General features: G+C 36.7%; 7 protein-coding genes across 14 annotated transcripts in view; 5 read left to right on the top strand and 2 right to left on the bottom strand.

Moving 5' to 3' along the window:
* LOC106060860 (atrial natriuretic peptide receptor 1-like) overlaps nt 1-34,161 on the top strand; it is a 51,629-nt gene extending 17,468 nt beyond the window's left edge. The window contains exons 3-23 of the mRNA XM_056028375.1: nt 217-320; nt 2,152-2,312; nt 3,630-3,782; nt 14,603-14,768; nt 18,224-18,321; nt 19,260-19,395; nt 20,116-20,200; nt 21,500-21,614; nt 22,090-22,152; nt 22,487-22,564; nt 23,911-24,015; nt 24,382-24,453; nt 24,587-24,737; nt 25,495-25,647; nt 27,030-27,192; nt 27,995-28,147; nt 30,056-30,248; nt 30,744-30,921; nt 31,232-31,330; nt 32,700-32,791; nt 33,435-34,161. Coding sequence (XP_055884350.1) covers nt 217-320; nt 2,152-2,312; nt 3,630-3,782; nt 14,603-14,768; nt 18,224-18,321; nt 19,260-19,395; nt 20,116-20,200; nt 21,500-21,614; nt 22,090-22,152; nt 22,487-22,564; nt 23,911-24,015; nt 24,382-24,453; nt 24,587-24,737; nt 25,495-25,647; nt 27,030-27,192; nt 27,995-28,147; nt 30,056-30,248; nt 30,744-30,921; nt 31,232-31,330; nt 32,700-32,791; nt 33,435-33,482 — 2,566 coding nt within the window. The 3' untranslated portion in view covers nt 33,483-34,161. The remainder of the gene's footprint in view (nt 1-216; nt 321-2,151; nt 2,313-3,629; nt 3,783-14,602; nt 14,769-18,223; nt 18,322-19,259; nt 19,396-20,115; nt 20,201-21,499; nt 21,615-22,089; nt 22,153-22,486; nt 22,565-23,910; nt 24,016-24,381; nt 24,454-24,586; nt 24,738-25,494; nt 25,648-27,029; nt 27,193-27,994; nt 28,148-30,055; nt 30,249-30,743; nt 30,922-31,231; nt 31,331-32,699; nt 32,792-33,434) is intronic.
* An 11,573-nt stretch (nt 34,162-45,734) lies between these two features.
* On the top strand, nt 45,735-129,975 carry LOC106060958 (atrial natriuretic peptide receptor 1-like). 3 transcript variants are annotated; one of them, XM_056030275.1, is made up of 24 exons: nt 45,752-46,024; nt 46,286-46,765; nt 47,639-47,894; nt 61,485-61,594; nt 62,662-62,822; nt 66,702-66,857; nt 79,037-79,199; nt 80,912-81,009; nt 83,168-83,300; nt 99,087-99,171; nt 99,763-99,877; nt 103,562-103,627; nt 103,874-103,951; nt 104,435-104,539; nt 106,355-106,426; nt 108,725-108,887; nt 115,541-115,687; nt 116,503-116,671; nt 117,880-118,032; nt 119,164-119,356; nt 119,737-119,914; nt 124,794-124,892; nt 126,741-126,832; nt 129,296-129,975. In XM_056030275.1, the coding sequence occupies exons 2-24, from the start codon at nt 46,453-46,455 to the stop codon at nt 129,365-129,367; spliced, it is 3,177 nt and encodes a 1,058-aa protein (XP_055886250.1). In that variant the 5' UTR covers nt 45,752-46,024; nt 46,286-46,452; the 3' UTR covers nt 129,368-129,975. The 3 variants fall into 3 exon arrangements, with proteins under 3 accessions (XP_055886251.1, XP_055886250.1, XP_055886252.1); XM_056030276.1 differs by lacking the exon at nt 124,794-124,892 and having other exon boundaries at nt 45,735-46,024; XM_056030277.1 differs by lacking the exons at nt 45,752-46,024; nt 46,286-46,765; nt 47,639-47,894; nt 61,485-61,594 and adding an exon at nt 61,852-61,962.
* A 3,993-nt stretch (nt 129,976-133,968) lies between these two features.
* On the bottom strand, nt 133,969-141,005 carry LOC106061174 (uncharacterized). Of its 4 annotated transcripts, none has more exons than XM_056031196.1 (4): nt 140,853-141,005; nt 138,709-138,875; nt 136,014-136,208; nt 133,969-134,563 (listed from the first exon to the last, which is right to left on the bottom strand). In XM_056031196.1, exons 2-4 carry the CDS (start codon nt 138,864-138,866, stop codon nt 134,401-134,403), a joined length of 516 nt encoding a protein of 171 aa, XP_055887171.1. In that variant the 5' UTR covers nt 138,867-138,875; nt 140,853-141,005; the 3' UTR covers nt 133,969-134,400. The 4 variants fall into 4 exon arrangements, with proteins under 4 accessions (XP_055887171.1, XP_055887172.1, XP_055887170.1 ...); XM_056031197.1 differs by having other exon boundaries at nt 140,858-140,994; XM_056031195.1 differs by having other exon boundaries at nt 140,819-140,990.
* A 2,532-nt stretch (nt 141,006-143,537) lies between these two features.
* On the top strand, nt 143,538-149,529 carry LOC106061167 (uncharacterized). Its single transcript, XM_013219243.2, has 4 exons — nt 143,538-143,731; nt 144,957-145,133; nt 145,389-145,529; nt 148,961-149,529. Exons 1-4 carry the CDS (start codon nt 143,616-143,618, stop codon nt 149,148-149,150), a joined length of 624 nt encoding a protein of 207 aa, XP_013074697.2. The 5' UTR covers nt 143,538-143,615; the 3' UTR covers nt 149,151-149,529.
* A 3,711-nt stretch (nt 149,530-153,240) lies between these two features.
* Nucleotides 153,241-184,510, top strand: LOC106060948 (uncharacterized). 2 transcript variants are annotated; one of them, XM_056030829.1, is made up of 6 exons: nt 153,241-154,061; nt 168,383-168,533; nt 179,889-180,099; nt 180,654-180,801; nt 182,982-183,154; nt 183,594-184,510. In XM_056030829.1, the coding sequence occupies exons 1-6, from the start codon at nt 153,996-153,998 to the stop codon at nt 183,712-183,714; spliced, it is 870 nt and encodes a 289-aa protein (XP_055886804.1). In that variant the 5' UTR covers nt 153,241-153,995; the 3' UTR covers nt 183,715-184,510. The 2 variants fall into 2 exon arrangements, with proteins under 2 accessions (XP_055886804.1, XP_055886803.1); XM_056030828.1 differs by lacking the exon at nt 153,241-154,061 and adding an exon at nt 165,543-165,941.
* Nucleotides 184,511-192,601: 8,091 nt separating this feature from the next.
* Nucleotides 192,602-288,358, bottom strand: part of LOC106064129 (uncharacterized) — a 124,552-nt gene continuing 28,795 nt past the window's right edge. For both annotated transcript variants that reach the window (XM_056030378.1, XM_056030377.1), the window contains exons 2-3: nt 244,458-244,800; nt 192,602-197,881 (exon numbers count right to left, since the gene is read on the bottom strand). In XM_056030378.1, coding sequence (XP_055886353.1) covers nt 195,003-197,693 — 2,691 coding nt within the window. In that variant the 5' untranslated portion in view covers nt 197,694-197,881; nt 244,458-244,800 and the 3' untranslated portion in view covers nt 192,602-195,002. The remainder of the gene's footprint in view (nt 197,882-244,457; nt 244,801-288,358) is intronic.
* Nucleotides 268,682-288,358, top strand: part of LOC129926325 (uncharacterized) — a 25,629-nt gene continuing 5,952 nt past the window's right edge. Inside the window, exons 1-3 of the mRNA XM_056029644.1 lie at nt 268,682-269,033; nt 271,164-271,462; nt 271,687-271,756. Of these exons, the coding sequence (XP_055885619.1) occupies nt 268,682-269,033; nt 271,164-271,462; nt 271,687-271,756 (721 nt within the window). The remainder of the gene's footprint in view (nt 269,034-271,163; nt 271,463-271,686; nt 271,757-288,358) is intronic.

Raw genomic sequence — 288,358 nt, forward strand, 5'->3', positions numbered from 1 at the left:
AGTAACTTTTCCTTTATATACCGAAAGAATGTCCCTTGCTGTAAAGGTCTGGATTTTAAACGATGGATCAATTCAATGTTTCACCAAAATATTCCAGGACAGAATTTAAAAACTTTCTTAAACAAGAACTTCAACTTATAGCCTAGTTCTTTTTTTTTTTTTTTTTTTTAAAGAAATTCAACTGTCGTAAGAATCTCATGATTTTGTGAATTGCAGGTTCTGTATTGAAAATGAGATCAACTGCTACCAACACATCTTGAGCTGCTTCAATTGTTCAACTCTTGACAAAGAGCTGCTAGAGTCGAAGGTTTCTTCAAGAGGTAATGAATTTATTGTTCAAAAATCAGTCTCAAATGTTACGTAGTCGAGAATAGTCTAGATGATTCTGTAGCCTAAGTTGCATTCGTAAGTCAGAATTGTCCAAATTTCTTTGACTCAAACATCTAATAGTAATATAAAATTGTTAAATAATCAATCAAATATTTCAATTACGCACTCACCCCCCCCCCCTAAAACCGAATACACTTTCAAAAAAAATTATATTCTTAACTGTTGAAATGCACAAAGTGAACAGTTATTTTGAAGTTCAACTAGTGAAGATTTTCATCTATGGCGAATGGCTATAAATAGCTAGCGATTCGGTGTATCCGGTGTACAGAAAATAGGAAGTTTTGATTTATTTTGTATAGAATTTAATTGCTATACACTTTTAATAAGCCGACTGTTGTGACACTGTTATACTGTGTGGTCAACCGTGACACACGGTCAAGAGTTGGGTATCGAGAGTTAGGGGACTTGGGGGAAGTGACGAGTGTGTAAAGAGAGAAAGTCAGCGAGTGAAGTTGGGTATCTGTATATAACGTTGCCGTGTATATATGTTATGTTGAAATGTTACACAATTAAAAAGGCACTTAAAACGTAAACGGACTTGTTTCTTCACATCGACATTAGTGTGTAAAGAAAAGTACATAAATTAAACACAATTATTGGATTATAAGCAGTTCCAATGTTTCTTAGTACAGCTACTCAGTAAAACATTGTGCTATTAACCAACGGGTAGGTCATGACTTACTGGAAGTGATGTTCACGATGTAGGCCCAACTTTTGCTTCAGTTTCACAATCAACTCAACAATGTCATCAAGGACGCGAAATTAAACTTCAATGCTTCCATAGAAAAGAGAGACACCAACGAAAGTGCTGAGAACATTAGAGTCTGCAGGGCTAAAAAGTGCACACAAATTATAACCTAAATCCCAGCTCACCAACACTTCCTTTATTCCGTTTACCGACTACGCCACAAAGGTTTCTCTGCAGAGTTTTATCTCCATAGGTGAACATCTCTAATGATCTGCAGAGTTTTATCTCCATAGGTGAACATCTCTAATGATCTACAGAGTTTTATCTCCATAGGTGAACATCTCTAATGATCTACAGAGTTTTATCTCCATAGGTGAACATCTCTAATGATCTGCAGAGTTTTATCTCCATAGGTGAACATCTCTAATGATCTGCAGAGTTTTATCTCCATAGGTGAACATCTCTAATGATCTGCAGAGTTTTATCTCCATAGGTGAACATCTCTAATGATCTACAGAGTTTTATCTCCATAGGTGAACATCTCTAATGATCTACAGAGTTTTATCTCCATAGGTGAACATCTCTAATGATCTACAGAGTTTTATCTCCATAGGTGAACATCTCTAATGATCTGCAGAGTTTTATCTCCATAGGTGAACATCTCAAATGATCTGCAGAGTTTTATCTCCATAGGTGAACATCTCTAATGATCTACAGAGTTTTATCTCCATAGGTGAACATCTCTAATGATCTACAGAGTTTTATCTCCATAGGTGAACATCTCTAATGATCTACAGAGTTTTATCTCCATAGGTGAACATCTCTAATGATCTACAGAGTTTTATCTCCATAGGTGAACATCTCTAGTCATCGCAGATTATGTAATGTCTAATTGTGAGAGTGACCAGGGATACTCTGGTGTGAAATCAATGGGTTTGGTGTCACGAGGCATACACAAAGTGTCTGCAGTATATAAACTTATCTGCACTTACACATTTGATATAGATAAGGCTTTGGTAATTTGTGTTCTTTAGAATTCTTTCTCACCATAATCACGTATTTTCTTTCAACAGTCAATCTCCTCCTAATGGCTATCTCAGACGTCCGATGTTTATTGATCAGGGCATCCTCTCTGGGCATGTTGGAGCCAGACTTTGTTTACATACTGCCAGATATTGAAGGAGTGAGACACGAGAACGCGTGGATATGGCGCAATAATGACTCGTATGATCAAGTAGGTCTGACGTTTGGTTAGGCAGCATGTCATCAATTAGCCATAGTGTAGTGGCAGCCTTGAATATAGGTTGAATGGATTCGAGGGTTTAAAACTACGCCCTAGATTACCCTAGATTGCCTTAGATTACCCTAGATTGCCTTAGATTACCCTAGATTGCCTTAGATTACCCTAGATTGCCTTAGATTACCCTAGATTGCCTTACTAGAGCACCCTAGATTAACAAAATCAAACACGACCACAGAGAACTTGTTAACACACCTCAGAGACTGATGTGCAAAGTTTTTGAATGAAGAAAAACAATTCTCGAATTAAAAATAAGTATCATTTGTTAAAGCCAGGTGACAAAATAAAAACGTACACATTATATGAAACCTGTTTTTTAAGTAATAAAAACATCATAAATAATCTAAGAGAATTATACATATCATGACTATGACTATAATAGTCCACAGGGACTTCATCTATAGGTGCCATTTTGTTTATGTCAGGCAGACATTATTTTTATAATACAAGTTTATAACAATTCGTTTTCTTAACGAATTATCTTTAACAGCTTATATTTCAATAAAAAATGCTAATTACTAAATACAGAAATAAATAAATGTAATAAATGCACATTAAGCATATTTTAACACACATATAAATTTTTACAAATTTATTGTAAGCAATAGGTACGTAGTTCCGCAGAAAGTAACATGACATACTATTGGGGTCCTAGTCGATTTCAAATAGAACTACTATGTGCTAACATTTTTTATCATATCTCTTGTCAAATTATTCTTGAAATAACTTGCTGTCTCTTGCCAATGATTAACGCGCATGTGAACTTTTCAAAGGTCAAGGAAAATCTCCAGGGAATGGCCGTATGGGATACTAGCAATGAATATTTAAATGATCTCATTTCAGTCTGACTGGTTCCCAGTGTTTCTACATATATGTAGAGGCCACTATAGGTACACAGCTTAGAGGCCTTATATATAAAGCACTGAAAGGCCATGAGAATACCTCCATTAGTGAAGTGATTAGGCTTCTCTTAGATGATTTCTGAGTCTAGGTCTTAGTAAGTTGTATGTACTGGATTTCGCAGTTCTTAACTCGTCCAACATATCTTGCACTTTTCAGTGCCTTGTCTGGTTCTCTATAGTAGGGAGTGCGAGGAATGCATGCAGTAGTTACGGGTCATCTGTCTGGCAGGTTACCTTTGTAGGTGAGGGCAATGTGCACTCAGCTTGGTAGAGCCATAGATTTATATATCGAGTTGTCCATCTTGAAATTTGTTTTCAACACTGAATTAACTTAATATTTTGTTTGTAGGCGATGAATGCGGCATTTCGACGAGTGATGTTGATCATAATAAAAACGCCTTCCCATGCTGCCTTTGACGCCATCTTGAAACGTCTGAACTCTAAAATGTTTGGCAATGCTACGTCACAGTACGTGTCTGCTTCCTTTGAAGACGAAGTGGAGGTAAACAATTTTCTTCTTCTGTTTCGGTCTTTAGCTCATACGTTTGTACTCTAGCCGAGCCAAGGTTTACAACTTTTGTCTATAGCCTCACACTATTTCCTACGCGTAAACATTAAGGTAAAAGGAATCTTTCTTAGCAATGACAATTATTGTTTTAACCCTTGTTAAACTAGGCGCCAGAAAATGTAAATACAAAAGTGGATCATAAGCGGAACTCGACATATTTTTTAACACTAAAGGAAATGTGTCTTTATAGTTACATCCGATCAGGCCAGGTTGGCTGCCTGGTCGTGCGGTTTGCGCGCTGGACTGTCGTTCAGATTTATCGATGGTCACGGGTTCAAACCTGGCCCGTTCCCATCCCTCGTCGTCCTGCGGAAGATTTGGACTAGGGAGTAATTATCTTTAACTCTGAAGGAACATCCAAAAACATGTAAAAAATTTGACAAACATTTTAAGACGTTCGTTTCGTGGGAAGGAAATGGCCGAGAAAATGGGACTTTAGACAAATACAGAAATAGAAAATTGGCTCCACTTTGTTTATCAAGGTATTGTAACAGCCATTGTAATAAGGTTAAATAAACACTTTTCCGAGCCTATAAAATCTACCATTCCTTTCCACATTGAATGGGGGGGGGGACTTTCTAGGTATCACGTGACCTGAAAATGATAATCATCAGTAAATTGGTGGATACATGAGTGTATGCAAAAGCATCTCTGAGAAACGCGATCTTTGAGCTATGCATTTCCGAGATACGCCTCTGAAATGCAATAAACAATTGTGTGGGCTTGACATAGCGTACACTTCCTAAGGCGGTGGAGTGTTGGGGGTAGGGAGAAGTCATTGGGAGAAGTTATTTTCAGTTGTCTTGGACTTCTAACAATGAATGACTTCAACCTTCTAACAATGATTGACTTCAACCTTCTAACAATGAATGACTTCAATCTTCTAACAATGAATGACTTCAACCTTCTAACAATGAATGACTTCAATCTTCTAACAATGAATGACTTCAATCTTCTAACAATGATTGACTTCAATCTTCTAACAATGATTGACTTCAATCTTCTAACAATGATTGACTTCAACCCTAAACGAATCTTATAGAAGGCTACAGTATTCAGGAATCTAAAAAAACTACGGTACTAGTCAGTTCACAGGTTCTTTGTGGTACAACAAAAGAGAGTTGGCACGTACCAGGTGCACCAAAATAAAAGGGGAAATAAAAAGATTGATCGTTGATCAATAACTCATGAGCCCATAATTCTTCTACACAAACACTTTTCCATCTTCGGAAGCTAGGCAAATTCAACATTGGCAAAACACTAATTGAACTTCTTACCCAGCTACCATCAGTAGTTTACCTTGACATCATGTGCTGGTATGGAAATACTTCAATGGCACAAAGACATCGACTAAATGGACTAATTAAAAAATACATCTTTTATTATTCTCAAACACAGTTACCATTTTTCATAAAAAACCTTTCCAAAACATATCAAATTCTTACAAACAATATGCATCCATTAAACGACAATATCATCAGATCTAGAAGAAGCAGTCGGCTCCTCACGTAACAAAAAGATAAAAAACAACAACATCTTTATACCACTTTCGGTCAGGTTGTTTCAAGGTCATTCGTCGTCACCGAAGCTGGAAGTAAAACAAGCAAAACATACAAATACTTAAAAAAACAACAATAACCAACAACAGAGCTTATACCAAGTGTAATTGTATCATTTAGGTTGGATCAGTCATGGAATTAAATTTGTAATAGATCTAGACTAACAATACTAAATTTTTGCTGAAATATTTGTACCAGTCGTTTTTGTTTAGCGCAATTTCATGCTTTTAGATTTCTCAATGCGTGATAATATCGGGTGATCGCTTTTTAAAATCCATTTATTTAAAAAAAAAAGGTGAACGATCTGAATTCGAACTCCTCCGCATCCTCAAGCTAATACACTAACCACTGTGCCAGGGAAGTGCTTCTAAAAATAGAAGGGTTTATAGTTATCTATTGTTAGTTTCAAACTTTTCTCTCTACAAAGTATAAAGGGACTAATTCAACTTATACCACCACATCAGTCAAGTACCATTTCTTTCTCTTGTTCTAGATGCCAATCAAAATAATTAATTACCAATAGTTAATTAACTAATTGGTTAATTCTTTTTAATTGATTCTTGTGTTGTCAGGTAAAAGAAAGAAGTGTGCACAATTTTAATTGATCCGAGAATGGATGTGGGTGAATTAGCGTGTACAATCTTTTTAACAGAAAGACAGACTGACTGACAAAGTGAGTTGATATAAGCTTTGTAAAATTTGAATCCTTTCAAGTTGAAGTTTTACAAATCAAGTATGGCTGAATGGCTAAGTTGATAAAGCATCCATTCGATACCCATACTGGCTACTATTTCTCTTTATTGTACGATGTCGAATGAACTATGAATGTTTAAATGACTAGATTATTTGAGCTTGATGTGGGAATTAATTAAACTCGTGAGTGTGAGTGTGTAGTGTATGAGAAAAAGAAAACTATCTGCAATAATTAGAATTAAACAGCACAAGGTCTCAGTACTGGATCTAGATCTTTCTTCTTAACGTAAATGCACTCCGTGTTTATTTCCCTTGGGATAGAAAAGGACAACTTTAATATAGAGTTATTCCCCTGCTCTAGGATCTAATTATGACAGACGACAACGTTTGTTGAACTCTTTAATTCAAGGAAAACATTTAGTCCACATGTTCATAAACTAATAAACACATTTCTTTGAACATCTTGCTCGAGCCAATGTTCAGTCTCAATAAAAAATAATTGAAGAGTTTCCCACAGGTACTTTGATTTTCCACAATGGTGTACCACAATCTTAACGTACAAAGGGTTGCGGTGCATACACATTTTTTTTTCTCTGGTCTTCCATCTTATCTCATCTTGTAAATTACGGCCCTTTGACAAGAATAGATTATCACGTTCTACGCTTTGTGTTCATCAGGCTTTAGGCTCCCACGATAAATTTCAGAGCAGATTGCCAGCGGTATTGTCGAATTTAGTTTCAATCTGAACATCTGGTAAATGTGAAATGCAAGGCCAAAATGGTACTCATCAATGAGAACATCATACACTAGATTTAAAGTTTCCCTTTCACACTTTGCGAAATATAGGGCAGATGATGTTAACGTAGTCCGATTCTTTGGCCAACGGTTAACGAACAGGGTGTCATGTGACCAACGACCAACCGCCTTTACTTTCCCCATCTAAAATAATTAGAGTTGGGTGGGCGCCCTGAAAATCCGAAATGCAAAATTTAAGTCTTTACCGAGATTCGAACCCAGGACCACGGGTTCAAAATCCAAGCGCTTAACCATTCAGCCACCTCGCCCCCTAGATGTACTAGACTACTGCAAATTTGGTTGTGGTCACTTTTAAGTACACGCCACACAATCTCAGCAGTGGTCTTTTAGTGCTTGCTAATGTGATGTTTTAAAAAATCTAAATCAACTGTTCTATATAAATCTTTATAAGTTTAATAAAGTTTGAAATCTATTTTTTTTATTGTTCAATAATAAATATATCGGAAATCATAATTATATCGGATGACGTCACTCATATAAAATGATAAAAATATCTTCAATAATGGATCAAAGGATGAATATATTTAGTATTTCTTTGTATTAAAACTAATGTCTGTTGAGAAATACAGTTATTAGCAGTAACGTCTCGGTGTAGAGCGTCAATATTGTAATCTAAAATGAAAGGAAATGCTGTTACAATTTGCAATCCGATTAATTCATCACTGGACGTTGCTGTCCAAACGTCGACCACTTGAAAGTACCTGATCGAAAGCATTAAGTTATTAGCATTCGTTATTAGAATGTGTATGTCCATCCGTTTGTAAATTTGTCTTTTAAAATATCTCTAATAAGAGTTGTGCCAAGCTAAGAGATTAAAACAAAAGCTGCGTTGAACTCATTAACCAACTTGTATCGGCCAATGACTTCAAGAAAGTTCAATAGTGTAGCATAGGTTTAGAATAGTGCAGTAACTCTAAGGCAAGCACTCAACGAAAGGAGCTAATAATAGACGATGTATTTAGTTACAGTTATAAAATACACAGTGAGACATGGACTTCAGCTATCAAGTCACATGGAGTCTTAAGTTCTACAATTCCTTTTCTGTCTAAACATAAGAACAGACCACCAACACATTTCCCAGTGTCTCTCCAGGTCCTCAATACAGTTCACTGGTAGCACGTAGGAAGTCTCTTGGTGCCAGACAGCTCAGACTCTCGTAACATGCAGATCACTTCAGTCGGATCTAGAACAGTCTTTCCTTTTGAATCAATATGGCGTCTATTCTTCGTTTTGAACGGTGTACTGGGGCACACCATCAGTGTCGGCGCGGGAGCAGGGTTAGAACACTAGTTAGTATCTTAGTTAATGCTTAGAATGTTTACTACCCTAACCCTATTGCAAAGGCCTAATTAAAGGCTTTGATAGAAATTCACTGCGCTAGTATGTCTTTGAATAATTGTACCAGCCTCCAAAAAAAAAACATCTGCCTTAATGTTCTGCACTGTTACATCAGAAACAAGGGCATTCACTCCATAGTAACCTTACACAAAAATGGTTTACTTTCCAAACGTTTTTCTGCCTATGAACTTGTTCGTTTGAGCTCCGACATTTCGTAATCGACTTGAACCGAAAGTCAGGCCAAGGAATACCGAATACTGGAATCGATTAACAAAATCAGCGAGAAACATGCGAAACGACAAGACGCTAAGAGTCGAAAGAAAATGTGATGACGTCTTTTTTGAGACGAAGACAAGAAGCTGCAAAATAAAAGCATTACACATATTACTCATGCCTCTAACACAGGAGTTGGCTAGGCAGTGAACATGAAATAAGGATTAAGAAGAAAATGCCGCCAAGCGGTACTTTGAAGTTATTAGTCAAATGATTAAGAAACATTTTAAAATAAAATCGTGACATTGATATACTTTTTTTTATGAAAATGGGACATTGGCCGTCACGTCCGGAAAATTAATGAAAAGCGTGACAGACGGTCCAGAGCGAAACTGTCCCGCCTAAGTCTGTAAAACTTGTTTTGAGAACAAAGATTGTGGTATTTGACGTGAAAGGCAGTTTCCACTCTGGCCTATGAGTGGTCGAGTTAACGTTCTCTTTCCGCCGTCTACGCCCCTGTCTTCCTTCACGTCTCATATGTGTTACGAAGCTAACTGCTGCCAGGTTGTCACTATTCCAGTTAAGTCAAGATGGCGCCTGAACTGGTCTTTATGTTTTTACTTTATAAGAACTCACCTTAACACTCATCAAATCCATTTCGATTTTAAATTTAACGAAAGAAAAAGTTTTGTCAAATGTTTTTGGCGTCTGGATCCTTTGATTTCTCTTTTTGTTTTCTACGCTACGTTTCAATTCAGAAGGCTTTCCACAGTTCTACGCTACGTTTCAATTCAGAAGGCTTTCCACAGTTCTACGCTACGTTTCAATTCAGAAAGCTTTCCACAGTTCTACGCTACGTTTCAATTCAGAAGGCTTTCCACAGTTCTACGCTACGTTTCAATTCAGAAAGCTTTCCACAGTTCTACGCTACGTTTCAATTCAGAAGGCTTTCCACAGTTCTACGCTACGTTTCAATTCAGAAAGCTTTCCACAGTTCTACGCTACGTTTCAATTCAGAAAGCTTTCCACAGTTCTACGCTACGTTTCAATTCAGAAGGCTTTCCACAGTTCTACGCTACGTTTCAATTCAGAAAGCTTTCCACAGTTCTACGCTACGTTTCAATTCAGAAAGCTTTCCACAGTTCTACGCTACGTTTCAATTCAGAAAGCTTTCCACAGTTCTACGCTACGTTTCAATTCAGAAAGCTTTCCACAGTTCTACGCTACGTTTCAATTCAGAAAGCTTTCCACAGTTCTACGCTACGTTTCAATTCAGAAAGCTTTCCACAGTTCTACGCTACGTTTCAATTCAGAAAGCTTTCCACAGTTCTACGCTACGTTTCAATTCAGAAAGCTTTCCATAGTTCTACGCTACGTTTCAATTCAGAAGGCTTTCCACAGTTCTACGCTACGTTTCAATTCAGAAGGCTTTCCACAGTTCTACGCTACCTTCAATTCAGAAGGCTTTCCACAGTTCTACGCTACGTTTCAATTCAGAAAGCTTTCCACAGTTCTACGCTACGTTTCAATTCAGAAAGCTTTCCACAGTTCTACGCTACGTTTCAATTCAGAAGGCTTTCCACAGTTCTACGCTACGTTTCAATTCAGAAGGCTTTCCACAGTTCTACGCTACGTTTCAATTCAGAAGGCTTTCCACAGTTCTACGCTACGTTTCAATTCAGAAAGCTTTCCACAGTTCTACGCTACGTTTCAATTCAGAAAGCTTTCCACAGTTCTACGCTACGTTTCAATTCAGAAGGCTTTCCACAGTTCTACGCTACGTTTCAATTCAGAAAGCTTTCCACAGTTCTACGCTACGTTTCAATTCAGAAAGCTTTCCACAGTTCTACGCTACGTTTCAATTCAGAAAGCTTTCCACAGTTCTACGCTACGTTTCAATTCAGAAAGCTTTCCACAGTTCTACGCTACGTTTCAATTCAGAAGGCTTTCCACAGTTCTACGCTACGTTTCAATTCAGAAAGCTTTCCACAGTTCTACGCTACGTTTCAATTCAGAAAGCTTTCCACAGTTCTACGCTACGTTTCAATTCAGAAAGCTTTCCACAGTTCTACGCTACGTTTCAATTCAGAAAGCTTTCCACAGTTCTACGCTACGTTTCAATTCAGAAAGCTTTCCACAGTTCTACGCTACGTTTCAATTCAGAAAGCTTTCCACAGTTCTACGCTACGTTTCAATTCAGAAAGCTTTCCACAGTTCTACGCTACGTTTCAATTCAGAAAGCTTTCCACAGTTCTACGCTACGTTTCAATTCAGAAAGCTTTCCACAGTTCTACGCTACGTTTCAATTCAGAAAGCTTTCCACAGTTCTACGCTACGTTTCAATTCAGAAAGCTTTCCACAGTTCTACGCTACGTTTCAATTCAGAAAGCTTTCCACAGTTCTACGCTACGTTTCAATTCAGAAAGCTTTCCACAGTTCTACGCTACGTTTCAATTCAGAAAGCTTTCCACAGTTCTACGCTACGTTTCAATTCAGAAAGCTTTCCACAGTTCTACGCTACGTTTCAATTCAGAAGACTTTCCACAGTTCTACGCTACGTTTCAATTCAGAAGACTTTCCACAGTTCTACGCTACGTTTCAATTCAGAAGACTTTCCACAGTTCTACGCTACGTTTCAATTCAGAAGACTTTCCACAGTTCTACGCTACGTTTCAATTCAGAAAGCTTTCCACAGTTCTACGCTACGTTTCAATTCAGAAGACTTTCCACAGTTCTACGCTACGTTTCAATTCAGAAAGCTTTCCACAGTTCTACGCTACGTTTCAATTCAGAAGACTTTCCACAGTTCTACGCTACGTTTCAATTCAGAAGGCTTTCCACAGTTCTACGCTACGTTTCAATTCAGAAGACTTTCCACAGTTCTACGCTACGTTTCAATTCAGAAGACTTTCCACAGTTCTACGCTACGTTTCAATTCAGAAAGCTTTCCACAGTTCTACGCTACGTTTCAATTCAGAAAGCTTTCCACAGTTCTACGCTACGTTTCAATTCAGAAGACTTTCCACAGTTCTACGCTACGTTTCAATTCAGAAGACTTTCCACAGTTCTACGCTACGTTTCAATTCAGAAAGCTTTCCACAGTTCTACGCTACGTTTCAATTCAGAAAGCTTTCCACAGTTCTACGCTACGTTTCAATTCAGAAGACTTTCCACAGTTCTACGCTACGTTTCAATTCAGAAGACTTTCCACAGTTCTACGCTACGTTTCAATTCAGAAAGCTTTCCACAGTTCTACGCTACGTTTCAATTCAGAAGACTTTCCACAGTTCTACGCTACGTTTCAATTCAGAAGACTTTCCACAGTTCTACGCTACGTTTCAATTCAGAAGACTTTCCACAGTTCTGGCCTACTCGACTATTTGGTTGAATGTTTACTATAGAAAAAGGCAAATAGACTTGTCGTCTGGATCTCATCGTGTGTTTCATAGAAATGCAATAAAGATAAACATTAGATGAAACAAAGATAGAGCGCGCTTGTCCATGTCATAATAGACAGCTCATCAGGTGGCTTTAGACAAAAATTGCATTCTATTTTTTTTCTATTCTTAGAAGGCATACATTTTTAATGTTTCTCAAATTTTTTAGGTCAAAAATACAAATAGCTTAGGAATATTTCAGGTCATGACACTATAAATATGGAATAGGAATATTTTGATATTCACACTTTTGAGAATATTATACGACATTTTGAATATCTTGACTTCTACCCTAGTTTCATAACGGGTCGCCAATAGAAACCAACATTTGGACAGCTCGTGATGAATCATTACCCGACCCATCCCCACAACCCAAACTTTAGTTCATTGCAACAATAATGCCAGGCAAATAACCAAACGGGACAATTTTTTTCCACCCCTAAAGTACACACTGAAAACATCATGAATAATCGTCTGCTTCCATTCAATGTGAGAACCACTACCCTGGACCGATACCACCACTGCTCTGGACAGATACCACCCAGACAGAAGTGAGAACCACTACCCTGGACCGATACCACCCAGACAGAAATCTTTTCCGCCCAGAATAAAAAAAAGTACCGCAAGCCGTTGTAATTATATGATAATTAAAGTATCGATTCTTTGTTGGTTCATAAAAATTCTAAGAAGATTTGAGTCACTGTCTTGTTTCTAAAGATGAAAGAAGGAGATTATTCTCAGATTATACAGACCAATTATACGTACACATTATACAAACGAAAATAATGTAAACTAAATTCAACAAATAAAAAGCGAATTGTTCTTACAATTCTGTTAGTTTCCTCTTCACCTCCCTGACACTGCCCACAAGCGCTACTCCAAACACACACACAATTAGAAAGTACGTAAGCAAGTATTAAACACTCTCAAGTCACTCATGGTAATGTACGTCTGGTTTAACTGTGTGGTTGTGATCCACACCATGGGCCACACATCTGTGACAGAAGAGCAGACAATGTTGACAAAAAGAATAGCAAAAGAAAGATATTGAAATTATTGAAATAGTCAGCTTGGATAAACAGAAAGTCTCGAGAATGTCCATGCTGCAACAGTGCCTTGCCCAGCTCTCAACCTTTTCTCTCTAGAGGTCTGACATTATGAACTTCACTCTTTCAAACTTTGAGTTTCTTTTCATCTAGTCTACTCCGTCTTTCTACTTTGAACATCAACACTAGCAGGATATCTAAAGTAGATTACATGTTTGGATTGTATTTAAGACTTCGTCATTTTTAAAGATATTTCTCCCTTTGTATTTAATAGTTCTTTATTTATTTGTGTGTGTGTCAGTATTCACAGTCACGCACTAACAATGGCTGAAGTATCGTTCGATATCAAAAACACCAAGAAAGAAATATTGCCTTGCACTTGCGATTTCTTCCCATTGTTTCATATAAATCTTGTAAGAAAAGACATTAAGTCACACATTTCCACCTAATTAGGTGACTCTGGTCTAGAATTGGTCAATGATACTGGAAAACATAAAATACAATGAATACTCTTCTATAAAGAACATAGCATTTTGAATGAATGATTGAACGTTGATATAGTGTTTACTTTTAGTAGCTTGTCAAAGAATGCGGTTTGGAAACAATGGTAAACAGTCTATGGTGACACGCCGCAAGGGCAGAAGTCGCTAGTTCCATTTTTTTAGCTTCCAGAATATATGTTGTCTCATTCTGTTGTGTCCGGTCTCATTCTGTTGTGTCCGGTCTCATTCTGTTGTGTCCGGTCTCATTCTGTTGTGTCCGGTCTCATTCTGTTGTGTCCGATTCAGAGCTGAAAGATTAGACGTTGATCATGTCCATGTTTGAAATAAAAAATATGGTGAAATAAATGAGAAAATTGAAAACCATGGCTTTCCAAAAGCAGCCTATTAAAACTCAACTTGAAACCCTTACACATATAAACACCAAACAATCTTTTGATTTAAAGTGTGATACCTGAAATACGACCCGCGGACCAAACCTTGTCCCTTGATATCTCTGCATAATAAAGCCAGTGCACGTCAAGTTTTTTAAGAATTTCTATGACTCTCAGGCCGGGAATCTCTGTGACTCTCGGGCCGGGAGTTCCTATGATTTTCAGGCCTTGAATTTCTATGACTCTCGGGTATTGGAACAGTTTGGGTTAAATTAATTTGGTTGAATTTAGTAATAAAAAAAATGGCACTGCCGAATCTTCTGTTGGTTATCTTTTGTAAGCAAAAAAAAAAAAACAAAAACAAAACAAACAAGCAAAATAAAAAAAAATTAAAACACAAAGATTATCTAAGGAGAAGAACCACAAAATCACAGCAATATCTCTCAATACTGCACGGTTTAACTCTTTTTCTATGTAATACAAAATTAATTGTTTACGTTAAATTAATTAACTTTTTAAAAAAATTGATTCGTGTATTGCCGTGGACTATAATTAATTGTGCAAAGTTCTAACTTGATCCGCGCATGGGAAGTGGCAGAAAAAACGTGTAAACAATTTCTGACAGACAGACAGACTGAGTTAATATAAGCTTTGTAATGAGCTAAATAAATTGTTAGTTGATGTATAATTGCATATTCTACCAAATACATATTTGTTATAGATTGTTAAAAACTTAAAAATATATTAATCTATCTGAACACGTCCATTTTCTATTCAGGAGAACGCAGGTCACGATGACACAAGTGCACAGCAATACATTCTCAGCGGGTACTACAATTCCTTCCTGGTCTATCTGACTGCAGTCAACGAGACTTTAGCTGTCGGCGGAAACATCTCAGACGGCATTTCTTTGGTCAAGAGGATGTGTAATAGAACTTACCTAGGTCAGTGCGTTACAAACATTTTGATTTTTGAAAAAGAATACGTTTTTTTTTTTCCTAAATTATATAGATTTCTACAAAACATTTTCAGATCAAGTTGAAACTTTGCACAGTTATTCATTAGCATAGACAGGACATAATCAATAAAAAAACAACAACAACCTATTAGTCAATTAATAACTGGTGGTCTGAGTACCGGTGTGTCTATTAAATGGTCTGTGTACCGGTGAGTCTATGACGTGGTCTGTGTACCGGTGTGTCTATGACGTGGTCTGTGTACCGGTGAGTCTATGACGTGGTCTGTGTACAGGTGTGTCTATTAAATGGTCTGTGTACCGGTGAGTCTATGACGTGGTCTGTGTACAGGTGTGTCTATGACGTGGTCTGTGTACCGGTGTGTCTATGACGTGGTCTGAGTACCGGTGTGTCTATTAAATGGTCTGTGTACCGGTGAGTCTATGACGTGGTCTGTGTACAGGTGTGTCTATGACGTGGTCTGTGTACAGGTGTGTCTATGACGTGGTCTGTGTACCGGTGTGTCTATGACGTGGTCTGTGTACCGGTGTGTCTATGACGTGGTCTGTGTACAGGTGTGTCTATGACGTGGTCTGTGTACCGGTGTGTCTATGACGTGGTCTGTGTACCGGTGTGTCTATGACATGGTCTGTGTACCGGTGTGTCTATGACGTGGTCTGTGTACAGGTGTGTCTATGACGTGGTCTGTGTACAGGTGTGTCTATGACGTGGTCTGTGTACCGGTGTGTCTATGACGTGGTCTGTGTACCGGTGTGTCTATGACATGGTCTGTGTACCGGTGTGTCTATGACGTGGTCTGTGTACCGGTGTGTCTATGACGTGGTCTGTGTACCGGTGTGTCTATGACGTGGTCTGTGTACAGGTGTGTCTATGACGTGGTCTGTGTACCGGTGTGTCTATGACGTGGTCTGTGTACCGGTGTGTCTATGACATGGTCTGTGTACCGGTGTGTCTATGACGTGGTCTGTGTGTCTATGAAGTGGTCTGTGTACCGGTGTGTCTATGACGTGGTCTGTGTGTCTACGAAGTGGTCTGTGTACAGGTGTGTCTATGACGTGGTCTGTGTACAGGTGTGTCTATGACGTGGTCTGTGTACCGGTGAGTCTATGACGTGGTCTGTGTACAGGTGTGTCTATTAAATGGTCTGTGTACCGGTGAGTCTATGACGTGGTCTGTGTACAGGTGTGTCTATGACGTGGTCTGTGTACATGTGTGTCTATGACGTGGTCTGTGTACCGGTGTGTCTATGACGTGGTCTGAGTACCGGTGTGTCTATTAAATGGTCTGTGTACCGGTGAGTCTATGACGTGGTCTGCTTACAGGTGTGTCTATGACGTGGTCTGTGTACAGGTGTATCTATGACGTGGTCTGTGTACCGGTGTGTCTATGACGTGGTCTGTGTACCGGTGTGTCTATGACGTGGTCTGTGTACCGGTGTGTCTATGACGTGGTCTGTGTACCGGTGTGTCTATGACGTGGTCTGTGTACCGGTGTGTCTATGACGTGGTCTGTGTACAGTGTGTCTATGACGTGGTCTGTGTACAGGTGTGTCTATGACGTGGTCTGTGTACCGGTGTGTCTATGACGTGGTCTGTGTACCGGTGTGTCTATGACGTGGTCTGTGTGTCTATGAAGTGGTCTGTGTACCGGTGTGTCTATGACGTGGTCTGTGTGTCTATGACGTGGTCTGTGTACAGGTGTGTCTATGACGTGGTCTGTGTACAGGTGTGTCTATGATGTGGTCTGTGTACCGGTGTGTCTATGACGTGGTCTGTGTACCGGTGTGTCTATGACGTGGTCTGTGTACCGGTGTGTCTATGACGTGGTCTATGTACAGGTGTGTCTATGACGTGGTCTGTTTACAGGTGTGTCTATGACGTGGTCTGTGTACAGGTGTGTCTATGACGTGGTCTGTGTACCGGTGTGTCTATGACGTGGTCTGTGTACCGGTGTGTCTATGACGTGGTCTGTGTGTCTATGAAGTGGTCTGTGTACCGGTGTGTCTATGACGTGGTCTGTGTGTCTATGAAGTGGTCTGTGTACAGGTGTGTCTATGACGTGGTCTGTGTACAGGTGTGTCTATGATGTGGTCTGTGTACCGGTGTGTCTATGACGTGGTCTGTGTACCGGTGTGTCTATGACGTGGTCTGTGTACCGGTGTGTCTATGACGTGGTCTATGTACAGGTGTGTCTATGACGTGGTCTGTGTACAGGTGTGTCTATGACGTGGTCTGTGTACCGGTGTGTCTATGACGTGGTCTGTGTACCGGTGTGTCTATGACGTGGTCTGTGTACCAGTGTGTCTATGACGTGGTCTGTGTAATGGGAATACTCTCACACGGGAGTCTTGTTTCGCTACCCATTGGACTAATCGTTTCCTCTTATGACCTTTCCACTCGGGCGCTATTATGAGGCACAGTTGCTTGCCCGTGCCCAAGTGCACCAATTTATTTATACTACATCTACAGACATGTACACATTATTCTCTGGCTAATTTTCTAACCCTCTGAAAATGTTGGCTCTTAGACCTCTTGCTACACGTTCTACTCTGGCCAATCAGAGATGCTTGAAGTGCTAATGAAGACTCGTGCATCTCTCTGGAAATGATTATTTACATTGGAAAGTTTTGTCTGGATTTGCGACTTTGTTATCGTAAAAAGCAATCACCTGATTATTATAATTATCCGTTTTCCATCTCGTCCGCACGCATCGCTTAATTTTACAATCTAAATGGAAGGTGAATATAACGCTTACAACAACCACAGTTGAAATAATTTAGAGTGCTCCACTTTCCATCCAAGTCATGAAAATAGATGTCATTTGTCGAATGTATAACTTTCAGAAAGGATTCAATATAAAATAAACAATCGAGCTAGGTCAGACACTAGGAATGTTACCTTTCAAATCTTTTATATTTTGTATTTTTCTATTTTTTAAATAGTCATCGGCCCTTTTTATTCGTGCGTATGTTTTAGTCCACCAACTGTAATGAATACCTGAAATTATGTGGCGTAAGTAAAGGTGGTTAGTCATTGTGCTGGCCTCATGATACCCTTCTTAACCGTCAGCCATAGAAACAGACGATCTCTACATCGTCTGCCTTGTCTGAAATGGGTACTTTGTGTGTTTATGCATGTGTTTTATGTGATGTGTATGCAGAGGCATAGTGAGTAAAACGTGGAAATGAAAACGCGCCCGGGGCAAGGTACTTTATTTGCACCCCCACATCTTTTTCCATAAACATCACATAGAAATATAGGCCCCATGAGGGTGGCGCCTGGGGCATCGTGTCCGCTTTGCCCCCCTCACTACGCCTCTGTGTGTATGTATGTGTTTATTTAGCTTTCCACTTTGAGCTCTGAATGTGTCTGTGTTGTGTTCAATTTCATTCCCTTTATTACATCGCACATTTCCCTGAACAGATGGAAGCGATGATGAGTTCCAGATAAGTGACCAGGCTAACAGAGTGGTCAACATGGAAGTAGCCAGTATGTTGGATGAACAGAATGGAACATTTGAGGTAAACACGAGGAAAGCCTCAACAGTAGGGCGTGCTTCTAAGTGAGAGGCCACGGTTCAGTTTATAATGTTGTTGTTTTTTTAAAGTAATTTCTTGTGTAGTCTAAACAAAATAATTATTTCTATTATATATTTTATAGAAATGTCGAAAGTTTCAAAACAAAAAAAAAGTATTATAAAAATATAAATCAGACATGGTAGGTTATGTATACTTAAACATATTTTCAAGTGCATTCTCCTATTTCTTTGTTACCTAGTGATTCTTAAATACACTTAAAGATATTCAAACCAAAATCCATTGAGTGCTTATAGAGTTCAAAATTGATACCGTAAATAACAACATGCGTTTATTTTATTAGAATCTTTAAACTTTATTTGTGTGTGTGTCAATATTTGTTTTCATTGCCTTAAAATATTTAAAAGCAGAAAGTCTTTTAAAATTAATTCAGATTTCAAATTTTAATTGCAAGATTATGGACATAGTTTAAGGGGTAGCTACTCTCGAGTTTTTAGTTTAAACTAGCCAACAGAATAAGCAAGAATGTAAGTATGTAATGCTTTTTGCCCTCCCAACCCTAATGGGTACCTGACGTAAGTTGGGGAAAGTAAAGGCAGTTGGTCGTTGTGCTGGCCACACGACAACCTGCTCTTTAACCGTTGGCCACAGAAACAGATGACCTTAACATCATCTGCCATATAGACGCATGGTCTGAAAGGGGAACTTACTTACTTACTTTGCTTTTATCGACATTCGACCTTGAAGTATTCTGATATATTGAAGAGTCTAAGCAAGCTGACTTGAATATCTTTCATCCAGACCTTGTCCAATACAGTGATGCCACTAAGCAAGCTGACTTGAATATCTTTCATCAAGACCTAGTCCAATACAGTGATTCAACTAAGCAAGTGAACTATTTTTTTGTTTGCTACCAATTTCAGACCATTGCAGACTTCAAAGTCTTGACAGAAACATTGATTTTTAAACGGGCCGAGTATGAGACTGGCTGGCTATCTGATGGAGAGTATGTCCTAGACACACCAAGCTGTGGCTACCTTGGACAAAATTGTGTATCAAGTGAGTTGCAGGTGAAACTGACAGAAGACAGAGTTTTCTTTAAATTCTAGCTTTTATTACATCGGTACTACTTAGGCCTGTTATTATACTTACTTTTTTAAAAACTCTGTTTACATTTTTTTTAAAATTCTGAACAACATTAACTACTACCAAATAATCTATTCATTTAGTTATTACAAGAACAACAATTAGTATTAAGAATGCAACGTTTTTTCCCCACTATTGCGTCAATTTCATTGGACAAGAGTTTCGTTCAAAATCCTTTAATTCATGTTTTTAAATTCTAAATCTCCATATGGTTGATGACGTTTTTAAAGTAGCTTAACACTATTTGGAAGAGTAAAAAGGACTTTGGAGTATATGTACATCCTTAGAGTATTTAGTTTCAACTCACTTTCTGATTACGTAATATTACATACTTATTGCATATGTTGTAGGAGTCGTAGGTGAAAAAAAGTATATCACTATCCTATTGCAATATTTGTTTCCTGTCCTAAATGCAACTATTTTGTATAACATTTCTTGTAATTAATGAATCACTCATGCATGATCAATAGATTTTTTTAAAATGAAAAGAACTAAGTGTAGAGTTTCAAGGTGGTGACAATAGAGTAAACATTAGTATAGGAAGTCTAGTGGGGCTACATCAACAATGTAATATTAAAATTAATTAATTGTTGCATCTGTCATTAGTGAGTTTTATTTCCTTTGACGTCTCAGGTGATTCCAGCCTACAGACTGCCCTCATCGCTTCTTTTCTGATTATTCTTCTCATTATTGGAGTGTCCGTTGTAATTATTCTCAGGTAAACAAAAATTGATCACTGAGGTATCTTGTATTCTAAGTTACAAAAGTTCCAACAACAAAAGAAGATAATTACGCATTGATTTCTAATTGGTTCATTATCGAATTATGATGCTGTTTTTTTTTAAACACTATGATTCGAATTTGTGTGTGTAGACTGATCTTTTAGATGGTGTATGTTTACAAACCGTTTGAACTATTAATTTTTACATTCTGATAACCTATACATTCAGACTATATGAAATCAGAGCAACAACTAATTTTATATTGGTTTTTATTCACACTCTGAAGAACAACCATCAGACAAAAACATATAGATTAGTGATGTACAACCTTTTTCAGCCCTGGGATCAAATAAATTGCCGATACGCGTGTCTCGGGCGGAATAATTTGAACAAAAAAAAATTGGTTGAGCCTAACAAAACTTCTGTTTCAATGTCTAACGTGGGAACAGGTGTCGAGTGGAGGGATAGCATCTTGGATCAGGTCGGTTGGGGCTCGGGCTCTACTTTGTTCGTCACTGTCTAGGTACGTGGTCATGAAGTTTTATGATTGTGGATGGGCTTATCTTTGATACCATTCATTGTGGATGGGCTTATCTTTGATACCATTCATTGTGAATGGGCTTATCTTTGATGCCATTCATTGTGGATGGGTTTATCTTTGATGCCATTCATTGTGGATGGGTTTATCTTTGATGTCATTCATTGTGGATGGGCTTATCTTTTATGCCATTCATTGTGGATGGGTTTATCTTTGATACCATTCATTGTGGATGGGCTTATCTTTGATACCATTCATTGTGGATGGGCTTATCTTTGATGCCATTCATTGTGAATGGGCTTATCTTTGATGCCATTCATTGTGGATGGGTTTATCTTTGATGTCATTCATTGTGGATGGGCTTATCTATGATGCCATTCATTGTGAATGGGCTTATCTTTGATGCCATTCATTGATGATGGGCTTATCTTTTATGCCATTCATTGTGAATGGGCTTATCTTTGATGCCATTCATTGTGAATGGGCTTATCTTTGATGCCATTCATTGTGAATGGGCTTATCTTTGATGCCATTCATTGTGAATGGGCTTATCTTTGATGCCATTCATTGAAGATGGGCTTATCTTTTATGCCATTCATTGTGAATGGGCTTATCTTTGATGCCATTCATTGAGGATGGGCTTATCTTTGATGCCATTTATTGTGGCTCTACAGAAGGTTTAGAAAGTAGTATGTCAAACTTGCCTTTCTAGAAAATCATGGCAATAGCTCCATTCATAGCCAAACTTCTGTTTCAGATTACGCTATATTCAACGTTTAAAAAATTTATATTGGTGGAGGCTAGAACCAGGAGAGCTCCAGTCCATGAAAGTCCACCTGACAAGGTCTGCACTTTCAACATCTATACACCAGGTTTGTTGGCTGGTCAAAAGTTGACAGTAGATCACGTGTACAAGAATTTCTCATCTGGTCAGTGTTCGGTTTATTGCACACGTTCTAGTTTTAAGACAGTTTGGCTTATTGATTTGTTTGAACACGAATTGCCCAAGAACACTTCATTATTATCTTTATTAGTTGTTTTGTAATTTCCGTTACCTCTTGGTCACCACGACAGCTGCAATACATGCATGTGAAGCGCATACAATATACTAGTATAAGAAAAAGAAAATACCCTTTTCAGAGCATGCGATCTAAAAGGGAGATGATGTAAAGGTCACATGTTTCTGTGGACGACAGTTTGGATGTTAAAATGTGTGTGCGTGTGTGTGACTCTGCGTGTGACTTTGTGTGTGACTATGTGTGCGATTATGTGTGTATGGCTTCTTTTCGATACTCTGTTTAGCAACAACAAAGATAGGCCAAAGTAAATATGTTTCTCCCCCCACAGGCCTCATTGAATACATTAGACACTCGTGCCTCAAACAGAGAGCCTCTACTGGGATTTCTGAAGGTAATCAAACGTTTTCTTGACAAACCATCTTTTACGATCTTATGCAGTCCGCGTTTTAATGTGTAGTCGATATTTCAGCAATCAGCTCTTATGCTCAGTACCTGTAATACGCTGGCTTTGAATCAGTATTGAGCTGACCATTCCTGTTAAGCATGTTGACTATTCCTAAAAAGAAACAAAATTCTACGTAACCTGTTCATTAGTATCTAATGCAATGCTCACAGAAGACGCTGATTTGTTCAAGTATTTAATAAAAGATAAAAGATGACATAATTCTTAATGTCAATATCTGGCAATATCCATGAACAAACTCTACCACCCAATATGTCTCCAGGGACAGATTTCACAGATGCATGCACTGCCTCACCTTCACGTCTCGGTCAATGCAGGTCTACTGAAGGAATTTGAAAAGGTGGGTCCATTAAGAACATGATTTCTTTTAGTCTTAAAAATGACGCTGCTTTGTTTGTAATATACCCGTTAAGAATGACAGGAATGAGAGAGTTGGTTGTAAAGGTGAGCTGCCAGTAGGACTCTGACGCCTCTGTTTAATTGATAATTGTCAGAAACATGAAAGCAGCTAAAACTCAAACTAACAATAAAAAGTAGCCTATTAAAAAGATACTCTTGTAACCCTTACAAATAACGTACCGCGGGCAACATGCGGTTCGCCGGAGTGCTTTATGCGGCCCACGGACACCTAAAGAAATCTGGTGTGCCCACACATTAGACATAAAAATGCAGATATATTAAAAATAAATAATTGTAAATATCTATAGAAATTATTGAAACTTCTGATTCTTATCACTCATGATGAAGAAACATTGTCTCTAAACGTCATTCTTAAAAGTTTAAAGTAAACACAGATTATTCTTATTGGCAAAATTTTGAAACATTCAAGACACAAACTCAGGCCAGTATTTATTCAATGCTATGAAGAACTGTGTTGAAAGTGTTGGGTTGGCTTGGAACGAGATGGCAAATGGTACAACGGATGCTCCACCGTGCTTTGACTGAGAAAAACAGGCTTTTTAATAAAATATATAACAAATTTGACGAATTATTTTTGCATGGCCAAAAGGCGTGTGCTGCATCAGAAGTTAAACATCTTGTGATTTAAGGTTTCAGACTTGTAACACTTTAGAACCACTCAACATGACGACCACTGAACGTTGCAACACGATTTAATGAAAAAAACAACTTTTTTTTTTCAATCTTCCAGAATGACTTCATAGGCTATTTGAATAAAGGATGAAAGATCAATAACTGAGTTGGACTATAGGGTCTCTTTGGCGCCATACTTTGGCTGATTTGAAAGCAGTTTATAGAGATGGGGTTTTGTTATGTAACTTTGCATAATATATATAGAAGTAATTGTGTGAAACGGACATGGTGTAAACATCACAAGTGTAAACAAATAACTGGCTTTCTAAGATCACTTACGAATGTAAATGAAGTACTAGCTTTAACATCACTTACGAATGTAAATGAAGTATTAGTTATAACATCACTGATATGTAACTGAAGGATAGCTCTCTATTACTTCCACACTTTCTTCTCAATTCAATGATGGTGAACTATTCCGTAATTTTATTTTGTCAACTACATTTGCTGCACAATTATTTGTTATTACAATTTTCTATCTATCAAACATGATTTATGTGACCCAATACTACAACTGTATTATAACAATGAATTATTCGACCCAATGTTACAACTACATTTATTGAAAACAGCAATACCATTCTATTGACCTAGATACGAGACATCAACCATCCCAATTTGCTTCGTGTGCTTGGTGCATGTCTAGAAGGGGATAAGAAGGTGATCATCACAGAGTACTGTCAGAAAGGTACACTGCAGGTAGAGTACTTACCTAGGTTAGTCCACATCCAAATTCTTTAAGTCCAAGGGCGTAAATCTTAACCTCTCTAACTTGAAAGCTTTATCATTATTCAAACGAAACGAATCACACAAAATACTTTAATTAAATCTTTATTTGGTTTTCTTTTTGCACATATTGCTCGGTAAAGAGATACTGCAGGTCTTAGAAATGAAAAAAAAAAAAGAACACCGGTGACTTCTGACATAGAATTTAGAATATAATAGAGAAAGTCATCTAAATTCCTATAGTTATAGCCTACACCAAAAACAACCAATTATTTCATTTAATTGCATGTTGTTAATACAAATATAATTTAACTGTTTTGATATTTTTCTTTCTGCAAGGTGTTGTTAATGGACGCAAGTTTTAAACTTGATTCTGTGTTTGCTTTGTGTATAATAAATGACATTGTTAGGGTAAGTGTAATTTCTTCAAATACTTTTCTAAACTTTCACTTTCTATGGACATCTTTATATAACAATCAACCCGTTGTAAACAAAGAAACTGATTCAACAGCAACATTGCCCCTTCAATATTGTTTCTCTCCAGGCACTTGCCTATCTTCACAAGCACCCAATCCGCGTCCATGGGCGTCTCACAAGTGAGGTCTGCATGATTGATTCACGTTTCTCAGTCAAGGTGGGCTACTATGGACTGCCTTCTATTTACGGGTCGATCAAGGAGGTCAACAAATCGCTGGGTAATCAAAGGTCTTGTGTAGAACGATGGCGTCACTATGGTCGGTGTCACTCGGTGCGATTAGTTAGTGTTGTCATCCCCCACAGAATACGCCTTTATAAAACTCATTTGTTGCCCCCTGCACCATAAAAGAAAGAGTTAATTATCTATTTGGATTGAAAAATGTGAACCTATTTTCTGATTTGTTTGTGACATTTTATCAATTTGAATTGGGTGTATCCACCATGATGTGCATCACTAGATGCAATCCGCACCTCTAAAACCACGTAGCGACGCTGCTGATGGAATATATATATATATATATATATATATATATATATATATATATAAATAAATATATATACATATATATATACAGTGCTTTTGTTACGGTAATTAATTTTTAAATATTACTTTTCTTGTTTATTATAAATTTATTAGTAGTTTAAAACAAGCAATCCATCACTAAGTTCCGGCACCTATTCTTTAAAAAAAAAGCACTGTATATATATATATATATATAATTTTAAACAGAGCTATAGCTTAAAATGATACATAATAATTGTATTTTAATTTTTATAATCGAATAGAAATATTTCTCCTTAAAATATCAAAACAGAAATATCCAGTAATGTGATTGTTTTGCAAACGAATCATCAAGCAAGAAATTGACAGCACTCCTTGTTTTGTGCATATGTGTAACTATTCTCCTTTCTGTTGCTCAATTAGTTTGTTTTTGATGCTGATAATTCAACTCGTTTACCATTGACATTCATCAGAAGTAGACAACATATGGCTAGCCCCTGAACTTGCGCACTGCCCAGATGTCTCAACACAGAAAGGAGATATCTACAGTCTTGCTGTTATAATGTCAGAAATCCTTGCTCATGATGACATCAGCACCATCAGCAAAAGTCACAGCGCGTCGCGAGGTATGATATTAGTTCTAGATCTTAGTTATAATTGTTTTTTTTATTTCTCCGCTTCTAAAAGAGGAGAGTGGAAGCTGGGGAAACATATTATAGATTTAAAAGTTAAATAGTGACAAGATTACAAAGACAGTTTGTGTGGAAACACAAACTCAAAATCGACCCCCTAAGTGGTCCACACAGGCAGGTAAAAAGGCGGGTTTCAATATTTTCAGAAGGAATTTTAGAATGAAATTCATTCAAATAAAAGAGAAGAATTGTTATGTGGTGCCCCAACGGTGAAAGTGAAGGTGAAGTTAGGTGTGAACCTGGCCTAACTGATGTCATATAATGATTATCTAATTGATCTAATTGTTTTGTAAAGGGTCTATCTCTTATGCAAAGGCTCAAAGAAAACAACAACCTCCTTTAGTTTAGTGTTTTATATGTACAAGGCAGCGCTGCAGTTGTAACGGTAGCACAGTACTTAGTAATTGTTGTTTTAAATTATGTTCCACTTATATGAAATTAAATAGATTTTCTCTTGGAAAAAAAATTAACATTTTATTGTAAATGTAGTAGTTAGTATAACATAACTTACTTAACTTTGCAATACATTTGCAAAAATAAAATAATATTTTTTTGACAAAAAATCTAAAACCGTTTGCATAAATGTTTTAAAAATATGGTAAATTGTCATCTCACTTACTACATAGCCTCCCGTGTTTGTTACTATAAATAGTAAATAGTTGTAAAAATGTGTTTTTATGAAAAAACTGATAGTTGATTTTAAAAATTTAAATTTTCGCTTTTAGAAAAGAAAAAAGTAGCCGTTGCATCAGAACTTTGAAAGGTCTAAAATATTAGGATGTGGGATTTTCAATATCTTTTCTAGTTTACGAGATGTAATCGTGACGGACGGACGGACGGAACACACTAAACTAATAGCGTCTGTTCCTCTTTCGGGGGCCGCTAAAAATCTAAATCAGTAACTTAAGAATCAATCAAAATGTTTATACGTGTGTTAATATTTTCAAAAGGATCTTGGTCCGACAGTACAGTTAGTTTATTCTAATTAAGTATTTCTAGCATTGTGTTCGCTGATTTCAAATCATATCATCAACTAAAAACCTATCACATGATAGATAACTATTAGTCAAATAAAATTTTAAAATTTTTATTCATTGTAATCTTACCAGTTTTACTACTAAATAAACAAACAACAACAGTGTGTTGAAATATTACAAATACCTGCACATTTCCACATAATGGTAACATAATTGCCATTCAGTTTCTTTGCATTTTTTTTCGAGTTGTTCTTAATCTTTAACTTTTAATATTTATATATTTTTGTCAACAATTTTCATTAATGTACTCTACATAACCTTTACACCGTTGTGTGCTAGTTACAAGTGCAACAAGACAAGAGGACTCTATTCTGAGTTCAAAGGTTAAAGACTCCAATGATATGCTTGCCATGGAACATTTGATGAGGGAATGCTTAGCTAGAGACCCAGACAAAAGACCCTCGATAGAAAGAATCCACGGAATAATGCACGCACTCATGTTGTAAGTGGACTAGATATGTCTCCAGTTCAATGAGTTCAGTTACATCAAGAGTATAGAAAACATATTGAAAAACATAATTGGTAGTTGTTTGTTTTTAAATAATGGCATCTAGAATCAAGATTTATAAAGACATATGAAACAAATGACAAAGTATGAAAGACACAAACAGGTTTCTGTGGTATTTTACGTCTCCAAAGTCAATCTGTTTGTCGTATCTCATGTGGATCAAGAAGCCAATGTTTGAAAGACATAGATAGACTTATAGATAGACTTATAGATAGACTTATAGATAGACTTATAGATAGACTTATAGATAGACTTATAGATAGACTTATAGATAAACTTTATCGTTTATCTTGCCACCTTCAGGTTAAGCCCTAAACGTTTACGGCGGTGGAATGTATTAAGTTTCTTTTCTCAGTTCCTGTCAAGAGTAGGGGGTCCATATTTCACTGCCATATAGCTAAGCGTTTTATTCACAGGTTTTACAGACTAACAGTCTTTTGTTCTGTATCCGTGACAAAATTGTCCATTGCCTTAGCTAACCTGTAATACATTAATGTCTTTCTCGATTACCATGTCGTTTTAGATACTGAAGCCATGGGTCCCCAAAGTCTTATAGAATGTTCACTCTTATACTAAGTACTTCATGTTTTTGTAATTAGACATATTGCGCTACACAAATAGATTGCTTGATTTGCTGACTAATAGATCTATTTACTAAGTTAATAGCTACATTTTCAGAAATAGATCTATTCATTTGGTTTGACTATTCATCCTTGTACTTTTAATTGTTTTAAAGGCGTTCCAACCAATCTGGCAGCCTTGTAGACAACTTACTTCAAAGACTTGAGAAGTACAGCAGCAACTTGGAGAGAATCGTGGACGAGAAGGTGGAAGAACTCAGACAAGAAAAACACAAATCAGAAGAACTATTACGTCAGATGTTGCCGACGTATGACAATTTATAGTTTATGTCATTAAATATACAGCCAAAGATGTCAGACAATTTATAGTTTATGTCATTAAATATACAGCCAAAGATGTCAGACAATTTATAGTTTATGTAATTAAATATACAGCCAAAGATGTCAGACAATTTGTATTTTATGTAATTAAATATACAGCCAAAGATGTCAGACAATTTATAGTTTATGTAATTAAATATACAGCCAAAGATGTCAGACAATTTATAGTTTATGTAATTAAATATACAGCCAAAGATTTCAGACAATGTAAAATTCATTCAAATATGAGCCTGATATGCTTAAAATTTAATTTGTTTTTCTCATACATAAACTGTTATGTTAAGTCACTCCGGATGCCAAAATAGCTTTAGACTGTTTTTTTTATTATGTTATTAACCATTCACGTATTTATGGACCAAAAAAAAAGTTTTTTTTCTTATATAATAAAAATGCATGGCATGAGTCAACAGTTAGAAAGAGTAATGAAAATGTATAAAAATAAATTATGAAAAAAGTAGACGCATGTGTTATGGGTCCATGTAGAAGGCATGAAGGATACCTAAGTCTAAGCATTTAAGAGTTGTAGTCTATCAAACATCGTTTTTAGATTGTAATGTATCTTCTCAAAACATTCACATACATATCGAACGCAATAGTTCACATCACATAGAGTAGCTACATTTACTGAGTAAACTAGTTTGAGTTGGCCTCCTTCAGTTTTAGAGCAACCATGGTTCATCTCAAACACTTTTTCATGTGACTGTAGATCCCTGTTTTGGAGACACACGCCCGTCCAGAAAAATCGCAGGTTAAGGTGGTAGACGAGCTGGCCAATTTGTCGTACGGCGCCCTTTTCTTCCAGAGCTAAGGCCCATGTTTTTTCACTGTCCAAAGCTCTCTTGGTCACCGTCTCTCTCCATCTAGTGCGGTCTAGGGCTATGTCTTCCTAATGGGCAGTATCAATGTTCACTGTTTTAAGGTCCCATTTTATTACATCCACGTTATGGAGGTGGGCGCGACCAGTTTTTCTTGAGCCAGACGCGAGTTGCGATAGAGAATGACTTTCTGGAACTTTCCCGCGAACGTGTCCAAGCCAGCGCAGGCGACGTTGTCTGAGGACTGTAAAGATGCTGAGAAGACCTGTTGGCTCAAGGATCAAATATTGCATGCTCTTTCTTTCCATGTTTGAGTAATTATCATAGAAACAAAAGTAATTTTATTTTATTTGACAATAGACATCAATAGACATCGATAGACATCATAGGAAGCGTGTTGGCCGAGTGGCAAAGCGCTTAGCTTCCGAATCGGAGCGTCCCAGGTACGAATCCTTGTGAAGACTGGTATTTATTATTTCGGGATCCTAAGGGTGCATCTGAGTCCACCCAGCTTTAATGGGTACCTGGCATGAGGAAAAGTAAAGTGCTTGCCACATGAAACCCTCGTTAACCGTGGGCCTCAGAAACCGAGATACCTAACAAATAATTAATTAATAATAGTTAACTAAACATTATTTTTTATTGATTCTTGTGTTGTCAGGTAAAAGAAATAATTATGCTAACTTTCAGCTTGATCCGAGATTGCGTGTGGGAGAAATAACGTGTACAAACTTTTACCAGACAGACAGACAGTGCGAGTTGACATAAACTTTGAAATGAAAAGATTCGCTTTCTATTTTAACATGATTGTGTCAAGACAATTATTATATCTCAATTAGAATTGTTACAAAATTATGAAAAATAAAAAAAAGCGAAGTTGAGGGTGGTTTGATATTTGAAATCTAATATACATCGAAATAACATTTTTTGTATTGTACTTGTCATGTTTGTTGTGTGTGTTGAAATTGTCCACATGCCAAAACTACATAGTATAATTGTTGCATTTTTTTTTGTATTTAGCCCAGTAGCTGACCGGCTGAAAGCTGGTCTCCTGGTAGAGCCAGAGTTCTACGACTGTGTAACAATCTACTTCAGTGACATTGTTGGCTTTACAGATATTTGTTCTATGTTAGAACCTGTACACATTGTCAAGATGTTGAATGATTTGTACTCGTGTTTTGATGGGATTATTGAACACTTTGATGTCTATAAGGTGAGACATTTGAATATTTGTGGGTCTTAAACCTACGTCAACAGTTATGTAAGTGTATTTGTGTTTTAATTGTCAGTTTTAAAGTAAAGTTTTGAGTGTTTTCTCAGATCAATAAATGAACATTTGTTTTCTAGAGATCAATACATAGCAGCTTACACACATTCTATATAAAATCTAAAATTATAAAAATATATCATATAAACATTCCTAATTGTTGAGTAAAATAATGTAGGAAAAAGTTTTTCTTAGTCAATTGTTTCATATTCAAGAGAGGATTATTTAAGCCTATCTCTCTATGATTCTTTATCAAAGGTTGGAACTATATTTCATTGCAGGACAGGCGAAAACTACGGAGAGGGTTCATGTTATCTTCTATACCATATGACTAACGATGGAAAGTTCTCGATTTTACTAAATCCCCGATCAGAACATTCAGCTTGTTACTTTAGCAGACGACTGTTTGGCGTAATCATAAAATATGTCATACTATTTCAGGTAGAAACCATAGGCGATGCCTACATGGTGGTCTCTGGATTGCCGACCAGGAACGGAAACGAACACGCCCGTCAAATAGCTCGCATGTCGTTGGTACTTTTAACCGCTACATCAAGTCTGGAACCAGTAAACACACCAACACTTGACAGAATCAAAATTAGGATAGGATTGAACTCAGGTATGGACTTTTTTTTTTCAAGAATCCATAGCCTACATTTAAAGTCCTTTCAGTTTTTCTAAGAGTTTGGAATCTAAGAAAAATGAATTAGGGGAGGGAACTCTGATATTTCGACCGGTAAGGGGAGTTAAATACATTTTATCAAAATTTAGCGAATTTCTTCTCCATGTACAGATAATTTATCTATAAAAATGCACTACTTTCTTATAATATCACTACGTGCACTTATAGGTCTTTTTGAAGCTCCGCCCATGAGGATGCCTTCAGTTTCTCAGACCCATTGATAAAGAACTCCTCTTGTGTTTGACAGGTCCAGTCTGTGCCGGTGTGGTGGGTCACAAGATGCCACGCTACTGTCTATTCGGTGATGCGGTAAACATTGCGTCCCGCATGGAGTCTAATGGGAGCGGTAAGTAAAACAAAGTGTCCCCCTAAGAAAATCGATAAATTAAACTCGCCTAAACTAAGAAGCCTCGATTTCAACAATAAAATTCAATTAACGACATCTTTATGTGCCCAGTTGATCTCTCACTCAAAATAAAGTAGATTTAATGTAAACAAGATTAAGAAGAGAGAGAGAGAGCTTGAAGCGTCCCCACCGGATCCACCCATGGACAAATAATATTCAGGCCATGGTCTTGTTTAATCTTACAAGTCTAAACAGTAATTTCATACCATCATTAGCTTTCAATTGAAACTGAACAAAATATAGACTTGCACCAGAACTTTACTAGATCTAAAATATCATAAGATCTTTTCTACCTTTTGCAATCTAAGACGGTGGGACGGACAGACAGACCACGCAAAACACTAATAGCGACTTTTACACTTTCGGTAAACGCTAAAAAGGCTTTTTTTAAATTTCTGATTTCTCTTAGGGCATACAAGTTCCAAATAAAAATCTTTCATTAAAGAACGTATGATTGTTTGAAAGCTATTTAACAAAGACATTACGCTATAGTGCAATTTTAGAGATATATTTCATATTCATACAACAGAATTTGTGTGAACTCTTTATCTCACTAGTAGCATTGCAGACTGCAAAGTGTTTTGACCAAGCTGAAGTGACTTAAAACGTACACAGCTTTTAAATTTTGCTGGATCTTTATACCGAATAGTAATTTAATTACGTTTAATGTTGAGAGACATTGATTGACTCAGACAAGCTAATTAAAGACGTTATATTATTTTTTAAACAAGGGAGGATATTCATTTTTCTAAAAGGAAAAGAAAAAAAAAGATTATTGCCCTTTCAGATTTACTCTATGCACTCTCGTATGATGGGAAGATTAGAAAAAGAATCTTGTTTACTATTTATTCCATTCTAAAGAAATAATACCTACCCACAGAACCAAAAGTACTATAAATCGAATTGAAGACTTCATTACGATGCTTACAATGAAGTTTTAGCGGCTTTTCATCTACACATATTTGGACTTTTTTTTATACAGGGGTAGTCTGCCATATGATTTCTTGGAATTGCTAGTAAGATAGCCGGCCTGTATACTACCCAATCAATATAGTGCTTGATTCTTGGTCTTCTCTATAGAACAAAAATAGGAAAAAATTCACTGATGCTTTTGTTCATTAAAAACACAAGTTATATTACAATTCATTTCAACCCTACTAGATACAAGACATATAGAGTTCAATTGTTGTTCAATTGTTTTTTAATCCATTTTTTAAATAGTTTTTTAAACACGAGTTAATTTTTAATATAATAAAAATGGCTAAAAATGTTTCAAAATATTAACATTCTTTTCTAAACTTTTTTTAAGAGTCCAAAATTCATACCAGTTTGAGTACAGCCAAAATATTGAAGACATTTGGAACATTTATTCTTGAATCTAGAGGTGTTGTATCTATTAAGGTAAGAACGGGAGGGGGAGACCGTTGTAATTCGATAGATATGCCAGTATTACACAATACTAGGTGGCGCTGTGTGAAAGAAGGATAAATGAAACTCGCTGGAAGAAACCAGAAATGTCTAGAATCTATATTCTTCTCAAGAGATAGTCAAATCTCTGTTTTATGTAGTTTGCTCCTGTTAGGTAAGCTCTTGTTTAGTAAATTCCTTTTTTGGTAAGCTCTTCTTAGAAGGGGATGGAAAAACAAAAGGTAAAGAAAACAAGAATACATTTCTCTTGTATTACTAGATCATTGTTTACGTGTAAGGCGTTAGAAAATATTTGTAATGTGGTCTGGACAACATCGTTGTACTCATAGTTCCTTCTGAAGTGTTCTCCATTTCTGAATGTAGTATCAACAACGTTATCCGAGCTAACATTCACGTCTACCACACTTTCAATTTTATATGGAGGAGGGAGGCTTGCGGTTGTTTCTACTTCAAACCCGCCTTTCTACTTGCATAACTGACCAAAAAACAGATGGCCCTTGAGTGCACTCTACGGAGGCCTCTACTGAGTTTTTATTTTACACAAACTCTGCTTGAAATCTTTTGTATTTTATGAAATCGGAACATCGTTAGTCCCAAAGTTTCTCTATTTCTCCAGGGCAAAGGGAAAATGGAGACTTTCTGGTTGATCGGAGAAAATGTCTAAGTGTCAAGGAATGGTGACCAAACACGTGACCCGTGGGATGTTCTAGATCTACTTTAGACAGACTAGAATTTCTACGCAGCAATCTTTTGAACCTGGTCATGGCAGACGTGGCAAGCAGCACCATGCTACATTGTGTCTGATATTTACTTAAAATCATTGCATCGATTAAAGAGACTCATGGTTCTGTCACTGGGTGTGTCCACTGCTGTACAGGCACAGTATGCTCCACTAAATCTACTAGTTAAGTAGCGAACAGACAGATTGTATGGATACAGTTTCGTTTTTGAAGTGCATCGAAAGATATAAATAGTGATGTTTTTTGTTAAAGATATTATGAATAGATTGATAAACACAATTAGTGCCATCCTTACAAATAGTGGGTTGGAGTGTTTCATTGTGAAATCTCTTAGTTAATTTTATGTACTACTGAGCCGGCATATCTACATATACAAATGTAACGATTTAACTTAATAAAAACTTTAAAAAAAAAATAAAAGTGTATATTTACATAAGTATTGTTAATTGTCCACCCCCCCCCCCCCCCCATTTCTGCACAATTAGAACTTTTCAAAAAGTAAATAAAATTGTTTGAGTATTTTGAAACTAAATAACATTTCCTTAAGGTTTAAACTAATGTTGTATTAGCAATGAAAAAAAAATGTTTTTGTCTTTTTTTTTTGTCAACAATAAAGCAGGCTCAAATTAAATTTCTTAGTGGTTTCATTTCTTTACAGTCGAAACAAAGTACTTTTGAGTGAATATACCTAAATAAATGTATACATGTATTTGTTGTATAATCGTTGTTTGATTAATGGACACACAGGATGTAATGGATTTGTTATTGTTAAGAGCAATCGGCAATCAATGCACAATTTTGAAAATGTAGTTTAATAGCCTTTGGTCAATTTTAAAGGAAAACACTGATTGAAAATGTGCGTATCTTAAAGAAAGGCAGTAGTATTAGAAGCAAAGCAAATGAAATGGTTTATAATGAGTTCAGATATTAATAACTTTGTTACAGCTAACCTCTCACAATGAAGGATCATGGACAGCCGATCTTCTAACAGCAATCTTTTGAGTTGCTTCTACATCTTGAAATATTTTGTAAAATTATATTTTGTTTTTATGTCGTCTGGTGCTTCAGGAATGGGCTTTCTTTTCGCGTGGTCACAGTTCACTTCTGACTGATGTATGTTTACTGAAGGATGTTTTCATGTCTGACTGACGGATGTTTACTGAAGAATGTTTTCATGTCTGACTGACGGATGTTTACTGAAGGATGTTTTCATGTCTGACTGACGGATGTTTACTGAAGGATGTTTTCATGTCTGACTGACGGATGTTTACTGAAGGATGTTTTCATGTCTGACTGACGGATGTTTACTGAAGGATGTTTTCATGTCTGACTGACGGATGTTTACTGAAGAATGTTTTCATGTCTGACTGACGGATGTTTACTGAAGAATGTTTTCATGTCTGACTGACGGATGTTTACTGAAGGATGTTTTCATGTCTGACTGACGGATGTTTACTGAAGGATGTTTTCATGTCTGACTGACGGATGTTTACTGAAGGATGTTTTCATGTCTGACTGACGGATGTTTACTGAAGGATGTTCTCATGATGCAGTTGATGAGGTTTACAAAGGGAGACTTTATGAAGCTCTGTCTCATGCTTCTACAGAGAAAACGATGTAAGTTTTTCTACATAACATCAAAGTTAAAGATTATATTGACTCCTCCAAATGGATGTGTGTTCATCACAATGTACATTCTCAAATTCTTTAGTTAGCAAACAAACTGTCGAGACTCACGTTATAATACAGAGCGTTAGATTTGATCAGTACACGATCTAGATCTAGTCCATTGCAAACTAATGTGCAAATTACAATAATGTTGAGATTTTTGTCTGAGATAATTTAATCAAACAGTTTTATAATAAGATAAAAAAAAGGTTTCTAAAGTCATACTCATATTTTGCTGATGTCGAGATTATGTATAAAATTAACTTAAAGTTGTGCACAAATCAGATGAACCTTCTCAACAAGGTAGGCCCTACTCTTTATCTCGTGTTTAGTGAACTCTGTTTTACTGCCTAATGACTATTTAGTGATGTGGACAAATGCTTAAGACATGTATTTCATTAGTGTTACATTAGTCTAACAAATTGTAACATTTTCTATTAACGGAATTCATACATAAGACATACACAGACATTTAATCTATAAAAGTATCGATCACTATTTTTCCCAAATAAACACCAAAAGTCAATACTGTTGAGATTGCTGTATAACACGTTGAAATGAAGGTTTGGAGATTAAATTCAGTCGTTGACTTGAGCTTAGTTGAGCTCGAGCTAAAATGTGAACGTCTAAAGTCATCAAAGAAATCTCTCATCATGTTCACAAACAAAGAAATCCTCAGAGTTAAAGCTCGCAGTCGTCTAACAGAAAGACAAAATTTCTACCTTATAAATTATGAACGAGATCAAAATTCAAAATATAATTTTACGAAACAAACAAACAAAATGCCTCCATTATCTAAATGACTACAAGATTGTTTGTCGTGTGGGCACGGAGAAACGTGCCGGATGTACAAACATGGAACTACACGTGTGCCACTTGCTGGAGGTCAATATTGAACAGTTTTACAATGACGTGTTCAGAGCACTTGAACGTCAATTCAAACATCGTTAGACCAGTACACAAATGTCAACAGCAATGGGTTCGAATCAAGAAAACTCTAATTCTGATACATAAGGAAATAATGGTTTTACTTCAAGTGCTGATATAATCTGCTAGTCAAACACTAGATTTAAAACAATACATTTTAATGTTTAATGTCCTCAGGTAATCGATCAAACATGAAGATGCGGTGCATTTTAATTCTTTAAAAATCGTAGGATTTAAAACTTTACGTTCGTAAATTGAATTAATTGAAGTGTCTAAAACGAACAAATGTTTTGCAATTAGGATTCACACAACCGGAACAAACATTGTGTCGCTATTCAATAGTACACTCGCTGTACTTTCTGAAAATTTTCTTGAAAGAAATATAACTTCATAAGTGTATCTTTTGAAAGATTTAAGTGCACCACATGTCTCTATGATATATAGGATTGTATTAATCTATGGAAATGAACCGTATAACCAGGGATGATAAAAACATATCTTTTGACGTTACTAACTGGCATCAACAGAGAGAGGGAGAGAGAGACAAAGAATGTGAGGCAGACATATATATATATATATATATATATATATATATATATATATATATATAGGAAGAGAGACAAGAGAGACAGAATGAACGAGAGAATGTGAGAGAGAGACACAGAGAGAGACACAGACCCGAGAGAGAGAGAGACGGGGATAGATAGAGAATGTGTGTGTGTGTGTAAGGTAGAGAGACAGAGAGAGAGAGAGAGAGAGAGAGAGAGAGAGAGAGACAAAGAATGTGAGACAGACATATATATATATATATATATATATATATATATATATATATATATATATATATATATATATATATATATATATATATATATAGGAAGAGAGACAAGAGAGACAGAATGAACGAGAGAATGTGAGAGAGAGACACAGAGAGAGACACAGACCCGAGAGAGAGAGAGAGACGGGGATAGATAATGTGTGTGTGTGTGTGTGAGGTAGAGAGACAGAGAGAGAGAGAGGTGAATGTGTGTGTGAGAGCGAAAGAGAGTCAAACTGAAAACGTTTGGGTATCGAACCAAAACCTCTTCTAGTTTTTGAAGCGATTCGACTGAATAGGAACAATAAGAGAACATCATTTCTTGAAAGGTTTTACTTGAAGTCCTCAATTTCCAGGCAATGGTTTTTCTATGATTAAAATTAAATGTAAACATTATATCAAAGTTTTTAACACCTTTTTTGAGTTGATTAGAGACGACTGTTAATCAGAAAAGGTAAAAATTAGGTTATGGAGTGCATAATACTCATCAAATAATTGATAATTAGGACCAAAAAGTAACCAGCTTAAGTACCGTACCTCTATTTAATTTGTAACTTCGTGAAAACTTCAAAACGCTAAAACCTGGCTGGGTGGACGCGATTCTCGAAAACAGCTCTAACGATTTTCCTGGAAATTTGACAGTTGCTGCATATCATTGGGAAAAGAATTACTAGCTCGTTGGCCACAATTTGAAAACTGCAGTTTGACCATTATCATTGTTCAAAGTAAAAAAAAAGGAAGAAATTTAAATTTGGCTAGAGAACGAGAACATGGCTATCTTGAACTTCGGCTATTTCCGCATTTAGTAAAGATTTTAATAAATCAATTGTTCCGAAACATTTTGTGTGTCGTCCTCTTAATCTAGATCCTCTCAATAGAATAGTGTATAATGGAATAGTGTAAATCTATACATTCGCTTAACCATTTTACAAAGCTTCTGTCAACTCACTCTGTCTGTCTGTCTGTCTGTCTGTTTGGTAAAAACTGTGTACATGTTATTTCTCTCACATCCATTCTCGGATCAAGCTGAAACTTCGCACATTCATTCATTGAAATAGACAAGACTAGAATTAATAAAAAAAAGTTACCAATTAGACAATTAATTACTGGTAATTCATGTTATTATTTAATAGAAACAATGGCAACTAATACTATATTATTCACAGATATGGCTAATTTTCTGGATTTAGTCCCCTTCAATAATTGTTAACGCTATTTCTCCCTCATGCATTCTCCGATCAAGTTGAGACTTTAAACAATTACTTATTGTACCTACAAATCATGAATCAATAAACATAAATACCTTTTTAGTCAATTCATTTTTGGTAATCAATCATTTTGTTTGATATCGAATAAGGGAAATAACTTGTACATTATTGGTAGATATAGTTTTGAGGACGGAGTTCTTCCCCTATAGATAAGCTTTGTTGTTTTTTTTTAAACGATGTTTAAATAATATCACACTAGTTTTAAATCTTACATTCATTAGTTATTATACGAAACATAATCGCTTTATAATTGGTCCTATGGAGGTCTTGTCTTTTTTAAAAACGTATTTGACATACTTTTCTTGTTTACTGCCCCCCCCCCCCCCGTTTGTGACCCGTATTGTATTCGTATCAATACGACATAATATAAACATATTTTTATTTTGTCAATTGATTTACCACTATACCTCTATTTTACTGGTACCTTAGTTAACACTAAAATTTTCTGGGTGGTTGGGCTCAAATGCCTGGACACGACTCTCGAAAACGGCTCTTACGATTTTCCTAGATTTTTGCATAGTCACTTTCTAACAAGGGGATAAGTCGAGTTATAAATAGTAGAGTACAGTGAGATGTAGACAGCTCAGTCGTTATGTGACTCCCTTCAATATCTGAACATACAAAGTTGTAAGAATTCAATTCAAAGACATTTTTCTCTTGATCAGAAATATTGATTAAAGTGTAATCAGTACAGAACATGATGAGAACATAATCATAAGCAGATCTGAAAGAGAAAGAGAGAGACAGAGAGAGACAGAGAGAGAGAGAGAGAAAGGGATAGGAAAAGAGAGAGATAGAGGGTTAGAAAGTGAGAGAAAAGTTTTTAGTGAATGAAGGATGGAGTCAGAGAGTTGCGATAGAGAGAGAGAGAGAGAGAGAGTGAGTGTGTGTGTGAGAGAGAGAGAGAGAGTTGGCAAAACTAATCAGGATTTCATAATTCTAATTTTGTCTTGCTAATACCAAACACATACACACAATACTTTTAACAGAATCGTTTTTTAATTAGTTGCTGCAATGGACTCCACTGTCCACAGCATTCTGAAAATTGAACAACGTGAACCAAGCGATACATCAACAGTAAGTGACTCCAGAGAGAGGTCTTTATACTTCATACGCACACATTACAATTGATTTTGTTTTTGTGACGCTGAAATATTTTTTTAAGTAATTTATAATCGTATGTGTCTGCACATTTTTAATTCCTATTAAATTACTTGTTACATAACATTTGCCTTTAAACATAATTAGCTAATGCAGGTCTGTAGATACATGGGAGGAGCGATGCAAGCCTTTAGAGCCTCGGCTGGTCCCCTAATCACCTTCCATGTTACTTTTGGTATGGAACCGTGCTTCTGTTGAGTAGAAACTACCTAAATCTAATTATAATAAAAGACCAAAACATTTCGCAAACAAAAATAGCATCAAGAAAAAGAACTGTCCTTTATAAACGGAAAGAAACTCCAAAGCCACGCCCACTTTTATAGGAGCTCCAGGAAGATCAGAACAGTTTGACCTTTTTTTCTCAAGGTCAGGTAGTTTTAAAAATTCCCATTTTCCTTTGATCCTCAATCAGTTGAACAAAAACGTGTCTCAATGAGAAAGTAGCTAGGTCTGAATGAGAAAGTAGATAGGCCTGAATGAGAAAGTAGATAGGCCTGAATGAGAAAGTAGATAGGCCTGAATGAGAAAGTAGATAGGTCTGAATGAGAAAGTAGCTAGGTCTGAATGAGAAAGTAGATAGGCCTGAATGAGAAAGTAGATAGGTCTGAATGAGAAAGTAGCTAGGTCTGAATGAGAAAGTAGATAGGTCTGAATGAGAAAGTAGATAGGCCTGAATGAGAAAGTAGATAGGTCTGAATGAGAAAGTAGCTAGGTCTGAATGAGAAAGTAGATAGGTCTGAATGAGAAAGTAGATAGGTCTGAATGAGAAAGTAGATAGGTCTGAATGAGAAAGTAGCTAGGTCTGAATGAGAAAGTAGATAGGTCTGAATGAGAAAGTAGATAGGCCTGAATGAGAAAGTAGATAGGTCTGAATGAGAAAGTAGATAGGCCTGAATGAGAAAGTAGATAGGTCTGAATGAGAAAGTAGATAGGTCTGAATGAGAAAGTAGATGGGTCTGAATGAGAAAGTAGATAGGTCTGAATGAGAAAGTAGCTAGGTCTGAATGAGAAAGTACATAGGTCTGAATGAGAAAGTAGATAGGCCTGAATGAGAAAGTAGATAGGTCTGAATGAGAAAGTAGATAGGTCTGAATGAGAAAGTAGATAGGCCTGAATGAGAAAGTAGATAGGTCTGAATGAGAAAGTAGATAGGTCTGAATGAGAAAGTAGATAGGCCTGAATGAGAAAGTAGATAGGTCTGAATGAGAAAGTAGCTAGGTCTGAATGAGAAAGTAGATAGGCCTGAATGAGAAAGTAGATAGGTCTGAATGAGAAAGTAGCTAGGCCTGAATGAGAAAGTAGATAGGTCTGAATGAGAAAGTAGATGGGTCTGAATGAGAAAGTAGATAGGCCTGAATGAGAAAGTAGATAGGTCTGAATGAGAAAGTAGATGGGTCTGAATGAGAAAGTAGATAGGCCTGAATGAGAAAGTAGATAGGTCTGAATGAGAAAGTAGATAGGTCTGAATGAGAAAGTAGATAGGTCTGAATGAGAAAGTAGATAGGCCTGAATGAGAAAGTAGATAGGCCTGAATGAGAAAGTAGATAGGTCTGAATGAGAAAGTAGATAGGTCTGAATGAGAAAGTAGATAGGTCTGAATGAGAAAGTAGATAGGCCTGAATGAGAAAGTAGATAGGTCTGAATGAGAAAGTAGATAGGTCTGAATGAGAAAGTAGATAGGTCTGAATGAGAAAGTAGATAGGCCTGAATGAGAAGGGAGGGGGGCTCTTGAAAGACGTTCTGACATAATGGACAATGCTTAAAAGTAATAGAAAGTAAAGTTTCCCTTTCAGACCTTGCGATCTATTGGGCAGATGATGTAATGGTCATCTGTTTCTGTGATCACGGTTAACGTGGCTAACACATCTTTACTTTTCCCAACTTATGTCTGGTGCCCATTAGAGCTGGGTGGCGTCCTAAAAATCCGGAAATTAAAAACCCCAGTCTTCACCAGGATTCGAATCCTGTACCTTCCAGTTCGGAAGCTAAGCGCTTTACCACTGAGCCACCCTGTCTCCTGGATTACGCTTAAGTTGCAAATAATAATTGTGACTTGAAGAGGGGTACTTTTTTTTTAGAGGCTCATGGGAGAAAATTTTAGAAACGCTGTCTCAACTAAAAAAATCGCCTGCTAAGAGACGGACTCTAAGGTCAAGGCTGAAAAGACTCCTCTCTTTAAATTTGGCTAGGAAATCAGCTGTCCAGTGTAATGTCTGGTGTCTCCTAAACAGGTCCGGTGTTCGGACAGTCAAATCCCTTTTGATCTCCTGCCAGACTTTGCTAGGACCATCTCTATTAGTTGAAATTCCAATTGATGTGTATGACTCTCATAGGACTCTCTTATGAATCTCATAGAATTCATTTTGTAGCGAATAAAAAAAATTGTGAATTAACTTCGCGATGCTCATTACTAAAAAAAAATCTCTTTCGCACAGATCAATACAATTATTTTTAGAATTGAATAGAAGATTCTAATGTGGCATTGTTCAAATAGTTTTAATAGGCTCAACTGTCAGAAAAACTATCAGTTCTAAAGTACAGGTCATAGCATATTAGCTAGTCTAATCCAGGGAATCTCAACCGCTAGAGATAGGAAATAACAGCTGCAAGAGTGGAAGGCTTCAGTATCATGTCAAAATTATATTTTTTTCTCATACTTTTGTTTGTTAAAACAAAAAAGTAAACCAACATTCTTCTTGAATCTGTAACTTTTAACAAACAGCACAAACAATAATTCTTTCTGATTCTTAGACCTTTGTATGTACCATTTTTAAAGCCCATGTTTCATATGCCCCTCTTTTTTACCAAACCGACGGTCTAAATTCATAAAAAGTAAAATGTACATTCTAGCCATCGGCGCATTGAGAACTTTTAACTTCTATTTCAACAAGTTTTAGCTCTATTGTTTCTTTTATCTGACAGTGTTGTATCAATATTGACTTCTTGGTGCTCATGATATTCAATGTGCTGTAGACGTGATTTATACGTTTTATTTGATGATTCAGCCTATCTGGCAATTAAAGTCTTTGACCTCTAGTAAAGAGAGTAAAGTATCCCTTTCAGATATTACAGTCTATTGGGCAGATGATGTAAAGGTCATTTGTTTCTGTGGCCCAAGGGGTGTCATGTGGCCAGCACAACGACCAACCGCCTTTACTTTTCACCAACTAATCTCATGTACCCATTACAGCTGGGTGGACTCAGAGGCGCCCAAAGATCCCGAAATTAAAAGTACCAGTCGTCACCAGGATTCGAACCTGGGACCTCCGGCTCCTAAGCTAAAAGCTTTACCTCTCACCCACCTCTAGCCACGCTGCTTTAGAAGCTCAAAGTCTTTTGTTTTAATCTTTCTTTGCTAACATTTGAGTGAACCAGAAAAGGTGCACGTGTTCCATTGTACAGCCAAAGTTTCACTTTTCAAGCACGTTCTCTTTTGTTCGCGCTTATTTTCGCGCTCGTTCTAGTTTTAAAGTCAATCACATTTTTACCTCATTCCGTTTGTGTGTCTGTCTGGTCAAACTTTTTCACACTTGGTCGCTCTCAAAAAGGTAAGGTCCACTGATAAGCAATGCCTATTAAAAGCTATCCCGACAAGACCAACGTCTAATCTTTCTACTCAGGACCGGACCCAACAGAATGAGACAACATATGTACCGGAAGCTCAAAATTGGAACCAGTGAAATCTGCTCGTGTGGAGTGTCGCCAGAGAATGCTGACCATGTACTTCAGGACTGCACTACCAAGAGACCCGAACAAGACACTGGCCCCAAAACACCCCAATAGAAAGAAAACTATATGGAGAGCTCCCTGATTTGGAAACCACTGCACAGTTCATCTCATATATTGGTCTAGTCATATGAACGCTCCAACATAACAATGGGAAAGAGAAAGAAGAACTGATAAGCCAAACGGTTTATGCTTTTAGGACATCAAACGTATATGGTATTTTAAGTATATGGTTACATTTTGAGTTATTAAAAATTAATGAAATGATTGATTAAAAAAAACAATACAATTTCACTCAATATAAGCTATGTTAAAAAAAAATATTTGTTATATTTAACTTATTAAAAAAAAGAACTCTTTTACTTTAACCTATTTTCGTAATCAATCACATCAACAATATTCTCATAAAAAACGTAATCTCATCCTTAGGAATGGGTACACCTTATTCACAATATATTGAAGTTTGACCAAAAGTTTAGTTGAATGACCTATTAAAATATTTGCTTTCACAGAGTAGTTGTCATTGCAATGAAGAACCTACATTTTGTTCAAGAGCTGAAAGTGATTCTAATTTTGTCAAATGTTTAGCAAGTACGTTGAACAAAAACATTCTTTTGAGAGATTACGATATTAGATTTAAAATCTCGCACCTAACCCAAATTACAGGCGACATTGCCAGTAGAACAGACTACAGTAACGGTTTGAGTTCAACGCGGTGCGTATGTAGAGTGGTGAACATGTTGAGTGGTTCGTATGTAGAATGGTGTGAATGTAGAATGGTGTGTATGTAGAATGGTGCGAATGTAGAATGGTGCGTATGTAGAATGGTGCGAATGTAGAATGGTGCGTATGTAGAATGGTGTGTATGTAGAAAGGTGCGAATGTAGAATGGTGCGAATGTAGAATGGTGCGAATGTAGAATGGTGTGTATGTAGAATGGTGCGTATGTAGAATGGTGTGTATGTAGAATGGTGCGAATGTAGAATGGTGCGTATGTAGAATGAAACATATTATATATTTATTCATGAAGTGTCATTAAATGTCCATTCTGAGACCATGTCCAAAGCCATTATTTTTATAAACAAAATAAACCCAGCTCTAAATTTCCAAGTCGCCTAATTAGAAACAAATCCAATCACGGAACAATCAATATCTCTTTCTGAACGAGAGTAGAGAACTTGTAGATTTGTTTCTGTAAACTAAGAGACTGATTTAATGTCTCCTTGTTTCAGAGTATCGATCAATTAGTCTTTATTACATACACAATTAGGAGTGGGTAGGGAAAGGTAGCGTGAGCGCACTTCCGGCAAGCAGACATAATGAATCTATTATTTGTGAAATTTTTGATAAATTCAACATATTTATTAAAGGTCTTTCCATTTTATCCCTAATACGACTTAATAATTTCATTGATAGAGAACCAGTATTGAAACATACCATATAGAATGTCTACCTATTTGATATATAGATGGTAGTTCAGATTCTGACGCGAATTAAATTTGAAATAATGTACTTTTCCTAAAGCATAAAATAAAGAAATGAAAGACACAATAAAAGAGACTTGGTCTTGCTCCATGTGCCATTGTCACGTTAAGAGAGAGATAAAGCGTTTAGATGTAGCTAGTACAGGTTTTGTGTGAGTCAAGATTCTCCATTAAGAAGGCTTAGTCTGCCAACGCAATTATGTTTTTTTTTTAAATGACTATCTTCTTATTTAATCTTATATTATAATTTACTAACGTTACTTTAAAATAAAATGAAGGCATCAAATGAATAGTGTTACAGCTGTAACAAATTTTTTTGACTTTGTTAGTTTACAAGCTAAAATAATTAAAAGTATTTTTCATTATCTGGAAAATATAAATCTGCTATAATTTAATTAAAGAACAAAAAAATTGGGAAATATCTCTTAAAAATAGAATCCATTTCTACTAGTTTTTCTTGTGCATTTCGAAAATATCCATTTTCCTAATAAGGTCCGAACGAGTTTAACTCTAGTAGTACAATTATATCTCTGGGGTAATCGTCCAATAGGACAAGCTCAATACACGCATCGATAACTGTATTTAGCAGACGGCCTGTGGTAGCCAGGCCGCGATCCGTTGTCTGTCTAGCCGCTTCAATTCATTCCTCCTGGGAACTAGATCTAGACTAGACTCTTTATTTCTTGTATGCTGTAGTGAGTAAAGCTTAGTGACGGTATCTCTTTACTTCTCATGAGCACCTAGCTTTAGTTGATTAATTCACCTTGACATGTTTGCTTTGCATATGTAATTTGTAAGGGCAAGGACATAACTAAACAATATATTCTCATCTTAAAACTTCTATATCACCTTCAGTCGATTGCTATTGGTATCTATTCAAAACGTGCAGTTGAAAATAAAACATTTTGTAATGTCTTTGAAGCAATTATGTATATCATTTAATTGGGTGTTACGCATATACAAACACATAGACATATTTATATATTTTTTAAATACAGAAATTTTTGATTATTTTCAATAAACATTTTTTTCACTAAAGCAAAACTTGAAAACAACAATCTTAACGAACGAGTCACTGACTGTACCAAAAAAAAAGGAATACCTATCGAATAATGATCATTCATTTAGCGGGGGTGGACTGCGCGTTTAGTTTCTATCCAGAGATCGATATACTCCCTGACTGAAGACCAGATGTTGCCCCTGGGATAACTTCTTGTTCTGGGATCTAATTCTGTCTGATGTCCATGTTGTTAAAAATTCAGAGAAAATTTAAGTGCATGATTCTGTTCAGATGGATGATTAAATTATGCTTGAACTTCTCGATAGAAGTGCTTTAAAAAAAACAACTATCTGTCACGTCAAGTCGATGTAATCAAAGGTGAACTCGCTGAAATTAAATAGCTCATTACGTATAGGTAAGGACAAATTAGCGATTGATTCAAAAACTTGTTTTTTTTTTTTTAAATACTCTATGAAAGTACGTTCACATGTGAATGTGTGTGTGAGAGAGAGAGAGAGAGAGAGAGAGAGAGAGAGAGAGAGAGAGAGAGAGAAGAGAGAGAAGTGAGAGAGTGAGTGAGAGAGAGGGAAAGACTTTGAGAACTGATATTCGTTATTACTTGAAAGCGTAGGCGAAAATTATTATCCACAGTCAAAATTCTTTATTGAATATATAGGCTTACTCCGCGATTTCTCTTACACTTGGTGTCAGAAGTGGTACTGGATTTAAAACATCCGTTTTTTGTTCGTACTATTCAATTGGTTATGAATACTATGGAAACGACTCAATTTAAAACTACGGGCTTACTGTGTGAGTCACTTGGTGTTTTTCTTTTCTTGTGAGATGTTCGCCACACTGGCTCTTCAGATTGTGTACGCGTTGACCAGCATGAGGGTCGAGGCCCAGAACATCACCAGAAAGACTGTCAACATTGTGGTTGTGGAGAGCACTGGAGTGCTGGACAACGGAACGACTTACTTTGTCCGATATTTAAACCCTCTGCTGGAGTTGGCCATGAAAGATTCCCAGGAGAAATTCGGCGAGTTTATTGATATACGCATGAGGCATGTTGAAGCCCTGTCTGGGATTTCTCAAGTTGGAGCTGTAGCAGCCAGGGAGTACTACACAGGGGAAGTGGATGTTTTCTTTGGCACAGGTAGGTCCTCAGTATTACTCTTAAGATGATAACTCCTACATACATTCACTAAGAATAGCTACAGATTTGACCTTTGAATTGTAAACAAATTTTGATCATGCATAATTAATAATGATACAAAAAAGGTTATATAAGAAACATTACCGTCAATATATTTTCCATTTTCATCAATCTTCTGTTGTATTGAAAACATTGTGAAATAATTCTTCTTTGTAGATTAGTTTTGAAAGAAGGAACAAGCAGAAATAAGTTAGTAGAAGTGATCATACGTATGCACGCCTACATGGGCTAGTACGGCACAAATATTCAGGGTATTTGAACCAGTTTTTAAACAATATTATAGTATTATATAGCATTTGTTTCGATTCACTTTTAAGCCCACACACATGCATCTCGCTTCAAAACATAGTAGAGATATTAACTAACTCCATCACAATAGATCTCACTTTGTTTTGTGAACCATGACATACTAGAGGTACACTAAAAAATTACAAAAAATAATTATTACGTGGTATTAAAAATGTTTATCAATACCTTCGTAATCTCTACCCCAAATTCACCAAAATATAGCTTGCTGATTAGAAATTTAGCTTCATTTTATGAAAATCTATATAGTTTAAATGTAAAAAAATAGTAATTAATTCAACTTGAGCTAATTTTCAACATCACTAAAAAAACATGAAAGATTGTTCAGCATTGTGTTAGTTGTATACTCTTCTTGTTCGTTAAAGTAATTTTAAATAGTTTGGAATAGGCATTCTGGAAAGATCATTTTTGATTTCATATTTCCAAAAAATACAATGAATAATTTCTTATATGTTTTTTTTCTTTGTGCATGTAATTTGATTCGTCGTTTGTCAAATAACATGAAAGCGTCCAACGAAGGTGCCGCCATTTTGTCCTACATGGCACTGGCCTGGAACCTTCCCGTCATCATTCCAAGAGGAAATGACGAAAACATCCGGAACCTTTCCTATTTCCCCAACATCGTGGCGCTACATCCGCTCGACAAGGTCGAGGTGTCAAGGTTTTTGATGACCATCTGCAAGAAGTATGGATGGAAGAGAGTATCGCTCCTGGTGGACTCTGACTTGACCGTCATGTCCACTACAGCTACAGTGGTTCAATTGTAAGTTTCTTATGAGCGTTGGATCCAAATATTATTTCCTTCTAATCGTTGTATATGCAATGAGTGATGCTATCAAATATTTCCATAGATTTTATTAATTGACTCCAAGTAATTATCTCTGAAGTCGGAAAAAAAGTTCCAATATATATATATATATATATATATATATATATATATATATATATAAAACAACTACCGATCATCTAATAGAAACAAATTATTTTACTAATGCATTTAACCTCTTAGATGACGTCCATACAGATTTGAAAATGTTCCTTTTAATAATTCATAATCAGCAGATAAACCACAGACAGCAATTTTATATCAGCTACATATACATGTATTCACAAGAAAAGGTTTGCTTCTATATAGGTCGGTGTGTCGATAATGGGTTTCACTAAAAGTAAGAATTTCAAATAAATGCAGGAGATTACAGAGACAAAATATGAGCATGCGCATTGGCAGATGTACATTGTACACAGTACAAACTATGGTATAACTTCTAGAGAGCTGAGTGTGTCATCTATGTGTACACATTTACTTTATGCTGCTGTCAGAAAATGTCATTGTAAGACATTGTCACTGAAACAAGTTTAAACAAATACTACTGCTGTGAAAAGAAGTGCCGGTACTCGATAGTAGTTTTGACACTATGAGCTCAATACTTGTTTAAACCTAACATTTGTTGACATGTCTATGAGATCTACCCTAAGTCAAACAGATTGTTTCAATCACAAAGTTCAGAATGACTTTTCTTGCTATCCATACCATCTTTTAAAGACTAGCCTATATAATTTTACGACATGATAGTATTCAGATAGTGATCCGCGTTCCGAGTAGGAATAATGAAACATCATCAAGTTGATGACACTTGTTATATATGTATATCGGATGGATGTAAAATATTGCAGCGGCGTCGCCTACAAGGTGCGAGGGGTACTGACCACACTGTGAGACACCCAAAAAATGGTAACACACAAAAATGAATAACTGTCAGAAAAAAAAACATTATCTGATAAACAATTCGCAGTAACAAACCATTGAAGGACTGTAAGTAATTAGTTCTTTTGTATTTTGACCAACAAAAACAATAAACCAAGAACATATATTATGATTTTTTTTTTATTTTAAGATAACCACGTATTGGTTTTGTCCTATTTTGTCCTATTTTAATGTTGATGTGTCACATTCAGATTTCGAAAATTTAAAGATCTATTGAAAAATCTATTTTTCGAAATGTGCACAAAATAGATGCCAAGTCAACTAATGACCTCACCAAGCCAACATATGACCTCACCAAGCCAACTAATGAGAAGTGTGCTATTCACCCATTTAGATTTGCATATTATATGACATAGCATATAGCATACACAGTTTTTAAACGTGATCTGATAGGCAGTTTGCATTTAGTCGCAATGTTTGCAAAATCTGCATTTCAATTGTAAAGTAACATAAGTGTAAGTAGGACTGACTGAGCTTTAGTATCATAATTTTTTTTTGTGTGCAAAATTTCCAAGGGATAAATGATCATAAATTCCGACTCTGCCTTGTATAAAATGCTTTATTACTCTATACAGTATATTTCTAAATTCTTTAGACCTACTATGAAATAGCTTGTAAATATTAACCTCCAGGTTTCAAAAGCAGAAATCGCACAGAGGGTGGAGGCTGAATCTCCTATTTTTACAGCTCAATTGCTCATTCTGGTCACGTGACGAAGAAATAGAACACTATTTTGTTTAAGCCAATAAATGTCCGTTTTTTCAGATTTTCCACTTTATTGAACTTCTCTTACACCAGTGGTCATCAACGGGGGCGCTATCGCCCCATGGGGAGCGTTTTCGAGATTTTGGGGGGCGCTGGGAACAATAGTGGCGGTAAGGGGGCGCTGGGCATAAAGGGGGAAAGAAAAAACTAAAGGTGCACTGAAACAAAATAAATGTTTAAAATCTTCAAAATTAAAGCTGGCAAACTACATGTAGACAAGTTCTAGTTAGCTGGCTTCTAATTTAAGAACACAAACAACATTAGAAATTGAGTTCGGGAATCCCATTTTCTATTTTTAAATTCTTACTCTTTTGCCGTAATTGCGGGTAACTAGTGCCCTTAGATCTTGCGCACATAAATATTTATGATTTGTTAAACAAACTAGGTAATACGCCTTTAAATTATAGTTTATTTCATGGGCGTAGCCAGGATTTTTTTTCGGGGAGGGTTTTGGGAATCCCCCCCGACCTCTCCCCCCCCCCCCCCCGCGAAAAAAAATTATATATTGTGATGTTGCTTGTTCAGGCTGTCTTGAGGTCAACTATGGATGACTGTTGAATTTCAACCAATTACTCTGCAAGCGTTTGGGTATTATTGTTCGGGTGTATTCCGTGTAGTTGATCAACAATCCAGACAAAACAAACACATCGGTTTTAACTAGTAAAGAGATGTAGTCAACGCTGAAGAACAGTGTAACATGTATTTATTCTAAGAAAAGGCCACAGTAGAAGTCTCTGTCACTAAACACGTCGTTACCCTAGAGGATTATATCGCTAACTGATTTTCCGGTCTCTAACCCAACATATCCCAAACGTCACTAGTCCCGTTCAATATGCGTCTTCTTTGGTGCGTCGCTAAATAACTAAACTATAAATAAGGTGTCTAACAATATATATATATGTGTGTGTACATAATTAATCTTTATTACATTCTGACCCTTTCGGAATACGTTTATTGTTTATTGTAGACTACCCGCCCTTGCTAGCAAGGGGGTCCGGGGGAGTTCGCAGCGCTCCCCCAGCGCGGGGCGAAGCCCCGCCGCCGAGCACTATTTCTGGTATTGAAAGCCAACAAAATGCATATTCTGAGGTATCTACAGTGCATTATCTTGCTATTAAAAATTTTATTTCAAAAACCTAATGTGCTATTCTTACTGACTTAGACCCTCTCGCGCCGTTCGGCGCATTTTCCGGCAAGCTGTTTCCGCAACTCTTATTTTGCGTAATTCATTTTGTCAGAAAACATGTCCCGCAAAACCTCATGCGACGCTCTGTCACAACCTTACTAAGGATTCGACTCCCAGTTCGGCATATGATTTCTTTGATTTAGACCCGATCTCTATGACTGACTCCTAAAATCTGTCTTAGCCATCTTTGTTGAGACACATTTAATGATTTTCAATTTCGGCAGAAGACTATTCACACTGGTAGAAATTTGTAACCCTACTTGACTACGCTCTTGGAATTACATGCCTGTATTTCGCTTTAGATTTTATATCGAAAAGGAACGTTTTTCGTCAAACCATCTGTTGAGGGGTTTTAAACTAAAAAATCTCTGGTTTTTTTTTGTTTTGTTTTTAATTCAAAACCCCATTTAGCTACGATCATAGAATCTGGTGACTGTAGTTTGCTTTAAAATAATATTGAAGAGAGAGGTTTTCAACTCTAAACGCTCTGTAGGGGAATTTTAAACTCAAAACCATCTGGAGGGGTTTTAAACTTGAAAGAAAAAGCCATCTGGAGGAGGGGGATTTAAACTCAAAACCCCTTTGGCTACGCTCATAGATTTTATAGTGTGTAATTTGCTTTTTTTTTATTTTGAAGAGGTACTTTTTAGCTTCAAACCCCAACTGGAAGGGGGTTAAACTCAAAACCCCTTTGGCTACGCTCATAGAATTTTGAGTGTGTAATTTGCTTTTTTTATATTGAAGATGGGGTTATCGTAAATTTTGGATGGGGTTTTAAAATCAAAATCTTCCTCAACTGTGCTGTTGGAATTTGGGAATTGTTGTTTGCATTTTTTTTTGTTTTGTTTTATAGAAGAGGGGGATTTAACTGCAAAAACCTCTGGTAGGGAGTTTAAAATTCAAAACCCCCTGTAGGGGGTTTTAAACTCAAAACCCCCTGGTAGAGGGATTTGTATCTCAAAACCCCCTGATAGGGGTTTTTAAAATCTCAAAACCCCCTGGTAGGGGGATTTAAACTCAAAACCCCCTGGTAGAGGGTTTTTAACTCAAAACTGCCTCGGCTGTGCTGTGGTAAGTGATGATTTAGTATTAAAATCTCACCTAAAATAAACAAAATGAAAGCAAAAATCAGTCACTTAATTCCGCCCCCCCCTGCGGGGGGGGGATTTCATTTCGGGGGGGGTTTGAACCCCAAGAACCCCCCCCTGGCTACGCCCATGGTTTATTTTATCTACATTTGATAATATAAAGATATGTAAATGTTAGTTGACAAAAACGTTAAAGCTAACATTCCAATAGGATAACCCAGATTTAGTGCGTAACAAACCTAATTAATAAGCAAAGAAGTAGACTGGATGGCTTTGGCTAATTTAAAGCTTAAAATTTCTAATATTGCCCGAGTGCAGGAGGGACAAGGTTCCCATTAGCTTAATTTCATTTTGTAATGAATTCAGCAATAATAATGTTTATATTAAAAATAAAAATAAATTTACAAATAAACCTGAAAACAGTAGGCCCTAATATTCCAAAATTTAAAAGGGAGACTTCTTAGGATTTGAAAGAAAGTCATGACAATCAGATCTATTAATGTGTCATCACTGCAAATTATTTGACATTATTTTTGGAAAATGATAATATTGGTAATGCCTTCGATTCCGAAGATTACGGCTGAGTGCAGTGTTTCACAATACTATCAAACCCAGTTGCGACCTGCATATTTTCCCGAATTTTATGCAGACAAAGCCGTTGTCCTGTGGCGGTCTATTTAAGTTTTCTTTCCGTCTTTTGCGCCTGTCTTCAATAATGGCTTTTCTCTAATTCTCAAATGTTTGCCTCGCAGCTTTTATGAGAGCTCTACAACTGTCTCTCTCAGAGACCATCTGCTGCCAGAGAATGCTGCCAGATACTTTCCTCTCTGCCAGTGAGGGTATCTTTATAGTGCTTACGGAGGTCACCTCTGTAACGCCGTCCTCCTCTAAGCTCACCAAAGAAGATCGCCTTTGGCATGCGGTCGTCTCCCAAGTGGGATAAGTGTTATTGACAGCATACAAATTAATAAATAAATGACATTTTGTTCCAATTTGCCTTCTCACGCTTCTTTAAAAGTGTTTATTCTTGGGGGGGGGGGGGGGGGCGCTTGCGGATTATTTAAAAGACAAATTCGAAAAGGGGGCGGTAGGCCAACAAAGGTTGAAGCCCACTGTCTTACACTTATTGAATCAAGTGCTACTTAAGGCGTAGCAGAACAAAGAGAACAGTTGTGGGAGGGGAGGGGGGGAGGAGAGGTGGAAAGGTTTCATCTGATTATCTCAATGTAATCTAGGCCTATAAGATACCAGCATTTTTACTTGTTCAAAATGGGTGTCTGCGCATAATGATAAAATAATTCCTAAATAAATAATGACCAAATTAAGATTTAGCATCCCCCATATAATGGCGAAGTAGGAAATAGGAAAATATGAGTTTGTTGTTTCTGTTCAGGTTTTTTGTTCTAGCGCACTAGTGATTGTACCATGTACAGATCTCTATGTACCATGTACAGATCTCTATGTAACATGTACAGATCTCTATGTAACATGTACAGATCTCTATGTAACATGTACAGATCTCTATGTAACATGTACAGATCTCGCTGTAACACGTACAGATCTCTTTGTACCATGTACAGATCTCTATGTAAAGTGTACAGATCTTTGTGTACAATGTACAGATCTCTATGTAACATGTACAGATCTCTATGTAAAGTGTACAGATCTTTGTGTACCATGTACAGATCTCTATGTACCAAGTACAGATCAGATCTCTGCGTATGTCATTGAAAAAAAAATAATTGTCAAACTTTTTCTTGCTATTAGTTAATTAAAAAAAAAGAACTGCTCGTGCGGCACTCATTACGCCGAATAAATTTTATACAGTAAAAAATTCAAACCAACACAAAATCAATTCCATGCTCGTCATCACAATCTAATCCAAGTTTTATTCTTCTCTAAGCTTCCTTAGCTCACTCTACTGCAGAATAGACTTTAGAGTGAAACTCTTCAAAGACTATAGAAACAGTGTGTAGGCGGCGACCATTTTTTAATTGGTTCAGGTTTTGATTTTCTTTCTTTTTTTTTAATTCTTTGACCGAATAATTTATTCTGCAATTTAAATAAGTTCTTCCTACCACTATTTGTTCTTAGAGGATACAGCAAATACACAAAAAGGAAAGATTTATTCAGATACATAACAAAATAAATTTTTTATTCATTAATAGTGAGACTATTCGAATAGGGTTTGTTGGACTAGTCCGTTTCGTTTCTTTGATTAAAAAGTATTGGGCCGGAAGTCGCTTTTTTCCCTATATATCTTTGTATTTTTCAGTTCTCTTTTTAAATTAAACCGACATTATTATGCTATAATTTTAAGTGTACCTGATAGAGAAAAAAATTCTGCACAAAAATACGGGTAGTTGTGATCAAACCCGATAGAGGCTATAAAAAGAAAAGACCTGAAACTAGCGCGTGAAACTACACATTTACAGTACTTTATTTGATGAGTATTTTACCCAATATCTGTGTTGTTTTTTTAGGACTAGCTTATTTCATGTACCCGGCATTTTCCGATACACAATTTCATACACAAAATAATTGTTGAAAAAAAGTGTAGTGATTTTAAACTTTAAATGATTACTTAAAAAGGTGTTACTCTAATCAATTTTGAATATTGTTTTGTTATGAATGTCACTGTTTATTTTGTGTCTGTTCTAGTTTCTTAAATTTTTCTTGAGTAAAGGGGTCGTTTTTCTCCTAAAGGGTATACCTGATTTCTCCAAGCAGTCTTTGTAAAATATTGGTCCTAAATAATGCTATGTTTATAAACGAAAAATCGCAAGGCTGCATTGTGATGAATGTACGTGTTAGTTCAATATATTTTATATTACTAGGTAACTATAAATAACCGCATAAATATACGTAAGTTTAATTTTTTTTCTGTTAGATAAAGTCAAATTTTTGTTTATATCCTAATTCTAAAAAGGAATAATAATAGAATTATACAGTAAAAATAATCACTAAGTTTTTCTTTTAATAGTTTCGAAAGTCTAACTGAGTTTGTGTTTTTGCAGATGTACACAAGCTACACTATGAGTCAGTCCATCTATTCTGGCTATTTAGAAATGAGAGTAAAAATGTATTTTTAGCCTGAATTTAAGAAGTTACAATCTTCAAACAACTAATATTGTGATGATAGCTTCAAAAGGAAGGATGTGTTAATATTAGAAGATATTACGTCATAAAGTCAAATTTTTGTTTATATCCTAATTCTAAAAAGGAATAATAATAGAATTATAAAGTAAAAATAATCACTAAGTTTTTCTTTTAATAGTTTTGAAAGTCTAAATGAGTTTGTGTTTTTGCAGATGCACACAAGCTACACTATGAGTCAATCCATCTATTCAAATTGTTTAGAAATGAGTGTAAAAATGTGGGCTTCGATATTTTTAGCCTGAATTTAAGAAGTTACAAACTTCAAACAACTAATATATTGCCTCTTCCATAAAACTTTGTACTTATAAAATAAATTTATCCAATGCTCGAAATCCTGCTTGTATACTTATGCCCTATTTAAACCGATCCGGTATCAATGTATTAAGTAGCAATAAAAAATTAAATGAAAGAAGATTGAGATATACATATATTTTTGTGACGGTACGCACTGGTACGGGGTACCGGCACCTTTTATCAATGTCGGGAAAAATGAGTACTTATCTTGTAATTCAACGTTAATTTATTATTAGTTGAAAGTTAGGCAATCTATCACTGAGTACCGAAGCCTCTTTTTTATTTTTACAAAAAAAAAAAAAAAACACTTTATATACTTTCAGCCGACATGCCGTATTATTAAAAACACCTCTATGTGAACTTCTCAATCATCTAGAGTCTTGGACAGTCATTATTTTAGACTAGATTTAAGTAGAGTCTAGATCTAGATTTAGTAGGCCTATTATTATAAAAAAAAATAATCAGTCATTATAGACATCATTTTATTATTAGGTCTAGGCATTGAAAAGTAATTCTATTAATAAACTATAATAGATCTAAGTCTAAGTACTAACTTATTAAATAAGTCATTATAAGTAGAAGTATTATAATGAATATTGTATAGATCTAGATTATAGATAGATCTATAGATAGATCTCTAGTTTAGTAGATTAAGTATAGAGTATAGTAAACGTATTACAGTATTATTAGATCTATGTCTTATGTCTATATCTAATAATCTAATAATTAAAAAAACTTTAGTCTTTATTAATATCTAGGCTTTTTTCTAATAAAAACTGACTATAGGCATAGCATAGGCTATAGAATCTATACTATTACTAGATCTGTTCGATTGTTATATATAGATCTAGACTAGAATTAGATTATAGATCTAAATATATTAATGGAGAGATGATATGAGGTGTTAGCTAATAGCGTTGCACAAGAAACAAACCTGGGTTTTTCTAAACTCTAATACTTGGTATGTAATAGTAAAACAGCACCTACCTAAATAAATCGTAACTAGCAATCAAAAACCTATATTTGTTGTAGTATATATAGGTCTGTGGTTGTATTTTATATAGCCTTCGTAACTTTTTCTATAGAGAAATGACTTTTGTAATTTCTTTTACTGAAAATTGGGCTATTTGCGTCTGACACATATATAATTTTTATGTTCAGCAACAAACCCTATTGAACATGTCGTAAGCTTAGACTTATATATATATTGTATCTAGACTGGACATGGAGGTCTTTTAAAACTACAAAAAATGGCGTTGTTTTGTAAAGTAGTTATAAGAAATAAAGATTTTTTTTCAACCCTAGCCTATATAACATATAATTTAATTTTTAGATCTAGATCTAGTAATTGAACATCAAAAATAAGAGTACTCTCGTATCATGATTATTATTTTGCAATTTTTAGATATATAATGTAGAAAGATCTAGGTAATCAATATATTTAATGTACATAAGATGATTAAAATCAACAGACATGAATTATTTCGATCTAGGATTTTTGAAACATCTCAATGGAAACTAACAGGAAATGGCTTTGTTTCATATATAAGCGTGAATATATAGTTCTGTGATTGATAGCCCTTTCTAAAGAAAATCCGAGAAATGACTTTGCATTATTTCTAAACTACGAAAAATAAAGATCATTACTTTTCTAAGTCAGAAAAGATTGATTGGGGCGACTTTCCTTATAGCCTGAAAAAGAGTTACGTACATAAAAATCTATATATATAGGTCTGTGAATCGATCAATCGCGGATAAGAATATATTTCCGGTTTCCAGTCTAGATATCTATACTATAAAGTAGAATGTGAGGTGTATGTATGTTACTTATAGACATCAAAACCGCTTGACCAATCTTGATAAAACTTAGCAGGAATGTTTCTTGGGTACCAACTTAGACCGTAGTGTATGTATTGTAGCCCTAAAACAAACTTAAGACCCTAAAAAAAAAAGTTGTCCGACTCTATTAAAGCTATAGTATTTTATGGATCTAGGCCATGTCTACAATATTGACATAGAAAAGATCGAAAGGATTTAGACCTAGATCTAATTTTTAGAAATACACTTTGCGCAGATAGTTTTTTACTTTGACACATGAAAATACAAAAGAAGATCCATTGATTTTATTATATAATAAAATTAACCTTCAATTTTGTGTTTCAAAAGCATTTTTTTAAATTAATTAGTTCTTTATATCTGTGACTGCAGATTTCCTGACAAACATTCTTTCATTAGACAATACCGTAATGAATCGCTTACTAAAAATTAATTCGTTTAATTGTTTACTTTATAATCCCATCCCTAGATCTAAAACTCTAATTCAACTCTAAGATGATAAAACTTCTCTTAGCACAGATAGTTTTATACTATACTACTAATTATAGTCCATCCATTTCATATTTTGATCAAATAAACATTCAAATTTGGTTTTCTAAAGCATTTTTAATAGACTGCATTCGTTTACGAAAGCTGCGAAGCCGGGTTGAGATAGGCCTAGATCTATATTCATTCATGAATCGCGTACTAAAAATTATTTCGTTTAATTGTTCACTTTATAATCCCATTCATTTGACAAAGCTATCGCTCTTTTCGTTTTTAATAGATATGAATGTATCGGCTTCGGGTAAACCCATTTTCGCAAAACTAATTTTATTTTCGTAGCGAAAGAGAAATAACGTGAAAGGATCATTAGCTAAGTTTAACATACACCTAAATCCAATCCACTACATTAGTAAACACAAACTTAGACCCGCAGGCCGCGGGTAATGCCAGGCTAGTAATATATAAGTCATAAGACAGTGCAGTAGGCAAGGGCATTATTTAAATTATTATTTTTATATAAGATATACATATTAAATATAAGAAAAAAAAAAGAAAAAGTATTAAATAAAAAGTATTTTTCTTTTTTAAAAAATTGCTTATGTATAGCTCATCCCTCATGCTTATATCCTCCTAAATACATTGTGGTCAAATCTCTTTTGTTGACCAGTAGGGGAAGCACTGGCGGATCCAGGGGGGGGCGGTAGGGGCGATCGCCCCCCCCCACTCGGCCGACCCCCCCCCCCCAAAGGGGGGGGCGGACGAATTTTAGTATAGAATTCACACAATTTGTATACGAATTTATTACTTATGTTAATAATATATACTAATTATTTATATTTCAACCTATTTTTAGATTATTTCGCCCCCCCCCCCTTTCTAGTATTTTGGCCGATTTGGTAGGGTCGGGAGGGGGCGATGGCATCAACCCGCGCCCCCCAATCATAAACTTTCGAGTGGGGGGGGGCGGTCCTATTTATTTGTAGATATCACAGCTTGCTAACAGAATCAATTAAATATCTACATGATTAAAACTTTTTATTGGTATTTAACAGGTCTTTATATTATGTCTTTCATCTTTGGCCGATTGGAAGGGGAGGAGCGAATACCTCTACTGCCCTTCCCATCTAAACCCTTTGAGTGGGGGGGGGGCGGTCCTACTTTTATGGAGAAATTATAATATGTGAACAAAATTAGTCGAATATCTATATAATATAAACAGGTGGATGGGTGATACATGCAATCACCTTCCCCCCCCCCCCCCCCAATCGGACAAACCAATACTTTTTCTTTTTGTTTTATAGTAAGAAATCACAAAATTTAAAAAATCTGTCACTAATATAATTTATATATGCTATAAAGTAAATTCTTATATCGAGTCGCCCAACCTCTATTCTTTAATGCAAAATGCAATCATTAGCAGAAATTATAAAAAGGAGGGAGGATTAATCATTTTCATTTTACCGCCCTTCCCCTTTCCAGACAGAGTTTGTGTAATTTCACATGAATTTATTATAACTATTTTAAGAAAGACTTTGCTTTGGAAAAGTTATAATTCAAACGAAATTTTTCAATATAACAGTCACGGTTGAGATGAGTTCAAAAGCCAGATAATCTTTTCCTAGTCGACTTTTTCCAACCTTTACTCTATCTCATATTTTTCTAGTTAAATAAATTTAGGACTATAACTCACAATTTATGCTTACATTTTATTGAAATATTATTAATCGAATTTTTTTTTTCGGCGGCGATCCTCAAAGCCTTAATCTAAATATGTTGGGTATCTTATCTTTTCAAAGAACAAATCGGTTGTATTTGCAATGTATTAAGGGACTATAAATTCATATTAGAATATTTTTCCACATTATTCAAAAGGTCCTTTATAATAGAATGAATAATGAGCTGTAGGTCAGGAGAATGCGTTACTGCAGTGAAGAATGCCAAAAAACGCTTTTAGCGTTGAGGCTTCGCCCCGAACCTCACTGATGAATAATAAGCTGTAGATGTCAGGAGAGTGCGTTTCTGCAGTGAAAAATGCAAGAAAACGGTTTTGGCATCGGGGCTTCGCCCCGAACCCCACTAATAAGTGATAAGCTGTAGATGTCAGGACAATGCGTTTCTGCCGTGAAAAATGGAAGAAAACGCTTTTTGCGTAGGGTCTTCGCCCCGAACCCCACTGATAAACAATGAGCTGTAGATGTCAGGAGAATGCGTTTCTGCAGTGAAAAATGCAACAAAACGCTTTTTGCGTCGGGGCTTCGCCCCGAACCCCACTAATAAGTAATAAGCTGTAGATGATAAACAATGAGCTGTAGATGTCAGGAGAATGCGTTTCTGCAGTGAAAAATGCAACAAAACGTCGGGGCTTCGCCCCGAACCCCACTAATAAGAAATAAGCTGTAGATGTCAGGAGAATGCGTTTCAGTCGTGAAAAATTGAAGAAAACGCTTTTGGCGTCGGGGCTTCGCCCCGATCCGCACTGATTAACAATGAGCTGTAGATGTCAGGAGAATGCGTTTCTGCAGTGAAAAATGCAACAAAACGTCGGGGCTTCGCCCCGAACCCTACTAATAAGTAATAAGCTTTAGATGTCAGGAGAATGCGTTTCTGCGGTGAAAAATGCAAGAAAACGCTTTTTGCGTAGGGGCTGCGCCCCGAACCCCCACTGATAAATAATGAGCTGTAAATGTCAGGAGAATGCGTTTCTGCAGTGAAAAATGCAAGAAAGCCCGAACCCCACTGAGGAAACTTATAGCGCTTTCCCAGACCCCCAAGCGTGCAAGAGAAAGGCCTCAACATGACTGTTTTTTTTCCTGTTTTTTTTTTTCGCCGAAGATTGAGAAGCAGTCTTATTTTATTCTCATATATCGATATATATATATATATATATATATATATATATATATATATATATATATATATATATATATATATATATATATATATGCTGTACGCACGTTTATGCATAGGGTTAGGGTTTAATGGGCGTTAGGGTTAGGGTTTGGAAAAAAATCGCCCCCCCCACTCCAAAGTTCTGGATCCGCCAGTGAGGGGAAGGGAGTATATGGGAGACGGTTTCGATGGTGCCTTTAGGCTCTCAGCTAACACACCTCAGCTCCAGTCGGGTTTCGAACTGGAGCTCCCTTGATAGGTAGCCAAGCGAGCCACCATGTCACTTAGCCACACATTCACCTTTCACAAATATATTACAAGCTTGTGGATTTATTCATTATTAAGTGCATTTCTATTCAAGCTTGAAGCGGGTAGAGAGTCAACAAAAGTCTGTCCTGTTAAAGATAAACTACATTCTTTATATCTTTTTTATAACCTGCATCAACATCTTTGTAGAGAAAAATCACATTTCAGTATTTAAAGTATAATTCAAGAGTTTGTTGAATGATATTTTAAAATTAAAAAAGAAAATAACTTTGATTGATCACTTAATGTGATTATATAAAACGTTTTGCAAGTTTAAAACTAAGACTATAATTAAGGACTTTTTTTTTAAAGATGTTTATTGACTTGGTTGTATTCTGCACTGCTGTTGAGCTACCAATTTGTTTGGGTCTTCCAATCTCTGTCACTTAGTTTTCATGAAACCACCTTTTTTTTAAAAATTAATTTTTAAAATTCATTGGCCTTGAAAACATGCCCCAAGGCAATTAAGAATAATTAGCAAAAAATAATGCTCTACAGCAAGCGTTGATAAGCTGGGATGTTTAAAAATAGTTGGAATGTTTAACTAATTGTTTGACCTTTTGTTTGTTTCAAACAAAGATTCTGTGGCAAGTATGAAATGACGTGTCTACAACACAACTGGTCATGCTTCCGGTGTCCGAGCACTAACCTAGATGTTGCATTGACCGAAGCAAAGAATAATGCCAGAGGTAAGTGTTCATTTCTTGACACACTAACTCAAGGTGTTCGGAAAGATCCACATTGCACTAGAATAAACTCCTCTTGCTATTGATTGATAGAAGGGAAGGGGCTGGAAACATTTGTAGAATTCGCTTCCCTCGTTTGTGCACTGGACATACTGTGTATGTGTTGATATTGTGCTTATGTGTTTGTTGTTTGTGTATAGAGTGATTTCCCTTAGTATGCAAGCTTATATTGGAGTGTTGTGTGTAAACTGTGTCATGAGGGACTGTGTGTGTAGAGTCTGATATACCTAGCGCCTTATTGAGTTCAGTGTTCCTTAGTGTAACATTAAGCTTATAAGTGTATTTTTGAAGCTAACTGTATGTGTATTTGTGTGAGGGTACAGTTTCTAGATCTTTAATGTTGAACATCGTTTATTTTTTAAAAATTTGATTTGCATATTTATTTTCTTTTAGAAAACACACACATAGTACTTATATTAAATTGATTCCTCTAAGGTGCTGTAAAGTACACACACAAACACACATTATTGTATGCAAGGCAAGGCTCTCGTCTTTTGCACACCAGATGTCTATTTAAATCTCTCTGTGTATCACAAAAGGGACAGTACACATACCAAATATCATAACACGCAGCGCGCAGGAGCAATGCTTTTGGTTGGACATTTAATACTAAAATTCTGCAGTTCGTTGTTCTTACTTGTACAGACTTGCAGGCAATGACCACACGATAGCTGGTCACCTAATGGAGGCCTGTTTCTCCCCCACTATATACATTGAGTTGGCTAGCAATTTGTCCAAAACATTAGCTACGTTTTGTGCCAATGTTGTGGAGGTGGACACTTCAATCGAGGTTCTGTTAATACTAAAGTACATACATTGAGACAATCACCACTTACAGCACTCTAAACTTGTACCATCATAACTTCAGGCATCCTTTTTTTGTTTTTTTTTATGTATTAGTGATTGTATTGGTCAGTGTTACAGGGTTATATAAAGTTCAGGTCCACTTCTTTCTCAGATCAAATTTCAAAGTTTATAAAACATGAGAGGGTTTTATCTTGTTTCTGTAGTGTATATACTGTTGATGAATATCGGTGATGTACGGAGTCTGTTACTGCGTGCCACAAATCTGGGCATGACACAGCCAGAGTATCTGTACATAGTGCCGGATATAGAAGGATTTGAACACACAGGGCTGGATGTTTGGAGGCGTAATGATTCCAATGATGATGTAAGTGACTTTTCCAGTTGTACTTTCTATTTTAAATCATGTCACACTTCTGTGTGTAAGCCAGAAGAAAGAGAATGAGTGAGAGAGAGAGAGAGAGAGAGAGATAGTGGCACTGCGCTATCCGGGAGAAGAGGACCTTACCAGGTCACCTTTTGTGAGAGAGAGAGAGAGGGAGTTCATTATTGATAGACTGAACAATCTGGATGACCTTGATGTAAACTGGCTTAATGTAGAACTATTTAGGTAGAAGTTGAACAAAATTAAACGTAAATAATCCTGAAAAGTTGGTAGGCTGGACTGCGACTCTATATAGAACGTATCAGGGTCATTGTCTCAGGTTCTTCTCTGATGGTTATTAATCGTCAGTTTCTTCAATGTACTTAATCTATTCAACGATAATACTTTATATCAGTCAGGGTAATAGTTTAATTGTACATGTGATTTATATTCTATGTTCGTTCATCGCTAGATTATTTGTTTATTGAGTTGAGTTTAAAGAACGCATGGCAAATACATTCTGCGCTTTCTCAGTGTATTTCAATAGAGGCACTTCCGATCTCGCGTGTGTCATGGGGAGGCGACACAGCTCTCCAAAATAAGCACGTGACACAATTCTCAAAACAGATTTGATTCTGTTCTCGCCAATTAACAACTATTTAATATTGTTTTAAAACTAGAACTAGATGCATCTATCAATAGCATTTGACACATTGAGTGTTAACGAAGCGTTTTTTTAAAACACATTTAGTGACAAAGCTTATATCAATTCACTCTGTCTGTCTGTCTGTCTGGTAAAAAGTTTGTACACGTTATTTCTCACACATCAACTCTCGGATCAAGTTGAAATTTCGCACAATTATTTCTAGTACTTGGCAAAATAAGAATCAATCAACACAAATTAACCCATTAGCTAATTAACTATTGGCAATTAATTATTTTGTTTGGTCCTCGCATTGAACAAGGGAACGAAATCATACTTGACAGATGTGGTGGTATAAGTTGAGTTAGTCTCATTGAGGAAGCTTGAACCCTTACTTCGAATTCTTATGCATTTAAAAAGCGATCACGGTAACATTCACAGAGATACCCACTTCTTCCCCCCACCTTTATGTCCCAACTGGTCCAACTAAGTGATTGTATCATAGCGCATTGGGAAAGCTAAACGCATGACATTGCGCTAAACCAAAAAACAAAAAAATTGTAACATTATTTCTAATCGCTCAGATGTATTACTGTTGGTCTAGATTTATGACAAATTTAATTACAGGATTGATCCAAACTAATTGATACAATTACGCTTAATATAAACTTTTTATTTTGTAAAAGTATTTCTTAAATATTTTTCTTGTTTGTGAAGAACTTACCTTACACTGACCTTACATAGCGTCTTGATATGTATGTGTTCTCTACACATTACTTACTATTGGAATCTTTCAAATTAGGCGTTAAAATTTTTTTTTTTACGAGTGTGCAAAAAATTTAGAAATGAATGAAGGCGGCTTCGGGTTTCATTAAACACTTGATGTTTACTTTTGAGAATAAAACTTAAGTGAGACTACATAAAATACTGGAGTGAGAATAATGTCTGCAATCTTTATTTCAATCAATGGATTTATAATTCAAGTTAAAGCCTACTAAAACAAATCTTTTTGGTTCATAAAATACAAAAGAATAATATTCTTTCTATCTAAATCCAATTTAAATATCTAAACACGAAGACGAGAAAATTGGAAGAAAATAAATTTATGAAATATTAATGTGTTGTTTCAGACAAGATTGATATTATTTGCTATAGTCTCAGTGATGCTAAATGTCAAATGTATAGATAAATGCCAGATATAAAGAAACTCTTACAATTTGAACAAAAACATTTTTACCAGGAACCTGAATTAACATTGCAATTTCTAACCAGAATTTCTTCCTTTCTAAAAAAATATTGTAACGACCTGCCAATCAAACGAAAGCAAAGCTATTCAAGGTCATTTCTAGTTGAAACAATGGCTTACATAACTAAAATATTTAATTTAAGGAGAAAAATGAATTTTGAACAAACTAAATTGTTAAGCAATCACAGCAAGCATTTCTTTAACGACATCACAAAAGACAATTTGGGTCTCGTTGTTTGAACAACTTGGGTGTATTTGTTAGGGCACTTTGGGTACAGTTTAAGGACAGTTTGGGTCTAGTCGTTAGGACAGTTTGGGTCTAGTCGTCAGGACAATTTGGGTCTAGTTGTTTGAACAATTTGAGTCTCGTTGTTAGACAACTTGGGTCTCGTTGTTAGGACGATTTGGGTTTAGTTGTTAGGACAATTTGGGTCTAGTTGTTAGGACAATTTGGGTCTAGTTGTTTGAACAATTTGGGTCTAGTTGTTAGATAATTTGGGTCTAGTTGTTTGGACAATTGGGGTTTAGTTGTTAGGACACTTTGGGTTTAGTTGTTAGGACACTTTGGGTTTAGTTGTTAGGACAATTTGGGTCTAGTTGTAAGGCGCCTCCACGCTATGTCTTGTGTAAGATAATTCCAAGGTAAAAAACCAAATAGCACAAATGTGAAAGGTCAACACTGCACAGGTGAAAGGTCAACACTACACAGGTGAAAGGTCAACACTGCACAGGTGAAAGGTCATCACTGCAGAAAAAACTTGACTCTGATGACCGCTGTCGAATAATACGTTTAATCGATCCATTCATTATAGAAGACCTGAACACTGACCTGCAACGTCACAACCTGTGGGCAGTTTAGACCAATAGGGTGTGGCCACGTCACAGGCCTGTATGACGTGGCGATAAGCTATTGATCTCCATAGCCCTTAAGTTTCGACGTCGCAGGTCAGTGGTGACGAATTTTCTCGGTTTAATACGTAATGAAAGGAACCGTCATAGGTCATTTAGCTAAATCTCTAAATATCAGAGAACTAAAACCCAGTCTCTATCTTAAGTCACCAAAAGTATTCAATGTTTACTTTCTAGTCTTATTTTCCCATTGCCACGTCATTGTCACCAATTCACAACTTTTCGAGGCCTACTTCCTAATCATGTCCAAACACTAGAATGATACAGGTGCTACAAAATTATTAATAACATATTTTAGTGGCCCAGAAGGATAGATAAACTGACAGCTAAACTTCACATAACCAAAAGAGTCATCAAGACCCTATGCATCTTTCAAACACTTTTTCTCAATCCAATACATCTCACGTTAATCTCACATTGCCAGTGAATGAATGCCAACCTACTCGCTCAGCGATTTATATCATATTGTGTGTCTGTCATCATGTTCAGTTATTCCTTTCATGTTTTAAACAAAAATTGACATCATACTATAAAAAGGAAATCCAAATGTACGAACCAGAGCTGAGTTGATAAGAATAGAAGCTTAGAATAGAAATGATTGGACATGACGATCGATGGGAAGAACATCTGTTTGTTTTGATTTCCGCAGCTTTTTATCCGAAAAACAAATAGAAGCTATTCTTACGCTCTAGCTTTACAACCATTTTTTCCCCAAATAAACACATACAATCTCACGACACACACACCACCACACATTCGGAGATGGTGTGCTCATATCACACTGTCTGTCAAACGATATTTTATTGCAATTACTTATGAATGTTTTCTTGTGAGTTAACTTTTTGCCATTATTGAAACTATGCCAAGAAGTCTCACTGATTGTTAAATTTAAACAGAATGAGCGTTGAAAAGATTGTAAACATGTCATCTTTTACTACAGACTTAAATTTTGTGTACATTGTTTGCGCCAATTATTATTATTTATTGTATTGTACAATTTGTAAAACAAATTTCCTGACGGATAGAAAAGATTATTATTATTATTGAGTATGATCTTAATTCTTCTGTCGGTTCAACTTTCTAGATGGCCAGAGAAGCGTTCCGTCGTGTGATGTTGGTTCTGATCAAGACTCCATCCCATGACTCCTTCCAACAAATGTTGCACCGCTTGAACGAGCTGATGTTTGGCAACAAGACTTCCTCCTACGTCACAGCCACCTACAACGATGAAGAAATTGAGGTACTTTCTAGGCTTTTATTTTAATGTACCTACAACGATGAAGAAATTGAGGTACTTTCTAGGCTTTTCTTTTAATGTACCTACAACGATGAAGAAATTGAGGTACTTTCTAGGCTTTTCTTTTAAATATATATTTAACTCTACCACGACAGCCCAGTCGATCTGCACACCTAATAACGGTCACAATTGTTTAAGATGGAAGATGGTGATCAACACTTTGTGAAGTGGCTCTCTGGCACAGCAAAGAACCATCTGCTATTCTCAAACATGCAGCAAAAAATGTAACACAAATATTTAAAAGTATAAATGACATTCAGTATCCCTCTTGGTGCAAACTACTGCTACCATTTTCTTGAGAAATTCTCGAGGTTTATATAAGGCCGCTTTCAATCAGAAAGATAAGAATTTTTTAAAATGCGAGTTAAATAAATACTTGACAATTTGTGTGAGCAAATAACGTTTCTATACAGTTAGATCATTGATTGTGCCATTCGGTACCGTCATTTATTTTGTTATGTTCAAGGCACTTGGTTGCTGCTTCATCTTTCAGTCTAAATTTTAGATTTGATGCCAATAAAAAAAAACCAGCGTAACAAGGGCCCAGTGGCAATCAATATATCTGAAACCTGAAGAGTGGGTTGGGGTGGGCTCTTTGACACTTTGATTGTGCGTGTCTCACTCACCACTGTGTGCACAGTTCACTGCTTCATTGATGCATGGACATCGAGAGGTCACAGGCCATTATGGTACAATGATTTCAGTTTACATTTCCAATCAATTTTCGGCTGCAATTAGAGACACAGTGGGAGGGAAGGGAAAGTCCAATTTACGCCAGCACTCCCCCCCCCCCCCCCCAGGGTAGTACTTGTGAGTGTTTCTCTACAGTTCACACTTGGTAGCTACGAAATGTGTAGGCCTATTAACATGAATCTATATTGCAACAACACTCAGTAGTTCCTGGCTGCTCCTATTAGAATGTAATAAATACAATTATACTTTGCTTTCACTGAACAAAATTTCTAGTTTATATAAAAATGCACTTAAATAACTGACTCTTAACAAATGTTTCAGTCATTGAGTTGGTCTTGTTGGTGACTTGCATCAGCCAATGCCGTTTGGTTTCAGCGGTGTCCCAGTCTTTGCTAGGGTAAAGCGCTCTGCGCTGCAAACTGTTCACTTTCACTGACTTCTTATATTTCCTCTGGGTTAACTCCCGAAGCATTTTCCATGTTTAGATATAGCTGCAAGGTAGCAGAGATTTGAATTCAGACTTTTCCTTCATCCAAGTGGGTAGCCAGCCAACACTTGTAAATAACACAGCCTATAACGGTAACTGCGGATAATAAAACTGACCACTTGGTCAAAGCTAGCTTTCTTGAGGATAATCCAATGTACCATAAATTAACAGAGGTAGCACAGTTCACACAGCTATGCGAATTAAAATAAAAAGAATATTTTACCAATATAGTGAAAAAATAAAGACTGGTTATCAGCTTATTTTAACTCTAGACTTGTTGAGATTTTTATTTTTTAGACTAGACTTGTATGGATAGAAACATTCTGTAATTCCAGCAGTTCCCTAGTCTGTATGTTGATTGCCACGTTCGCTGCCCTTTGTGTCCTGCTCAAAACACAGATTTGTCCTACGTCTTCTTTGTGATTGGTCAGCTGCTGTCGGTAAGCTAGGGCCACATCACGCTTTATGGCGGCTCCCCAATGTCCACATTTCTCTTTCCTCTCAACTGTTACAGTTACTGTTACTGTGTCCATTATTAATGAACTCTGAACTCTAGTCTTTCCTGTCAACTGTTACAGTTACTGTTACTGTGTCCATTATTAACAAATATTTCTGTTCTCAATTGGAATTCAACGCCCCCATGTTTGAAGCTGGTCTGGAAAAACTCGAGTTTCTAATTGGAAAGGATGCCTGGGAAGAAAAACAAATCGCTTGCTTGTCTCATTATCTTTCTATTCTGAAAAGAGTGCATCCTTTCATTGAGTTATTTATATCTCTCCCTATAAACGCCTGTGTGTGTTCAACTGTTTATGGTAAACTCGTCATAGGAACAGTCAAAGAAATCTGGGACTTCATTCATTACAGACATCAACAAGTAAAAAAAAAATGCAAATAAAAAAAAAACATGATAGAAGTGCAAACAATGTTCTAAACAATATTTCAACATAAACAGTTCAGACAGAGATAAGACGTTTTTAACTCTACTTTTTAGTACGTTGCAATTAAGCAAATAATGATAATAATTCTATGTCTAGTCTAATTATGAGTGTGCGTGTTTGGAAGGGAGGGATAGATAAGTGAAAGTGTGAGTGATGTGACAGATAGTTTCCTTATTAAAACGTATATTATCTTCAAAACAGAAGATTGTTACATCCTACGCATCATGCATCTAGACATGCATGTTAACCAAGGACTTAAATTTACCCATGTCATTGGTTTTCCTGGCTGGCTGAGGCAACCCATTCCATGCTCTGGTAGCACCAGGCAGTGGCGTAGCATGATACCCGTGGCTCGGGTTCAAGAATATATTTGTGGACCCCCTCCCCCAATTAGACAGTACAATGTATGACAAAACAATTGAGTCATTTGAATGTGTCGGTACATTTACCAAAAGACATTCCAATGCAAGTAGAGTAGCTTTTAATAATCTTATTACGTTTGACACTGTTAGAACTCCAACACGAATTCAAAGTCAATGTTTGTACAATTTTTGAACAGAATGAAACGAGGTAACGGAGTTTCAAATATATAAAGAATTTTTTTATGAGTTCTAGTTCCCATTCTACACATTGACATTCCTAAAACACTTCTAAGTGTCAAACTTTGAAACATTGATACAAACTAGTATCTAGTTCTACGTCCATTATTTAATAGTAAATAGATCGAATATTTATTTACTGAACATTTCTATGGCCTTCTAAGTAGCAAAGTAAGAAACCAGTGCATCTATTTCTTAATGCGCGAGCGGCTTCTTCTGATGAAACAATGCCCAAAGGCCATTCTAGCATCCAATCATATTGAAAGCACCTTCATATTTTTAGCCTAGTAGTTTATTTAAGGATAAATGTATTTTTTTAATTACTTGAAGCATTTGTTCAGCAAATTCTGCTGACGTTTGATACTCACATATATGAAAACCTAGAAATGACCTCACATCATCTGCCCTAAAGATCGCAAGGTCTGAAAGGGGAACTTTACTTTAACTTTTTCAGAGCGATAAATGACTTCATTTCCACTTTCTAAAGCAATATCGCGATAAAACCTGTGCAACTGTTGACAGGAATTACTTCAGCACAGTTATTTAAAAAAATTTCAGATGGATTTGCTGAGAGATTTGAGCCTTTCAAAACCATCAAAACCACTCTAGCATTCATAGTAAATACCCTCAACATAAATAGTAAGGAAATACATATTGAGCCTTTGGAATTGATACTGGACTTTAAAAAGTAAAGCTTTCTAGAGTGGAGAATTTACAGGTTTGAAAAGCAAGTTGGAAGAGTTGATGGTCCAGAAATGTATGCACGTAACACAACAAAAAGTGGACAGCTTTCAAAGAAATGCCGCGAGATGAGGCACTTATATTCGACTCATGGAATTGTCTTCCAGATTGCTACAGTGAAGTGAAAAGATTGGAAATTGGAGTACTAACTATATTCGTATCGACATATTCATGCGAGCAAGCGTTCTCTTGCATGAATAACCAACTAACAATTGAAAATTTAGAGTCGTGTTTGAAAGTAAAAACAAGTAATGAGCCAAATGTTTCTAAACTTTCTAAAACCAAAGCCATCGCTCCCATTGAATTTGTTTGCTGAATTGTTTTATTATTGAACTACAAGCTAGAGTTGTATGTAAATGTTTCATTCTTTTAATTTATTTACATTCATAATTAGAAATTATCAAATAATACCATATATATATATATATATATATATATATATATATATATACTATATATATATATATATATACTATATATATATATATATATACTATATATATATATATATATACTATATATATATATATATATACTATATATATATATATATATACTATATATATATATATATATATTATATATATATATTATCTAATTTGTTGTGTATAACACTAATCAAATATAGATAAGTAGATTTTTTTTCTTATGAATGAATAGATTCGTTTTTATTCATCAAAGAACTTTATTTATCCGAGTACTATTTATAGTTGGCAAAAAAACAACAACTTTGTGTCTCTTTCAAAACTTTGAAATTTAGTAAATTGTATTTTTTGGCTCTTCCGACTCAAAAGGTTGCCGACCCCTGATCTTACAGATCAGCTTGACTGTTAAGATTCAATGAAACTATTTCAAATCAGAAAGATTGATATTACATGTTTTAAATACAAAACAAAATAAAAATATATTATGCTTTGAGAAAACTGAATAATTTGCAGCTGTATCGAAATTTTAATTAGTGACAATCAGGACTATTCCTTTTTTTCTAAACAAACTCTCCTCCATCCCCCCGCCCTTTCCTGAAATAATACCAATGGTTTATGAACAGACAGGAAAAAAAAAAGAATGGGACGATATGGAAACGATTGTCACCCTAAACGCACAGTTAGGGCTAGCCACCATTACAATTTATAAAACCTGATGCAAAGCAAATCCTCACATTAAAGCTTCAAACACTGGTTTTGAAGTTAATATTAATTTTGATACCACGTTCAGGAAATTTTGAGGGCGCTTTCGATATTCTATTTTTTATCGTTTTTTTTTTTTTTTACAAAAGTGAATTTATTTTATTACTTTGATGTCACTCCTAAGTTCTTAACAAGTCAAGAGTCATGGTCCCTAGCGCAGTGGGCCCCTAATGGTCGTGGGCTCGGGTTAATTGAGCCCCTTCGCGCCATGGATGCTACGCCACTGGCACCGGGGAAGAAGGAGCATTTGTATAAATTTGTCCTAGCATATGGAACGAGGAATATGTCTTTATCTTTGTGTCTCTCTGAGTATTGAGAAAGTCTAATATAATATAAACACAATGGATGGGTCCACCTGCACTGGTTCTAAAATGACTAATGATTATTCCAATCTACTCGATGACCAAATCGAAGAAAGGCCAGGATGATCTGCTCAGTAGAACTAAGTTAGTTCAATATGTTGGCCATGTATGACATAAACTGTCTGTGTGTATCTAACGGACGTGTGTCAATACGAGTCCCTACGGAGGCCTGGTCATTATCTCTCCATCTCTAGCAGCCATATCTTTCCGATGTATAATAGACGTAATTAGAGATTTCAAAGGAATCATTATTCCGAACGACCCGTTACCCCACCAAGCCCTCCACAATTTTTCGCAGGAACAAAATGAGTTCAAAGAATAGAAATTGTCTTCATTTCATTTCCTTTTTTTTTATGTGTACACACACACACACACACACACACACACACAGAGTTTGTAGTGGAAATATAGGAAGGAAGTGCAAATAACATAAAGATAGGAGCAGTTGCGTCACTAGGGAGGTGCGGGCTGCACCGCGTGACACCGACCGTAGTGACGCCACTGGATAGGAGCTCTTCTAGACGAAATATTTCATGAGATAAATGGGGTTGATGTAACAAAGGCGGGGCTTGATCGATGACCAACCACGGTTCTGTACTTGAGAATATCGCCTGGCACTAACCACGGATCTCTCTACAACACATCTAGAGTCCAAATATTTGTTCCTTTGTTCCAAAGCTAAAATGTTTTTCTGATTGGTAGAAGTTAACTAGTCACGTACTAGCTATTCAAGAGGTCAAGCAGACCAATGAGCCACCCAAATCTTGCCCTTCCACCCCCCCCCCAACAGCTGTAGCAAGGTCGAACACAAAACGGTCGAAACTTTCCTCACAAAATGGAGATTTACTACAACCAGTCATAGAAACAATATGTATGGATAGCTTACCAGCCACACCAAACATAATTCAAAGATATTACAAAGACATCACATTTTAGAATAAGTTCATTTAGAAAATAATGACTTGGACCAGGAATAATTTATTTGCATTTTAAAAATTCATTGACTCTACCAACAAATGCATGTTAATATTTGTCTTTATTCCAACTTCCCAAATACGTTTGTATGTGTGCCTAGTGCTTTGTGTGTTTTATGTTGCTATTTGTTCCTTTGTTCTCATGATCCTCTTCTCTTATAGATCTATGACGTCTGCTACTTGATCCTCTTCGCTGTCTTATAGATCTATGACGTCTGCTACTTGATCCTCTTTGCTGTCTTATAGATCTATGACGTCTGCTACTTGATCCTCTTTGCTGTCTTATAGATCTATGACGTCTGCTACTTGATCCTCTTTGCTGTCTTATAGATCTATGACGTCTGCTACTTGATCCTCTTCGCTGTCTTATAGATCTATGACGTCTGCTACTTGATCCTCTTTGCTGTCTTATAGATCTATGACGTCTGCTACTTGATCCTCTTCGCTGTCTTATAGATCTATGACGTCTGCTACATGATCCTCTGCGTTGTCATAGATCTATGACGTCTGCTACTTGATCCTCTTCGCTGTCATAGATCTATGGCGTCTGCTAAGTTGTCCGTCTATTGAGGTCATGGACAACTCAACTCTATTTCCTTGTAAGAATGTTTTGTTCCCATGGGATGTGTTTGCTCCTGCTCGAGTTCTTCGTTGTGTTGAAAAGGAAGAAACTTGGAACAATCAGTAGGCAGGCATAATACTTGACAAGCACATTACATGACTGACATGTTACTTGACAAGCGCATTACATGACTGACATGTTTCTTGACAAGCGCATTACATGACTGACATGTTACTTGACAAGCACATTACATGACTGACATGTTACTTGACAAGCACATTACATGACTGACATGTTACTTGACAAGCACATTACATGACTGACATGTTACTTGACAAGCACATTACATGACTGACATGTTACTTGACAAGCACATTACATGACTGACATGTTACTTGACAAGCACATTACATGACTGACATGTTACTTGACAAGCACATTACATGACTGACATGTTACTTGACAAGCACATTACATGACTGACATGTTACTTGACAAGCACATTACATGACTGACATGTTACTTGACAAGCACATTACATGACTGACATGTTACTTGACAAGCACATTACATGACTGACATGTTACTTGACAAGCACATTACATGACTGACATGTTACTTGACAAGCACATTACATGACTGACATGTTACTTGACAAGCACATTACATGACTGACATGTTACTTGACAAGCACATTACATGACTGACATGTTACTTGACAAGCACATTACATGACTGACATGTTACTTGACAAGCACATTACATGACTGACATGTTACTTGACAAGCACATTACATGACTGACATGTTACTTGACAAGCACATTACATGACTGACATGTTACTTGACAAGCACATTACATGACTGACATGTTACTTGACAAGCACATTACATGACTGACATGTTACTTGACAAGCACATTACATGACTGACATGTTTCTTGACAAGCACATTACATGACTGACATGTTACTTGAGAAGCACCTTGCATGACTGACATGTTACTTGACAGCTTATGTTACTTAACAGGCACATGATGGGGACTTGACATGTTTGTTACTTGACAGTCACGTTACTTGATATTGTTTTTAGGTAACCTGTTCTATGCTCGAAAAATACTTGAAAGGAAAGAATTTAAAGAAGAATGTATCCTACCCGATAAAACAAGCTATGTTCTTCTTGGCTTCGTGTGTTATAACTTAGTGTTTCATATATTGTTGCCACTTTACTTTTCTGTATTTTGTCTTGTCCTGGTCAAGTGTTTTAACTAGGCGCGTTCATCTTAGCAATAAGAATATTTCACATCGAATTAAATTCACTTCTGTTAATATTTTATTTTTGGGTTTGGGGGGGGGGGGGGGGGGAACGAGGGTTCGTTAAAGTTTTTGCTTTCATGAGTTCAACCTCTGAAGGAACGGATAGGTAATAAAGTCCAAACTAATTCTAAATAACAGATTTGTTACTTTCTTTTGGTAAACATGTCTTTTATTGAGCATATTGTCCTAATTGTTTCACTATTTTATTATTGCATGATAGTTTGTTTTTTTCAATGATTATAACTCAAGAATCTCTGAAATGATCAGTCTAATATTCTTGGGATAATAGAATTATTATTATTTTCCTATTTATCGAAGTCTAGTTGTTCTGATTACTTCAAATAATTATTTCTTTTCTGTGTTGAAACAAGTTTTTATCTTTTTGCACTATTTGATTTCATTGCTCAATTCATGGGGACATCTTTTATTGTCTACGTCTTTACCTTTCCCTCACTGGCTTATTTGATTGGACAAGACAAAAGAACTCTCTCAAATGTAGGATCAAAAAGCTGCAAGACGTCTGCTTGCTTATGTTTCCTTCTTTCTTCTTTCACATTCGTTCTGTCTCTCTCTCTCTCTCTCTTTTTGTCTGCTCATCTGTCTCGTTATTTTCATTGAATCTAGAGCAATTTGAAAGTGTGCATAGGTACACGTGTGTGTGTGTGTGTACGTGATGACGAGAGATGAGTGCAACTGATTAGCTAATAAAATCTCAACGTTGGGAAGACTCATTAAAATACCATGTTTTCAGTCTTGTATTAACAATTAAGATGAGACCAACCAATCTTTCTCTCTGCAATATGTTTTCTAGTTGGAACTAAAGAGGCACACAATGTGTTTCGTCCAATCTGCTTCTATTCATTTGCAAGCCGGGTCTTTCCACTAGTACAATCAATAATGAAACCAATGAAAGTACAGTACATAACACTGCCATTAAACTGAACGTAACTACTAAATGACACGTTTTTTTCTTTGGACTCGTTTACTGGATAAACTCCCCTTAAAGATTCCTGTACCACCCCCAACACACTACCTATTTTCACTAATCAGGATAATAGTGTCGATCAAACCAGGTGCCAATAGTCACCTGCCAATAGTTCATCTTGCACACTTAAGCACGTAGACAATACCAGGAGCTTTTTGAGACCCATCATTTGACCTTGGATAATTAAAGGTGAACTAGATAAAGTAAAACTTACTGCATGGCCTACTTAATGAGACAACTTTTCCAAACTGTTTCCACCGAGTCGAGACCTTTCTAAATGAAGCAACAGAGAAAGTATTCTTTAGAACTTTATGACATTTCCTGTTGGAAGAAAATGTGTTAATCTAAACACTAAGCCATTAGAGATTTTCATACTAAAGGTTATATGGTTTATACAAGAGATCTTCTCGTTCTTCACATTGTGATGTTTCATTTGATTCTACATAGCTAGCTAAGGTTAAAAAGATTATGATCACAAACACACACATGTAGGTTATATATAAATATATATATATGTATATATGTATATAGGTCAGTGTATATGGTTTTAAAAATGTTTAGTTTATCTGTTAAGATGGCCTCCTCGTAGAGCAAATATCTAGATGAAAGCCTGGCCATTATTGATGGTCGGAACGATGTCGCTAACGCCGGTAAAAAAAATCTCGCTTTTTTTCGACTCCATTTTATGAAATTCTCTAAAGGGACAATAACGAAGCATAGCATATGAAATCTACGTACACAATGTTAACGTCACGAAAAAATGTAACAGTTACATCCGGTTAATTGAATCCTCTTTTAAAAGGGACAGCCGGTTATTTTACTTACTGTTGAACGTAAGTAGACACTTGCTGCTGAGGATTTAGTCGCCTACATTGCGGAGTTCGGACAGCAGTTATCTTTCTATATGAGACTTTGTGGGTTTATGAGTCGTTAATATTATTTAAAACGTGTATTAAAATAGAATGCAGGATGAAAGATGACTACTGTGTCTACATTAACCCTAGCTCAATATGTCAGTGTGGCTCAGCTCAATGACGTTTTCTTAGTGCGATCCAGCTCGATGACGTTTTCTTAGTGTGATCCAGCTCGATGACGTTTTCTTAGTGTGATCCAGCTCGATGACGTTTTCTTAGTGTAATCCAGCTCGATGACGTTTTCTTAGTGTTATCCAGCTCGATGACGTTTTCTTAGTGTGATCCAGCTCGATGACGTTTTCTTAGTGTGATCCAGCTCGATGACGTTTTCTTAGTGTAATCCAGCTCGATGACGTTGTCTTAGTGTGATCCAGCTCGATGACGTTGTCTTAGTGTGATCCAGCTCGATGACGTTGTCTTAGTGTGATCCAGCTCAATGACGTCAGCATCTCTCGTTTTTGTACCTTCTCACGTCGTTTTAAACCTACTGATACAAATTTTCATGTTTCTGAGTTCCTAAGTTACTGTAAATTGCTAAGTTACTGTAAGTTCCTAAGTCACAATAAGCTCCTAGTTCCTGTAAGTTCCTAAGTCCTTCAGAAATAAAGATTACTAGTCGACCGGCGGCGTAGCATACGCCGCTATTTTGCAGGGCCGGCCTTAGGCTACTGCAACCTATGCGATCGCAGTGGGCCCCGCACTTTTACAGGACCCGCGCTAATTCAAGGTGTATAAATTATTAAATTAAACCATTTTATAACTTAAAACAGATTTCCCGCGCCCTCCTGTCGATTTACCAGGAGCTCCTGCAAATCTCCCGAAATTGCAAAAGATACGAAAAAGTCCTTAAAATATACAGAATATATAGACAAAAATTGTCATTTTGTAATTGTCATTCAATATGGAAAACGCCAATCCTACGCGCGATAAATAAAAACGGCATTATGCATTAGCCGTAATTGTGTAATCAGGCGAAAGAAGCTTCTTGCGCCTCAAACTAAAGAAGAATTACTTGAGGTTAACAATTCTCAAAGATAGATTGAAATATTTGGTAATTCTTGCTATTGAGCGTGATCTATGTAGGAAACAGAATTATTATGATATACTGTATGACTTTGATACACACAAGGCTCGTAAAGTAATTCTGTACGTAGTAAAGAAGGAATAAAATGCATAGACGAATTTATTTTCTAATACAAACTCTTAAATTTCATTTATTATCCGCTTTCCTACCCAAACTTTGCGCAGCGAAATTCGTTTTGCATAGGGCCCCACAATTGTTAAGTCCGGCCCTGCTATTTAGTGACCTGTATATATACATAGTAGATTACTTGTTCTCTTTCCATGACTTCTTGGTCACAATAGTTAAGTCCGGCGCTGCTATTTAGTGTTTGTAAAATGTTTGCTTGCAAAATGTTTTACATGTTTCGGATGTTCCTTTAGAGTTGACGATAGTTTACTTCCTAGTCCAAACCTCCCGCAGGATGACGGGGGATGGGACAGTCCAGCGCGCAAACCGCACGACCAGGCAGCCATCCATAGCGAAGGGTGAAAAAAAAACGTGTTCCCCCCCCCTCTTTTTTTTCCTTTACGTGAGGTAGAAATAAAAAAAAAGTGATCTTTCTTTGTTACAACGGTCCGGTCCTGCTATTTTGTGAATACTTGTTCTCCCCCCCCCCCCTCTTGTTTTTTCTTGGGTGACTATCCGCAGAAATAAGAGAGTGATCTTTCCTTTACTTCTTGCTCGTCCAAACTGTTGAGCAAAGAAGAGAATTATATATATGGATTACGTTCTGCAACACAGAATGGAAAAGTCAGAAGGCCGGGAGACCAGAGTTAAAAGAACATACTACATGTCCAGACAGCTATTCTCAATACTCTGCCAAACATACTACATGTCCAGACAGCTATTCTCAATACTCTGCCAAACATACTACATGTCCAGACAGCTATTCTCAATACTCTGCCAAACATACTACATGTCCAGACAGCTATTCTCAATACTCTGCCAAACATACTACATGTCCAGACAGATATTCTCAATACTCTGCCAAACATACTACATGTCCAGACAGCTATTCTCAATACTCTGCCAAACATACTACATGTCCAGACAGCTATTCTCAATACTCTGCCAAACATACTACATGTCCAGACAGCTATTCTCAATACTCTGCCATCTCTATCAACACGCTTCGCTGACTTTTCATGTCATTGTTCTATTTATCTGAACTATATTTGACTACTTCATTATTTAGAGTCCCACGATAACATGCCTGCTTGAAATAGGAGCGCCTCCATGCCCCCTACTCACACTCTTTTTTTCTACCCCCCTCCTTTCCCACAATTTTCCAATCTCTCCCCAGGGAAGTGACACCACGGAAACGTCAGCCCAGCAGTACATTTTAAACGGCTACTACAACTGCTTCCTGGTCTATCTGACGGCAGTCAATGACACCCTGACTCACGGCGGCGATATCAGAGACGGGCAGACTTTCATCAAGAAAATATTTAACAGAACCTACCTGGGTAAGTGGACGTTGGGCCTGCAGTGTAGTGGCGTGGTTGAAGGTGGGGTTGTTAGAGGTGGCGTTGTTCGAACACTTTGTAGAATCACATGGTCTCTACACTCCCATGTTTATGTGTTTTGTCATACCTCAGTAACACAATATTCATTTCTGGGAGGAGAATTTTCTCTCTTTCTTTTATGTATCAATCTGCCCCTCTCTCTCTCTCTCTCTCTCTCTGTCTCTCTCTGTCTCTCTCTGTCTCTCTCTTATGTACATGTATATATATATATTGAAAACAGATTCTAAACTTGTCTATGTTTAATTCTGAATGTTTAATGATCCAAAGCTGCACACATAAGACTAGACTTGTATCACTTACGTTTTACTTTTCTTCAATTATTTTTGTTCTGAAAAAAAAAAAAGAAAAAAAACCCACCTAGTTATAAAAATATTAAAAGAATACAAGTGGATCATGTCAGAGACATTATACATATAAATGTCTGTTGGTTCATGTCAACTTTTCTGTCTCAGTTTTTCGTTGCTTTTATTTTTCCTTCTTCCTTGTTTTTCATTATTTTCTCTCTCTCACTCTCTTTACCAACCCGCCAGAACTTTTGTCTCTCACTCTCTTTACCAACCCGCCAGAACTCTTGTCTCTCACTCTCTTTACCAACCCGCCAGAACTTTTGTCTCTCACTCTCTTTACCAACCCGCCAGAACTTTTGTCTCTCACTCTCTTTACCAACCCGCCAGAACTCTTGTCTCTCACTCTCTTTACCAACCCGCCAGAACTTTTGTCTCTCACTCTCTTTACCAACCCGCCAGAACTTTTGTCTCTCACTCTCTTTACCAACCCGCCAGAACTCTTGTCTCTCACTCTCTTTACCAACCCGCCAGAACTTTCACTTTCTGCTACAGAAATCTACAGAATGTTGGGATGGGGTGGTGCTCGATGTACAATAATAAATAACAACAAAAGAGAAAAAAAAGATCCAGAATATCTTTGTTGTAAAAAGATTTCAAGAAAATGAAGGGGTGGTTGATGAGATTAAAAGAAAACTTGATGAACGCTTTTCAATAGCTTCCAATTAGTAGTTCAACAGAATATTCTCTTTCAAGTGAAAAGCAATCCTAGAGTAGACGACTGATGTCCAGGGCTTGTCAACGCAAGCATAAATACTAGATAAAATTTGCTGTAAATTAAGTTTTAACTGACATAATCCCATAGTGGATTTCATTATTAAATTACTAAATAGCCATGTGTTATCCCTCTTTGACTTTAGTCTACCTACCAGACTTCATGTGTTTGGGTAGAGAGGACGAGTTTGTTATGGGACAGAGCACTTCGACTACTTTGTTCTGGAACATCTGATGCTCTCTTGAAGAATTTTTCTAATTATAAAAACTGTCCTGACAAGATTATTGCAATGTCTTTTCATCATCTTTTGTATCTAGTAATTACTTAAACCAGCGGTTCTCAACCTGTGGATCGCAACCCCTTTGGGGGTTGATTGACTATTTGCCAGGGGTCGCCATATCGAAAAAATGGATAGTTTTTGTCTATTCTTCTATTGGTGTGTGTGTATGTGTGTGTGTGAGGGAGGGGGGGGGAGTCGAGGCAGAGTGGAGGATTGTAAAAAGGGGTCACCGAGCCTAAAAGGTTGAGAATCGCTGAATTAAACTGTCCTGACATGATTCTTGAAATGTCTTATGATTATGTTTTGTATCTAGTGGGTGACGAAGGCGAGTTTAAGATCACTGCAGAAGGCAACAGAGTGGTGGACATGGCCGTGGCAGATATGGTGGACGAAGTGCTTGGACAGTTTCAGGTAGGCCCAAATGGAAACAATGTTTAGCGGCCACTCGAGAAGGAAAATAAACTCGACTATGAATGTATTATGTAGTCGTGTCTGTATAGCCTTCGACAATCTGATCTCAACATATGTGGTTTAGGTGCAACGGCTACTTATTTTTTTGTCTTCCGAAACGAATGATTGATTTTTGTATTTAATTAAACAAGGCGATTTTTTTTTCTTCATAAAAATACACCACTTTTAAATGAATACATAGATGTCTTTAAAACAAAACTATATAAATGTTTTCGCACCATGCGTAGTGTACTGCAAAACATTTCTTATAATGACCTCCTAGCTTTTGGTGGTACACCAGTATATGAAGAGATTAGAAAAAAACAAAACACAACATTTAGTAGATCCACGAAATACTATTAACATTAAATACATAGACTCAGGACAATTAACCAAAACGTTTAATCTGCAATTCATTATAGATGGCACAACAACAAAAAATTAAAAAATCTAATTTAATAATTGATGGGCTCAAAAACAATAAACATTTAATAATTAATGCAGTAAAAACAATCAACATTTTATAATTGATGCGCTCAAAAACAATCAACATTTAATAATTAATGCAGAAAAACCAATCAACATTTAATAATTAATGCAGTAAAAACAATCAACATTTAATAATTAATGCAGTAAAAACAATTAACATTTAATAATTGATGCGCTCAAAAACAATCAACATTTAATAATTAATGCAGTAAAAACAATCAACATTTAATAATTGATGCGCTCAAAAACAATCAACATTTTAATAATTAATGCAGTAAAAACATCAACATTTAATAATTGATGCACTTAAAAACAATCAACATTTAATAATTAATGCAGTAAAAACAATCAACATTTAATAATTAATGCAGTAAAAACAATCAACATTTAATAATTAATGCAGTAAAAACAATCAACATTTAATAATTGATGCACTTAAAAACAATCAACATTTAATAATTAATGCAGTAAAAACAATCAACATTTAATAATTGATGCACTTAAAAACAACAACATTTAATAATTGATGTAGTAAGAGTTGAACTGTTACACCTGGCTCAGTAAGAGCTGAACTGTTACACCTGGCTCAGTAAGAGTTGAACTGTTACACCTGGCTCAGTAAGAGCTGAACTGTTACACCTGGCTCAGTAAGAGTTGAACTGTTACATCTGGCTCAGTAAGAGTTGAACTGTTACACCCGGCTCAGTAAGAGGTGAACTGTTACACCTGGCTCAGTAAGAGGTGAACTGTTACACCTGGCTCAGTAAGAGGTGAACTGTTACACCTGGCTCAGTAAGAGGTGAACTGTTACACCTGGCTCAGTAAGAGGTGAACTGTTACACCTGGCTCAGTAAGAGGTGAACTGTTACACCTGGCTCAGTAAGAGGTGAACTGTTACACCTGGCTCAGTAAGAGGTGAACTGTTACACCTGGCTCAGTAAGAGGTGAACTGTTACACCTGGCTCAGTAAGAGGTGAACTGTTACACCTGGCTCAGTAAGAGTTGAACTGTTACACCTGGCTCAGTAAGAGCTGAACTGTTACACCTGGCTCAGTAAGAGGTGAACTGTTTCACCCGGCTCAGTAAGAGTTGAACTGTTACACCTGGCTCAGTAAGAGGTGAACTGTTACACCTGGCTCAGTAAGAGTTGAACTTTTACACCTGGCTCAGTAAGAGTTGAACTGTTACACCTGGCTCAGTAAGAGTTGAACTGCTACACCTGGCTCAGTAAGAGCTGAACTGTTACACCTGGCTCAGTAAGAGGTGAACTGTTTCACCCGGCTCAGTAAGAGTTGAACTGTTACACCTGGCTCAGTAAGAGCTGAACTGTTACACCTGGCTCAGTAAGAGCTGAACTGTTACACCCGGCTAAGTAAGAGGTGAACTGTTACACCTGGCTCAGTAAGAGTTGAACTGTTACACCTGGCTCAGTAAGAGTTGAACTGTTACACCTGGCTCAGTAAGAGCTGAACTGTTACACCTGGCTCAGTAAGAGCTGAACTGTTTCACCCGGCTCAGTAAGAGTTGAACTGTTACACCCGGCTCAGTAAGAGTACCATGCCTCAAATAAATAGAAGGTATACATTAATAACTGACAAATGACAGACTAGAACACTGATTTTTTCCACAGGAAATTGGACAGTACGAAGTGCTGACCAGAAACTTTACATTGAATGTCAATTATCAGAAAGGTTGGCCTTCAGGAAACACCTACGTGCTCAGCGTGCCACTGTGTGGCTACTCCGGAGAACTTTGTCATAATGGTAAGGTTGATTTTTTTTTTCATAGAGGTAAGATTGATTCTTTCTGCCACAGTAGTAATGTTGATTCTCTTTCTCCTTCATTGTGGTATGTTTGATTCTTTAAGACTTAGTCGTAAGGTTGCGTTAAGACCTCTGTTACGCCGTCCTCCTTTAATTAAGCTCGCCAAAGAAGATTAGTTTTGGTATGTGGTCGTCAGTGCTTCCATACTGTCCACATCGGCCTCAAGCAGAAAATGTTTATTTGTAATGTAGTCTTGCCAACGTATGCCAGTTATGAAGTTAAGGTTTCTTTTGATGGAAGCGTTTGAGGAGCCACTATATCGATATAATTGCAGTAGACATGATCTTTGTTTGTTATAGATGTTATTGAGCCTCGTGTACTTGCCTCATTTTAGTTTAAAACGAAATTTGAATCAAAGGAAAAAAAATTACAGGCTCCTACGACCATTTGATCAATTTTTTACTGAAAATACATAACTGCATAGAATTTATACATTTGACATCTCATCGATCTCTCATCTGTCCCTTGACTTTCGTCGTAGGGGTGCTGTGACAGTTCGTCGTAGGGGTGCTGTGACAGTTCTTCGTAGGGGAGCTGTGACAGTTCGAGTAACCAAATTCCTCTACTTTTCCCGGTCAGCAGCTGTTCTTAGCAGGATATGAAAGGAGAGGCCGGTTTATTCTTTTACTTTATCCTACCAACTTTTTCTTTGGTGCTCCCTCCACTGGACCTTGATGAATGACTTTTGACCTTGAGTCTTGTCTTACAATATGACCAAACCATCTCAGCTTTTGTCTTTTATTTGCATTGGAGAATTTCTCTTTTTTTTCGTAATAATACAAACTCATTTGTCTTCTTTTGTATTTGACAAGCTACTTATATTTTACCAAAGAAAAATATTTTATTATTTACGATAGTTGACTACATAAAAATATCTTCTAAAGCAACTTACATATGTCAGGCCTGTAATGTTGATTATAAATACGAATGTGATACCAATGGATTCATTGAGGCTGTGCTCTTAATCTTGCCTCTTTTTTTAAAGTACAAAATTAGCGTAGAACCCGCGTATTAATTTATGTAAGTTGAGAAAAGCTATTATTGTCTTTGGTTTATTAACCTAGACCTATGTACACAATGGCTCAAATATAGTGACTCATAGTGATAAATCGATCTAATTTCTAAAACAGTTTATATCAACTCAGTCTGTCTGTCTTGCAAAAAAGTACACGTTATTTCTCCCACACCCATTCTCGGATCAAGCTGAAACTTTCTACACATATTTACTGTACCTTACTAAACATGAATCAGTTTTTAAAAATCCAATTAGTCAATTAATTATTGATAATTATTTTTGTTCGATATTAAATAAGCTAAATAACGTGTACATTATATAGTTGTAATTGCGGAGTTCTTCTCCTTTGATAGCTTTGTTTCTTAAAAAAGGATTTCTTTTTTTTTTTTTTTCGTTCCGCTAGCTATGATTGTTTGTGTGTGTGTGTGTGTGTGTGTGTGTGTGTGTCGCTGGGTAGCCTACTTATTACGTCACATAGCAGGTGTGTGTAGATAGTGCATTGCAAAACCGAGGATTCGATTCTGTTTATGGAATACGCTCATTAATGACCTTATGTGCGAAATGGATTTTTCATTTTAACTTGAAACAGAGCCTATATTAAATTAATTGGAAAGGGGGGGGGGGTTCATGCCTCTTTTTGGTTTATCCGGCATAATATCTTTTGTTTGGACACCTATCGCTGATTACAATTTATCAATTAATGTCATGTTAATTTATTAGTATTGTTACATTATATACTTATGTACACAATATGTCCGAAATTTGTTTCTGGCTAGTACAGGGGGCGGCAACTTTTTGAGTCGGAAGAGCCAAAAATTACAATTTACAAAATTTCCAAGCTTTTAAAGAGCCACAAAGTTTTTTCTTGCCAACTATAAATATTTCTCAAACAATGAATTTTTAAAATAAAAGAAAAACTAATTCATATAAGTAGTGTTTTTTCACAACAAATTAGACAATTAATTATTTTTAATTCGGTTACAACTAAAGAAGTTACACATTTACTTACAACATTAACTTATGCTTCAATAACAAACAATCGAGGGATAAGATTCAATGGGAGCGATGGCTTTGGTTTTAGAAAGTTTAGATACATTTGGCTCATAACTTGTTTTTAGTTTAAAACACGACTCTAAATTTTCAATTGTTAGTTGGCTTCTTACTTTACTTTTCATTATATCCATGCAAGAGAACGCTTGCTCGCAGAATATGTCGATTCATAGATAGTCATCACTCCTAATGCCAACTTCTTCACTTCACTGTAGCAATCTAGAAGATTATTCCATGCGCCGAATCAACTCGCGGCATTCCTTTTAAAGCTGTCCACTTTTGTTGCGTTACGTAAATTTCTGAACCTTCAACACTTCCAACCTGATTTTTAACTTTGTGAATTTTTAACCCCTCAAAGCTTTACTTTTAAAACGATCAATTGCATTTCTAGAGATCCAGTATCGATTCCAAAGGAACGAATGTGGATTTCCTTACTATTTGTATTGAGAAGATGTACTAGGAATGCTACAATAGTTTTGTTGGTTTTGAACTGCTCAGCTCTGTCAAGAAATTCATCTTTGATTTTTTTTTATAACTGTGCTGAAGTAATTTGTGTCATAAATTTCACTGATTTTATCACTATACTGCTTGCAGTTTTAGATTCGGCTCATTTAATTCCTCTGTTATAAAATGTTTGCAACTATTTGTCGTTCTCTAATTCGGTGTGATAAATGCCTTTTTCATTTAGAAATGTATTTATTTCGTTCAAGTACAAAGCAAAACGTTTCAACACCTTACCTTTGGAAAGTCATAGCACTTTTTGGGAAGAAGGAGGTCGGAATACTGAGTCTCCATTTCCTTTAAGTGGTGGAGTGCTTTTGACAAGATGCTGTTAATAATCTTGATTACCAAATTCACGACCTCATCTATTTTGGTCGGAATCGTTTTGGGCACAAAGCGCTTCTTAGTGTATTATTCAGTCAAACGTAAGAATTTCATTTTTTTTTCAAGTTTGTTTTTGAAATCACGATACAGTTCTTCAGATGCACGTAGGAAGCAGTCTTTGATATACTCATCATCTGTAAATGGTTTGCTTTTTTGTGCAATTTCTAGTGGTGCCGCAAAGCTTGCCAGAATAACATTACTTGTAGATTGCTTCCAATTTTGAGAAGATAATTCGCTTCTTACTTGAAATAACAAACTATACTTCACAGTCAAAGCGCGTGGTTAAGATGCCAATTCGTCTTGCGTCAAAGTGAATTAAAACCTACATATAAACATCCAACGACGGCCGCGGTACGTGACGTTTTGGCGCCGCCGTTTTGGCGCCGCCGTTTTGGCGACGGGACGTTTTGGCGCGAGCCGTTTTGGCGACGGGACGTTTTGGCGCGAGATATCATTTGACGATAATTTAATAAGCACGTAACTTTTATAATAATGTTTATTTCACTCTACCATAATATTGTATGTATAGTATGAATTCTAACACCGTTCAGCGAATTGTTTTTATTTTAATTATAAAGGTTTTGCTTATTTCGTGAATATAGGCCTATAATAGGTCAGATTCCTGAATGGTAATGACATGCTATATGTGAGTTCTGCTAATCGCACTGAATGACATTTTTGGATTTCTTTCTAAAGATTTTGTTTTTTATTTGACATTAGTGTAATATACGAATTAGCTAAGTGTCACACTGTAATATAACAAAAACCATGTTAACATCTAAAGCTCTATTACGCTGAATGACGACAATAACTCCACACATAGTAAAGATCAAGACTCGGAATGTGGTCAGTACAAACTCTGATGTAAATCCACCAATGTAAACAAACACTATGGGCGACAATAGATAGAAACAAATTCACGACACTAAGATACTCTGAAAAGATATATTTTGAGAAATTGGGTAGGGGTGATTTGGGTGACACATCTCGCATTGACGCAGGTAGAGTTAAACAAATGAAGACAAGACCAGCACCGAGCACTGGCCGTTGGCGTCATGCGTCTGGCGATCATCTCCTTGGGAATGGTCATTACATGTGACACCTATCCCGCCCCCTCTGTTCTGCTCACATTTCACTCCTTGTATGTACTCTTTCCTCCACCCCTCCCCTCTCTCACGCGTAAGACGATAATCTGTTTCGAGCACTCCACTTGACATCCCTAGGTGCGAATTTATAATCCTTAATCTTTAATTCCGAGAGCGGCCCAAAGTCTACCCCTCTCTCTCAATCTCTTCGCCCCTACGTCTTTATAAGCTCGCGTAGTTTGGACCATTAACTAATCATTTTATCCAGTACGCAGACAGACTAGAAAAACTTTCGCCCTAGGATGTAAACAGCTCGACAACTGAAGTCAAAAGCTAAAAAGCTGAGGTATCCTTTAAAAAAAAACAAAAAAAAAAAACTTTCGCCATCTTATTCTATTATATTTCTAACTGAAAACCTGGTGGCAGTCTATATAAACAATGGAAAAAGTCCAGTCGAAGCGAGGAAAAGACAAAATTTGATGAAGGATATCTCTATCTCTAAGAAGTTCTGGCGTTGTGAACTTAAAAATGAATGTAGAGCTCGTCTACACACAGATGCTGTAAACAACGACCTTGTTCTAAATCAACTAGGCCAGCACAGTCATGGAAGTGATGCTGCACAACTTCAGGCTGCCTCTATTTTAACAACAATTAGAAAGAGAGCTGCTTCTTCCGCAGAGATACCATCTTGTATCATAAACAGCTCTCTACAGTCAACATATCCGTTATGTGCAATACATGGCTGCTTGTTTCATCTGACAAAAAATATGCGAAAGAAATTGGCAGATGAAAATCTTCTTTCAATGTACAACAATGATCCAGAATTGGCTTTGGCCGCTAGAATGATAGTTGCATTGGCATTTGTTCCCATCGAGGACTTGGATATGGCTGTTGAAACTCTGGCAAATGAGCTGCCTTTACATCTTACTCCGATAATCAACTGGTTTGAGGACACTTCTATTGGACGTCTGAACCGCAGTAGAACTCGACGATGTGCTCCTATGTGGTCTGTCTATCAGAGAACACTCAATGATAATCAACTGGTTTGAGGACACTTCTATTGGACGTCTGAACCGCAGTAGAACTCGACGATGTCCTCCTATGTGGTCTATCAGAGAACACTCAATGATAATCGAACAAACAATTTTGCGGAAGCAGCACATCGGCGACTACAAGCCGAGTTTGGAATGAGCCACCCAACCATATTGAAATTCATTGATGAAATACGAGCTGTCCAGAAAGGCGGAGACCTTATATATGAACTATATATCCGGGGAGACCAGCCTCTTTCTAAACGAAAAAAGTATATTGACACAGACAAAAGAATCAATGTAATTGTACAAACTTATCAACAGAGGAACATCATTGAATACCTCAAGGGACTTGCACACAACTTTTTAATGAACCCTTGAATTCCAGCGACTTAGGCAAATAACCATAGTGTCTATGTATACTTCACTTAAAGTATTTTGAGAAACATGGTACATGTATTATATTTTTACTTATTATTAGCAAGTGTTTGGTATGTATAGCTGGAGATACCTTACAGTCATTCAATAAACCAATGTTAATGTCAACAAATAATTGCATCAATTTTTAGCCTATCATCATTACATTTTGTTTTTTATTTCTTTTTTTTTTTAATTTTAAAGTAATATCTTAAAAAACTTTTTGAAAATAAAAGTGTGCCTCTTAATAAACACACATACACAGGCCAAAATGTTTATTAAAGAAAATGATGTGAAACACAAACACACATTTACATTTAGTACGTGAAAAATATGTCTTAACACAAACACTCATGCAAAACATAGATATGAATAATTCTTAAAAAAAAAATAATACAATAAACGTACATAATATATATCGCGCCAAAACGTCCCGTCGCCAAAACGGCTGGCGCCAAAACGACATTCGCGCCAAAACGGCGGCGCCAAAACGTCCTGCTTCGCGACGGCCGTGAGTTTCTGACGGACTGACTTGAGTGACGACGCGTGTAATGGAAGAGGGGTTTGGTAAAAGCGATAAAATAAATAATATTTGCTTATGGACCGCAGCTTCACATCCAAGGAGCCGCATGTGGCTCACTATCCGCAGGTTGCCGACCTAAGGCTAGTATCACACATTACACACTTTATCATTTCAATTTATTTTTTTTTTTTTTTTTTTTTTTTTTTAACAGTAATAGAAATATTATTTAATATCAAAGACATACTACCTAACCAATGAACCCCCTAAAGACAGAAAAATGATACAAGTATACTCTACTCCAGAACAATCAACACAATATCAGATATCCCTGACCCCCAACACCCTATTTCTGAAAAACTACATGAGCATTATACAGGTATATGAAAATCAAACTAGATAATTCTCTACCCTAAAGTCCATTATTTTTCTAAACGTTAATTCCAAGTGATTAGGATCAAACACCTTATTATTATGTAGACATTTGAGCCAGGTAGCCCAAACAAGATTCCTGTATTCGGAAACAATAATCAAGTTAAAGTTATGTATCATTTTATTTTTTAGTTTTGGCAGCTTGTTTAAAATAATAGACAAGTTAACATTTACATAATTGCCACAGTTTGCTTCCAATAGGTCCATTACAGTACTTCTAACTTGAAGGAATAATGGACATTCCAAATACAGGTGTTTTTCGTTATCAGCATTTTCAAGGTGGCATAATATACATTCACGGTCATTTGCCCGTCTTCTAACCATAGGGGTCATCCCAAAGATAAGTCTCCAGCTAATCTCTCTAGCTTTTGGTGGGATATGTTTACTGTGTAGGTTTATGAATGTGTCCTTGAATTCTGTCACCCCAAGAACTCTCCCCCACTTAATCCTATTCACTAGGCTTTCCTGTAACAGCTTTTTAAGTGTTATGTATGATTCTTTGGTTTTGTTGTGTATTAAATGTTCATTACCAGGTAAAACTCTTGAAATAGATCTGTAAAATGGATGAGTGACTGTACCAAAATAGTGAGGAGTATCATTGTGTATTGGAAGAAGACTACTTAAAAACCATAATAGTAAATTGTCAAGGGAAAGTTTGTTGGGTTTCTAACTACTTGACCTACAAATTTTAGCCTTAGTGACTGTATTTTTGTTTTAACATCTTGCAAGTTTATCCCCCCATCCTCTTTGTTTTGAATGAGTGTAGTGTGCTTAATGCTCCTAATAGTGTTTTTAAATATAAAGCTTCTAATTAACTTGTTCAGCTTGTTTATGAATTTAGGAGGTGGCTCTGTAATGTTAGCTAAATAGATAATCTTTGGAATGACCAAACTATTTATCAATACAGCTCTACCAAATATTGTAGAACCTGTGTGCTGATAACGTTTAATTAAGTTTGAGGCTTTGACAAAAATATTCTCCCACTGGTCTTTACAATAGAACAAAGGATTACAGGTATAGACAATACCACAAATCTTGATTTTATCAACAATTCTGAAAGCGCAATTCTCTTTGAATTTCCATTTCCCTAGTCCCATTACAGAGGATTTATTTATATTTATTTTTGAACCACTAGCTTCTCCGAAAAGTGTAAACTTCTTTAGTATATTCTCAATATCTTGCTCTGAAGATGGAAAAAAGGTTGTATCATCCGCATAGGCTTTGACTTTGATGGTTGAGAAGGAACGACCCGGTATATTTATCCCAATAATGGATGGGTCAGATCTTACAGATTCCAAGAAGGGTTCCAAGCAAAGGATATACAAGAAGGGGGATAAGGGACAGCCCTGTCTGACAGACCTTTGTATGAGGATACTCCTACTGAGAGAATGATTAATTATCAATCTACTTGTTGCATTGGTATAGACAAGCTTTATATATCTGATTAACAGGGAACTTATTTTACATTTCTCAAGCACCTTGAACAGGAAGCTATGGCTTACTCGGTCAAAGGCTTTTTCTTGATCTACAGATAAAAGAGACACATTGAGGTTTTTATCCTTACTGTACATGATAAAATCCCGTAAAAAATGCGTCATGCCGTCAATGTTTCTGTCCGGGATACAACAGTACTGGTCATGTCCGATAAGTTGGTTTATGAGTGGTTTCATTCTTAGGAAAATCATTTTTGTGAGAAGTTTATAGTCCGTGTTGAGAAGTGAAATGGGCCTATAGTCGCTAGGTGAAGTGTTATTTTCAGATTTCTTAGGTAAAAGTGTGATGTATGCTTCGTTAAAATTTGGAGGAAAATGTCCCAGTTTGATTGCGTCGCTATATAGTCGCAGTAAGAGAGGACCAAGCAGGGGGAAGAAGGTTTTATAGAGTTCAAATGTTAAGCCATCTGGACCGGGTGATTTATTGTTCTTAGTCGAGTCCAGGGCAGTCCTGAGTTCGTCTAGCGTAAATGCACTCCCTAAAAGATCTTCATCTGTCTTGTCCAGCTGGTTGCAAAATTTTAGAAAATTATCTTGAGCATCAGTATATACTGGCTCTTCACTGTATATAGTAGTGAAGTGTTTTGTAAAAATATTCTTAATATCTTCATAATCATCTACTTTATTCCCCTCACTATCTATGATGTTGCTTATTATTTTGCTTGATTGTACATTCTGTTCAAACGATAGGAATAGTTTACTAGGACCTTCATTACTTAAGTAATTTTTACACCTAATCTCAGCACCCCTATAAGTATACTTGTTTAATTCCTCTAGTTTTAAAAGAGTTTCTGTTTTAACGATTTCATCATCCGTGTGTAATAATGTGTATTTGAGTTGTTCATATTCTTGCCTCCTACGTCCCTGAGCTAATGTAGATATTAACTGGCTTTGCTGCTTGATAGAACTTTTTAGGAGAGGCCATGTCCGTGTTAAATCGAAATGTGGATCTTGTATATCTTGTAAGTAAGAATTTAGATTAGTAGAAACTAACTCCACGAAAAGGGGAATTTCCAACAGAGAATTGTTAAATTTCCAGTGGGATGACTTTCTTTTAATTTCTTTGTTTTTTATGTCCAAAGTAACTAACACCGCTTTGTGGTCTGTGTATTCTAGTGTTTCTTCCAGATGTGACACCCGACTTATATAGAAATGATTAGGAGCATACACTCTATCTAAGCGCGTCGAGACGGGGTATGACCTATGCACCATGGTGGTGTCACGACCCATAGGTTCTAGTGTCCTGTAAGCATCAACTAAATTAAAATTCCTCTCTATCTCCTCTAAGAAATTAAGATTCGGAAAGGTTTTACGAGAGGGAGGACCCACTGCCAAAGTAGTCTGTTTATCTAATGCAGAAGTTATGTAATTGAAATCCCCCCCTATGATAAGCGTATCCTCTCTATAATTATTGTTTAGTATATCGATTAAATTTTCATAAAAATCCTGTTTTTCCGCGCTCTTTGCTGGTGCGTAGATGTTTGCAAGTGTAAATGTTTGATTTCCTGATTCTACTCTAATGATTACTATTCTTCCCCTGGTGTCATTAAATGCATGCACTACTTTAAACCTATCTGAGACTAGAAAAATAGCTACCCCTCTACACTCGTTACCTAGGCTAAACCAGCCCTCTTTCAGCCCTATGTCGGATGTGTATTTGCGTGATTTATAATATGTGTCTATATTTGTTTCTTGAATGAAAATGAAGTCTGGCCTGTATTTTCTGGATAGGTGTACAATGTATTTTTGCTTGTTTCTAAGACTACGTATATTTAATGATAAGATTGTAATGTCTGTCATGACTGGGTGTAAAAGTAAATTTAACCAGTTCTAGTGGTTAATTGTGGGTGTTCCCCCCTCATCTATAACCAATGTGGGTGGAGTCTCAGGAATGTCCAATGCACTAACATCAAGACTCGTGTTAGGAGGGCTTACAACTTCTCTTATAATACGCGGGCTCGCGAAAAGATCCTCACACGAGGAGACAGATAAGCATCTCTTCCTTTTCAATTTTGTCGGAGACCCAGGAGCGGACCTAACATGCTCTTTAGAGCGGAACCGCTTTTTTAGTTTGAAGTCTTCGACACTCTGGGGGGTTTCAACCTCCGCATCAACAGCTATCTCTGGTGTACTGGCAACAACCGATGAAGTAGCTGCATCCGCCATCATAGATGAAGCCGTGACATCCGACACTTTAGATATCTTCTTTGGCGACACTTTGAAGACTCCTTTTTTTCCCTTCTCTACTAACGTGAAGCCATCCTTCTGCAACCATTTTTCGATTTCCTTCTCCTTGGGATTACCTTCTTTGACCGCCTGTGCATAGCTCAGAGGGCCTGGTTTCTCCTTGGGAGGCACAGTTCGAGCCGGGCCGGCCTTTCGGGTGGGGCACTGATTTGACCAATGCTGGTCCAGTCCACAATGTAAGCATTGTTGCCTACGACCTGGTATGGTGACTAGAACTTTATAAATTTTTGGGTCCCCTTCATACCGTAGCTGGATGTAGTGTGGGATGGGTGCATCTTTTTTTGCTTTGATGAAGGAAACCCACTTGTCCGAAGCACCTATTTTCGTCACCTCCACCTTGGATCCTTGCTCTGCAAATGTTTCTATGATTTCAACGATCTTGGTTTTCGCAATTGAAGGCGATACCCAATGTAGGGTAATTTTCAGCCTTTCTTCCTCTATTGGGAAGATCTCAACCTTGAAGGAAGTCTCACTACCGAAAGACTTACCAACAAGTCTGTCTCTTACTTTCGCAGTTGTTGGTACCAAAAACCATGTATAAGGGTTTTCGAACCTATATAATGCTGTTACTTCAGCAGCTGACAACTTGAGAGCCTCTAAAAGGCTCCCAATAGAAGATTTCATGGCGTTATTGCCAGATAGTTTCAACAGGAGAGTACCCTTCGGGTGGACAAGACCACCCTCTAAGTCCTTTTTTTCAATCAAAAACGTCGGATAAGACATTCTTTGAATGAATGCACAACAATAACAAAAGGAACAGGAAATAAACAATAAAGGAAGTATGACGCGATTGGAACGCGACCGACTCGAAGAAAATAACAAATATGAAGAAGAACGCAAAATTAACACTGCGATTAGAAAATTCAACTATATCGATATACTCCCCTGACAAATAAACACAGGAGCAATCAAAACTCCTAAGCCAGAAGCAAAGAGCGTCCAAAATCCTGCAAACAATGCATTCGAATTCACTAGATCTAGAATACAGAGGGGTTTGGTAAAAGCGAGTACAAAAGGCTAAGAGATAGAATCGGCGCCTAATTTTCGTTAAAAGATTCAGAACTATTTAAAAAAATATTTCGATAAAATAAATAATATTTGCTTATGGACCGCAGCTTCACATCCAAGGAGCCGCATGTGGCTCACTATCCGCAGGTTGCCGACCTAAGGCTAGTATCACACATTACACACTTTATCATTTCAATTTATATTTTGAGCAATCTTATAGTAGGTTATTATTAAAAAAAAACATAATTCTGATGTATATTTCAAAGCAACATTGAAGGATAGAATAGAGTGCTACACAATTAGTACATAATGATGTTTATAATTAGTGATCGCTTAGAACTTTATGTCTTTTTTAAAGAGAGTACTAACATTTCTAAAATAAATATTTCTCAGTTTTTTATATAACAAAGAGATCATATTTTATGTTTCTAATTGTCGTATTTGAACAAGAAACAAGAGAAACATATTAAAAGACTTACGTCCCTTTGATTCATAGCAGTACTGTATAGTTTATTTTTACCTTTTCAGCCCTTTCCTTATAAAAGGAAAATAGACGACGTACGTAGATTAGATTCATGGCATACTCTGGTTAACATCATGCAAAACTGACTCACATACCCGCCCCTATCGGTGCACATGGCAGCAAGCAATAGAGGTCCGTCATCAGCGACCTTACCAGCCTTTTCCCAACCAGTGCTAGCAGTTTTCATGTCTTCTAAGAAAGTGCGACGCTATATTATACGCGAATGCCCATGTTTTCATTATCTTCTTTTGGTTCTCCGGGTTTAGGGGAACATGGTTTGTCCTAAGACTATGTCACATGAATCTTAAACCACTTTCGCTCAGAACTTTATTGTGGGGGATAATGCTGAAGAAAATGTTTACAGCAGTGATGCCTAAAATACGGCTTGCGGGCCGATTCCGGCAGCGACGCAGGTCTATCCTGCCCGCCAGAACTTCTGTCCACAATACAACTCAACTTAATTCAACTCCACTGATCCGAATTGATACAATTACACATCAGATAAGATTCTCCTACACCCTATTTGGCATTTCAACTCGATTGATCCAAACTGATACAATTACACTTCATGTAAGATTCGTTTTTGAATAAGTGTTTTGTTTCGATGTTCTTGTTTCAATGATGTGACCCGCGACAGTTGTGACTGAGTTGTGTGAGGAATGTATTTGGCCTGTGGGCTGAAGAAGGTTGGACATCACATGATAGCCTATCGCTATGCTATTCCTAGAATCCTTCTCAGACATCAATGCCGAGGCACATTGAGCCTCCTTTAAAAGCTTACGGATGATATTTCATGTCTAGCTAGCGCAATTGTAGTGAGGAGGTGGATGTCCAAGCTAATTGATTTGTTGACCAGCCGTCATGGGTGAAAGACAGATCATACTTTCACGATCAGGCATGCTACATCAAGAAATGCCACATCGATAGTGCATGTCATGATGCTGCCTAAATAAGTGAACTTTTTCCATGCGTGCTATCAGAGTCTGACCTCTAGTCAATACACTATACACGTGACCCTTCTGCTACACTTGAAACTGCTTGAATTGAGTTTTGTTTCTTCGTTTCTCTGTACAAAACTAATATCCACTCTGGCTGGTATCTTGTACAAAGCTAATATCAACTCTGGCTGGTATCTTGTACAAAGCTAATATCAACTCTGGCTGGTATCTTGTACAAAGCTAATATCAACATTGGCTGGTATCTTGTACAAAGCTAATATCAACATTGGCTGGTATCTTGTACAAAGCTAATATCAACTCTGGCTGGTATCTTGTACAAAACTAATATCAACTCTGGCTGGTTTCTTGTACAAAGCTAATATCAACTCTGGCTGGTATCTTGTACAAAGCTAATATCAACTCTGGCTGGTATCTTGTACAAAGCTAATATCAACTCTGGCTGGTATCTTGTACAAAACTAATATCAACTCTGGCTGGTATCTTGTACAAAGCTAATATCAACTCTGGCTGGTATCTTGTACAAAGCTAATATCAACTCTGGCTGGTATCTTGTACAAAACTAATATCAACTCTGGCTGGTATCTTGTACAAAACTAATATCAACTCTGGCTGGTATCTTGTACAAAACTAATATCAACTCTGGCTGGTATCTTGTATAAAGCTAATATCAACTCTGGCTGGTATCTTGTACAAAACTAATATCAACTCTGGCTGGTATCCCATACAAAGCTAATATCAACTCTGGCTGGTATCCCATACAAAGCTAATATCAACTCTGGCTGGTATCTTGTACACGTTATTTCTCCATTCTGGGATCCATTGTTGATGACAACAAACGAATCAATTAAAATAATAAACCAATTAATTAATAATTTAGTTGTAATTAATTAAGTTTTATTTGTGAACTGTATTAAAGCAAAGGGTAGATAAGCCTTGAGTAGAAAATGAGGTAGTTCGCTAGAAATTGTAAACTAACAGTAGACTATAAACCTCCTATTTTTATAAGTACTTGAATAGCTCAGTAGCTAACAAGTCGGCCTTCCATCGTGGAGGCTTGAGTTCGAATTCAGAATCTAGCAACTTTCTTTTGAAAAGCCTGCAACTTCAACCAGATACCCCAGCCCGTCCCCTGACACCAAAGGGATTCGAGCAGCGCACGGGACATATTTGGTAAACAAAAACAATTAGTAACACTTTTTCCAATCGCAGAAAATTACTTTTCTTAGTTCAGAGCTATTAAAAATTAAAGTCATTATTTATTCAAAAATATTTCATGTAATTTCACTAAATATCAGCTTTGTTTATAAAAGAAGTTTTTTTTTTTTTAAATATTTAACTTTTAGGTGTTTCAATCGCGGGAAGAAAATGAATCCACTTACGTTTGATAAATTGTCCTTATAGAAGCCAAACAAGTGTTCTTTTTAATTTGAAAAAATGGTCTAAAATTTAAATAAAAATGTTTTTGTTTACATTTAACTTCTTCCGTTTCTGAATGTTCTATTATCAAATGACTTTTTACACACATTTAAAAGTGATATTAAGAATTGCACAAATTACAGATAAATATTTTCATTTTCTTTGGGGAAAGTAATCCCCCCGCCTCCGCATATTAATAAGTTAAGTGATTGATTGTTTCTCTCTACTTTTATATTAATAAGTAAAGTGATTGATTGTTTCTCTCTACTTTTATATTAATAAGTAAAGTGATTGATTGTTTCTCTCTACTTTTATATTAATAAGGTAAAGTGATTGATTGATTCTCTCTACTTTTATATTAATAAGGTAAAGTGATTGATTGATTCTCTCTACTTTTATATTAATAAGTAAAGTGAGATTGTTTCTCTCTACTTTTATATTAATATGGTAAAGTGATTGATTGATTCTCTCTACTTTTATATTAATAAGTAAAGTGATTGATTGTTTCTCTCTACTTTTATATTAATAAGTAAAGTGATTGATTGTTTCTCTCTACTTTTATATTAATAAGGTAAAGTGATTGATTGATTCTCTCTACCTTTTCACCTTTCGTCTCTTGTTCTTGTATTAATGTTCTCCGTTGATTCTTGTTCTTTTTCTCTTCTGTTTTTAATTTTCTATAGTTCTCTCTACCTTTCTATAGTTCTCTCTACCTTTCTATAGTTCTCTCTACCTTTCTATAGTTCTCTCTACCTTTCTATAGTTCTCTCTACCTTTCTATAGTTCTCTCTACCTTTCTATAGTTCTCTCTACCTTTCTATAGTTCTCTCTACCTTTCTATAGTTCTCTCTACCTTTCTATAGTTCTCTCTACCTTTCTATAGTTCTCTCTACCTTTCTATAGTTCTCTCTACCTTTCTATAGTTCTCTCTACCTTTCTATAGTTCTCTCTACCTTTCTATAGTTCTCTCTACCTTTCTATAGTTCTCTCTACCTTTCTATAGTTCTCTCTACCTTTCTATAGTTCTCTCTACCTTTCTATAGTTCTCTCTACCTTTCTATAGTTCTCTCTACCTTTCTATAGTTCTCTCTACCTTTCTATAGTTCTCTCTACCTTTCTATAGTTCTCTCTACCTTTCTATAGTTCTCTCTACCTTTCTATAGTTCTCTCTACCTTTCTATAGTTCTCTCTACCTTTCTATAGTCTCCTCTATTTGCTGTGGTGTCTCTACTGTTTTGTTTTCTCTTGTTTCTATTCTCTATGGTATCTTTCTCTTGTCTTTTCTCTATCTCGTACTCTATTGTTTATTGTGTTCCCTATTGTTTACTAGAACCTCTTCTCTGTTCTCTCTCTCTCTCTCTCTCTCTCTCTCTCTCTCTCTCTACTGTTCTCTATTTTCTGTTGACCTAGTTCAGCATCTATACAGCTTACTATTATGACCTACTTATTAACGTACACAAAAATCAATCATCATGCAATATTCTTTTATAGCTTCGGCTTCCTAATTAAACAGTTCAACAACCGATATTAACAAAAGATCACAGAACTTTTTTAATAAACAATGAAACGCTATGACCAATGGAAATTAGAAGATAACATTCTCTTGCACACTTATACTTAATTTTAATACATTTTCTTCCACAGAACCTCTCAGTTTACAACTTGCCATGGGCGTCTCCTTTGTAATTATTCTGCTTATCATTGCCATGGTAACGGCGTTCATAATGAGGTAAGTTAATGACATATTTCCCAGAAACGCAGAGAGCCAATTAGAGCTTGACTTAATGGGAACAGATATGGCAGTAATGATGATATCGTCATGAGATGTACACACTTGTATTTAATAGCCAGGTCTTTAAAGGACAAGTGTAAAATTATCACATGAAACTGGATTTTTTTTTTGTATTGGGAAACATTTAAAATATGAAGCTTCAAGTTATACGTGATGGTGACGACACCAATGATAAAACTGTTACAATTATGCAGAGCGTCTTTTAATATGTCGCAATTAGGTAATAATAAGGTTCGTCTTCTTGAAAAAGTAAGGTGTAGTAGTGAAGTGGTGGGTAACCTAAAAATAAAAGGTTGTAAATGTTCCAATAGTCTCTTATAGTTTTGAACATTTGTTAAGAAGAATAATGGCGGTTTGTTAATTACTTGTAAATAACTGATTTATACTTATTTAGAGTAGGCTATCTCATATTGTAGAGAGTTCTTAGCATCCTTGTGTCTCCCATCAGGGAAAATTTGTTAATGATTATAGCATAATTGAGTTATGTGTGCAATTGAATTCTTCACCACCACCCCCACCTCTCTCCAGACTTCGATACTTACAGAGGATCAAAAATTTAAATTGGTGGAGCATCCAAGCTGAAGAACTCCAGGCAGTGAAAATCCCAACATCTAGGTCAGTGTTCAACACGTCATCAAATCAGGTCAGTTGTCTAGTTTCAATTCAAACATCCCAACATACGCTAAAACTTGGTGCATACAAAGATATGTGAGAATTTTTAATACTAACGGATAAACGAGTCATTCATTATATTGTAGTAAACAACACTTTGAATAAACCTATTTCAATGATTTATTTCTTTTTATCTCAAGTTTTATTTCATACAACGTTTAGCATTTCGCTGTTTTGATTTCTTAAAGGATCCAATTTTAGGCCAACTTCAGCATCCTGCAATTTAGCGGCTCATTTGCCTTCAATAGCTTCAGTGACGATCACACTTACGAATCTAACATGAACTTTCAAGGTGTATTCCAGTTTCGATTTGTTGAATATGTGTTACATACTTTCAAGCGTGCTCGATGGCTATTGGTGTAGAACAGGGGTGGGGAAGTAGATAGTCATACTGATGTCTGCAAGCGCGACAGGAAGCTCTTTAAAATCGACATCAACATTAGGGAGACAGAAGAGAGAAAGCATACAGGAAGGGTCTTGGATTGCAGATGGTGTACACACCACAAGTAGAATAGCGAGAATTCTGCTGCTTCTGGTGATTGCAGTGACCGCAGTTGTGAATCAAAGATTGGCCACAGTGACATGAGAAGTTGCAAAGAGAAAAGATTTCCCCTGGAGATGTAAAATGCCACCGAGTAACTTCAATTAGCTGCTGTTGTAGCTGACTATATAGAGGTGTTTTTGTTTGTAGTAGACATGAGTTGCAATAAATAAACAACCCAGGTACAGTTAGTAGACATGAGTTGCAATAAATAAACAACCCAGGTACAGTTAGTAGACATGAGTTGCAATAAATAAACACCCCAGGTACAGTTAGTAGACACTTCTTAATCCATTGTTTTGGTCAAATGTATGGTTTTCATCCAGGGAACAGATTCAATACTAACATTGACCACTCAACGACTGTCTTGACACTAAAGGCAGTTTGTCCCGCCGTAGTCGAAGGACGTACACTGTAAGGAAACTGTTTTGTTGAAATCTCACCAGTCTAGGACTCTAGAGCGTCTTTAGTGTCAACTACTCTGTGTTTGTATGGGACATTATGCTCTACAAGTTGTAGGCAATGTTGAATAAAACAAAACTTTTACGCCATTGACCAAAATAGTGAATTCGCACGACTAAGTGACTCTTTTGTTGAAGACAAGACGTAGAGACAAGACGTAGAGACAAGACGTAGAGACAAGACGTAGAGACAAGACGTAGAGACAAGACGTAGAGACAAGACGTAGAGTGACACTTTAGTTGAAGACAAGACGTAGAGACAAGACGTAGAGACAAGACGTAGAGTGACACTTTAGTTGAAGACAAGACGTAGAGTGACACTTTAGTTGAAGACAAGACGTAGAGACAAGACGTAGAGACAAGACGTAGAGACAAGACGTAGAGTGACACTTTAGTTGAAGACAAGACGTAGAGACAAGACGTAGAGACAAGACGTAGAGTGACACTTTAGTTGAAGACAAGACGTAGAGAGAAGACGTAGAGACAAGACGTAGCATGACACTTTAGTTGAAGACAAGACGTAGAGTGACACTTTAGTTGAAGACAAGACGTAGAGACAAGACGTAGAGACAAGACGTAGAGTGACACTTAAGTTGAAGACAAGATGTAGCATGACACTTTAGTTGGAGACAAGACGTAGAGTGACACTTTAGTTGAAGACAAGGCGTAGAGACAAGACGTAGTGTACATTCAAACTTCGAACGAAATCCGTTTTCTTGAACATCTCGTAGCGTCACGTGATTCTCTCGTTCAAAGAGAACTGTAATGTCTCTTTGTTTTACTCAGAAATAAGATAAGAGAAATAATATTGATAGCTATTAACGACCCAGTCTCCCGCGTTACCTAATCATGGACATTTGTTTGCCCTGACATTACTGGCTTGAAATAGGTTCACCCCCCCCCCCCTGTGACATGTTCTGTTGAATCTCAGTTTTCTAAATAAGGGCGTATTGAATTATATTGAGAAGATAACATACAATAACAGGAATTAGTTTCTTTAATACATGTGCAGACTTCGATCGACCCAAATTCCGTCATGAAGTTTGTAATGTAACTACAATGTCACCCTGTCCAAAACTATCTGTAAAGTAATTCGTTTTATGGGTAGGATAAAAATGACCATAATTCATTTCCAACCATTTTTCAAAGGGGCTTTTTCCTTCTCTTGATTTTAGTTCTCGACATTCCATCCCTCACCTACCCTACTCCTAATCAAGTTTAAACATTCTCTACTCCTCGCCCCTCCTGTATAAAATATATAAAAATTATTCAGATTAAGGGTTCACACACCCACATACACAAACACACACACTGCAGTTACAGATTCAAAATAGATGACTGCCTGGTCGTGTGGTACGCGCTTTGGACTGTATTTCAATGGTTTCGAACTCTGCCCGCAACCAGACCCACCATCTTGTCTTGGGGGAGGTGTGGGCTAGGATCTAATGTAGAACAATAATCCAATCTGAAGAAACACCCGAAAAAGAAATTGGTGGAACCCTCACTGAAGTTGGTGGCAACCCTCGCTGAAGTTGGAGGCAACCCTCGCTGAAGTTGGAGGCAACCCTCGCTGAAGTTGGAGGCAACCCTCGCTGAAGTTGGAGGCAACCCTCGCTGAAGTTGGAGGCAACCCTCGCTGAAGTTGGAGGCGACACTTTTGAAGATCTGTACCACTGTGTGCTTTGTTACCAATGTATAGTAGTACACTATATATGTATTGTATTCGTGATTTGATGTACACATACACAAATATTTTCCATGTTTCTTTTTTAAACATAGCTCATTCCGTCTGTCTGTCTGTCTGGGTGGAATCTTTTATTTCTCTCACTTCTCATAGTTGGATCAAGCTGAAACTTTCCATTACTTATTGTCGATGACAACACATAAATTAATCGAAAAATTAATCAATTATCAATTTTAGTCGAAATTAATTAATTTTGTTTTATATAGAAATGTACTAAGCTAAGGGAAGATGAGCCTTGTGTAGAGAACAAAATGTCTGCAAATACTTTAAAACTAACAATAGATTTTATAGCATTCTATTTTTATAAGTACTTCAATAGCTCAGTGGATAACGCGTCGGCCTTACAACATGAAGGCTCTAGAATTCGAGTTCGAACTCAGACCACTGATTCGCAAAAGAGATTAGACCATGTTGCACCGAGCATACTATAAGCATGAAAGTTGAGCTAAACAAAAACGATAAAAATGTTATCAATTTATATTTTTATAATTCTCTTAGTATAGATGAAAATTAATAACAGGATGGATTAAAAAAAAACTTATGCAATAGCTCTCAATATAAGACTATTAAAAATATATATTTGTTAAATATATAACTTTTGTTAAAAATCGATTGTGTACAGCTCATTATTTCATGCTTATAGCTCAGTTCGCTTGGGTCGTAGCGCTGTTGTGGACCAGTGGGGAACGGGGGTATCTTGGAGGTTCCCTACTGCCTTCAGGCGCTCAGTACACACAACTTAGCTCAAGTCGGGATTCGAACTCAAGCCTCTTTGATAGGTGGCCTAGTTTGTAAACAATATTTAGTAGAAAAAGGCGAGTCTATAATGTTACAAAATAGTATTTTGTCTGAGTGGAGCGGGTGCAGATTTTGACAGTCAAGAATTTTTTTAAAAATGTTCTTTTCTAGCGCTTCACAAACGCTTCCACCATGTCCGAGGTTAGCCTGACTGGGAGAGATCACTCGATGTACAAGGTAGGCATCAGATCTCCGAGAAATGCTGTCTAGTGTTTATGTTTTCATTTCTAACTAAACTGAGTACAATACGCTCAGTGTGTACACTAATACTATTCGTGTACATGTCGCAATCTTCTAAATGTGGAAATGTCAGTTGATTTATATGTGTCAAATATTCCTGAACTAAACTAGTTTCATTTAAATACAAGTAGTTGTTTAAATTCCTTGTTTTAGTTCTATATTAACATATATTTCTTGTTTAAGGGCACTTTGGTTCATATGCACTTGTTAGCGAGCAATAATATAAGGGTCAATGCCAGTCTGCTTAAAGAGTTTCAAATGGTAAGTGTAACATCATCCTGCTGGTACACATTCTTGGCGCACAGAGTTCACTAACTAGGTTTATTTATTCACTAACTAGGTTTATTTATGCCAATTCTTGTTATTGATCTTTTTTTTTTCTTCTAACTATTGTGCATTGACCCGGCCAAAGATGGTATGATGGGAGAATGAGAAACTAGATAAGCGATGTCTTGGGTCGGTCTTGTGTTTACTAAGTATTTTTTATCATCCTTTTCTCATCAAGTAAACATCACGTGGTCTACCCACATATGAAAAACTTTTAATCATAGCACAAAAGATCTGTTTAATGCACCTTAATGCAGTTTGAGTTTATTAAACTAAAGTATAGGGGGAAATAGGGGATAGTGTTCTACAAATTTTTGTCGGAAATTTTGACAACTTCTTAATATTTTTTATACTTTTTATACTTATTATTTATACAACGAAATCACTAAACATAAGGTGTATTCTTTACTTTTCCAGATTCGAGATATGAACCATCCGAATTTACTTCGAATTCTTGGCGCTTGTCTAGAAGGTGAAAGAAAGATGATAATCGTTGAATATTGTCCTAAAGGAACGTTGCAGGTAATCCAGCATGCAGTCGACATTAGACTTGGTAAACTTTAGCTTTTTAAATAATAGAATAGTCACGAAAGTATAAAAGGGATAAATTGCTGGGTATTGCTAAATATTCAGAGCACAATTGGCAGTGCTAAGTATTAAAGTGATAATTGCCTATGCTGTGCTAAATATTAAAGCTATAATTGACTGGGCAGTGCTAACTACGCGTCATAATTGGATGATCAGTGCTAAATACTCAAGTTATCATTGACTGAGCAGCGCTAAATATGAAAGTCTTAATTGGCTTAGCGGTGTAAGTATCGATATAAAGATGGTAATCGATTTCATATTATTGTAGCAGAGGATGGAGCACACTTTTTTAACTTCGCGTAGTTATGGGAGAAGAACAATCTTAGAGAGTATTTAAGTTGATTATGGAAGTAGATGTGGCGCAGGCTCGGATCACCTCGATACAAGGCGCAGGCTCGGATCACCTCGATACAAGACGTAGGCTCGGATCACCTCGATACAAGGCGCAGGCTCGGATCACCTCGATACAAGGCGCAGGCTCGGATCACCTCGATACAAGGCGCAGGCTCGGATCACCTCGATACAAGGCGCAGGCTCGGATCTTCTCGATACAAGGCGCAGTCTCGGATCACCTCGATACAAGGCGCAGGCTCGGATCACCTCGATACAAGGCGCAGGCTCGGATCTCCTCGATACAAGGCGCAGGCTCGGATCACCTCGATACAAGGCGCAGGCTCGGATCACCTCGATACAAGGCGCAGGCTCGGATCACCTCGATACAAGGCGCAGGCTCGGATCACCTCGATACAAGGCGCAGGCTCGGATCACCTCGATACAAGACGTAGGCTCGGATCACCTCGATACAAGGCGCAGGCTCGGATCACCTCGATACAAGGCGCAGGCTCGGATCACCTCGATACAAGGCGCAGGCTCGGATCACCTCGATACAAGGCGCAGGCTCGGATCACCTCGATACAAGGCGCAGGCTCGGATCACCTCGATACAAGGCGCAGGCTCGGATCTCCTCGATACAAGGCGCAGGCTCGGATCACCTCGATACAAGGCGCAGGCTCGGATCTCCTCGATACAAGGCGCAGGCTCGGATCACCTCGATACAAGGCGCAGGCTCGGATCACCTCGATACAAGGCGCAGGCTCGGATCACCTCGATACAAGGCGCAGGCTCGGATCACCTCGATACAAGGCGCAGGCTCGGATCTTCTCGATATAAGGTGACACACGTAATAAAATTTAAAAAAAAACAACAAATAAACAACTGATGACAGCCTCAGAGAAAACACTTGAAGCTGGACTCATCCAAGATATTTTAGTTTGAACGTAAATTTTTTTAAGGGTAGGGGAGATCCTGGTAACTTTAATAAAAAAAAAATCAATTTGATTCATCTTCTGTGAAATATGATTATCATTGGGATAATGGGGGCAGCGCATTTCCGGTGGATCGTTTGCCGAATGTCCAGACTCAAGATGATAGGAAAAAAATGTTTCGTTCTTCGCTATTTTTGTTTGCCATGTTCACTTTCCTGGGGAAGTGCTACCAGAGTTTGAACAATGTAAGAGAAGTATTCTCTAAACTTCTAAGAAGAGCAAACTCATATTGCCACTTACAGAGAAGCACGACTTTACTTTACATTTGATCAAGTCTATTCCCATTTCTAAAAGCTTTTATCTTTGTAACTAGATTATAACCTTCCACGATTGTGTCTTTGTTTAGGCAAGGGAGAACATTAGCCAAACAGTCCGATGTTTTCAGGGCAAAGGAAATGTAACTCCACTCTTTGTTTTGTTACAGGAACTTCTAATGGACCAGTCTTTTAAGTTGGACATTCTATTCTGTCTGTGTATACTGAGTGACATAGTCAGGGCAAGTACGATCAATGACTCTAGTGTCCAGTAGAATTACCATGTGACTAGTTGGACCAGACTGGCGTTTTTGACCTGTTGACTATAACTCCTCTTTCTCTCTTTTCTGTCTGTCTCTATATCCATCACCTTCTCACTCTTGCAGTCTCTCTATCCCTCACCTTCTCACTCTTGCAGTTTCTGTATCCTCCTACTTCCTCACTCACACAAATATATGCAGGCTCCTAGAAAATATAATTTTATGGACATAGTCTCTGTATCTTGTGTGCAAATAGTGAACACACACACACACATACAAATTGAGAATTAGCTAATTGATAACTAGTTGATTTGGTTCATTGTATAATTATTACTGATATTACTTTACTTCCTAAATATAAATAGTGTTTTTATAGTGTTGCCATATTTGTACTATTCTTTCTATAACTTCTGTCTCAAAATCGTTCAATCTCACACTGATATGTTTGCTTCAAGTTATTGCCTAGTTTGTTGGGAAAAAAAAAGTAGAAAGTAACTTTTGAACAAAAAATGCGTTATAAAAGAAATGGAGCAAAACAGAACATATTGTTGTCTGATTTCTGAACATATGATATATTGTTGTCTGATTTCTGAAGATATGATATATTGTTGTCTGATTTCTGAACATATGATATATTGTTGTCTGATTTCTGAACATATGATATATTGTTGTCTGATTTCTGAACATATGATATATTGTTGTTTGATTTCTGAACATATGATATATTGTTGTCTGATTTCTGAACATATGATATATTGTTGTTTGATTTCTGAACATATGATATATTGTTGTCTGATTTCTGAACATATGATATATTGTTGTCTGATTTCTGAACATATGATATATTGTTGTCTGATTTCTGAACATATGATATATTGTTGTCTGATTTCTGAACATATGATATATTGTTGTCTGATTTCTGAACATATGATATATTGTTGTCTGATTTCTGAACATATGATATATTGTTGTCTGATTTCTGAAGATATGATATATTGTTGTCTGATTTCTGAACATATGATATATTGTTGTTTGATTTCTGAAGATATGATATATTGTTGTCTGATTTCTGAACATATGATATATTGTTGTCTGATTTCTGAACATATGATATATTGTTGTCTGATTTCTGAAGATATGATATATTGTTGTCTGATTTCTGAACATATGATATATTGTTGTTTGATTTCTGAACATATGATATATTGTTGTTTGATTTCTGAAGATATGATATATTGTTGTCTGATTTCTGAACATATGATATATTGTTGTTTGATTTCTGAACATATGATATATTGTTGTCTGATTTCTGAACATATGATATATTGTTGTCTGATTTCTGAACATATGATATATTGTTGTTTGATTTCTGAAGATATGATATATTGTTGTCTAATTTCTGAACATATGATATATTGTTGTCTGATTTCTGAAGATATGATATATTGTTGTCTGATTTCTGAAGATATGATATATTGTTGTCTGATTTCTGAAGATATGATATATTGTTGTCTGATTTCTGAACATATGATATATTGTTGTCTGATTTCTGAACATATGATATATTGTTGTTTGATTTCTGAAGATATGATATATTGTTGTCTGATTTCTGAACATATGATATATTGTTGTTTGATTTCTGAACATATGATATATTGTTGTCTGATTTCTGAACATATGATATATTGCTGTCTGATTTCTGAACATATGATATATTGTTGTCTGATTTCTGAACATATGATATATTGTTGTCTGATTTCTGAACATATGATATATTGTTGTTTGATTTCTGAACATATGATATATTGTTGTTTGATTTCTGAACATATGATATATTGTTGTTTGATTTCTGAACATATGATATATTGTTGTTTGATTTCTGAACATATGATATATTGTTGTCTGATTTCTAGATTTCTTAAAGATCAGTCAGTAGATTTCTAGTGTATTCTTATTCAAGTTAAGCATAAGCTTAAAACTATCACAAGTATTCGAATTGTATTTTAGAATTTGCAAAATTTTCTTGTCATGTACAACTATCAAGTTTGTAATAAATACATGAAGTGCAGAGTCAAGAGACATTGTGTGTGTGTGTGTGTGTGTTTGTGCGCGCGCGAGTGTGTGTGAGTGTGTGTGTGTATTAAAGCCCCAAGAGTTTGGTGGGTTGTGAGTGGGAAACTGGGCTGTTCATTTCTAATGTCCTACTTTCGCTCACCTCTCTCACGTACAAGGTGTTTTCGTTCTCCACGTGAGTTATACCAAAAGTGTTGTTCTCTGCAGGCCCTTATTTATATTCACAAACACCCACTTCGAGTACATGGGCGTCTCACGAGTGAGGTGTGCATGATTGATTCACGTTTCTCTGTCAAAGTTGGCTACTACGGTCTGCCCACAATCTACGACTCTGTCAAATTACTCAGTAAGACTCAACGTAAAGAAAACGGTAAGTGATTGAATTCTAGTGCGGTAGAGGTAGAGTAATATATTACATTCTAAAGTTACTAGATTCTAGTGCGGTAGAGAAATGTATTACATTCTAAAGTAGCTAGATTCCAGTGTGGTAGAGTAATGTATTACATTCTAAGTAGATTCCAGTGTGGTAGAGAAATGTAAATAGTATCAATTAGTTTGGATCAGTCAGTTCATTAAATGTGTAATAGTATCAATTAGTTTGGATCAGTCAGTTCATTAAATATGTAATAGTATCAATTAGTTTGGATCAGTCAGTTCATTAAATGTGTAATAGTATCAATTAGTTTGGATCAGTCAGTTCATTAAATGTGTAATAGTATCAATTAGTTTGGATCAGTCAGTTCATTAAATGTGTAATAGTATCAATTAGTTTGGATCAGTCAGTTCATTAAATGTGTAATAGTATCAATTAGCCAGATCCACTCCTGTTAAACCTAAATCTACTAAAATTAATACAACAGCCTCACTAAACAAACCTACTAAAGAAGTAACACCAAAATACCTTAAAACCTTAGTTATAAATTTTCAAAGCATTAGGAACAAAACAGCAGACTTAGAAATTTTATTAGAATGTGAGAAACCAGACATAATTGCAGGCACAGAAACTTGGCTACATCCTGAAATTTATAATGCAGAAATTTTCAATAGTAATTATGAAATTTTTAGAAAAGATAGGGCTGATAATTATGGAGGAGTTCTTTTAGCAATAAAAAACACTCTTATAGCAGAAGAAATTACCTTACCTAACTCAAAAAATATAGAATCAACATTTTGTAAAATTAATACCACCTCAACATCCCTAATAATAGGCAGCATTTACAGACCACCAAATTCTAGTTTAGAATACATGCAGGAACTATGTAATCAGATTACTACACTTAAAGAGACAAATAAAAATGCAGTTTTTTGGATTATGGGTGATTTCAACCTACCTGATATAAATTGGAAAACACTAACCATAGATAAACACCAAAACCTTAAGAACATAAATGAGCTTTTCATAGAAACTTTACACAACCTAAGTTTAGATCAAATCATTAAAAAGCCAACTAGATTAAACAACACATTAGATCTCTTCTTAACCAACAGACCTGGATTAGTAGTTGATTATGATATTATCCCTGGTCTATCAGACCATGAGATCATAAAAATACACAGTCAGATAAAAGCAGTAGCCAATACAAAACCCAAAAGAAGAATCTTACTCTGGAATAAATGTAACCTAACACAACTACACCAAGCTGCATTAAATTTTCAACAAACATTCTTATTAGAAAAAGACATTAACCAACCAGTCGATGACCTCTGGAATTTCATTAAAAACCATCTTAAAAGCATTATAGAAAATCATATACCAACTAAATACACATCAAACAAAATAAATAAATGCTGGTTTTAATAATAGACTAAAGAAGCTTTGTAAACAGAAGGAAAACCTATATAGAAAATTTAAAGAAACTAATGCAGAAAGAGTTTACAAAAAGTATATAAAAATTAAACACTTAATCCAAAAAGTAAGCAGACAGCTGCAGAGTGAATACATAAACAATGTAATATCTAAAGATAACAACAAAAACCTATGGTCATACATTAAGTCTAAGAAAATGGAAACAACAGGCGTAGCGCCATTAAAAGATGAACATAACATAATACATAATGATAATGAAACTAAAGCAAACATTCTAAACAAATACTTTGCATCAGCATTCTCAGCCCCAGGAGACAAAGACATATTACTGAATTTGAAACAAGTAGACAACATAGAAGATATAGTAGTACAAGAAAATGGAAAAAGAAAATTTAATAAAATACTCTGAAAGACACAAAGATAAAGGCACATTCCTCGTCCCATATGCTAGGACAAATTTGTACAAATACTCCTTCTTCCCTAGTGCTATTAGAGCATGGAATGGGTTGCCTGAGCTAGCCAGGAAAACCAGTGACTTGGCAGAATTTAAGTCATTGGTTAATATGCATGACTAAATGCATGACGCGTAGGACGTAATCATCTTCTTTTTTGAAGTAACGTCTGTATTATATAAGATTACTAGATTCTAGTGCGGTAGAGAAATGTATTACATTCTAAAGTAGCTAGATTCCAGTGTGGTAGAGTAATGTATTACATTCTAAGTAGATTCCAGTGTGGTAGAGAAATGTAAATAGTATCAATTAGTTTGGATCAGTCAGTTCATTAAATGTGTAATAGTATCAATTAGTTTGGATCAGTCAGTTCATTAAATGTGTAATAGTATCAATTAGTTTGGATCAGTCAGTTCATTAAATGTGTAATAGGTCTAGAATCTAGACTAACAACAATAAATATGTGCGATAAATAATATTTTTACCAATTGTTTTTATTTAGTGCTATTCCATGCCTTCAGGGCCGGTCCTAACAATAGCTGGGCACTATGCTTATACCAAATTATCAGTCAAGTACAATATCTTTTCCTTGTTCGAGATTTCGTTAATTTGCTAATTGGTTAATTTTTTTGAAATTGATTCTTATGTTGTTAGGTAATATAAATAATTTGCAAATATCAGAGAAATGACGTGTACAAACTTTTTAACAGACAGACAGACAGTCAGACAGACAGAGTTGATATAAGCTTTGTAGAAATTACTTTTTTTTTCATCAACGCTATCAGACAGACTACGAAAAACTAGCACCAAAAAAAAAATAAACTCTAGCTGATATGCATCTTGGTTTGAATTGGCTCACCTTCTAAAATGAGTCTTAATCTCTTATCAACAAAGCTAGAAAAGATTTTCAGGTCATGGTTTGTGACGTTTAAGGAAGTTATTTGGATGCTTTGCAACATAATCGAAACGTTGTGTCACACAAGAACATTCTGATAGTCACGAGATTATTAGTGCTTGAAAAATATTTCTGAATTCCATGACAAAAGAAACCATTCTAAGACAGTCTCTTGACTGGGACATAGCTTACGTTAGATAAGAGGCCTAGACAGTCTCTTGACTGGGACATAGCTTACGTTAGATAAGAGGCTAAGACATGAAACGAACTAGGAGGCAAAGCTACTTGTGGTACCCTAGAGGTCAAACAGACCTTGTGACATGAAGTTGCAGGTAAAAAAAAAATGTTATTCAAGATCATGTTCCAGGAGGATTGTGAAAATTGATTCAGTCTTTCATCATTTGATTGTTTGCATGTTTTGTGTGCATGCATATTTAAGCCACAAGCAGATCCAAATAGTTTGAACTATCGCAACTTGCAACATATAGTCGAGAGGACAATTGTCCAACTATAGTCGAGAGGACAATTGTCCAACAAATAGTCGAGAGGACAATTGTCCAACAAATAGTCGAGAGGACAATTGTCCAACAAATAGTCGAGAGGACAATTGTCCAACAAATAGTCGAGAGGACAATTGTCCAACAAATAGTCGAGAGGACAATTGTCCAACAAATAGTCGAGAGGACAATTGTCCAACAAATAGTCGAGAGGACAATTGTCCAACAAATAGTCGAGAGGACAATTGTCCAACAAATAGTCGAGAGGACAACTGTCCAACATATAGTCGAGAGGACCATTGTCCAACAAATAGTCGAGAGGACAACTGTCCAACAAATAGTCGAGAGGACCATTGTCCAACAAATAGTCGAGAGGACAACTGTCCAACATATAGTCGAGAGGACAATTGTCCAACAAATAGTCGAGAGGACAATTGTCCAACATATAGTCGAGAGGACAATTGTCCAACAAATAGTCGAGAGGACAATTGTCCAACAAATAGTCGAGAGGACAATTGTCCAACATATAGTCGAGAGGACAACTGTCCAACAAATAGTCGAGAGGACAATTGTCCAACAAATAGTCGAGAGGACAACTGTCCAACATATAGTCGAGAGGACAATTGTCCAACAAATAGTCGAGAGGACAATTGTCCAACAAATAGTCGAGAGGACAATTGTCCAACATATAGTCGAGAGGACAATTGTCCAACAAATAGTCGAGAGGACAATTGTCCAACATATAGTCGAGAGGACAATTGTCCAACAAATAGTCGAGAGGACAATTGTCCAACAAATAGTCGAGAGGACAACTGTCCAACATAAAGTCGAGAGGACAATTGTCCAACAAATAGTCGAGAGGACAATTGTCCAACAAATAGTCGAGAGGACAATTGTCCAACATATAGTCGAGAGGACAATTGTCCAACAAATAGTCGAGAGGACAATTGTCCAACATATAGTCGAGAGGACAACTGTCCAACAAATAGTCGAGAGGACAATTGTCCAACAAATAGTCGAGAGGACAACTGTCCAACATATAGTCGAGAGGACAACTGTCCAACAAATAGTCGAGAGGACAATTGTCCAACAAATAGTCGAGAGGACAATTGTCCAACATATAGTCGAGAGGACAATTGTCCAACATATAGTCGAGAGGACAATTGTCCAACAAATAGTCGAGAGGACAATTGTCCAACATATAGTCGAGAGGACAATTGTCCAACATATAGTCGAGAGGACAATTGTCCAACAAATAGTCGAGAGGACAATTGTCCAACAAATAGTCGAGAGGACAATTGTCCAACATATAGTCGAGAGGACAATTGTCCAACATATAGTCGAGAGGACAATTGTCCAACATATAGTCGAGAGGACAATTGTCCAACATATAGTCGAGAGGACAATTGTCCAACAAATAGTCGAGAGGACAATTGTCCAACAAATAGTCGAGAGGACAATTGTCCAACATATAGTCGAGAGGACAATTGTCCAACATATAGTCGAGAGGACAATTGTCCAACAAATAGTCGAGAGGACAATTGTCCAACAAATAGTCGAGAGGACAATTGTCCAACAAATAGTCGAGAGGACAATTGTCCAACAAACAGTCGAGAGGACAATTGTCCAACAAACAGTCGAGAGGACAATTGTCCAACAAACAGTCGAGAGGACAATTGTCCAACAAACAGTCGAGAGGACAATTGTCCAACAAATAGTCGAGAGGACAATTGTCCAACAAACAGTCGAGAGGACAATTGTCCAGGGAATAAACATTTCTAAACACAGTCATGTTTGTTTAAATGTTTGTAGTTAGTTTTTGTGTTACAAACCCCCCCCCTCCCCCCAGGAAGGGAATATTTAGAAGGAACTAGAGAACTAGATCTATATTCTAGTGCCTCGTGGCCAATGATTTTTTACCGTGATTGTATAAAATGTTAATAATTCTTTTATCCATTCAGTGTTTAGAAGCTGGGAAATGTCTCTCACGTGAAGAAAAGAGAATGTCAATAGAAGAAGAGAACAAATGAATCTGATTAGTTTTCTATTATGTATAGGTTGAGATTAATGCTTATAGTCATTTTTTTTTTGTAATGTCTAAACGTTTTGTATTGGTCTTTTACAAAGTTAATCAAATAGCTCATTGCAACAATATTTATCAAGAGATGGAAAATTACTAGCTTTTGAAAACGTTAAAAAAATATTCTCATACATTTATAATCGACCAGAAGGTTAGATCAGCCATTATTATATCTTATATTGTGTCTCCACATGAAATGCAGATAGAACAACCCTCGAGGCCTGTGACTGACCATTCACTTTAGGCCGATACCTCCATTGCTCTAAGATCTAGACCCATGTCCAATGGTGTTTGGATGTTTGTAACGTGTTTCTCCCTTTTCCAATAAAGTTGCTTTTTTTTTTTTTGTAAGGAAAATAATAATATAATAACGATGGCTTTGGCCTCACAAGCTGATTATTATTATCGATTTTAACGTGAAGACAAGGATCCACAACCTTAATTTGCTTAATTAGACGAGTTAAATGAACGCCAATATTTAGTCGCTACGTGTGAGCCAGACACAGTTAATACGAGAATGGAATAGACAGATGATGGCTAGACTCAAATAAATAAATTCGATGTGAAGATCCGGGCCCTTTTGGAGAGTTAGGCCCTTTTGGAGATTTGGCCCTTTTGGAGAGTTGGGCCCTTTTGGAGAGTTGGGCCCTTTTGGAGAGTGGCGCCTAGTGCTGCTGCAATATCCACCACTTTCAAACTCCATTTATGTTTACCATTGTCTAATGATTACAACTACGTGTAAACTAATGATAGACTGATCAAATCTCAACCTAACATTATGTCCCTATTAATGAATACATAAACACAATCCTTTGATCTATGTTTCATATATTCAGTCTATATTCAGTCTATATTCAGTCTATATTCAGTCTATATTCATTAATTTAGTGCTCTAATAAACCTAGAATAAACATTTATTTAAAAAAAGGTACTCTACGAAATGAGTAAAAAAAGTAAATACCTGAAGGCGTCCAATGAAAGTCTCTTTAAAAAAACGCCCAGAAATGTTAAAACTCTCAAGTTGTTGCGTTGGCAATACAAATAACCAGTTACACATAAACACACTTTTAAATACTTCCAATTATATAAACTTCCTAAATCATTGTCTCAATCGAAAAGAATAGATGATAATTGTAACATAATACGCAGCGCATCCAATGCGAAATAAGTATTTGAATAACTATGCTTTAAAAGTTTATTCGTTGGTTCATTTAAGATAAAAACTAATCTTTTTCTTGTATTATGCTCAACAAAAACAATCCAATTTGTTTTTCTTTACAAACTTCCAACAGATAATTTGTGGATAGCACCTGAATTATTGTCATGCACTGGTCGAGCTACACAGAAAGGAGATGTCTACAGTCTTGCTATCATCATCTCAGAAATATTAACTCGTGAGGAGCCTTACAGTAATGATAAAGATCACATGTCGTCACAGGGTGAGTATCCAGAGCGCTAATACAAGTCATTCTAATGTCACAGGGTGAGTACCCAGAGCGCTAATACAAGTCATTCTAATGTCACAGGGTGAGTACCCAGAGCGCTAATACAAGTCATTCTAATGTCACAGGGTGAGTACCCAGAGCGCTAATACAAGTCATTCTAATGTCACAGGGTGAGTACCCAGAGCGCTAATACAAGTCATTCTAATGTCACAGGGTGAGTATCCAGAGCGCTAATACAAGTCATTCTAATGTCACAGGGTGAGTACCCAGAGCGCTAATACAAGTCATTCTAATGTCACAGGGTGAGTACCCAGAGCGCTAATACAAGTCATTCTTATGTTACAGGGTGAGTACCCAGAGCGCCAATACTAGTCATTCTAATGTCACAGGGTGAGTACCCAGAGCGCTAATACTAGTCTTTCTAATGTCACAGGGTGAGTACCCAGAGCGCTAATACTAGTCATTCTAATGTCACAGGGTGAGTACCCAGAGCGCTAATAGTTTGAGACATTAAGGCCATCTTTTTGAGAGACAGCTGTGTGAAACAGTAAGTACCATCTGTTTGAGACACTAAGTGACTAAGTGACAGCTGTTTGAGACACAAAGTTTCAGCTGTTTGAGACACAAAGTTTCAGCTGTTTTAGACACAAAGTGCCAGCTGTGTGAGACATTAAGTGTGGTAGCCACACAAACAATTCAGACACAACGACATGAAAGTGAAATACAAAAAATGACATTTACTGTTTTAAAACCTATTTGGATACTTTCACAATATCATATCTTTGTACTTTAAAACTGACATCTTTCAGAGGTCTTGAACAAAATACAAGAGAACTTCGAGCCTCCTTTTCGTCCAACGGTGTCCGCTCCTAAAGAGATGGCGATCATTGAGCATTTAATGAGAGAATGCTGGTCCAGCGATCCGGAGAAACGACCATCACTGAATAGAGTCCACAATATAATCCATGGGCTCATGATGTAAGTACATTTCTCTGGACTTAGTACAGTGTTACTCGAACGGGTTACAAGGATTGAGTTGCTTATCGCAGAAAAAGATTTAAACTGAGGTAGTGTACAAACAGTATAATGGGTACAAACCAAATGTGGCCAATAAAAGAAGATTGATCAGAATGCAATAAAATCTTTTATGTTACCAATAACCCTAGTGGTCATTTTGTCCTTACCACTCGGGGATCCAAGTCACAGAGGGAGAGTTTAAGAAATCCTTGGTAGAAAGTCAACTTCAACAAAAGCTTCATCGCTTCATTCACATCCATAAAATACATTCCAACCTGTTTACCTGCCTCTGCCTTGGGGCTGAACGGCAAAACGCGTGGTTTCCAAATCTTGAGTTCCCGGGCTCAAATCCTGGTGAAGACTGGGATTGTTAATCTGGGGATTTGAGGGCACCTCTGACTCCACCCTTTTCTAAAGGGTACCTGACATTAGTTGGGGAAAAGTAAAGGCGGTGGTTCATTGTGCTGGCCACATGAAACCCTCGTTAACCGTGGGCCACAGAAATAAATGACCTCTACATCTGCTGCCCTACATGTCGCAGGTCTGAAAGAGAAACTTCAATTGACTGACCCTGCCTCTCGTCGAACCACCCGTGGATTGAGTGTATTGGGGTCGTAAATGTTATTATAAAGCTTGTATCAACTTACTATGTCTGTCTGTCTGTCTGTCTGCGCCAGATTTTGTACACGTTATTTCTCCAACACCTATTCTCGGATCAAGCTATTTATTATCCTTAACAAAACATGAATCAATGAAGAATTAAGCAATTAGTCAATTATTTAATGGTAATTAACAATTTTCGTTTCATACCAACAATGGGTATTAGTCCTTCAGTATTAACAGATAAGGCTAAATATGTGAGTTTTTGTCACTTTAGATAATTGTACATGTTATTTCTCCCAATCCATTCTCGGATCAAGTTGAAACTTTACACAGTTATTTATTATACCAAACAAATAATGAATAAAAAAAATTAACAAATAGTGCAATTAATTATTGGTAATTAATTAATTTAGTTCGATATTGATAAATGGAAATAAATACTTATTGTATTGATAAGTATTGTTGTAAATTTTTGATTGCCTCCCTTACATAAGAAGAAATACAGATTGAAATACACTTTCTCTTGCATTATCTTATAACAACATACACATTAAAATCTACCCTAGGAAAAATAATCAGACAGGCAGCCTTGTGGACAACTTACTTCAGAGACTTGAGAAATACAGCAGCAACTTGGAGAGAATCGTGGACGAAAAGGTCACTGAACTGAAACAGGAGAAACAGAAATCTGAGGAGCTCCTGAGACAGATGTTGCCTGCGTAAGACCACTGCCCTAGTGTGTCCCAGTGGGATTAGAAGTGATACACAATTGATTGTTTGTCCTTTGTGACCTGGGGTCAATATCAATATCTATAGTGACAACATTAGACTTTATATTTTTCATTGGTTTAATACATACTATATAGTTAGGTAAAAAAAAGAATAACTGAAGTATTTGATAACTCGCCTTCCTTTCATCTGGCCTAAGTTTACATTTGCTTTTCGCATTTGAATGTTCAGAGATCAAAAGAAAAAGAAAATGTTGAAACTACATTTTGTGTACTAGAGAATGTGTAGACCAACCGAAATAAATAAAAGGATCTTTAATCTGCTCGTGTACTTTTTACCTTTACCTATCTCTTAGTCTGTTGGGCCGTAGGGGCACCATGTAAGATTCGTCGACCGTCTTTCTCCATTCCTCGCTGTCTTTTGCCTTAGTTAGAACCTCCCATCGCATTCTCTGTCTGCTTCTTCTTCTTTTTCCTGGTACTGTTCCCTGCAGGAAGGTCCTTGCGAGCCCCGAAGATCTTGTAATATAGCCATAAATTTTTAGCTTGCGTTTTTTTACGATAGTTAGCAGTTCATCATGGGAGCCAACCGCTGCAGTATCCCTGTCTCTAATCTCTTGGTTTGTAGGCTACTCGTGTAGTATGCGCTTCAAACTGTCCTCGCGTTAGTCTCACCTCCAATCTCGCTACCAGGAGACCAGGGGATAAGAATGTTCCTGTCTGAGGGGATGTCTGAACTTAGAAATCAAATCGTATTTGTTCCAGTTTGACTACTGACTCACTACTGAGTTACATAGAATGAGAACACATTGAATAAGTACAAACTTAGCCCCGTGGGATTTTAGTACTGATCCTTTATTGCTGTGTTTTCTGGTACATTGCTTGGATCAGAAAAGCTTCTTACATGAGTTAATCTATGCTAATTACCCTAACCCTAATTGCTCTAAACTACATTGCATTTCATCAATTAATCTATGCTAATTACCCTAACCCTAACTGCTCTAAACTACATTGATGTTCATGAATTATATTTCCTCTTTGATCAATATCCATTTTATTTTTTTACTAGCTTCTCTTGTTTTTAGTATTGTTTTAACATCCTTCATCTGTACACTGCCACAGGTCAGTTGCTGACCGGCTGAAAGCTGGTCTCCTGGTAGAGCCAGAGTTCTACGACTGTGTAACAATCTACTTCAGTGACATTGTTGGCTTTACAGATATTTGTTCTATGTTAGAACCTGTACACATTGTCAAGATGTTGAATGATTTGTACTCGTGTTTTGATGGGATTATTGAACACTTTGATGTCTATAAGGTGAGACATTTAATAAAGTAAGGCACATATTTATGATTATGTTTGACATTACCCGCAGAATGTAGATAGCGATGCAAATATTGATGTAGATCTACAATGGTATACTTTATAAGCACCTTTCGTTGACGCTAACACATATTTTTAAGTAAGCCAAATTTAAGTCGAGTATTTAAAGCATAGGCCAGTTTGGTTGAGTGTAAATATTAAATTATGTTAGTGATTAGATGAAGCCTGAACTATTACTCTTCTTGATTTTGAAATATTTACCAGTTTGGCTCTAAGACAAAAGCCTTTCATTTGTATGTAAAGCATGACGAATGTTTTCATGTGTTGGAATGAAGATTGCAATCTTAAAGATTTAACTTCTGCTCATCGCCCAGGTTGAAACCATTGGAGATGCATACATGGTGGTGTCTGGTCTTCCCGCCAGAAATGGCAATGAGCACGCTCGTCAGATAGCTCGGATGTCCATCGCCTTGCTGGACGCTGTGTCCAATTTCGCTCCATTGGACACACCAAATAAGGATCAACTAAAACTTAGGATAGGACTTAATTCAGGTTGAGTATTTCTTTTACATTGACAACAGTATGTGTTTTACAGAGACATGTATGTGTTTTACAGAGACATGTATGTGTTTTACAGAGACATGTATGTGTTTTACTGAATGAAACAGTGGTAACGAGTTTTCATTAGGGCTTGTATGATACATGCTACTTTTATATGAAAATATATACCGAACTATAATCGCCATGGAGTTACTCTACCGATTCATTCCACCGATTCATGCAATGATCCTACTGATACAAGCAGTGATCCTACTGATACAAACAGGGATCCTACTGATACAAGCAGTGATGATACAAGCAGTGATCCTACTGATACAAGCAGTGATCCTACTGATACAAGCAGTGATCCTACTGATACAAGCAGTTATCCTACTGATACAAGCAATGATCCTACTGATACATGGATTAAACGTGTTAAGTTCGTATGAGGAAGTTAGAAATGTAATTTGTCGTTTGTCATAACCCAAACAATGTATTTGTATTGCCTTTGTCCCCCCCCCCTCCATCTACTACAACAGTGATACCCAAACTTCTTCCACCCTCGGGCCAAATACATTCCTCACAGTATTGTCGCGGACGGCATCATTGAAAGAATGGAAATGTAATAAAGTAGACGAGATTATGTTTAGAAACAAATTGTATCCAACATTATTTCTATAGCAGCTAGTTGTATCCAACATTATTTCTATAGCAGCTAGTTGTATCCAACATTATTTCTATAGCAGCTAGTTGTATCCAACATTATTTCTATAGCAGCTAGTTGGATGCTCCAAGTTGTGTCCAACATTATTTCTATAGCAGCTAGTTGGATGCTCCAAGTTTGTATCCAACATTATTTCTATAGCAGCTAGTTGGATGCTCCAAGTTTGTATCCAACATTATTTCTATAGCAGCTAGTTGGATGCTCCAAGTTGTGTCCAACATTATTTCTATAGCAGCTAGTTGGATGCTCCAAGTTTGTATCCAACATTATTTCTATAGCAGCTAGTTGGATGCTCCAAGTTTGTATCCAACATTATTTCTATAGCAGCTAGTTGTATCCAACATTATTTCTATAGCAGCTAGTTGGATGCTCCAAGTTTGTATCCAACATTATTTCTATAGCAGCTAGTTGGATGCTCCAAGTTGTATCCAACATTATTTCTATAGCAGCTAGTTGTATCCAACATTATTTCTATAGCAGCTAGTTGGATGCTCCAAGTTTGTATCCAACATTATTTCTATAGCAGCTAGTTGGATGCTCCAAGTTTGTATCCAACATTATTTCTATAGCAGCTAGTTGTATCCAACATTATTTCTATAGCAGCCAGTTGGATGCTCCAAGTTTGTATCCAACATTATTTCTATAGCAGCTAGTTGGATGCTCCAAGTTTGTATCCAACATTATTTCTATAGCAGCTAGTTGGATGCTCCAAGTTTGTATCCAACATTATTTCTATAGCAGCTAGTTGGATGCTCCAAGTTTGTATCCAACATTATTTCTATAGCAGCTAGTTGGATGCTCAAAGTTTGTATCCAACATTATTTCTATAGCAGCTAGTTGTATACAACATTATTTCTATAGCAGCTAGTTGGATGCTCCAAGTCTGTATCCAACATTATTTCTATAGCAGCTAGTTGGATGCTCCAAGTTGTATCCAACATTATTTCTATAGCAGCTAGTTGGATGCTCCAAGTTTGTATCCAACATTATTTCTATAGCAGCTAGTTGTATCCAACATTATTTCTATAGCAGCTAGTTGGATGCTCCAAGTTTGTATCCAACATTATTTCTATAGCAGCTAGTTGGATGCTCCAAGTTTGTATCCAACATTATTTCTATAGCAGCTAGTTGTATCCAACATTATTTCTATAGCAGCTAGTTGGATGCTCCAAGTTGTATCCAACATTATTTCTATAGCAGCTAGTTGGATGCTCCAAGTTGTATCCAACATTATTTCTATAGCAGCTAGTTGGATGCTCCAAGTTTGTATCCAACATTATTTCTATAGCAGCTAGTTGTATCCAACATTATTTCTATAGCAGCTAGTTGGATGCTCCAAGTTGTATCCAACATTATTTCTATAGCAGCTAGTTGGATGCTCCAAGTTTGTATCCAACATTATTTCTATAGCAGCTAGTTGTATCCAACATTATTTCTATAGCAGCTAGTTGGATGCTCCAAGTTTGTATCCAACATTATTTCTATAGCAGCTAGTTGGATGCTCCAAGTTTGTATCCAACATTATTTCTATAGCAGCTAGTTGTATCCAACATTATTTCTATAGCAGCTAGTTGGATGCTCCAAGTTGTATCCAACATTATTTCTATAGCAGCTAGTTGGATGCTCCAAGTTGTATCCAACATTATTTCTATAGCAGCTAGTTGGATGCTCCAAGTTTGTATCCAACATTATTTCTATAGCAGCTAGTTGTATCCAACATTATTTCTATAGCAGCTAGTTGGATGCTCCAAGTTGTATCCAACATTATTTCTATAGCAGCTAGTTGGATGCTCCAAGTTGTATCCAACATTATTTCTATAGCAGCTAGTTGGATGCTCCAAGTTTGTATCCAACATTATTTCTATAGCAGCTAGTTGGATGCTTCAAGTTTGTATCCAACATTATTTCTATAGCAGCTAGTTGGATACTCCAAGTTTGTATCCAACATTATTTCTATAGCAGCTAGTTGTATCCAACATTATTTCTATAGCAGCTAGTTGGATGCTCCAAGTTGTTTTACTAAAACCAACTTCTGAATGACAGGCTGTAATGCAAATACTGCATTAAAATAGAAATACTTTCGGTGTTGTCCAAAACTGTAAAAATCAAATCTGTCCACCTCTCTTTTAATTGTGTCCACTCCAAGCCAAGTTTTTGTTTGTTCAGCAGTCCTGTTTCATCCCCACTCCAATGTTGACCAGCAAGCTACCACACATGTGGCTAACAAAAGAAGTCACCAAGAAATGCCAAGGATACGGTTCGGTTATTTTTTGTAATCCTATATTTTGGATTCTCATTTAACGTCTTGTGAACAGAAGCTCTGGCGGGCTGGATAGACCTGCCTTCACGGACCGGATAGACCTGCTTCACGGGCCGGATGTGTCCAGCGGGCCGTTTTTTTTGGGCATCACTGTATACTACACTATTAATATTGATTAGAACCCTGAAGAGAATTTTTTTTTCCAGTAATTACTCCTTCTCCTCTCTCCGGTCATTATAAATAGCACACAACTCCCTAGAGTGTCCAAGGTATGATTGAATCAATTCCACGGCTAATTGTGATGATTGTTTGTAAATATTTTACAGGTTTAATGAACGGTTTAAATATAAATAGTGCGTCCTCATTTCTAGACACGGGTGACCATACTAGTAAACATCTAACCTAATTATGAACTCAATGTTCTACGTTTTGTTCCTAATGTTTACAAGATTTGAAGCGCTTCAACCTCGACGTTCTATAAATATTAAATCACACTGGAACATAGAAATAGACATCCATGTTTTAATTTCATCTTCATGAGTACAACCATTAGTACAACCATTAGTACAACCATTAGTACAACCATTAGTACAACCATTAGTGCAACCATTAGTACAACCATTAGTACAACCATTAGTACAACCATTAGTACAATCTTCGATTTGAAATATTATTTTAAAACCAATAAGCTTTCACTTCATTGGACTGGGCTTAATTCTGCTTTTAGTCTTCAATATCTTATTATCAGACACATCCATCAGCATTAAACCATTTCTATAAGACTATGTAAAAACAAACATCTTATTCTACTTTTGTACATAGCAATGCCGAAAGAACACAAATTATGACTAATAGCCAACAGGACTTTAATAGGGACATCAGCATTGGTAGCGAAAAGCTGACAGTAGTTTTAAATACCTCGGATGAAGGAACCAAACCTGAACTACTGACCAGAATTGCAAGGTCTACAGCAGCACTTGCACAACTCAAAATAATCTGGACCGTCAAAGGTCGACACTAAAATCAGACTGATGCACTCCCTGGTCACGGCCACACTCATATCTGCTTGCGAATCTTGGACGCTGACGTAAAGACGATCCTAGCAATGGAAGTAAGATGCTACAGAAAGATCCTAGCAATGGAAGTAAGATGCTACAGAAAGATCCTAGCAATGGAAGTAAGATGCTACAGAAAGATCCTAGCAATGGAAGTAAGATGCTACAGAAAGATCCTAGCAATGGAAGTAAGATGCTACAGAAAGATCCTAGCAATGGAAGTAAGATGTGCTACAGAAAGATCCTAGCAATGGAAGTAAGATGCTACAGAAAGATCCTAGCAATGGAAGTAAGATGTGCTACAGAAAGATCCTAGCAATGGAAGTAAGATGTGCTACAGAAAGATCCTAGCAATGGAAGTAAGATGTGCTACTGAAAGATCCTAGCAATGGAAGTAAGATGCTACAGAAAGAGCGTTTCACGAATGAAGAGATAGGATTACTACAACCATTGGACCCCACGCTGACCTGCTAACCACTGTCAAAAAAACATAAACTCAAACTCTATGTCGACATTACAAGGGCCTCGGGGCTCGCAAAGACCTTCCTGCAGGGAACAGTACCAGGGAGAAGAAGACGGGAAGACAGAGAAAGCGATGGGAAGACAACATTAAAGAATAAACAGGCCTGCCAGGGAATTAAATTCTATCATAGGCAAAGGACTTAGAGGAATGGAGAAAGACGATAGACAGTTCTTGTATGGTGCCCCAACGGTCCAACAGACTAAGGGTTAGGTGAAGGTAAAGACAGGCCTACATGTGTTCAGTTCTGAAATATGTCTTGATATTATTTACCCATGGCATGTCCTAATAAAATCTGCGACTCTTTCTGTGCCTTCTCTTTCTGTCTGAAGGTCCAGTGTGTGCTGGAGTTGTGGGCCTTAAGATGCCTCGCTACTGCTTGTTTGGGGACGCTGTCAACACTGCGTCCAGAATGGAGTCCAATGGAGCAGGTAACTAGAGGCTAGGTGTTGATTGACTAGCTAGAGCTAATGCAATTAACATCTAAAATTAGTACTATCAAAGTACAAGAAACTATAGGCAGTCTTTAGAGAATGTTGGGGAAGGATGCACGTTTGTATAACCTAGAAGCCAGAGAAATAGGCGTAATAGCTTACTAAATGTTAAACATAATAGCTTACTAAATGTTAAACATAATAGCTTACTAAATGTTAAACATAATAGCTTACTAAATGTTAATAGCTTACTAAATGTTAAACATAATAGCTTACTAAATGTTAAACATAATAGCTTACTAAAAGTTAAACATAATAGCTTACTAAATGTTAAACATAATAGCTTACTAAATATTAAACATAATAGCTTACTAAATGTTAAACATAATAGCTGACTAAATGTTAAACATAATAGCTTACTAAATGTTAAAACATAATAGATTACTAAATGTTAAAACATAATAGCTTACTAAATGTTAAACATAATAGCTTTCTAAATGTTAAACATAATAGCTTACTAAATATTAAACATAATAGCTTACTAAATGTTAAACATAATAGCTTACTAAATGTTAAACATAATAGCTTACTAAATGTTAAACATAATAGCTTACTAAATATTAAACATAATAGCTTACTAAATGTTAAACATAATAGCTGACTAAATGTTAAAACATAATAGCTTACTAAATGTTAAAACATAATAGCTTACTAAATGTTAAACATAATAGCTTATTAAATGTTACAAATAATAGCCTACTAAATGTTAAACATAGTAAGCTGACTAAATGTAACTAAATTGTTATAATCTCGGTAGTAGCTGACCAGAGAACAAGGACGGGGTGAGCAAGGAGTATCTCTTGTGTCCTATAGAGATCTGTTCAGATTGACCTAATTCCAAGGCTTTGTTGTCTATTCACATTAAAAAAAATTGATTTTCTCTGTTTTCTCTTTTTTTTCCTTTTAATCTTTTCAGTTTTCCGCTGAATTCAATTCATATTTTATTTCAACCGATGGCTGCAATAAAAATACGAAACAGTTAAACATTTAAAAGGGCTAATAAAATCTCGTATGTTGTTTTTTTTATCGACCTATTAAATGAAATGAAGGGTAATATTAAACGTTTGAAAATCTCCCGAATACTTTTTTATCTGATGACTGCTGTAGACCTTGTTCCTTCTCTCTGGTTCTTCTTTGTTTAAACAGTCAATCAGTTACTGTCGCTACGTTAACAAGGTGCGTCATAGACTTTGTAGACAGATTTAACATCTATTTTCTATGCTTGAAGTCACTGCTTGAAAATACATTCAAAACTATGAAAAAGAAAGAAAAACGCTTTGGGGTGAGACTAATTATCAATAGACAGAATAAAACTTTGGATTTGTTTGTTGAAGCTCTTGCTAAATGCATTATTTCTCAGGTGGAGACTTTTAAAACCCATTGTTTAAGAATTCTGTAATTGAGATCAGAAGTTCTGACATGTCACACGTGATATTTATGCAACAAAAGAACTAATTCATTTGCTAAATGTATTATTGAGGGAGAGAGAGAGAGAGAGAGAGAGAGATGGAGAAAGGATTCTTGGTCGATATGTGTTCAACAATTTAGTTAGCAATGTAATGTAAATATAAAGAGAAAGTTACTAGAAAGTTACGAATAGCCTACAACTAAAATATCAAATTTTCGTTACAATTTTTATTATCCTCACTGCAAACGCAATCTTTCGTCTTTTCTTTTAAAATTGTCACATTTAAAAAAACAACATTGTATAACCCGATCATCATTTGGCTTTGGCTCTCTGTCTTCTAATTATTATTTGTCTTGTCTATTTTTTTTGTACACTAGAAATGAAAATCCACGTCAGCAATAGCACTGCTTCTATTTTACAAGAGTTTGGTCACTTTGTCCTACAATCACGTGGTACTGTGGAAATCAAGGTAAGCTGGACTTTGTTTGAACACAAGAACGGTGGTGTTTCTAGCTAACTAGTGCTTACCAATATTAATGTGTGTATTGATGTTTTAAGGAAACTGGAAGAGTCTTACTTTTTCTTTTCGATTAAGAGTAACAAGAGGCCACTTCAGTTTGATACAATGTAATGGAAAATATGTTTTGCTTTACATTGGTATATATATAAATGTATTATGTTAAAAACTACTATTATATTTTTAACTGCAGATATCAAAAACATGAAATATGTTTAACAACCAAAGTCTAACTTTAAGAATCAAATGCAGTGCGGTCACCAGGGTTGGTGTCACCAGTTGCAGTTGGCTCACGGTGTCACCGCGCCAATCAATTTCCCCCAAACATTTCTCAATAAAATATATCGTTAGTTTGTTCTTTTCTTGACCCTACATTCATTAATTGCAACACAATGGGCGTTTATCTTTTAACATTTCGTTGTTTATGGTATTATATCAATAGCTAGATCTATTACTTGTATGAAAATGTAAGTTTATTCTAAATAAACAGACCTAGCATCAATTGAACAATGATTAGAATATAACACTTTTAGGCTTTACGGAAACGGTGTTACGTTATGCCAGAGTTTTCAAACTTAAACTAGCGATGCCCGTCTAATAGCCGCTAACTAAGGGGGTCTAGGGTAGTGTTATAAGCTCCTCAAAAAGGGTCCGGGGCCGAACCCCGGGCGCCAAGAGTTTTCCATCATTTCTAATCTTCAGAAATACATTCTCGTGGCATATATCATGCACTATTTCTCAGGGCATCTACATTGAACTATTTCTCATGGCATCTACAATGCACTATTTCTCATGGCATCTACAATGCACTATTTCTCATGGCATCTACAATGCACTATTTCTCATGGCATCTACAATGCACTTTTTCTGATGGCATATACAATGCACTATTTCTGATGGCATCTACAATGCACTATTTCTGATGGCATTTACAATGCACTATTTCTGATGGCATGTAAAATGCACTATTTCTGATGGCATTTACAATGCACTATTTCTGATGGCATGTACAATGCACTATTTCTGATGGCATTTACAATGCACTATTTCTGATGGCATTTACAATGCACTATTTCTGATGGCATTTACAATGCACTATTTCTGATGGCATTTATAATGCACTATTACTGATGGCATTTACAATGCACTATTTCTCATGGCATTTACAATGCACTATTTCTGATGGCATGTACAACCCACTATTTCTCCTAATAAGAAATTGCAGATCAAATTAAAATTAAATTAGGGCAGCGCGATAGTGAAGAGACATTCGAGGCAGCAGAGAATGTCAGTTTGTAATGATTTTGATCGTTTGAAGTTCATCCTCCTGTTCAGCAAGACGTAACGAGCCTGTTCAGCAAGATGTAACGAGCCTGTTCAGCAAGATGTAACGAGCCTGTTCAGCAAGACCTAACGAGCCTGTTCAGCATGATGTAACGAGCCTGTTCAGCAAGATGTAACGAGCCTGTTCAGCAAGACCTAACGAGCCTGTTCAGCAAGATGTAACGAGCCTGTTCAGCAAGATGTAACGAGCCTGTTCAGCATGACGTAACGAACCTGTTCAGCAAGATGTATCGAGCCTGTTCAGCATGACGTAACGAACCTGTTCAGCAAGATGTAATGAGCCTGTTCAGCAAGATGTAACGAGCCTGTTCAGCATGACGTAACGAGCCTGTTCAGCATGACGTAACGAGCCTGTTCAGCAAGATGTAACGAGCCTGTTCAGCATGACGTAACGAGCCTGTTCAGCATGACGTAACGAACCTGTTCAGCAAGATGTAACGAGCCTGTTCAGCATGACGTAACGAACCTGTTCAGCAAGATGTAACGAGCCTGTTCAGCAAGATGTAACGAGCCTGTTCAGCATGACGTAACGAGACTGTTCAGCATGACGTAACGAGCCTGTTCAGCAAGACGTAACGAGCCTGTTCAGCAAGATGTATCGAGCCTGTTCAGCATGACATAACGAGCCTGTTCAGCAAGATGTAACGAGCCTGTTCAGCAAGAGGTAACGAGCCTGTTCAGCATGACGTAACGAGCCTGTTCAGCAAGATGTAACGAGCCTGTTCAGCATGACGTAACGAGCCTGTTCAGCAAGACGTAACGAGCCTGTTCAGCAAGATGTAACGAGCCTGTTCAGCATGACGTAACGAGCCTGTTCAGCAAGATGTAACGAGCCTGTTCAGCATGACGTAACGAGCCTGTTCAGCAAGACGTTGGAAGTCGTCTTGTAACGAAACTGTTCTAGTCACAAAACGTCGCAATAACACTGTGGTCAGTTAATCAGGAGACATTTGCCCGTTTTGACTTAAGATTGTAAAAGGCTAGGGAGTCAGCCACTGAGGCCCGCACCCCACACCCCCCAAGTGACGCCACTGATAATATTTGTTAAATTGTGTATCTTCTTATTTTCAGGGTAAAGGAACCATGGAGACATTCTGGCTTCTAAGTGAGAAGGATTTATCTAGTCCAGTGACATTGGAATAAGTTCTGATGGATTATTTAAACACACACACAAGTCTTTCTCTTCCCAGATGTAGAGTTCAAGTATTTGTTGAAACCATTGACATTAACTGACCTGCACTTCACATGTAATGTGACTGCTGACTTGACCTGCACTTCACATGCAATGTGACTGCTGACTTGACCTGCACTTCACATGTAATATGACTGCTGACTTAATTGACCTGCACTTCACATGTAATGTGACTGCTGACTTGACCTGCACTTCACATGTAATATGACTGCTGACTTAATTGACCTGCACTTCACATGCAATGTGACTGCTGACTTAATTGACCTGCACTTCACATGCAATGTGACTGCTGACTTAATTGACCTGCACTTCACATGTAATGTGACTGCTGACTTGACCTGCACTTCACATGTAATGTGACTGTTGACAAGTCTACCTTTAACTTACAAGATGTATGATATATTAGTATTAGTGTTTTTAGAATTTAATTCTGTATTATTTAAATTTTGAAACCTTGCACATAATTCATTGCTTGTGAAATTATGGATTGAATGATATTCTCTGTTCAAATTAATCATTGTTATTATATGTCATATAAAATATAACTTGTGTAAATAAAGGTTGTTTTTTTTTCTTTTTTTTTTTTCAAACAAAGTGAAAGAAACTATTTGAAGAAGACAATAAATACAAAGCAATATGTATCTGAAGCAGAAGTAATGCAATTATACTTTTGTTAAACAAGAATGACTTTCATTACTATCAGTTTATAAACGTTAATCCTTAACTATTCGTAGTAATTATCATTAATTTCAATCTTAATCATAAAGTTAAAGCTAATCCAAATTAAACAAGACGCCATTACAAAGACTAGAAAACTCTTGTCCCAACAGTAATGATGTCATAGAATGATTAAATACAATTCAACTATCTGATACATTTCACATGTAATTTTTTGAGTGATTCTGGCGTAAATGTATATTTAGTTTCTATAAGTATTTATGTTTTGTTTGGTGTAATACACACGTTGTAAGACAAATTTTGTTATGGATAATAAAGATTATTAAAATTATAATTATATAACAATACTAACTTTGTACGTATAGAAATCTTAACAAAAGTTATACACCCCAGTGGAGCCTTGGCTTTTACCATACAATTCCTAAAATACTTTAAAAAATATCTTCAAAGTTTTTTTTTTGAATTGATAGGTGAACAATAAATTATCAAAACTTTTCGGTGGCTCGATGCAATGCTAGAGAACAATGTTCCCGTTGTGTCCAGTTTCTGAGAAAAGTCTTTGGAAAACACAAGAGTAGTATTTGAAATTAAAAATGGCTAAAGTTCCGATGCAGACATTTTGCTGAAATTGGTTGGACGCCAATGTTCTAAAGAAAAACAAATGAATCTTATGCTCTGAACTATATAAGCTTATAGTGCCTGTATACTTGTAGGCTATCTAATGCTTTATCATTTAATTAAAAGCAGTGTTTTCAAGAAAATAGGTTACCAGAAATCTGCTCGCTCAGAGGAGGACAAACACGAGGCCTTACAAAGGGAAACAGACAAGAACTTGAAGAACTAGGCTTACAATGTATTGGATGACAACATGACGGTACATCAAAGGCGCTACAACTGCTTTATTAAGTATCATCTTATGTGCGGTATGCTCGCTGGGCTGTCGTTCGGTCGTCTCGATAGTTCCGGGTTCATACCCTGCCCACCACCATCCCCCGTGGTCCTGTGGGAGGTTTGGACCAGGAAGTTAATTATCTTCAATTTTGAGAAAAAAAATCCGTAAAATGTAAAACATTATAAAACATTACTCAGACAAAGTGTCTTCGACGAAAATTATCATTCGTTCAGCTCTACTCAACTAGACTTGTGGATGCACATTTTCTTTACTCTGTTAGATGAATGTCTCCAGAGAGGCCTCCATCTAATGTCCACTGGGTGCAGTACAAAACAACGGCGGCTTCAACGTCAGCATGACGCCTGGCAATGCACATGGAAAGTTACACATCTTAAGGAGTTTTAAAACACAGTCTTGAACATTTGTTCCTAAAAGATATTTTTTTTTTTAATGTCATTTCTCTGTTATTTACGACCAGGACCAGCCTTAGGCCGCAGTGGGCCCGCTACATTCTAGGTTTAAATTATTAAATTAAACCATTAAAACTTGTATATAATAACAGGGCTTCCGCGGCCCCTTTATTTTCTAGGGCCTCTTGGAAATCTCCTGAGATGTATATACGAAATATAATAGTATATACGATATAATACGAAATATAAATATACGAAAAGTCTGTGAATGCTGAAAACTCAATTAAAATCTCCTGAGATGCGAAATATACGAAAAGTCTGTGAATGCTGAAAACTCAATTAAAATCTCCTGAGATGCGAAATATACGAAAAGTCTGTGAATGCTGAAAACTCAATTAAAATCTCCTGAGATGCGAAATATACGAAAAGTCTGTGAATGCTGAAAACTCAATTAAAATCTCCTGAGATGCGAAATATACGAAAAGTCTGTGAATGCTGAAAACTCAATTAAAATCTCCTGAGATGCGAAATATACGAAAAGTCTGTGAATGCTGAAAACTCAATTAAAATCTCCTGAGATGCGAAATATACGAAAAGTCTGTGAATGCTGAAAACTCAATTAAAATCTCCTGAGATGCGAAATATACGAAAAGTCTGTGAATGCTGAAAACTCAATTAAAATCTCCTGAGATGCGAAATATACGAAAAGTCTGTGAATGCTGAAAACTCAATTAAAATCTCCTGAGATGCGAAATATACGAAAAGTCTGTGAATGCTGAAAACTCAATTAAAATCTCCTGAGATGCGAAATATACGAAAAGTCTGTGAATGCTGAAAACTCAATTAAAATCTCCTGAGATGCGAAATATACGAAAAGTCTGTGAATGCTGAAAACTCAATTAAAATCTCCTGAGATGCGAAATATACGAAAAGTCTGTGAATGCTGAAAACTCAATTAAAATCTCCTGAGATGCGAAATATACGAAAAGTCTGTGAATGCTGAAAACTCAATTAAAATCTCCTGAGATGCGAAATATACGAAAAGTCTGTGAATGCTGAAAACTCAATTAAAATCTCCTGAGATGCGAAATATACGAAAAGTCTGTGAATGCTGAAAACTCAATTAAAATCTCCTGAGATGCGAAATATACGAAAAGTCTGTGAATGCTGAAAACTCAATTAAAATCTCCTGAGATGCGAAATATACGAAAAGTCTGTGAATGCTGAAAACTCAATTAAAATCTCCTGAGATGCGAAATATACGAAAAGTCTGTGAATGCTGAAAACTCAATTAAAATCTCCTGAGATGCGAAATATACGAAAAGTCTGTGAATGCTGAAAACTCAATTAAAATCTCCTGAGATGCGAAATATACGAAAAGTCTGTGAATGCTGAAAACTCAATTAAAATCTCCTGAGATGCGAAATATACGAAAAGTCTGTGAATGCTGAAAACTCAATTAAAATCTCCTGACAAATACTGTCATTTTGGTGTGCCAATCCTAAGCGCGATTAAAAAAAAAAGGTTATTTGTCAGCTTTCATTTAATAAAAACATTATTGCGTAGAACGTAATTATTTCTCTTTTGAAGTAACGTCTGTAATCTATAAGATAAGATAATTTACATTAGACTTTAATGCACCTTCAAATACATTGTACTAAGTATTTTCTAATACAAAATCTTAATTTTAACATGATGCTTATCCCTACCCTGACTGGGCCTCGCGCAATCCGTTTCGCATGGGCCCGGCAATTGTTAGGGCCGGTCCTGTTTATGACCGTTTTAAGTTTTGAACAAGCAAATAGGAAAGAATTGAGTTCAGTTGTATCAAATTTTAATGCTTTGGCAATAAACAGCAGAGTAAAAAGTCTGACATTTTTATACTTTAGGCCAATGCCTGACTGACTGAGGTCACTATCCCAAAAGAAAGGCACCCCATTGCTTTGCCAGATGTCGGTGAATAAATTAATAGAAGCCATGTGATGCAATGCTCGCTAATTTTCCCAGACTTCCAAGCATGCTGGTTGGGTAGGTAAATAACTGTATTATGTAAGGGTTATAACTCAATAATTTTTAGTAAACTAAAGTTTTACTTATAAGTTCCCTTGTTTTCTAGGGAGATAAATAAGTGTCTAACGTAAATTACATGTACAAAAATATTTTAAAAAAGGGGACCATCCCAAATTGGTTGAACAAGTTTGGTCATTTGATTGAAGTATTGCATTGACCTAGTTTGATAGACATGTTTCTATAAGGACTATCAGAAATATAACGATGACGTGTTTACAGTCATGGTCACGTGGATTATTTGATTGTCCGACTTTGGCTCCTCATGTTTGCCTATAAATAGAGCAACTTTTGTTGTATAGGTCAGTGAAGTCTTGCATAAGTTATGCTACACTCTTATTGTAAATAGACATTATGCAAGATACCATGATATTAAACAGCCTCTAAACGAGCAATTGTGTATGGGTGTTCATGATCAAATCTCAGAATTCCCCCCCCCCCCCCACAGCCTCGGTTAATAATAAATCTAACACATGTCGTTTAAAAGAAAACAAAACAGCAAAACTAAAACACTAAATCTAGGTTTATTTGTGTTGCTGTTGATAGATGGTATTGCGAGGATACCTTTTATTTTAATTTGTTTTTAAACTCTTCTGTACTAGTATGACAAATACATTGATTACAAAAAATGCAAGAAACGTTTTTAAAAGCCAACAATTAATTGTTATGTGAAAAGAGCGACAACTTATATCGCTTTAGCCTCGAAGTGCTACAATTGTATTCACGATGAGTACCTGGCACTACCACAATACTGAACGTATTTTTTTGTTTACAAGCACATCAGACTTTTTTCGATGTTTTAAAGTGCAATCAATAATTGAATAATTGAAAATACAAAATATCTGTATAGAAATAGGTAGCTGCGTGTTTATTGAAGGAGTCTACTCTTATAAACTAGATTTAGTCAAACTGCCAAGTGTTGTATTTACTAAATTGGTCAAATGAGTGGTGTCGGTCTGTTGCGATGAAACCAGCCGAATTTATCTTCCCCTGCCACACTCTGCAGGCGACGTACAGTCAGGGTACTGTTCACAGATGGCGTGCTGTAGCTTATCTCCCCTCGTCGTGGAACTGGTGGCTGGTCACCAAAATAGAGTGCCCTGAAATCAATACATTTAACAAGCAAAATATTTAAATAAATATATATCTTTTGTAAGGGGAATGACCGCTAAAATCACGGCAGGAATAACGTTCCTTTTTTGTATATAAAAAAATAATTACCACTAAGAGAAATTGTTTAATTATTTCATTGATTCATGTATTTTCATTAACTATAACTATTTATGCGAAATTTCATCCCGAAAATGGGAAGTGAAAGAAATAACTTGTACGAAACATAACAAGGAAAATAATTCCACATATACAGCCTTCTCTCTCAATAAGTAGCATTTACTTCCCTTGCTCTATACCAAACAAATTACCAATAGTTAATTAATTGATTTGTTTATCTTTTAATAGATTTATGTTTTGTTAAATGCAACAAATAATTGTGTAAAGTTTCAACTTGATCCGAAAATGGATGGGGTAAAAATAATGTGTAAAAAATGTACTAGACATATAGAGTGAGTTGATATAAGCTTTGTAAAAAGTAAATGAGTCCTACTGTTTAGATCAGGCGTGGCCAACGTATGCGCCAAAAATGGAGCACTACACCAATGCAAGTGGCGCATTTCATCCAGAGAAAAATCGAGAAAAAGCATGCCAAAAACTGATAACCTATTTCTAGAAAAATAATTTCAACGGGAATTTAATTTACTATCCATTACGATTCTCAAATTGACCGAAATCGTTATAAAATTATACAAAAACACATAACACTTTGGTTTGTTATATTGTTATATTGTACTATCTATACTACTATTTTACCTTCCATTTTACTTTTTGTAAGACTTTTTTATGTTACCTATTTCAGCTTTTTGTTATTAGAGAAAAATTATGATAATTTCAACATTTTTGAAGAACTTATTGGCCATTAGCCACTCTAAGAAAAACCAGATGGTCAGACATATTTGAAAAAGCAGGGCTGTGTCTAGGGAACCATCATTTCAATAAAGTAAACTAAACAGTAATGACTGGTAAAATTGGAACTGTAATCTTACTTAAAACAATGGTAGATTGTCCTCTTCCGAGGTATTACTCCCTCTATGTACTAGGAGGTTGTGTGGGGAATACTTTTGAACTTGCATGTTATTTATACCAGTTAGGAAATGTTTGAATACATTTAGGAACAAATAATATTTAGTCAATAAGTCATATGGAAATTTTAATTAAAATTATAACCATGCTATAAAAGACTGAAACTTGTAAAATTTTAAGTGGCGCATCTGAATCAGAAAGGAAAAAAAAGTGGGTCAGAAAGCAAAAAGTTGTCCACCCCTGATTTAGATGATATACGATTAAAGAGAAATGAATGAAATACAATATTTAGTTATTTACCATACACTTTTATTTTTCATTTTCTAAGCAAAGGGAGACAATAAAAAAAAAATGATTAGTCAATTTTATACTATATCGGACTTCAATGTGGACATATGTGCCCGTATCACTGACCTATAGTAATTATATGGCAGTCCTGGAAGTTCTTCTGGATGCATATGGCGGTATGTTTGGCGCACCATCTGTATGTTTCCCATGATTCCACTGGCATCATGGCGGTCAATAATGTTCATGTTACGTAGATCGTCATCCGTAAGGGCCAAGAGTTGTCGGCCTTCAATGCCATTCTTTCTAAAGTGCGGTCGATATCTGAAATAAATGTTTACACTTTAGAAATATTATGGTGATTGTTTGTACATCCATATAGTAGCGTAGTAGCATATAAACTGGTTTTTTTCCAAAGCTATAATACATTTTTTTAAGTGAAATGAGTGTGTCTGCTAGAACTGTTTCATTAAGTAAAATTACTTTTACTACGCATGACTTTCTTCAGTTTATTAAAGAACAAACCTAACTAATGAAGGTGAAATCAAACTAAAAGATCTACAATCAATCACAAGCAAAAATAGTTTTGTTAGCAATATTACTTTAGATAATGTCTTTCTGGGTGGCTTTCTCACAATATTGTAAGCGCTTGAACCACTGGCGGATCCAGGGGGGGGGGGGCGGTAGGGGCGATCGCCCCCCCCCCCCCCCACTCGGCCGACCTCCCCCCTTCGGGGGGGGGGGCGGACGAATTATAGTATAGAATTCACACAATTTGTATGCGAAATTATTACTTATTTTAATAATATATATTAATTATTTATATTTCAACCTATTTTTAGATTATTTCGCCCCCCCCCCTTCTAGTATTTTGGCCGATTTGGTAGGGTCGGGAGGGAACGATGGCATCAATCCGCCCCCCCCCCCACCATAAACTTTCGAGTGGGGGGGGCGGTCCTATTTATTTGTAGAAATCACAGCTTGCTAACAGAATCAATTAAATATCTATATGATTAAAACTTGTTATTGGTATTTTAACCGGTCTTTATATAATTTCGTTCACCTGTTGGCCGATTGGAAGGGGAAGAGCGAATACCTCCACTGCCCTTCCCATCTAAACCCTTCGAGTGGGGGGGGGGGCGGTCCTACTTTTATGGAGAAATCATGGTATGTGAACAAAATTAGTCAAATATCTATATAATATAAACAGGTGGAAGTGCGATACATGCAATCCCCTTCCCCCCATCAAACAAATCAGTTCTTTTTCTTTTTGTGTTATAGTAAGAAATTACAAAATTTAAAAAAATCTATCACTAATATAATTTATATATGCTATAAAGTTAATTCTTATATCGAGTCCCTCAACCCCTATTCTTTAATGCAAAATGCAATCAACAGCAGAAATTATAAAAAGGAGCGAGAATTAATCGTTTTCATTTTATCGCCATTCCCCTTTCCGGACAGAGTTTGTGTAATTTGACATGAATTTATCATAACTATTTTAAGAAAGACTTTTTCAAACGAAATTTTTCAATATAAGTCACGGTTGAGATGAGTTCAAAAGCCAGATAATCTTTTCCTAGTCCACTTTTTCCAACCTTTACTCTATCTCATATTTTTCTAGTTAAATAAATTTAGGACTATAACTCACAATTTATGCTAGAATTTTATTGAATATTATTAATCGAATATTTTTTTTTTCGGCGGCGATCCTCAAAACATTAATCTAAATATGTGGGGTATCTAATCTTTTCAAAGAACAAATCGGTTTCATTTGCAATGTATTAAGGGACTATAAATTCATATTAGAATATTTTTCTCATTATTCAAAAGGTCCTTTATAATAGAATGAATAATGAGCTGTAGGTCAGGAGAATGCGTTACTGCAGTGAAGAATGCCAGAAAACGCTTTTAGCGTCGAGGCTTCGCCCCGAACCTCACTGATGAATAATAAGCTGTAGATGTCAGGAGAATGCGTTTCTGCAGTGAAGAATGCAAGAAAACACTTTTGGGTACGGGGCGAAGCACTAATAAATAATGAGCTGTAGATGTCAGGAGAATGCGTTTCTGCAGTGAGAAATGCAAGAAAACTCTTTTGGCGTCGGGGCATCGCCCCGAACACCACTAATAAGTAATGAGCTGTAGATGTCAGGAGAATGCGTTTCAGCCGTGAAAATGCTTCGCCCCGAACCCCATTGATAAATAATGAGCTGTAGATGTCAGAAGAATGCGTTTATGCAGAGAAAAATGCAAGAAAACGCTTTTGGGCGTCGGGGCTTCTCCCCGAACCCCACTGAAAAAGCTTACAGCGCTCTCCCACACCCCCAAGCTTGCAAGAGAAAGACTGTTTTTTTTTCTGTTTTTTTCGCCGAAGATTGAGAAACAGTCTTATTTTATTCTCATATATATATATATATATATATATATATATATATATATATATATATATATATATATATATATATATATATATATATATATATATATATATATATATATATATATATGCTGTACGCACGTTTATGCACAGGGTTAGGGTTTACTGGGCGTTAGGGTTAGGGTTTGGAAAAAAATCGCCCCCCCCCCCCCCACTCCAAAGTTCTGGATCCGCCAGTGGCTTGAACTGTCACCATGATGGTACCGCGGTCTTCCTAACTCAAATGTACAATACACGCTCTATCAAATAATAGACATGATTCCCGTAAAATATAGTAAAATAAAAATATCTGCAACTCAGCCTACTCTGTATAAATTAAATCACTTCCAATAACTCTACCAAGTAGCCCATTTCACGTACCAATGAGTCTCTAGTTGTCCAACGTACCTACCAAATCCAGTGTCAACCAACCAATCCTCTACAGTCTGGGAGTCCCATGAGTAGCAGACAGGCACAGAGAATGGCGGCTCAAACAACATCATCCCACATGCCGGGTCGTTGTCGGCCCTGTAGACTGGTTTAAAGTGGTCCCCTACATAAGCCATGACGTACACCTGCCGATGAAACCTTATTTAATCAAAGACGTTACTGGTACTGGAATGAATGAAAGAATTCCCGGAAGAGACTGTCTCATGTTTATATAGTAGCGTAAGACAAAATGATGTATCTCATAGTGATAAATATTTAAGATCGCCGTTTAGCTTTTTAAAATTACACTAGTTATTATAACCACATCCACAAAGTAAATCAAATTTGTTAAGACTACCAACATTTCCTGAATAAATCTAAATATTCATAATGAAAATATTACTTTACTAATCAAGATCTATAATCAGTGATTCCCAAAGTGGTCTATATAGACCCCTAGGGGTCTACGAAGACTTCCAAGGGGTCTACGAAAGTGAAAAATATTATTGGGGGTCTATGAGATGTCCACGGGGGTCTACGATAATAGATTTCATTTAATCAGGTCGTGACTTTAACGTTTACATCCCATTAATGTAATTCTTTCATACATTAATATATGATTTGTACCTTAATTAATCATTTAAATATGTATCCTGCTATTCAAACAAAAAATTGTATATAATTTCTATACTTTTTTTTAAATAGCTTAATTTATTCATATGTAACTAATGTCTAACAAAAAGAAATATGGGTTGTACAGCAATGATTATTTAAAATTGGGATTCATTTCTTCCTTAATAAACAAGCGGTCGCCATTTTATGACGATATGACTGGGGGATCATCTGAGACAATGCCACCCTGTCAAAATAGATACAGATTTGAAAAACTTTCGAACATTCCAAGTTAATAATAGACCTACAAAATCTCTCTTCGACATCATATAGAGAAGATGATGGTTTGTGAGAGTCTTACAATATCTCTTTACTTATAACAAAATACGGAAAACACAAAAGGTAAAACTAGTAATTTTACCAGCTGTTGTAGTTGTAAAAACTGTTTTACACAAACCTACATCTGATGTTATTAAAAGAATTTCATTAAACAACAATACAGCTCAAGGGCTCATTGGTGGCATGAATTATAAAATTAAAAGCTTCTTATGTATTCTTTGCTAATGACATATATATAGTTTTGGATCAGCGGCGTCACAGGCTTTGACAGGGTAAACGTGGTGTGCTGCAAACTGCATAAAGGTCGATAGCTCCATATTTTTCCTGAGGGTTAACCCAAGAAGCTTTCCCATGTTTGGGTTTAACTGCAAGGCAGCAGAGGTTTGAATTCAGTTTTTCATCAACTAGGTAGGTGGCAAGCCATGGCTAATGAGCCATTCCTGCTTGAAGCGTACTGGTTTAGGCGCCAGTTACTCACTTTTGCTCTTTCTCCTGTTAGTAAAAATAGTTCCATGGAACCAATATTTGAGCCAGACGTGAAAGATCAAGAGATACACTGGAGACTACTCTTTGCAAAAACTTTTACAATGATACTTAAGCCAAATCAATTGATTAATTAATATTTAATGTTTGAATGTCTACTTTATAGAACAACAAATTCCTATATGAAACATAATATCCATAGCAACGGATGCATATCCTAAAAAAACAACAACACATTTCCAGCGTGGTTAGTGGTTCCTGCAGTACATATTAATTGTTATTTTAAATGGTTTAAATTTGAATTTTATCAATAGAAATAATAGATCTCTATACATTTATTGTAGCTTTAAACTCACTACAGTTACAAATACGTTTTTTAAAAATGGCAATGAATTTGCAAAAAATTGCAAGTCATGCAAGGGGTCTAAAGAAAACTAGAAAACGTGGCAATGGGTCTACAAGACAAAACAGTTTGGGAACCACTGATCCATATCTATATTCAGAATCTAGATCTAGATATAGCTCGAAAACTAAATTTAAACTTAAGAAGTTAAGTATTTTTAAAGTTCTAATTTTTTTCATAATTAGAATCTCTCGAGATATGACATCTAGAATACATACGTAACAGTGTGGATATGACATCTAGACTACATACGTAACAGTGTGGATATGACATCTAGAATACATACGTAACAGTGTGGATCTCAAGGAGACCAGTGGACTAGATATCACAAGACACAGATGTTCCTAAAAGTGAATCCACTTCCACTGTAGCTCAAGAAGACAAGGCGTGCTGTTCCACTGCTTGCGGGAGAATAAACCATTGCAACTTCCGTTCAACAATCATGCATTGTGGTTTTACATGTAGTGCTTTGCACAACGCTTTGGTTTTAGAGATCTGTACTAAGTGTTTTGAATTGTTTATTTGGCAATTTTCACAAATAAAAAAAAATCTCCATTTTATGTTTTGTTTTTTGAATTTCAAGATCTGGTTTACTTTCATTATTTAAACAATAAGACACAATAAGATTGAAACAAAAAAAGAAGAGAAAGTGATTTGGAGAAATGTGGATAGGATTTAAGGAAAACTAATGAAATAACATTGAGAGAATTACAATCGGAAGATTGGAGAAATTGGGAACTAAATAGACTAAACAAATACTTATAAAAAAACAAAGGGAAACAGCTTCTCAACTACTGCCATATATCTCAATATTTCATGATTGTTATCCCTTTTTCTATATAAAAAAAATAATTAATTAATTACCACTAACTTATAAACTAATTGGATGATATTTTTTGTATTGATTCAGACGTTGTCTATATATAATTAATTGTGCACAGTTTCCACTTGATCCGAGATTTGGGAAGTAGGAGAAACAACGTTAAAAAAAAAAAGTACAGGCAGACGGATCCGTAACAATGTCAAGGACGCCATATTGAAAGATTGCAGTTGCAAACTAAATTATAAAAATCTTATGTCATCTTATACTAGCCTGACATTACCCGCGGCCTGCGGGTCTAAGTTTGTGTTTACTAATCTAGTGGATTGGATTTAGATGTATGTTAAACGTAGCTAATGATCCTTTTAAGTTTTTTCTCTTTCGCTACGAAAATAAAATTATTTTTGCGAAAATGGGTTTACCCGAAGCCGATACATACATCTATATTATAAAGTAGAATGTGAGGGGTATGTATGTATGTATGTTACTTATAGACATCAAAACCGCTTGACCAATCTTGATAAAACTAGGCAGGAATGTTCCTTGGGTACCAACTTAGACCGTAGTGTGTATGTATGTTACTTATAGACATCAAAACCGCTTGACCAATCTTGATAAAACTAGGCAGGAATGTTCCTTGGGTACCAACTTAGACCGTAGTGTATGTATTGTAGCCCTAAAACAAACTTAAGACCCTCAAAAAAAATAAAGTTGTCCGACTCTATTACAGCTATAGTATTTTATGGATCTAGGCCATGTCTACAATTGTTTACTTTATAATCCCATCCCTAGATCTAAAACTCTAATTCAACTCTAAGATGATAACACTTCTCTTCGCACAGATAGTTTTATACTTTAACACATTAACATATTAAGTTAAGTCCATTCATTTCATATTTTGATCAAATAAACATTCAAATTTGGTTTTCTAAAGCTACATTCGTTTACGAAAGCTGCGAAGCCGAGTTGAGATAGGCCTAGATCTATATTCATTCATGAATCGCGTATTATAAAGTAGAATGTGAGGGGTATGTATGTATGTATGTATGTATGTTACTTATAGACATCAAAACCGCTTGACCAATCTTGATAAAACTAGGCAGGAATGTTCCTTGGGTACCAACTTAGACCGTAGTGTGTATGTATGTTACTTATAGACATCAAAACCGCTTGACCAATCTTGATAAAACTAGGCAGGAATGTTCCTTGGGTACCAACTTAGACCGTAGTGTATGTATTGTAGCCCTAAAACAAACTTAAGACCCTCAAAAAAAATAAAGTTGTCCGACTCTATTACAGCTATAACAATTTGACAGAGTTACAAAGTTCACAGAATCAAGTTGACTCCATGTGATACCCACCAAATATCTTTAAATTGTATTTGACAGAGTTACAAAGTTCACAGAATCAAGTTGACTCCATGTGATACATAGGTTGACAACACTTCTTATGTTGGATACACACATCAAATGCTTTTAGAGTTATCCACCATGGATGGATGGGGTGCTGTGCAAATATAGATATGAAACTTTCTGAAGAGATGAGAATTTTATTTTGGCGATTACTGGCATAGAAAAATAATCCACTGAAATCAGGCTTGCCTATGAAAGAGATAACTGGAGCGCTCTCTCGTAAGTTGCAGGATAGGGTTAGGGTTAGAGACTCAATGAAAACAAAGGCGACCATAAATTATCTTATTTTAAAAGAATATACCCTCGGCAGACAACGGCTTTGTCTGCATTACATATGACAAAATATGCAGATGACAAGTGGGTTTCTGTAGTTATGACAGCAGTCATCCCATAGGAAATAACTTCATGTAACTTGAAAACATGTATATCTATTGTATTCGGATTTCCGAATTCTGAAAAATTGAAAAATTGCATGATCTTCAGTCTTAGAGATTAAACAAAACTCCTAGGCATAAATAAAGTACACAGAAATGCAAGTCACAAATTTTCGTTTCATAAAACTCTATTATCGGCCAGTCTATATTTATTTATGTCTATGAGTCATCCTTAATCTTCGGAATCGAAGACATTGCAATTTTTTAAAAATTCAGAACCCTTCTATTAAAGTTCATATTGCTGTCAATTAAGTGGGAATGCCCATGTTTGTTTTATACTTTGCGAAATCTCAAAAAAATATTAAGTCAGTGAGGTGATACGTCACTTCCGCCCAATATGGCCATACATCGAACCTTCAACAAAAACAAAATCACAAGACAAGATGAATAACCAGTTTGTTACCAACCCAACAGAGCAATCTCTCGTCTGCAGAAGAGGACAGTTTCCTGCAGGAAGTCGATTGATAGAAGACCTTCAACAAAAACATCGAATGAATATGTAATTATCTCTTTTCCTTTGAGTGAGCTTCAAGGCCAAGGTTCTAGGATCGTCCTAGTCCTAGCTAATAATCTAAATCTAATCCTATAGTCTAGACCTAGACCATATTTTATTGGCTAATGTAATGTGTACATGTATTGAAAAAAATGTGAAATGTGGTCACTATAAAGATAAGACAAGCCTCCTGGATATAGATCTAGCCGCATCTACATCTATCTAAGCGTCTACTGACTCGAACGAATTAATTCCTCATTTTTAGCTATCTTTTCTTGTTCGGGTGTTTGTAGACTATTTCATAAAAGTGTTTACATCTATTGGCTTGCAGCTGTCTATGTGACAATTTGTAACTCTAAAGGCTTACAAAGAAACTAACGTTGATTGAAAGATTGAGATTAAATTGATACCAAAGAATTCATTCTTCAACAAAAAGAAAAAGGGGGGGGGGAGAAAGAATGGGGTATCTGGGTGATCGTTTTTCAAATGTATTTATAAAAAGAAAGTGAGTGACCTGAATTCGAACCGTAGAGCTAAGGCCACCTCACCCCCGTCAATCCAATACTGTAACCACTGTGCCAGGGCGTTACTAATGAAAATAGGTTTTATAGTTATTTACAAAACCTTTCTATCTACAAACAATAAAGGGGACTAATTCAACTTTATCAGTCAAGTACAATTTTTTATTCCCTTGTTCGAGATATCAAACAAAATAATTAAATACCAATAGTTAATTAATGAATTGTGTTGGCAGGTACAAAATAATCGTGTTAAATTTCAGCTTGATTCGAGATTGGGTGTGGGAGAACTTTTTACCAGGCAGAGTGAGTCTCGACTGTCGATATAAGCTTTTTAATAATATATTGTGTCCTGTCTATATAAATATATATATATATATGCATAGTGGCTGTGAAAATTAATAATGGATATTTTAAGAAAAAATTTAGATTTATATCTGGTGAATAGAGTGTTGAATTCCTTAAGTGAAATTGAATGATGGGTGGGACTGAAACGCCGCAAAGCAGAATTAGCTCAATATACTACTGTTCAAATAAATAGATTTAAGCAACAGTTTTTACAGTTGTAAGTTTACTTCTATAGGCAAAGTGTTTGTGACGTCACAAAGCCTTTTTAGGACGACGGATAGTAAGCAGAAAATTTTCAAATTTATTAATACATTTGTTTTATAAAATCTAGATCAAGTTTAACTGCAATGACATTCTCCTCACAGGAAGAATGACGAGAGAAATCTGGCCTGGTGGAGAAGTCCGGACATCTTAGAGTACGATTCCATAAATATGTTTAATTGCGCACCTGATGCTCTGAGTTTTGACAAGTCACAAACATCATGCATTGATTGGTCGAAAATGCAAGTAGCTGATTGGTTGATTCAAAATGGCTATGAAAGGTAAAATATCTACCTGCTGAAACAAACAAAAAACAACAACAACAACAAAACAAAAAACGTAAAGCTCAAGCGATGCTCAATATTGTGGTCATAAGTAGCTAAGACTTAATTTATGGTACTTTTGGAAGAGTTTTTACTATCAAAATAATGCAGAAACCTATACATTCAATTGTTTTTGTTTTATTTTAAATACTACATCTTCCGAAAGCATACACTATTGACATATAGATTTGTATAGAAAATGACTTTTCACAGGTATCGGAAAATGTTTAACAATTTAAACATAGATGGTAAAAAGTTGGCTCAGTTGGACGCTAATGATATGCGTCGTATGGGGGTCAGATCTTGGGCGGACTGCCAGGGACTTGCTCAAGCTGTCCAGGTGTACACACGCAGGTATGTAATGAGTGCTTTGGATGTAGCTAACATGACAGTTAAGGTAGTTAGATGAGAATAAGAAAGTAAAGTGCGCTAACCACGCCATTACTCAGTAAGTCACACTCTAAGGCAGTGACTCTCTCACATTGATGTGGCGGTACATAGTAGGAATACGTGGGGGCTCGACAGGTGGAACCGAGTGTGGCGAAAACTGTTTTTTTTCCTCATGAGTCGTGACCTTCACAATAAACAAATGTGATTAAAAGATCTAATTTTTGGAGGATGCTGGGGTCGATGAAGAGCTGATCTCCCAGTCCTTGTCACCAGACGAAATCGTTAGCTAACGGTCCCACAGTCTAAATAAAGTGAGTCAGATGGCATAATGAAACAAGTTTTTACTTTCTTATAACTTCTTAAGTTACAATATGAAGCATGTCAAACCAGAATTGAGAAAAACATTTTTTCCATTGTTTTTTTTTTGTGTAAAGCTGTGTTAGAACATTGAAACAGAAAAACAAAGAAGCTCTCTGTATTCCACCTCCACACAATGTGAAGTGTAGACTTCATTGGAAACAGAATGTTTGCCAACAATTTAACTATTAATGTACTTTGAGCAGTCTATGTTATTTTATAGGCTCTGAAAAACGTCACTCCACTCCAGTGTCTAGAACTGGAAGCTTCAGAGCGTTGCATACATATTTTGTCAAAGTACTAAATTCGAACCAATCTTATCAGTGGGATCAAAAGTGTAGACAGCGACTTTTCATATTGCTGCATTTCTTAAATATTGTATGAAATCGATAGCTTATGAATTTTTGACCAGGTCCTTGGAGTTTGCTCAGTGGCAAAACTCCCCCCTCCCCTTTTGTTGTTTTAAACATCGAGGCACGCACACACTCGTACACTCAATAGCACACACACACTTATGAACATCGATTTTTGTGTCCACTCCATGATACTACGTCTTGCAATGAAAGCAGTTTGACCCGGAAGTAGGGATGTGCGGATCCACAAACAGGCCCATGTTTGATTTCCCATTAGTTGGTCTTGGCGTACGTATCGAAACTTGATTGATTATCAACCGATGTATTGATAAACTAATACATGCTTTATTAATGCGTGGGGCTAGCGCATCTCATGAAAGGGACTCGTATTAAGGAGTTCTTTATTTAGACAAGCGAAACGATATCATTGACATTTTATATTCTAAAAGAGACACTAAAAACATGACGTCAACCATTTTCAAGACTCTAGTATAGATTTTCTGGCTAAAGATGACAAGTTAGAATACTGACTTTTTGTAACCAAGTAACTTTGTAACAAGGCTCTGAATGGGTACTAAGTACAGTTACAGGGGAGATCAACTATCGTTCTGACATGTAAAACAAAACAAAACGACTTAATAGAAGGTCAAGTTGTACTCGTGAAACTAAAACCACAAACCCACTTACACTTTTGATGAAGACGAAAAAAACAACACCATACTTTCGATAGTCTCAGACCACCCGTGAAATAGCGTCATTCGACTCACAAAAAGTGTCGTAACCCATAGATTGAGAACCGCTGCTCAAGGACATCTTATCTCATTTCTGTAACCCATAGATTGAGAACCGCTGCTCAAGGACATCTTATCTCATTTCTGTAACCCATAAATTGAGAACCGCTGCTCAAGGACATCTTATCTCATTTCTGTAACCCATAGATTGAGAACCGCTGCTCAAGGATATCTTATCTCATTTCTGTAGCCCATAGATTGAGAACCGCTGCTCAAGGACATCTTATCTCTTTTCTGTAACCCATAGATTGAGAACCGCTGCTCAAGGACATCTTATCTCATTTCTTTAATATTTGTTCCTGCTCGATTGTGTCTGTAACAAGCAGAAAGTGTTTTCTAAGAAGGTCTCTGCAATGAAAACATTAGAACTCCTGTTGGCAGTGAAAATCGTATCAGTATTTGGTAAATGGTGGGCCTACTGTCTTCAGAAATCGCCTTTCAAATGAAAATTATATTTTCATAGACAACTTTGACCTTATGACACTAGATGCTACCAAAGTGTTTGTCAAATATTATAAGACCAAAGTACTTATCCATTCAGATTTGAAAATTGAAAATTATTTTTTTAGACGAAGTTGCGCCGATGTTATTGTTAGTACCTTCATATTCACTTATCCCTTAGCGTGTTCAACCGTTGGGGCACCACACATGATCTGTCGACCGTCTTACTCCATTCCTCTCTGTCTTCTCGCTTGAAGAGAATCCTGTCCACTCATTGATGGTGTCCTCCCATCGCTTTGACTGCTTCTTCAGCTCGTCACTTTTCTTTGAGAACTTTGTGCCATGGCCAAGTTTGCGTTTTTTGACAGTGGTCAACGGGTTATCATGAGGCTCAATCGCTAAAGTGATCCAGTGGTGAATCTCCTTATTTATGTGATGCGGTCTTTGTAGGATTGTCCTAGAGCACCTCAATGCCATTGCTCGAATCCTCCTCTCCAAGTTAGAAGTTAGAATCCGAGATTCTCAAGTAATAATGTGGCCATGACCAGGGAGAGTATCAGCCAGATTGTTAGTTCTGAGGGCTATGCCTTTGTCTATCCAGATTGGTAGTAACAAAAAAAAAATAATATAAGAAATAATGAAAATGATTTAAAAATAACAAGAAAAACATTTTAAAACATTTTTTAAAAAGACAATATCTCCATTAAACAACTTAAAATAAATAAATATTAAAAAAAAATAAAAATAATAATAATAATAATAAAAGAAACATAAGCTGACAATCGAACTCGTGCAAATGACACCGTCAGCTTCTTGTACTATTCTACCAATGAAGCCAGAAGGCTTAAATTGGTCTAAAAAAAAAAAGTAATTATTTAATGGTACCTTTATAACACATAACTGATTTAGAAGTTTTAAGATCTAGACTAGTTCTAGATGTACTTCTAGATTTAGAATCTAGACGTAATCTAGATTAGATTTAAGTTAAAATATAAGCCAAGCTTAGTTCATCTGTCAATAACATTGAAGCCAATGTAAATATAATAAACAACTCAGTTATCGGCAAACTTCGCGGCTGACTACGTCATGTTTCCTTTTACTCCAATTGATTGCCAAATATTCTAACGGTCAAACTAGAGTTTTGTCCGGGTGGCCAACGAGATGGTCATTCTTTTCTCAGCGATATACATCAGCTGTTAAATTTCTAGAAAAATCGTCAGAGCCGTTTTTGAGATCAGCGTCCAGGTTCCTCCCTCCATAGAGTTATGACTTGAAAAGAGATTTTGTAAAAATTAATAGAATTACAAGTTCAATTATATTTAATCATTCAATTATGTCTGTTTGAGCAGAGAAATCTCTATCCACTGGTTTGACATTTTCGTAACGCTGTTTCGCATATACTTTTTCAATGTAATTCTATGCTTACTTAATCTAATATTTTGAATGACTTTAGGAGGACTCTCAATCCAGAGGACTATCAGAACAAGATTTACCCTTATTATCCAGAGCTGTACGTGGATGAGCAGATAACTCCAACAGATTTCCAGCAGCAGCAGAGTATCCCTCCAAAACAAAAGACAATGTTCAGAACTATTTACAAAGCCTCGGGAGACAATTTTTATTTCTACGATAAAAGGAACTAATCATTCGTGGAAACAGATTACTCTTTATTGTCTCCCTTTATAAAGGTTGTGGAAACAGTTCAATGGTTCTGGTCTCAGTATTTCTAAAAACCAAAACCAAAATAAAATATTTTTTGAAGACATCTTGGAAGGTACAAATAAAACTGTTATGTAATGCATACGTTTATTTGAGCGACTTTGTATAGGCTTATTCAGTAAAATCTTCTTATGTGAATATCATATCATATATAAATAAATTTACATAGGCCTACTGTTTGTTTTATCTGGGGATTTGGTAAAAAATCTAAAGGCAGAAAAATCTTCATTTTAGGGTAAGAATTAAGGTTTCGGGTTATTTTCAGCCTTAGCGCTTTATTGGAATAAACGCTTGCACCCCACATCGATGTGTTCCTATTGTAATCTATTGTATCGTTTTATATAGACATAATGAAAATCAAATGTATAAATTCCAGGTGAATATCCAATAGTTTTAAAGCAAATAGTTTAGCAAGTAAAAATCATTGAACAGTCATGTTGTTGCTTGTGTTAGTATAACCTAAAGAACAGAAAGTCTTGAACAAAATGTTGGTTACTACAAGTGCAGCAACTAAAATGTCACTGTCCAATAATGAAAACGTGTACTCCAGGTACTACTTCACTGAACCATGTCCGCTAGATCAAAGTCTCTTGATATACATTGATCCAGAGATCTTTCCATTGGTTCCAGTGTAAACACCAACCTGATCGTTAGGACCAACTTCGCCCAGAAAGGTAAATAGGCTGTAGCAGTTTTTTGTACTGCAAACACTACACATTAACTATTGTCTTGCTGTTTCTATGACAATGTGACAACAATAGGAATCGCTGTATGCTATTTGTTCATGTTCACCCTAGCCTACTTGTTCAATAGCCTTCATTAAATTGTGATCAGCTTGTACGCTGCCAGAGGCGGGACATTGCGCACATATAAAAACGTTAGCGTTGACAAGACATGAAATAGGGTGCTCACAAAAGTGTGGAGAGATTTTTTTGTAATGGTCTCAGTCAACAAATGAAACAAAACTGACTGTAAACAAAAATTCAGTATTTCACACCTTGGGTCTTGCACACTTAAAACTGACATACCTAGAATCTGATACATCAAGAATATGACACACATTGAATCTCCACACCTTGCTTCTAATAAACCATGATTATGGAACACCTTGAATCTGAATAACTGTAAAAAACCCATATCAGCATGTCACCACAATAAAACAGCTAACCGTAACGATATATTCTACTGGGGAGAAAATAATAACTGCTTACATTGTCAGACTATATACGTCTTTCTTTGACAATCCAATAACTAATGTAGTTCTTTTTTTTTTGGGTAGGTCCAATGTATTCAGAATGTATTTCTCTATTTCAACAATGCCCTATCATCTGATTCTTGACACACTTTTCGAAATGAGCTCGTCTTGAACTGAGATTTCGTCTCCTGAAAAGAAGTCAGGTAGACACATCAGGATTCACTTCACAGAAAACACCTGGAGGCTTTAAAGTATTTTGTTTCACAGAAAACATCAGGAGGCTTTAAAGTATTTTGTTTCAGAGAAAACACCTGGAGGCTTTAAAGTATTTTGTTTCAGAGAAAACACCTGGAGGCTTTAAAGTATTTTGTTTCACAGAAAACACCTGGAGGCTTTAAAGTATTTTGTTTCAGAGAAAATACCTGGAGGCTTTAAAGTATTTTGTTTCACAGAAAACACCTGGAGGCTTTAAAGTATTTTGTTTCACAGAAAACACCTGGAGGCTTTAAAGTATTTTGTTTCACAGAAAACACCTGGAGGCTTTAAAGTATTTTGTTTCACAGAAAACACCTGGAGGCTTTAAAGTATTTTGTTTCACAGAAAACACCTGGAGGCTTTAAAGTATTTTGTTTCACAGAAAACACCTGGAGGCTTTAAAGTATTTTGTTTCACAGAAAACACCTGGAGGCTTTAAAGTATTTTGTTTCACAGAAAACACCTGGAGGCTTTAAAGTATTTTGTTTCAGAGAAAATACCTGGAGGCTTTAAAGTATTTTGTTTCAGAGAAAACACCTGGAGGCTTTAAGTATTTTGTTTCAGAGAAAATACCTGGAGGCTTTAAGTATTTTGTTTCACAGAAAACACCTGGAGGCTTTAAAATATTTTGTTTCATAGAAAACATCAGGAGGCGCCAAGCTGTACGAGAACGTGCCTGTTTACGTTATCCTCGTATCGGCCTTGCGTGATTTATTCTGTCTGAGGACATGTATTGGACGTTGGACTACCTGTCTGGTTAGGTTCAACGCAGCCATTGGCAATACATGAAATATCGGCATGTGTGTAGTGTGTGTAGTTTAAAACATGGATACAATATATTGTATCGGTTTGAATGACTTTGAAATGTAGGTTTAAGCCTAGATGAATACAATGTCTTCTAACGGTTTCAAATGTTAGTTGTATCTTGGATATAACAAGTTGAGAAACATTGTAGCATAGGTGATTAAATTTTCATTAAGTTTCACCCTAATCACTCATTCGGAACTTGCCTTTTCATTACAATCAGATCAATCAATAGCTCTATTGTTATAGACATGAAAGAAACCAGGTTTGAATTGACAAAACTTACACACACACGGAGTTACGCAATAGAAACAAACTTGACCTACTCAACAACCCATGACATACGTTTGTAACATACATACACCCCACCAAAAGCAATGCTAGTAAGATCTAGTATGGCACCTTGACACCTAGATTGACTTACAGTTTATTGAGTCACCCAAAGATAAGAGTTTCTCAGCTGTAAAACTCGCCTTAGTAAGTGTAAGCAGTTATCAATACGGGAGTCTCTTTTCGTGAACGTACGCTGCTATATAATAACAGACAAGATTTCCAATTGGTTCAATGTCTAGACCGAGGGTTGGCAAGACTTTTTTTTTTTTTTTTTTTGCTTTTACTGAGGATATTATTGATAATTGTGGTGCTTTCTGGAACCATAATTTATTTTTACGGGAAGCTGTCACCCATGGAGGCTAGTTAGTTCTGTATGGTGTAAATCATTGTGCTAAGTATTATAAATACTTTTAAAAAGCTTATATAAGGGAAAGAAACGCATAATTAATACCATATCGCTTAATATATTTAAAAAAAAACACTAAAATTAACTACTACTCATTAATTAACTAATTGGTTATTTTTTTATATAGATTCATGTGTTGTCGTTGACAATGAATAATTTTGTGAAGTTTCAACTTCATCTACGCCCCTACGCTATAGCAGTTACATCTATTAACTTAGTTACTTTACAAAACACATATACTGGTAAAGTATGTCCAATATATCAGAATGTTACTGAATACTCTTATCCCTACTATATCTCTCACATGTCCTAGTATTTTTAAAAGGTCCCTATAAGTTCAACTTCACCCATCCCTTAGTTTGTTGGACAGTTGAGGCACCACACAAGCATGAGGCACCACACAAGCATGAGGCACCACACAAGCATGAGGCACCACACAAGCACTGTTGACAGTTTTATCCATTCCTCTCTGTCTTTTGCTTTGGATAGAACCTCTTTCAATGGCAGGCCCTTCCATTTCTTCATGTTGTATTCCCATTGCTTTCTCTGCTCTTTTTTTTTCCTGATACTGTTCCCTGTAGGAAGGTCTTTGTGAGCCTAAGAACCTGTGATATGTTTTAGTTGCGTTGTTTGTTTTCAGTAAGAAATCGCCTTTGTTTTTTCATTTGGTTTTGAGTTTCACTAATGCCATTAAGTAACGTCGGCTTTAGAATGGCTTATTTATATTTTTAATTTGTTAAAATAATAGTGAATACAGACACATATACCCTTTTTAAAAAGTGAATACAATTTTAAATTCAGCACGACATTACTATAACCTTTAAACCAGTTCTGTTATAAAGTTTGATGTCTGTGTAAAAACAAATCTTCAATTGAAAAAAAAAATAACAGTAAGATAAATCGAACAATCAATGGTGATGCTGTTTCATTGGTCGATTTGTTGTTCCATAAAGAGGCCAAACAATGTGGTGACGTAGATTGGGAGAAAAAGGGAGGCAAGTCTTGGTATTGAATTTATTGAATGACTGGCCGATAGACTCGAGAATACAGGACATAGCCGCCGCTGGTTTAACGCCCATCCGTGGGTCAATATGGGCTTGCTAGCTGGTGTGTTGTGACTGAAGCCAGTTAATCAAAGTTCCAGGGATAGCGAACATTTTCCGTGTTGATTTGTTTCATATTAAAAGTGTCGTGTTATTGAGGCTACCAACTAATAGACTGGATACTTTCCTGTTTATTTTAATGTCTGGATACACATTTGAATGAAACATACAGATGAAGATGTTAAAGTGATAGAAACACTTCTCGTCCGTGGAACTAGGTCACTTTTAGGAACAAATATTTATAGATTAAACAATTTTTGGTTTAAATTTGTTTCAGATTTTCCAGCAATCACTGCCCTAAATTATATGTAAATTTATATTTAAGGAATATTTAAAACAGTCTAACGCAATTTATAATACTTCTTATATTGGTAACAAAGACAGCTCAAAACAAATGTGTAAAGTCTACTATAGTACAATGAAGTAAAATCATTGGTGAAGTCTTAATTTTCTTCAGAGGCAACACAATTGAAGGAAATGTCCAGAGACTTGGAGTCTGAATCTGAATGATGTAGTAAAACTTTTGAATCACTCCTAATGCTGCTAGCTTCCGGATGATTCATCCAGTAGTCAAATTTTAGGTTTTGAGTCGGTCAGTCACCAATGGTGTGTCTTTGGTTTCTACTTGAGTCAAACAGTTTTTCATAGCATCGACAAAGAAAAGCAGCAGAGAATGGATACATTGTTACAGAATCCCGTGTTCAGGGCAAAGATGAAGTCACTTAGTCCAGCGACAAGAGTGAGTATAAGTTAAAGTTATAATCTTTTTACACTTAACACTGGACATAAGCCAAATGAAGTGAAAGGTGGGGAACTGTTTTCACGCTTTTACAAAATGCTAACATGTCATGACACAACATTACGTGTCACAATATTAATATTACATACCAAAATATTTACATCTGTTTCAATAAACAATGTCTTGCCTCTACGTTAGCACCCTTATATACAAGCAAAGCGGTGTCCAGTTCAAGTACAAAGATCTCTTCAATAAAAACAAATAACATTGCGGCTTTGCTTCTAATGTAACCACAATAATTGTTTTGCTCATGTAGGTTTCCTAGTTTTAATCTTATACAAGAGCTTCACTATTCCGAGAGACATTAGTGCTAAAAACTCTAATAAAATAAAAAACATCAACATTAAATTAAACTATTAATAAAATAGTCTGTTGTACTGGCAATAAAAGTGTTTTTAGTAAAATCCAAAAAAAAATCTAGCTTATAGCCTCTGTTTATGTTTGGTTTAAGTGGAACTAAAGAGGTGCAGGTCAAAATAAAGAGATGCAGGTCAAAATAAAGAGGTGCAGGCCAAAATAAAGAGATGCAGGTCAAAATAAAGAGATTCAGGCCAAAATAAAGAGATGCAGATCTAAATAAAGAGATGCAGGCCAAAATAAAGTGATGCAGGCCAAAATAAAGAGATGCAGGCCAAAATAAAGAGATACAGGCCACAATAAAGAGATGCAGGTCAAAATAAAGAGATGCAGGCCAAAATAAAGAGATACAGGCCACAATAAAGAGATGCAGGTCACAATAAAGAGATGCAGGCAAAAATAAAGAGATACAGGCAAAAATAAAGAGATGCAAGCAAAAATAAATAGATCCAGGCAAAAATAAAGACATGCAGGTCAAAATAATCAAGACTTAGTAAACCAGCAAAATAAAAAAAAAATTCTAAAAATGTATATATATATACATCTTATATATCTCAATACTATAAGATGTATTTCCCTTAATCAATATCAAACTAAATTAATTAATCGCTACTAATCAATTTATTAATTGCTCAAATTTTTTAATGATTTTCGTTTCGGTAGGAACAACTGTACAAGGTTTCAACTAAGTTCAAGAATGGGAAGTGGGAGAAATAACGTTTACAAAATTGTTTCCCGACAGGCTTAGTGAGTTGATAGAAGCTTGGTAAAAATGGAGTGTTTTTAACAAAGCAGATTTGACATTTGAAGTCAAGACTTTGAAAAAGTGACACAGTTGAGTCATGCAATACATTTGACCGACGTAACCACCGGGCGTTGGGGCTGAGTGGTAAAGCGCTTGGCTTCCCAGCCGAGATTTTCCTGGCCCGAATCTAGGTGAAGACTGGGATTTTTAGGATACCCCTGAGTCCACCAAACTTTCATGGTGCCTGACATAAGTTTGAAAAAAGTAAAAGAGTTTTGGAACGTTCGGATATTAAATACGATAAAAAAATCACCTTTTCACTCCCCCTCCCCTTCTTTGTTACAAATCTCATACCATTCCCTAAACAGAAAATTTTAATTTTACACAAGATTTTTTAAAAACCAAATAGCGTTTTCCCAAAGTACAGTTGTTCATCATGACATCCAGAGAAATGATGGGAAAAGAGTCGACTTTTTTTCGGTCTCTTTTAATCTAAATTTTCAACAATCACAAATTTCCATTCCACCTCATCGTCGTCAGAAACGAGGATTTCATTTCGTCGCTTTGTAATCCGTCGCCTTAGTCTCGGCTTAGTATTTGTACTGACGGCAAGCAAGTCTCGTTTGTGTGATCTAAGCAACGATACCTGATGCTACATGTGTGTTGCATTCTTTGACATATTCGTGATTCGATGGTTCCTTTCAAACTTGGGCCAAATTGATCTTAGCATGCAGGTTTTGTCATCTTTGGTTGTACATTTCATTTTTGCCTCATCGCTTTGAAACATGAGTTCACCTTGTCAACGGCACGATAGGGGAGATAAATCGATCAGAATATTTGTGCAGCTAGCTGCTTTTATTCGCCTAACAACAGTATGAATCTGTGTATTTCGACGCTTATATAGTTGTTTAAATTCCCTGTCTGTCTATAGCCCAATTGCGAAAGTCGGACTCACGAAAGCCAAGGGATAACTGTGTTGTGGTCGGTCATAGTACACCAGTTTGCTAGTAGATATAAACTGATGTAGGCGTTTTATATTTTAAATTATAGAACTTTAATTAAATTGAATAAATTCCTTTTGTGAACACAACTAAATATAACTTTTATTGCAACACCAGTGAACTTGAGATGAAAAGACATCAACTGCTATTTAAACAGATCTTACACGTCAGTACAATCTGTAGCTTTCTCTCATCCTTAACAGAGCTTATGACAGAGTCGATTATCTTGCATCATTTTACAAGACTAACAATTACTGTTCCCTTACTTTAGCATCACCTTAGAAACAACACACACACACATAACATACTGTGCTTGTTAGTTCATTGGAAATACCCCCCCCCCTTCCCCATTGTAACAAATCGGAACAAGTTTGTATAGTCCTCCCCCTTTAGTTGTTAAGCAATATCCACACGTGCCTTGGTCGTTATGCTGGCTACATGGTACCCTCGTTAACCGTCGGTCATAGAAACAGATGACCTTTAGATCATCTGCCCTATAGATCGCAAGGTATGAATGGGGCGACATTAATGAAATAACAACAAACTAGATCTAATAACACATTTTCAAGTTGTTGTTTGTATTTTTGTTTATTTTGTCCTATTTTCCACCTGGATGAAGTCAGCTAGTGTACAGACATTCCAAGGTTAGCGTACAGACATTCCAAGGTTAGTGTACAGACATTCCAAGGTTAGTGTACAGACATTCCAAGGTTAGTGTACAGACATTCCAAGGTTAGCTCTACCGTATGTCTACTTCAGTCTATTGCAAATAGCAAACCTTCATGGTGTAGAGGTAGTAGAAGAAAGGTTGTAACGAAATATTCGGCGTTCAGATCTTGATCGAGGCTATTGTTTTAGCAGGAGCATTAATTAAATGACGTCATAACAACAAAATAAATGTTACATATTCTCATAAAGTTTTTTTTTAAATTTATCTTTCACAACAATCAGAGTCTGCAACATTTTACATTCAGAGGCTGTAACGTTTTAAATCAGAGGCTGTAAATTTTCAAATCAGAGGCTATGACTTTTCAAATCAAAGGCTGTAAGTTTTCAAATCAGAGGTTATACGTTTTCAAATCAGAGGTTGTAACTTTTCAAATCAAAAGCTGTAAGTTTTCAAATCAGAGGCTATAACTTTTCAAATCAGAGGCTATACGTTTTCAAATCAGAGGTTGTAACTTTTCAAATCAAAGGCTGTAACTTTTCAAATCAGAGGCTGTAACTTTTCATATCAGAGGCTGTAAGTTTTCACTCTGTGCTCCTTCTGTATATAAGTTATGAGAAATGAACTAGGCGTTTCTTTTCGGTTCAGTGAATTGATTGTATGAAGATGAAGTCATTGAAGTCACTCTGATGGTGAAACCAAGGCCCGTATTTTATATTTGATCTTAGCGTGTGTTGAGATTTCTCCCTCCCATACTGGGTTCATACAGTCATACTTTTTAATCAATAATTAACGCAGCAGCTATTGCATTCAAAGTCGTCTGCGGGTCTTGTTAAAAAAACAATGAGTATCGAACTATGGTCAGGGCTAGCACCGGCAACATGTCAACCTAGTGCGAAACCTAAACATTCGTGCAAAACGTCGTCATAAGTGTGTCCGTTGTGTCTGCAGATGACTTTGTGTCTGTACACTGTACTTGTGTGTCTGTTGTGTCCGCAGATGACTTGTGACTTTTGTGTCCATTTTGTCCGCTGATGAAGTGTGTCTTTTCTGTCAGTATATCTTACTTGTGTGTCTGTTAGATCTGTTGATAGGCTACTTGCACATTTAAATATGTTTCTTTTTTCTTATTCTTTCTTCAAAAGTTGAAAAGATCCGATTCCATCACTTAGTTTACCTATTCATGTTGCCGAGAATCGTTTTGAATTGCTAAATTCCGAGCTCATTATTCAAGTATCTCCAAACTCCCCAAAAGAATGTAGCCAATTACCTGGATATATTAAAAGGATTGGCGCATAGACGACGAGCAGTCCAGATGAGTCCACGCATGAGTCCAGATGGTTGACCATAGAAACACATAGAATCAATCAGCACTGACCATATTGCCATCAATCTATTGATTTGCATTTCGTTTTCTATCCTTGTAAACTAAATTGTCCTACGTCAAGGAACTACAAAGAAAGGATCACACTGTAATGTTACACTGTAATGTTACACTACGTGTGAGGTACGTGAAATGTGTGTATCCCCTCATGTAATAGGGAGTGTGGTTGAAAGATTTATTCCTCTTTGTTTAGTCCAAAATGAAAGACTCGAGTTCCAATGCAACTACGTAATGTCCAATGTCATTCAGTAACTGCCTGTTGTGCAACTACGTAATGTCCAATGTCATTCAGTAACTACCTGTTGTGCCACTACGTAATGTCCAATGTCATTCAGTAACTGCCAGTTGTGCAACTACGTAATGTCCAATGTCATTCAGTAACTGCCTGTTGTGCAACTACGTAATGTCCAATGTCATTCAGTAACTGCCTGTTGTGCCACTACGTAATGTCCAATGTCATTCAGTAACTGCCTGTTGTGCAACTACGTAATGTCCAATGTCATTCAGTAACTGCCTGTTGTGCAACTACGTAATGTCCAATGTCATTTAGTAACTGCCTGTTGTGCAACTACGTAATGTCCAATGTCATTCAGTAACTGCCTGTTGTGCAACTACGTAATGTCCAATGTCATTCAGTAACTGCCTGTTGTGCAACTACGTAATGTCCAATGTCATTCAGTAACTGCCTGTTGTGCAACTACGTAATGTCCAATGTCATTCAGTAACTGCCTGTTGTGCAACTACGTAATGTCCAATGTCATTCAGTAACTGCCTGTTGTGCAACTAAGTAAAGATCAAGTTTATTTTCATCAGTTTTGTTCCAGGGTATCTATGTGATTACGAACCTGCATTGCATTCAAATAGGAAATTAAAGTCATTAAAAGCCACCTTCCTAATTCGACATCTAGCCATTTTTAGTTAATTTAAACCATTTATACATTTTTTATTCATATACCAGTGTAAAATTTAAAAGATGCTTTGACTTTTGTTTTCTGAACGAAAGACCAGTTCTATCTCAATGTTAAAATTGTCCATTGCAAATGTTGCGTTTCTAAATATAAAGGATTTTACATAAAACATATTGAAGAGGAAAATAGAAGGAGCTGAGCTTGAAACAAAAGTTATAACCTGGTCAGCGCCGCTCTATTATGACTGTTATATTCTATGCAAACGTGGACAATGTAATTCTGAACATAGGCTTCAAGGACATTGTCCTGTAATAATGATCTATTTTGTATGCAAGACATAGAAAAAAATAGCTGAGATATTTATTTTTTGTTCAGATTAGAAGAAGAATAAATTATTTTATAATCAATAAATCAATATTGATTACCAATCAAACCAAACCGATTAGAATGTGTAAGATGTATCGATAGGGCTTTAAATACTGGTGCAGCAGAGTCACATAAGAACAGGAGTATTCAGAGAGTGTCGCTGTAACCCAGCAACGTTATTTAAAAAAAACAAAACAAGAAAAACACTTTTTATACAACTTATAAAGCGATTGTTTTTTTTTCTTAATAACTAAAAAAATTAATGTGAGATTAAAAAACAATGGAACATTATTTACCCCGCCCCATTCCTTCCCCACCCCCCCCCCCCCCTAACGCTGAGAGAGAATCGCCCTGATTAAGCAAATGAATAGATCTACTACATTTTAGAATATTCCAATGATAAGCATTTAGATCTAGTCTTAGGAGACAATGCGCTAAGTTTCCCTGAATATTAATTTATTAAACCCTTGAATCAAAGCCTTACATTTGGAAATTCCCGAACGCAATAGTCCATTCAATTACGCGTTAGTTTCAGTGGCGTAGCTAAGGTGGGGGGAGGAGGGGAGAGGAGGGGGAGAATTGGTAGATTCCCCCGGGCCTCCACTTGAGGTGGGCCCCCAAATAAGTGTCGAAATTTGTTTTAAATAATACGTCACTGGCATGTAATCTTGGGATTTTACGTTGTTATATAAGTCAGTGACCCTGTATGTATTCCACACAGATTAGTAACACTTTCATTGCGGGGTTACTCTCAATTTCAAAGAGCGAATTCCATAGCGCTGACTAGCGCCGTGCTACTCTCAGGAAGTAACTTAGTATATAGGGTAGTTTATATCATCATCCTTATCACTTAAGAAGAAACCTGATAAGGAGACAATGAACTTGTCGAAGAAAAGTATCACTATTCAGATGATTCATTCAAAGGTGCAGCAGTCGAAGAAGTGAAAATGTCTCTTGATGAGAGTAGTGCTGAAGAAACTCCATAGGAATACCCTTTTACCACAGTCAGAGAAAACATCTAAAGTAAGCGATACAGAGGATGAATCAAGTGATGGTCCTCCAAAATCACTTTCTCCAGAAGTGGAAGAAGCTGTAGCTAAATACAAAGACTTCGGATATATCCAGCCTGGAATTTTATCTGAGGAACTGCGAGCAAAGATTGTGTTAAAGGGAAGCTTATTCTCCCAGATGTTTCTCATCAAGAACAGGTATCCCTAACAGTTTGTTACTTGGATTTTGATAAGTTCAAAATAAAAGAATCATTCATTGGTTACTTTGAAATGTTGAAACCTGATGGAGAACGTTATGAAGAACTTGTTCTGAAAACTCTTAAAGACATTGGACTGGACTTTGATCTGTGCAGAGGTCAAACTTATGATAACGCAGCCACAAGGAGGGGCCGTCTTAGACATAAATCCAAAGTCAAAATTTCTGAACTGTGATAATCACTCTCTCAACCTGGCAGCTCTTCATTCTGCTGAGATAGATCCAGCGATTGTCACATTTTTGTTAGAACTGTTTATGCATTGTTGAACTTTTTTCCAATTCACCCCAGAGATGAGTCACACTGAAAGAAGCTGGAGCCTGTTGTTTAAAAAAAGAGAGTAATGCAAGGTGGCCCACAAGAGAAGATGCTACGTAAACAGTTTCTTTGCATCTCGACAAAACCATCCAGCTGTTGGAGAAACTTTCTGAACCAACAACTGAAAGAATTGACACTAGAAGCAATGCACATGCAGGAGAAAATTTATAATTTTTTGCTTATCTGGAATTCTGGTCAAATTTACTGCGCCAAATCAACCTAGTTCAGAAGAAACTACAAACATCTGGACTGCACATACGGGAAGCTGCTGAAGAAATTAAAACCCTTTCATGCTTTCTGCAAAATGATGAGAAACTGACGAAACTGATCACCCAATCCATCGAAAGAGCAAAAGAAGGTAGTGAATGCTATGGATTTCCTATAATGAAAATAAACAGAAGATAGAAAAGACTTGATGGGAAGTTGAGTTCTAATGTAGGACTGTCAATAGAACTGCAATTCAAACGTGATGCGACAGAAGTGCCGGACAGACCTCATATGAAGATGAAGGACAGATTCCAAATGCTTGAAAACCATGTGGACACTTTTGGGTGTTACTTTTTCCTGTTTGATGAAATACAGGAAAATCGCATGTTCAATGATGTCATTGATACACTAGTACTTTCCATCAACAAACCAGTGCCACAATCACCAATAAACATATTGAGGAAGCTGGCTTCATATGGTAATGATATGTGCTCCAATCTTGCAACATTCATTCAAATACTGCTGTCTCAGGCCAGTTCCATTGCGTCATGTGAGAGATCATTCTCAAAGCTCAAGTTAATTAAAAACTATCTCAGGAGCACAAAGACGCAAGAAAGGCTTAGCACGGCTTTATAGTCATTGGAGTCACAAATACTAGACAGTATGGATGTAGATGATGTTATAGATGTCTTTGCTGCACATAATGCACGACGTGAAGCGATAGGAATTGAGATTTGTCACTTGTGCATTATTTCGCCAATAAACAACGGTATTATTCAATAAAAGATTTTTAATGATTATTTCTCGTTAATTTTACAGATTTACTGAACCAATTTGAATGTAGGGTTATATATTTATTAAGTACATTATCTCAAGTCATGATGTCTAATGTCAAAATGCAAAGAGCCCCGAAAACAGGTCAACTCCCCCCCCCCAGGGCACCCAAATCCTTAGCTACGCCCCTGGATAGTCCTTTCAAAGCCGATGTTGGATCCTGATATAGCATACGTTTTCTAGCGATATTTAAATGTATTTCTTGTTTTGTTACTTTGAAAAATCCTAACGGTCAAACTACAGTTTTCTCAGTAGTAGCCAACGTGCTAGTACTTCTTTTCTCAACGATATACATCAACTAGAGCCGTTTTAGACATCTGTGTCAAAGTTCCAGGTTCAAGAAATTGTGACATGAATTCAGGTATTGTTGAAATGTAATAAACAAGTATGAAACTTTGTAAACAATTTTTGTATCTAATTTCAAAAGCTAGTTTGAATTTTTTGTTTACAGCTTGATTAGACACTGATGCCCCTGTTATCCACCATCTCATTGTACCCTAGTTTCCCTACGAGTTTGATGTTTACTGTCACTAGTGCTCGGTTATCATTCCAAATATTATTCATATCATTATCTGTCAATTGTAAACTAATTATTGTCCTGCACCAAGCCTTTAACTACCTTCTATATTCAAATGTATATCACACGAGTTGCAATAGACCATGCAATAGTTCACCCATACTACTCATTATGTTTTGTAAACCTTTTTTATAGACTAGATTTCACTCCAAAGTAAATTCTTGAAAGACCAACATCAGTACTTTCTTGTTTGTTCATTTCTTTTGGTCGAATCTCTTACTGGCTCCCAGATGATTTTAGGCTGCAAAATCACTAGCTTTCGAAACATTGCACACTGATTTATTTCAAATTTGATTCTACTCTAGGGAAGAAAAACATTCTATGCTTTAGTTTTTGAATAGCCTAAAAGTTCCATGATGAAAAAGTAAACAAAAAACCATAAAACGTACACGATATAACGAGGACTTAGTTAAAAGACAAAAATAGTTTCAATATTTGAATGTCGTAATAAGAAACGCGATTGTAAATGAATTCTCGGAACTTGGCAGCCCTTAACAATATGTTTAAATAGCACATCACTCACTGCCATTCAGTGTCGCTCAGATGATGTCAAGACTAGTAACCAAACAACAAATTTACATTAACGACTCGGATTATTTGTTTTTATGCCAAATGAACTAGACCTCCAGCAACATCAGCAATAAGTTGTACAATTGATCACCTGAATCCACACCAATATACCACTGCACCACATGTACTCCAGAACTAAACACGAGACATAAATCTGTTTCCTTGTTTTCTTTTTTTTCTTGTATGCTTTTGTTCTTGTTCTCCATTGAAACAGTTGGATATCAAATAACTACTTAATATCTGTGACAACTGCACAATGGTTTCCAGTACAGCCATTTCTCCATGGAGTCTTCCAGCTTGTATTTGATAGGCTTAACGTAGCATCCAGTATATTTGATACACTAAGCAGGCATGAAGACACACCGTAATGAATAACCATACAATAACATATTGATTCACCAGAGGAATCAACTGAAACTTTGTAATTATTATCGTCAATGATCTTAAAGTTGGTTAACTTTCTAAATTGCAATGAAGATTTTAAAAACAATAATTGTGAAGGCATGGCACACAAAATGGATCCGATTAGAAATTCAATGGCTTTATTTAGTGAACTCTTGGCTCGTAAGGTATAAACTGGACATAGAATTGGCTCGTAAGGTATAAACTAGACATAGGATTGGCTCGTAAGGTATAAACTAGACATAGGATTGGCATGTAAGGTATAAACTAGACATAGGATTGGCATGTAAGGTATAAACTAGACATAGGATTGGCATGTAAGGTATAAACTAGACATAGGATTGGCATGTTAGTAGTTGTATGCAAAACAACATAATACACTTAAACTCATTGGAACAAAACATGCTAGAGCCAATAGTTCTTCATAAAAACATCTGGACCAAATGAAAACATTCATAGACATGCAGATGTTGTTTTTTTAAATATATTTTGAGAAGTCAATATCTTTCATCAATATATAGATTTCTTGTGGATATTTAAATACTCATCAACACTACAAACGATGGCACACATATGAGCAACAATAACCTCTCCCATTGCTTCTCCGCCCTCCCTTCGTGGGGACATTGATGTTCTATATTCATAGTAAAGGTGGTAGCTTGTCACGTGATTAGACTCGGTGTCTTGCTTGGCTGACCATGCGACTAATGAAATGGAAGAATGTTTCACGGAATGACGTCGTAAATCTCGAGATGAGGTGACAGAAACCTCCTGGAGACTAGTGATGCTCCATGCAAGTTGATGTATTTAGGTTTGGACCGTTTTTGTGTCATGAAATATCTTATGTCTTAAGTACAATGCTACAACAAAGAAAAATTCAACAGTTTCCAATGCAAATCTTGTTCCAATTTTTTTCTGTTCATATTCTTTCAGCCAGATGTGACCTACTTTTTAATAAAATAGCAAGGAAGAAATCGTTAATGTTACTGCGACCTTTGGTTTTTGAATGAAATGACGAAGTTGCGTAGTTGTATACACTTGTAAACAAAGACGGAATGTAGAACTAAGCCGCTTAATAACACACAGAAAGTAGGTCCTGTAGCTTAGCTTCCTAAACTCTAAAACCTAGACAAAGTAGGTCCAAAGCTTAACCTCCTTAACATGAAAAGCCTAGAGAAAGTAGGTCCTATAGCTTAGCTTCCTTAACATGAAAAGCCTAGAGAAAGTAGGTCCTATAGCTTAGCTTCCTTAACTCTAAAACCTAGAGAAAGTTGGTCCTATAGCTTAGCTTCCTTAACATGAAAAGCCTAGAGAAAGTAGATCCTATAGCTTAGCCTTCTAACATGAAAAGCCTATAGAAAGTAGGTCCTATAGCTTAGCTTCCTTAACATGAAAAGCCTAGAGAAAGTAGGTCATATAGCTTAGCTTCCTTAACTCTAAAACCTAGACAAAGTAGGTCCTATAGCTTAACCTCCTTAACATGGAAAGCCTAGAGAAAGTAGGTCCTATAGCTTAGCCTTCTAACATGAAAAGCCTAGAGAAAGTAGGTCCTATAGCTTAGCTTCCTTAACATGAAAAGCCTAGAGAAAGTAGGTCCTATAGCTTAGCTTCCTTAATTCTAAAACCTAGAGAAAGTTGGTCCTATAGCTTAGCTTCCTAAACTCTAAAACCTAGAGAAAGTAGGTCCTATAGCTTAGCTTCCTTAACATGAAAAGCCTAGAGAAAGTAGCTCATATAGCTAAGCCTTCTAACATGAAAAGCCCAGAGAAAGTTGGTCCTATAGCTTAGCTTCCTTAACATGGAAAGCCTAGAGAAAGTAGCTCATATAGCTAAGCCTTCTAACATGAAAAGCCTAGAGAAAGTAGCTCATATAGCTTAGCTTCCTTAACATGGAAAGCCTAGAGAAAGTAGGTCCTATAGCTTAGCTTCCTGAACATGAAAAGCCCAGAGAAAGTAGGTCCTATAGCTTAGCTTCCTTAACATGGAAAGCCTAGAGAAAGTAGGTCCTATAGCTTAGCTTCCTAAACTCTAAAACCTAGACAAAGTAGGTCCTATAGCTTAGTTTCCTTAACATGAAATGTGATTTTGTTTATCTTTGATACGAGATTTGTATTAGACTTGCATTAATACACTGTCACGTGCTGTATGCGGAAATACAAATGTAAACATGGAAGTTTCTCGACGATTCAAGTTTCTACACAGAATAGTGACCCACGTCAGGTGACCTGAACAATCTTATGTCATACGTAAACTGCTATTACATGTCATTACAAATGAAAAGTTTTTATGTTCATTCCGCTACAAGAACTCTCGGTTTTAAAGCCTATAAATAGGATAGACAAGCTTATATCGGGGTCCACCAGTTAAGCTTCATCCAGAGACTAACATTGTAAATCTATTGCTAAAATTAATTTATTTTGTGTTAATAAGTTCCCCTTTCAGACCTTGCCCCTTTAGGGCAGATGATGTTAAGGTCATCTGCTTTTTATTAGGCCAACAGTTAACGAGCAGGGTGTCATGTCGCCAACACAACGACCAACCGCCTTTACTTTCCCCAACTAAAGACAGGTACCATTTGGAGCTGGGTGGACTCAGGGGCGCCATAAAAATCCCAAAATTTAAAGTCCCAGTCTTCACAGAGATTCGACCCCAGGAGCCCAAGTTTGAAAGCTAAGCACTTAACCACTCAACCAGGGCATCCCCATTGTGTTAATAGTGTGCGTTTAATACTTTTATGATTTCTTTTAGGAGAATAAAGTGTTTTACTATTTTTAAAGAGGAATTAGAGTTGTTGTTTTTTTTTCATCTAAAGAAAGAATCTGTAGAAAACTTTGGAGTTTGGTCATTGGCTTTAGTTGAAAATGAATACATTTACAACCCAATTCTAATACCATATACACTTATAGATATTCTAAAATAATGTTATGTACATATTACAATATTCGCATACATGTTTGGGATGACCAACACTTCAAAAAGTATTTTCTTCGGTAACAAATTACAGGACAGTCTCAAAAGCGCACAAACACAGTTTATCAGTTCGATATAAATATTGATCCTAACTATGGTGGGTGTTACCATCAAACACAATAACATGGGCATGAGATTTAAGTCCTGGAATAACAGACGAGATCCTAACATTACAGACTCCAGCTGGCATGATGACGTCATTCTGACGCCTGTGTTAGGATTTTAGGATTAAGTGTGTAGTGAGAATTATAGGTAATAATACTAAATAAAAGTCTGAATAATTGTAGACTTAGAATATTTACTAATTGATTAAATAACAACACAATCTCGCAGTCAATTTTATCTTGTATTTTTATATAAAGTTTAATTTTAATTGGTTTCTTGTATGTTTGAAAGCATTTTGTTTATATCTGTAAAATTAACATCCAAGATAGCATCTTTTTTTTTCTATTCCAGTCTAGTTTCACCTTTTTTAAACAAAACAAAAGAACAAGAAAAACATGTTTAAAAAAAACAAAAAAACAACCACACCATCGACACTACAAAAGACACATAGGAAGTGTAATTGTACCAATAAGTTTGTAAATAGATGTAGATCAACAACAATAATTCTGTGCAATTAATACTTTTTTTTACCAATTGGATTTTGTTTAGCGCTGTTTCATTCTTTTAGCTTTCTCACTGCGCTATGATCCTTTCACTTGTCTGGACCAGTTGGGAAAATGTGGGAGGGGAGGGGAAGGCGGGTATCTGTGTGTATGTTACCGTGATCGCTTTTTAAATGCATCTAAACGTGTTCACTTAGGGCTCAGGCCGCCTCCTTAGGAGAAGTATGGATCTTAGAAGCTGATTTGAGCATATTTGAGGTCCTATGTGCAGCTCCAAGGAGGTCCTTATGATCTAGGGAAGAGGAGTGTAGAGCTCCGCACGAGGTGCGTAGAATTAATGAATATGGACTAAGTGTGTAGAGTTAATGACTTGATGTGTACATCAAGGCACAAGGTGTGTAGAGTTAATGACTTGATGTGTACATCAAGGCACAAGGTGTGTAGAGTTAATGACTTGATGTGTACATCTAGGCACAAGGTGTGTAGAGTTAATGACTTGATGTGTATATCTAGGCACGAGGTGTGTAGAATTAATGACGTTATGTGTAAATATACGCGCGAGGTGTGTAGAGTTAATGACTTGATGTGTACATCTAGGCACGGTGTGTGTAGAATTAATAAAGTTATGTGTAGATCTAAGGACTAGGTGTGTAAAACTAATGACATGATGTTAAAGATCTAATGAGTAGAAAGATGTATCCAAGAAGAAATTATTGATGTCTCTTCTATAAATCATTCGACCAAACCAAATCTTTTTTCAAAGCTAGGAAAATGACGTGAACAGAAGAAACTTAAAGTTAGGAATTGATATGAAATACAAAAAAAAAAAAGACACTGATACAAAAAAAAAACAAAAAACGATGACCTTGACAAGGAAACATAATTTCGTGTTTGTCAAACTTCAAGAATCAAGAATTAAATGTCTGGGACAGTCTTACTTTGTGTGTGTATCAGCTGGTAGTGAAAGAATGTTTCCATTTCACACAAACACACCCACGCGAGGACCATCAACCACACACACATCCAAAACGTCCACACATACACACACACTAACTGTTGCTCTCTGATTTGCTCTGTCCACAGCGCTGGTTCATTGACTCTTTGATAGATCTGTTTGACCAGGAGTCCGAATATGTCATTGACGTCATTGAGGATTGTCGAGAGGAGATGAGGGAGACGGCGGACAAGTTCAAGGACGAGGCAGAGCAGTTGAGAACTGCTTCCAGACTTCTTCGTGAGTATAAACCTAACATAACACGCACCCGAGACTTTTGGGTCGAACACATTTAACACAAAAAATAGCCCAACCTACTAGCTCTTATTGAACTAACATACTAGCTTTTATTGAACTAACCTACTAGTTCTTATTGAACTAACCTACTAGCTTTTATTGAACTAACCTACTAGTTCTTATTGAACTAACCTACTAGTTCTTATTGAACTAACCTACTAGTTCTTATTGAACTAACCTACTAGCTTTTATTGAACCGACCTACTAGCTTTTATTTGTACCAAACAACTAAGCTCTTATTTCTTCCAACCATATAGTTATTATTTGGACCATCCCACTAGCTTAAGAGTTTAACGAGAAATGATAATAGTACTACTTCACTGAAACCTATACTGCTAAGCCCTTTCTAACTAAACCCAACAATGCTAAATTCTACCATAATTGAGTCCTACCTTACTGAACCCAATAAAGCTAAGTTCTACGATTACCAAATTCTTCATTGCTAAACCTTACGTTAATGAAATTCTGAAATCTACATTGCTACACCTTAGGATACAGAAACCTTCATAGATAAACTTTAGTTTACTAAACCCTATATTGCTTTACCATACGCTACTGAAAGGTATATTAATGAACCTTACGTTACTGAAATGTGCATTAATAAACCTTAAAAAAAACCTGTACTTGTTGACTGTACATGACATCACATAACATTAGCTACGGCAACTTTGGCAGATCGATATCAGCTATATATCAAACGATGCCGTCTCCAGCGTGTCCCATTGATTGACTGTGCTGTGATCCGGTGTCAAGTTTGCTTGATGACAATAGGCCACGAATGAATTTTGGCATCGATTTCTACAGCAATAAAAACTCAATTACTATCTGATCAAGAGCTTATGATGTGATCAAGATTTCACACAACTAATCACAGTTAAACAGTAAACGAAACTCGACATAATGACTAGTATACATAATATTCATGACCGAAAAAAATAACAAACAAACTGTACAGGTATTTTAATTTTCTTGTTTGTTTTAACTGGCCACATATATTGCCCAAACTGAAAAGAAATATCATCAATCAATTAACTACAAGATTCATGGTCATAAATTTCCTAGTTAATACCTGGGTTCAGCTTGGAACAACCGAGCTACGAAAACTAAACATTCCCAGTACGTAGAAACATTCAGTCTGTATAAGAAAACAATACATACAAGTTGAAACAATTTAATTGTATGCAACTCGGAAAGCTTTGACGGCTGAGCCATGACTCTAAATGTTCAGTGTTCATTTGTCTGAGGACCTCGCTTTGCCCCGATGGGAGCTACGGAGAAAGCAACTCAACATTCACATTTTGTTATTGAATAATAAAGGGGGAAAAAAATGGCCAGCATGGATCGAACCCCCGACATTCGCGTCACTAGCACGACGCTCTAACAACTTAGCTAACCTCTAACAACTTAGCTAACCTCTAACAACTTACATAAACTCTAACAACTTAGCTAACCTCTAACAACTAAGCTAACCTGCCACACTACTATGTGCGAATTTCAGCTTAATCATTTTAAAATACTTTTTACTTGTGATCAGTGGCGTAGCTAGGGTGGGGGATGAGAGGGGAGAATTTGAAAATCCCTCCCCCCGGGTGCCCACTTGCAAATAAGTGTTTTTTTTTTACATTAAAAATTAAATATTACGCAAAATGCAGAGACCCCCAAAGAGGACAAGTATCCCCAGACCAAAACGATGGAAAACTCCTAGCAACGCCCCTACTTGTGATTCTTTGTTTTTGACAAGATGAAACTTCGTGTTAATTCTTTGAATCTAAAGAAATAAAGAAACAAAATCAAAGCAGCAAATAAACCATGAGATACAGATTTATAGTTCAGTGACAACATTAATGTTATACTTATAACTTAGTTTAGTTTTGGGTGACATTAAAATGTGTAAATGACAATAAATCACAACAGGTGCTAACTGTCAACTAATGAACTGTTAAAAATTGTCTATTTGATGCGTGCGATACATAAAGGCACTAAACAAAACAGTCAACAATTAATTATTGAAATGAAATTAGAAATACGCTTCATCCAGTTCCACAATATGCTGTGAAATATTCAAAGCCTGTAAAGTTTTTAATACATTGGTGTCCCTTTAGTGAATTGCTTCACCATAAAAAATACGATTCCATGTTTATTTTAAAGGTATAAATATTTGGTTCCAACTACGGTACACCGTAAAAATATATCTTGACACTACTTTATTTTCACAATATATCACCAAGATTACAATCTATTGATTATTATATAAAAAACTTAACAACAAAAGTAATAATTTTGGGGCCCCACTTCACCTTACACCGGCCCACACTAAGCACAATTAAAAAACAAGCAAATTCTAAAAAATCCTTTAAATAAATACAAAACTTATCAAAAATCTAAAAAGGCAGAATTCCGTCCTAAAACTATAGCTACCAATAATGTACAAGTAATTTCCCTTGTCCTTGTCCTTGTAGACAAGGTCGCAGCACAACAGAGCAAATCCTAAACCTCAGAATACTCTGTGAGAAATATCTCCAACACCAAGAGAATCTTTTCCATGTCTTTATTGATTTCAAGAAAGCTTTCGATCGAGTATGGCACGGAGCACTCTGGGCGACAATGGAAAAGTACAACATTAATAAAAACATAATCAAAGTTATCCAGAACCTCTACAGGGAGGCCACCAGTGCGGTGTACTTCAACAATAATATTGGGGACTGGTTCAAAACCACAGTTGGAGTAAGACAAGGCTGCCTACTGTCACCAACACTCTTCAATATCTTCCTTGAAAGGATAATGGAAGATGCCCTCGAGGGCTATGAAGGTACTGTAAGCATTGGAGGAAGAAGAATTACTAACTTGCGCTTCGCAGATGACATTGACGGCCTAGCAGGGACAGAAGAAGAACTAGCTGACCTGGTGATGCGCATTGACAAGACTTCCGCAGCATATGGCATGCAAATAAATGCCGAAAAAACTCAAATTATGACCAATAGCCATCAGGGCTTTAAAAGAGGCATTAGTATTGGAGGTGAAAAGCTAACTAGTGTTAACAGCTTCAAATACCTCGGAGCTATTGTCTCAGATGAGGGAACAAAACCCGAATTATTGGCCCGAATAGCACAGTCCACAGCAGCCCTTTCAAAACTTAAAATAATATGGAAAGATAAGGGCTTAGCCCTCGGCACCAAAATTAGACTGATGCGCTCTCTGGTCATGGCCACATTTTTATATGCTTGTGAGTCGTGGACGTTGAATGCAGAGCTTGAGAGGAGGATCCTAGCAATGGAATTGAGATGCTACAGAAGGATCCTAGGCATCACATTCAAAGACCGCATCACAAACCAAGAAATCAGAGACAGGGTTACTGTAGCGATCGGAGCTCATGACGACCTGCTTACTATTGTGAAAAAACGAAAGCTTAAAACCTTTGGCCACATTACGAGATCTACGAGGCTCGCAAAGACCTTTCTTCAGGGAACAGTACCAGGGAAAAGAAGAAGAGGCAGACAGAAAAAGCGATGGGAGGACAACATTAAAGAATGGACAGGCCTGCCATTGAGAGAGGTTCTGAACAAGGCAAAAAAAAAGGGAGGAATGGAGAAAGACGGTCGACAAATCTTGCCTGGTGCCCCAACGGTCCAACAGACTAAGGGATAGGTAAAGGTAATTTCCCTTACACGAGATCAACCAAAATAATTAATTATCAATATTAATTGATTAATTAAGTGTTCTTGTTTATTGATTCATGTTTTGTTAGGTACACTAAATAATTGTTTAAAGTATCGATCTGATCGGAGAATGCTTCTGTGGCCACTTTCACACCCTGGGGTCCATAGGGCAGATGCTTCTGTGGCCCCTCTCACACCCTGGGGTCTATAGGGCAGATGCTTCTGTGGCCCCTTTCACACCCTGGGGTCCATAGGATAGATGCTTCTGTGGCCCCTTTCACACCCTGGGGTCCGTAGGGCAGATGCTTCTGTGGCCACTTTCACACCCTGGGGTCCATAGGGCAGATGCTTCTGTGGCCACTTTCACACCCTGGGGTCCATAGGACAGATGCTTCTGTGGCCACTTTCACACCCTGGGGTCCATAGGACAGATGCTTCTGTGGCCACTTTCACACCCTGGGGTCTATAGGACAGATGCTTCTGTGGCCACTTTCACACCCTGGGGTCCATAGGACAGATGCTTCTGTGGCCCCTTTCACACCCTGGGGTCTATAGGACAGATGCTTCTGTGGCCCCTCTCACACCCTGGGGTCCATAGGGCAGATGCTTCTGTGGCCCCTCTCACACCCTGGGGTCCATAGGGCAGATGCTTCTGTGGCCCCTTTCACACCCTGGGGTTCATAGGACAGATGCTTCTGTGGCCCCTTTCACACCCTGGGGTCCATAGGACAGATGCTTCTGTGGCCCCTCTCACACCCTGGGGTCCATAGGACAGATGCTTCTGTGGCCCCTTTCACACCCTGGGGTCTATAGGACAGATGCTTCTGTGGCCCCTCTCACACCCTGGGGTCCATAGGGCAGATGCTTCTGTGGCCCCTCTCACACCCTGGGGTCCATAGGGCAGATGCTTCTGTGGCCCCTTTCACACCCTGGGGTTCATAGGACAGATGCTTCTGTGGCCCCTTTCACACCCTGGGGTCCATAGGACAGATGCTTCTGTGGCCCCTCTCACACCCTGGGGTCCATAGGACAGATGCTTCTGTGGCCCCTCTCACACCCTGGGGTCCATAGGGCAGATGCTTCTGTGGCCCCTCTCACACCCTGGGGTCCATAGGGCAGATGCTTCTGTGGCCCCTTTCACACCCTGGGGTCCATAGGACAGATGCTTCTGTGGCCACTTTCACACCCTGGGGTCCATAGGACAGATGCTTCTGTGGCCACTTTCACACCCTGGGGTCCATAGGACAGATGCTTCTGTGGCCACTTTCACACCCTGGGGTCTATAGGACAGATGCTTCTGTGGCCACTTTCACACCCTGGGGTCCATAGGACAGATGCTTCTGTGGCCCCTTTCACACCCTGGGGTCCATAGGACAGATGCTTCTGTGGCCACTTTCACACCCTGGGGTCTATAGGACAGATGCTTCTGTGGCCCCTCTCACACCCTGGGGTCCATAGGGCAGATGCTTCTGTGGCCCCTCTCACACCCTGGGGTCCATAGGGCAGATGCTTCTGTGGCCCCTTTCACACCCTGGGGTTCATAGGACAGATGCTTCTGTGGCCCCTTTCACACCCTGGGGTCCATAGGACAGATGCTTCTGTGGCCCCTCTCACACCCTGGGGTCCATAGGACAGATGCTTCTGTGGCCCCTCTCACACCCTGGGGTCCATAGGGCAGATGCTTCTGTGGCCCCTCTCACACCCTGGGGTCCATAGGGCAGATGCTTCTGTGGCCCCTTTCACACCCTGGGGTCCATAGGACAGATGCTTCTGTGGCCCCTCTCACACCCTGGGGTCCATAGGACAGATGCTTCTGTGGCCCCTCTCACACCCTGGGGTCCATAGGGCAGATGCTTCTGTGGCCCCTTTCACACCCTGGGGTCTATAGGACAGATGCTTCTGTGGCCTACGGCTTACGAGGGTGCCATGTGGCCAGCACAAGACCAAACGCCCTTACCTTGCCCCAACTAATGTCAGGTACCAATTAGAGCTGGGTTGACTCAGGGGTGCCGAAAGATTCCGAAATAAAAATCCCAGTCTACACTAAGATTCGAATCCTGGACCTCCGGTTCCAAAGCCAAGCGCCTTATCAAAAATAATGAATTACCAGTAATGAATGGTCTAATTGGTTACTTTTTTTTTTATTCATGTCTTGTCTATTTCAATGATTAAATGTTCGAAGTTTCAGCTTGATCCGAGAATGGGTGTGAGAGAAACAACGTGTACACACCTTTTACCAGACAGACAGACAGACAGACAGAGTGAGTTGATAGAATCTTGGTAAAAAAAAAAGAAGAACACATGACAAACAGATTTACACTCATTTTATGTCATTTATATATGTATTTATTTTACAAATGTATTCTGAGGTGTAAGAAAAATTCAACAATGAAAAGCCTACTTTAACGAAGCTTTGAACAGTTTCATTGGTTAAAATTTATATTTTGTTCTAGAACTCTGAGCGGTGGAACTGTCAAAAGAACACTTGACCGATACTTGACCAAATGGAATTCCTCCAACGTTTGACAAAAACTGTCAGCGTGAAACATTGTGTTGAAATAAATCTGTGTCAGTGACGATCACATCCTTCCACTTTATGACGTGCGACTATCATAAAACTATTCCTGGAAATCTATTTTCTGTCAAGCCATGACATCACGAGTGTCTAAGCTTACAGAGAATCAATCTACCCAAGAACTAATCGACCTATTACAGAGCCTTCAACATGTCGCTTCTGCCTTTTCTTGCTCCATCTCTGGAGGTCAAACCTTTTTCCGATTTACTTGAAAACCTCTCAAATATTTGTTTTTCCTTAGTTACAACAAAACCTCTTTTTAAATTCTACAAGAACTCTTCAATAAGGTCGACTTTTTATCAGCTGAAAAGAAATCAATTAGTTTGGGATCAATAACTCGTTGCACCTGGGATCGATAGTTTTGAGGCTGAAGACAGAAATATGAATGAAAGTAGTTCCGTGATTGTGTCTGCTAGGCCTCGCCCTAAAGTAGTTCCATGATTGTGTCTGCTAGGCCTCGCCTTAAAGTAGTTCCATGATTGTGTCTGCTAGGCCTCACCCTAAAGTAGTTCCATGATTGTGTCTGCTAGGCATCGCCCTGGGCTAGGACAATATTGGACGACAATGACGGGATCGTTAGGCATCTCTAGAGTTAGAACTACGGGGATGAATATTTTAAGCTTTTAGAAAAACAAAAGTTCTGCTTCACTGAATAACTCTAACATTTCACCGAAGGAAACACACTGACCTAGGTGACTCATGCTATGCTCTATGCCCTAGGTCAAAGACGTAGTTTATTTAGACCATAAAAAGAAATGAATTACATCTAAAGTATTTTTTAATACATTTTAATTAGCGAGTGAAACAGGAAGATCAATTAAAGTTTGATTAGTTTTACACTCTCAAAGCTGGCAATAGATTATTTCTAGAATGATAATGTTGCGTTGATCTGTGGTCATTGGTTCTTGTTCACTGAAACTTTCTTTTCCGCTTCTTCGTTAAATTCCTAGTTTTTTATTAGACAAGAAATAATGAAAAGACCTCTACTATATCAGCAGCAGTAAGATGGCGTTAGGATCTTCATTCTATTCAGTTATTAGCTCGCGTTTTTATATCACCCAAATTGAATCTGCTGTGTATAAAGAAGACTTTCTACCCGAGTATTGTAACGAGACTTTCTACCCGAGTATTCTTACGAGACTTTCTACCCGAGTATTCTAACGAGACTTTCTACCCGAGTATTGTAACGAAACTTTCTACCCGAGTATTGTAACGAAACGTTCTACCCGAGTATTCTATCGAGACTTTCTACCCGAGTATTCTAACGAGAACAGGTACCGAAAAGCACATTTTCGGACTTATATAAAAGTTCGTCTTTTTAGCGGCCCCCGAAAGTGGAAAAAACGCTATTGGTTTTGTGTTGCCTGTACGTCCGTCTGTCCGTCCGTCCCGTTTAAATCTCAGAAACTAAAAGAGATAATGATAATCGGACATCATGATAGTCTAGATCATTCATAGTTCTGATGCAACGGCTACTTTTTTCTTTTCCGAAAGTAAACCATCTAATTTTTAAAATTATATATGCAAGCAGATTTTTCAAAAAATTACACCACTTTTCAAAGAAAAACTTCAGGAGAGGTAACTTTTTTTTAAAAGGTCATGGACTTCTTCATTAATAACTCAAGCTTCATTCATAGATTCGCGCATTGGCACAAAATAATTTCATCTAAGGTCACAATTGTAAAAGTGTCAATGGTTCATTATAAAATATATTTTCCATTTATAAACTAACTCATTGAATAGAATACTGAAACAAAATACCTATGGTCATACATTAAGTCTAAGAAAATGGAAACAACAGGCATAGCGTCATTAAAAGATGAACATAACATAATACATAATGATAATGAAACTAAAGCAAACATCCTAAACAAATACTTTGCATCAGCATTCTCAGCCCCAGGAGACAAAGACATATTACTTAATTTGAACCAAGTAGACAACATAGAAGATTTAGTAGTACAAGAAAATGGAATTCAAAAACTATTAGCCAACACCAAACCAAATAAAGCGTCTGGACCTGATGGTATTCCAGCTACATTACTCAAAGAACTAAGCAATGAGGTAGCCCCAGTGTTCAAAATACTCTTTCAGGCATCGCTTAACCAGGGCAGAGTACCAAAGGACTGGAAAGAAGCTAATGTCACCCCCCCCCCCCTATTTAAAAAAGGAGAAAAATCTGACCCAAGAAACTACAGACCAGTATCACTTACCAGCATCACATGTAAAATCCTAGAACACATAATATGTAGCAACATCATAAACCACTTAGACAAACATAATGTCCTCACACCATACCAACATGGCTTTAGGAAATATAGATCATGTGAAACACAACTAATAGGACTAATTGATGATTTTTCAAAAGGTTTAGATAATAGTGAACAAATAGATGCTATCTTACTAGATTTTTCTAAGGCTTTTGACAAAGTTCACCACCATAGTTTGCTTAAAAAATTAAAATATTTCGGCATTAATGGTCCACTGCATCAGTGGATTAAAGATTTTCTGATAGGGAGAGAACAAACTGTAATAATAAATGGCTCTAAATCAACACCGATAACAATAAACTCAGGTGTACCTCAAGGATCAGTCTTGGGTCCACTACTATTTTTAATTTACATAAATGATTTACCAAATTGCATTGGTTCAGGAACAAAAGTCAGATTATTTGCAGACGATTGCATAATATATAGAACAATAAAAACAACACAAGACACAGATATTTTACAAAGAGAATTAGATGAATTACAGAAATGGGAATCAAATTGGAACATGTCTTTCCACCCAGAAAAATGTCAGTTGTTAAGAGTAACAAAAAAACTAAAACAAATTAATTCCACTTATCTTATTCATGGCAAACCAGTAACACAGACTAAAAACGCAAAATACTTAGGTGTTATAATAAATGAAAAACTGTCATGGAATCCACATATTGATGAAACTATAAAAAAATCCAACAAAGCATTATGGTTTATTAAAAGAAATTTCTATAAATCAAATAAGAACATAAAACTAAAATGTTATTTAACCTTGGTTAGACCAATAATAGAATATGCATCCTCCGTTTGGGACCCCTCAACTCAAGAAAACATTAAGAAACTGGAACAAACACAAAATAGAGCAGTGAGATTCACATAATATTCACATTTGACTAGAGTAACACCTTTAGTAAAATCACTAAATTTAGAAAGCCTTCAGGATTGAAGACTCAAAAGTAAAGTAGCAATTATACATAAAACACTGAACCATAATCTTCAAATACAAAAACAAAATTTAATAAAATACTCTGAAAGACACAAAGATAAAGGCGCATTCCTCGACCCATATGCTAGGACAATTTTGTACAAATACTCCTTCTTCCCTAGTGCTATTAGAGCATGGAATGGGTTGCCTGAGCTAGCAAGGAAAACCAGTGACTTGGCAGAATTTAAGTCATTGGTTAATATGCATGACTAAATGCATGACGAGTAGGACGTAATCATCTTCTTTTTTGAAGTAACGTCTGTATTATATATGATAAGATAAGATTCAAATGTTTTAAAAAAGAATTTTGATACGAACTTCGTTTTTGTTTCAAAAAGTTTAAAAAATAACAAACTACTTTTAGAGCGCGCAGTTTTGACTTATCCACATTATAGGGGCCTACACTTGACAATCTTAATAAGACTAAATGGAGCCTAGATCTAGATATATTTATACTAAATGTATTAATAATTTGAACAAAATTTTAATTATTAAGGCAATAACTTATCTTCTGACAGCTTAGGGGTGCAGATTTATTTATTATGTAAACTATAATATCGCATTAAGACTGAATCAGATACGAACAGCATAGTACACCATTAGTAATGGCATTACCCGGTAACAAAAAGCCTACTATTCATGATCATAACATTGGCCTAGGTCTAGTAATTTTAAGATTAAACGTGTAAATTCATACGATTTCTAGTCTAGATATAGTATATTCTATATCAAGATTATATATCTAGATCTAGAATTAGGTCTACACTTAGATCTAGAATTAGATCTAGATCTAGATTTAGATCTTGAATCTAGATTTAGATCTAAAACTAGGTCTAGATCAAACTAGATCTAGATCTGAGTGGTAAAGCACTTGGAACCAGAAGTCCCGTGTTCGAATCCGGGTGAATCCTGATGTAGACCACCTCGGGGGGGGGGGGGGCGATTTTGAGTTTGTGTTTTCACAAAAAAATGTCTTTGTAACCTTGTTTTGCTTGTAATAGGCGCAATGTGATTTTGCAAGTTTATATGTTTTTGTTTTCAGACTGTTTGACCCCTAGAACTCACTTTGTTGGTATTCTGACTGAGGCTTCATAAACTTTCCTGTAAAACAAACGTGTATCTTTACTGCTTTCAGAGATGCGGTTATCTCACTGCTGTGGGAATTTCATTTTTATGATTGTGTCAATGATTAGGGAGCGCGATGGCTGAGTGGTTAAGCGTTCGGCATCTGAACCGGAGGTCCTGGGTTTGAATCTCGGTGAAGACTGGGATTATGAATTTCGGGATTTTTAGGGCGTCCCTGAGTCCACCCAACTCTAATTTAGTAGGGGAAAGTAAAGGCGGTTGGTCGTTGTTCTGGCCACATGACACCCTGCTCGTTAACCATTGGCCATAGAAACCTTCACATCATCTGCCCAATAGATCGTAAGGTCTGAAAGGGAAACTTTACTCTTTTGTTTTAAGTTCTATTTATTACACGTTATTCATTTTGAATGTGAATTGTAAAGCACTTGGAACCAGAAGTCCCGTGTTCGAATCCTGGTGAAGACTCTAGGTGTGCCACTTCGGGGGCCGATTTTCAGTTTGTGTTTCCACACAAACTGTCTTTGTAACCTTGTTGTTGTTTTTTTTTGTTAGTGTGTATTGTTTTATTTAAATTTTATTTTAATACTAAATCTAAAAAGATTCATGAATATATTCAGTTTGGAAACTATGAGTTATAGAATAAATTTTAGAACACTTACAGTCGAGTAGCTGAAATCCATTTCAATCTATTTTGTAACTTTTTGTTATTTCATAAATGTGTAAATATCTTTTCAGAGGAGAAACGGGAATCCCCGGAACAATCGCCAAAACGCTCTGTCTCGAGAGTCTCTGCCCCTAGCCGACTTATATATGTCAAGGAGAGACAAGGGAATGGAACTCCAGACTCTGTGCTATCCATGCGGCTACGTCAGCGGCGGAGACGAATTGTTATGTCTGATGAAGATGGGTGCAGTAGGTCTTCACCGGAGGCTAATGACAATAACAGGTCACTGTTTAAGCATTATTTCTTCTCTTCCAACTATAGTAGTACATAGTTTCTGAACCTTTTACTTGTGTAATCACCCTCCCAGAGAAAATATACTTACGTCCGTCCTCTCTCAGCCTGTTTAGCAATTTTGAGAAACGCTCTGCCCTTGCATAGAATGTACCAATTGAAAAGAGTTTGTAAATTAGAAAGTTCCTCATGAAAAGTTTCAGTCTTTGCGTCGTCATTCACAGCACTGAATACAAGAATGAAGGTTTGGATGAAGGTTTGAATGAAGGTTTGAATGAAGGTCTTGATGTTTTCATATCATGCACTGATTATTCTCAATATTTGCATGTAATATTAAAATGTAAGTTTTTGTTAATTGTATTTTGTAAATTCTGAGACAGTTTTCGTGTAACAAAAACTTGTCAAGAAAAAGCAATTAATTTGCCGTTTGTTGTCTTCATGTTCGAGATGAGACTTAAAGCAGTCAATATTTAGTGTTAACAACTAACTTCTCCTACAAGTAAGTATTAAGAAGATGTCCAATACTACTCCTATTACTTTTCCAGGTGTGCGTCCTCTCTGAGTGTACCTTCCTTACCTCTACTAGGCAGAGGCGTATCGCCCAGTGCCAGAACAACCAGAAGTTTACCGGTCACCCCCACAGTGCCGGTCAGGGAGCAAGACGAAGTAGAAAGACAGAAGAAAGTTCACGAGGTGAGGGGAGGGTGGAACTGGGTCAATGTCCCTCTAGCATTGTGATGTGAGGGGGTGATAGAACTGGGTCAATGTCCCTCTAGCATTGTGATGTGAGGGGGTGATAGAACTGGGTCAATGTCCCTCTAGCATTGTGATGTGAGGGGGTGATAGAAGTGGGTCAATGTCCCTCTAGCATTGTGATGTGAGGGGGTGATAGAACTGGGTCAATGTCCCTCTAGCATTATGAGGTGAGGGGGTGATAGAACTGGGTCAATGTCCCTCTAGCATTGTGATGTGAGGGGGTGATAGAACTGGGTCAATGTCCCTCTAGCATTGTGATGTGAGGGGGTGATAGAACTGGGTCAATGTCCCTCTAGCATTGTGATGTGAGGGGGTGATAGAAGTGGGTCAATGTCCCTCTAGCATTGTGATGTGAGGGGGTGATAGAACTGGGTCAATGTCCCTCTAGCATTATTAGGTGAGGGGGTGATAGAACTGGGTCAATGTCCCTCTAGCATTGTGATGTGAGGGGGTGATAGAACTGGGTCAATGTCCTTCTAGCATTGTGATGTGAGGGGGTGATAGAACTGGGTCAATGTCCCTCTAGCATTATGAGGTGAGGGGGTGATAGAACTGGGTCAATGTCCCTCTAGCAATATGAGGTGAGAGGGTGATAGAACTGGGTCAATGTCCCTCTAGCAATGTGAGGTGAGGAGGTGATAGAACTGGGTCAATGTCCCTCTAGCATTGTGAGGTGAGGGGGTGATAGAACTGGGTCAATGTCCCTCTAGCATTGTAAGGTGAGGAGGTGATAGAACTGGGTCAATGTCCCTCTAGCATTGTGAGGTGAGGTGAGGAGGTGATAGAACTGGGTCAATGTCTCTCTAGCATTGTAAGGTGAGGAGGTGATAGAACTGGGTCAATGTCCCTCTAGCATTGTGGGGTGAGGAGGTGATAGAACTGGGTCAATGTCCCTCTAGCATTGTAAGGTGAGGAGGTGATAGAACTGGGTCAATGTCCCTCTAGCATTGTAAGGTGAGGGTAGATATATCGCGGTGATAGACCTGGGTCAATGTCCCTCTAGCATTGTGGGCTTACTCTCTACCATTGATCTGTGATTGTACTTGGAAAAGACATTATGCTACAATACGAACGTCGTGGGGCCCATTCACGTAACCAAAGTATAAAGGTGTGATGATGTCTGAGAGCCTGGCTGCTCCAGTGACCGCTCCAAACTAAGACGAAGTCTGAATGGTTATCGATAAGAAATATTTAGCAGTGATGTATATATAATATGTGAACTGACTTAAAAGGGCCCCATATCTCGAATAGCTTAGGGTCTTTTCAAGTCACTGGTTTTCATGGGCATAGCCAGGATTTTTATTCGGAAGGGGGGTGGGGGATTTTCATTTTCATCATTAGCCTTGGATTATAGGTTTTTATTTTGGCAAAGGTATTAATGTTTCCTAAACGTTTCGTTAACTGAATGTATGGGCTCTAACAGATAGTAGCTATCTTCCTTCTGTCCTCGATGTTAAGCTCTTGTAAGAAAATATATAGATATATGTTATATGTATATATATAAATATGTTTATTGCTTCGTTCACTGTCATATAACATATATACTGGATTCAGTCAATAGCACTTCTATTTATTCATGGCTTTGCCTGGCTGTCTATTTATCATTAGCCTTATAGGTTTTTATTTTGGCCAAGGTATTCATGTTTCCTTAACGTTCCGTTAACAGAATGTATGGGCTCTGACGTGGTATCTATAAACAGTCAAGACGAGGCGGCTAAGAATTAAAAACGGTTCAGTTAGAAATAGTTCGGAAAGATGACTAGAGAAACCGGCGACTACAATACTTCCTGCTTTTTCACAGACATTATTGTCACAGAACGAGTTTTTCTGGGAGAAAGCCTTGGCGGTAAATTTGCGAATGCTGGGCTGTTCACACATATAAATACTTGCCTCTCTTCCAAACTGACCGGATCCAAAGGATGTTCACAGCTTTTGTTCACGCCGTTGGGCTACATTCACTTTTAGAATTTTTTAAATGGCTTTTTAGAAGTGTAAAATAATTAAAAGCATATCGAATATATATTTTATACTTGTAATAAATTATCCACTTGTTTTTTGTAAATTACTTCTACAAGAATTGAGACAAAGTAGTGACGATCTTTCTCATTTTTCACCAGGAGACTCGCGCCATATTACAAAATATGACTAGCAGAGAGAGTCAAGCGGAAGTGGAAAGAGAGAGACAACAAGAGAGACTAGAGAGACTACGAAGACAGAAGAAATTTTTAGCCGAAGATAGAACTCAGAAAGCCTTGCAACTTTTAGAGAAAGCTCTGGAAATGGACAAAGTGTAAGAACAAATTATGTAATGATGAAACCGAGAACAAGACATTGACATAAGCACATATACTATATACACAAATACACTCATACAAATCTACAGAATATAAATATCATTGTCGTTAATAACTTAATGTAGTACAAAGCTAACTCTGTGAAATTTAGATATCATTAAGTGTGTACTTCTTGCTGGACAGGTATTACAACATAGATTACTTTGCAAGATATTTGATAGTGCATAATGTTTATTTCAGTTGTAATATAAGTATGACACTTAATTCATTTTTCTCTACCCAGATTATTATTAATTTTGCCTTCCTCGATAATTGAACTGTGCATTTCTTTATTTAACAAAAGCCTTAGATCTAGAAGTGTTTTTTTTTTTTTTTTGGGGGGGGGGGATACAAAAAAAAAAAAATTTCCACCTTCTCTACTTTATTTATTTTCAGACTGGTGCAAGACAAAGAAAGACAAGGGCTGCAACTGAGAAATAAGTTGGACGAGATGAAAAAGAAACGAGGTCAGCAAAACGTGGAATACGTTGAGGTCATCCCTCTACAGGACAAATAGCTGGACACACTACATTCTGCTGGACAACACTTCAAGTGTCAATGTTCTTCATTGGAAGTCACGATACTCTCGGGATAGTCTTCTCGTGATGGAAAAGACAAATACAATTGGATTTTGTTAAGAACATCCCAAGCCTCGGGTATAATTTTTGTTTGAATAACCAGACCAAGATCCAATACGTTTTTATATGCCAATCAGCCATATGCAAACATTTGACTTACGATGATTTTTGCCGAATACATTTATGGACTATAAATACCCTTTTAATGGGTTTGCTTCATAATGTTAGACTTTAAGATGCAGTTTTGCTCTACACGCGATTCTTTTCAAAAATGATTTCACCATTGAACACGATTTCTCATCAGTTGAGTTGACAAAAACAACACCACCACCACCACCACCAGGTGTGATACACTAATTGTATACTTTGTTTCTACAAACTCTAGATCCATGTTTATGTATTTACTAATTCAACTGATTGTGGCATTATCTTTCTAGGATTCTATGACTTTGACATTATTTTTATTTTAATAGATTCTACAGATTGTAAAAGTATCTTCTCGCAGGTGATAAAGAATTAGACATCTTTGTAAAGATACTTCGTTTTCTTGTTTAGTAGTTTAGTCAAAATGTAAACGTTTTTTACGTTGTAGGTTATACTATGCTAGAGTTTTAATGGCCTACAGTTGTACTGAACATATCTCAATGTTTCTACTATACTCTATCGCTATAGATAATTCTCTAATACTTCAAGTTGATATGTACACTCTAAAATACAAAATGTAAATAGCATACATTTTTTGTCTGTTGTGTACTTTATACAGGGGATCAGTGGATTGTGCAGTCTTAGGTTGTCCAGTCTTGGTCTGTCCGGGACGATAATCTGATTATAATAGTTTGTCTTGAACACAGTTTGGCTTATACGTGCAACAAGTTGTATTGTTACCAGACTCACAAAAGGGGATAAATAAGAGAACAAAGCATTACAACTGAGGACCAGAAATAAGAACAACTTAAAGTTTCAAAAGTAGGCTGACAAGTTAATTCAAACAAGAATATGCCACTAAATCCAACGCTTGCAGTTTTTACACATTCAAGAAAACATGGAACTCGTGCATGACTTCAGATTGTATTCTTAGAAGAAATAAAAGCCTCTAAAGATATAGTGAATCTATTTCTCTGATTCGTGCGAATCTATTTCTCTGATTCGTGCGAAAAAACATGGAACACATAAAATTCTTCAGATTCTACTTTTAGAAAAAATAAAAGTCTTTAAAGCTATAGCGAATCTATTTCTCTGATTTGTGCGCATTTATCTCTAATTGGGGCGAATTTATTTCTCTGATTTGTGCGCATTTATCTCTAATTGGAGCGAATTTATTTCTCTGATTCGTACAAATTTATTTTATCTGTAAAAAATCTCTTTCGATATATAATTATTCGCATTGTCTATGACCAGGAATGTAAAAGAAAAAAAAAAATTTTAAGAGACAGTCATGGAAGTCTGTTCATAGGCCTTTGTGATTTGTATTATTTTTCGAGTGCTTTTGTGAGTTTAAATCAGAAGTTATGAAGAATCGAATTCGTTTAATTGGTAATAAGCAATAGTATTAAACAAAAAGGTGAATGCCTGCCACATACTGACAATACATTAAAAATGAGGACATATTCTTCTTCTGCCAGACGTCTGGTATCATTGAAAAAACTCATTTTGAGTCAAATAGATTTTCTAAGTAGCTTACTTTTTGTGTCTGATGGTCGATATTGAAAGTCGATTGCTTAATGTACCCGAAGAAAGGAAACAAATAATTTTCTTGCTGTACAGTCAACACTGAAACTACAACGTCAGTTTTGCTTTGAATACAGTCATAGTCGTAGAGTTCTACTACTAGAGGGCGCTCTATACAACTTGATCCAATACCTCGACCAATAGGAAGAGAGGGATCGTCATCGGTGATATATTTATTGAGGGTAGTTTTGTTTATCATTTTTTAGCTCATCTTTAATGTATATAATTATGGTAACTAATTTCTACAATTGTCTAAACTTAGTTTGTTAATTAAGTAGTTGTAGAAGTTTTAATCATATCTCTATTTGTACGTATACATCTCTATTTGTACGCATACATCTCTATTTACACGCATACATCTCTATTTGTACGCATACATCTCTATTTATACGTATACATCTCAATGTGTACGCATACATCTCTATTTATACGTATACATCTCTATTTATACGTATACATCTCTATTTATACGCATACATATACAAATTCACCTGTTCGAATCGATACATCTACCTGTTTGAACCATCCACCTGTCTGATACATCTACCTGTTTGAATCACCCACCTGTCTGATACATCTACCTGTTTGAACCACCCACCTGTCTGATACATCTACCTGTTTGAACCACCCACCTGTCTGATACATTCACCTGTAATTAAGAACCTTAAAAAAATATAGATAGATCTATAAATATAAAAAATCCATTCATTATCAACCGACTTGCATATTTCTTTTATAACTGTTTACAAATCATCATTTCCCTAACATTGCGGTCCTTATGCTCGGCGCCCAGTCTGGGTAGGGAGACGGATATTAAGTGAAAATTAAGATTTTGTATTAGAAACAAAAAGTCGTCTTTGCATTTTATTCATTCTTTATTAAGTAACAATCACGATCAAATTAATTTTACTTTACGAGCTATGAGTGTAGAGAAGCCATAGATCACGCTCAATAGAAGGAATAGCCAAATTGTTCAATTTATCTCAAGTAATTCTTGATTAGTTTGAGGCGCGAGAAGCTTCTCTTACCAGTGGCCACAGTTACGGGTATTGTTAGAAATATCGTGAGTAGTTTGGGAAAGCAGTGTTATCTTTCATCAGGGAAAGATAAGCGAAAATTGACAATTTTGTTTGTTTTTTTTAATTTTCAGGAGATTTTAATAATTTAAGACTTCCAGGACTTTTTCGTTTATTTCTCTTTTTCAAGAGATTTCCACGAACTCCTGTTATAGTTGTACACCAAGAATTAGCGCGGGGTTATGAATTTGCAGACCCACTGCGGCCGCATAGGTTGCAGTGGCCTAAAACTGGCCCTTTGCTCTCTTTCTTTCTCTCTCTGTATATATTTGTTTATTTGGTCAAACCTTACATCTTTGACATTGTAGTAATCATTATCATTAAATCATTAGAATATTTATTTGCTTATAAGAAATTTTAATGAAATGTTATTTGAATAAAACCATTGGTATCGCTTAAAGGAAATGGAATGTTCAAATGAGGATTTGAATCTGAAGTTGAGATTCATTAGGTCCATCTGGCCCCAACATGTTTCTTGTCCTAACTATGGCGAAGATCTGCAACTAAATATTTGCAAGACCAACTGTGTGTGTACATATATAGAGACCTCTTCTTCTTCTTTCTGTCTTCAGTAAGTTCAGCCCAATAGAGAATGGTTGGAAATGTTACTTTAACTCTACAATGTCTGATTGTCACACAGATATTCTCATTACTGAACATTAAACACATTCTTATATATTGAACTTAGCAATGGCTGAAATCAGAGTGTTTTTTTCTTCTTGTTATTTCTTTGTCTCCTCTGCTTTGTTTTGATGTCTTCAATCTGCCTCTTAAATAATAATTCAATGAACTTCCCTGAAAGTTGTAGGTTTTATTTCCTTGCTTTCTTGCTATTGCATGTCAAATTGAATTGTGATATCTGTTCTATGTTCCTTACAGACTGGTACTGCCTATTGGTATGCAGTTGTGAGAGTTGGTATTGGGTGGAAGAGAAGCATGTAGTTCTTACATAGTTGACCATACAAATGTATACTACTTTAATTTCCTTATTTATATTTACTACGTATTTGAACAAAAAATAAATCGATCAAATGAGCCTGTGTGAGTATATTTTTTCCACTTCTAAAATATTGTCTTTTTTTTTAAATATAAAGTATAATAAAAGATTTAATGAAACAATAAATAACTAATGTTTTTAAACATTTCTTTGCTTTTAAAAAAAAAAGATTATTTCCCCTTTCGTGGGAAGACGTTGCCATTGCTTGAAAACCCAAATGACGGTTTCTCAGCTGAGATGTGTTACACACAATGGGGGGGAGGTACTCACTAGGTTAAGAGAGATAAATAAAACGATTTTAGGGAATGACATTTAAAAAAAAATAAATTGGAGAAGAAAAGAGTTTGTGCTAACACAACTCAAAGGCGGCCCCAGTAGGATTCATCCTTGGTGCTTGGTAAGCACAGTAACATGATTTTATTTTTTTCTTGTAAATACACCAAAGGTGTATTCCATAAAAATAATGAATTAATCATTAAACTAACTGTCTTATTATGAGAATATTGGTCAAACAGATTTGATGAAATGATCAAATAATTCATGGTTGAATGACGGATATAGGGGCTGGTGAATGACCTTACAGTCATGACATAATGTAGAATGGTTTCTTATCTTATCTTATGTAAAGCAGACGTTACTTCAAAGATGATTACGTCCTACGCGTCATGCATTTAGTCATGCATGTTTCCCTTTGACTAAGTGTATAAAGTTGTCTTTAGGCTTAATGGAATAGACAAAACAATGCCTGTCAATTTTTTTTTTAAATGTGGTTAATGTTTACATAAAATGTATTCTTTCTTTTAACACTAATTGAATGCACATTGTATATATAGGGCCTACTCATTTGTTTTTCAGCTTTCTTTTTTTATTTTGAAAAGGAAATTCAATTTATAGGTTAAATAAACTTTTTAAATTTGAGTCGGTCCATGTCTCTTGTCTTCCCATTGTTTGATCGAGGCTAGTGTTCTAATCACTTCAGGAAATATCTAGCGTTACAGACCGAGGTTAGTGTTCTAATCACTTAAGGAAATATCTAGCGTTACAGAACGAGGCTAGTGTTCTAATCACTTAAGGAAATATCTAGCGTTACAGAACGAGGCTAGTGTTCTAATCACTTAAGGAAATATCTAGCGTTACAGAACGAGGCTAGTGTTCTAATCACTTCAGGAAATATCTAGCGTTACAGACCGAGGCTAGTGTTCTAATCACTTAAGGAAATATCTAGCGTTACAGAACGAGGCTAGTGTTCTAATCACTTAAGGAAATATCTAGCATTACAGACCGAGGCTAGTGTTCTAATCACTTAAGGAAATATCTAGCGTTACAGACCGAGGTTAGTGTTCCAATCACTTAAGGAAATATCTAGCATTACAGACCGAGGCTAGTGTTCTAATCACTTAAGGAAATATCTAGCGTTACAGACCGAGGTTAGTGTTCTAATCACTTATGGAAATATCTAGCGTTACAGACCGAGGCTAGTGTTCTAATCACTTAAGGAAATATCTAGCGTTACAGACCGAGGCTAGTGTTCTAATCACTTAAGGAAATATCTAGCGTTACAGACCGAGGTTAGTGTTCTAATCACTTATGGAAATATCTAGCATTACAGACCGAGGTTAGTGTTCCAATCACTTAAGGAAATATCTAGCGTTACACACCGAGGCTAGTGTTCTAATCACTTAAGGAAATATCTAGCGTTACAGACCGGGGTAGTGTTCTAATCACTTATGAAAATATCTAGCATTACAGACCGAGGCTAGTGTTATAATCCCCGGTCACTTCATCCCCGGTCATTTCATCCCCTGGTCACTTCATCCCCCGGTCACCTCATCACCGGTCATTTCATCCCCAATTAAATATTATATATAAATATGATTATGTAGAATGCTTTTTGACATTTTATGACTTGTTACTAATGCGTTTATAGTGTTTCCTCTTCCACTTTGTTTTCTTAATGAGAAATCTTATATTATTTTGTAAATCTGGGTGTGTACTCAGCTATAGGCTTCTATTGGATGTGGGGGTTGTAATATAATAATATTATCCGGATCGAAGGCCAAGGTTTGGTGGAAGTAGTAAAAAATCATTTGAGAGATAGAAGTGCTATTACAATAATTATGATCATGCCTCTGATAACTTATCATCAAAGGCCAAGCTGTGGTGAAAGTACGACCATTTTTCACTTTATTTTATTTTTCAATCGCTCTTTCTTGAAAATGGGCGCGTCATTTTTAGCCTTGAAATAAGGTTTTATTTTTTTCTAATAAAGGCTGAGTTCACCCATCCTCGTGATATCATGTAGCCTGTATAAGTTTTGCTTTAATTCCTTTTAAACATTAACATGTTACAATTTTGTCATTTAAATAAAAAAGGAATACATTAAATATTGCTCGTTTCATGATTTTTTAAATTACATTTTTTTAGATGAAGTGACCGGGAATGAAGTGACCGGGGATGAAGTGACCGGGAACCTTCTAAAATAATACAATACACATACGTCCGTGTACATATAGAGAAATAACATTCTATTTTGTTTATAACTCATTTTAGATTAATCTTATTACTTATAATGCTATTGAATAACTATGTCTTTTGTTTATAAATTTTTAATGAAACAAAATATAAAACTAGTATTTCCATATTGAAATAGTTATTTAAGCATGTTTTCATTGTTAAATCCATAAGTCCATGTTTTGTTGACTTGTCTTGAGATCGTAAGCCAGCTTATCCAAGGGACACAACCATAAAAATTGTTCACATTCCATCTACTTGTCCTAATAGTCTCTCTTGTAAATAAAAAGTTAAATATTTAATTATTAGTTTAATAATTGTTTTAAAAAGAAATAATGTTTATTATAAAAACACATGACAATTGTTAATAATGATCACATAGTGAAATACACAGACACACATTCACTTTATTTACACTGCTGTTGAGCGAAATTGTGTAAATAAATATTCATCAACACAATGCAATAATCGAGTTTCTGTTCCATTGAGAGGAATTAACAGGATTTTTGAAGACCCAAGGCTTCTACATAATGAAACATAGGTACATAAATCAGAGCAATATAATCTATCGGTTGGGTTTAGCCTTTATAATATATTTAACATTAAAATTAAACATTCTGCCATATACTACATTTAAATCATTAGGATTAAACATGACATTATGATGAACAGCTTTAAGTCTGTATTGCCCCACCAACGATATACAAATGACAATATTTAAATGAAAATTTTGAATCATTTTTTGTTTAACTTTAGACAACTTATTTAAAAGAATAGGTAAATTGATGCGTGCATCTCACAATTAGCTCTAATAATTCTCTTAAAGTCTTTCAGTATTCCTTATGTTAGTAAATGTTGTCACCATTAACAAGGGGACACAATTTAAACTTTTTTACACCAGGATTTTTTCTTTGCAAAAAAAAGTCAAGCCAAAGGTATGTCTCTAAGATATTGCTTTAGTCTTTGATGTGTTTGTCATGAAGCTTCGAGATACCAAACAATATTAATTACCAATATTTAATTAATTAATGGATGAAATTTCTTTGATTGTTCTTGTTTTGTCTGGTCACAGAAATAATTCTGCAAAATTTCAGCTTGATCCCAGTTTGGCTTTCGTTTGACTGTCGTTAGGGTGTCGGAGACCTATAATCTCTGTAACAAGGGAAGTGCCAAAGTGACTTGGTAAAAATGATAAAACAGCACAAATCATACACTATTAAACCAGATGATAGTTTTTAAATAGATTTTTTTTTATTTATTTTCTTATTTAATTACAAGAATACATATCACATTGTTTGACTCTTTTATTTATTTTCTTATTTAATTACAAGAATACATATCACATTGTTTGACTCTTTTATTTATTTTCTTATTTAATTCCAAGAATACATCTCACATTGTTTGACTCTTTTATTTATTTTCTTATTTAATTCCAAGAATACATCTCACATTGTTTGACTCTTTTATTTATTTTCTTATTTAATTACAAGAATACATATCACATTGTTTGACTCTTTTATTTATTTTCTTATTTAATTCCAAGAATACATCTCACATTGTTTGACTCTTTTATTTATTTTCTTATTTAATTCCAAGAATACATCTCACATTGTTTGACTCTTTTATTTATTTTCTTATTTAATTCCAAGAATACATCTCACATTGTTTGACTCTTTTATTTATTTTCTTATTTAATTCCAAGAATACATCTCACATTGTTTGACTCTTTTATTTATTTTCTTATTTAATTCCAAGAATACATCTCACATTGTTTGACTCTTTTATTTATTTTCTTATTTAATTCCAAGAATACATCTCACATTGTTTGACTCTTTTATTTATTTTCTTATTTAATTCCAAGAATACATCTCACATTGTTTGACTCTTTTATTTATTTTCTTATTTAATTCCAAGAATACATCTCACATTGTTTGACTCTTTTATTTATTTTCTTATTTAATTCCAAGAATACATCTCACATTGTTTGACTCTTTTATTTATTTTCTTATTTAATTCCAAGAATACATCTCACATTGTTTGACTCTTTGGAAATACATCTCACATTGTTTGACTCTTTTATTTATTTTCTTATTTAATTCCAAGAATACATCTCACATTGTTTGACTCTTTTATTTATTTTCTTATTTAATTCCAAGAATACATCTCACATTGTTTGACTCTTTTATTTATTTTCTTATTTAATTCCAAGAATACATCTCACATTGTTTGACTCTTTTATTTATTTTCTTATTTAATTCCAAGAATACATCTCACATTGTTTGACTCTTTTATTTATTTTCTTATTTAATTCCAAGAATACATCTCACATTGTTTGACTCTTTTATTTATTTTCTTATTTAATTCCAAGAATACATCTCACATTGTTTGACTCTTTTATTTATTTTCTTATTTAATTCCAAGAATACATCTCACATTGTTTGACTCTTTTATTTATTTTCTTATTTAATTCCAAGAATACATCTCACATTGTTTGACTCTTTTGAAATAAAAATGTTCAACCCAGGAAATAAAGGCAATAACACTGACTCGTTGTGTTCACTGTAGCATGACTAGGAGTGGTTCCTAGCATCACTTCAATTGGAGGACTGCAAACACGGGATGAGTGACCACGGGTCAAATGGTCAACAGAATCAAAGCTATGTACAATACATGAACACATTGCAACTTAACAGTACTCTGCATAGTGGACCAGCCGGATTTGGTTTCTTTGGCCATTGCTTAGTCTACAAGTAATTAGCGAGTTAATGTTCATATTGAAATCACATACTTAAATTGCATACATATATTACATATATCAATTCAAACAAAACATAAGTGTGGCATGTACAATATAAAGATACTCTATTGTAGTCTGTTTCCAGATACAGTTCTTTTAACAAGAAATGAAGGGGTGCAGTTGCTTTCTTGCATACTTTAAATGATTCCCCTTTAACTCAAGTATGTTGGAAAGCAGCCATCGTCATCGTGATGTCACCAATTAACTTCTGCTGGAAGCCCTCCCTGACAGGACAGTTTAAACATAACGAGGGGGGGGGGGACTTCCATGAGACTAGATATCCAAGAATCTTCCACTCGGACGACAATACTAAAGAAGTAATGCACTTTTTAATTTTACATTTTTTTTTAAGTCTGTCACTCACTTGATGGCTATTGTTCTCTAATAAGCTAGTCAGAAGAGAAGCGTCAATATTTGGGCTAAGTAAAAACACAAGTGAGAATTAAGACACTTGTGCATTGTACTCTGGAATTATAAGTTAGGCAGTTTAAAGTGTACTCTCGAGATATAAGACAGTTTAAACTGTACTCGTGAAGTATGAGATAAGACAATGTACATTTTACTCGGAAAGTATGAAAAGATGCAATGTTATCGGCTATAATAGTTCAACTAATATAATACAATGGCTATAGTCCACCAAAAACTCATTATTAATAATTAGCAAAATATGGACCTTTTTTGTCGAGTTAGAAATTAAAGAATGCATATAAGTCTTAAGAAAAAGTCTTATTGTATAATAATGCAAAGAAAATTTGATGGAGTTGTCCAGTGACAGATTAGAACATTTGACAGAACTGTCACATTATCAAACAAATAATATTTGACAGAACTGTCACAGTCACACTGTCAGAAAAGAAAATTGACAGAATTGTCACAATGTCAGAAAAGAACATTTGACAGAGCTGTTCGATGTCGCACCTAATGGTTAAATCTAACTCATTTTTAGTTTTTTTTTTCACTTGTGAGTGAGTTTCTTTACTCTTTCTAATATATGTGTGTGTGTGAACTGTATGTATACAAAAAATGTATGACACTCACCATGGTAATGTCACGTTAAGTTTCCAAACTACAGTAACGTCACTCTAAATAGAAACATTGGAAGTAACACCAGCATTACGTACTAACTACCCGAACTTAAAGTATCACAAAGTCTAAACGTAAGATAACGTAAGTTATGGTGAAGTAATTAGATTTCTCTCTTCCATTTAAACCAGGGGTTCTCAGCCTGTGGATCGCGACCCTTTTAGGGGTTGATTGACGATTTGCCAGGGGTCGCCTAAGACCATCGAAAATATGGATTGTTTTTGTCTATTCTTCTATTGCTGTATGGGTGGGGGTCGCCGCAGAATGGAGATTGTAAAAAGGGGGTCGCCGAGTTTAAAAGGTTGAGAACCTCTGGATTTTAAACTATAAGTTAGACTTCGATTGAAAGTATACGTTACATTTACATGCAGACAATAAATTAGACTTCTGCTGAAACTATAAGTTGGACTTCTATTGAGACTATAAGCTAGTCTTCTTTTAAACTTTTAAATAATGATACCCAAACTACGACTCAGCTCCATTGCAGCGATGTGTCTTGGAAATGTCAATGTCCTCGATGCCGAAAAGTTTTGAGCACCGCTGGTTTAGAAGTTATATTTGAGTAAGAAATCTAAATTTGATTCGCAAACGTGCAAGCATGGAATAAAGTAATTTCGTTGAAAACCGCATGAATCGTACCCACAGAAACATGTCTCACAGCGTACCCACAGAAACATGTCTCACAGCGTACCCACAGAAACATGTCTCACAGCGTACCCACAGAAACATGTCTCACAGCGTACACACAGAAACATGTCTCACAGCGTACCCACAGAAACATGTCTCACAGCGTACACACAGAAACATGTCTCACAGCGTACACACAGAAACATGTCTCACAGCGTACTGTGGCTGTGTTTGGTACCATGACCAACATTATTACAATGGAATCAAGGGATAACATGGCCTAAGACCTGTTGAGGTTTCATTAGATAGTAGCAGGGATAGGTTTACAACAAGTGGTTTACAACAAGTGGTTTACAACAGGAGGTTTTACAACAAGAGCTTTGTGTTTGCTGCAAAGCTGACTCCAGGTCAAGAACAATTTGTATCGTAGTCCGAGCCTGGATAAGCCTTATGCCGTGTGACCAATGGGGACGTTGGTTTAGGCACTCTTGCATAGATGTGTGGGGACTGGGGGGAGAGAGTGACCACTGGAAGGGAAGATGCAGATTTGCTGCGCTGAATGGCGGCGTTAGCGTCTGTGTTAGTCGATGGTGACAGTGTAGCGGGTCCAGAACTTGTACTTCCGGGTGAATCCGTCTGCTGTAGAACAAACTGCCGAGATCGGCCTCGGTCGCGCATGTTTCTGAAAGAGTTTAATTGTATTAGCACTTCCGGGGCATCAGAAGGCGTATCACTTTTCTTTTCAAAGTCACTGATATGTGGGCCTTGAACATCTTTCACCAGGGAAACTTGAGTCGTTGTGCTGTGATCGGAAGGGGAGTTAACCTGAAAAGAGAGAGCGTCATCGACAGACACTATTGTGGCTGGAGATTTTGAAATGGCTGTTCTGACCGATCTGTCCGAACTAATGGAAGCTGTTCTAGACACGTTTGTGGAGCGGTCACTCCCCAGTCGCTCACTGCCACAACAAGAGATGTTACTTAATGGACTCATGCTCCTAGAGTCTGAGCGTGGCAAAGGTTTGAACACAACCATTTCTTGTTTAAAGCTGGACGGCCTGATGGGTTCAGCCCCAACTTTGTGAGATTTAAGGGTAGATTTGTGAGCGGCTTGATAGGATGAAGAAGTCGGATCTTCTGGTGCTAGTTTGAACGATATTCGCTGAGATGCAGACTTGTCGATGGGCTTGGATGAGGCAGCAGTAGATGGGTTGCATTTCGTTGTTGGTGATGTGGTGAATGAATGTCTTCGCTCACGTTCTTCCATGTAATAGTCTTGTGATGGGACAGTCAGAAATCTCGATGGGGGCTCAATATTGATTGTTATTTTGGGCACTTTAAGATTTGTATTCGTTTCCGTTGTCCCAGACTGAGACACTTTTAAGACAGGATTGAAGGAAGAGTGTCTCCTTTCTACTCGTTTGTCATCTTGGAAGACTTGACTTGAAGCCTGAGAGGTAGCTATAGAACTAGTGCTGTCCAAAGCAGCTGCACCGTCTGAGTTTCCAACCTCGTCGACGTTAGAGGCTGAAGGTCGACGCTCCATGCTGAGCTCATTCTCAAATCCTGGAACGCACAAAAATTTGGAGTTCTGTGAGGGAATGTGCGAAGGTCTCCTCTCTCCTGATTTGTCTTGTATACTGTCAGGATTGAATGAAGCCCTGCGACCATCTGCATTAGCTGCATATTCCGGTTTCAATGTGTTGTTTACACAAGTGGGATTAAACGAATGTCGTCTGTGTTCGTTAACATCGCTGACAAAAATCTTATCATCTCTTCGGATAGGGAAAAAGGAATGCCGACGTGCACCAGGCTGTGGACCGGATGTTGTGAATCTATTGTTAAATGAAAAGGGATTGACTGAAGGTCGTCGGCTGTCTTTCATAGTTCTTTTGGCCTCGTCTGCAATAAATTTATCACAAGTTGTATATGGGATGAACGAATTTCTCCGAATGCCAGCTACAGTGGCTCGTCCGTCTACCGAGGCCGAATCCGGCAGTGCGTCTTGACTTTCAGATGCCTCCAACAACAGAAGGAACTTCATTCTTCGCGTTTTCATGTCTCCGCAAGCAAATGTCCCCCTGCGTTGAATAAGACGAGTCAACGGAAACGAGCCATACCCCGCATGAGAAACAACGTCCCAACTACCTCTTCGTTGAGATGGAAGAGCCTTGACGGAAGAGAACCGCCTTTGTTTGTTGGCCAACATTTCGGAAGATTCCGAATTCCATTGTACGAGTGATCGTAACATCATTGACTTGCGTCTCAGTCTCGCCTCGTCCATTGTGTAATCGTAACTAAGCGTTCTGGAATCTTTAATCTTTCCCCCAATTCTTCCAGCACGTTTAATGCTGGCAGTCCTTCGAATGTTGGGTAGAGACGATGTTTTCAACCAGTTGTCCTCGCTTCTTAGCCTTTGAATTCTTGCTTGGATGACGCTGTACCGCTTATGAGGAATGGGAGGCGATGGAGTGTAACCCTCGCATTCAATATCAATCTGTTGTTCTAACGTCAAAGGCTCTTTGGTTTTTGTCGTGTACGTTGGTTCAGGCTGGTACTCGCTGCTGGTGCTTTGGTTATCTGCCAGCAAACTTCTTTCAGCAGCTTTAGTATAAGCCGTAATTAAAGTCTGGGCGTAGCTCTTCTTCATTTCGCCAACAATCACCTCGTATAGTTCTTCCTTGTCGTAGACAGCAGACCTTCTGTCTGGCACTAGGATGGCATATTTGTCCAAAATTTCGCAGTAGAACACACAGGCAACGATCATGCTGAAAAGTCCAATGGCCATGATGATCGGCCCGACATAAGAGCAGGTTTTTAAAGCGTAGTAGTTGGTGTCACTAGATAGATCAAGATAGAACCAAGACTTGTTGGAGCCGACTGTCAGGTTCTTTTCCAAGTTTTCTGGCACGTACCCGATGACTGACATTCCTGCCCCACCCGCTACTGCTATGAGACCCAGGAAGACAGTGACCGATGTTGGCACCAGACAGGGCATTCGTAGAACCTCTTTGATAGCCAATCGTCTTCGGTGTGGTCGCCTCTTTCTGGATTTGCCACCAAGCCCGACGATCCTGATTTTGGCGTGTGATACGAACATACCGACGGGATGCCAAAGTTAATGACATTTAACTAAATGGTGAGAATGGTCGCTGTGTAGAAATGTTGCCTTGCCCAGAATTATGTTTGGCTCTTCATCACCATTCTGTTGAGTCACTCATTGACTTCATAATACATTTTCTTCATTGACTTTTCAGCTCAACAAAATTGTATGAGTGATTTCGTTATCTGAAATAAAAAGAAATGATGTTTAAAGAAAAATATAAACTCATTGTTCAGTCACCATAACTGTTACTTTAAAAAAAAAGTATATTATTTTTAATCGGAAAACACAGTACATATACATAACTCATTATATACACAATATTGTATTTTTGTCAAATGCACACAGAATCATTGCAAGGGTGTTCCTTTTTGTTTGCTAGAAATCTTAGTGGTCAGCGTAAGCGGATTTAGATGTCATGTGTTCACCAATAGGACTGACAGAATATTGGTCATATCATTCTTTAATGACAATATTACGTCTTGGTACAATAATTTTATTTTAAGCTGTCTTTATCAAAATGAAACCACAATTTCATCAACTCTTTGATTGAAAGGAATGTCTCTAGAGTTGAAGGAAAGGCCAACCATTAATTGCAATGATGCCTGAACATTTCTTTCTCTTGATTGTAAATCAATTTTCACAAATGTTTTCAGCCAGTGTTCAATACATTCCATTAAGCAAACATCATTTAAGCCGATTGTCTCCAAATAAAACAATCTTTTTTTGTCGGAGATGTTGAGAATAGTCTCAAAGATCGTAGTGTGGATATTAGAGTTCTGGACTAGTTATAAGAAATGTTGAAGAAAATGTCGTTTGATTTCAATGCAATACACATCATCACATCATCACATCATGACAGTAAGTCCAGTCGAATGGACTCTTTCCACTTTCAAAACATTTCTCTCTCTCCACAGCTTTTTTTTTCTACATCTCTCTCTCTCTCTCTCTCTCTCTCTTTCTCTCTCTCTCTCTCTCTCTCTCACTCACACACACAAACACTCTTACAATAAGTCCTTGTTGAATTTCTTCCTTGTTCATTCTAAACTATTTCTTTCTTTCACTCTTTTGTCCTTTCAGTCGAATAAACTCTTTTCAATCACCCTTTTCTTTTCTCCAGCTTCTCTCTCTCTCTCTCCTTTCTCTCTCTCTCTCTCTCTCCGTGTGTGATGCATACTACGCGCAATCTAGGCACAATTACATGCATACAATTAAATATTTAATACTTCATTGAGGTTCAGAGCTTTGCAAAACTTCACAAACTAAACATTCTTCTGTCGTTGTGAAATCTCTGTTCTGAGCGTGCCCTTCATTACTTTCTAAAGATTCCCTACACAATTACAAAAACCAAGTCATAGATTCGTGTTTTTTTTTTAAATGAATTCCTTGTTCAACTAATAAAGTAAAATAAACATTTCTATTTGAGTTGTCATTTGAGAAATAAAGATGGAAAAAAAGAGTCATTATGGCGATCGAAATCACGTTACTCGCGGTATTAACGCGACATTCTAACAAGATTCTAACAACATAGCTATCCAGCTATATATATACAGCTATGCATCCAGCCATACACCTAGCCATACTATTATATGCACTAGTTTAGCTTGAAATGCATGATTTGTTTTTACTGAATTGAGCCTCTCGTGTTTGGATCACCTTCTACCTTAGACTTGGTCGAATATTTCAGTCTAGGAAAGAGAAGGAAAAAAAGACTTTAAGGTAAAAATTGTGGTCTCTTTCTTTGTCGCTTTTTTTTATAACTTATTAGTTGCAAAGGGAAATGGCTACATATGTTCTCTTCCAACATTTTAGCTTTCTTTCCAAGGTCAATAGTATTTCCCGTTTTTTGTTTTTTTTTTGTAGATTTTTTTTAAATCTCGAAATTCCAGCATTTGCGTAGGATTTGATGACAGTTTTGCAGTAAGAATCCAAGAAAAACTAGTCACACATAAAGTTATATGAGATAATGTTAGTTCTGAAATAAAAAAGGACTATCGTACTGACCTTTACATATAAATATTTAAAAGTGGTACTGAACTGACCTATATGCAAAGATGTCCTTTAAAAAAAATTATTAGTATACTTGTTTATTACCAGTAGCCAATAGAATAGAAAGTCTGGTAAATTTGAGCAAGTCCAAATCTATAAGTCTAGTCATAGTGGTCTTGTGATTAGGAATTAGGATACGCCTAGTGGTTGCTAAGTCTAGTGGTATATATAGGTCTAGTCATACTAGATCTAGCTAGATCTAAATGGCAAAAGTCCAGTGGTACAAGTCTAAAGGTATATATCTAGTGGTATAAGTCTAGAGGTATATCTAGTGGCATAAGTCTAGAGGTATATCTAGTGATATGAGTCTACAGGTATATATCTAGTGGACAAAGTGTACAGGTATATATCTAGTGGACAAAGTGTACAGGTATATATCTAGTGGACAAAGTGTAGAGGTATATATCTAGTAGTACAAGTCTAGAGGTATAATGTGCAGATAGTCAACAGAAAAGTAACGAAACTAGATGCTAAAGAAAAAAAAGACTTTGTCGGGTGCAGAGAGTATGAAATGTGAACAGACAACATGGCTACTCGTGTCCCAGGCCATTAGCTGAGCAAACTTGAAACTCGTCTGAGCTGATTTGTCCATGTTGACAGAACTTCTTTGGAAACTCCACATTTAATGCGGTCGTTGCGGTTCGGGAGGAGGGATTGGCGAAGAGAAGGAGGTAGATTTTCAATCTCTCAGGCCAGTCTTAAGTTGCAGGACACTTCCTCACTCACAGCCCCACCAAAACACACACACACACTCTCGTGCATACGAACGCGTACACAAAAGGGAAAAAAAAAAAGAAAATGAGTTGAAACAGCTGGGCTAAAGTCTTGAGTGTATTAGTCTTGAAATTCTTGGAGAAAGACTCGACTGGACTGCGGTAAGCGGCATTGATTTTTATCTGTAAACTAATGAGTTTTAAACAAATGCTATTATGCAACTAGCCGGTGTCTCAAAGCTAAGAAAAGAAAACTAAGAAAGAGAGAGAGAGAGAGAGAGAGAGAGAGAGAGAGAGAGAGATATGGACTGGGTATACAAAAAAGGAAACCATAAGAAAAGAAGGAAACAAATACAAGAAAGAAACAAATACAAGAAAGAAACAAATACAAGAAAGAAACAAATACAAGAAAGAAACAAATACAAGAAAGAAACAAATACAAGAAAGAAACAAATACAAGAAAGAAAACAAAAGAAATAGAGTCGAAGATCAGTATTATCTTTAGTGGCAAAAACATATGTAGGTCAATGCTTCATACATTTTGAAAATCAATCATTTTGATCATTAATTTTTTTTTTACTTTCAGTTGTTTTCTTGCTACTGTGCTGCTCTCTAGCGGCCTCCTCTAGAGGTTCCTAAACTACTGTGCTGCTCTCTAGCGGCCTCCTCTAGAGGTTCCTAAACTACTGTGCTGCTCTCTTTGTTAGAGGCCTCCTCTAGAGGTTCCTAAACTACTGTGCTGCTCTCTTTGTTAGAGGCCTCCTCTAGAGGTTCCTAAACTACTGTGCTGCTCTCTTTGTTAGAGGCCTCCTCTAGAGGTTCCTAAACTACTGTGCTGCTCTCTTTGTTAGCGGCCTCCTCTAGAGGTTCCTAAACTACTGTGCTGCTCTCTAGCGGCCTCCTCTAGAGGTTCCTAAACTACTGTGCTGCTCTCTTTGTTAGAGGCCTCCTCTAGAGGTTCCTAAACTACTGTGCTGCTCTCTTTGTTAGAGGCCTCCTCTAGAGGTTCCTAAACTACTGTGCTGCTCTCTAGCGGCCTCCTCTAGAGGTTCCTAAACTACTGTGCTGCTCTCTTTGTTAGAGGCCTCCTCTAGAGGTTCCTAAACTACTGTGCTGCTCTCTTTGTTAGAGGCCTCCTCTAGAGGTTCCTAAACTACTGTGCTGCTCTCTTTGTTAGAGGCCTCCTCTAGAGGTTCCTAAACTTGTGACCTACAATACACATTTAGAATATCTAAGACTTAGTAAGTCGAAAGGCTAATAAGTTACGTGGCTGACTAACGACATTGACGTTTTAAATGACCCGAAGTTTGAGGACCTCGTTCTCGTTTACTCCTTGAGGACTATGCACTTTGTGTATTATCTATAGGAAGGCTTGGAAGCTTTCTCTCACATTAGATACAGTTGGCTCAGTTTGGCTTAAGTCTTATTCAGCTTACTGGGGGGGGGGGGGGAGGACTAATTTGGGATTCCCGAGCCCGGGCCGACAGGTAAACTGCTAAGACATTTACCGCACTTTCTACAACTTGAAACATCGAAGTTTTCCTTGGGGCCCTAACGAGTGCTCACCCATGCTAACTTACATTGAATATGTGCGCTACCCGATGTACTGTATCCACCTTACATAATCCTAAGAAATGGGGTACTTCTTGCTCTACATTTTGATACAACGTGAGGTGTATATGCATTTGAATAAACAAGACTTTCATGCTTTTAGAATTACACTTGTATGCTACTACAATCTATTCCGAAATTTATCTTCTACTCATTGACTTAACATATGCCCCAGCATTGTGTTCTGATATGAGCCACTCATACAACGAAGACACCGAGATATTAGAACAAAAAATTGATGAAAAAAAAAAACTGGTTTCATAAAGTTTCCAGGCTGACCTTTAGCAGCATATGACAACCGTCTTTAAAGTTTCTCCAATGCGATATCTGGTTATAAGCCCCCACGAGCAGATAAAAATCCCTTTGTTGCAGTCATGGCAGGAAAGAAAGGAAAAGGTGAACTAGAAGACTCTATGATGTTCTATGGATGTTATCGTGTAGGCTCCAGTGTAAATCAACCCAAGAACAAATGTAGATTTGGGAAAGGAGCGAGAGGGAAGGGAGAGAACTGTAATTCTAGATAGACGTGATGAGGAACTACTGGGTTACAACTGGAATAAGTTGAGTGGTGATTACAGGGAGATAAACACAAACTATAAACTATGTAAAACTAAGTTGAAAGATGAATGGTATATAAACGATATAATTTAACAAATGAATCAAATACCATTGTATGTATTGTTAAAGCATCAAAAATTAGATAATATTTGTATCAATAAAAGATAAAGTGCAACTAATGACACACAACCCGCCAATCACGAGACAGAAACAGTACATACACATAGAGCAAGATCTCATGGCACTATCCTAGTAGTTGAGATATAACCTTTAGATGAAATTAGTTTACACTCACGCCATGTAGCCTACATGTAATATTCTCTTGCTCAAAGGTTGTGTGTTATCTAACAGAACAGGAATACTTTGATGTGCAGTTAAATAGCTTGGCGCGTGAACACATTAATATTTATAGTAAATGCTTTATAGTTTATTTATCACACAATATTTATAGTTTATCTATTACCTGGTACTTTATCTGTCACCTCACTTCATGCTATGTTTATACTCCTTTATGTTCCATTTATCACAGTATATAATCGACGTATTACGCATATATTCTATTACTTAGTATTTCTTGTGAGTCTATCACACTACATTATCTGTTTATCTTTTTTCGATACAACTCAAATTTCAAATGAAATTTCACGGTCATTTATAAGACATCAAATTAGTTTTCAATTCTGGGAGAGCTCAACAGGGACGCCGTCCAATTGAAAAATCGCGTGTTTAGAAGTTTTATTAAGTCTCAGCCTTGGGTGTTCTTAAATCCAGGATAGATTCAACAACTCCAGGTCATTGGATCAGCTTAAGTTTGACATTTACAGTAGAGCGAGAGGACGTTTTTAGTTGACCACTATTCCATGATGCCTGGGTGGGGGGGGGGGAGGGGTACTCAGTTTTTTCCTTGTGTTACCAAAAGGATAAAAAAAATTATAAATGATCAAAGGACAACAAAATAATAATGATTTTTTGAAGCACATTTTTTTTCTAGATAACTTAATATCTTAATTCATGTCAGGCTAGAAATAGAGAGTCACATTTCAGGTATTCATTTCCACAGGTGCTACTGGTGGATAGGTTCATAGATACTGGTGGATAGGTTCATAGATACTGGTGGATAGGTTCATAGATACTGGTGGATAGGTTCATAGATACTGGTGGATAAGTTCATAGATACTGGTGTATAAGTTCATAGATACTGGTGGATAAGTTCATAGATACTGGTGGATAGGTTCATATATACTGGTGGATAAGTTCATAGATACTGGTGGATAGGTTCATATATACTGGTGGATAGGCTCATAGATACTGGTGGATAGGCTCATAGATACTGGTGGATAGGCTCATAGATACTGGTGGATAGGTTCATAGATACTGGTGGATAGGTTCATAGATACTGGTAGATAGGTTCATAGATACTGGTGGATAGGTTCATAGATACTGGTTGATAGGTTCATAGATACTGGTGGATAGGTTCGTAGATACTGGTGGATAGGTTCATAGATACTGGTGGATAGGTTCATAGATACTGTTGGATAGGTTCATTGATACTGGTGGATAGGTTCATATATACTGGTGGATAGGTTCATAGATACTGGTGGATAGGTTCATTGATACTGGTGGATAGGTTCATAGATACTGGTGGATAGTTTCATAGATACTGGTGGATAGGTTCATAGATACTGGTGGATAGGCTCATAGATACTGGTGGATAGGTTCATAGATACTGGTGGATAGGTTCATAGATACTGGTAGATAGGTTCATAGATACTGGTGGATAGGTTCATAGATACTGGTTGATAGGTTCATAGATACTGGTTGATAGGTTCATAGATACTGATGGATAGGTTCATAGATACTGGTGGATAGGTTCATAGATACTGGTGGATAGGCTCATAGATACTGGTGGATAGGTTCATAGATACTGGTAGATAGGTTCATAGATACTGGTGGATAGGTTCATAGATACTGGTGGATAGGTTCATAGATACTGGTAGATAGGTTCATAGATACTGGTGGATAGGTTCATAGATACTGGTGGATAGGTTCATAGGTGGATAGGTTCATAGATACTGGTGGATAGGTTCATAGATACTGGTGGATAGGTTCATAGATACTGGTGGATAGGTTCATAGATACTGGTGGATAGGTTCATAGATACTATTGGATAGGTTCATAGATACTGGTGGATAGGTTCATTGATACTGGTGGATAGGTTCGTTGATACTGGTGGATAGGTTCATTGATACTGGTGGATAGGTTCATTGATACTGGTGGATAGGTTCATTGATACTGGTGGATAGTTTCATAGATACTGGTGGATAGGTTTATAGATACTTTTGGATAGGTTCATAGATACTGGTGGATAGGTTCATAGATACTGGTGGATAGGTTCATAGATACTGGTGGATAGTTTCATAGATACTGGTGGATAGGTTTATAGATACTTTTGGATAGGTTCATAGATACTGGTGGATAGGTTCATAGATACTGGTGGATAGGTTCATAGATACTGGTGGATAAGTTCATAGATGCTGGTGGATAAGTTCGTACGAAAGTTGCCGGAACAAATGCCGGAAATTAACTACAGGACAAGATGTAGGAACAGAATGTTAAAAGTAGATCACATCTCCTTTTCCTTCTTGTGTCCACTCTACAGAAGTCATCTGGAAACAAATGGATCAACACGCAGATTGAATTAAAAGTAACTTATTGTATCATATTAAATTTTAAAATGGCATATGGTATCTTGTCAATTATTATATTTAACTTTATCATAGTGTATCTTAACACATTTTAATTAATATTTTGTACCTTAATTGATTAAGATAGTCTAGAAAATATTAGTATGAAGATATAATCAAATCCGTAAAGGCAATAACCCTAAAAGATTATTTCTAAAAGCCATAACCCAATAAGAACATTTCTAAAAGCAATAACCCAATCTCATTGTGTGGCTGAACATCTCATTGTGAGGCTTTCCTAGAGCGTCAATCTCTTCCTAGAGCGGCAATCTCTTCCTAGAGCGTCAATCTCTTCCTAGAGGGGCAATCTCTTCCTAGAGCGGCAATCTCTTCCTAGAGCGGCAATCTCTTCCTAGAGCGGCAATCTCTTCCTAGAGCGACAATCTCTTCCTAGAGCGTCAATCTCTTCCTAGAGCGGCAATCTCTTCCTAGAGCGTCAATCTCTTCGTAGAGCGGCAATCTCTTCCTAGAGCGGCAATCTCTGCTTCGCCTGACAGAGAAACATCTTGCGCCTGCCAGCCCTCATGTCTCAAAGTCGTAGTTCAAAAGAGAGCGGGAGAGAACTAATCTTGGAGTTCAACAGTTCTACTTCAACTCTCTGCGACATCCTCTGCCTGGAAGTAGATTACCCCCTCCGGCTTTAGAAAATCGCTCGACTGTTTATATGTAAAGGGGTTAGCGTACATTTGACTTAATAGTTTGTTGTTGTTTTTTCTAATTAATTTAAGCTTATTACTGCATCCACAACTAAGTAATCAACATCGATATGCTTACTCTCTAATAATACTAAGGGATTGTATGAACTCTCCTATTCTACAGTTCTAAAAATAAATCTAATGAACATAACAGACACTGCAACATGTAAGATTCATGGTAGGGACACTTGTTAAAATTTTAAAAAATCTGAATTGAAATAAGTACCAATCAGTTATATAACTAGTTTACCAAAAGACAAGCATCAAAATGTATTACACATTATATAGTACACATATAGACACTCCATACAACATTATTACACATAAACATACAGCAAAACACATCACCTCAGTCACATCACCTCAGTCACATCACCTCAGTCACATCCCTCAGTCACATCCCCTCAGTCACATCCCCTCAGTCACATCCCCTCAGTCACATCCCCTCAGTCACATCACCTCAGTCACATCACCTCAGTCACATCACCTCAGTCACATCACCTCAGTCACATCACCTCAGTCACATCACCTCAGTCACATCACCTTAGTCACATCACCTCAGTCACATCCCCTCAGTCACATCCCCTCAGTCACATCCCCTCAGTCACATCCCCTCAGTCACATCACCTCAGTCACATCACCTCAGTCACATCACCTCAGTCACATCACCTCAGTCACATCCCCTCAGTCACATCACCTTAGTCACATCACCTCAGTCACATCCCCTCAGTCACATCTCCTCAGTCACATCCCCTCAGTCACATCAGTGCAACATCTCACAGAGTCGAATACGTTCAATCGTTGCTCCAAAAAGTAGTCCTAATAAAGTAACATTCATGCGCGTCAAGAGAAAGTAACTCTAGTTAAACAAGGGGACATTTCTTGCTACTAAATTATTGACAAGGGAATGTCCACATATGTTGGAAGGTTGTGTGTCAGTACTGGACATCTCTGTTTCATCCTTCATAGAACGGCTCAGCGCGATCATGTATCCAAATGAATGCAGTGACACCTTTTTCGACTATCTAGTTTCAATATTCTAGAATTAGCCGCGACACACAAATATTCATCGACACACAAATATTCATCGACACACAAATATTCATCGACACACAAATATTCATCGACACACAAATATTCATCGACACACAAATATTCATCGACACACAATATTGAAGTATCCGAGGGGAATGGGGCATTAAAGAACAAAAGAAACAAGTAAATAAAAAAGAAATACTCTAAAGAAGAACATAACTTCTATTAGGCATAGTTGTATCAGTTAGTTTGGATAAGTCATGGAATTAAATGTGTAACCACTCTGCTAGTGAAGCTCTTGTGGACTTGGAAGATTGTAGAGTTACCTATTGATTTTATAATCTCCACGTATATCATGTTTGTGTTCATTGAGACCATAAAAAGGACTAATTCAAGTATATACCAATACTTTAGTAAAATAGTTAAATTACCATTAGCCAACTAATTAATTAATTCTTTGTTGTTTTTTTTTATTGATTCTTGTGTTGACAGGTAAAGGAAATAATTGTGGCACATTTTCAGCTTGGGTGTCGGAGAAATAAAAAGTAACAAATGTTTTCCAGACAGACGGACGGACAGACAGACAGACGGACAGACAGACAGACGGACAGACAGAGTGAGTTGACAGAAGTTTGTAAACAGAAAAGAAAAAAAGATTGTAGTTGGAGTAGAGACATGAGCTAATTTTAGATTGAGGGCTTCATGGTGTCATGTCTGACGTCACCACCCAGATGTTGTCATTGATGCATAGGTCTTCAATCCACAGTACCTTGAATTTTATGGGGTTTTTTTTTATGTCAGTATTTCTTATCCAGCATTCTTCTTCATTCTATTAGATTTGTCTTTTAGCCTCTAGTTCTGAAACTCAAGTTCCAGCGTACGAAACCTTATAATATACTGTGATACTGAGAAGTAAAGATAAGATTTTGTGTACAGTTGAACTAGATCCTACAATTTCTCTGTGGTCTGTTTTGAAAGAGGCAATATTCAAAGAAGTTATGTTTATAGACTCCCAGTGACTTGTTAGAACTGTCCCCATCACTTCAATGTTGTAGTGACCTAGTTTAGTTAGAGAGTATGTTGGTAGATAAATATATTGTGTATTGTTTTTAGTGACGGTAAAAGTAGTGACGTAGTAAGACAGACGAATGACGTAGCAGAATAGGCGAACAAGAAGAAAAATATGGCGATTGCTTAGAAGAAGGTTGATTAGTATTTGAGACAGATAAGTAACGACTGATCAGTAGACGAGACATCCCAGGTGTTAATAGATGCATCATTTACAGTAGTAGAAAGTCTTGAGTACGTTCATCTTGTTAATTTGTAATGTTCTTTGGCTAATGTAGAATAGTTGATGAAATAGTAGTGGACTTGCATACCAGCCAAGATACTTTAGATACTAACCAGAACAATGTGTCTCTTTGTGCTTGTTAAAATGTTATAATAGTTTTTTTATCCCCTGTTTATCTATTTGTCCTAAAGTATTTCTAAGCAAGGCGATAGTTTTCGGAACATTTAGAAATGTACATTCCGTTAGATCTCTAAAACCGTAATGACATCTGTCTATAACCACTATCTATGAGGACCACTGTTCTACATCTTTGAGAACCTCTGCTCATCAACATTAAAAACTGGTAAGTAAAATCCATTAACGTACCATTAGATAAAGCTAGTCAGCTCTATAGAGAAACAACAACTTGTAGTCGATATTTACATTCTTAGTGTTGTGTCTGTAACACGAGGACACGATGAAGACCAAGAGAGATCTCTTCGATATTTACATTCTTAGTGTTGTGTCTGTAACACGAGGACACGATGAAGACCAAGAGAGATCTCTTCGATATTTACATTCTTAGTGTTGTGTCTGTAACACGAGGACACGATGAAGACCAAGAGAGATCTCTTCGATATTTACATTCTTAGTGTTGTGTCTGTAACACGAGGACACGATGAAGACCAAGAGAGATCTCTTCGATATTTACATTTTTTCCCTTCGAAACAAATGTTGTTATTGAACTATCACAGAGCTTGTTCAGACTATAACAACAGAAAAGAACTCTTTCAAGATAAACATGTTTTTAAGTGATAAGATCATAAACCATAAAGAAAAAGCATGGTATATAACAACACACCGCTCTCACATTACAGGAAATATGTTCATATTGTAGACAGCAATAATTGTTGAGGTGAATTTTATCTAAATCACCAAATTGTATAACAGCCTACTGATACTGTGTGAGAGAGTATGTTACTCCTAATCTTAGAGCATTTGCATATTCCTATAAATTGTTCTACAATTGGTTATGAGTTACATGAATACAAGTCTGCGGTAGTCGATTTCTTTGAAGTGTAATTTATCTCGCCACAATCTCGGTCAGTTGGGACTTTGAAGATAATTCAATGATTGCTAATGTCGAGTTCAAGGCGGCTTGGTCCTCTAACCCCATGGGGCTAGTTCGATATAATTGGAATGATTGAAGACCAGCACTATAATTTGCTTCAGACGATAGAAAAAAAATGCTACAGAGTTCAGAGTTATGGGCAGAGGAGTCGCTACTTTTATGAAGGAGGTAAGGGAGGTATGAACTAGTATACATAGGTAGATAATCAGTGCATGAGTATTGTTTTAGTAAAGGTGTGCAGATTGGTCCTCAACCTTATACTCAATCAGTTCAATAGTTTTAGTCTTTTTATGACACAGAGGATGCCCTAATGGTAAGATGGGCGGAACAGAATGAGAACTAACTAGACTCTATCCCAGAAAGCCTAGATTTATATGTACAGACAATGGTCAACACAAGTTACACGTTTGGGTTGGTGATACTCAACGACTTTTTCTAACACAGATGTATGATACAAACAAAACAAAAAAAAAATGTCGCATTCAATGGAGTCTCTCCGGCTACAAAATGCAATGTATGTAGACAGGGGCTGGGTAACAGGGTGTCACGGGCCGAATATAGCCCGCGGGCCGTAGATTGGCATTACTCGATTAGGCATGTTCAATTCCTACTTATAAGAACATTGAAAATAATTGATAACATACTATTTCTGTTATATTGTGAAGATTTTTAATTTAATTAGCTATCGTTTAAAATCAGGAAGCCATGGTATACAGAGAAAGCATTTTGATTTGGCACTATAAATATTGGCCCGTCGCTCGTCTGCTACATTTTTAAAAAATTAACAGTTACGTGCCCCTGATCTTTTCTTTGTTGTCATAATGGAAGAACTCAACCTAATGTCTGCTTGTGTGTGTGCAGTGGATGATGGGTAATCAAAGCTTCAGCCAATCTATAAACTTGCATGGATGTTTCTTCCCGTAGTCTCTATGCTCCATATTGATTATCTAACAAAAAAAAAAACATCTTGAGCATAAATAAAATTGCTTTCATTAGATGATGTTTTTGTTTCATGTTGTGAATATTTGTTTATTCTTTAGTTTTATCATCACAAAAAATGTTAATGGGAAAATTATGACCCCAGTTTGTTTGTTAATTGAATTAAATAATAACTACACATGGAAAGGTGAGTTACGTAATTAGTGGTTAGCAAAGTAAGATGGTCAGTGGGAGCAATTGAAGTCTTAATCCAAGTGTTACACGTCTGTACTAAGTGTTACACTTCTGTACCAAGTGTTACACGTCTGAACCAAGTGTTACACGTCTGAACCAAGTGTTACACGTCTGAACCAAGTGTTACACGTCTGAACCAAGTGTTACACGTCTGAACTAAGTGTTACACGTCTGAACTAAATGTTACACGCCTGAGCCTAGTGTTACGTCTGAACCAAGTGTTACACGTCTGAGCCAAATGTTACACGTCTGAGCCTAGTTTTACACGCCTGAGCCAAGTGTTACACGTCTGAGCTAAATGTTACACGCCTGAGCTTAGTTTTACACTCCTAAGTCATATCTACATTGGACTGAGCAATTTTATGATGTAGGAAGTAAAAATTAAATCTAAAGATCCGTGATCCCTAATCTACGCACCGGCTATATCCGGCCCATTTCAACTTCTTTCCAAAGTGCGTAATGAAACTAAACAAAGTGTTCTTTACAAAGAAACCATTGATTATGCGACCCATGGCACGCGAGTCGAAAATGTCGTTGACCCCCATGGGACTAGTGCTAAACATAAAGGCAATTAAATAAGAATCTATATAATAGGAATCTATATGATAAGAATTTATACAATAGGAATCTATATGCTAAGAAGCTATATGCTAAGAAGCTATATGATAAGAATGTATACGATAAGAATCTATTTATATGATAAGAATATATATGAATCTATAAGTTAGAAATCTATATATATGATAAGAAGCTATATGATAAGAATCTATCTGATAAAAAATCTATATGAATCTATATGGTAAGAATCTATATGATAAAATATTCATATGAATCTGTATAAGAATCTATATGAATATATATGCTACGAATGTATATGAATATATATGATAAGAATCTATATGAATATATATGATAAGAATCTATACGAATATATATGATAAGAATTTATATGAATATTTATGTTGAAAATCTGTATGAATATATATGATAAGAATCTATAGTTCTATATGAATCTAAATGATAAGAAGCTTAAGAAGCTTAAACACATTATAAATCAAAATGCAATCTAAACGCAATGCATTTGTTTAGATTAAGTTTTACAGTGTTGAATATAGCTTTATTTAAAGGCCTTTATTGATTATCATTGATTAGGCTAAGGAAAACTCTGAATTCAAACCTGTTGCCTTGAAGCTATACCCAAACATGGAAAAGGCTTCGGGAGTCAACCCTTATGAAAAATCAGTAGCTGGTGAACCCTAAGCAGCTCGCAACACACTGTGAACAGTGAACCTTAGGAAGGAGCTGCTGTAGAGAGAGAGAAACTGCTGTAGAGAGGGAGGAACTGTTGCACGGAAAGGGAGGAACTGCTGCAGAGAGGGGGGAACTGCTGCATGAAGAGGGAGTAACTTCTGTAGAGAGGGAGTAATTGCTGTAGAGAGGGAGGAACTGCTGTAGAGAGGAAGGAACTGCTGCATGGAGAGGGAGGAACTGCTGCATGAAGAGGGAGGAACTGCTGTTGAGAGGGAGGAACTGCTGCACAGAGGGAGGAACTGCTGTACAGAGGGAGGAACTGCTGTACAGAGGGAGGAACTGCTGTACAGAGGAAGGAACTGCTGTACAGAGGGAGGAACTGCTGCATGGAAATGGAGGAACTGATGTTGAGATGGAGGAACTGCTGTAGAGAGGGAGGAACTGCTGCGTGGAAATGGAGGAACTGCTGTGTTCAGAGGGAGGAACTGCTTTGTTCTGAGGAAGGAACTGCTGCGTGGAGATGGAGGAACTGCTGCGTGAAAATGGAGGAACTGCTGTGTTCAGAGGGAGGAACTGCTGTTGAGATGGAGGAACTGCTGCGTGGAGTTGGAGGAACTGCTGTTGAGATGGATGAACTGCTGCGTGGAGATGGAGGAACTGCTGTGTTCAGAGGGAGGAACTGCTGTACAGAGGGAGGAACTGCTGTACAGAGGGAGGAACTGCTGCATGGAGAGGGATTAACTGCTGCATGGAAATGGAGGAACTGATGTTGAGATGGAGGAACTGCTGTAGAGAGGGAGGAACTGCTGCGTGGAAATGGAGGAACTGTTGTGTTCAGAGGGAGGAACTGCTTTGTTCTGAGGAAGGAACTGCTGCGTGGAGATGGAGGAACTGCTGTTGAGATGGAGGAACTGCTGCGTGAAAATGGAGGAACTGCTGTTGAGATGGAGGAGCTGCTGCGTGGAAATGGAGGAACTGCTGTGTTCAGAGGGAGGAACTGCTGTTGAGATGGAGGAACTGCTGCGTGGAGTTGGAGGAACTGCTGTTGAGATGGATGAACTGCTGCGTGGAGATGGAGGAACTGCTGTGTTCAGAGGGAGGAACTGCTGCGTGGAAAGGGGGGAACTGTTGTGTGGAGATCGAGGAACTGCTGAGTGGGCGACATTGTTCTGATCATAGCTAATTCCCAAGCATTCTTAATGTAGTTAAATATTGATTAAAAGAAATAAATCGTACAGTATTGATAGATATGGCTATAAATGGGCAGCTATTTCCTTTATATAAGCTTTGTTGTATTTTATAAACTAGTTTGTTTACATTTTGCTAGCTAATGTTTGACAAGTCCAAGATGTATTGGTAGATGTGATGAACACGTTTCCACATAGAAGAGTTTATTTCTCTAATATTCTTTGCTTGCCGTTGGTTTAGTATTATCTCCCCCTTAAAAAACAATCAATAGGAGGGAAATCGAGCATCCGTAAAGATAGAACAATATAGAATTAGCAACTATGCCGTGTCTATTTATACGGCTACCTGTGAACATTCCATAGCTGATCGATTTTTTTAGTGCAATCGTGACTCCAATAAGCTTCTAAAGCAATCGCAACTACGCAACTAAATTTAGTAGTTTAGCAGAGTTGAGTTCAGTTCTGTCTTCTTTTTATACGGGACATAGTTCTCTATAGCGCTAAAAGTTTGTTTTTTTATTTTTATTTTGGAGCATAAAAAAATGGATCTTAATTATGGAAATTAAGATCATACTTATTGTGATACAGAATATCGTTTTGAGAGTGCATTGAGATAGTCGTATTGAGAAAGTTTTATTATATGACCTACTTCAGTCGCGAAGGACTTTGGACTATCTCATAGAAATAAGATTTATGCCTGGGCATTAGCAAAGGTCACCCACACACCAGTCCACCTTCTCCGGACAGCTGATCTATCCAAAGGAACAGCAACTGCCGATACAGTTTGGTGTCAGGTTCTACCTAACTATTGCCGGCTCCTGATTTGTCTTCAGAATGGCGTAAAACGTTGTAGTAAGAATTTCAAATTGAGAATGTCGTTGGGGCATATCGTATTGAGAATGTCGTTGGGGCATATCGTATTGAGAATGTCGTTGGGGCATATCGTATTGAGAATGTCGTTTGGGCATATCGTATTGATAATGTCGTTGGGGCATATCGTATTGAGAATGTCGTTTGGGCATATCGTATTGAGAATGTCGTTGGGGCATATCGTATTGAGAATGTCGTTGGGGCATATCGTATTGAGAATGTCGTTTGGGCATATCGTATTGAGAATATCTTTTGGGCATATCGTATTGAGAAGGTCGTTTGGACATATCGTATTGAGAATGTCGTTTGGGCATATCGCATTGAGAATGACCTTTGGGCATATCGTATTGAGAATGTCGTTTGGGCATATCGTATTGAGAATGACCTTTGGGCATATTTATTGAGAATGTCGTTTGGGCATATTGTATTGAGAATGTCGTTTGAAAATGTACTAAGAATGTCATATTAAGACTTCTGTATTGAGATTTTGAATTGGGAATGTCGTACTGAGAACTCTAGCTGCACACTTGTAATTCTAGACAAGTCAGCTCAACACTAGCTGCACACTTGTAGTTCTAGACAAGCCAGCTCAACCCTAGCTGCATGCTTGTAGTTCTAGACAAGCCAGCTCAACCCTAGCTGCATGCTTGTAGTTCTAGACAAGCCAGCTCAACCCTAGCTGCATGCTTTTAGTTCTAGACAAGCCAGCTCAACTCTAGCTGCACACTTGTAATTCTAGACAAGTCAGCTCAACACTAGCTGCACACTTGTAATTCTAGACAAGCCATCTCAACCCTAGCTGCATGCTTGTAGTTCTAGACAAGCCAGCTCAACCCTAGCTGCACAATTGAGCTACACACTTGTAGTTCTAGACAAGCCAGCTCGACCCTAGCTGCATGCTTGTAGTTCTAGACAAGCCAGCTCAACTCTAGCTGCACACTTGTAATTCTAGACAAGCCAGCTCAACACTAGCTGCACACTTGTAGTTCTAGACAAGCCATCTCAACCCTAGCTGCATGCTTGTAGTTCTAGACAAGCCAGCTCAACCCTAGCTGCACAATTGTAATTCTAGACAAGCCAGCTCAACCTTAGCTGCACAATTGTTGTTCTAGAAAAGCCAGCTCAACTCAAGCTGCATGCTTGTAGTTCTAGACAAGCCAGGTCAACCCTAGCTGCATGCTTGTAGTTCTAGACAAGCCAGCTCAACTCTAGCTGCACACTTGTAATTCTAGACAAGTCAGCTCAATACTAGCTGCACACTTGTAATTCTAGACAAGCCAGCTCAACCCTAGCTGCATGCTTGTAGTTCTAGACAAGCCAGCTCAACTCTAGCTGCACACTTGTAATTCTAGACAAGCCAGCTCAACACTAGCTGCACACTTGTAGTTCTAGACAAGCCAGCTCAACCCTAGCTGTATGCTTGTAGTTCTAGAAAAGCCAGCTCAACCCTAGCTGCACAATTGTAATTCTAGACAAGCCAGCTCAACCTTAGCTGCACAATTGTTGTTCTAGAAAAGCCAGCTCAACTCAAGCTGCATGCTTGTAGTTCTAGACAGGTCAGCTCAAGTGAGGCTGCATACTTGTACTTGTAGTTCTAGACAAGCCAGCTCGTAGACAATGTTGAATTCAACAACTTACATCTTTTCTTAAAGCTGCTACAATTACTGAAATAAAAATTAATTCTGGCGGGGAGGGGGGAGAAGCTAAAGATGTTCTAGTTGTTTTACTGATTTTTTTTTTCTATTGAAGAAAACTGTTTCTATTGAAGAAAACTGTTTCTATTGAAGAAAACTGTTTCTATTGAAGAAAACTGTTTCTATTACTAAATCAAACATCTATTTTTTTTTCTTATTTTAGATCTACATTAAGTAATTTAAAATTTTATCAAAAGTCAATCCAAAGACAGGATAATATGCTTTTGTTTTCTAAATTAACCAAAAAAAAAGTCTAAATTAAACCATTTAGTTTACTAAAAAAAAATCATTTAATTTCAATTTGTATTTATTAGACAATAAAACCGTTTAGATAAAGCAAGAAGCACTTTTGGGCACTACTATATGAGGCCTATTATAAAACTAATTCTATCTAACTGGCACTCCAATGCGTAGAGCCCCATTTATATACAACACAGTACCAAAACGTCTTCATATAAGGTGACTGTACTCTATCATGTGCATACATTGATAAGATGACTTCACAAATAATGTTGTTCTATAGAAGGTTAAAGTGCTCAGATAAATACAGATCGTTTTGTTCTACCCCAGCGCTGGGTAGGTCAATAGTCTCGTAAGAGGAAGAAATGAAAAGACCCTACATCGGATTGAATCTCAAAGGCAATCTTGTTTTGTTTCACAACGATGTAACAGCGGCGCTTCTCGGAAGAGCTCTAAAGACCAGTTCAAACATCAATCTACACTTATCCGACACTGATGTTCCGGAAGTAAGAGCTGAAGACCTTTTAAAAAGACCACGGCACACTTTTGAGACACAAAGAAGGGCTACTGTCGAAAGAAGGTCCAAAACGATTTTAAAAAAGAGCTTACATCGACAAAGGCATGGCTTGGGGGGGGGGGAAGTAGGTCACTTAGTTTTTATTTTTCCTGAATTTTAGGGCTTCATGAGAGGGCAGAAGACACGAAAATAAAGTAACGATAGTATATAAAACACTCAATGATAGCTTACAAATACAAAATACAACCTAATAAATTGCTCAACAGACACACAGATATAGACATTTCTTATTCGTTACACTAGGATACATTCAAACTATTTGCTCTTTACACTAGGATACATTCAAACTATTTGCTCTTTACACTAGGATACATTCAAACTATTGCTTTTTACACTAGGATACATTCAAACTATTGCTCTTTTTTCCTAGAGCCATTAAAGCATGGACATTGAACAGGTTGCCTTAATCAGCCAATAAAAACCGATAACTGAGCAGAGTTAGTTAAACGCGCATAACTAGATTATCTAGTCTAGTCTATATAGGACGTAATTATCTACTTATCTGAAGGAACGTCTGTATATATAAGACAAGATAATACTTTATTAATGCGATGCTATTTTCCAGTAGGTTATTAAAAAAAAAAGTAAAGTTCTCCTTTCAGAACTTGCAATCTATAAGGCAGATGATGTTAAGGTCATCTGTTTCTTCAGCCAACAGTTAACGAGCAGGGTGTCATGTGGCCAGCACAATGACCTACAGCCTTTACTTTCCCCAACTAAAGTCAGGTACCTATTAGACTCAGGGGCGCCCTGAAAATCTCGAAATTTAAATTCCCAGTCTTCACCGAGATTCGAACCCAGGACCCCAGGTTCGGAAGCCAAGCGCTTAAGCACTCAGCCTCCCCAGCCCCGGTAGGTTCTAAAGAGATCATTCTAAAGTTTGGCAAGCTTGAGTGTTAGGTTGTGGTGTCGGTAACGTAGTAAGTACTAAACTATGAATGCTAGAGTAGGACAATTGATCCTAGAAGGAAGGAAAGTCTATGAAATAAAAGTATTCGATGCCAACTTTTCAATCCTTACTATGTTGCATCTCTGGAACATTAGCCGTTGTGTGTAAGTGTACGTGTATAGATGTGCGAGTTTTGTATGTGTGTGTGTGCTCATGAATGTGAGTCTGAATGATACGTATGAGGAGTGAATGTTCATATCAAAACATATTATAGAATCCAAATCGAGCCAGAGATAACTAAGCTAGTTACAGATTCGCTCTGGCAGTAATTTAGCTAATTAATATTGTAATCATATTTCTAACTAGGGGGCACTGACCATCACTGATTGGAGTGAGGGAAAATGATATGATAATTAGGAAACAGTGATGTCAAGAGGGGAAAAAAACGTCAAAACTAAAATAGAGGAAAACAAAATAATGTTTAAGTGTGGGCCTATATACACTGGAAAAAAAAAGGCTGATCTTCAATTGTTACTACGGCGATCGTTGAGAAAGAGATTTTCCAAATGATTGAAGACTATACAAAATAAAACTGCTAGATCTAGTGACTGCTAGAAAATAAGTAAACCATGAAGTCTTAGCTTTCACAGATAGTGTACTAGACCAGTCATCTGAAGTCTCAATCCAGTTTTACAGATAGTGTACTAGACCAGTCATCTGAAGTCTCAATCCAGTTTTACAGATAGTGTACTGGAACAGTCATTTGAAGTCTCAATCCAGTTTTACAGATAGTGTACTGGAACAGTCATCTGAAGTCTCAATCCAGTTTTACAGATAGTGTACTAGACCAGTCATCTGAAGTCTCAATCCAGTTTTACAGATAGTGTACTAGACCAGTCATCTGAAGTCTCAATCCAGTTTTACAGATAGTGTACTAGACCAGTCATCTGAAGTCTCAATCCAGTTTTACAGATAGTGTACTAGACCAGTCATCTGAAGTCTCAATCCAGTTTTACAGATAGTGTACTAGACCAGTCATCTGAAGTCTCAATCCAGTTTTACAGATAGTGTACTAGACCAGTCATCTGAAGTCTCAATCCAGTTTTACAGATAGTGTACTAGACCAGTCATCTGAAGTCTCAATCCAGTTTTACAGATAGTGTACTAGACCAGTCATCTGAAGTCTCAATCCAGTTTTACAGATAGTGTACTAGACCAGTCATCTGAAGTCTCAATCCAGTTTTACAGATAGTGTACTAGACCAGTCATCTGAAGTCTCAATCCAGTTTTACAGATAGTGTACTGGAACAGTCATCTGAAGTCTCAATCCAGTTTTACAGATAGTGTACTAGACCAGTCATCTGAAGTCTCAATCCAGTTTTACAGATAGTGTACTAGACCAGTCATCTGAAGTCTCAATCCAGTTTTACAGATAGTGTACTAGACCAGTCATCTGAAGTCTCAATCCAGTTTTACAGATAGTGTAATGGAACAGTCATTTGAAGTCTCAATCCAGTTTACAGATAGTGTACTGGAACAGTCATCTGAAGTCTCAATCCAGTTTTACAGATAGTGTACTAGACCAGTCATCTGAAGTCTCAATCCAGTTTTACAGATAGTGTACTAGACCAGTCATCTGAAGTCTCAATCCAGTTTTACAGATAGTGTACTAGACCAGTCATCTGAAGTCTCAATCCAGTTTTACAAATAGTGTACTAGACCAGTCATCTGAAGTCTCAATCCAGTTTTACAGATAGTGTACTAGACCAGTCATCTGAAGTCTCAATCCAGTTTTACAGATAGTGTACTAGACCAGTCATCTGAAGTCTCAATCCAGTTTTACAGATAGTGTACTAGACCAGTCATCTGAAGTCTCAATCCAGTTTTACAGATAGTGTACTAGACCAGTCATCTGAAGTCTCAATCCAGTTTTACAGATAGTGTACTAGACCAGTCATCTGAAGTCTCAATCCAGTTTTACAGATAGTGTACTAGACCAGTCATCTGAAGTCTCAATCCAGTTTTACAGATAGTGTACTGGAACAGTCATCTGAAGTCTCAATCCAGTTTTACAGATAGTGTACTGGAACAGTCATTTGAAGTCTCTATCCAGTTTTACAGATAGTGTACTGGAACAGTCATCTGAAGTCGATTTTAAAAGATTTAAGGCAGCGTTTCTCAAAAGGGGGGGGGGGATTCGTTCTCCTGGAAGGCGAAATTCTACCAATGGGGGCGCGACATCCTGACAACGTGGGGAAGGCGCGAAGTTAGTCACTTTACTTTTGCAGGAAAAAAGTATTTAAATTGTTGTCCTAAATCCATGTTTGAATATTAACTAAGTTCAAGGACAGTGTTTCAAAAATTAAAAAAAAATGATTAAGAGACATTCTTTTCTATTCGTAGTAGGACCTTAAAAAAGGTTTGACCCCAAAACCGTCGGCAACGTTATTCATAACTATAAAAAAAAAAATTCAAAACGCGATACTTGTCCACTTCTTATCAGAATGGTCGAAAACCTTCAAACTCTTGTATATCATTATGTTTTGAAAAGTCGGCGACATGAGGTCGACAAGAACGGATGATGTGACGACGATGTCGTCCTGGTAGACGGGAACGGACTTAGAACTCTAGAAAGCAATAACACCAGAAGATGGATTGGGTTTTATAGGATTTGGAGATATAGGTTTTTTTTTATAATTTTGGAAGCTGACTGTTAAAGTTTTCTAGACATGATACACGGACAGTTTTTTTTGACATGATACACAAAAAGTTTTCTTGACATGATACACAGAAAGTTTTCTAGACATGATACACAGAAAGTTTTCTTGACATGATACACAGAAAGTTTTCTTGACATGATACACAGAAAGTTTTCTTGACATGATACACAGAAAGTTTTTTTTTGACATGATACACAGAAAGTTTTCTTGACATCATACACATAAAGTTTTCTTGACATGATACACAGAAAGTTTTCTTGACATGATACACAGAAAGTTTTCTTGACATGATACACAGAAAGTTTTCTTGACATGATACACAGAAAGTTTTCTAGACATGATACACAGAAAGTTTTCTAGACATTTCTTGCATTCAACTGATACTGTCTTTGAAGATGACACAATGTAACAAACCTATCTATAAACGGTGAAGCCTTCAGAAGAGTGTAACTAAACACATAACTGTTCTGAGACAAATTAGGTTTGCCGTTACATATCAAATCACTTTATTCTGTACATGTTTAATAAAGTCATAAACATGATTTTGAGGAGCGTTAATCAAAGTGAAAACTGTAGATCCAAGCGAAGAGGATCAATAACTCACAGCTAATGCTAGAGAAGACGTGGGTAGCTTCCCTTCGTATGCATTATCTCAATAAATTTAATAAAATTAATTTTACTCAGGTCACGATGGCCTTAACTGGTCTATCTCTAGGTGAATATGATGAAACCAATTGTTTCACAAACTTGAATCAATCGTCTTATTCAGCACTGGAACATAATCATCCAGGCTTTTAAATTAAATCCTAATTATGATCCATTATCTGCGTCTCTCTATATCCCCCCCTCCCCCTCTCTTATATCATAAAGTGTTTTCAAAGAGACTAAAGGGTTACTTACATTTTCATGCAAAACGCTCTACAACTTTGTGTTTTATTAAAACACGCGGTAATTTCTAAGTAATGGAAGATTTTAAAACCAATCACAAATCAATGATTCATCACTATTTCACGTGTGCTCTACATGTGATAGAAGAACGGAGTAGGAGTGTATTTGAAAAGACCTGTTCATTTGATTTTATCTTTTACAAAACAAGTATCTCAACAGAATCTCATGTTTGGTCGAGCTACTAGAAAGTATTTGATATTTAAGGAAAAAAATTAGATTACTTTAAGCCTGAACTGGTCAATACTGAAATGATCAAGCTTCTTTAGTATTTTATCGATTGACTGAGTTCAATATGTATACATAAGTAGTAAAATAAAAAAACAGATTGACAGAAAGTCAGAGAGACAGTCTCAGATACAGACATTTGATAGATAGATAGATAGATAGATAGATAGATAGATAGATAGATAGATAGATAGATAGATAGATAGATAGACAGACAGACAGACAGACAGACAGACAGACAGATAGATAGACAGATAGATAGATAGACTGATAGATAGATAGATAGATAGATAGATAGATAGATAGATAGATAGATAGATAGATAGATAGATAGATAGATAGATAGATAGATAGATAGATAGATAGACAGACAGACAGACAGTCAGACAGACAGACAGACAGACAGATAGATAGATAGATAGATAGATAGATAGATAGACAGACAGTCAGACAGACAGACAGACAGACAGACAGATAGATAGATAGATAGATAGATAGATAGATAGATAGATAGATAGATAGATAGATAGATAGATAGATAGATAGATAGATAGTAATGTTGTGTAATTATTGCTAAATCACTAACTTTGTGATTTTCAATAATGTCCAATACGAACGTTTAAAAAATGATAGAAATAAAATGCAATTTTTTTTGGAAGCGAAAATAATTTGTTTAACTTATAGTACGTCAACGCAGAAACAAAAGGGAGAGAAAACTGATCAAGGTGACATCCTGGCCGTTTTGTGCACCTCACCTATAATGTAGGGGGGGGGAAGCATGATTAAAATCATGATCCCAGGTAACAATCTGACCTTTTATGTTTTACATGTTTCAGATGTTCCCTCAGAATTAAGGAATCAAACAATAGCAATTTTGAGAACTAAAGTAATTATATATGTTGAGGTTTATGTATGTTGAGACTATGTATGTTGAGACTATGTATGTTGAGGACTATGTATATTGAGACTATGTATGTTGAGTCTATGTATGTTGAGACTATGTATGTTGAGACTAGGTATGTTGAGACTATGTATGTTGAGACTATGTATGTTGAGACTATGTATGTTGAGACTATGTATGTTGAGGACTATGTATGTTGAGACTATGTATGTTGAGACTATGTATGTTGAGACTATGTATGTTGAGGACTATGTATGTTGGGGACTATGTATGTTGAGACTATGTATGTTGACACTATGTATGTTGACACTATGTATGTTGAGGACTATGTATGTTGAGGACTATGTATGTTGAGGACTATGTATGTTGAGACTATGTATGTTGAGACTATGTATGTTGAGACTATGTATGTTGAGACTATGTATGTTGAGACTATGTATGTTGAGACTATATATGTTGAGGACTATATATGTTGAGACTATGTATGTTGAGGACTATGTATGTTGAGGACTATGTATGTTGAGGACTATGTATGTTGAGACTATGTATGTTGAGGACTATATATGTTGAGACTATGTATGTTGAGGACTATGTATGTTGAGGACTATATATGTTGAGACTATGTATGCTGAGACTATGTATGTTGAGACTATGCATGTTGAGGACTTTATATGTTGAGACTATGTATGTTGAGACTATGTATGTTGAGACTATGTATGTTGAGACTATGTATGTTGAGGACTATATATGTTGAGACTATGTATGTTGAGACTATGTATGTTGAGGACTATGTATGTTGAGACTATCTATGTTGAGGACTTTATATGTTGAGACTATGTATGTTGAGGACTTTATATGTTGAGAATATGTATGTTGAGGACTTCGTATGTTGAGACTATGTATGTTGAGGACTTTATATGTTGAGACTATGTATGTTGAGGACTATGTATGTTGAGACTATGTATGTTGAGACTATGTATGTTGAGACTATGTATGTTGAGGACTATGTATGTTGAGGACTATATATGTTGAGACTATGTATGTTGAGACTATGTATGTTGAGACTATGTATGTTGAGGACTATATATGTTGAGACTATGTATGTTGAGACTATGTATGTTGAGGACTATATATGTTGAGACTATGTATGTTGAGACTATGTATGTTGAGGACTATGTATGTTGAGACTATGTATGTTGAGGACTTTATATGTTGAGACTATGTATGTTGAGGACTTAATATGTTGAGACTATGTATGTTGAGGGTTATGTATGTTGAGACTATGTATGTTGAGGACTTTATATGTTGAGACTATGTATGTTGATGACTTTATATGTTGAGACTATGTATGTTGAGGACTATGTATGTTGAAGACTATCTATGTTGAAGACTATGTATGTTGAGGACTTTATATGTTGAGGACTATGTATGTTGAGGACTTTATATGTTGAGACTATGTATGTTAAGGACTATGTATGTTGAGACTATGTATGTTGAGGACTTTATATGTTGAGACTATGTATGTTGATGACTTTATATGTTAAGACTATGTATGTTGAGAACTATGTATTTTGATGACTATGTATACTGAGGACTATACATGCTGAGGACTAAGTATGCTGATGACAATGAATGCTGAGGTCTATGTAGGCTGATGTTATTATATTGCCTACGCTTGTGTGTATTTGTTTATTTGAGTGCTTGTGTATGTATATTGTGTGTGTATATATATTGTGTATGTGCATATATTGTGTGTGTGCATATTGTCTCCGTACAGCTAACTTAAACCCTTTGTTTGGCTGTTTTTCTTTCTGCGGCCATTTGCTTGGTTCACGTCTCTCACTATCTGTATGTAAATGAAACAATGTCGCTAAGAGTACTTAGCAATTGTGAATGTTTGAGAGTGTGTGTAAAACACAAGGGTATAATTCTGTTTACCTTGTCATGTCGTGGGTGCAAGAAACATTTGATCAGATTTTTTTTTAGCCGGCCCAGTCCTACAAAGACTTTTACCAGACTCAACTGATTCCACACCGGTTCTAAAACACACATATACTACAATAATTACTTTTAAATGTAGATCCGCGAGACGGGATGAACAGAAGACATATCGTCCTGAACTCATTGCACTAGAAAGGGAGGGGGGGAGAGAATGTACTGCAGGCTTTCTCTTAAAACTATTTTTAGAATATTTGTATATAAATATAAAGCTAATTTAATAACGGAAAAGGCAGTCATGTATAATGATGCCACACAAAACGACCAGGCTCTCTTCTCCCTTTACAAGTACAGATAAATGCAAGGTACGTTCTTCTAGGAATAAAATTATCAATATCTGACCTTTAGATACGTTAGTTCCAAGCCAAAATTACCAATGTAATCTTGCTTACTAAAAGTAACAGTTCTATGGCTTAGCTCCTACATTTGGTCTTATTATATGTACAATAGATCGTTTCTATTCTTTAGTTTATATTGAATTTGATACTCCGCAATATTTGTTCAATAATTGTTGTCGTGGAGATTATTTGTTGTGCTACAAAGTGTGTTCTTTTATTGACATACATGTAAAGTCTGCGAACTGATCCGAGTCAGAAAGAGAGAACAGAAAGAAAGGGAGGAAAGAGAAAAGTAGAGGAGGGAAAAGTAAGTAGAGATCAGTAGAGATCAGTAGAGAGAAGAACAAGAAAGAAAGAGGGCGGACGGGAGGGATAAGAAAACAAAAAGCTACGAGTTTTACAAAGACCATATTTCTGTCAGTGATATCTCCAATGATGGACAGAACGTAGCAATAAGCAGTGGAAACAAAAAAGACAGAAGAGTTGGGTTGAAACTCCTTCAGGGTGAGCAGGGAGTGAGAGTAGAAACACTATCTGTCCCTGAGCGAGGCCATAATAGGGTCAATAGCTCATGTTTTCTCTCCCGAGAACTAAGGGCCTGGCCAATGTTACAGTAGCCAAGAGCTTGACCAAACAACGGCCACTGCCCCCTCCCTCCAAATAGTCCTGTGTTGCTACCCGGTGGTAGCAGGTTCCTGAGGTAACATTTAACTACACAACTCGTTTGGGCATAAACATACACACACAGAGAGACTCACACACACACACACACACACACGATCCAATGCGCAGAGAATGTTGAACATGTCATTGTGCAACTAATAGCACAGTAGAGAAGATTAACGTTATTTCAATAAAGTCATGAAATCATTTCACTTTACGTACTTACAATCAACTCAAACAGTTTGGTTCAACACAGACATTAGACTGTTTAATGCTCAAACAATAAAATAATACCGTTCATAGATAGATAATGATTGATTGATTGATTGATTGATTGATAGATAGATAGATAGATAGATAGATAGATAGATAGATAGATAGATAGATAGATAGATAGATAGATAGATAGATATGTAGGTAGGTAGGTAGGTAGGTAGGTAGGTAGGTAGGTTGGTAGGCAGGCAGATAGATAGATAGATAGATAGATAGATAGATAGATAGATAGATAGATAGATAGATAGATAGATAGATAGATAGATAGATAGATAGATAGATAGATAGATAGATAGATAGATAGATAGATAGATAGGTAGATAGGTAGGTAGGTAGGTAGGTAGGTTGGCAGGCAGGCAGACAGGCAGATAGATAGATAGATAGATAGATAGATAGATAGATAGATAGATAGATAGATAGATAGATAGATAGATAGATAGATAGATAGATAGATAGGTAGGTAGGTAGGTAGGTAGGTAGGTAGGTAGGCTGGCAGGCAGGCAGATATATATATATATATATATATATAGATAGATAGATAGATAGATAGATAGATAGATAGATAGATAGATAGATAGATAGATAGATAGATAGATAGATAGATAGATAGATAGATAGATAGGTAGATAGATAGATAGGTAGGTAGGTAGGTAGGTAGGTAGGTTGGTAGGCAGGCAGATAGATAGATAGATAGATAGATAGATAAATAGATAGATAGATAGATAGATAGATAGATAGATAGATAGATAGATAGATAGATAGATAGATAGATAGATAGATAGATAGATACATGTCATAGCTTATCGTGGTCACGTATTTATCTAGTGTTAAAGAATGCAAAGCACTGGAAGGATTTATTCAAATATACTTGATTTGATGAGCTCTCCTAACTTATCAAGTACTATAGAGTACTAGACATTATTGATAGTGACCACCTTCCTATAGTACTGACTGCCACTCTTTTTAAAATAAAAACTATATGTATGTATAATGTTCGCAACTAGTTAACAAATCAAGACATTTCTACCTTTAAAAATTGCATTTAATAATCGTTTGAAGAAAAATGTGAAACTATAAGTGAACAGATGTCTCCAGCGAAGCACTATTTGTTTATTGAGCCATCTTCCTACATATAACTATTGAGATCGACAAATCAATCCACTTCAAAGATTTCTCCATTCCGGAGTAAATGAAATATTGAACTGTTTTGACAGTTTGTTTATACACAGGTCTATTTGTTTAGGATTTGTTTTGCTTTTGTAATTCTTTTATTGGTATCTTGTCTTTAATTGACCGAGGAGAAGAAGATCCTCTGCCCATCCAACTCAAGAGTGAGAGTTTTAGAACAAATGTTAGCCTAGGACTAGGAGTTATTTATTTCTGTTGGAATAAAGTCTAACTGCTACATAAGAAACATTGATTCCCCTGTAAAATACACGACTTATTTGAACCTTTGAATGTACACTTTGTTGAAATTTGGAGTTACACCTTCATCCACGTAGTGTAATGCTAAGCTGATACATGAAAAGAAATTACAAGACGACACAATATAAGAAAAACAAACAACGATTTAAAAAGCTATACAAACCTATAGGAACATGAATTTAAACTTGGAAAAGGGTGGATAACCATATACAGCTCAATGACATTATCCTATCTTACAGAGCTCGAGAAATAATGACATGTTCTGGAATGAATGAATATTCTAAAAACTGATTTGACCTACGATCAAAACTCCATTCACTAAATCCTGTAGCTATTGCAATGGTTCTACAAATAAAATGTAAACAATTTGAAAATCTTATGTCTCAGTTTTTGGTCACCTTGAAATAATGTTTTTAGTTGTCCAGTCTCTCGTGTTTATTTTAAACCGGAAAACGATTCAAAGCATTGCATTGGAGCGTCATTTAGCCAGCCCTTACTCTAGACTTGCTGTCTAAGCATTGTGCATGGGACAACAGCTGTCACGGTCTCATTGATTGAACTGATCTGTATCGACTGGTACCACGTGATCATCACTTACTAGTTCTCATTGGTTCTATGGGAAACCGGCTCTTCGCCCGATGTCTTCATCGCGAGTCAATTAGTGCCCCCCCTCTCTCCCCCCCCCCCCCCCCCACCAACAAACGGTGCGCTGAGATGATTAGAAGATCAGCATTTCTCTAGGCTACAGGCTAGTTGTAGAGTTCGTAGACAGTCTGAATTAGAAGGGTTGCTAGGTTAGACCTAGCAGCTCAGATATTATGGTATAAGCATGTTTGGTCTTTTTGGATATCAGCGTTGTACAGAGTTTAGTGTCTGGAAATTTAGGCACTGGAAATTTAGGTACCGGATATTAAGGCATCGGATATTTAGGCACCCGGAAATTTAGTACTGGTAAATTAAGCACTTTTGACAAGGCGGAAATGTATGCACCGGAAAATTAGGCACTCTTTAATAGAGACCTTAATTTTAAAAATTATTTTTAAAAAAGCTTTCAACTTTTATTTTATCCTTAGACTATGGGCTATTGGTAACGTTATCAAAAAATATCAGCTCTAACTATTCTTACTGCATTTTCATAATACAAAAGAAAAGTTGATAAAACAGAAAAAAACTGACAATTTGGGGATAAATTACTCCCGATTAAGAGTCATTATATAATAGAGACATCACAGGATTCAAGGGAGGGGAGGTAGAGATGATTCTCGCTAATTGTTTCAACTCCATCACCAACCCCTGAGGTTGATGAATGAGTTTTTGGAATTGATAATTACGCAATTTGTGTAAATATTTAGTTACTAATGTAAATACTTTAGATGAAATAATAATATTATAAAATATTTATTTTAAGTCGGGGAGTGTTGAAATAAATATAATCGCCCTCTCCCCATTTACTTCAGCCCTTAAGATGTGCTGGTGGAAAGGGAAAGGGGAGGGTCGTACTTTTGAAAGGGGAGGGGGGCGGTAAAATGTTGATGTTCCAACTCAACACTGCCCAATGAAATTTGACTATCTGCATTTCCCTTATATTATTATTTTTAGCGGACCCCGAAAGGGGAAAGACGCTATTAGTTTTATGTGGCCTGTCTGTCCATCTGTCCGTTCGTCACGTTTATATCTCAGAAACTAGAAGAGAAAATAAAAAATCGAACCTCATGATATTTTAGATCATTCAAAGTTCTGATACAACGGCTACTTTTTCTTTTCCGAAAGTGAACCAACTAATTTGTTTATTTATCTATGCAAGCAGATTTTTCAAAAAAAATACACCACTTTTCAATGAAAAAAAAAGGTATGTTTTTTAAAAAGGTCACAGACTCCTTCATTAATAAATCAAGCTTCATTCATAGATTCGCGCATTGGTAAAAAAAATGGAATGGAAAAAGCATCAATGGATCATTATAAAATATATTTCCCATTGATTAACTAACTTATTGAATAGAATACTGATTAAAATATTGTTTTTAAAAAAGAATTTGGATACGAACTTCGTTTTAGTTATAAGTTTAAAAAATAACGAACTACTTTTATAGCTCGCAGTTTTAACATATCCTCATTATAGGGGCCTACACTTGACAGTCTAAATAAGACTAAATAGAGCCCAGTCCGTGTTCGAATTCTCGTGAAGACTCTCGGTGGACTTCGGGGGCCGATTTTGAGTTTGTGTTTTCACACAAATTGTCTTTGTAACCTTGTTATTACTGTTATTTATATTATGATGGTTTAACTGAAATATGTCTACCAAATTTATTTCAGGCGCTGCAAGGCCTACAAAATTATAATCCCCAGACCTCTATTTTAGCTCCTTTGTACTATGCTGATCTAATTTCCAAACCCTTTACTCCAGTGGTAGCCTTAAGATTTATTACGTAATTTTTTACAACCAAGTTGACATCTACCCGCCAGAAATCCTTGAAGAGGTAGCCTGAGGACGGAGAAGGGATATGTGCTTTGTGCGCGTTACTTAAGGGGTTTAGACAAAACCAATCGTCGTTATCGCTATAACAATAGGTCTCGATTTTTAAATGTTAAGAAACAAATAATAGTATGTTTTATTATCTAAATAATAGTAATTATATTCAAAATATATTTAGTTCTATCTCTTTATATTAATAAAAAAATGGGTAATCCTTGTAGGAAAATCTATTGTGTGAGTGTAAGTGTGTTGGGAAAATTGGTCTCTTATAAATACTTATTCTGCTCGTAGCAAAGAAAAATGTGTAGAGATCTTACTATGAGTATTATGCTGACAGTTCTTTCTGTTTTTATAGTACCATTAGTGGCCCAGAGGAAAGCCCTTGTATATTATCATTGTTCAATGAAAGTTAGGTTTTCATGTGTCTGCATGTATCTACTAATGGTAGTTTTCCTTCATTAAAATATTCTTCTAGGATTATTATTTGTTTGTTCAATAGCTTGTGGATTCACACGTTTGAAAATGCAATCGAAGCTTGGAATTTAAAGCCCCAAACGACTTTTGTTCACTACATGGCGATTTAGCTCTTATTAAACTCTTTCTTAAGCTATTTTGATGCTTAGATTAGGGAACTTTACTGTATTTTATATCTATGTAGTATTTTTTTTTATTGCTAATTGTGATCTTATCTTATATAATACAGACGTTACTTCAAAAAAGAAGATGATTACGTCCTTTTAAAAGCTAATAAAAATAAGCTATTTTACAGCTTTAGTTTACATTTTAAATACACTATAGTTTTTGCTTGAAAGTCTGACTGGTGCTCACTCTCTCTCTCTCTGTCTCTCTCTCTCTGTCTGTCTCTCTCTCTCTCTCTCATTAGTTTGTAGAAAATTGTTTATTTTTTTAAATGTTATTAGTAACGCCTACTACGCTATTTAAAAAGATCGAGTGAGCCTAACTGTATTTTATACAATATGAATCAAGAAATACTTTTGTATAGAACTGAAATGTACTAGTTAGACTTCGATTTTTTTCCCAACATTTTCTGTGTTAAGAAATCGAACCAAAAGTGCCAGTCTAGTGACCTTTTCAGTACTTTTAGATTGACTAGCCAGCTGTTGACTGTCCATCTACTTGTCCCAGCAAATAGACTTTGATTTACAAGGGGGGGGGGGGAAATATCACCCCATGGAATTTATTAGCTACCAAATTCTAAGAAATATGAAACTAAGCCCTAAAATTACATTAGAAGAAATCTTTCACCTCTCTCTCTCTCTCGTACTTTCTGCCTCTGTCTTTGTCTCTCTCTCTCTCTCTCTCGTACTTTCTGCCTCTGTCTTTGTCTCTCTCTCTCTCTCTCTCTATGTCTCTTTCTTTCTCTATAGCAAAGATTCTATGAGATGTGCACTGGCAGTGTGCACTAACAGGAAGTGGCCCCGTGAGAAACATGACAATTTATTTTTTCAATCTTTAAGATAAAACATATTAGTTATAACATAGAAAAACACAAATTACCCATTTTAATGCCAAATAGTATATGTTTATAAGTTTTATTTATTATAAAATTACGACAATATAATAAAAAATAAAAGCATGAAATGTACACTATTCAGTACTACCCAATACTGTCCAGGTATATTTTTTTACAACAAATAAAAATTGGGAAGTGAGATATTCAAAGATCATGTCCATAAACAAAGATTTTAATATTTGAAGTGCAGTGGAACGAAACATACTGAGCATCCATTGTAGATTCATTTGCTTATCTGTTATGTAATAATCAAATATTCCATTTTTTTTCTACTTCCTTTCATTGGGTTGCATTCATCATTTGGAATAGTTCAAGTTTGTTAGCTTTGATAAAGTCTCTAGACTCAATCCACTTGTGATAATTAGCTATACATGAGTGACTCAATTTTATAAAACATTAAACATAATAAATAACCTCAGTTCAACTTGAACTAGATCTACATAGTTGAACTAGATCTACATACTTGAACTAGATCTACATAGTTGAACTAGATCTACATAGTCTAATTAAATCGACATCTTCTAGCTAGAAATATATTTTGTAGATAAATGTACATCTTCTAAATAGGTCTATATCTTCTAACTAGGTCTACATCTTCTAAATAGGTCTACATCTTCTAACTAGGTCTACATCTTCTAAATAGGTCTACATCTTCTAACTAGGTCTACATCTTCTAAATAGGTCTACATCTTCTAACTAGGTCTACATCTTCTAAATAGGTCTATATCTTCTAACTAGGTCTACATCTTCTAAATAGGTCAACATCTTCTAACTAGGTCTACATCTTCTAAATAGGTCTACATCTTCTAACTAGGTCTACATCTTCTAAATAGGTCTACATCTTCTAACTAGGTCTACATCTTCTAAATAGGTCTACATCTTCTAACTAGGTCTACATCTTCTAAATAGGTCTACATCTTCTAACTAGGTCTACATCTTCTAAATAGGTCTATATCTTCTAACTAGGTCTACATCTTCTAAATAGGTCTATATCTTCTAACTAGGTCTACATCTTCTAAATAGGTCAACATCTTCTAACTAGGTCTACATCTTCTAAATAGGTCTACATCTTCTAACTAGGTCTACATCTTCTAAATAGGTCTACATCTTCTAACTAGGTCTACATCTTCTAACCAAGTCTACATCTTCTAACTAGGTCTACATCTTCTAACCAAGTCTACATCTTCTAACTAGGTCTACATCTTCTAACTAGGTCTACATCTTCTACTAGGTCTACATCTTCTAACTAGGTCTACATCTTCTAACCAAGTCTACATCTTCTAACTAGGTCTACATCTTCTAACCAGGTCTACATCTTCTAACTAGGTCTACATCTTCTAACCAGGTCTACATCTTCTAACTAGGTTTACATCTTCTAACCAGGTCTACATCTTCTAACCAAGTCTACATCTTCTAACCAAGTCTACATCTTCTAACTAGGTCTACATCTTCTAACCAAGTCTACATCTTCTAACTAGGTCTACATCTTCTAACCAAGTCTACATCTTCTAACTAGGTCTACATCTTCTAACCAGGTCTACATCTTCTAACTAGGTCTACATCTTCTAACCAAGTCTACATCTTCTAACTAGGTCTACATCTTCTAACCAGGTCTACATCTTCTAACTAAGTCTACATCTTCTAACCAAGTCTACATCTTCTAACTAGGTCTACATCTTCTAACCAAGTCTACATCTTCTATATAGGTCTACATCTTCTAACTAGGTCTACTAACGAGGCTGTATTTAGAAATCGAACCAAAAGTGCCAGTCTAGTAACCTTTTTAAGTACTGTTAGATTGACTAGGTTTACATCGTCTAACTACTCTACTAACGAGGCTCGGGAGCCGTACCAAAAATTGCTAAGTACCTCCTTGACCAATATGATAGAGCTTTTGATTGCTACCCCCCAAATTTTCTCTCTCTCTCTCTCTCTCTCTCTATCTCTCTCTCTCTCACATACACACACACACATCCCTCGGGTTAATGCCCAGGATTACTTTCATCTCTTATCATTGTTTCAATACCTCAATCCGTTCACTGCTCGTTGACGTGAAGGCGTGGGGAGGTGGTGGAGTACATCAGGCTTTAGCGCCATCTGTAGTCAGGAAAATGACATGGGGGCAACCTGGCTCAGACAAACTGTTTATTAAGTTTAATTAAATTGATTTTTATGTTGTTTTGTACCCCATTGCTTTCCCAAACACATAAATACAGAACAGTTTATTGCCAATAGGTTTTAATGCTGACATTAACTCTATGCTTGCCTGGTTTAATATGGCTGGAGATAATTAGTTGGATACTTCCCATTGGAGTTATTGCTTCAATTGTGCTATTGGAGGTTTTCGTACTAAACGCTGTTCACAGTCATCAGCTTCTTGTTTATATTTAAATTGTTTTATTCTTGAGAGCATACATATATAGGGCCGGATTTAAATATGTTGAGGCCCCTACAATTTTTTCGAAAGCTATAATAAAGATGAAGGAAAATACTTATATACTTATATCTAAAAAGCATGCTCTATTTTAGACGAAAGTAATAGAGTTTTTGTTACTTTCCTTTTAAAGAATATATTTAATATGCATAATTTTGTTTTAACAAGTCTAAATTTTTATTTGTTTGTGGGGGATAAGACATTTGGTAGACAGACTGTCGTAAATCCGGAGCTATATTGACTTATTACGAGCATGCTACAAGTGGACACTTTATACCAGACGTAAAAATGCGGAAAAAAATGTTAAAAAAAAATCTAAAAGTTTCTGACCCGCGTCGAAATACTCAATTCCTTTTTTTTTTGTGGAGGCTCCTTTCCGGATTCTGTACACCAGAGACACCAAAAAAGCTTGCTATTTATAGACCTGTCGTCATTTCATGAAACTCTTCAATACAGACAAACGCAAGCTAAATACTAAAAAGCAGTGAATAGAAGCCTCGCTGCCAAAGGCAACATTGAGTCTAATCAGGAAATTGAATTAATAATTTTGTCCTAATATAGCAGATAGGCAACTGCACCGCCTTTCGTCTGGAAACAAAAATCTTCTTCTATAGCCTATATTTGTAGTATGAGGTCACCAAAGATACTATGTTCCTCCCAACACTTTGGCTGACATCACGCTGTGGTACATGAACATTGTATTCCACTTCTAGAGTTTCTCAATCTATCTCTTTTTTTGTTTGTGTTTTTAGCGCCACCGAATGGGGAAAAGCCGCTATTGGTTTTGTAAGCTGTCAATCAGACTAACCATCTATCTTTGCGTCTATTAAGTTTACATCTCAAAATTAAAGCGCTATCGAAGACCGATTTCAAGATAGTTTGTACAATAGGTAGGAAGGTCACTTCTGATCTTTTTTGTATTAGCGACTCTGTATTACCGAAACTGTTTATCCTTGCATTAAAAATGAAGAAATCACATTGAATGGTACACAAACAAATATTAGACCTAGACTGGACCTAGACCTAGACTGGACCTAGACCTAGACTGGACATGGCAATCTCTTTGACTATATAGAGAGTGCACATTTCATTGTCTAAACAGAGTGTGCACATTTCATTACTTATAGCGAATGTGGTCAGGACATTGCTCATTTGTTTGTATATGTAAACAAATCATCACGCTGATCATATTCAGACAACACTCAGGATCTCGTGCGTGAAATGTGAGTGATCGCATACAATCATGCACAAAATATACATTTTGTATGAAGGGAGACAGGCATGTGGCTAGTGTGTAGATTGGTTTAGGAATTACACACGAGAAGGTCTCCTATGACTTTTTGGTTTATGAATTACACACGAGAAGGTCTCCTATGACTTTTTGGTTTATGAATTACATACGAGAAGGTCTCCTATGACTTTTTGGTTTATGAATTACACACGAGAAGGTCTCCTATGACTTTTTGGTTTATGAATTACATACGAGAAGGTCTCCTATGACTTTTTGGTTTATGAATTACACACGAGAAGGTCTCCTATGACTTTTTGGTTTATGAATTACACACGAGAAGGTCTCCTATGACTTTTTGGTTTATGAATTACACACGAGAAGGTCTCCTATGACTTTTTGGTTTATGAATTACACACGAGAAGGTCTCCTATGACTTTTTGGTTTATGAATTACACACGAGAAGGTCTCCTATGACTTTTTGGTCCCCTAACCAACGTTCTATCAGCCAAAGAAGCGCTATTGTAAATTTAATTTCGCCCTTAATTTTGTCTTGTTCACATTATCAAAAACTATATATATATATATATATATATATATATATATATATATATATATATATATATATATATATATATATATATATATATAGAGAGAGAGAGAGAGAGAGAGAGAGAGAGAGAGAGAGAGAGACTGGTATCTCTTTTCATAAAGCGGACTTATATCTGCCACCTAAGAGTTTATGAGAAAACGCAAACTCCACAGTTTTCTTGACATAAAATTCAGTGTTTTTAGTTTTTGTTTTGATTTGTTTTGTTGTTTTTTACGTTAGGTTTATTTACCAACCCATTGGGACTGCAATGATAAACAAATACTGAGGATTTAATGTCTTATTTGTCATGTTAGTTTATTTTATTTTATTTAGCATTTTGTTATTTTAATAATTACTAGTCGACCCACGGCGTAGCATAAGCCGCTATTTTGCAGGGCCAGCCTTAGGCCACTCCTATATATGCTACCCGAATGGGCCCCGCACTTTCATTGGACCCGCGCTAATTCTAGGTGTAAATTATTAAATTAAACCATTTTATAACTTATTACTGATTTCCTGATTTACCAGGAGCTCCTGCTATTTAGTGACGGGTGAATACTACTTGTCCCCCCCCCCCATCTACGTGGGGGAACTCTAGTCCGACTTGTAGAAATAAAGAGGATCTTCTTGGTGTCCAAACTGTTGAGCCATGAAGACAATTATATATAGAGATGATTGTAATGTATAATGCTTCTTTGTGCTACTATGTCATGTTAAGTGTACGCTTATCTAATAGTTGGAATACTTGTCATCAGTGCTGGGTTAATGTATTTTTCTAATTTACTTTTGTGAAATTTGGGGAAAAAATGATCAAAATATGATTGTTTGATTTGCGTAATCCTATAGTAATATCTTTATATCTTTACCTCGGTCTGAAAAGATTATTATTTGATCTAATTGGTGTGCGATAATCTGCGCAGGATTTGTTTTATTTCAGTGTGATTGGTGCTTCAGTTAAAAAGGACGTCTGCGGCCTTGGCAGAGCAATGAGACTCTCTGGAGAATGAAAAGCCAGTGAGTGTGAATAGGGGAGGGGGGGGGAATGAGTAGGGTAGACAACCTGACACTCTCTCAGTATTTGTCCAATCAAACATGTCCTCACACTTCACTGGCCTGCTTCTGACTAGTATTAATTAACAGAAGGAGAGTATCTGGGGGAGATAACAAAGCAACTTAATCTAGCCAGTAGCCTCCCCTTATTTCATCATACACTCGAACCAATTTATTGCAAGCAATAGTCCATTCATCTATTCTCTTTACTTTGATATAGCAACTGTCAACAGAGCACTACCACAAGATGTCATTGATAAGTCTTTTAGAAAAGAAAAAAAAAGAAAAGCACACATAAACTTGACCCTGACCTTAGTGGAGATTTGAGTTAAAAAGAAAGTTTTGTTTTAAATGTGTTCTGATTGTGCAAGTAAATCAGCCATTTTTGTTTTTGTTATTCGGGCATGTATTTGATAATATGTTAGAATTCTGTTGCCTGACCCCGTCCCGCCCTCACCCCCCTCCCGCAATCTCACTTCAGTAATTCACTGAAGTTACAGCTGGAGGCGTGACAACCAACACTTGTAGACAGAGAGAGCGAGAATGACATAAAGAGGGATAGAGGAGGAGAGAGAGAGACAGGGAAACAGAGAGAGAATGATAGAAACAAAGAAGAAAGAGGACGAGTCGGCAAACATATTCGAAAGTAAACAAATAATTTTGCCTGTTCACTTCTAACAATTTCTATATTTAGATGCCAGTAAATGTTTGGAAATGAAATAAAAAAATGTGTGTTATCGATGCTAAAAAAAATGCTATTGGGGCTAAGCTAAGAAATTGTTCTTTCTGTACCACGAATACTACAGAGAAAACAAAATTGACTTCGCAATTAAGAATAAAAGTAAATAATGAAATCCAAAATCCAGCTCTGGCTCCAGAGTTCATTCATTCAAATAGCGGAAATACAACAGAGTATATCTTTCAGGAGCAGAAAACAGTGGGCAGAAAGATCTCAGGGAGACGCTCCCAAAGATTCTCACTATCTTTTAGTAATTTCTAGAGACTAGAGAGCAATTGCTGTTTCCTGAAGTTGAACAGTCTAAATAAACAATGTCTGTTTCCTCAAGTTAAAAGGCCTAAATAAACAATGTCTGTTTCCTCAAGTTTAACTGTCTAAATAAACAATGTCTGTTTCCTCAAGTTAAACTGTCTAAATAAACAATGTCTGTTTCCTCAAGTTCAACTGTCTAAATAAACAGTTTCTATTTCCCCCAGCTAAATTGTGTAAATAAACAGTTGCTGTTTCCTCAAGTTGAACAGTCTAAATAAACAGTTGCTGTTTCCTCAAGTTGAACAGTCTAAATAAACAATTGCTATTTACTCAAGTTGAATAGTCTAAATAAACAACTGCTGTTTCCTCAAGTTGAACAGTCTAAAGTAACAACTTCAGAGTAACTACTGCAGAAATAAAATGGTTTGATGCTGTTGTTGTTTTCATCTATTCGTAGAACTACAATGAAATACTTTCCATGGACTAAACAAAGAGAATTCACTACTCTAATGATGGGTGAATATTTCCGGTAGGATAAAAATGCATCTCTCTCTCTCTCTCTTTCTCTCTCTCCGACACACCAATATCCCAAACTATATAGCATCTATTCTACGTCATGGCCGAAATGTTAAGAAAAAAAAAAACTCTCTAGGCTGAAATACTTTTATCATGACAAGAGTTCGTGGCGACAGGAAACAGGGGAGGTTACTTGACCTGGGTGTCAATGTGAAGGCCTCAAATTCAATTTTCTCCCCCCATACAGACGCAGCGGGAGTGTTGCGGGTTTATTGCTGGATCTAACGGAAATAGGAGTGCGGTCGTACAGGAGCCAGTCCCTCACCATGGAGGCGTTGAGATAGTGGACTGTCCAGCTGTGGTCTCACTCAGACTGGACATTGTTTTCACTCTGTTGGCTGCTATTTACTGTCATGGTAAACACTTTACACATTGGTGTGTACTTTAATTAGTTCGTAAGGTTGATACATTGTGACACTTTACACATTGGTGTGTACTTAAATTAGTTCGTAAGGTTGATACATTGTGACACTTTACACATTGGTGTGTACTTAAATTAGTTCGTAAGGTTGATACATTGTGACACTTTACACATTGGTGTGTACTTAAATTAGTTCGTAAGGTTGATACATTGTGACACTTTACACATTGGTGTGTACTTTAATTAGTTCTTAAGGTTGATACATTGTGACACTTTACACATTGGTGTGTACTTTAATTAGTTCGTAAGGTTGATCCATTCTTTATTTGTTAGAACCGATGGTATGCAGTTCAAATCCACTGGCCTGTACTGATCAAGCTCATTTGAATGTATGGAATTCACGTAAGATAGGTCATTGAGCTAGCCATACTACACCCTGTTAAACCTTTGCATTAAAGAATTGATCATTAAATCGTTCATCATAGAATTGATCGTTAAACCTTTGCATTAAAGAATTGATCATTAAATCGTTCATCATAGAATTGATAGTTAAACCTTTGCATCATAGAACAGATCGTTAAACCGTTGCATCATAGAACAAATCGTTAAACCGTTGCATCATAGAACAAATCGTTAAACCGTTGCATCATAGAACAGATCGTTAAACCGTTGCATCATAGAACAAATCGTTAAACCGTTGCATCATAGAACAAATCGTTAAACCGTTGCATCATAGAACAGATCGTTAAACCGTTGCATCATAGAACAAATCGTTAAACCGTTGCATCATAGAACAAATCGTTAAACCGTTGCATCATAGAACAAATCGTTAAACCTTTGCATCAAAGAACAAATCGTTAAACCTTTGCATCAAAGAACAAATCGTTAAACCGTTGCATCATAGAATTGATAGTTAAACCGTTGCATCAAAGAAAAGATCATTAATTCATCTCTTATAACGGATTCAGTCGCTAAACTATACACACCGTCAAACTAGACATCATGGAATTGATCATTGAACTGGTATCTAATATTTAAACAGTTGCTCCGCAAAATTGATCTATAAATTATTACAACTCAGAATCAATCTTTGAATCTTTTCACAATGTAATAGTATAATATGGATCACATAAATGAGCGAACAAGTTTCAAAGGAATCAAAGAAAACTTCCGAAATGTTGTGCAGTTCATATAGAAATCAAATATCTAAAGCTCCCCAGTATGACGTGTCATTACTGTTATTGGTAGGCATTGACTATTTACTCATATTTAGCTGGGTTTTTTTCTTGGTTAAATGGGTTTGAAAAGACTTGATCAAATATAACATTCAAATGTAAAAATAAGAACTACCAACAAATGATTTTGACTAGTGATATCGAACTGATGGTCAGTGTCTACAAGACTACATTATAACCTCACTAGAACAGAGACACTTTTCCATGTAGCAAATGCTTGAAATCATTCCGTCCTCAGAGCTTAGACTGCATGTTGATTTAGAAAAATAGTCAGCAGATGAATACAACCTTTTATAGCTTGAAATCATAAATTGAATTAGCACATACAGACTATTTAAACGACATCTATCATATATGACAGACTGTGTGAATGTATCTTTCATACATGACAGGCTGTGTGAATGTCATATTTCATACATGACAGGCTGAGTGAATGACATCTATCATACATGGCAGACTGTGTGAATGTCATCAATCATATATGACAGCCTGTGTGAATGTCATCTATCATACATGACAGACTGTGTGAATGTCATCAATCATATATGACAGCCTGTGTGAATGTCATCTATCATACATGGCAGACTGTGTGAATGTCATCTATCATACATGACAGACTGTGTGAATGTCATCAATCATATATGACAGCCTGTGTGAATGTCATCTGTCATACATGGCAGACTGTGTGAATGTCATCAATCATATATGACAGCCTGTGTGAATGTCATCTAACATACATGACAGACTGTGTGAATGTCATCTATCATACATGGCAGACTGTGAGAAAGTTATCAATCATTCATGACAGATTGTTTGAATGTTATTTATCATACATGACATCTTGTGTGAATGTCCTATATTGACATATATCATACCAAGTCAATGTATGGTAACTTTCATCTTATACAGGCTATCATCATTATCATTCTAAGCAGACTTTGTATTCGTCTATTATCCGAAATAGACTGTATCTTATCTATCATCTCTCACAGACCGTGTATATTTTACCTATCGTCCCAGACACACTGTTGATTTGACAATAGATGCCTTAGTATACCATTCAGGAAATAAAACTAAACAAAAAATATCTAAATCCTAATGGAAATAAAGTAGTGATGAGTACTCTGGGGATTCACCGTCACGACTCACTCTGCCACAGACCATCCGTTGACCATCACGTACATTGACTATAGCGCTAGCACACAACTCACACACACACAGGGTCACACCAAAGTTTCAAAGATTTCAACCATTAGAAAGTGTTTGAGATAATAGAACTAGATCTAGGGTTATTGATCGTTCCCTGCATCCATAGTTCTGAGACTTCAACTGTAGTTTTAAACAAAAGCGCTGATTATTAGACTGAGTTGGTATTAACGAAACGCTATCTATCTATCTATCTATCTATCTATCTATCTATCTATCTATCTATCTATCTATCTGTCTGTCTGTCTGTCTGTCTGTCTGTCTGTCTGTCTGTCTGTCTGTCTGTCTGTCTATATTATTCTCCCCTATTCTTTCTTTTATTCTGTTTCTTTCTCTTTTATTCTCTTTGTTTCTTTCTCTCATCTTTTTATTTTTTTTCTTCATTTCTATCGCTATCTCGTGAATGCCCCAACAAGCACAGCCATTTGTATATCCTGATTCCTTTCCATTGTATAGACCTGGGACACAATTCAGTCAGAGTCTCTCTCGCTAATAATATCTGGAGAGAAAATTGTTCTTGAATAGTGAAATCTCACTGAACATTATTTTTGAATCTAGGCACCTACTAATCGTGAAATGTCACTAGCCTTATTTTTAACTCTATACACCTACTAATCGTGAAATGTCACTAGCCTTATTTTTAACTCTATACACCTACTAATCGTGAAATGTCACTAGCCTTATTTTTAACTCTATACACCTACTAATCGTGAAATGTCACTAGCCTTATTTTTAACTCTAGGCACCTATTAATTGTGAAATGTCGCTAACATTACTTTTAACTCTAGGCACCTACTAATCGTGAAATGTCGCTAACATTACTTTTAACTCTAGGCACCTACTAATCGTGAAATGTCGCTAACATTATTTTAACTCTAGGCACCTACCTAACATACACATCTTCTGATGATGAAAGTTGTTTGTATTGATCACGTTTACACGTTTTTAAATCCACATTTTTCTGTATCGAGTAATAATTATTAATGTTAATGTGACTAGTCTAAGTAACAGTACAAGTGAACGCCATCAGAAAGTACAAACAATATTTCTGATCAGGTTTTTAAAAAAAATCAATCGGAGATCGATCAAAAGAAAACAGGAGCTTGTTTAACCTGAAAACAAAGAAACAGTCGCAACAACTCCACAAGGTGATAAATTACCAAGTAATACACTACCAACACACAAACTGCCAGGTAACAAATTCTGACATTCTAAAATCATACTAATCAATAATCCTCGAGAAACTCATACCTCACCTTCATTCCAAAACCACAAAAAAAAACATCGTCACTTCAATTGGATTGGTATTTTGAGAATAGTAAAGATTTAGTTCAATTTTTGTAAAGAATTATGTTAGATATGCATTCATCTGGCTTAGACGTAATTGATATGAAGACCATAAATGTATTGGTATAATCTATACCTTCCACGTTAACCAGAGTGATAACTTTATTAAGAATGTCAATTTTATTTAGTCAAAAGCAAGATGCATTATATTTTTTTTGCATTTTATTTTTAAATTATCTGTTATTCTTTAGAATAGAACAGCATGTTACAAATAATTGAAATAAATCATTCTTTTTTATAACTATTAAAACAAAACAAAAACACGGTTACAAAGACAAATTGTGTGGAAACACAAACTCAAAATCGGCCCCCGAAGTGGTCAACACAGGCAGGTTTTTCACTTGTGTTTTAGGACTTTCATTTAAAGACGGGCATAGGTCCCAAAAGAAACATTTTAAAAATTCAAAGACGCAAGATAAATATCGGTGCGTAATAAATGTCTTTTTTATTAGCTTTTTTTCAAACCATTTTAATCAATCAATAAACTGACGACAGAAAAAAAAAATGATGATAATGAATGAAAATAACAAAATGAATCCACGAATGTTGGTAACGTTGCGAATCCAGTCCAAGTCTAACGCTTATATCGTGATCAGCCATTGCTCCATTATTATTCTGGCTAATTACCTCCCTTTCTGGGAACTAGTTGATGGTTAGTTGATGGTATTGGACTTCTGAAGAGCCGAGATCAACGCGGAGTAATGGACTAACCTCTCCCATCAAGGCTCGACCAGCATTTCCTATTTTTACAAGCAGTTGGGATGAAAAGGACACATAATTACGTACTTCCTTCACGGCTGATACCAATACAGCCGAAAGAAAACCGGAACTCTCTTGATACACTGTACTAGCTGGCAAATTACACGCATTCACCGTTAAGGCCAGTTGTTTTTTTTTCCATAATGGCGGCTACGTGTCATAAGAAGGACAGAAAAGTTGAACCTAGGAAGTGGACGCACTAGGGTGAACTGTGTAAAGGTCTCAGCTTGGCTCGAATAGTTTTTCGCTATTACATTTCCGGTACCACAGAGAGTCGACAAAAAGGAACAAGAGCGAATAATTGATTAGATCTTTAGTCAAGAAAGACCTGGCAGCGAACTGTAAGATTGCATTAATAAAACAGAACTAGATGAGGAGGGGAAGGAACACAGAACAGAAAGTCTGGTTTAAATTCAATCAAGACAAACATGTATTATGGTAGCGAGTGTGCAGTGTATGTGAGATAGAGAGCGAAAGACAGTGTGTGTGTGTGTGGCTGTGTCCTATTCATGTTCCCCTTACATCACTTTCCCATGTTCCCCTTACATCACTTTTTATGTCACCTTTAGATCACTTCCTTATGTTCCGTTTCGATTACTAACTTTGATTCATTTCCTTTGTTCAACTTAGATCACTTTCTTTTGTTCCCTTTATATCACTTTTTTGTTCCCTTTAAATCACTTTCTTATGTTCCTTTTAGCTTACTTTCTGCTGTTCCCTTTATATTACTTTCTCATGTCCCACTTAGATAACTTTCTTATGTTCCATGTTTGTTCCCTTTAGATACTTTTTTTATATTTCCCATTTAGAACACTTTCGTATGTTCCATTTAGATCACTTTCATATGTTCCTTTTATATCACTTTCTTATGTTCCATTTAGATGATTACTTTCGTATGTTCCCTTTAGATCACTTTCTTATGTTACTTTTGGATAACTTCTAAATAGATCAACTTTCCCCAAATCCGATGATGTCACCATTACTGAAGAAGCACAAGATGCGGATACAGTTATTACGAAACTACGAACTAACTTAAAACTACAACTTTTTGTTGTATTCATGTGAGCCCATACCACGTGTATCCGGTCCACGAACTAACTTGTTGATATCTCACTGAATAATGTCTGCAGGAAATCGTATGACATGACAATCTTCTCCACCACCCACTTCACAAACATTTGTTTTTCTTCTTTTCTTAATTGTATGTATTTTATGCACGTCTGCTATAGAAACTCTAAGACATTTACCAATGGAAGCATATATATAATATGTATATATATATATGCAAATATGTATTGTTTGTTAGCTTTACATACAAACCTCTCTCTCTCTCTCTCTCTCTCTCTCTCTCTCTCTCTCTCTCTGAAATTCACAAGTAATTAAACAATAATATGTGGGTTTTTTTATTGTCATTTCCCAGTTTTCCCAGCGCTGCCTGATTCACTCAGAGTTTTTAATTTTGTTTTTTTGTTGTTTTTTTTGTCTTGTAGTAGGTGTTGTTTTTTTTTTTTACTCTCACCAGATGTTTTTCTTCTCTCTAGCCCTCTAACCTTCTTTCTCTAACTTCCTTTGTGTGTGTGTGGGGGGGTGTCTCTCTCTCACTAATATTCTTGCTCTCTCTCTCTCTCTCTCTCTTTATTTCTCTATATTTCTCTCTCTCTCTCTGTCTCTATTTTTCTCTTTCCCCTACCACTACTCACATGTGCACTTAATATATTCAATGCTTACCGACCATTTCCTTTGAAGTACTCACCAAAAAATGTTACTCTCTAAAAAGTGTACAAATAACAACTTACGTAGAGGCTACTCCGTCCAGTCCACTATACGTCTGCTATAAATGTGTATAATATCCATTCCTTGTGATCGTATGTTTGGTTCTTCCTCCTGACAGGAGCATTCATTGTCTTCCAGGTGTTGGCTAGCGGCCAGACGTTCACGTGTATTTCTTATTTACGTGTGCTCAATCAGTCAGGATCTGCTGCTCTCTAATTCAAACAGGCAAGTCAACAAGCTTTTAATTCTAGATTGTTCTAACTGGGCTTGTAAAACTTGAAATCTGGCAGCCGGCTTTTCGATTCAATCGTACTTTGCTTCGAACTCGTAGTTGGCATTTGTTCTTGTTTTTTGTCTTTGCTATACCTGGTTAAGCAAAAACAGATATAGGTCAGTGAATACGTTATACACGTTATAATACACTTTACAATACACTTTATAATACATGCTATAATACACATTGTAATGCATGTTATAATACAAATTATAATACATGCTATGATACAGATTATAATACTTGCTATAATACACATTTGTATACATGCTATAATAATAAACTTTATGCTGGCCTCTTTCTGTTGTAACGACTATGGTTCATCTCCAAGAAATAAGATTGAAAGCCTGGATATCAGCTATGTCCCCGATTTATAAATCACGTTCTTAGACCCGTCAAAATTAAGTCTTATACACTAGAGTGGATGGCTATAACTTCTTTTAACAGGTGCTTGTATACAATATGGGAATCTTCAACACAAAATAACTTAGTTTGCTCTGATCTATATTTTAGTTATGATCTCATTGACCAAATTGTTTGGCAAAATGTTTTGCAATTTTTAAAAAAAATGTCCCATACAATTCCTTTTCTAACATTTGATAAAAGAAATAAAAAAATTACGTGAAAAAATATTTAAAATTCTCAAAACATGTCATGGGGATGTCAATATAAGATTTTTAAACACACTGTTTAGAATCTTTGGAGGGGAGAATCTAATAAAATACTCAGAAAGACAAAAAAGAAAAAGTCTCATTTCCTATTTTCTTATTTTATTTTCGTGCTCTTTCTTCCCAGGTGACACTTAAGTCTTAAGCATAGAACGGGTTGCCTGAGTTCAAATCTCACATTAACATCCAAGACTAATGTGACCAATAGATATGTGCATATTACGTAATGATCTTCTGTTTAGAAAGAACGTTATGGTATTTATGAGACCAGAAAATCAGTAAACAAATTCCTTCCAATTCCTTACAAGAAATGTGGAAGAACAATCTTAATCCCTGGATCTGTTCCTAATTTTCATTCTCCAGAAAACTTTTCAGTGATATATTCTTTTTTTACTGAGGCTCGTGCAGGCCAACCATTAGCTTGAGTCTGAATTGGACACATCTAGAGGCGTCAGGCTCCAACACTTTTTCTACTGCTGGGCGACTTACCAGCAGACTGAGGAAGATGGCGGGAACTGTGAGTGATGGTAATCCGATTACCGTGTAATGAATCTGTTTGGGTGATTGGTGTCAGATTCTATGACCTCAAGGTAAAAACATGGCGTCGTGTGTCATGATGCCAGATTAAAACTGCTGGAGTTATCACGTCAGGCAAAAACAGTCGCGTCACAAGTCGAGCTTTGGATGTTACAATCACTTAAACATGTCGTCTGCTGATTTATATGATGCAACCACCTGAACGTGTCTTAAGCTATGGATGATACAACCACCTGAACATTTCTAAAGCTTTGGGTGACACAACCACCTGAACATTTCTAAAGCTTTGGGTGATACAACCACCTGAACATTTCTAAAGCTTTGGATGATACAACCACCTGAACATTTCTAAAGCTTTGGATGATACAACCACCTGAACATTTCTAAAGCTTTGGATGATACAACCACCTGAACATTTCTAAAGCTTTGGGTGATACAACCACCTGAACATTTCTAAAGCTTTGGATGATACAACCACCTGAACATTTCTAAAGCTTTGGATGATACAACCACCTGAACATTTCTAAAGCTTTAGGTGACACAACCACCTGAACATTTCTAAAGCTTTGGGTGATACAACCACCTGAACATTTCTAAAGCTTTGGATGATACAACCACCTGAACATTTCTAAAGCTTTGGATGATACAACCACCTGAACATTTCTAAAGCTTTGGATGATACAACCACCTGAACATTTCTAAAGCTTTGGGTGACACAACCACCTGAACATTTCTAAAGCTTTGGATGATACAACCACCTGAACATTTCTAAAGCTTTGGATGATACAACCACCTGAACATTTCTAAAGCTTTGGATGATACAACCACCTGAACATTTCTAAAGCTTTGGATGATACAACCACCTGAACATTTCTAAAGCTATGGATGATACAACCACCTGAACATTTCTAAAGCTTTGGATGATACAACCACCTGAACATTTCTAAAGGTTTGGATGATACAACCACCTGAACATTTCTAAAGGTTTGGATGATACAACCACCTGAACGTGTAGTCCAGTACCACCATAAAGAGAGAAATACAGTAACAGTCGATATGTAGGAAACAGGTCACCGTGTCGTATTGACCTAACATTAACATACAAGTCAATTAGTCAACGGTATAAAGTTAAAGTCGTTAGTCTTGTGCACGGCATGTGATGACAAGATTTAAACAGCTAGATAGACGTTAGTTTACAAGTTAAACAGCAAGATAGACTTCAGTTTACAAGTTAAACAGCTAGACAGACGTCATTTTACAAGGTAAACAGCTGGAGACATGATATGTTAATTTGTACCCTCTACATAATATCGCCGTATGACCCAAGAGACAAGATGTTAATATTTTCTGATTGTCGATAAACGTTTTATTTAAATACAAACCCTTGGAATTTACTTCTACCAGGAACATGTCAATGTTAGTGTACAATCAGGTCATGCTCGGGACTTAAGCTCGATCCTTTGTTTACTAACAGCTCATTGAGTGCAGCTCTAGTTTGTCTCGTTAGGCTAAAACATACATTGAAACTAAAGAGATCTTCATTGACAAAAAAAGGGGAGGATAATTACGAAGCTTATGAAACATTGAACTATTCATCAAAGCTATTACCCGATCTGCTCTGACTTGATACCTACCTGGCACTTTAAACTTATCTAATATACAAAGCAGAAAGTAAGGCATATGAATGTATGTGTGTCCTGAATACAAATCAAAACTGTTTGACCAATCGTGATGACACTTGGCATAAAAGTTCCTTCGATCATGGCGGAGACCCTGTTGTATATTTAATGTCCCTTCCACAACCGGAGGGCCCTAAAGATAGGCGAAAAGAACCTTATGGTATCTCTATTTAAGAACGAAACTTTTTAACAAATCGGGTAAACCCGTTTTCACAGTAATTTATATTGGATATAAAATGTGTCGGCTGAGCGGGTAAACTCATGTTCATACTCTTATTTTCGTGGCAAAATAAAAAAAAAATGTGAAGGGAACATTCTCCAAGTTTGACATAGATGAGTAATACCCAAACTAAGGCCGCAGGCCGCGGGTCATATCCGACTAGTTTCAAAATATAGCTTAACACACAGTCTGATGTAGATCTAGATTTTTTTTCAGGAAAGTTAGAACGGTATAGTCTAAGTTTCTAAAGAAAAATGATGAGAAAAAAATTATATTTATGAAATGATTTTGATTTTCACAAGCTTGCATATTCATGTTTTCATTAAATTATGCACGGTCAAAGGTCAAGATGTTGGAATATATTTATAGACCTACTTTAAATTGCCAGACATGTATTCACAGGATTTCAGAAAAGTTTACGTTGGTTCAAAACATACAAAGAAAAAGTTCACATATTCTATGAACGGCCATAAATAGGCTCTGCAAATGTTCATAACACTTATAATAAACTTAGATTTAGACGATCTATCGATTACGACAAGGAGTTTGATTGACAATATCGATTTTAACTGTGAACTACTTGACGTCTATCGATCACAAGAGGATGCCTAGTAATTAAGTTGGCTTTGAAAGAGCATTGCTAGAAAGAGAGAGATCATCCCATTTTACAATATCTGCTTTCAACATATCAATTTTTAATCGGAAAAGTTGTGTAGGTATTGTCTAGTCCATTTCCTACTTCCTATGCTGTTACAAAAGTTGTGTAGGTATTGTCTAGTCCATTTCCTACTTCCTATATTGCTACAAAAGTTGTGTAGGTATTGTCTAGTCCATTTCCTACTTCCTATACTGCTACAATAGTTGTGTAGGTATTGTCTAGTCCATTGCCTACTACCTATACTGCTACAATAGTTGTGTAGGTATTGTCTAGTCCATTGCCTACTACCTATACTGCTACAAAAGTTGTGTAGGTATTGTCTAGTCCATTTCCTACTTCCTATACTGCTACAAAAGTTGTGTAGGTATTGTCTAGTCCATTTCCTACTTCCAATACTGCTACAATAGTTGTGTAGGTATTGTCTAGTCCATTGCCTACTACCTATACTGCTACAAAAGTTGTGTAGGTATTGTCTAGTCCATTGCCTACTACCTATACTGCTACAAAAGTTGTGTAGGTATTGTCTAGTCCATTGCCTACTACCTATACTGCTACAAAAGTTGTGTAGGTATTGTCTAGTCCATTTCCTACTTCCTATACTGCTACAAAAGTTGTGTAGGTATTGCCTAGTCCATTTCCTACTTCCTATACTGCTACAATAGTTGTGTAGGTATTGCCTAGTCCATTTCCTACTACCTATACTGCTACAATAGTTGTGTAGGTATTGTCTAGTCCATTTCCTACTTCCTATACTGCTACAATAGTTGTGTAGGTATTGCCTAGTCCATTTCCTACTACCTATACTGCTACAATAGTTGTGTAGGTATTGTCTAGTCCATTTCCTACTACCTATACTGCTACAATAGTTGTGTAGGTATTGTCTAGTCCATTGCCTACTACCTATACTGCTACAATAGTTGTGTAGGTATTGCCTAGTCCATTGCCTACTTCCTATACTGCTACAATAATTGTGTAGGTATTGTCTAGTCCATTGCCTACTACCTATACTGCTACAATAGTTGTGTAGGTATTGCCTAGTCCATTTCCTACTACCTATACTGCTACAATAGTTGTGTAGGTATTGCCTAGTCCATTTCCTACTACCTATACTGCTACAATAGTTGTGTAGGTATTGCCTAGTCCATTTCCTACTACCTATACTGCTACAATAGTTGTGTAGGTATTGCCTAGTCCATTTCCTACTACCTATACTGCTACAATAGTTGTGTAGGTATTGCCTAGTCCATTTCCTACTTCCTATACTGCTACAATAGTTGTGTAGGTATTGCCTAGTCCATTTCCTACTTCCTATACTGCTACAATAGTTGTGTAGGTATTGCCTAGTCCATTTCCTACTTCCTATACTGCTACAATAGTTGTGTAGGTATTGCCTAGTCCATTTCCTACTTCCTATACTGCTACAATAGTTGTGTAGGTATTGCCTAGTCCATTGCCTACTTCCTATACTGCTACATTAGTTGTGTAGGTATTGCCTAGTCCATTGCCTACTTCCTATACTGCTACAATAGTTGTGTAGGTATTGCCTAGTCCATTGCCTACTTCCTATACTGCTACAATAGTTGTGTAGGTATTGCCTAGTCCATTGCCTACTTCCTATACTGCTACAATAGTTGTGTAGGTATTGCCTAGTCCATTTCCTACTTCCTATACTGCTACAATAGTTGTGTAGGTATTGCCTAGTCCATTGCCTACTTCCTATACTGCTACAATAGTTGTGTAGGTATTGCCTAGTCCATTGCCTACTTCCTATACTGCTACAATAGTTGTGTAGGTATTGCCTAGTCCATTTCCTACTTCCTATACTGCTACAATAGTTGTGTAGGTATTGCCTAGTCCATTTCCTACTTCCTATACTGCTACAATAGTTGTGTAGGTATTGCCTAGTCCATTGCCTACTTCCTATACTGCTACAATAGTTGTGTAGGTATTGCCTAGTCCATTGCCTACTTCCTATACTGCTACAATAGTTGTGTAGGTATTGCCTAGTCCATTTCCTACTTCCTATACTGCTACAATAGTTGTGTAGGTATTGCCTAGTCCATTTCCTACTTCCTATACTGCTACAATAGTTGTGTAGGTATTGCCTAGTCCATTGCCTACTTCCTATACTGCTACAATAGTTGTGTAGGTATTGCCTAGTCCATTGCCTACTTCCTATACTGCTACAATAGTTGTGTAGGTATTGCCTAGTCCATTGCCTACTTCCTATACTGCTACAATAGTTGTGTAGGTATTGCCTAGTCCATTTCCTACTTCCTATACTGCTACAATAGTTGTGTAGGTATTGCCTAGTCCATTTCCTACTTCCTATACTGCTACACTGGTAGTGTACATTTCTAAAAAAAAACATATGTAAAGATAGTTCACGGCTATTTCTAGTTTTCTTTCGTTTTCGTACATTTTCCAATACATTTTGCCACTGGTTCTTTTAGTTCATAGAAAGTTTATTACAAGAAATTTCTATAAATCAAATAAGAACATAAAACTAAAATGTTATTTAACCTTGGTTAGGCCAAAACTAGAATATGCATCCTCTGTTTGGGACCCCTCAACTCAAGAAAACATTAAGAAACGAATATTCACATTTGACTAGAGTAACACCTTTAGTAAAATCACTAAATTTAGAAATCCTTCAGGAGAGAAGGCTTAAAAAGTAAAGTAGCAATTATACATAAAACTCTAAACCATAATCTTCAAATACAAAAACAAAATTTAATAAAATACTCAGAAAGACACAAAGATAAAGACACATTTCTCGTTCCATTTGCTAAGACTAATTTGTACAAATACTCCTTCTTCCCTAGTGCTATTAGAGCATGGAATGGGTTGCCTGAGCCAGCCAGGAAAACCAGTGACTTTAGGTCATTGGCTGACATGTATGACTATATGCATGACGCGTAGGACGTAATCATCTTCTTTTTTGAAGTAACGTCTCTATTTTATAAGATAAGTTGCGTTTTATTAGTTTATCATGCTTGCTGCTTGAAAATGACAACATAGAAATAAATGTAAAAAAAAATGTAAACCAGTCTGGAAAATGAAAGTAATTACACATTTATATCATTTATTTTAAAACAAAACTCACTTATTTAGAAGCACCAACCTTCTTATTTTCATAAATATTGAATTGATTTAACATCTGCTATTTGTTCTTTACACACACACAAATTTGAGTTTTTTTTACTATGGATTTAAACGTTATACCATTCTCCTTACCAACTTGTGGGGTTCAGAGAAACAATCTTAGAACCATTCTCCTTACCAACTAGTGGGGTTCAGAGAAACAATCTTAGAATCATTCTCCTTACCAACTAGTGGGTTTCAGAGAAACAATCTTAGAACCATTCTCCTTACCAACTAGTGGGGTTCAGAGAAACAATCTTAGAACCCTTAGTAACTTCAATATGTCTAGAGTTAAGTAACTTGTGTTGAATAATTCCAGGGAAATGGAGATGCAAAGATGACATGATTCTTTTATCTTTCAGTCAGTGCAAGTCAGGTGAACAGAGTACTGACTGACATATTGATAGTAAATTAACGTAAGGAAAGTAGAACAGAACTAGGGAAGACTTATTGATAGTAAATTAACGTAAGGAAAGTAGAACAGAACTAGGGAAGACTTATTGATAGTAAATTAACGTAAGGAAAGTAGAACAGAACTAGGGAAGACTTATTGATAGTAAATTAACGTAAGGAAAGTAGAACAGAACTAGGGAAGACTTATTGATAGTAAATTAACGTAAGGAAAGTAGAACAGAACTAGGGAAGACTTATTGATAGTAAATTAACGTAAGGAAAGTAGAACAGAACTAGGGAAGACTTATTGATAGTAAATTAACGTAAGGAAAGTAGAACAGAACTAGGGATGACTTATTGATAGTAAATTAACGTAAGGAAAGTAGAACAGAACTAGGGAAGACTTATTGATAGTAAATTAACGTAAGGAAAGTCGAACAGAACTAGGGATGACTTATTGATAGTAAACAAACAGACCGGAAGTAAGGGAAAGTAAAGGGAAAGTGTGACATGAACAGCAAGTATTTTAAAAATAAAACGAACTTTCAGTCATACACTGGCAGCCATATACTCGCAGTCATACACTCGAAGCCATACACTGGCAGTCATACACTGGCAGTCATACACTTGCAGCCATACACTGGCAGTCATACACTTGCAGCCATACACTTGCAGCCATACACTGGCAGTCATACACTGGCAGTCATACACTGGCAGTCATACACTTGCAGCCATACACTGGCAGTCACAATTGCAGTCATACACTGGCAGCCATACACTGGCAGTCATACACTGGCAGCCATACACTGACATTGAGTTGTAAAGAACGCTTACAATTTCTTGTTTCAAGAGAGTCTGAACCAGTAATGTAGCTCCAAGTCACTTCTACCAGATAAGCTTCTCTCGTGTTTGGTCTATTGACAATGCTCTCTTTGATTAGATCTCTGGAAATTAACATAGCTAATAACAAGACTGACAAGTCCATTAACCGGTGATATCTTGTTTATGTTCTCATAATGTTTGCTCTACAATCATGGACAAGAATATCAACAAATTATGCAGGATCATGCTATTGATTTCCAGTCGATTGGGGGTGATTAGTAGAGAAAGAAATAGTTTCCATGAAACGTAGCAATGACGAGAGACTTGCTGGAGTGTATATGTGACTTAAGAATAAGATGGAAGGAAATCATGAAGATCAGAAATAAATGAATGAAAGAATGAATGAACTAATTAATTAATGAAGTTCAATAGAGAGAAAGTAAAACTATTTTTTCAAATCACGTGTCATTCCTATTCGAATCATTTCGCGCTGAGTTTGAAGTCAAATTGTTCAAGGATTAGGGAAGGTCATCAAAATACGAAAGGCTTTTGACAATCCAACAAGTTACAAATGTTAAACGTATGAAATGTTAAACGTATCAAATGTTAAACGTATGAAATGTTAAACGTATCAAATGTTAAACGTATGAAATGTTAAACGTATCTAATGTTAAACGTATCAAATGTTAACTATATTGTACATAAAATGTGCAAAGTTTAACAATGGTTTATCAAGAGGTAATTGTTAATTGTTAAAAGTTAAATATGTAAATACTGGCGATAAAAATGAAAGAGTCTAGACGTTCTTTCTAGCGTGTCATTACGGCAGACATGGTATTGAAATGTTTACAGCAGAATTCACTCGCTTGCCTGATGTCTGTCTAACTGGCACGACAAGATAGCCAGATTTAAATTCTTCTCCTCGACTCGGTGGTCAGATTGAGTTGGAATGTTCGCAGTTGATAGAGTGAACTTAAACGTTGAATTCATTCATCTCGAAGTGAATAACACAAAATTACTTCATTGGTATCTTCTTGTCTCTTTGTATTCACTATCAATTCATTGTTTCACACTGCACCGGTCTAGTGCTGCTGACGGTCGTTGTCTTGTAACACCAAACAGCTGGTACACAACTAAACCGCTGTAGGTGTAGTGTATTTTAACTAATAAAACTTGAAATAACTTTGTTTAACCTCTATACGAACAAACCGAATGACTTTTATTATAATAAAAACAATTTCAAAATTTGAGATGGAATTGAGATGCTACAGAAGGATCCTAGGTATCAGATTCAAAAACCGCATCACAAACCAAGAGATTAGAGACAAAGTTACTGCAACGATTGGACCCAATGATGACCAGCTAACTATCGTAAAAAAACGCAAGCTAAAAATCTATGTTCATATTACAAGATTTTTGGGACTCGCTAAGACCTTCCTTCAGGGAACAGTACCAGGAAAAAGAAGAAGAGGCAGACAGAGAAAGCTATGGGAGGACAACATAAAAGAAGTGACGAGCATGCCATTGAATGGAAAAAGGCTAAGGCTAATGACAGAGAGGAACGGAAAAGGACGGTCGACGAATCTTGCGTGGTGCCCCAACAATTCAGCAGACTAAGGGATAGCAGGAGCAGGAGATTTTAGTAATAATATAAACTTTTATTTAAAACACAAATTTAACACTACACAAAAAAACGTCTTTGCACTCTGACATCCAGGACTGGTTTCGCGTACTCAAGACAGAACCGCTTATCTGGCATCATATACACTGTATAGCCACCAACCAATCAACAACTTCTTACACACACATACACACACACACACTCCATAACATCTAGTCAAAAGAAAAGGCATTGCTTATAAAAGAAGAAAAATAGAAGAGGCAGCCTTTTTTCGAACTCAATTGACTAATACAATTACTTTTTCATCTGCTTAAAGAAGGTTTGATATCGAAAAATGTGACAGACGGACAGTTAGCACAAAAACAATAGCGTCATTTTTCTACATGCCCGCTTAAAATTACGAATCAAAGATTGTTAAAAAAAAATACAAAATAGTTTAAATACCAATCAAGGGGTGTGTGACTAGAAAATATTCAATACTTTACAAATATGTAAATTCTATCACATTTTTCCTAAAGCCCTCAAGGGTTATGACACCCACCGATGACTTAGGAAAGGCCATGCAGTAAAATATAAAGGCTGGTGACATGAATTATCGATTATTCCGTTATTTATTATGAAGAACGTCGTTTTGTGGTTGGTCGATGAATAGAGTTGTAACCACAAGAAACAACTTTACAGCTAGTTTACGAAATTTTAAGCTGATATAAAAACCAAGTTACGTCTGCAAGAAAAAGTTTCGCATATTAATTATTTCATGAAGGTGTTTAAAAGGAATGTGGAGAAATATAAATTATTTTTTGTTTTGTAGTTCACGATGTCCATTCAATACAATCGTAGTTTTGTATATGTCACGCTATGCCGGCAGTAGGAGATGAGACTGCAAGTTTCTTTTAATTCAAGAGCTTCTTCTTCCCTAATACCATTAGAGCATGGCTGTATCAGCCAGAAGAAACATGACTTTGCAGTGTTTAAGTCTCTAATTAATATGCACGACTAAAATGACATGCGAAGGACGTAATTATCTTCTGCTAAGTAGGAACGTCTGACATTTATAAGAATAATACGAGGAATATTGTAAAAAAAATAAGAACTAATTAACTCTTACTTTAACTAATATATGGGCTTAGAAGTTAAGCTCCTTTTAAGGCTAGGTCCATATTTAGTTAAACTCTTGATAGACTGCGTAACAATCAATCCATTTTACTTTCCCAAAATGATTTCGGTAATTTTAAAGATGATTGAACTCATGGAATCATGTATAGCTCTCAAGATCTTATAAGAAAGCAAAGTATGCTAGATAAAATAGAAAAAGATCGTTCGTTTATGCACTGTTCACTATTTCACTAGTCAATATTTCACTAAGATCTACCTTCAATATAGTAAGACATATTTCTACCATTATTGGACGTTTAGATATTTTATAACATTAAAGGAATATTGATTACTCCTGTTACTAGCGTTACTACGACTTAGAGAGGATGAGTAGAATGAAAAGAGATGTACGCCCGTCCATTACTGCCCAGAATTACCTGAATCAAACAGGTGTACACGTTTCATTGGCGACCCCAAAAGGGGAAAAGCCGCTATTAGTTTTTTGTGGTCTGTCTGTCCGTCCATCTGTCACGTTTAGATCTCAAAAACTAGAAAATCTATAAAAAATCCTATTTCATTATATTTTTCAGCTTGAAAAGTTTTTGCGCAAAGGGTACTTTTTATTTTCTGAAAGATTTGTTTACTAATTTAAATTTTGATACCTTTTTTTTATACACCATTTTTAAAAGTATTTAAATATTTTTCAATTTTGTCCTGTTAAGTACCTAATGGATAGAAGGGCATTGTATTTTAGATTAAATAGTAATGGCAATGGATTCCTTAGAAATGCTAATTGAAAATGAATAAAAGGATCAAAAGAGTTTTTTTTCTGTCCTTATGAAAAATTCCTCCATCTTACAGCGCCAGTCATAAGACATTGCAGTGATCACAGACTTACAGCGCCAGTCATACGACGTTGCAGTGATTACAGACTTACAGCGCCAGTCATAAGACATTGCAGTGATCACAGACTTACAGCGCCAGTCATAAGACATTGCAGTGATCACAGACTTACAGCGCCAGTCATAAGACATTGCAGTGATCACAGACTTACAGCGCCAGTCATAAGACATTGCAGTGATCACAGACTTACAGCGCCAGTCATAAGACATTGCAGTGATCACAGACTTACAGCGCCAGTCATAAGACATTGCAGTGATCACAGACTTACAGCGCCAGTCATACGACGTTGCAGTGATCACAGACTTACAGCGCCAGTCATAAGACATTGCAGTGATCACAGACTTACAGCGCCAGTCATAAGACATTGCAGTGATCACAGACTTACAGCGCCAGTCATAAGACATTGCAGTGATCACAGACTTACAGCGCCAGTCATACGACGTTGCAGTGATTACAGACTTACAGCGCCAGTCATAAGACATTGCAGTGATCACAGACTTACAGCGCCAGTCATAAGACATTGCAGTGATCACAGACTTACAGCGCCAGTCATAAGACATTGCAGTGATCACAGACTTACAGCGCCAGTCATAAGACATTGCAGTGATCACAGACTTACAGCGCCAGTCATAAGACATTGCAGTGATCACAGACTTACAGCGCCAGTCATACGACGTTGCAGTGATTACAGACTTACAGCGCCAGTCATAAGACATTGCAGTGATCACAGACTTACAGCGCCAGTCATACGACGTTGCAGTGATTACAGACTTACAGCGCCAGTCATACGACGTTGCAGTGATTACAGATGGACAGTAGAATACAGAAGTTTAACTGAGCTGTTACAAGTTTGTCCCCACTGGCGACTTTGCACTGAATGGTCAACTTGATTACTTACACATTCTTAATCTCTCCTCTCTGTCTGTTAAAGACTACAGCATGGGGAAAAAAGGGGAACTTAATGAGTGAAGAAAGTCTCAGAGAACTTAATGAGTGAAGAAAGTCTCAGGGAACTTAATGAGTGAAGAAAGTCTCAGGGAACTTAATGAGTGAAGAAAGTCTCAGGGAACTTAATGAGTAAAGAAAGTCTCAGGGAACTTAATGAGTGAAGAAAGTCTCAGGGAACTTAATGAGTGAAGAAAGTCTCAGGGAACTTAATGAGTGAAGAAAGTCTCAGGGAACTTAATGAGTGAAGAAAGTCTCAGGGAACTTAATGAGTGAAGAAAGTCTCAGGGAACTTAATAATTGAAGAAAGTCTCAGGGAACGTAATAAAGTAGAAAATGAAAACGTTTCACGTGATTTGTTTTGTCAGCTCAATGACTCCATCGTTGGATGCCTCGTTTCCTCATGAGGCCGTAGTGAAGGGAGCTAGAAATGAACAATGGACAAGGTCTTACAACTTGATGTTCTGTTTCCGTTCGTCTTTCTTTATAAGTCTTCTACTACACTCTGAGTACACAAACTAAAGCCCTCGATCAATCTACTTCAAATGTTAGATACAATTAGTGATCTTAAGAAAAACTTAAGCTATAGGCGTTTTACAAATATTTAGTAACTAGCTTGTGAAGAAATAAACTATTTTTCTATCTTTCTTTAGTAACTTTTTGTAATTCTCTCTCTGTCTCTCTCTCTCTCTCTCTCTCTCTCTCTCTCTCATTTACCTTTCAATGGATATTCTGCAATTAAACTATCTTAATTGGAAAGGTGAAGATCTAATGTGCTCTGCAGACTGCTTTTAAGAAATAATTGAAAACGTCTTCCCAAACCCATTGGTCATTCTGAGAACGTGACTTAGTTTCACGGGAGTTATTTCTTGTGATGCTACAGTAATAATAGCTAGCTTTAATTGGTCCCCGAAATGTTGGTCGATTGGTTTGGTTGTGCAAGAGCTGACAAGATTCTGATGTAACCACAAGGTGATCTGTCGTACTTCTAGTGGGAACTGATGTAACCACAAGGTGATATGTCGTACTTCTAGTGGGAACTGATGTAACCACAAGGTGATATGTCGTACTTCTAGTGGGAACTGATGTAACCACAAGGTGATATGTCGTACTTCTAGTGGGAACTGATGTAACCACAAGGTGATATGTCGTACTTCTAGTGGGAACTGATGTAACCACAAGGTGATATGTCGTACTTCTAGTGGGAACTGATGTAACCACAAGGTGATATGTCTTACTTCTAGTGGGAACTGATGTAACCACAAGGTGATATGTCGTACTTCTAGTGGGAACTGATGTAACCACAAGGTGATCTGTCGTACTTCTAGTGGGAACTGATGTAACCACAAGGTGATCTGTCGTACTTCTAGTGGGAACTGATGTAACCACAAGGTGATATGTCGTACTTCTAGTGGGAACTGATGTAGCCACAAGGTGATCTGTCGTACTTCTAGTGGGAACTGATGTAGCCACAAGGTGATATGTCGTACTTCTAGTGGGAACTGATGTAACCACAAGGTGATCTGTCGTACTTCTAGTGGGAACTGATGTAACCACAATGTAATCTGTCGTACTTCTAGTGGGAACTGATGTAACCACAAGGTGATCTGTCGTACTTCTAGTGGGAACTGATGTAACCACAAGGTGATCTGTCGTACTTCTAGTGGGAACTGATGTAACCACAAGGTGATCTGTCGTACTTCTAGTGGGAACTGATGTAGCCACAAGGTGATCTGTCGTACTTCTAGTGGGAACTGATGTAGCCACAAGGTGATCTGTCGTACTTCTAGTGGGAACTGATGTAGCCACAAGGTGATCTTTCGTACTTCTAGTGGGAACTGATGTAGCCACAAGGTGATCTGTCGTACTTCTAGTGGGAACTGATGTAACCACAAGGTGATCTGTCGTACTTCTAGTGGGAACTGATGTAACCACAAGGTGATCTGTCGTACTTCTAGTGGGAACTGATGTAGCCACAAGGTGATCTGTCGTACTTCTAGTGGGAACTGATGTAACCACAAGGTGATCTGTCGTACTTCTAGTGGGAACTGATGTAACCACAAGGTGATCTGTCGTACTTCTAGTGGGAACTGATGTAGCCACAAGGTGATCTGTCGTACTTCTAGTGGGAACTGATGTAGCCACAAGGTGATATGTCGTACTTCTAGTGGGAACTGATGTAGCCACAAGGTGATCTGTCGTACTTTTAGTGGGAACTGATGTAGCCACAAGGTGATCTGTCGTACTTCTAGTGGGAACTGATGTAGCCACAAGGTGATCTGTCGTACTTCTAGTGGGAACTGATGTAGCCACAAGGTGATCTGTCGTACTTTTAGTGGGAACTGATGTAGCCACAAGGTGATCTGTCGTACTCCTAGTGGGAACTGATGTAGCCACAAGGTGATCTGTCGTACTTCTAGTGGGAACTGATGTAACCACAAGGTGATCTGTCGTACTTCTAGTGGGAACTGATGTAACCACAAGGTGATCTGTCGTACTTCTAGTGGGAACTGATGTAGCCATAAGGTGATCTGTCGTACTTCTAGTGGGAACTGATGTAACCACAAGGTGATCTGTCGTACTTCTAGTGGGAACTGATGTAACCACAAGGTGATCTGTCGTACTTCTAGTGGGAACTGATGTAACCACAAGGTGATCTGTCGTACTTCTAGTGGGAACTGATGTAACCACAAGGTGATCTGTCGTACTTCTAGTGGGAACTGATGTAACCACAAGGTGATCTGTCGTACTTCTAGTGGGAACTGATGTAACCACAAGGTGATCTGTGGTACTTCTAGTGGGAACTGATGTAACCACAAGGTGATCTGTGGTACTTCTAGTGGGAACTGTTGTAACCACAAGGTGATCTGTCGTACTTCTAGTGGGAACTGATGTAACCACAAGGTGATCTGTGGTACTTCTAGTGGGAACTGATGTAGCCACAAGGTGATCTGTCGTACTTCTAGTGGGAACTGATGTAGCCACAAGGTGATCTGTGGTACTTCTAGTGGGAACTGATGTAGCCACAAGGTGATCTGTGGTACTTCTAGTGGGAACTGATGTAGCCACAAGGTGATCTGTGGTACTTCTAGTGGGAACTGATGTAGCCACAAGGTGATCTGTGGTACTTCTAGTGGGGTGTGTGGACGTTGAAAGAGAACAAGATTTGATAGCACTCACTATAGAGAGTTATTAGAAAGAGTTAGTGGAGACTCGTATCAGTTACCATGTTACTAGTATATCAGTCTAATATATTTCTATGAAGGATTATTTCCTATTAAACATGGTTTATATTGTCTTTCATTCATCATGTGGTGATTCCAGATATTGTATATAATAAACGTATCATTATTTGTGTCTGCTATATCAAGAGTTATCTTCTCAATTATGAGCGGTGGCTGAAAGTCTATATTACAAATATTTATCCTGATAACGCCTACATTATAACTTTATAATATGAACCCAATGTCATCAATGACCATTCAAAATAACGCGGTGACATAAATACAAGTTATTCTCTTTTTGTTTAAAAGAAGTTTGTTCAAATTATTTCGACATAAGAATATAAAAAGCCTACACTGGTTTAGTTGTACTGGCTGAAGCTACAAACCAACGGCTGAGTAATCAACAATTAGCGTCGTTTAAAATAATGTGTTCTACGTCTTGATGCACTTATAGTTGTCTGGAATCCATTAAAAGTTCTCTACCACGATTCTATTGTCGAAATCATTTTGTTATTTGGCATTGTTTCAATGTATACAAAAAAAAAAACTTCAGTTTAACAGCTGTATAAATATTGACAAGAAACTACATTAAGTGTATCCTAGCCTTTTAATTAAATGTGTATTTTCTCACTTGATAGATTAATTTCAAAAGTTTTATGTTTTGGATTTCTTGTGTGTAATGTATTTATTAGTCATTTATTGTTTAAGTTTTGCCCATCGCTGTGTTTCTCTGGCACGTTCATTAAATGTAACCGAGCCAATACAGTTTCTTCTCTTATTATAAGCAGCACATGTCAGTGAAATCTTGAACTTATAAGTGCAGAAATAGGGAAACGTTTCTCTAAAAAAGCTTTTTTTTTGTGTACATTTTAAATTTATGTTTAAACGTATTTTGTCAAATGGTAAGTAATGCTTTTTACTGCCCAGCGTCCAGCAGAATATGGTTATTTGTAAGTCCTGCCAGCGTATGCCCATAATGGAGCATAGGCACTTTTGATGGAAGCTTTCGAGCCTTAGATGCTTCCTATAGAGCACCCAGGTATCAGAGCCATGCCAAAGTGTGGGGATTTACAGGTAATGTTTTTTTTTCTTGGAAGTCGAAGAGACCTATTCCAACATATCTAACAAGAAAAAAAAAGTTATTTCTATCAGACAGACAAAGTACAAACGGTCGCTAATTGTAGCTTAGAGAGGAGATCTAATACAAAGTGTAAACATCTGCGAACAGCATTAAACATCCCTGGGTCAATAGAACTAAGAATATTGTGTTCTCACATAAGCCGTGGTAACGAGAGATTTGTCGAGATTTCAACTCTCTCAACCACTCCTTGAGAACACACAACACCCACGTGATCTAACAGGCCACGTGACCATGCCCAGCCTTATGGTCTTAGATTTCACGTGAAAAGATCTTCACTAAACTATTTGTAAACCACTATGCTGGAATGGTGCCCTACGATTGGAATATTGTAGTCCGTGTTTGAATTTTTGACTTAGATTATTATATAACTTACTGAAAAAAACTCTTAAACAAGCAACTACAGAGTGAGAGGGTTTTATTTGTTATTGTTATTATGACTGCGATCAACATTTATTGTTTTATGTCACCGGCGTGGTTTTCAGACAGCATAATGTCACCGGCTTGGTTTTTAGACACCATAATGTCACCGGCTTGGTTTTCAGACAGCATAATGTCACCGGCTTGTTTTCAGACACCATAATGTCACCGGCTTGGTTTTCAGACAGCATAATGTCACCGGCTTGGTTTTTAGACACCATAATGTCACCGGCGTGGTTTTCAGACAGCATAATGTCACCGGCTTGGTTTTTAGACACCATAATGTCACCGGCTTGGTTTTCAGACAGCATAATGTCACCGGCTTGGTTTTCAGACACCATAATGTCACCGGCTTGGTTTTCAGACACCATAATGTCACCGGCGTGGTTTTCAGACACCATAATGTCACCGGCTTGGTTTTCAGACACCATAATGTCACCGGCGTGGTTTTCAGACAGCATAATGTCACTGGGTTTGTTTTGGATGTAGACGTGGTGACATTGGGTTCATATTATCAACTTCTATTGTAGGCGTTGTCAGGAGGAATACGTTCATACGTCTCTCGTCAATGAGGAAATAACTTCTTATGTAACAGACACTAATATTAAGTTGTGAATAACACAATATTAAAATGGGGTATCTACTCTATGGCACCAACTTTGAGGTGTTAACATTTAACCTGTGGTCTCTATTGTTCGTCTTATTAGGTTAATTCTCTTTAGTTCTAGCCTTAGCAACGTGATACACTCACCTTGACCGCCATTTGCCCTTTACAATCTATTGTACCGTTACAAACATTTTTGGATCTGGTTATGTTCATACTTAAAAGAAATTTAATTGCTCTGGGGAAGCTACAAATATATATTTTGAAATACTTTTAGATTAAATGTACCTCAAGTTATTGTCTACCAAACAGTGTTTATCCACTAGGACTTTGTTAGTTCATCAAGTTCTTTACCAAATGAATTTCAGTTTACTTATATGTCTCAATGTTAGACTTGTATGTAGCAAATTCTATTTAAAAAAAAAAGAATTTCAACGTAGAAGCCACAAAACGACGCACAGATTGATGTGACCTATTTGAATTTCCGAATTTTTAGGACGCCCTTGAGTCCACCCAATTTTGATGGTTACCTGGCTCGATTAGTCGTTGTGCTGGCCACATGATTCCCTCGTGAACCGTAGCCATAGAAACAGATGAGCTTTACATCATCTGTCCTATAGACCACAAGGTCTGAACTTTTTATTTATCCCATATCATGATTTTTGTTTCTGTTTTGTTCGTCTCCCATGCTTCAAACTTCGTTTCATTCCAGAGCTTTGGCCAGTGAGTCTCTGACATAGAGATCCACCAGCGCTATAAAGCTTATGTCATTAGGCTTCATGCTTCATAAGCTGATGGTGTGATGGACTTTTTAAAACCTAGCCGTTAATGGCATGACCGGACACCAAAACTGACCGGAATATAACTAACTTTTACACTCCCAAAGACCTCTGGGAAATCTAACTGTTTGGAGAGAAAGGGAGGGGACGAGAAACGTAATTACAAGTAATGAAAATGTTTTAACTACAAATAGACGAGAGTAAAATAAGAGGAGGGGGTGACAGGGGAAGGGAAAGGGAGTGAATGGCCGATGGGATAGCACAGGAAGTATACTAATTGAGTTATGGAGCCACGAATTAGAATAAACACGTGGACAGGGTCATTACGTCATTGGGGAACTGTATTTTTGTTTAACGCTCTAAAAAAATGTCTTGGTCAAATATGATCTAAATATATTGTAGCCCTGTGCAAATCAGCCAAGGAGGCCCCCATTATACGAATTGATTCGATATTAAGCAGTGTGTGTTGCTATGGTGAAGGTGAGAAGAAGTTGGTGTGGCTATGTGGTGTAAGATGAGCGGTATTGTCGTCAGCTGTCTTGGGGAGGTCACAGACGACTCCTGAATGCCCGAGTGACAAGACGTAGTGAGTTAGATACTAAATACTATTTTACATTATTACATTTCTTCCATTTCCTCTCAAGTGTCTAGATTGTAATACAATGTCTATTTCCTTTTGTTCACTAAGAAGTAATACACGTTATTGAAGCCTAGAGCGCTGCGGAGTTGTCTACCAGCAGTTGGGTGCTACAAGTCAACAACCGTCAACAGCCGGTCCCGTTAGAATTCCGTTTATTGCATCTAGTGGACATATCAAAGCATGGGTAAGAAATGTCCAACATTCTGAGCTACAGCATTATTTATACTACGATCATGTTTAGTCAACCAACATACAAGCATGTTCAAATTTGACTTCAACTTCTAAAGCATAAAATGTCAAATATGTTTCATGACTTCATGTCAGTGTTATTTCATTTTGTATTTAAAAACTCCGACACAGTACTTGGTGTTTAGCCAGAGTGCTTTGTGTTCAAGTCCAAAGTGTTTTGTGTTCAAGTCGAGAGTGTTTTGTGTTCAAGTCCAGAGTGCTTTGTGTTCAAGTCCAGAGTGCTTTGTGTTCAAGTCCAGAGTATTCTGAAATTCAGAACGGGAAAAGCCCTCTTTGTTTATTCTATTTGTTACTTTTAAAACATGGAGTTTGTAGAAATGGATGGATTTTTATAGGATAGTGTGATTTAGAATTTAAGTTTAACAAGTCTTTCTATTTCAGGCAACAGACACATAGTTTGATGAATAGGATACCCCTCCGTATTGCTAATACTTGTCACAAGAGGTTCTTGAGTCAACCAATCACTTATTATACTGTGATAGGTCTTTTTTGACTGATAATATTCTAAGATAATAGATCTGAAACTACGAGATGTATTCTAAGATAAATTTTTTTCATCACAAGCAAGTGAAATAGTAAATGATTTTGTATTGTCTAACATCTAGGCCTATACTGTACAAATATAGATCACAAATTAAAAAAAAACAAGTGCATATTTGTGACTAATTCTCTAGCTTTTTTTTCTGAGTGAGTGAGAGAAGTCTTAATAAAATTACTTGAAGGGGAGTGCGCTATTCAGGAACAAGTGTCCGCGTCAGTCACCTAATAAAAAAATCTCTCAAATGCCAGCATCTCGGATATGCAAGGCAAGTGTGTCTGTTTGTGTGTCTCTGTGTGTGGATGTGTGTGTGTGTGGACTGTGGACAATGCCAGAAGACAAAACCACTTAATCACAGGATAGCAGCAGAGATAAGAGCCACCACCCACATCCCGTTGTTTGGTTTTCAAAAGAGTTCAGGCCTCTGGCACTTACGTCACTAGCAGATCGTCTGCGTCACTAGTGCTGTCGTGATGTCACTAGTGGCATATCAAGTTCTGGCTCAACTAACAAAGACTTTCGTTTTGGACGTGAAGTACAAGACTGAATGGTGGAGCTCGGTCCGGGGTGAACTTCTGCTTCGTCTGGTCAGAGCAGTGGAATTAGAGCCTTATCAAATTTGTTGCAATGTTGAGATTCAAGTATAATTTAGGGTTGTTCTGTAATTTTGGTTGGTCGGCTTAGCTTTCCTATTGCAGTTTAAATTAGATTTTGTTAGCGGCCTATAATAGTAATAGTTTTTATCTAGTTTTGTGATTTAAAAAAAACAACAGCATCCTCTGGATCAAGATTTGTTCATTTTACCATCACAAAGGAGATTCAAGACACTGATCACAAAGTCAGACACAGGAAATCTTTAGAAGCCTTATCAATGACCACTAGACCATCGTTGGACTACTGGACCATCGTTGGACCACTGTACCATCGTTGGACCACTGGACCATCGTTGGACCACTTTACCATCGTTGGACCACTGGACAATCGTTGGACCACTAGACCATCGTTGGATCACTAGACCATCGTTGGATCACTAGACCATCGTTGGACCACTAGACCATCGTTGGACCACTAGACAAAAAAAAAGAGACTAGAAAAGTTGTGTAATCGCTTGACTCTACAAATAACGTTATTTTTATTTTTTTTTTGTTTAATGAAAGATTTGTACATGACGTATATAGGTCTGAAAGAAAACGTGCTCATGTGGCTTGCCTTTCGTTGATTTGTTTTTAAATACCTGGCAACGAAAGCTCAGTACAATAGAATGCATAGGACATGGGCTAAAAAAAATCTTAATGACTTGAAAAAAATGAGTCGAGAGACGGCCATGAAATTAATTAAAGAGGTGGTAAATGCGTCAGCAAAGAGGGTGTTTGTGAGTACTAAGAAAGAGGTTTGAAATATTAGAGGGTGTTTGTGAGTACTAAGAAAGAGGTTTGAAATATTAGAGGGTGTTTGTGAGTACTAAGGAAGAGGTTTGAAATATTAGAGGGTGTTTGTGAGTACTAAGGAAGAGGTTTGAAATATTAGAGGGTGTTTGTGAGTACTAAGGAAGAGGTTTGAAATATTAGAGGGTGTTTGTGAGTACTAAGAAAGAGGTTTGAAATATTAGAGGGTGTTTGTGAGTACTAAGAAAGAGGTTTGAAATATTAGAGTGTGTTTGTGAGTACTAAGAAAGAGGTTTGAAATATTAGAGGGTGTTTGTGAGTACTAAGGAAGAGGTTTGAAATATTAGAGGGTGTTTGTGAGTACTAAGGAAGAGGTTTAAAATATTAGAGGGTGTTTGTGAGTACTAAGGAAGAGGTTTGAAATATTAGAGGGTGTTTGTGAGTACTAAGGAAGAGGTTTGAAATATTAGAGGGTGTTTGTGAGTACTAAGGAAGAGGTTTGAAATATTAGAGGATGTTTTAATGAATAGAGAATGATTTAGGAAACTTGTGACTCTAACAGGATTTCTCTCCCACTACCTCCCACGTTTCCTTTTCCTCCCAGTCTGCCAATCAATAGAAGCTATGAGTATACAATCTGGAGATTCCAGTGTCAGAGTGTGTTACGGTGAGTGGGCAAAAGAGTGCAGGAGAGAGAGGAGAGAGACATAAGAGAGAAAGAGATAGGGCAGTAAGAGAGAGAGAGAAAGACAGACACAGAGAACACAGACAGCCTGTAGAACATGACAAAAAATGTTAAGTTTCACTAACGGATTGAATCCAATCAATTAGGCTGCTAATAAGTTTAAAACGTATGGGGCCAATATGTTTGCCTTCGTGAGCCTGGGCCAATATGTTTGCCTTCGTGAGCCTGGGCCAATATGTTTGCCTTCGTGAGCCTGGGCCAATATGTTTGCCTTCGTGAGCCTGAGCCAATATGTTTGCCTTCGTGAGCCTGGGCCAATATGTTTGCCTTCGTGAGCCTGGGCCAATATGTTTGCCTTCGTGAGCCTGGGCCAATATGTTTGCCTTCGTGAGCCTGGGCCAATATGTTTGCCTTCGTGAGCCTGGGCCAATATGTTTGCCTTCGTGAGCCTGGGCCAATATGTTTGCCTTCGTGAGCCTGAGAAGCTGAAAAGATAGCGTCGCCGATAGGATACATGAGTTTTAAGCTTAGTAAACAGCTGGGTCTTCAGAGAGAAGGGATTTCTTTGTTTACCTACGACATATTGCATCGGGCAATTCTAATTTCTTGTTTTCATTTTAATTAAGGGAGCCACTTCGTCTGTGAAAGAGTGTCCTGAGCCAAAATATTATAAGGTTAAATGTGCTGATTTTAAGAGTTAAAAGTTGAAGTATTATTAATTCTAGAGACAGTGTTTTGGTCATAATCACTCAAAGGTGACGAGCTGAGGCCAGCATTTCAGAACAATCTTACAGACAATTTAAACCATAAAGCTTACAACAAGAAAATAATAAACAGTGTTTTCTAAAAACAACAAAGCGTATCTAAAGGGGAAGAACTACATCATTAAAACTATATCTACCAATTATGTACAATTAATTTCCATTATTCGATATCAAACAAAGTGATTAATTACCAATAATTAATTTACTAAATAAGTATTTTTGTTTATTGATTCATTTTTTGTTAGGTACAAAAAATAATTGTTTAAAGTGTCAACTTGATCGGAGAATACATGAGGGAGAAATAGATAACAATTATTGAAGTGATCTAAGCCCAACACATTTAGCCACATCTGTGAAAACTGACGTATTAGTTCCCTTTGTTGCTATAAAACAAAATATTGAATTACCAGTAATTAATTGTCTATTTGGATACTTTTTGAAATGCTGGGCTTCAATAATAATTAAAGACAAAATCCCAAGGTCAAGCACTTCGTGTGAGATGTAAGTACACGTGGATGCTGACACTTTTGACGTGTGATGATGTGTGATGGATGCTGACACTTTGACGTGTGATGATGTGTGATGGATGCTGACACTTTGACGTGTGATGATGTGTGATGGATGCTGACACTTTGACGTGTGATGATGTGTGATGGATGCTGACAATTTGACGTGTGATGATGTGTGATGGATGCTGACACTTTGACGTGTGATGATGTGTGATGGATGCTGACACTTTGACGTGTGATGATGTGTGATGGATGCTGACACTTTGACGTGTGATGATGTGTGATGGATGCTGACACTTTGACGTGTGATGATGTGTGATGGATGCTGACACTTTGATGTGTGATGATGTGTGATGGATGCTGACACTTTGATGTGTGATGGGTCAAAGTGTCAGCATCCATCACACATTAAAGACAGCATCCATCACACGTCAAAGTGTCAGCATCCATCACACATCAAAGTGTCAGCATCCATCACACGTCAAAGTCTCAGCATCCATCACACGTCAAAGTCTCAGCATCCATCACACATCAAAGACAGCATCCATCACACATTAAAGACAGCATCCATCACACGTCAAAGTCTCAGCATCCATCACACGTCAAAGTGTCAGCATCCATCACACATCAAAGACAGCATCCATCACACATTAAAGACAGCATCCATCACACGTCAAAGTGTCAGCATCCATCACACGTCAAAGTGTCAGCATCCATCACAAATGAGCACATGATCTATGAACAATTTCTGGACACAGTTTGACATTTCTTCTTGTGAGGCCATCAAATTGGCTTTCTTTGTTGATTATGTTTTTGACAATGTAAAAACTGTTTTGAAGTCGTTCATTTTAAACAGTTACAAAAAAATTAATTTATATATTTCATAAATCCTGACCACCTCGTATGCGAGGTTATATATGGGCGCTGTTTGGAAGATATTCATATTATCACTAAACACGTATCACTAACATATTGACATACAGATGACATGTAGACCACACACCAAGTGGCTAGAATCAGATTTAAACTATTCAATACCTTCCGTCTCCTTCGAAGCTGTATGATAGGACAAGGAACTCAATTGGAGAAAGAAAAAAAATAAGGAAGAAAGACGTCATGTGCAGATAACTCCATATCTTAGAGTTGCTTCTCTTGTTTGAAAAAAAAGGACAAGCTTTTTCGGTTGAGTGGGAAATCAGCGATTTGTTGCTATCTAAACAAGAGAGTGAGAGCATGAGCAAGCAAAGCTGCACGCACACACACACACACATTGACATATGAACTCACACTGCGACACACACATACACACACACCCGCATAGAGAAAATCAAATCATCTTAACATATCGACAAGACTATATTTATCCCTTCAAATTGTGACGAGGATTGAACGAGGGTCGTCCCCAAGACGTTCCAGTGTATCAGGGCGGAGTGTATTGACGTCCTGCAGCGTTCATTAAGCTAGAGCTCCAGTGTTCCCTGTGACAGCAGAACCATCGAACTTGAACATGTGTGTTTATGTTAGAGTGTATGTACGCAATGTGTATGTGTGTTTGTGTGTAGTAGGTGTGTCTTCATTTGAGTTCAGTGTAAGAATCTATGACAGCACAGTGACAGGTAATTGTCACACCGGAGTCATTTTTTTTTTACTCTCTGTAGACACACAATTATACTAATTATGTTTCTATATTTAGCAGACTTAGGCGACACAATTTCAAATATAGTGCACATTCAGAAGATTTAAACTAGTCAAGTCAAACCTAATGCACATTTGGAAGACTAGATCTAACTCTAAACAAGTAAAAACTAGTTACATTAAGTAGACAAAGACCTAAAACGTAAAAGTAGTAAAATTATATGTAAAATAAAAAGACCTAAACTAACAAAGTCAAATATAGTCAGGGGCGTTCTAAAAGCCTAAATTGCTCTCCCCTACTGACTAAAGGGACCGCAAAGGAACTTTTTTTCTTCCATTGGGCGACAGTAGTAAAAGTTTGAGATTCGCTTAGGTACACAATAGGGATCCTCAGGTCGCCACCAAATCTAGTGTACATTTAAAAGAATTACTGTTACAGAGTCAAATCTAGCGTTTTTTAACAGGTCATCGTGGGGTCCAATCGCTGTATTAATCCTTTTTCTAATGTCTTTATTTGTGGTGCGGTCTTTGTAAGTGAGACTTAGGGTCTATCTAGCGGATATCTATTTACGTCTGTCTCGGTCCTCTACAAATAGGCGAAAGAAAAGTTTTGTTCCAAGATTTTATTCTCGTCCATCACCCTCACTGCCTTTCATCGAGTTCTTCAGATTGTCTTTGGAAAGTCTTCTTCTATCTCTCGTCGTTTTCCATTGAATTCTTCAGAGTGTTCAACTGGTACAGAGTACAGTTATTTGTATTTGAAAGACAATTTGATCCTTACTTTATTATATTAACTTTGCAAAACTTCAACTGAATATTTTTTATAGTCATACGGAAGGATAGAAATAGAACTTGTTGGAAGGCTTCTTCCTTTGTTGCAGTTTTGTGTATAAAACATGTCAGACACCTAGTTTAGCTACGCACTATAATAGACAGACAGTGAACGCATATTTTATAGTGACGACATAGACGTTGGGGGTTAGAGAGTAGTGTAGACTTTGAAATCAGTTATTGCTAAGCTCTCAAAGGTATAACATCGTTGTAGTGACTGACTCGAGAATGGCCCATTCTGCATTAAAGATTCTTATATTTTCATCTGGAGTGAACTTTATCATTGAGCCTTTGATCCTGTTTGTTACCTTTCATTCTTTGTAACGTGATGTTCATGTTCAAACTCGTTTCTGTAATACACCTTACAAGGTACTCACGCCTTACAGGGTACTCACGCCTTACAAGGTACTCACGCCTTACAAGGTACTCACGCCGCCTTACAAGGTACTCACGCCTTACAAGGTACTCACGCCTTACAAGGTACACACGCCTTACAAGGTACTCACGCCTTACAAGGTACGCACACCTTACAAGGTACTCACGCCTTACAAGGTACGCACGCCTTACAAGGTACTCACGCCTTACAAGGTACTCACGCCTTACAAGGTACTCACGCCTTACAAGGTACGCACGCCTTACAAGGTACTCACGCATCTAGAATTATCAAGGTATTTAGACATACTTCAAATACAACTTAGACACATGCATCCGTTACAAACGTTACTACTCTGGAGATCCTCTAAAAATGTCCAGGTTTCACTTTGTACTTTGAAAACTTGAACTTATGGTGAACATAGAATTACAATTTGTTAACATGATAGCTCTCTCTCTCTCTCTCTCTCTCTCTCTCTCTCTCTCTGTTTGACACAGCTTTACATGTTCTGTGTTGTAGACTGCTGATGACGTAACTTCTGGGTTTGCCGTCACTGAGATCATCGATCAGGACAAAGACGCTGACACCAGTTTGCTATGTTCACATCCTACATTAGTGTGAGTAGGTACATTGACTTGGTTTTATAGCTTAGACTATGGATGGGAAGTACGGGGGGTGGGGGACGCATCACGAGAATGCAATTTGAGTGAATTTAAAATGAAAGAATCACAAGTTTTGTGGTGGGAGTTCCGAAGTGAAACAAATCTAAGATGGCGTAGATATAAGATGGGGATTGAAAGAAATCTGAGGAAGATATAAGATGGGGATTGAAAGAAATCTGAGGAAGATATAAGATGGGGATTGAAAGAAATCTGAGGAAGATATAAGATGGGGATTGAAAGAAATCTGAGGAAGATATAAGCTGGGAAGTGAAACAAATCTAAGATGGCGTAGATATAAGATGGGGATTGAAAGAAATCTGAGGAAGATGTAAGCTGGGAAGTGAAAGAAATCTGAGGAAGATATAAGCTGGGAAGTGAAAGAAATGAGGAGCATGGATGTAATTTGGGGCTGATAGAGAGAAAGTGTGTTAGTGAAAGAACAATGATTATAGTAAATACAAGAGAGCTTAGGGGATAAATAAACCAACGAGAGAGAGAGAGAGAGAATAACTAAAAAAAGAGTGAGAGCAAAGGGAGAACACAAAATGTTCGATATGAAAGACACAGAGTTCTTTTAGAAAGAATTGTTTCAAAGTGTGGAATAGAGAGAAACAAAGAAAGAACGGAAGAAAGAAAAGAAAGAAGACAGTTTGATGGCTTCCTTGAGTAGACTGTCACAAGCAAATAGTCTTCCTAGTCATGTTTCGAACTTGGCTCCTAGTGACTAGAAATTGTCATTTTGTTTTCAACAACACTGTAGACGTCACCTACGTCACACGGGAACATACGTCAAACAGGAACATACGTCATTCAATGTTTTGAGGTGACTGTTGAAACCACTTGAAAATATAGAATATGTAGAGGTATACATCCAATATACATACATTATTAAATATACATCCAATATACATCAAATATACAATATACATTCAATCTACAATATACATCCAATATACATTATACATCCAATATACATCCAATATGCATGCAATAAAATGAATATAGACAAGCGAAAGTACTATCAAAAGTTCATTTTATAGTGCAGATCTTCATGGAAGTCAATGCTTTAGAGCAGGTCTGTGAGTAGATTTGTTAATAAATAAATGCAAAATGAACAAAGGATTCTCAATTTCTTAATAAAATGGTGAATTATGAAATGTCCATGAAAATGTCTCGTATTATATAGTACACGAGAATAGGAAAACTCAGATGCGTCACTTTACCTCAAAGAATATTTTTTTTTTAAATTGCTACAAAGAGTGTTATAATAGAAGGCAATCCCCATGAATGCGATATATGCTCATCAACACACACACACACACACACACTCATGAATACGATATATGCTCATCAACACACACACACACACACACACTCATGAATACGATATATGCTCATCAACACACACACACACACACACACACTCATGAATACGATATATGCTCATCAACACACACACACACACTCTCTCATGAATACGATATATGCTCATCAACACACACACACACACTCTCTCATGAATACGATATATGCTCATCAACACACACACACACACTCTCTCATGAATACGATATATGCTCATCAACACACACACACACACTCTCTCATGAATACGATATATGCTCATCAACACACACACACACACTCTCATGAATGTGATATATGCTCATCAACACACACACACACACACTCCCATGAATGCGATATATGCTCATCAACACACACACTCTCATGAATGCGATATATGCTCATCAACACACACACACACACTCCCATGAATGCGATATATGCTCATCAACACACACACACTCTCATGAATGTGATATATGCTCATCAACACACACACACACACTCCCATGAATGCGATATATGCTCATCAACACACACACACTCTCATGAATGCGATATATGCTCATCAACACACACACACACACACACTCTCATGAATGCGATATATGCTCATCAACACACACACACACACTCTCATGAATGTGATATATGCTCATCAACACACACACACACACACTCCCATGAATGCGATATATGCTCATCAACACACACACACACTCTCATGAATGCGATATATGCTCATCAACACACACACACACACACTCTCATAAATGCGATATATGCTCATCAACACACACACACACTCTCATGAATGCGATATATGCTCATCAACACACACACTCTCATGAATGCGATATATGCTCATCAACACACACACACACTCTCATGAATGCGATATATGCTCATCAACACACACACTCTCATGAATGCGATATATGCTCATCAACACACACACACACTCTCATGAATGTGATATATGCTCATCAACACACACACTCCCATGAATGCAATATATGCTCATCAACACACACACACACACACTCTCATGAATGCGATATATGCTCATCAACACACACACACACACTCCCATGAATGCGATATATGCTCATCAACACACACACACACTCTCATGAATGTGATATATGCTCATCAACACACACACTCCCATGAATGCAATATATGCTCATCAACACACACACACACACACTCTCATGAATGCGATATATGCTCATCAACACACACACTCTCATGAATGCGATATATGCTCATCAACACACACACACACACTCTCATGAATGCGATATATGCTCATCAACACACACACACACACTCTCATGAATGCGATATATGCTCATCAACACACACACACACACTCCCATGAATGCGATATATGCTCATCAACACACACACACACTCTCATGAATGCGATATATGCTCATCAACACACACACACACACTCTCATGAATGCGATATATGCTCATCAACACACACACTCCCATGAATGCGATATATGCTCATCAACACACACACACACTCTCATGAATGCGATATATGCTCATCAACACACACACACACACACTCTCATGAATGCGATATATGCTCATCAACACACACACACACACTCCCATGAATGCGATATATGCTCATCAACACACACACTCTCATGAATGCGATATATGCTCATCAACACACACACACACACTCTCATGAATGCGATATATGCTCATCAACACACACACACACTCTCATGAATGCGATATATGCTCATCAACACACACACACACACTCCCATGAATGCGATATATGCTCATCAACACACACACACACTCTCATGAATGCGATATATGCTCATCAACACACACACACACACACTCCCATGAATGCGATATATGCTCATCAACACACACACACACACTCTCATGAATGCGATATATGCTCATCAACACACACACACACACTCCCATGAATGCGATATATGCTCATCAACACACACACACACTCTCATGAATGCGATATATGCTCATCAACACACACACACACACTCTCATGAATACGATATATGCTCATCAACACACACACACACTCTCATGAATGCGATATATGCTCATCAACACACACACACACACACTCCCATGAATGCGATATATGCTCATCAACACACACACACACTCTCCTGAATGCGATATATGCTCATCAACACACACACACACACTCTCATGAATGCGATATATGCTCATCAACACACACACACACACTCTCATGAATGCGATATATGCTCATCAACACACACACACACACTCTCATGAATGCAATATATGCTCATCAACACACACACTCTCATGAATGCGATATATGCTCATCAACACACACACTCTCATGAATGCGATATATGCTCATCAACACACACACACACACTCTCATGAAAGACACGACAATAAACTCATGACATGCACAAACACGACACAAACACGACACCTACATGATAAATTCACATGACACGCAATGACACACTTAAAACCTACACATGAAAAACATACACGACACACAAGTGACATACATAAATGACACTCATACACATGACAGGCAGACGAAAAGACTGTTGTCCACCTCATGTAAATACTGACCATTAATTGGCATTAATAGATAGATATATTTTACTAAATTGATCTGTAAATAGATATGTTTTGTCTAGATCTATAGATAGTAAGCCTAATGGTGTATCCGGTATGCAGAGAAGGGAATTATTAAATTAGCCAAGGATTTAATTTAATCATTTTCGAGCACTTTTTGTGTTTGAGATATAAAAAGATGTACACAACACAGTAGTATTGTTAATTTTTAGCTGTGTAGAATCAAATGTAGAATCAAATCAAATGTAGAATCAAATGTAGAATCCAATGTAGAATCAAATGTAGAATCCAATGTAGAATCAAATGTAGAATCCAATGTTTTAGCTCTTTTAAGTGTACCACAAAGCCATGTCCAGAAGGATCCGAAAGGGGAAAAGACGCTGTTAGTTTTAAGTAATTTGTCAGTCCGTCATTTAAGAGATTAAAAAACTAGCAGAGCTTTTGAAAATGTGATTCCACTTGAGGTACAACGGTTATTATTTAAATTGTTTTTATTGGATACACACAGTTTTGTCCATTTTCAAAATGTTACGAAAAATATATTCGTATTTCTTGTTTGTGCGTGAATCAGTAACAAACAGTTAACACAAAACATTTGTCTTTACTTAAATAAAACCTTCGAACGTATATTGTATGTAGTAACTTCAGCTAGTTTTAAGCGAGATTAATAGATTTGTAGTAGAAGAGCTTCTCCCAAAGGCTGCGGGACACACATTTGAGACCAAAAGGAAAGCCCTTATTGAAGACATGCAGAGAAGGAGAAAAGAAAACTTCAATGGACCGCGGGAGGACAACGGGGCGAGATACGGAAACATCATGTATTTGTAACTGACAAGAACGTTGAATACATGTCAGTTGACAGATTGTTGAGCTTGACAAAGAAAAAAAAAGGCATCCATAGTTTTCAAGCAGGCATGCAAGTCTACGTATTAATGGATGGGCGAGCATCAAGACTTCCCATGGAATGGAAAACAAAGCAAAGTAGGCTTAAAGAAAGCTGGCACACACACACACATACACACACCAATCAGCTTTCGATACTGATGATCTGTCAGACGACAGTAAAAAAAAAACAATGCCAGGATATGAAACTAGGTAAATCCTCTATTGATAAATACTCTACAGAAATAGACTCCTTTGGGGCGGAGTAGTCAGTGGTATGATCGAGCTGCACAGACAATTTACATCGGCAGATTGCAGTGTCGGAGACTGACAGGGAGGGGAGGGGCTTGTCACTTTCTTTTTTAAGCCTTTTAGTTTCGTTTGACTTTTTACAGCCAGTGGCCATGGAATGTTTCACACATAGCAGAGTCAGCACCTCTACGAGAGCCAGAGGAGGCCGGGTTAAATAGGCTGTGTTTAAGGGAGGCTTCTACGCCTCATTCCAAATGTTCTTTTGTGCACTGTTACATTTTTAAAAACATAAAGGCTACACAGTTGAATATCGGATTATGACGCTGGTTTGAAACAGGTATACTAAGCCCATACTTACAACAATATTAAAGGCCTATTACAGCCATACCACAGCCATACCACAGCCATATTACGCCCAGTAAATATGAAATGAAGACGCTTTTAAAGCAGGCCAACCAACAGCAAGTAATAAATCATAAAATAAATCAGTATTTAAATTATCGTCGTTATGAAGTGCGTATGTGTATGTTTCTGATGTAACCATGAGGCTGAACAGATTCTGATGAAATCATAAGGGGATCTGTCGTAGGTAGGTCAAAGTGAAAGTTGAAGACATAACCACCGAGAGACGTGTCACTTGCAGTTTGAAGGAGATTTTGTTTAGAGCTCATGTTCACTTTGTGCTTCTACATATTGATAAAATAAAAGTTGTAGAACTTGAACTAAACTAGAACAGACTTGTCTTGACACAAACTTGAACTAAACTAGAACAGACTTGTCTTGACACAAACTTGAACTAAACTAGAACAGACTTTTCTTGACACAAACTTGAATAGAATATAAATCAACGATGAAGTGTCAAAAGTCGCCATTGCACACGTGACTTCCATAGTGTGCTTATGAAGTTGAATTTAGGAAATACACAATTTTTATTGATCAATTGATTAAACTGTTGTGGTTAATAAAAATACATGTTCATATGTCAGATGAACGAAACAAACATATGGTCATTGAATGTCTATATGTTTCACAATTGTATAGTCTTTATGTTTCGTACTTTATATTCAATATGTTTCATACTTATATATTCTATGTTTTCTTTTGGTAAATGAGCAGCTGTATGTCGATTAGTTAAGCCCGATGTATTGCCCTTTAATTTTTTTTATGTTTCTTATTACATGAATTAGTGTCTTTCGCCAATAAAACAAGTACATTTAGTTTTATGAGTATTAAATATAACAATATGCAATCCTGGTGTCCTACACAGTACTAGGTGAACGCAATGGAGCTGCTGTGGGGACACAAACTCTGCAGGTTTTCCAACTCAATATTTCCTGTTACAATAAATGGAAGGTAAGATATTTAAAAGTAAATAATTTGCATGCTTAAAGTAAAATGTTTATTTTTAGCACATATTTATCCTCTTTTTTTTTTCCATCTACAATCAAATGATAACCGTGATCTAGTCTATAATAGACATTTGGGTCTAAACAACTGAGTTCACTAATGACGGACTCAACTAGACATTTGGGTCTAAACAACTGAGTTCACTAATGACGGACTCAACTAGACATCTGGGTCTAAACAACTGAGTTCACTAAAGACGGACTCAACTAGCCATTTGGGTCTAAACAACTGAGTTCACTAATGACGGACTCAACTAGACATTTGGGTCTAAACAACTGAGTTCACTAATGACGGACTCAACTAGACATTTGGGTCTAAACAACTGAGTTCACTAATGACGGACTCAACTAGACATTTGGGTCTAAACAACTGAGTTCACTAATGACGGACTCAACTAGACATTTGGGTCTAAACAACTGAGTTCACTAATGACGGACTCAACTAGACATTTGGGTCTAAACAACTGAGTTCACTAATGACGGACTCAACTAGACATTTGGGTCTAAACAACTGAGTTCACTAATGACGGACTCAACTAGACATTTGGGTCTAAACAACTGAGTTCACTAATGACGGACTCAACTAGACATTTGGGTCTAAACAACTGAGTTCACTAATGACGGACTCAACTAGACATTTGGGTCTAAACAACTGAGTTCACTAATGACGGACTCAACTAGACATTTGGGTCTAAACAACTGAGTTCACTAATGACGGACTCAACTAGACATTTGGGTCTAAACAACTGAGTTCACTAACGGACTCAACTAGACATTTGGGTCTAAACAACTGAGTTCACTAATGACGGACTCAACTAGACATTATTCAGCGGCATATTGCGTAGTACATTTTCCAAGAGTTGGACTACCAGGTCAAGACCTAGAGACTGCACACAAGGAGACCAACACTTTCCAAGAGTTGGACTACCAGGTCAAGACCTAGAGACTGCACACAAGGAGACCAACACTTTCCATGAACAGTTAGGTCCCTTGCCACTTCTTTCTTTCCAGTTTGTTTGTTTTATTTAGAAATTCGCTTTTTTTTCTAAGAATAAAGAAAAGTTATGAATACAATTTGTCTGAATTTCAGTAAATAGACTAACTGAGACGCTATTCCACAACTCACTCACTATCCACAACTCACTCACTATCCACAACTCACTCACTATCCATACCACTGTGGTGATATTCTGTATACTGTGCGCACGTACAATACTATACCTAGGATCATGTAGCGTAATTGTGTGTGGGGTGGGGTTCGGGGGATTGTAATGCCTTAATAAGTGTCCAGATACTTAAATATAACGTTTCGCGATGTTTTGGTTATCACGGATGGTTCCTGGATGCACCTCCCAAGATAAACAAGCGATGACGATAATTTGAAACAACTTGTACACAAAGTAGATCTCCATCGGATTGACTCAAAGCTCTTCTCTCAAGTAGGAACACACCAACATATTTGTTGAAACACATCATATAGTCTAGTAGCTAAGAGCCGACATATACAAGAGCGTTTTAAACACATCATGTAGTCTATTAGCTAAGAGCCTACATCTACAACAAGAGCGTTTTAAATAAATCATGTACATACAAAAAACAGAGACAGCTTTCGTTTTTACATAAGACTTATATAAACTTCCTCTGTCTGGTACACACACGTTATGTCTCCCACTTCCCACTTCGCACAAATAGTCATTGTTCCTAACAAAACATGAATCTATCCAACAATTCACCAACTAGTTCATTAAATAAATAGTGGTAAACTTTAAGCACAGATCTTGATGGAGCTTGCCACCCGATGCACAGAACGGCGCGGGAGGATATACACGTCTGACAAGAAAATAATCAATCAATTGTGTTCGATAGCGAAAAGAGAAATAAAGCTTACATTATACAGATATATGGTTGTAAATGTGGAGATCTTCCCCTTAGATATGCTTTTTGAATTTGATATTTTAAGCATTGCCTCTAGTTTGTTTGTTTGTTGGATATATTAGATACAAGCCATCAATTAAAAGTTTGTTTTTAATTAATGAAAGAATCATTTATTTATGCTCCGGACTTACACATTTCTCTCTCTCTCTCTCTCTCTCTCTCTCTCTCACACACACACACTCACACACACAGCCAACATGCAAAGACCCCCACCTTCTGAAAGGACGAATCAAAAAGTCACTTGCAGCTCGTGCACTTGTGACTAGACACAACAAGATCCCAAGCATCCAAAACGGAAGTCTAGAAACATGTTAGACACCATCACATTTGTTTGCTTTTGATAAATGAGCAGCTGTAAGGGGAGTTAATGAGGCAAGATTTATCGCCCTTTAATTTTTTTTTTCTTTTTACATGAATCAATTTTTTTCTTTTCCAATCAAATCGGTATGCATAAATGTTTTAAGTGTTGCTATAACGACTAACAAACAAACATGGTGAAACTCGATGAAATAATGGTTCCTTTTGTGTTTGGTGTTGAACTAGATGTTTCTTTATTTCATTGCATTTTCCATTTAATTCTGTGTTTTTTTAGTTCTACAAGACGCCGGTCTTCAATCATTTGTATTTTACGAAATAAAAAGCTCACATTCCCACGATCATCACCTAGTTATATATATATATATAGTTCAAAGTGTAATTTTGAAAAATTAAATGGATATTGTTTGTCATATATCTTCTCCGAAGATTTCCGTTGCGACGATTCAGCTATTACCGTTTCTAATTTACATAAATGACCTACCAAATTGCTTAAGTTCAGGAACAATATTGCAATAATATGTAGAACAATAAAAACAAAAGATACTGAAATTATACAAAAATAATTAGTAGAATTACAGATATGGGAATTAAATTGCAGCATGTCTTTCCAGCCAGAAAAATGTCACGATGTCGTCCACACAGCAGTTCCCTTCTTTCCAGGCAGCTGAAGGTAGCGACAGTTTGGGATCAGTGACATCGTAGGTTCCGCCAGTCGTGAGCACGCTATTCTGCCTCAAAGTGGTGCTCGTGTGGAAACGACCATTAGAGGAAGTGGTTAGGCTAAATGAATAGCAAAACAAAACTCACGTGGGGGTGACCACGGGTAGACGAGAGTTTACCCATTGCACGGAGAGGAGTTGAAAGAGAGCCCTCACGGTCCTGTCAATAATCCATGGGCCTTTCCTCAAGTGGCCGTTACACTAATGGCGAGCCCTCCACGGTTAGCTTGGTACATCATAGGAAAATGGCGGAGGTCCCCGGTGCACTCGGCCTTCGGCCATGTCTAGCCCATGCGTCCGGGGTGCCAGATGGATCGGAAATAGCAATGCTTTACATAGGCATTTACTTGGGTCTCTTCCAGACAGAACGGTGGTTCACGCAGGTTTTTTTTTTACTGTTTGACGCTCAAACTTTTTTTTTCAAACATAGAGCTCGAAGAGCCTTCGGCTTCGGCTCAGCTCTTAGACGATCTAAAGGTTCCACCAGAGTGTAGCACTGTGAGCTGCAAGCTCACACAAAAATAAACTTTTTAAGATCACAACAAGTAACAAAATGGAAAACTTCTCTTCAGAGTTTAGAGTCATTACACCAACATTTCACTGAATAATATTTACCCTTGAAGTTGTATATTTATGTCTGATTTGTTGCCTCCCTTACTTTCATCTGGCCTGGCATTTCTGAGATATATTTAGTGTGTGTGTGTGTGTGTGTGTGAATGTTATGAAAAAAAAGTTTGCTCACAAAAGGAAGAGTTATGTTCCGATGAAGAGTTATGTTCCGATGAAGAGTTATGTTCCGATGAAGGAGATATTTGTGGCTAAAGGAGCGCCTTATTGAATACATTTCCCCAAGTTGTTTCTTGTTTCTCGGAAGCTCTTTTCAAAAATTGTTTTTGTTCTCTATCTATTGAATGAAACTCTTTTTTTTTTCCTCTCATTCTTATCACTTCCTCCGAGTGAGTCTCACCGTGCCCTGATTTCCCGTAACATTTTGATAGCCATCTATTAATCTATTATTGACAAAAGCCCAAATGCCAGATTCAGCCAACTAGGGGACATGTTCTTTTTTTTTTCTTCACATATTTACATTTCTCTGTCTGCTCAGATTAGCAACGTTCCAGGCTCCTCTGTTCAAAACGAGGCTCTTTGTAAAGTACAGGCTGAATTTGAGATTGCACGAGAAGATTCCCCCGGTCAATCACGTGGTAGCGGCAGACGTACTGTTTACATTTGTTACTACATAACGAATGTAGGGTAACGAAGGCTTACGTAGTAGCAGTGTCCTTGTCACGATGTTCAGCATTTTAAACGACAATATCTTCATCTGGAGAGGACTTATCATTCGACAATATCTTCATCTGGAGAGGACATATCATTCGACAATATCTTCATCTTGAGATGACTTTATCATTTATGACCTGAAATGTTCAAACACATTGTGCTGGTGATAAGTAAAGAAAAGAAAGAACCGTAAATCCGGACTACTGAAGTACAATATGAACGAATGAATGGCTTCGCTGCCTGGTCATGTGTCATGCGCTCCGGACTGCCTTCTCAATGATCCCGGGGTTCGAACTCTCGCCGTCCTGCTGAAGGTTTTGGCTAGGATGTAATTATCAAATCTGAAGGAACTTACGAAACATGTAAAACAAACAAAGGAATAAAATATGTTATTATTTAATTGAACTGAACAGTGATTGGAGTCAGCCGTAAACTACTTTACAGTCTAACAACCAGGATCATCTATGGACTAAATGAAATGACTTGGACAAATACAGACCATTGTTATGCATTCTAAAGCAATGTTGCCACTAGATTCCTCTACGCTACTTGACACGGGTGATGTATAGCACTTGAAGGGATCAATTATCTTATCTTAAACTTCCTGGAGCCTGTAATGTTTGACGCCATCCATCACCTTCAATGACAGTGTTTCTTCCAATACAATTTCCTCGTTTATCTTTCCATCACGTTCTTATGTGTTTGTTATGTGTGCGACATTTGGGAAACTGAAAACGTTTTTTTTTTCCGCCTGGACCACCAACTCCTGTGTGCAAGTGTTCAACCTCTCAGAGAACTCAGCTCTCTGACCAAGCGTAAAGAGTCCAGAGTTTGTATTTCAAACTTGAATGATTTCTTCCATCGACATTCCAAGTTCTTATTGATTCTCTGTCTGTGTGAACTTACGTGTATTAAAGGGAGGGGCCGACTTCTATACATCAACAATAGAGATTGACTTTCCTTTTGCTTTGGGTTTCCACGTCAATGAAGAATAAATATCCTTCCAAAACTGTGTTGTATTATATATATATATAACGTTATGGCTCCCCACTTACATATATGCGTTACAGATAACAGATGCAACTTTAGGAAAGAAAATGTTCGAGCCATAGTATACAAATAGAGGAATGTTTGTATCAGTGTAAAATGTTTCCTTTCATGGGCTCTATCGACTAACCACGCTTGTTATTTGAATCTTTTCGTAAGTTATGTTCCGTACGCCAGGCGACTACAGGGTGTTTAGAATATCCGTTTATTTCAATCATCTCAAATTAACTTTGTCGATATTGTATTAACATTTATATCTAGGTTCGTTCACAAAGAAACTATTCAAGTTATTTTCAAGTTGTATAAGTTAAAATATAATACGCCTACAGTGGTCCAGTTGTCTCGCAGTTAGGGTTACAAGTGAACGACCGTCAACAACTGACTTCCACTGATCATTTATAAAGTTTAATACGAGTGTAAAACATAGGGGCTGACAGTTTATAAAGTCTGATGTAACCTAGAGACTGGCCTAATATAAAGTTTAATACGAGTGTAAAACATAGGGGCTGACAGTTTATAAAGTCTGATGTAACCTAGAGACTGGCCTAATATAAAGTTTAATACGAGTGTAAAACATAGGGGCTGACAGTTTATAAAGTCTGATGTAACCTAGAGACTGGCCTAATATAAAGTTTAATACGAGTGTAAAACATAGGGGCTGACAGTTTATAAAGTCTGATGTAACCTAGAGACTGGCCTAATATAAAGTTTAATACGAGTGTAAGACAAATACAGATTACACATACATAAAAATGTATACCAATCGAATTACAGTCCGATATATAATGAAGAGTCATCAACATATTTTGTACAAACAAGCCCTATGTTGTGTTTAACATGTGGTGTATAAATAATAAATCCTATAAAACTGTCAAGGGTGCTCAACGTGTGGTGCATAAATAAGTCCTTAAAAAGTGCCACGGGTGCTCAAAGTGTGGTGCATAAATAAGTCCTTAAAAAGTGCCACGGATGCTCAATATGTGGTGCATAAATAAGTCCTTAAAAAGTGCCACGGGTGCTCAATATGGGGTGTACAACAGGCCCAACTTACAAGTGTCCTCAAGTCAGGAGACTGATGCCACTATGCGTCTATGAGATGAACCAATTTGCCAGACTGTTTTCGTCCTGTTCAGACAAGACATGTCATAGGTAAAGTCCAAAGTCAATATCATTAGGTTTGATCTTCTTGTCAGAGCTGCCCAATTCCTCCCCTCCCCCTGCAGGCTTCCCAACTTGTTCATGTTTACAGCCGTGGAAGTGTGTTTGATAACACGAAGTCATCTCCTCTTTTAATTTTGTATACAGCATTTGCAGTGGGTAATACTTAGCTTGTAATAAACATATTCAATATGTGTGAGTGTGGTCTTGAATATTGTAATTTTGTACACTTATAGTATTGTAATATTTTAGTGTTCAATATATGTGAGTTTTAAATGTTCCTCGAGTTTCATGTTTGTAGTTTTTAAAGTAGACTTCCCCTTTCAGATCTATAGGGCAGATGATGTAAAGGTCATCTGTTTCTGTGCCACTGTGCAGTGTTGATTTCATTTTTAATTCATATTCTTATTCAAAACATGTTTGGGCCATCGGATCATTAAAACTATAAACTCCTCAATTCTGCTAGTAAGATCATTGGCAACACATGAGCCGCACTTTGAAACCTTTTTGAGAAACGAAATTGTTAGGAAAGCTAAAAAATATTTAAAAAAAAAACAACACACACACTGGTTCAGGTTTTTTAACATTTTACCATCACTAATGAGATACAAGACACTGATCACAAAAACAGACACAGACTTTTTTGTGGCCTTAGCAATGAAATCATTGACTAAAATCCAAATTTCTAATTTAAAGTTCACAAGTAGTTATTGAAGAGATGGGCCTGGTAGATGAGTGGTAAAGTGCTAAAGCGCTCGGCTTCCGAAGCGAAGAAATCTCGGGTTGGAATCTCAGTGAACGCTGGGATTTTCAATTTCGGGATTTTTAGAACGCCCCTGAATACCCACCCCTAATGGGCACCTAACAATAGTGGGGAAAGTTAAGGCGGTTGTTCGTTATGCTGGTCACACGACACTCTACTCGTTGACCGTTGGCCAAAGAAATAGATGACCTTTACATCATCTGCCCCATAGATCGCAAAGACTGTATGTATATTGATTAATTATAAAGAAAACTTTGTAATGGATTTGGTCATTAGCATTGTCTTAAACATCATTTTCACAAATAATGTTTTCTTCTACAAAAATACTATTAAGTATATATACGCTTATATTAAAACGATCTAAAAAGTATACAAAAAACTAGTTTACAAAGACAGTTTGTGTGAAAACACTAACTCAAAGTCGGCCCCCGAAGTGGTCCACCCAGGCAGGTAAAAAGGCAGGTTTCAATATTTTCAGAAAAAACATCAGAATGAAATTCTATCAAAGAAAAATGACAGAGAGCAATGGAGAAAGAAGGTTAACAGATCTTGTGTTGTGCCCCAGTGGTCCAGTAAGACCAAAGGATAGGTGAAAGTGAATGTGAAGTTGGATGAGAACCTGGCCTAACTAATGACTTATTATGAATATCTAATTGATCTATTTGTTTTGTAAAGGGTCAATCTCTTATTCAAATCCTCAAGAAAAAAATATTTCCTTAAAAAAAAAAAATTCCTTTAGTTTAGTATTCTGCGATGGATGAGAAACGCTGCAGTTCACGCGGTTATATGGAAAACTATTAACTGTTGTTTTAAATTATGTCCAACTTATATGCATACTAAATAGATTTTTTTTCTTTAAAACAGAGGAAACATTTTTTGTGTGTAAATGTAGTAGTTAGTAGGACAGAACGGACGGAAGGACAGACCACACAAAACTAATAGCGTCTTTTCCCCTTTCGGGGGGCCGCTAAAAATTATTCCAAAAATCACCTTTAACACATATTGCTGTTTTTGTTTTTACTTTCTTCTTTTAAGAGCATTTAAATTAATGTAAGAGTCCTTTTGTAAAAAAAAAAAAACAACTATATCTCAATTTTTCTCATCTGAATCAGACCATAGCATTAAGTCCTAAGTCCAGTCCTCGGAATTGTTGATCTAAAGGAATGTCTAGTTTTTATGGAATATCTCTAGTCTACATTGCCGTATCATAGTATGTAGATTCTTTATATTCGTATATGTAAAAAAATGAATAAATAAAAGTCTGCTATAGATAAGATAAAGATAAGATAAATATAAATAATTTGCATGTTTTAAATACATAAATATTTATGCAACACATCTGTAAAACCAGAGAATTTTTAATTCGATTGGGCAGTAATCTATTTTAAATGGACATCGATGCAAAACAAAATTGATCAGTTTCCAATTTAGTTTGTACATTATCTGTTGTGCGTCACATTAGTATAGTGTCTGGAATTAGACATTATACGGTACACCGAAGTGGTTATGTTTTATTCAGACAAATTCTAGGGCACACTAAAGTTGCTATATTTTGTTCAGACAAACACTAAAGTGGCTGTCTTTTAATCAGATACATTCTATGACACAACAAAGTAGCTATTCATATTAAGAAAAACTTAAATTTTTAAACAAGAAAAACATTTTAGAAAAAACATTTCAATATCTCCATTATACAACTAAAATAAATAAAATGGAAAAAAAAAATAATTTAAAAAAATGCTTGTACAAGCCGAGTAACGAGCTCGTACTTCGACACCGTCCTCTCGACGTATCAACCAGGTTATCCATTGGGCCAGAGCTATTTTATGTAGGCCTAATTGAAGTATTTTTTATTGCTACTTTCATTATGTAGACATCTAGAACTAGATCTAGATCTACACTTCTGATTTGGAACTCTTAAGATCTAGATCTAGACCTACTTCTACATCCAGAATCTAGTTGTAATCTATCTTAGATTTACGTACAAATTTACGCAAACATTAGATAATCTATTAATCAACTGAAAGGAACTTTAAATTTAATTAACAACTCAGTTATCGGTACACTACGGATGAATTAGCCATAATTTATAAATTCAAATTTATAGCAAAATTTAAATATATTTCATTTTTATTACTTTGAAAAATTATAACGGTCAAACTAGAGTTTTCCCAGTGATGCCAACGAGCTAGTCATTCTTTTCTCAGCCATATAGGCCTACATCAACTGTTTAATGTCTAGGAAAAACGCTAGAGACGTTTTTGAGGTTCCACGAAGTTGTGTCTGAAAAGAGGTATTTTAAAAAGCCACATTTGTTGTAGAGAAAAAAAAAAGTTATATTAGCCTGGAAATTAAGGGGCTATACTTTCATCAAATGTACGCCACCGAAAACCTGCATCGCACCTTAGGGTGTCCCATGACACCTTAGTGTGTCCCATGACACCTTAGTGTGTCCCATGACACCTTAGTGTGTCCCATGACACCTTGGTCAGCCTTAGTGTGTCCCATGACACCCTAAACTTTATTTGGTCAATAACACGTTGATAATTTCCAGGTAAAACTTTTGACATCTTCATAATTAAAGTAACAACTCAACCTGATTGACATTCTTTATTAATTAGCTGTCTATTCTTTCTTTTTTTTCTGTTAATTGCAAGCATTTTTAATGCGTACGGACTGACCCATGAAGGATTATTTGTGGCTCAATGCATGCCTGCTCCAATTAAACATCTTTCTGGAATGAAGCTCGGTGTCCTCTGATAAATCTAAATCCTACATCAATTAGTG

Source organism: Biomphalaria glabrata, chromosome 5, assembly GCF_947242115.1.
Source record: "Biomphalaria glabrata chromosome 5, xgBioGlab47.1, whole genome shotgun sequence".
NCBI lineage: Eukaryota > Metazoa > Mollusca > Gastropoda > Planorbidae > Biomphalaria > Biomphalaria glabrata.

Bases quoted from the DNA above. Each gene is read 5' to 3' on its own strand.
- LOC106060958 (XM_056030275.1), top strand. From the start codon at position 46,453: ATGTTCGCCACACTGGCTCTTCAGATTGTGTACGCGTTGACCAGCATG. The intron at 83,301-99,086 runs GTAAGGTTGATT...TTTCTTCCACAG, and splicing joins CGGAGAACTTTGTCATAATG to AACCTCTCAGTTTACAACTT. The intron at 99,878-103,561 runs GTCAGTTGTCTA...GTTCTTTTCTAG, and splicing joins TCAACACGTCATCAAATCAG to CGCTTCACAAACGCTTCCAC.
- LOC106061174 (XM_056031195.1), bottom strand. From the start codon at position 140,839: ATGTCATATCCACACTGTTAC. The intron at 138,876-140,818 runs GTATGTAGTCTA...TTTCATCGGCAG, and splicing joins TGTCATATCCACACTGTTAC to GTGTACGTCATGGCTTATGT. The intron at 134,564-136,013 runs GTCAGTGATACG...TATTGATTTCAG, and splicing joins CTGCCATATAATTACTATAG to GGCACTCTATTTTGGTGACC.
- LOC106061167 (XM_013219243.2), top strand. From the start codon at position 143,616: ATGAATAACCAGTTTGTTACCAACCCAACAGAGCAATCTCTCGTCTGC. The intron at 143,732-144,956 runs GTAATTATCTCT...TTCTCCTCACAG, and splicing joins CAAAAACATCGAATGAATAT to GAAGAATGACGAGAGAAATC. The intron at 145,134-145,388 runs GTAAAATATCTA...GACTTTTCACAG, and splicing joins ATTCAAAATGGCTATGAAAG to GTATCGGAAAATGTTTAACA.
- LOC106060948 (XM_056030828.1), top strand. From the start codon at position 165,867: ATGCGGAAATACAAATGTAAACATGGAAGTTTCTCGACGATTCAAGTT. The intron at 165,942-168,382 runs GTGACCTGAACA...CTCTGTCCACAG, and splicing joins AGAATAGTGACCCACGTCAG to CGCTGGTTCATTGACTCTTT. The intron at 168,534-179,888 runs GTGAGTATAAAC...ATATCTTTTCAG, and splicing joins AACTGCTTCCAGACTTCTTC to AGGAGAAACGGGAATCCCCG.